Here is a 247669-nt window from a genome sequence, read left to right on the forward strand (position 1 = left end):
TGAGAAGTCCTAGCTTCCCAATGCTAGCGTGTCAGAAAGAAAATTAATATACATTCCCCCAAACCACATTAGGTCACTGTTCTTCAAACGCTGACACAACAAAACCCCACATTATTCCAAAGTCTGAAAAGCACACACATATTTTGAAATTTTAGAGAGATTTACACAAAAATAGTGAAAACTACAACGTTTTTCCCACCTGGAAACTAGCTAAATGATCTCCAAATTGGACATCTGTTTTTTGTAGTTTTTCTAAGAAATAACAACCGTGGGCCAAGTTTTTGGAAGAAAACTATATTCTTTTAAAGAAAATGAAAATATTCTCAAAGGAAAAACTTAATTTAAGTCAAATCATACGCTTTTGTCGTGGAGCCCGATACAGAGTGCTTTCCTGCAACAGGTGTTCTCCCTGCCACGGGGACAGGGCGCCCTCTCGTGGTCTCTCTCGACCGAGCCCTGTGGCTGGAAATTTTGCGTGAGAAGGTTCTTTTCCCAAGGCTGAAGGATGGCGAGGGGAGGGGGGCCGAGGGGGAAGCGGACCCCAAGCCAGGAGGCAGGGATGGGGAGACCCGGGCGGGATTGTGGCTGAAAACACCCTTCAGAATCCCGGTGGCCAAAGGCAGGGCTCCTTCGAGGGCCCCACTCCACAAAGGTGTCATTCGTCTCCCCCCTCCTGTGACCCCGCCCAAAAAGGACACCCTTCCCACCCACCAAAGGCGCTTATGAGACACACATACACGCGTGCCCTCCGTCAACCGCCACCTGCCAGACCACCCCTGCCCCGAGGAGCGATCTCAGGCGGGGCCCCTTTGGAACAAGGAAACACTCCCGCCCCCAGGCCAGTGCGAGGAGGAGGAAGAAGGCGGCCCGCGCCCCTGCTCGCGAAGGCGGCGGCGTCCTCAGCTGGTGCCCCACGGGGGTCTGGGAGCCCGCCCGGGGCCGCGGGGCGCAGCAGCCGGCGTCGGGGGGCGAGGGGGTAGGGGCTGGAAGGAAGGGAGCGGCCGGAGGAGGCACAGACGGTGAATAAATAGAAGCAGCTACGCCGCGGGGCCGGCCCCTCGGACAGCAGCTTGGTGGCACGTGGGTGGGGGTGGGGCGAAAGCGCGGCAGCGGCGCCCCCCGTGGGACACAGAGCTCCGACGCCGACCCGGTCACCCGTCCCGCCCGGGGGCGCGCTCTGTCGCACACACGCACGCACGCGGGGCCGCAGCGTGGGCTCCTTTCCCGGCTCAGAGCTCCGTGACGTGCACCGCAGGTGAGGGGAGGGGCCCGGGCCTGAGGCGCCGCAGGTGGCAGCGGCGGCACAGCAGGTGGCCGTCCAGGGGGTAGCAGCGGCGTCCATCCTCCCCACTCAGCTGCAGCCCGCAGTCCTAGGGAAGAACACAGCCCCAATCCCAGAGTGAGGGGGGGGGGGGGGCTGAGAGTAATGGGGCGGGGCGGATCTGTGGGGCCCTGTGCAACTTGCAAAGGGCTTTGACTTTGATTGGGGGCGGGGGACAGACAACAGACAAGGCAGGCCAGTGATCTCTGAGAGAAGGGAAACTAGAGGTGAGCCGTACAACTGCCCAAGTTACTACCTGAAGGGATTGTCCAGGCTGCCCAAAGAGGGCCCAGGGGTCTTCTTGAATTGAGAATTTGGGGAGGCCAAGGCAATTAGAAAGCTCAGAGTGGAGTATGAGGAAGGAGAGCTACACGTGCCAATGACTCCCAAATTCCTACACCTGCAGCCAGAGTCTTTGAACTCCAGCATGTCTAGCTCTCGGGGGATCCTAATAGACACCTTCCAACCCCCAAACTGCCAAATTTAGTCATTGGCTGAATCCAGTCCCTTTTTCTGCCTGACCTTCATGCAACTCAGTTTACCACCCCGAACCCAGGACCACAACCTCGCCTCCAACAACCTCCTCAGAGAACCCCAGCCACCCTCCCTCTTCCTCCATGCATTCTCTGATGGCAAAGAGCACCCTTTCTAAAATCCTCATGCCATCATGTCATCCTTTTGGATCATTCTCCACTGCCCTCAGAATAAGCCCATACTCTTCAGCTCATATATAGCCTTATGTCCCCAGCTCCTGCCAACTTCTCCAGTGACACAAAACAACACATTCACCCTCACACCTAAGCACATTCTGCTTCCACTGCCTGGAAGTGCCTTTCTTACTGTCTTTCTTACTGACTGTCCTTGATTAACTCAGTCATTTTTCAGATCTTAGCTTGGGTGTCAGCTCCTCCAGAAAGCCTCCCCTGATTCTCCAAGGCCTCCTATGCGCTCTGACAAGCCCTATAGGCTCCAGCCCTGCCTGAGTACTCATCGCTGCCACAAGCATAGGGACTCTTTATTTTATTCTCTGTACATCCCCAGCAGCCCACATGCTGTAAATCCTCAGTAAATATTTGACTGAATGAGAAACGGGCTGAGAACATATCTTGGGGAGGGCTCTCTAGGGAGGACAGGGAGAATGGGGACATAAACAAGGAGGTGGGTCCACAGAAGACCTAGAGAAAAGGAGATCCATGTGGAGGGGGACCGCACTAGCCACCAGCCCTCCAGGAGGGCCCAGGCTCACCTCACAGTGGTAACACTCCACATGGTAGTCTCTGTCCATGGACACCACACGGATGGTTGTCTCACAGCCCTGGAGGAAGAGATGGGGTTTTGCACACAATTGTGTGTAGTGCACACACCTACACAACACGGTCTTGTCATGGCAGGTGTGCATTCACGCCCACGTGAGCACTGGCTTCAGTGCTTCCGCGGCCAGAATGGCATCAGCAGGTGCACAGGAATGGACACCCTCCTGCAGCTGCACCCAACCGCACACACACATGTCTATGAGAGCCGTCACACAGGTGTCAAATGTGTGTATACGTGTTCTCTTCAGTTCTTTGCAGTCAGGAACGACCAGAGCCAGTCCGGCCTCCCCAGGCACGGTAGCTTGGGGCAGAACCGACATGTGTGGGAGACCCCATGCCAAGAGAGGTGCACCACCCGATGGTGTCTCCTGCATAGACTGCATCCTCCTCTTGTGTGCTCCTCCCACCACCTCAGCCTGCAGAGCTAACAGACCCAGGGGGCGATCCTTACATCCGTGGGCAAAGGAGCTGAGGGCCACCGTTTCTCTCTAACTCATGCAGGGACACGTGCACCCTGCGTGCATGGGCACAACGCAACCCTCGGCCCTGAGGGATATGGGGCGGGAGCATCCGCATCCCTCCCACAGGGGCCCAAGACATGGGGCCAACCTGGGGCAGAGGCCAGGCTGGGCCAGACACCTGATCATCTCCAGGTGAGTGGTTCCTACCTGTGCAGGGAGGATAGGACGGGCACAGGAGGCACATTTCGGTGCAAAAACCCTGGAGGAATAAAGAAAACCAGAAGTGACCAGCTGCCAGAGGCCAAGGGCCCAAAGGCAGACCCACCCACAGTAGCCCCATGACATGGCCCAAGCGTCAGAACCCCTTTCCTTGTGTGGACACACTGGTGTGGGAGCAGCCTCTGCGGTGCCTTTTTGGCCTTTTAACTGGTTCCCAATTCACTTCCACCCCATCACCTCCTCCAGGACGGCTTCCGTTTCTCCCTACCCTCTCCCTCACACTTCCTGTGAGTTCCCTGCCCCCTAACATCCAGGTTTGGGCCACCCCTAGCTGAGACCCCTGCAAAGCCTGGCTCCACACGGAGTACCAGGGATCCATGCGGGGCACCAACCCCATGCAAGGCTGTAGCACAAGACCAGAACTCTGAGGGCTGGGCCTAGAGCCACAGCTGGGGAGAATGGACTGGCCTCTCACATGGATACCAGACAGGCAGGGAAGGGACTCTGCAGAGACTCCCAAGCCACCACCCCAGGCAGAAGAGGCCAAACCTGGCCCTGGGAGCAAAGGGATAGATGCTGGGTGGGGCAGCCAGGAGAGCCCCCACCACTGGGAGGAGGGGCGCATGCAGGTAAAGGCGGGGAGGGGAGAGAGATGGCTGGTGGCTGAATCACCCAAGAGAGGGTTCAAGGCAGAGAGCCATGCTTTGCCCCAGCCGCTGAGCACACAAGGGGAGGCTGGAAGTAAAAAGGCCAAGAATGGAGAACACAGACAGGCAGGCTGGAAAAATGCTTCCTGGGGAGGCAGGAGAAACAGCGGGAGTCACACCCGCCCCCACAGTGCTGGCCACTCACGTGTGATAGTCTCTGACGCAGTAGATGTTATTCTCCACGTCCACAGTGAAGGGCACCCCGTCCAGGCACTCGTTACACACTGAGCACCGGAAGCAGCCTGGGTGGTAGGACTTCCCGAGGGCCTGCAGGATCTGGGGGTGGGAGGCACTGAAGGGTCAGTGCAGACGGAAGGCTCAGCACAGCCCCCAGAAGAGGCTCTGGCTCTGAGCCCTCGGCAGGTCTGCAACAGGTGAAAGGGTGGGTCCTAAGACCACCCATGTCAGAGGGGTTCCAGGAGGCTGGGGGAGGTTCTCACCATCTCCATGATGAGGTGTCCACACACACTACACTTGTCGGCTGTTTGCTGGAACCCAGAGTACTGAGAGGAGACAAAGGATCCAGGATGTCGTGTGACAGAGGGGCACTCCCTGCCCAGCCAGCACCTGCCTCCTGGGCCCAGGTCTCCATGTGCAGCAGGAGGGTCCCCTCCCCTCCCCTGGCACCCGCCAGGGCCCAGCTCTGACTCACCAGGAAGTCCTCCTGGCAGTACACTTTCTCACCCACGTTGTAGAACGCCTTCCCTCGAAGTCGTCTCCCTGCAAGGACGAGTATCGAGAAGGGGGTCCTTGGGCCGCTGGAACCCGGGGATGGGGCCCCTGCTTCCATGTCTCAGGACTCTCCTCCAACAGACGAGAAGCAGATTATGGGCAAATTTTAACATTTCCCTTCCATATTAGGCTACTACTGTTATAATAATAAATCTTTTTAAAAGATTAAACAGCGGTGCCTGGGTCGCTCAGTCAGTTAAGTGTCTGACTTCGACTCAGGTCATGATCTCACGGTTTGTGAGTTCAAGCCCCACATCAGGTTCTATACTAATAGCTCAGACCATGGAGCCTGCTTCAGATTCTGTGGCTCCCTCTCTCTGCCCCTCCCCTGCTCACACTCTGTCTCTCTGTCTCTCAAGAATAAACATTAAAAAAAAATTCTTTTTTTTTTTAGGGGCGCCTGGGTGGCGCAGTCGGTTAAGCGTCCGACTTCAGCCAGGTCACGATCTTGCGGTCCGTGAGTTCGAGCCCCGCGTCGGGCTCTGGGCTGATGGCCTGTTTCCGATTCTGTGTCTCCCTCTCTCTCTGCCCCTCCCCCGTTCATGCTCTGTCTCTCTCTGTCCCAAAAATAAATAAACGTTAAAAAAAAATTCTTTTTTAAAAGATTAAACACACTGACAGGTTGTGTTAAGAGGTTGTCATTTTAGGGGCGCCTGGGTGGCTTGGTCGGTTAAGCGTCCAACTTCGGCTCAGGTCATAATCTCACAGTCTGTGAGTTCGAGCCCCGCATCGGGCTCTGTGCTGACCGCTCAGAGCCTGCAGCCTGTTTCAGATTCTGTGTCTCCCTCTCTCTCTGCCCCTCCACCGTTCATGCTCTGTCTCTCTGTGTCTCAAAAATAAATAAACGTTAAAAAAAAAATTAAAAAAAGAAAAAGAGGTTGTCATTTTAAAATACATTCACATCAGGGGTGCCTGGGTGGCTTATTCGGTTAAGTGTCCGACTTCGGCTCAGGTCACGATCTCACAGTTCATGAGTTTGAGCTCTGTGTTGGGCTCTGTGCTGACAGCTCAGAGCCTGGAGCCTGCTTCGGATTCTGTGTCTCCCTCTCTCTGCCCCTCCCCTATTCACGCTCTGTCTCTCTGTCTCTCAAAAGTAAATAAACATCACAAAAATAAAATAAAATGATATGAAATGAAATGAAATGAAAGTAAAATGAAATAAATAAAATGAAATAAAATAAAATAAAATAAAATAAAATAAAATAAAATAAAATAAAATAAAAATACATTTGCTTCAGGAGGACTCAGAGCAGACATTCCAGAATGAACTGTCATCATCCATGAACATAAGAAGTACAACTCTCACCAGGTAACAAAGCCCCGGTGAAAGAGGTGTCCTTGTCAAAACAAGAGCCTCAGCAGACCCGGCACAGCTATTAGAGGTATCCCGTCAGGAGAAAGCCCACAGTGCCTAACCAGGAACGGGAGGGAACATCCTCCCCGTGATAAAGGGCCCCCGTGAGAAACCCTCAGCTGACATCAGACATAATGGTGAAATAGTGGATGCTTTTCCCCTTAGGGTTCAGCATTGGACTAGAAGCCCTAGGTCGTACAATGAGATGGGTGAAAAAAAATAAAAGCTTGGAGAGGAAAAAGGAGAACTATCTTTAATCAGGATGTGTAGAAGATCATAAGCAATCTGCCAAAACAAACAAAGAAACAAGCAAGCCCTACTAGAAGTAATAAATGAGTTTAGCAAGGTTGTAGGACAGGTGGTCAGAATATGAAAATCAAATGTATTTTTATATTCTGGTAACAAATGATTGGAAAATGAACGTACAGTTTTTAAAACAGCATTTATAATAACATCCAAAAAAAAAAAAAAAACCCTGTAAAATACTAAGAGGTAAACTTTACAAGAGATGAGTCTGCCCCTCGCTCTGCCAAACTAAACTTTGCTGAGAGAAATTTCAGAAGACCTACATGAATAGAGTGATAAACCATTGCTGGAAGATAGCTCTCCATTGGGTCTCTCACATTTCTGCACATCTTAGAGAGGAATGGCAGCTTTCATTGTGAATTACCATCCCCAGGACATTTGTGGACCAAACCACTTACAAACCAGACATTGTGGGGCATCTGGGTGGCTCAGTTGGGTAAGCATCCAACTTCGGCTCAGGTCATTATCTCGTGGTTTGTGGGTTCAAGCCCCATATTGGGCTCTCTGCTGTCAATGCAGAGCCCACTTCAGATCCTCTGTCTCCCTCTCTCTCTGACCCTCCCTCTCGTTCTCTCTCTCTCTCTCCCTCTCTCAAAAATAAACATTAAAAAAAAAAAAACACAGATAGCTATCTCCCTCTGAAGTAGAAAGCAGGCTTGTTTGGTGTCAATATAATACAGATGCTGTGTTCCTCAGAAACAAGGGTCAGAGAGCTTTGCTGGCAGCCCATTATAAAACATCAGGGTTCCCTAAACTCAGGGTTCTCTAGCCGTGACACAGACCCAGACCCACTGCATGTGCGGCATCCACCTGGGTCACTCTGCGTCACCACTGTGGGACTCGTGCAGAATGATTCAAACGTGAAGCTCATCCTGCCTGCCGTGCTCTGAGCCCCTGCCCCAAGAAGGCTCATGTCTTCAGTCAGCATTGGTGACACAGTGGCAGATAAACTTACCAGCTTGCAAGTAGGGAAAAAAAACCTCAGTCCTTGACAATCAACTTCAAACTTCAAATATTCTGATATTAGTTCTCCTCAAATTGATCTATATATTCAATGCCACACAATTAAAATCCCAGCATTCTTATTTCTTTTGTGGAAACTGACATTCCAATTCTATTTTGGTTTTCTTCTTTCAAACCCTTGTGCTGAGGGCTGACTTCCAGTTCTAAAATTCATATAAAAATACAAAGAACCTAGAATAGCCAAATAATCTTGCAAAAGATCAACAATGCTGGAAGACTTACACTACCTATCTTAAAACTTAAAGTAATCAATACAGTATAATATGGGAATAAGGAAAGACAAAAAGATCAGTAAAACAGAAGAGACTGCAAAAATAGACCCATAGATATTTCAATAAAGAAGCAAGTGGGAAAGCAAAGTCTTTTCAGCACAAGGTGCTGGAACAACTGGAGGAAAAAAATCAAATATGGAAAAAAAAATGAAACTCCATTCCTTGCCTCATACCATACACAAAAATATAATACAAAGTGGGTTATCTACCTCAACATAGAAATGAGAAACTTAAGGGGCACCTGGCTGGCTCAGTCAGAAGAGCAAGTAACTCTTGACCTCAGGTTGTGATTTTGAGCTCCATACTGGATGTAGAGATTACTTAAAAGTAAAATATCTAAAAGATTAAAAAAAAAAAAGAGAGAGCGAGACTTAAAGCTTCTAGAAGAAAACATACGAGACTATCTTAATGACTTAAAGGAAGACCAAAAATTTTTAGGTTACAAAAACAAGAACCATAAAACAAAACAAAAAAAAATTACATATTAAATTTCATCAAAATTTAAAATTTATCAAAAAAGTATATCACTAGGGCGCCTGGCTGGCTCACCCAGAAGAGCATGCAACTCTTAATCTCAGAGTCATGAGTTCAAGCCCCACATTAGATGTAGAGATTACTAAAAGAAATAAATAATAAACTTAATTAAAAATATTATTCATACCGGGGCGCATGGGTGGCTCAGTCGGTTAGGCATCCGACTTGGGCTCAGGTCATGGGTTCATGGGTTCGAGCTCCACGACGGACTCTGTGGTGACAGCTCAGAGCCTAGAGCCTGCTTCTGATTCTGTGTCTCCCTCTCTCTCTGCCCCTCCCCTGCGCACACTCTGTCTCTCTGTCTCTCGAAAATAAATAAATGTAAAAAAAATTTTTTTTAAATATTATTCATGTTATGAGAAAGTATTCACAAAACATGCATCCTGAAAAGAACTTGTACTCAGAATATACATATCCTCACAACTAAATAATTTAAGACAAGTAACTCTCAATTCAAAAGCTGAACAAAAGACCTGAACAGACTTCATAAAAGAAGATAAAAATGGTCAAGAAGCAGACAAAAAGATGCTTAACCTTATTAGTCATCAGGGAAATGCAAATTAAAATCACGAGATACCACTTCACACCCATTAGAATGGTTAAAATTAAAAAGACTAAAATATCAATTGTTGGCAAACACGTAGCAGAACCCAACTCTCTAACATTTCTAGTGGGAGGATAAAATAGCACAACCCCTTTGGAAAACAGTTTGGCAGTCTCTTATGAAGTTAAACATACACTTAGCCTATGACCCAGAAATTCCACTCCTTGGAATTTACCCGAGAGAGAGAGAGAGAGAGAAATGAAAACATTTGTCCACAAATGACCCGTACGAGAACATTCACAGCACAATCTATTATCTGTCAATAGTTGCACAGATCAACAAACTGTGGCATATTCATACAATAAAATCTTACTCAGCGATAAAAAGGAGTGTGCTACTAATATACAGCTTAAAAAAAAGAGACATGCTTAACGACAACAACAACAAATCAGTCACAAAATAGTATACATTTGACTTCATGTATATGAAGTTCTAGAACAGACAAAACTAATCTATGGTGGTAGAAATCAGAACACTGGGGGTGCCTGGGTGGCTCAGTGGGTTAAGCGTCCAACTTCATCTCAGGTCATAGTCTTGTGGCCCATGAGTTCAAGCCCTGCATCAGGCTCTGTGCTGACAGTTCAGAGCCTGGAGCCTGCTTTGGATTCTGTGTCTCCCTCTCTCTCTGCCCCTCCCCCGCTTGCACTCTGACTCTCTCAAAAACAAACATTAAAAAAAATTTTTTTAATAAATAAATAGAATATTCTCTGGGGAAATGCACCTTCAACACAGACATCAACAAATTCCCACAGACTGACTTTAAAAATTATACGGTTTTTGGGGCGCCTGGGTGGCGCAGTCGGTTAAGCATCCGACTTCAGCCAGGTCACGATCTCGCGGTCCGTGAGTTCGAGCCCCGCGTCGGGCTCTGGGCTGATGGCTCGGAGCCTGGAGCCTGTTTCTGATTCTGTGTCTCCCTCTCTCTCTGCCCCTCCCCCGTTCATGCTCTGTCTCTCTCTGTCCCAAAAATAAATAAACATTGAAAAAAAAATTTTTTAATTATACGGTTTTTATATCAAAAATTATAAAACCATGTGAAGAAACAAGGTATCATGACCAAGAGTGAGGAGAAACAATAAACAATTGAAGTGGGACTTCAAAGACATCAGATTTGGGGACAATTAGACACAATACAGAATACAAACATGTAATACACTTACAAAATAGAAACAGATGTCCAAAACATGAGATTACAAAGACTTCTTGGACATTAAAAACAATAACTGAAAACAAATTTTAAAAAGTAAACTGGACTTTACTGTGACTTTCTTTTCATCAGAAGACATCATTAACAAAGTAATGAAGCAAGAATAGGTTAGGAAAAGAATTTATAACACATATATCCAACACACAACATGTATCCAAGGTGCACAGAGAACTCGCACAAAGCAATTTAAAAAAAGTCAAACCACCCAACCTACAAATGGGCAAAAGACTTCAACAGGCATTTTTACAAACAAAGGCATTCAAACGGCCAACAGAGGGGCGCCTGGGTGGCTCAGTCGGTTAAGCGTCCAACTTCAGCTCAGGTCACGATCTCGCGGTCCGTGAGTTTGAGCCCCGCGACGGGCTCTGGGCTGATGGCTCAGAGCCTGGAGCCTGCTTCAGATTCTGTGTCTCCCTCTCTCTCTGCCCCTCCCCCGCTCATGCTCTTTCTCTCTCTGTCTCAAAAACAAATAAACTTTAAAAAAAAAAAAAGGCCAACAGAGACATAAAAAGGTGTATGAGTTTTCACTACTCATCCAAGAAATTCAAATTAAAATCTCATTAATAGGGTGGCTCAGTCGGCCAAGCCTTGATTAAACCTTCCCACTCTTTCAGTGGGAAGTCAGTTAAGCCTTCCCAGTCTTGATTTCAGCTCAGGTCACAATCTCACCCATCGTGGGACTGAACCCTGGCTCGGGCTCTGTGCTGGCAGCACGAACCTGCTTGGGATTCTCTCTCTGCCCCTCCCCTGCTGCGGCACGCGTGTTTTCTCTTTCTCTCAAAAGAAATAAACTTAAAAAAATAAAATAAAAAATAAATAAAATCTCATTAATATACCATGCCACCCCCACTAGAATGAAGACAGACAATGCTGGTAGGAAGGAGGAAAAACTGAAATTCTAATACATTGCCAACAGGATAATAAATTGCTTCTACTATGGGAGGGGCGCCTGGGTGGCGCAGTCGGTTAAGCGGCCAACTTCAGCCAGGTCACGATCTCGCGGTTCGTGAGTTCGAGCCCCGCGTCAGGCTCTGGGCGGATGGCTCGGAGCCTGGAGCCTGTTTCCGATTCTGTGTATCCCTCTCTCTCTGCCCCTCCCCCGTTCATGCTCTGTCTCTCTCTGTCCCCCCAAAAAATAAATAAACGTTAAAAAAAAAAAGTCAAAAAATTTGAAAAAAAAAAAATAAATAAAACAAAAAAAAAAAATACTATGGGAAACTACTTAGCAGCATATATTGAAGCCACACAGATGCTACTCTAGGACCCAGAAATTCCACTGTTAGAAAAATAAATACAAATGTCCCTCAATGGGCACAGACGCAATACTCATAAAAGGTTTATTTATAATCCCCAAATTATGGAAACAGCTCAAAAGTCATGTGCCGATGACTGGGAAGGGGCATCAGGGACTCTTACGGGGTGATGGAAATATTCTACCCTTCGATCTGGAGGGTGATTACATAGGCACGTAGACATGTACAAATGTATCAAGCTGGAATATACTCAAGATTAATGTGTTTTACACTCTCCGTGTATTTTCAATCTTGATAAAAATGATCAAAAATGTTGAGGCAGATTTGAGAAAAGAAACAAAAAGAACTTCTAGAAATAAAAAAAAAATTCAATCACTGAAATAAAAAACTCAATGAAAGAGTTCAATAGAAGATTAAACACAGTTGAAGAGAAAAATGAATGGTCTGGATTTTAGCTTTCAGGAGACAGATCTGAGGAAATGAAACAGAATGAGAGACAGAGAAGTGCATAACATGAGGGAGAGGTTAAGAGACACAACAGAATGAGAAAACCTAATATTTCTAATTTGAATTCTAGAAGTAAATAATAGAGAGAATGGGAGAGAAGCAACTGAATCAAAGCTGATTTTATTGAATCAAAGCTGATTTTATTGAAAATAAAACAGCTGAGATTTTCCCCAAGTTGGAAGTCAAAATGAACCCCAAGCAGGACAAATAAAAGAAAACCAAGAGCCACACACATCAGAGTCAAACTACAGAAGAATACTTTAAATTATTTGTCCTTTTTTCTAATTGATATGTGAAAGTATTTTAAATATTCTCGGGGCGCCTGGGTGGCGCAGTCGGTTAAGCGTCCGACTTCAGCCAGGTCACGATCTCGCGGCCCGTGAGTTCGAGCCCCGCGTCAGGCTCTGGGCTGATGGCTCAGAGCCTGGAGCCTGTTTCCGATTCTGTGTCTCCCTCTTTCTCTGCCCCTCCCCCGTTCATGCTCTGTCTCTCTCTGTCCCAAAAATAAATAAATGTTGAAAAAAAATATATTAAAAAAAAAATATTCTGGAAAATAATCCTTAGAACTTATGCATGTGGCAGTATATGGGGTTTTTTTAATGTTTATTTATTTTTGAGCCAGAGAGAGACAGAGCATGAACAGGGAAGGGTCACAGAGAGAGGGAGGGAGACACAGAATCTGAAGCAGGCTCCAGGCTCTGAGCTGTCAGCACAGAACCCAACGTGGGGCTTGAACTCACACACCATGAGATCATGACCCTGGCTGAAGTCGGACACTTAACCGACTGAGCCACCCAGGTGCCCCAGTATGTGGTTTGTTTTATCAAATGCTTCATGGGGTCTTTTAATGAACCAGGGGTGGGTTTTTTTTTTTTAATGTTTATTTATTTTTTAGAGAGAGAGTGCACGAGCAGGGGAGAGGCAGAGCGAATCCCAAGCAGGCTCCCCACTGTCAGCATGGAGCTTAATGTGGGGCTTGAACTCACAAACCGTGAGATCATGACCTGAGCTGAAATCAAGAGTCAGACGCTTAACCGACTGAGCCACCCAGGCACCCTAAAAATAAAATCTTTTTTTTTAATGTTTATTTATTTTTGAAAGAGACAGACAGAGAAGAACAGAGCATGAGCGGCGGAGGGGCAGAGAGAGAGGGAGACACAGAATCCAAAGCAGGGTCCAGGCTCTGAGCTGTCAGCACAGAGCCTGACACGGGGCTCGAACTCACAAACTACGAGATCGTGACCTGAACCCCAGTCGAACACTTAATCGACTGAGCACCCAGGCACCCTGTAAAAATAAAATCTTTAAAAAAAAAAATGCTGAGTGAAAATTGCTTCAAATTTGGAAATCTATTCACAAACTCTGAAGTAAGTGTGAGGGTAGAATCAAGACATTTTGGACACAGCAGAATTCAGAACACTGACCCCCCAAATGCCCTTTCTTAGACAACGACAGCAAAATCTTGTGGACATTGTTCCACAGCTTTGATTCTTCTCTTCTCCTCCAAGATGCGTTCAGTATTCAGCCTTACCTCAGACAGCCTGCTGCAGTCAAGGGAAACCTGAATCCATTCCCATTATCCACAGGCGGGCTTGATTAGTATAAACATAACTCCTCTTCCCTTATTATGGCATTGGTTCAGAGACTCAGGCAAGTCAGTCAATCAACCACAGCATTCCCAACAACCAAATAAACTGGTTCAGGAATGGATGTGTGAGATGCTCTGGCCAATGACATACAAGGAGATATATGCCAGGTGCTTTCTGGAAAAGAAGTTTCCAAAAACATAACCAGAAGAGATGCCCCCTCTTCCTCCAGACTAGTGGTGTGCCAATGGAAGTCTCAAGCTGCCTCAGACATTTCACCACCATAAGAGAAGGTGCCCTAAGGAAGACACCAAACCCAAGGGAAACCCAGCCAAGCTATTCATAGGGCCTGAGACACTAGATCAATCTCAGCCTGAAGCCAGCCCAATCTCTGGGCTCCCAGTTCACTGAGCCAAAAAATATTCTTAGAGGTTAAGCCTCCTCAGCAGTTTCTCTGTTATCTGCAGCTAAAAGCTGCCAGGAAATAGTGCATTCAATGCAAGGAGTACACATGGGAAGGCACAGAATGAGCACTCCACAAGGGTCCCAGAGGGCAATGAACTCAGAGTAAAGAGAGGTGAGAACCTCCCAATAGAAACTCTGCAGGATGCCTGATATAATGGAGCCTCTGGGGAGGCGGGAAGTGAAGCTATACAAAGTAAGCCAATACAAGGTGGGGGGAGGGGAGGGGGGGGGCTAAAAGAAAAAAAAGAAAAAAATGCAGGAAAAGTAAAAGACTATAGGACAAAAAGGGGGTGTAATCACAGTATAATTCCTCGCTCTGCAGTGGATTTTTAAATAGTCAAGGAAACATAAACCTGGTTTCCTGACTTAACCACAGTTTACGATTAAAGTACACTGAGAAAACAGGAGAGAAGAGAAAAAGGCAGTGGCAGAACCTGTTCCTCAGCTGTCACAGCAAAAGTGTCAGTCAGTCTAAAAGTGCTACATCAAGAAACAGCACGGTATGCTTGTTACAGATACGGAGGTGTCTTCTAGAAGAAATTGCCAAAAAATACCAAGTGGCTGCCTCTGGGGAATGGGACCAGGAGTAGAAAGATGAGAGGTTTTTCACTCTTGCAAAAAGAGCTTGTCGGCACTGTCTGACTTAACACAGTGCATGTGTTACACTTCCACAGGATAAAACATGGACATGTTTAGTATAAATTAATGAAAGATATTTGCTTACGGGCACAGCCTCAAGGGACAGGAGTAGAATCAAGAGAGCAGATGTATTAGGTTGGTCAGATAATGGTTACTTTTTTCTTTTCGTAACTTTGTCTAGGTTAAATTACAACATTTATAGCTTATGCTGTATGTAAACTTGGGAGAAAAACCACATTGCAGGGAAAAGACCAGCCCCACACCCAGGCAGGCAGAAAGCACAGCACTAGCTCCATGCGCCCCACGCAGGCAGCCAGGAGACATCAGGCCCCAAAGCTGGGTGAGGGCCCACCAAAGGCCCTGGTTCCACACCTCCCTCCCCAGGGCCCAGGACATCTTCCCAGGGGCGTGGACCTCCCAAACAGGCCAGGCCTAGGAGGAAAGGCACTACAATTCAGCCTCCTCCACACTACAGCCTGGGCCAGAGCTGGGCGGTCCATCAGCTTGGGACTTGGGTGCAAGGACATGGTGCAAGAGGGCCGGGGAAAAGGATACCTACCACAGGAGTCGCAGGTGAAGCAATCGGTGTGATACAGGCTCCCCATTGCCTGGCATGCCTGCCTTGCCCCGTAGATGCCAAGCCCACACTTGATGCAAATACCTATGGGAGAGACGCAGGAGAGAGCCCAGGTTAGCACCATGACTGTCCTAATGCTGCCTAACCCTCAGCGAATAAACTTCCTGAGCCTTCATTTACCAATGGCTGACCTGGCGACAATAATGGTATCTGGGGGGTTGTTGATGTTGTTTCAGGATTCAGAGGTAAGCAGAGCACCGGGCACAGAGTCAGGGCTAACTGATGCCGTCCTTGCCATCAAAATATTAATGACACGTGGGGGCACCTGGGTGGCTCAGTCAGTTGAGGGTCCAACTCTTGATTCTGGCTCAGGCCATGATCTCACAGTTCGCGGGCTCAAGCCCCGCATCAGTCTCTACGCTCACAGTGCGGAGCCTGCTTGAGATTCTGTCTCCCTCTCTCTCTGCCCCTCCCCCCGCTTGCTCTCTATCTCTCTGAAAATAAATAAAAAGAAACTTAAAAAAATATTAATGACATGTTTATATTAGAAAGTCATTCTGGGTCCCTTCACCGGTGACCTGCTCTTGGACTGAGGGAAAATCCTTTCTGCGGTCTGTGAACCAGGAAGAATAAAGACCACACAGGCACACCCACCCCAGCCATGCTTTCCTCATCTGTGTCCTAAGGTGAATTGATTCTCTTGTTTGATCGGCACAGCGGCCTTGCTGGCCTGCCACATGCCCCACAGTGTAGCTGCTGGAGACTCGGCAACACGCCGAGGAAGGCACGCTCAAGGAGCCTCTGTTCCAGCGGAGGGAGACAGACGACAACAGGTAAATGAATAATATCTCTGGTGGAAACAAGTGTGTGAGTTTTAAATTAGGGTGGTGAAGAAGGCCCCAGTGACCAGGTGATATCTGAGCAAAGGTCTAGAGGAAAGAAGGGAGGAAGTTGCCATGCAGGCATCTGGGATTACTGGTAGAATTGGGGATCACCCCTAGCAGCACAGGGTGGGGTGCCCGGCAGGCAGGGGAGAGGTAGTAAGGAAAAGGGTGACCAGCAACGCCAGGGGGAAGCCTGGCACTAGTCCCGGGGATTCCCTGGCCAGCCCTCCTGAAGACCCAGAACATGGCTGGCCAGCCCAGACATCAGAAGCCCCCCTCACAGTTACCCGGGATCTCCTGTACCCCACAGGGCATGAAGACAGGCTCCACTGGCCCTTGAGACCCTAAATCTTCTGGATGCTCCGGGACATGCTCCCTCACCCTCTCCCTCTCGCTTTCTACCATCTCTCTCTCTCTCTCTCTCTCCTTAACATTTAACCACGGTTGAGCCTCTTCCCCATCAGCACCACGTCAAGAAAGAAAGTCAAGTCAAGAAAGAAAACTCAGTCCACATTCAGCCATCTCCTAACTGTGCACACCTCCAGACCTCCCATCCCGAACCTGCTAGCCATGGGACCAGCTCCTCCTCTTTCGTGTACAGGCTATGACCCACACCTAGATTTCTGGCTCTTCTCCCTTCCCAGCTTTGTTGGGTACTCCCTGCTCAGTCCTGGCCCTCCCATGCCTGGGTTTTTTTCCCCAGGGGAGGGAGGGCCAGCTCAGACGCCCTCAAAACCAGGTAGGAAAGTAAAGGTGGCTGGTGGGGACCCAGAATGGAGAATGGAGAACAGCAATTATTCCATACTGAAATTAATTACTAACTCAAATGTTTTGAAGATGCAGAAGGCCAACATGCCCGCAAGTCTCCACACGTGGCTGTCCCATGGCTCCCTGGGCAGTCCGGCCTGCTGCAATGGCTCAGCCTGAGGAGGGCTCCTGGCGATCTGCCCCAGTCCACACCTCTCTCCTGAGTCACCGAGCCAGCTCCCAGATGGCCTCAGACCACCACAGGTCTAGAACAGAGCTCTGGATTTCCTGCAAAACTGCTCTTGCCTCAGCGTCCCTGCTCAGGAAACGGCACCTGTGCGTAGCTCGGTTTCAGGGAGCATCCAGGTCCACCCTCCTTGTCTCCTCCAACTGTGAATCTCAGCAACTCTGTTCCCTAATTTTGACTTCATTCCCTCCCCTCACTCCCACTGGCCTGATTCAAAGTCATCAAGTCTCATCCTAAAGTCCGTTTCAAGAGTGTCCTCAAGGCATCCCCGCCTGGCCCCCAATAATTCATCCCACAATCTGCAGCTAGACTTCCCTTTGGCAAGTAAAAATGACCTACCCCCTCACCCATACTCTTGTCCATCAAGTCTGAAAACCTGACCTCACCTTCTTAAGTTACCACAATCCACAGTGAAGAGTAAAAGTCAGTTTTCCACGGGAAGCAGGACAGTTCACGGGCTATGACCTTGTATGATGATTAGCTTTTGGTTCCGTTTGCTTTTTTTTCTAAATATGTGCTTTCGTCTCTTTAATAAAAAGACACTGACGAAGGAGATGGAGTACCCACGAAATTCAGGGAGCACAGCGTTTCGAAGAGAGGGGACTCCACCTGTGGGATGGAACAGTGAGACCAGGCCACCGAGGCCTGGCAAGCACCTGCGCCGGGCCGCCACCAGGGTCTAGCAAGAGCTGGCTCAGTCCCGTGAGGGGAGACAGATGGCTGAAGGGAAATGGGAGGCAGACAAGCAAAGGCGATGCCAACCAGACACTGGGATGGGAAGAGGTGGGCATGCCACTGAGACTTTGTGACCAAGCGGGTGTGGCTTTGCTTTTTCCTTGCCATTTTTTTTTTTATGAAAGACCCTTTCATTAAAGACATATTTATAACCAAAGAAAAAGGTCCAGTGGAAAGAGGAAAGCTGAAGATTGGAGGAGGTGGGGGTTGGAGGTGGGATGACCCTGATCCTCAGATCTAGACGTGGATCTGATAATAACAGGCAGCCTGCAACGGCTGACCTCAGTTTTCTCAGCAAAATAGAAAGCAAGCTCAGGGACCAGAGGGAACAGAAAGATTGTTGAGGGAATAAAAGAGGGAACTGACCAAGGCTTAGGGAGATGGGTGGCACCCAGAAGATCACAGAGGTTCAAGACCGTCAACGCCTATTGGTATAGCAGCAAAAAAGGGGAGCAGCAGTCCTGGCTCAGAGTCAGAGTTCTGCAGGGCAGAGGTGATTCAAGGAATCAGAGGTCCTGAGAACAAGAGGCAGTCAGAACCGAAGCGAAACAAAAACAGGGTGTGACCTTGGGAGGAGGTGGCTCAAGAGAAGGCAGGGAGGCCACCAAAGTTCAAGAGGTTCTGGAAGTCTGAGGCTATTGGCTGGCTCCCAGCAGCGGAACTTGGTGAGGAGAGATGGGAAAGTTCTAAAGCCATCAATGAATGGAGAGAGGGACCCGGAGGTCAGCAAGTGCCAGGGCCAAGGAGAAGGGGTGGCCCAGAGAGGAAGACCCACTCTGAGGATGTGGTATAGCAGACATCACTTGAGCTCATGCTACCTGTAGACTTCCCTTTGCAAAACTGTGTATTATTCAAGTTGAATTGTATGAAATTGCCACTTCTACGGCTCCGAAAGGTCAAATATCAGCACTAAGTTATCAGCAGTTCAAGCAAATAGTTGCCCATAGTTTTAAAAATTAGGAAAAGGTTACCCAGATCTGGCTTCTCTTGGGAAAAAAGGTGTACCATTGCTCACCTCCCACTCCTGGGTGGATTCAATGGGCCCTTTCGAAAGGATGACCCACCAGCTTATGCGGTCTTGTGCGGTCAGCCCTTCACTCTCTCCCTGCCTGCTTGGGTCTGGCCACCTCAGCTTCGCACACAGATACGTGAGTAACCTCAGAGGCTCACAGACACCACCCCGACGTGGGCCCTGTGGTGCACGGGGACAGGAGACAGGCAGTCTCCCCCAGAGAGAGCACTGGAGGCGTTCTCTTCAGAAGCCCACCCCAGCTTCGGTTCCCGGCACCTGCCGGGCTCGAGAGGCCAACAGCTTCCTAACTCACCTCCATGCTCCCAGGCCATCTGACAGCAGCCACAGCACCTACAAACCACAAATGCTCACCCCCATGCTCCCAGATGAGCTCAAAACTCTTCTGCGTGTCCCTCCTAAAGGCAGACCCACCCTGTGGCCCACATAACCCCTGGGCACAGAGTAGAACAGTCCACATCCTCACATGCCTCCTTTGGCCCACATTCTTCCTTCTGCCTGGAATGCCCCCATCTAGCCTGTCACATACAGCCTCCTCCTCTCTCAAGATCCAGTTCAGGGCGGTCCTGAGCTGCTAGCTGGAATGAATGCATGAAAAGATACAAACCCCAGGACAGCCCAGTCCTGCCCAGCAAGATAACCACCCCCACCCTCACCCCCTCAGAGCCAGGTGCGACTGCCTTCCTGCTTATCAGTAATGGAGGGAGGGAAGCCCCCTCCCCAGGCCCCCTCTCAGAACCTCCAGCCTCAGTAAGAGGCCTCCGAATTATCCAAAGGACTAGGGATCAGGAGGCCAAAGGCAGACTGGAAAATGGAGGCCGTAAGAGACTGGTGGGCTTTGAAATGCTGTGAAGCAGGATTCCCTTTGGCAACAGCCCGCATACACCACACAGCCCAGGGTGTGGTGTGGTGTGGTGGGCCTCAGGGTGGGCGTCCCCTCCCTCACACACCCTGCCCCCTTGCCACTGCCATTACCAAAGCTGCAGGTCAGGCGGGTCCGGTGGTACCCGGCCCACCGCACCTCTCTGCTCCTGTCCACTCCCCACACTCCTGGGGGGAACGGGGGCACCAGTCCCTACAGTGCTGGGGTTGCCCGGCTGATCACGGAGCACAGTGCAGGAGGAGCAGAGGCACGTGCCAAGCAAGGGTTAAGAAGAAATGACCCGAAAATGGCTTATTGTGCCTATTGGCCTGACTTTTTCCTAAAGGCAAGGCAGTGAGCGCATCAACTCACTTTGCCGGAACCCCTTCTTAGGCCAGAGACCTGCAGTCGAAGTCGCGGCTGTAAATAAACCTCGGACCCTGCGGTTCGCACTCACACACCCTCTGCCCAGCCCCACGGAGACTCGCTTTTCTCACCCCGGCCCACCCCGCGCTCTCCCCCGGCCGAGCCACGGCCAAGCTCGCTCACCGAAGTAGTCCCGCGCCGTGCGCGCCTCCAGCGCCCGCTCCAGGTCGCGGGTTAGCGCCTCCAGCCGTCGCTCCGCCGCGCTCGGGCCGCCCTCCCGGCCCGCGGGCAGCTGCAGCGAAGGCAGGGGGAAGGGGGCCGGCCCCGCAGGCTCCGGGGAGCGAGCCGGCGCCGGGCCGGCGCCGGGCAGGAGCAGGTCGGCGTAGGCGCCGGCCGAGCCGCGGGAGCCGAGACTGGACACGCTGGAGCGGGCGCTGCCCACCGACGGCGGCCCGGGGCAGGGGCGCGGGTCCGAGCGGCCGGAGCGCGGGCTGCCGTGGCGCTGGTCGTAGCCCAGGCTGATGCCGCTGGAGCGGGCGCTGCCACTGCCGCCGCCGCCGCCGCCGCCGCCGTCGGAGCCCGCCAGGCTGGCCCGCGGGCTGCCCGCAGGCTGCGCGCTGAGCTCGGGGGCCGCCGCGCGCCGCGGGCCTCGCTCCCCACGGCTCAGTCCGTCTGCCCCGGCCTCGGGGCCGCCGCCGCCGCCCTTCCCTCTGCGGCCCAGCGCCTGCGCCGCCTCGTCTCCCGGCGCGGGCCGCGCGCCCCGCCGACCCCGGCCTGGAGAGTCGCCGCCCGGCTCCAGCTCCCGCAGGGCCAGCCCGGCCAGGAGCAGGGCCGCCTCGTCCGCGGCCACCCGGGAGCGCTGCATGGCCCGGCCCGCCGGCCCTGGCGCGTCACCTCCGCCTCCGCTTCCCGCCGCGGCTCCGGCCGCGCCGCCGCATCGTCCGCCCCAAGCCCGGAGCCCGCCCCGGGACCCCTGGGCGCGGGGCGGGGCGGGGCCGGCGCCGGGCCGGGGTCGTTCCGCCGGCCACGCGCGGTCCGGGGGCCGCGGCGCTCCGCTGAGTGGCGCGCGCGGCGGAGGAATGCGCGCTCGGAGGCGCCGGGCCGCGCCCCCTCCTCCCGGCCGCCGCGCGGGGGGCGGAGGGACTCCTTTGTGGGGGCAGGAATGCGAGGAAGGAGACGGCGCTGCGGCCTCTGGAATGTGGGGGGAGTGGCGGCGGCGGCGGCGGCGCGGCGGTGGCCGCGCTTCGCCGAGAGCTCGGAGGGGCGCGGAGGCTGGGCCTGGACGCCGGGGCGTGCAGCTGGGAGCTGGCCTCGGCTGTGGCGCCGCGGTGCGCCCGGGGCCGTCGGGCCTCTGGAAAGGTCCCACATTCCCGCGGGCTGAGCTGGAGGCGGCTCCCCCAGTCCCGGCCGGAATAAGAAATACGAGCAGTTGACAAACGGTTCCCACATCCTCCCATCTCACTAACCAGCGCCGCCACACTTTCAGGCGCTGGGCCGGACTAGTTCAGCCCAGGGCCGAAGCGCTGCGCCTGCCCCAGGACCCATGGGAACACTGAGTCGCGTGCAGATGCGCCCCCAGGACCTCGAGTGACCCCTCGACCCCCACCCAGCCGGTCCCGGAGCCAGCCAACCGGCTGCGCATCGGTTTCAGGAGCCGCCGACTACTTAGTGGGGAAGGGGCCGAGTGCTGGGAGCCAGGGTTGGCTGGGGACAGGTCGCAGGCCCCCAAGGCCAGGCCAGGCCGGAAGCAGGCCTCAGGCTAATCCAGTGGGCTAGTGAGCCCCAGATGTGGCCACCGCAGGCAGTCACGAAGAGCTGTGAGGACACTCCCTTTTTCCAGCACCTGCCTTCAGGGGCCCCGGGTGAGGCACCAAGGAGGCTCCTGGAATCACCTGCGCTGCCACAGGTACTGGGAAGGAGTGGGGCCTCAGGGACCACATTGGGAGGGAGGAGCAGTGAACGAGAGCTAACTAGTGCTTTGTCTCCCCAAAGCACAAGCTACAGAGTTCTTGTCCTTGTATATTTCAAACAGCTTGTAGAGAAGAAAAGCAAACCATCATCTGTCAAGACCCGGTGGATTCAGGAAAACGGAAAACGACCTTGAGTGGAAGACTTTTCACTTTTGCAGGCACTCCCTGCTCAGAGGATTTCAGGAAGGTGCCCACGGTGTCGCTGGGCGCAGGGAGCCTGAATGGGGAATTGTGTCGGTGCAGACTGACCCGCGTGTCCGGCCTCAACATTGATGAGGAGCGCCATTCTCCTCAGTTGGCGTTTGAGCAGTGTCTTACCCAGCAGTTCTTCCCCAGCACCTCTCAGATCTTGCAAAAATCCAACCCACCCGGCCACCCACCGCCAGCCAAGCTCACGGTGTTGAGGGCAGGTACACGTGGATGCAAGTGTTTGGGGGAGCAAATATCTGGAGGATATCATTGCATGAAAAATGATCTCCACTCTGAGAAAAGCAAATTAAATCGGCAATGAAGTATCACATTTCACTGACCACATTACTATTTAAAAATGGACGTGGTGAAACTTGCATATATTTTACTGGTATGAGTGTCAGTTGGCACATCCTGTCAGGAAGAGCAATTTGGTGGTATTAATGGTGTCATACACAAACAAAAATACTCTATGCAGTAATGTTCCAAGAAATGTTTTTAAAAAAATTTTTAATGTTTATTTATTTTTCAGAAAGCACAAGTAGGGGAGGGGCAGAGAGAGGCAGACAGGATCCAAAGCCTGCTTTGCACTGACAGCCGCAAGCCTGATGTGGGCTCAAACTCACAAACCACGAGATCATGAGATTATGACCTGAGCCAAAGTCGCTCAACTTGGGGCACCTGGATGGCTCAGTCAGTTAGGCATCTGACTTTGGCTCAGGTCATGATCTCCCAGTTTGTGGGTTCAAGCCCTGGAGCCTGCTTCAGATTCTGTCTCTCTCTCTCTCTCTCTCTCTCTCTCTCTTTGCCCCTACCCTTGCTTGTGCTCTCTTTCAAAAATAAATAAACCTTAAACAAAAACAACAAAAAGATCCTTCTCCTGTCTCTCCTTGTAATCTGGCTTCCATCAGATCCCCTTATCTGTCTGTAGTGTCTGGACCCCAATTATAGACACAAGTCAGTTTTTTTTTTTCCCCACGGTCTTGGGACACATTCAGATGCCAATCAAGTGTGGCTGTCTAACTTGGGTTCTGAGGGAAGAGGGACGGCACACAGCCAAACTCCACATGGAGGAGTTGCTGGGATCCACTCTTCTTTCCCTCCTCCAGGTTGCAGCAGTCTTTACCCTTGTGAAATAGTACTTCCTAGGGAGAGCAGCAGGAAATCTTTCACTTGAAGCCCAATTGTACCTCTCCCAGCTCAGCTCCTAGGGGCCAGTCTTCCCACGCACAGCACCAGACCCAAGGTGTGTGTTCTCTACTGGGAGGGCATGTACTGGGAGCTGTCCCCAAAGAGATTTTTCCATCCCCTCCTTTGAGGCCCAGCTTTTTCGATCAGATTGAGTCCACCAATTTCCCCTGGTCCTGGTATCCCCCTTTGGCCTCTTCAGAGGCACAGAAGAGTCAAAGCCATGGACAGGCTTGGTTCCCCAATCTAAGAATTAGGGTTAGGATGTGATAATTTCCCCTTCCTTCCTTCCTTCCTTCCTTCATCAGGGAGCAGTTGGTCCTTCCTTGGAAGGACCTTCCCTTTCTTGTCCTGAAACCTTATCCTGCACCCAGGAAAGGGCATTTATACACAAACTTTGTGTGTGGCAAACAAACAGCCCAGCAGGTCTGCAGTTCCATGGGGCAGGGGGTGGGGAGCATTTGGGAATGTTGATTCCAACAGCTTTTGGTATCACATTTTTGAGCTTGAGGTTGGTGTTCATGACTCAGTGCTGCTGGAAGCAGATGCTGGGACCAACTGGGAACCCGGACAACACAGAAGATGTGGGTCCTCAGATCCCCATCCTACCGCCTATTGCTACCTTAAGTTGAGTTTCTCTAAGAAGTTGAGTTTCAGTGAATAGTCCTTAGTGTCTTACTGCTTTCAAAGGTTTCTACACAGGCTGTCAAGGTTTCCTCAGTGTGGCACGGCAGAGCAGGGATGCAATACATGTTTATAGAATGAATGACACTGTACACAATGCCTACATTTTTCTGAGATTGACCTGAGAAAGTGAATTGTTGGTGGATCTTTTTTTTTTTTTTTTTTTCCTGACAGCGTGAGCAGGCAAGCAGGGGCCAGAAAGGAAGAAAGCGAGCATCCCAAGCAGGCTCGCGAGGACCCCCACTTTGGCCTTGAACCCACAAACCACGAGACCATGATCTGAGCCCAAATCAACAGATGCTCAACTGACTGAGCCACCCAGGCACCCCTGTTTTTTAAAATAAGCTCTACACCCAATATTGGGCTTGAACTCACCACCCTGAGATTGAGTAGCGTACTCTACTGACTGAGCCAGCCAGGCAATCCCGTTGGTGGATTTCTAAAGTAAAAGCCTGAGGACCCTGGAGCATTTGCACATTCTAGTAAAATTTTTCTGAGCCTTTGCCTATGTAAGTCATCACTTGTTGCAAGATTAAAAATGTTTAAAGCTGAGTCAGAGACAATTAGCAAAACTCCCCAAAATGTTATTTTATCAGAATAACATAGTATCTTCAGAATATAATCAAACTGCACAGCATCATCATAATCCTGTAGTTCAACTTGATTTTTTTTTAGTGAGAGCAGTTCAAAAATTTCTCAAAACTCTTGGCTGGAATTTATTTTAAATTAGTTGCAGGGGACAAAAAAAAAAACTTCCTTCTGTGTGCAGAATGCAAATAATGTATTCCCAGTATGAAAGCGTCTATAAAAATACTTCTCTAAATATATCCTCCTGGAAATGGTCAAAATGGAGATGCTGGGAGGCCTTTACCACCTCCCCAAGACACAATGACTAGAAATATCTGCCATCATCCTTCCTTCCCTGCTTTGACTTTTTAAGTTTCCATTTTCTATAGATTACAAAAGGCTAGTAGGAAGCTTAAATTTGCCCATGTTCCTTGGCCACAGAGCAAGTCCTCTCCAGATGCCTTCAGACGCCTGCTACCGATGGGCAATCTTCAGGAACAGGAACACCTATTATGAACCAAATGTTTTCTACAACTTCTAAGCGAACCACTAATCTACCGGGAGCAACTTGGCTATCTTGATTCTATGGAGACTCAAATGAAAGAGAATTCTTCCTAAGTCACAGCCTAGCAACAAGGACCCAGAGGACTTCATAAATGTTGGACCCAGGAATCACTGCAACACTTTCTCATGCCAACTTAGATTTTTAATAACTTTATTGCCTTTTTGATTTAAATCATAGAATATATTCATTACAAAACTTGAAAGTCACATAGGCTCAAAAGGAAAATACAGACTATATATATATATATATATATATATCCACCTTTATTATGAAAGTTTTCAGAGAAAAGTTGGATAGTACAATGAACAATGTATACAGGCTCCACCTAGATTCAATAAATGTTAATTTTATCTTTATTATACATTTTGCTGAGCCATTTAAAAGTTGTTATGAAGCTTCATTTCATTCCTAATATTCCAAGAATAAGGACAGTAGCCTCCATAAGTACATTATTATACCTAAGAAAATAATTCCATTATCACTTTATTCCATTTCCAATTGTCACAAGAATTGTTAAAGTCATTTATTTTGCACTTGAGTTCCAGAATGTCCCACATTCTGTAGTTGTCTCCTAATGTTGTTTGGTTTGTTCCTCTACCCCCTCTATTTCCTGTCAGCTGGAAGTCAGGTCTAGATGGTGGATTAAGTTCAGGTTAACATGGGTTTTTTTGCCTACGTTCTGTTGTATTCTTCATATCATCTCATTATGAAGCACACATCAAGCTGTCCCATTATTGATGCTAGGTTTGAAGACAGGTTTATAGCGGTGACAGATCAGTCCGTTATCAAAGGTTGATTTTTTCGTTTTGCAAATTATCTTTATAGCAACATTTGAGCACTATGTAAAGATTCTGTTCAACAGCCTTTTGCAAAAGGTTCTGGCATCCATTGATGTCCGTCTGATTGGTTATTTCATGAAGGGGTCAGGCTATTCTATATTAAAACACTGAATCCTCTCATACATGCCAAGTATGCAGATTGATCTTTGAGACAACAGGCTACATAGGTAAACTTGAGTCACCAGACCGTTCCCATTAAGGCTGGAAGATGGTTTGTCAGACTATTTCAGGATAGAGCTGCTGGGGAAAGACCCTTGACGAGCTCTGCGTCTGGCTCCTCAACTGAGAAGACAAACTCACATGGGAAAACCATGAACACAAGGCCAAATCTAGAGTGTCTCCATGCTCCAGGTATGTGGAGGCAGCTTGGATCTGCTTAGTCTACTTGGGCAATACCTCTGTGTTGGACCTGCCTTGCTGACCCTGATTTTATTGAAACAGGTAGAAAAGGGACAGACCCTGCTGGAAAAGGTAGTAACAGAGTTGTAGAGACAAAATGCACTGGTCTCCCAAAACAAGCGTATCTCTACAGATCAAACTGGTACTCGTTGCCATGTACATTAAAATGGAAAAGAACATACATATACAAAATGCTGAAAACACATGGACAGTTGAGTCTAAAGGGGCACTGTGAGGTTTTAGGAATGGAATTTCCAAACTGACCATGATCACCAGTGACCAACCAGTTAACTGAAACATATCTGAGAGGTGGTATTCCAGAATATTTCATTATTGCCTGTTACATAGTTTTGTCATTTTGAGATTTTCTTTTTCCTGGAGGAAAATGGAACATCTTCTAAAAATCTAAAGGTAAAGTGAACCTCACAGACTCCTATAGTTGTAGGTGGGGATTCAGCTTGCTCACTGCTGTACTGAAGGCTGGAAGTCAGTCCATCTTGTGGGCATCAAGCAGCATGCTCCTGAGGGCTGAGTCTTGTTCAACATGATTTTCTGAAGGCTTTGATTACATTCTGAATTTACAAATGATATAAAACAAGGAGTAAGAATTAATAAGCTAGATGGCAGAGTAAGAATTACACAAAGGGGAACAAAACAATGAGCTATCAACTTGAGATTTGAATTGACTGTGGTCAAAACCACCAACGGCCAAGGTACAGAATGGGGGAAAACAGCTTCAGGGGGTTTCTATTATCTGAAAATTCAAGGCACATCTGTGTGAAGAGAGAAGAACCCTAAGGGCCAGGGTACTCTAAGGTCCTGGGCAGAGACATAGGTGCTGATCCATCTAGTGCTGGTCTGGCCACATCTGTATGCTGGAGTTGGGCTCTAAATGGTACACTCAAGAAGGGACTTTGATGAATTGGGGGTTGGAGGGGCAGCCCAGGGAAGACTGCAGAATGGAGAAGACTCTCCCCTGCTCTGGAATCTCAAAGCCAAGGTTCTATGTTACTGGGGCTAGGCAAAGACCACTTAAATGAATTCTCAACAAAAGGCCAGTTGTTTACAATCCAAACTTAAAAAGCAACATTGCCATTAAAAATTTTATTTTAGAAAGTACTCATCTATGGCAAACCGTGGAGGTCATTTTTAACCTTCACATCCATTATGAGTTAGTTTTTTAGAAGGGAAGAATTTTGCATGCCTGCAGTAGTATATAAACCCAATAAGGCAGCAGAAACGTGAACTCTGCAGGCTCGTATAACAAGTATGCAGATGCCATTTATTTGGTCCATAAGTACAGTGTAGTCGTATTTGAGTTCTACAAAACACCAAATATAAATAACCTGAAACTGTAACAATACACAAAAATTGGCTTCTTACACAGACATACCAGGCAGTACAAGCTGAAAACTTGAGTAAATTAACATTGTTTTACATTAATATACATAGTGCCAGTTAACATTTAAAAACAAGTTTCAATGCATAGCACGTGATACTTCTTTGAATCTGTTTCAGTCAGTTAAGAGTATGAAAATGGTTAGATCTAGGCTAAAAATAATTCTTCTTCTAACCAAAAATAAAGGCATAATATTTATAACCAGGTATCAACTTTACTAAACCACAATATTTTAAAACTGTTAAATGATACCTAAGGGTATTTACATTAAAAAGGCAACATGCATTGTGGTGTTTTATCTCATGACTGGTTATGCACACACTTTGTTCAAAGGGCTTTAAAACTATAATCCTACTTTCAATACAGCATACTGCAATGTTTCTAATTGTTCTAGCAAAATGAATGCTTTCAAAGGGAGCAGAATCATCTTCAGGTCAACGGTGTCAATTTTTTCCCTTTGGAACAAAGGACATAACAAATAACCTGGTTCTGCCCAGATGACCTACTGCAGTTAAGAGGGTTCTGTTTAGAGGCATTTCTGTTCAATCTAATGCTATGACATCGTCAAGCTCTTCTGTCTGTTCTGTGCGTGACCTCTTTGCACTGATATTCTCTTTCTCATCTAATTTCCTCTTGCGACTTCTCTCTTCTTCACTGATGTCAGCATTATTTGAAGGACCTTCTTCATCTGAATCAACTATGAGCACATCATCTTGCTCTTGTGCTTATTTCAAAAAAAAAGGAAAAAATGGTTAAAAGTGTGGGCGTTACTAGTGATTCACTAACATTTTATGAAAGTGAAAAGTTAGCATTTCCAATATACATCAAACTTAAGAATAGCTGCCCTTAGGGAACCTTCACTTTATACATTATACATTTCTGTACTGTTTTAATGTTTTCTGTAATGAGCACCTATTTTTGTTTTCTAATCTAAACAAAAAAACTGTAACAAGCATTATGTAACTCAAATTATTATAGCTCCTTGTTTCTATTTCTCCAACAAAAAAGGGGAGGGTGCATATCCTAATACTGGTAGCGGTGGTAATAATAATAATAAAACAACAACAACAACATATACATAGCACTTACAAGGTGCCAGGAACTGTTCTGAGCACTTTGCATATAACAACTCATTTAATCATCACAACAACCCTATAAAGAAGACAATAATATTATCCGTTTTCTAGAAAAGGAAACTGAGGTACAGAGACTGACTTGCCCAAGGCCACACAACAGCAGAAGTCGAGGCCAGGATTCAAACCCACACAGTGGGCTCTATAGTGCATGCTCTTAACCTTACACTACAGTTGGTTTTGTGTACCACCCCCCATCCTACCCCTGCCAAACCAAAGGCAGAGTACCTGCCTATCTTACTCATGGCTAAAGCCTCCCAAACCCCATGGTAATGGATCAATCAATGCATATTTCAAATTATGATTTTTTAAAAATGACCATAGTCCCTTCCTCATAGGAGAATGATAGACTTTTCCATTTCTGGAGGGGAAAAAAGGTCATGAACCCATGGCTCACAGGTGGGCCATGCTCTAGTTAGTCTCAAAGTTCATCTTTAAAATTCTGAGAGGACAGGAGAACCAAGAACAACCATATTCCAAAGAACACCAAAAACTTGGGGTTAAAAAAAAGTTAACTTTAGTTTCCTGACTGAAAAATGAAGAGAGGAGGGTTGCGGGATGTGAGCAGGTAGTAAACATCCAAATCCGAGCACAGTAAATCACCAAGCACTAGCACTGAGCACTGAAAACTCAGGGTAACAGAGTCCCTGATGCACTTTACCAAAGTCATACCGGTTCTCAGGAAACTGTGAAATTCTAAAATTCTATACTTACCGAGCATCTGTTCACTCAACAGAGATGCATTGATTTGCTTCCCCTATTTAGAGGGAAACAAGCATACAAAATCCAAAACTACTACTAAGAATGAACTGTCTTCACACACTAGTAAACTCACCGACACTTCTAGTTTTAAAAGCCCACTAACAAAAAATAGTAGTTCCTATTTTCCATAAGAATTAAAACAACCAATGCCAAACCAATCTACACCTTTAACAATCCTACAGATTTCTTTTTTACGGTAAAATTCATAAAATACTCATAGTTTGTTTCTATATAATGTCTTGCTTGGTGGGTTAATTAACAAAATACTGGCTGGCTAGGGCCATGACTCACCAGTGGACGTGGAAGGCTGAGCTCCATCGTCACTGCCATTGGTTATGCTTTTGGCAGCATCTTCAGCCTGTTTGGGCCCCACTTTTTCTGGGGCATCACCAACAACTTCAAATTCAACATCCTTCCCTAGGTCCTCACTGTAAAATAATCGGACACTATAAAACTGGACCCCATGACAAAGGCACACCAGAGAGACACTGTTCCTCAAAGCTCTAAGTGCATTTACTATGTACACACCAAATATACAGATGCTGATTTTCAAAGAGCTAAAATTAAAAATAACACTGCACACAACAAATTTCTGTTGTTAATTCAAAACTCTACTTCAAGTGTTCAATACCATTGCCCCTTCAAATCAGGGAAAAGGTTTTTTTAAAATGTTACATAACTTCCACTTCTAGAGCAGAAAACGGAGTCTAAAACTTTGTGGCCCAATGTTGCTCTTAAGGCATTATTTCTTTAGCTACCAGGTGAAGAGTCTATACACTCAACCCTGATCTTGACCAAAGTACTCTGGCGTTTAAGGAACAGGGTTACATGGACTCTGGGTCTCCCCACCATCTTTACTGGCAGTACCCTGATTTTGTAACACATTTGCAAAAACATGTATGAAAGTTTAATGCATGAAAGTCAAACAAAAGACTTACATGTTATGTTATAAGGGGGGAGGGTTCTGTTCCCAAGGAGCTAAAAAATATGATAAAAAAAAAACAACCCTAATTATGCCTCCTCTTTAGACACCATCTGATATTTCCATTTTACTGTAGATCTACTTTCATTGTTTTTTCTTGTGAACTTGAACACGAGCACACCACGGACATCCAACGGTGTCTAATTGAGACTAGGGATCACACCCTAGCAAAAATTCTCTTTGACTCAATTGTCTAACTTTGTGAAACTAATAACTCACTTACTAATAACTCACATTCAGTCTTCCCTGTCATTTTATGCTTTTTATAAACCAAGTATATAAAATGTGATATTCTCCAAACAACTACACAAACTGTATGTTTGCAAAGAGATGGCAATACTGGCAAAACAATCAGATGCAGGCAGCAACCCTCCATGTTTGTAAGATAATGCCCAAAGTCCTAAGTTGGTGTGCAATTAGGTGTGTCAATGGGCATGCACAAAAGTGCACTTTATTTGACAGGTAAACATACCAAAATGGAAGACTATCTGTATTTTAACTGTGTTATATACATGCAAATACTCTGTAATGCAAGCACTTTGAAGTTTTTTTATAAAATGGGCAAAACATTAAAAAAAAAAAGTGATTCAAACATCTATAATTCTTTTCATTATCTCATTATTAAGATCACAAGTTAAATTTGTGTTTTATGAGGGCAATATTTCTTCCTTTCTTCTAATGAATCTTTAAAATGGTTGAGATTTTTTAGTTCAACTATCAAAATGAACTCATCTCTGATTATAACTATTCAAATGCTTGGATTTCTACCTTTTCTAGGTCTTTCTGATCAGACACCACTGATGATAGTTACCCTTAAACATTTTTTGCCTATTCCTTTTATTTCAGAATTCCCCAAATTCCTCTGTAGGTCAAGCCTCAAAGGAACTGAGTAGCCAACTCAAGCAAATATACCATGTGGTTTCAAGTGAACAGCAGGGCTTAAGGGTAAGAAAACATCTTTTTCTTCACTCTTTAAATATTCAAATACTTTCTTACACTTAAAATATTAATAGTTCCCACCTATGAAGGATGTTGATCAATAAAGTATAGTCCTGAAGGAAATCGTCTGCTTGAAGCCGGCTCCCATTTCTAATTCCAAATTCTGACAGCTTTTTATGATTGTTAGCTAAGAAATTGGAAAGAAATTTAGATACTAAAGTTATATTTCCACAGAGCAGTCACATTAGCTTTAAAAAGGTTAATCCCCCCTCTATAAGCTCAATTGTCATCCCCTCAAATTCGTATGTTGAAGCCCTAACCCTAGGCACCTCAGAATGTGAGAGAGTGGTTTTTTTTTAAAAAGGTGATGAAGATATAATGAGGCTGTCAGGCTGGGCATAATCCAACATTTTTCTCAGAAATCAAGGAGAGAGACCTCAAGAGAAAGCAAACCTGTGGATAATTTGATCTTTCGACCTGGAGCCTCCAGAATTATGAGAAAATAAATTTCTGTCACTTAAGTCACTCTGCATATTTTGGAATGGTGGCCCTAGCAAACTAGTCCACTACAATATTAGACACTTAGAAATTCAGCCCTGAATGAAAGCTCAACTATTAAAACTGTTGCAAAAAAACCCAAACGGTGAGAAATTCTGACACTCTCCCATTCAAACCAAATTAATCTGGAATCCTGAAGGAGTCGAAGACGACTTTTAGAGTTGTTCAACATATATTCTACTTACAAAGAGATTATCTACAACAACTTCACTTTTCAGCAAATTTTACAGAAACATGAGAAAACTGTTGATTTGAATGGATCTTTCCGTTTTTCAACACAAATTTTCAACATTTCTCAAGGACAAGTCAGTGGGGACTCCCAAAAATAATCACTCTATAGTTTTAGTTTCCACATGTCATTTCTGCTTCATGCAGCAAAGTACCTAGCACAGCACCCCCTAACACTCAATAAACCTGATACATGGATTAAAATACTCCCATGAAGAACAATTCCTCCAACCCAACTTTTTAGGTCACCACCTCCTCCTACCTACTGTTGGGTCTTTCTGCCTTAATTATCCTTTCTACCCTGAATGTTCAGATGCTCCTCTCTCTTAACCTATACAAGCACTCGAGTATCATTTACAAAACTGCTTCCTCACTTTGCTCCCAATTTATACCCTCTCCTCACAACAGAGTGCACTATATTGAATATTTGCTCCATGAGGGACACGCTATATAGAACCTGTTGACCTATACAGTGCCTGGCACATGCTAAGTAAACTGTATTTTAAATTCTAGTTATCGTTAAATGTATGTAATTTTCTATATAATCTAATAATCTTTTTCTTTGTTGGTTATTATTTAGTTGCTTGTAAGGAAAATGCTTAGAAAGGATCCCCTCCTTGAAACCCAGAAACTAATGATGGTTTCTTTTTGAGAGTAAGTGGGGGAGAGAAGGAGAGAAGAAGAGAAGAGCAGAGAGAGAGGGAGAGAGGGAGAGAGAGAGAGAGAGAGAGAGAGAGAGAGAGGGAGGGGGGAGAGGGAGAGGGAGAGAGAGAGAGAGAGAATCTTTTTTTTTTTAAATGTTTTTATTTTTGAGAGAAAGAGAGAGAGAGCTCAAGCAGGGGAGGGGCACAGAGGAAGGGGGATAGAGGATCCCAAGTGGGCTGTGTGCTGACAGCAGTGAACCCAATGTGGGGCTCCAAGTCGCAAACAGGATCATGACCTGAGCCAAAGTTGGACACCTGAGAGACAGAGAGACGGAGAGGGAGAGAATCTTAAGCAGGCTTCATGCACAGTGTAGAGCCCAAGGCAAAGCTTGATCCCACAACCCTGGGATCATGACCTGAGCTGAAATCAAGAGTCATGTGCCCAACTGACTGAGCCACCCAGGCGCCCCACTACTGACAGTTTCTAATTCTTTTAGGTTTTTTTTTTTTTTAAAGTAAATTCTATATCCAACGTGGGGCTCCAACTCATGACCCCAAGATCGAGATATGCAACACTGACTGAGCCAGCAGGGCGCCCCTACAGACTTCTTATTTTAACTTTTTCATCTATCTGGAATGCCTTTAGAGAATGGTAGCTCCTACCCAGACTTCCATCCTCAAGCCCTTTTACATATTCCCTACTTAACTACAAACTCTTCAGATCCAACATGTTAGAAAGAAAAGTAGTCTACTATGCATCTATCCTGGTCAATTAACATCATCTCCAAAGCCAGAGTCCTGGCGACAGTCCTGTACAAGCCCAACAATGACACTTTTCTTCACCTGGCCGACCCATAAACTCTGACTGCAAATCTCAACTCTGTCATCTGCTTATGCCTCAGTAAACAACCCTCACTACCTTCAGTTTTTTCTCCCTAACTGGCCCCCTGCTTCTTCTTTCACATGCTTAACTCCTCCTCTGCAGACTATGCTAGAAGGTAAATACATTAATACATTCCCTGCTTATAAATCCTGGTGGGAGGAGGTCACTGGGGGAGGACTACAAATACATGTCACATGTATGCCACACGAAGCCCTCCAGCTGTGCCACCACCACCAACCCCACAGCACCCTACTTTCCAGTGAAACAAATTAACTGGACGTTCTGAAAGCCTTTTACGTTGTTTCACAAGCTCATGCGTTTTATAGCAGCTGCTGATTCTGCCCAAATGTAGACATTCCCTTCTCTGCCAGGGGGCCTTTACTTCTTTAAGAACTGGCCCAGGAGTCCTTTCTCCTGTGACCCTTCCCCTTCACAAGGCTTCTGACCTTGTATGCTCTCTTCCTACAGTTATTTCTTAGATTGTAGTAAATCCACTTGTTGACCATCTTTCCTCTCCTTCCAGGCTTTAAAGTACTTCAAGACAGGGACCACTGCCTTATTCATTCTCGAATTATAAACACAGGACTATACCTGTAACACAGGGCCCTAAATGTATTTGAATAAATCCCACCCTTAGTACTCAGTAGCACATGTATGCTGCTACATGTGCTACTCAGAAGGACCAGTTTTTTTGTTTTTTTGTTTTTAATTTTTTTTTCAACGTTTTTATTTATTTTTGGGACAGAGAGAGACAGAGCATGAACGGGGAGGGGCAGAGAGAGAGGGAGACACAGAATCGGAAACAGGCTCCAGGCTCCGAGCCATCAGCCCAGAGCCTGACGCGGGGCTCGAACTCACGGACCGCGAGATCGTGACCTGGCTGAAGTCGGACGCTTAACCGACTGCGCCACCCAGGCGCCCCGAGAAGGACCAGTTTTAAGCCATTGAGATTCTTGACCAGTTTCCATTTTTAAAGCCCAAGCATTTGAAAGAGCTGGCCAGAACCAAGGGAGAGTGTATCGTCATGGACAAACTTTCTATGTGCATATGAAGACAGCTAGCTAAAATGGGGCTTAAACATTCAACTGGATTCTTAAAACAGACTACTACCTAGCCAAAACAGGGTCTTGAATTACTCAGGACCTAATATCTCAAGCAATTTCTTGACTAGAAACTACAGCCAAGAGGAATCCTGACACTAAGTTTTAATTTAAAGGCTTGACATTTGAATAATCCTATCAGGATCTGACAAAGTGTCCTGAATAAATGACCAATGAACAAATGTGTGAATAAATACATCTTATTTTGGGAAAACAGTGCCCAAAGTAATGGTACCATGACAAAATTGGGGATGTGGAGAAATCAACTAAAATGGCAGCGCAAAGAGATGAGCTGCCAAAGTGACAGAAGAGGTGTGGGAACATCTAAGTACACGAAGATTGACTAGCACAGTCTGAAGGGAGCACAACCATAACCAATTCTAAGAAAGCTTAAACAGAACCAAATGCATTGTACTTTATACAACAAATGCATTAACAAAAGGGATGACAACCTGCCTGAACTTTTGAAAAGGAAAGCGTGGAAAGCCAAAGGTGGGCAATGATTTTCAGTACTACTTTCTGCTCTATGGCAGGCTATCAAGGCTTCTCTGCTCTTTGACAAAACACCTAATAGCCTTGGGGTGCCTAGGTGGCTCCATCAGTTAAGTGTCTGACTCCTGATTTCCACTCAGGTCACGATCTCACGGTTGTGATCGAGCCCTGTGTGGGCTCTGAGCTGGGTGTGGAGCCTGCTCAAGATTCTCTCTTGCCCTCTCCCTATGTACCTCCCATCCCATCCAAATGCGCACTCTCTCTCAAAACAAACAAAACCCCTTAATAGCCTTAAATTACCCTAACGGCCAAGGCAATGTTCCCATTACTAATTTAGCTTCAAGGATCCAGGCAAGGATAGTCCTTGTTAGTGGACTAGAGCATTATGGTCACTGTAAACATAACTGTGCACTGGGTTCTTGAGAAACAGTCCCTGAGACACCCTGACAATATGGAAGTCCCCACACCTGGAACTGTGGTGATCCCAGCAAGACAGTGCCACCTAGGGAGTGCACTTTCGTGACCAAACATTGCCCCTTTCAGCTGTGATACCGAGCAATATGCACAATGAACAGACTCATGTTACTTCTTCATGTATACAGTTTCTACCCAAATGAGGAGAGTGAATAAATGCAACGTGTAATACCTTCTGTCTCTCCCTCTTCTGAAGATATTAGGATTGTTCCTTTCCCATCTTCAATTTGGACATCTGGTGCTACCATAGCAAATTTTTCTTTCACGATCTAGAAGACAAAAAAATTTAACATATTAATATATGTAGTTAAAGACCACAAAAAAAGAAAAAGAAAAAACAGACATTTTCCCCCCATACTTTCCCGTTCCATTGGAAATGGAAAGGGGGCAAGTTGTTCTTTAGGACACCCAGGACATGCAGAAAGCACTGGAAATTCACCCAATTACTCCATGCCCATGCTGTCCACCTTGTACTCCCATGTTTGACCACTGAGAACATTCAGATAAAACTTCCTCCAAATGGGAGATTGCAAACTCCTGATTGGCTCTTGGTATTCCCTACAGATTAGATACTGAGCTAGACATTTAACACATTTCATCTTAGTCTCTAAGCCAATCCTGTAGTGGAAGATGTTCTATAGATGGAAAATTTATAAGACGGATTCTTGGATTAGTCTTCCTCTTCCCAAGTGCCATCTCTCTTTAAATTTCAAGATGGATAGGGGCGCCTAGGTGGCTCAGTCAGTTAATCGTCCAACTTCAGCTCAGGTCATGACCTCGCAGTTTGTGGGTTTGAGCCCTGCGTGGGGCTCTGTGCTGACAGCTCAGAGTCTGGAGCCTGCTTTGGATTCTGTGTCTCCCTCTCTCTCTGCCCCTCCGCCACTCATGCTCTGTCTCTCTCTCTCTCTCTCTCTCTCTCTCTCAAAAATAAATAAACACAAAAAAAAAAATTAAAAAAAAATAAATTTCAAGATGGATAAAGAGTGATAACAATCTGTGAAATACTAGCTGCTTTTAGAAATGACAGGGGAAGGGCGCCTGGGTGGCTCAGTTAATGTCCAACTCCTGATTTCAGCTCAGGGCATGATCTCACTGTTCACTGACAGTGTGGAGTCTGCTTGGAATTCTCTCTCTCCCTCCCCAACTCGCTCATGCTCTCTCAAAAGAACTAAATAAACATTTTTTAAAAATAACAGGGGAATTCTCTAAAGGTCATATTACCCCAAAAATAGTAGACTTGCCTTTAAGCTCAAGAATGAGTACATACCAACTACAATTATTTCCTAAGGAACCGGGTGGGGCAATCAGCCTCTGCTGGCCAGTATACCAAATCCTGCTGCTTCTCCATCAAAACGTAAGCTCAAATCAATCTGCCCTATGTAATCAATTCTGGGAGAAAGGCTATTCCCTCTCAAGCAGCCTGGGCCGCAAAGGTCTATGCCCCCTATGTTGGGTAAATATGAAACATGATGATGAACGTTATCAGAAAGCAATCTGAAGTGATCCCCAAAGTAGGAAGTAGCATCCATTCAGGCCATTTTGGAAATCTTCCCAAACACAGAGAAACTAACCTAACCAATTTAGGAAGAACCTAAGGACCACACCACACACTAAACTTCCATTTCCCTCACTCCACAGCGCCACTGGTATATCCAGATGCACAAATGCTGCATTTCCTAAGACGCCAACTTAACACACCAAAATCAGGACCCTTACTAGACCATTTAAGGATACCATCTGTCAGAAAACACAATTCACACACTATCTGCTAACAGTGTCTCTTGCTTGCCAAGAAACTGTGTCACCTCTGTACAACCTGTGGTGCATATTCCATCCAAATTCATCTATTCCTTTCTGGGATGTGAGGCACATATTCTGGAACCACAGACCAAAAACGTAGTAGGAACCCAGACAGTAAAGCAACCTAGAATATCAGAGCAATGCACTTTAGCAGTCAGAGCCTTTCACAGTAATTATGTGGTTTAGTTTGTTATCATGTTAAACTATACCGCAAAAGGGAGCCTACGTTTTCTTTTTTTTTAGGAAAGGAAAACGAACCTTGTGGAAGATTACCAGCCTGTACACTTACCTTATCCTGTAATGTGAGAACAGTCACTTTGTGTACATTCAGCCGAACAGTCACCTCTGGCTTGCTGGCACATACATAACAGTTAGGGTTAGGAGGATCCAGTGCACAAGGCACAAGAAGCTTCTTTCTTGGGTTTGGTTGTTTGTTCAAAAAAATCTTTGAAGAAAAAATACAGGCAGAAACCAGAAATCTTATGCTTTTATATACCATATAATTTGAAGCCTACAGTCTTTACTGCACGGTCAATAAAAAATGACTTAAATAGGGGCACTTGCATGGCTTCCTTAAGCATCTGACTCTTGATCTCGGCTCAGGTCACGATCTCATGGTTTCTGAGTTCGAGCTCCGCATTGAGCTCTGCACTAACAGGAGAGTCTGCTTGGGACTGATTCATTCATTCTCATTCTCCCTCTTTCTCTCTCTCCCCCCTGCTCCGCATGCTCTCTCTCAAATAAACTTTAAAAATGACTTAAATCTTCCCTTCTAGATGGCAGAAAACATAAAGAAAATCATGGCCTTTTTAAGAGACTGATCTTCTTTCAACTTTCTTTAACAGTTAGTGACCATGTGAAAGGCTGTGTTTACTGAAAAGAAATCTTGAAGACTCTATAAACTATTCTGCAAACTAACTTAGCGAATTAAGGGCCTAGCTGTATTCATCTCTGATATCATTAAATCAATTTTGGGGTATCTTCCTAGTGGTTATTCTTACCAATTTTAAGCCAACCTCCCAATAATAAATACCAATATGCTAATTTCTCCGAATAATGGTAACATTTTCACAGATGCATGGAACCAATGTGCTGTTTTTCTTTTCAAGTTGTCTTTGACGACTACAACATTAACGTTTATATAAAGAAGAGAAAAAGTGATGTACTTCAGGCAATATTAGCACCTATTTACGATTTCCCAAGCATACAAACAAAAAATAAAAGCCAATGAAAAATTTAAAAATTGCAATGGATAAAAAAACTTGCACTGAAATTTAAAAAGGTTCCAACTAAGGGACGCCTAGGTGTCTCAGTTGGTTAAACATCTGACTCTTGACCTCAGCTCATGATCTCCTGGTTCCTGGAATCCAGTTCTGCTTGGGCTCTGTGCTGACAGTGTGGAGCCTACTTGAGATGCTCTCTCCCCTTCCCCTGCTCATGCACACAAGCACGCTCTCTTTATCTTAAAAAAAAACAAAAAAAGGTCCCAAACTTAACGTCATTATTACTTTACTACAAAGTTCAGCAAACACTAGCAAGATCAATACAAACAAAGGTCAAAAGAACACTAGAAGTAAATACACAAATTTCTCACTTTGTGATGACCATGTTAAGTGTGGCCACCTGCTAAGATGAATTTTAAAGTGGAACCTCAGATTCCCCAAGCTTAAAGTAAATCCTGGGGTGCCCAGCTGGCTCAGTTGGAAGAATATGCGACTCATGGGGTGCCTGGGTGGCTCAGTCAGTTAAGTGTCTAACTTTGGCTCAGGTCATGATCTCATGGTTTGAGTTCGAGCCCCATGTTGGGCTGTGCTGACAGCTCAGAGCCTGGAGCCTGCCTCGGATTCTGTGTCTCCCCCTCTCTCTGCCCCTCCCATGCTCATGCCCTCTTATCTCTCAATAATAAATGTTAAAAAAAAAAATTAAAAAAAAAAAAAAAAAAAGCATGTGACTCTTCATCTTGGGGTTGTGAGTTCAAGCCCCATGATGGGTGTAGAGATTACTTTTTTTAAAAAAAGAAGAAAAACCAAATCCTGTGAGAGGCAATCAAGTGCTGGGAGGAGGGCTCCTGTAGCAACAGTATTGCTAGAAGTTAGTCATTGTATTGGCAAGGTCAGAGGCAGGGTTCAATGGGGAAAACAGATTTGTTTGATCTAAGCTTCACTAGGAAGATAACTGTACGAAGGGAAGTCGACAGTAACGGAAGCAACTGCTAACCCTGTTGATGCCCAGGCTAATACTATTAATTCACCTTAAAATTCACTTATAAATGTGAACCAAAAAACCCAGACATAAACATCATTAACCCAAGAGGGAAAAAGCTGAGTAAAAAGAAATGAGAAGGATGTTATAGGAACGAGTAGATATTTTAAATAAATTCAACAATTAATATTGTTTGTGAGCTCAAAGGGATGCATACTGTAGCCACAGGACAAACTCAGGCTGCTAGAAGGTAGAAATCAAAAATGAAGTTCTTAGCGGCACCTGCGTGGCTCAGTCGGTTATGCATCTGACTCTGGCTGAGGTCATGATCTCAGTTTGTGGGTTTGAGCCCTGTGTCGGACTCTGTGCTGACAGCTGGAAGCCTGGAGCCTGCTTCAGACTCTGTGTCTCCCTCTCTCTCTCTGCCCCTCCCCCACTTGTGCTCGGTCTCTCAAAAATAAATAAAACATAAAAAAAAAAAAAATCTAGTTCTTAGAAATTAAAATTTTGACAGTTAAGAAAAAGAATTAAACCAAATCAAGGTAGCAGACTGGCAACGATTCCACACCCATTCACCCCGAAACTACATGTTAACAATAAAAAATATTTTAAGAGTAAATCAATAATAGCACTGAAAAGTATGAGTACCACTGCAGAGTAGGTAGTTTTTTAGAAATTCCTAAAAACTGGGACATCCAACTTGATTTCGGCTAAGTTCATGATCTCGCAGTCTGTGAGTTCGAGCCCCACATCTGGCTCCACACGAACAGCACGGAGTCTGAGATTCTCTCTTTCCCTCTCTTTCTGCCCGTCCCCTGCTTGCACTCTCTCTCCCCCAAAATAAACATTAAAAAATATATATGCATATATGTATTTCAAAATTCCTAAAAATAAATTGGTCTTTTCATGTCAACATTATAGTAAAAAGGAGAAATGAGCAAAAATATGCGCTAGAAGTATTTTCAGGAAGTTTTTTAAATTGCTAAGCTGTTAAGAATGCAAATCATCTTCAGGCAAACTCAAAGTGAAAGCAGGAATCCAAAGAGAATGTCCAAGTGGCTTTGGTTTTAAAAGATAAATCTAGGAGCGCCTGGGTAGCTCAGTCGGTTGAGTGTCCGACTTCAGCTCAGGTCATGATCTTGCTGTCCTTGAGTTTGAGCCCCGCGTCGGGTTCTGTGCTGACAGCTCAGAGCCTGTTTCAGATTCTGTGTCTCCCCCTCTCTCTGCCCCTCCCCCACTCATGCTTTGTGTCTCTCTCTGCAAAAATATATAAACTTTAAAAAAAAGAAAAAATTAGAAGATAAATCTAGTCCATCCCTCGTGCATGTAGAACTCTCTAACAGAAACTCCCATAAAGCAAGGACCTGGAAGAGGAGGCAAGTGAAGAAGAGGAGGAAAATATCTTTCCCACAAAAACAGCAAGACAGATGATTGTGACCTCGGTGCTTAGGGGAGCAGGGAAATATCTTCCTTCATGTTTCATTACAGTAGGACAGGGCTCATGCAGACTTGCAACTTGGATTAGAGGAGCTGAAAAACTAAAGCCCAAAATTTAAAAGTAGTACTGGATTGGTAGGATGCCAGGCACCCAGATATAAACAAACACAAATCCTCTTTGAAGTACACCTTCAATAAGTCCTTAAGAATTGTCAGACAGTTTTAACTAAGTTGATTAAAAAAAAAACAAAAAAACCCCACAAATCATATACCACACAGGCCAAAAAAATACTATGATATCTAGCAGAAAGGACAGTACATACATCCATAAAAACTTTAGACGTTATCAAAGAACATAAAATAGGTTTAAAACAGAAAAGGAGATTGAAAAACATGAAGAAAACAAAAACATGAATGAAGGAGAGAACTAGAAAATGACAAAACAAAATTGAAAAACCATACAGAACTCTTAAAATTGAAAAAACTTTATAAGGAACCATACAATGAGTCTCAGAATTCAGTAAAACTCTGGAAACTGTTAGAAGCAAACTAGCTTATAAAATAAGAGAAGCAACTATATTTTCTTTTTTACTGTAACTTCCAGGAAGCTTAAAAATGAGCTCATAAGGTTACTACTGGAACAATGTTTTTTCCACTGCTTTAATCAATTTTATTGTTTTAATTTTTTAGGTGCTCTGTTTAATGTGCTTTTTAGAGTTACTTTTTTTCCCCTAAAATATAGACTACTATTAAAAAGAGGGCGGACTTGGGGCGCCTGGGTGACTCAGTCGGTTAAGCGTCCGACTTCGGCTCAGGTCACGATCTCATGGTCCGTGAGTTCGAGCCCCGCGTCAGGCTCTGTGCTGACAGCTCAGAGCCTGAAGCCTGCTTCAGATTCTGTGTGTCCCCCTCTCTCTCTGCTCCTCCCCTGTTCATGCTGTCTCTGTTTCAAAAATAAATAAATATTAAAAAAAAAAAAAAAAAAAGAGGGTGGACAGGGGTGCCTGGCTGGCTAAGTTGGTAGAGCATGAGACTTTGGATCTTGGAGTTGGGAGGTCAAGCCCCACATTGGATGTAGAGATTACTTGTGAAAGAAACAAAGAAAGAGAGAAAGAAAGAGAGAAAGAGAGGAAGGAAGGAAGGAAGGAAGGAAGGAAGGAAGGAAGGAAGGAGGAAGGAAGGAAGGAAGGAAGGAAGGAAGGAAGGAGGAAGGAAGGAAGGAGGAAGGAAGGAAGGAAGGAAGAAAGAAAAAGAAAAAAAAGAAAGAAAGAAAGAAAGAAAGAAAGAAAGAAAGAAAGAAAGAAAGAAAGAGAGAGAAAGAAATACTCACTGTTCTACACTGGTCTATTTTTCCTGATAAAATCTTCAATCCTTCCAACACTATTAACCCAGCAATCACTGCATTAGTAGTAGCGATAGCAGGAATAATGTTCCCTGCCATTGCTGAAAAACAAAGATGAGTATGTTTAACTGTTAGAAAAGAATAACTTAGAATTTTAAGTGATACAATTGAACTACAAAACAACTTACATTTTATATCAAATCTGCTCTTCATATTCATACTGAAAATATGCATCCTGAGGTTTGCAGCAGAGGTGACAAAATCCATTGCAGATGGATCATCCTGCCAATAATTGAAACAATTTAACAAGCCTTCCCACAGATTTACTAATTTAGTTAGTATCACCTTCAAAATAGTACTCTCACATGTGTGTAACAACCATCGTCAACTAGAACAAGGGATGGCCTTGCAGGAGAGGCCAGTCCCATAAAGCCTTATAGTAGCATGGAGAATGGATGAATTGGGGGCAGGGTCTCATTATCAACTCCTTGGATCCAGGGATGTAGCCTGACAAGACTGCCAAGGGAAGCCTGGGTAGCTCAGTGGGCTAAGAGTCCAAGTCTTGATTTTGGCTCAGGTCATGATCTCCCAGTTCACGGGATCATCAATAGTAGGCTCACAATTAGTGCAGAGCCTGCTTGGGATTCTCTGTCCCTACGACTGCTCACTGGCTCTCTTTCTCTCTCAACAAAATAAACATTTAAAAAGAAAAGAATGCCAAAGGGCGCCTGGGTGGCTCAGTCGGTTAAGCGTCCAACTTCAGCTCAGGTCATTACCTCACAGTTCGTGAGTTCAAGCCCTGCATGGGGCTCTGTGCTGACAGCTCAGAGCCTGGAGCCTGCTTTGGATTCTGAGTCTCCCTGTCTCTCTGCCCCTCCTCCACCCATGCTCTCTCTCTCTCAAAAATAAATAAATGTGAAAGAAAGAAAAGAAAAGAAAAGAAAAGAAAAGAAAAGAAAAGAAAAGAAAAGAAAAGAAAAGAAAAGAAAAGAAAAGAAAAGAAAAGAAAAGAAAAAAGAAAAGAAAAGAAAGCCAAGACCCACCAGGCCTCTAGGAACTCAGTCCCACTTAAACGAGTGAAGTGGAGACTGAGTGTATAGAGCAGAACACCAATTCCACTCACTGACGATGGCAACACTTTCCCAGGTGCATCAGTCAGTAATGGAAGTTGTCTGACAATACAGACTCCAGGCAAAGAGATAAAGGTTTTTTATAGGAAACAATTTCACTAAAAACTCAAACATCTGGACTACACCTTTTGGTTTTCCCTCTCCAAATTCTTCATAAAATACCAGTCTCCTGTATTTGCTGTTTCTTTTCACATATGGCAATACAACAAAAGTTTCCCTTTGACAGTTTATCTTCTTTCTGAGATTGTATCTTGGTCTCTTAAGATTTCAGCAAAGTTTTCTGCTTCACTGAGAACATACTATCCTAGCCTATAATTCAAAAGCACTAAAGTGGAGAAGAGAAAGCACTGAGACAAAGCACTGAGAGGATGGGAGTTCTCTACATACTCACTGGCTGGCTGGCTAACCTCAGGCAAATGAAATTCCTTAACTATTAGGGAATATTATAGAAATATTTCAGAAGGTTGTAATGAGGATTAAGTGTGAATATTCAACAGTACCCAACACAGTGTACAGCTACTTCCCTAGGCAATTGGTTCATCATACCCATTAGATGTAGATTTTAATCAGAGGGTAACAACTACCAGTTTCATGGTTTCATTATCTAGCCCTGTGTACAGATGAAAACTACCCAAATCACTCTAACAGTAATAATGCAAATATATATTTAATAGTTAATCTTTATATGACATAAACCCAAAAGAATGTTTTCAAGAATCCCAAAAACATAAACTTACTAGCTTCAGTTTACATGTCTAATTCAACCAAAGTTTCAAACTTTGCACAGAATTATCAGCTTAGTAAAACTGACCAAACTTTTGCCCTTACTTTACAACTCAGGGCAAATCTCTACCATCATAGAAACGTATTACCATTATCACAGATAAATCACTGGTAGACATAGAAAACACTGATTAACAATTAAATTCATCAAATTTCAAAATATGACATCTAACCACAAACTGCTATTAAATATTATTTTAACTTGTAAGAATCTGTATTTAGAGGTCTCAGACCTTTAACTATTTCAACAGAAAGCCTATTTTATTACTTTCAAGGTTAAATTAGGCCCATGGGCTATTGTCTCCAAAAGAATTTTATGACTTCTATTAACGTATCTGCATTTACAAAAGAAATTTTTTTAAGCTGGTGAAACATTTTACTCCAGTCAATTCACATTATTTCTCCAGTCAACATAATTATAAACCACAAACCCATTATCAGAATCAAGTTTTATGATATTACTTGAATTCACGTACAGAAAATTCATAGTTCAGTGTAGTAATTAGAGATGAAAACATCCAATCAATATCAGTATTATGTTCTCAAATTCTGGTGGGATAAATGATATCCAAAAATTTACTAGTTTCTGGTTACAGTTCAAGAACTAAAATAAGCACGTGATACAGAATTGCCACGTATTTTCAAAACTAACCTTGTCCCATATGAGCTCAGCTCCATCCCCCTTTTCTGCTAAATTAACTCTCAAAGTCTCAATGCTCTTTGAAAACAGACGTGCATAGCTCTTTACATCTAGAACCTGCTGGTCTTTCAGACCTAACTGAGGTTCATTTTGTTGATCTGATGCATTGGTTTCTTCTCCTAAGGGAAAAAAATATTAGAAATTTCACTATTAAACATCATGTGTTTGTTTTACTTAACAATTTAATTAATGCCTGACCAATGAGAAAATCAATATGAAACAAATTCCATTAAAATAATTATCAGGATGCTACAAAGATTTGTACAAAAAACAAAGCGCTAATACCGAAATGGGAAAGCTGCAAGATGGTCTCAGAACTTCATTGGGTTCTTGGGGAATTCAAAGATATGTCTAGCACACAGCACTCAGTAAGTGGAACCTATCAGAACCATATTTGAATTTAGTCTGTAAAGTCAAATATTCGTTACTGTGGAGAACTGCTTAAAACTGACACGCCAAATCTCCTGGGACTCTCTAAGTTTGTGTGCTGACCAATGCTGTATAATATAATTCAGGTAAGACAAGATACAATGTGTGGAAGAGGCAGTAGAATAAGGAAGTAGCCACTACTACAATAGTTTTTTTTCACATTTAAAATTACAAATGCATTAGGGGTGCCTGGGTGGCTCAATCGGTTAAGCTTTTGACTTCAGCTCAGGTCATGATCTCACAGTCTGTAAGTTCGAGCCCTGCGTCGGGCTCTGTGCTGACAGCTCAGAGCCCGGAGCCTGCTTCAGATTCTGTGTCTCCCTCTCTCTCTGCCCCTCCCCTGTTCATGCTCTGTTTCTCTGTCTCAAAAATAAATAAACATTAAAAAAATTTTTTTTGTAAATTACAAATACACTAAATCTTTAAGAGATACACAAAGGTACAAAGATGTATGCGCATGTATACTTAGCACAACACTTTATTTCGGGGAAAATACAAAACAAAGGTTAACCAAGGGGCACTACTTAAATAATACTGACTGGAAAGAGCAAGTACGAATATATGAATAGTATGATTCAACTTACGTAAAGTATGTACAAAAGTCTTCTTTGTTTCTGTGCACTGGGCTGAACTACAAAGACATTCCCTAAATGTTAATAATGGCTATTTCCCTAGGTGATAAGATTTCCAGTGATCTCCCTTCATCATATGTTTCTAAACTGTTAGAATTTCTTACAATGAAATTCAAGGTATTTAAAGATTTCAGGTAAGAGAATTACCAATTTCGGTATCCCAGAGACTAAAATGTATTTCTTTTTTAAGTTTATTTATTTAAGTAATCTCTCCACCTAACATGGGGCTTACACTCACAGTCCTGAGAGGTCAAGAGCCACATGCTCTTCTGACTGAGCCAGATAGGCGCCTCATAAAAGTCTTTACCTTGACTTTGTACTTCAGCCCAGTCCAACGGAACTGGAGGTTTCCTTTTCCGCCACAGTTTGTCCATTGTCAACAGATACCGGATATCATCTTTAAAAAGCTTAAAAATAAAACAAAATAAAATAAAATCTCCTAAATCCTACAGCCCCTATGCTGATAAAATATAGCAATATCATTGTTGATTACAAATATTACACCATAGAATATTCTGATTTAAGGTCATGCTCTATACTAACAGATCAACAATTTCCAAAAGATAAAAAAACCCACAAAACTTAAACCTTGTATAGAAAGAAATTTTTACACAGAACCTCGCTTTTGAAATAGTGAAAGCAGAAATTCTGAGGAAAACAGAGAAAGGGAACTCTGAACACTGCTCACTGCACCTGTCACCTCCCCTAGGCACACCTAAAGCCCCAAAGATAAATCAGAAGCAAAATCACACCAATCAAGGAGCTAAATAAACATGCACCAGCTCCACAAGAATTGAATAAAATCATTGAGCCTAGAGATACCAGTTAGTAACACCTCCAAGTTCATGGGTATACAGCAATAAAGCATAAATATTTTAAAAGTAAAGTACTCAAAACCAGCTCTTAACCACCTATATGTAACATCTTGGAAACGTGGTCTGCTCCCACCCTCAAAGTTAAAAAATAAAACAATTACTATTTCAACCCGCCCCGGAAGCTCAAAAACAAAACAATTACTTTTTCAAAAAAAAACGTAATAAACATTACTGAGAGATATCAACATGAATGGCACTATCCTGTAGAATTTCAGATGATTTTAGTATTTTTACTTTTTCCTCAGTTGCATTTCCTATTGTCAGTTGATTTAGTCAATACACTTATTGTGTCAGCTATTAATTTAAAATTGGCTTAATAAAAATATTCAGAACTAGTTCTATCAAAATATGTTCAATTCTATCAATATTTATTAAACATCCTTAAACCTTTAGAAAAGCAGCCAAATATACAAATAGAATACAATTTAGAGCAAAAATCACATAGCTTTGAGTACTAGCAGGAACTTTGTTCTAGAAGAATCAATAAAGAGTTCGAGGAGATGGTAACATCTGAAATGGGTGCACACATAAGGAAATGAGAAGCACATTATTATTTGGGTAACAAGTGTGGTTAGAGACATTTTGTAGAGGACCTTAAGCAGTTGGCTGGAAAGCCTCCCAGGCAATGGAGAATTAGTGTGGTTTTCCAGGAACAAGTTCTATCCATGCCCTTTACCCAATTATTAAATACTGGGAAGCCCTCAGAGTTCTGTACTAAACCATCTTCATGCTCTTTTCTCTTTCTATAGGCCTATGAATCCCAGTCTAAACCTCTCTGCTTGCCTTTAGAATCACCTGTCCTTTCTCTAATATTCCACAGGAAACTCAAAATTGATTCTATCACCTTCTCCTTTCCTCTAACCCCTACACAACACACCTGCTTCCCACCTTACCTATCTCAGAGAATGGCACCCTGTTCAGTAGGAACCCAGTTATCATTCTTGATTCTTCACTGTTCCTCACCTTAAACATCCTAAGTCCTATCCAATCTACTTTTCCTCCACGCTACACTGGGAATACAGATGGGCTGTACTTCAGATCTAGCATTGCACAATCCCAGAAGACACCTTCCCATATAGACTATAATAGGAACTACCAGGACCTAGAGGGCACAGCATACCCACTGTATTCTCATAGTAATCCTATAGACTACCTTTTAATGGATTCCCATTGCCTTGGTATAACATCCTTGTCATGACCTAGGAAGTCCTGCCTGATCTAGCCTCAGCCTATGTTTCCAGCCCTCTTCCCACTTTCCCCTTTAATGGGCACTGTTTCAGTTTTTCAACCTGAGGCTTTCTTTGTATACGTAGCATTCTTATCCCCCCACCCCATTCTTTAAAATCTTGGGTTGAAATATCACTTCCTCTGGAAAGCCTCTTTTGAACCTGCATACTAGGTCTAACAACGTTAAATAATATGTACGTTAAGTCTACTTAGTATCAAAGGGTTCCAATCCATCTGAACTTATCACAACATTCTGAATATATTACTTGCTATATGTTTAACTTTCCCTTTGAACTATGAATTACCTAGAAAGAGTTGGCGCCCTATTTTCTCTCTTGTTCACCACTATATCTTCTGTCAGAGTGGTGACTGGCACACAGCAGATGCTTAGTTACCTACTAAACAGACTGGAGATATACTTCAGATTATGTTGGCATTCAACTATTGCTCAAACTGGAAGGGAAATAGGTATACAGACACCAGTTTGGAAAATATTGTCACCATCTATAATAAAGTACATTTTAAGCACAATCAAAATCCATTTTCCAAAGAAAAGGCTGTAATGAGGAAATAAATGAAATAGGTTTAAGAGTCAACCAGGAGCACCTGGGTGACTCAGTCAGTTAAGTGTCCGACTCTTGGTTTCAGCTCAGATCATGATCTCACAGAAAATGAGAAACACATTTGGTGGAATGAACAGCAGGATGGAAGAAGCAGAGGAACAAATCAGTGACCTAAAAGACAGGTCACTGTCTTTTAGAAAAAAGAACTATACAAAATGAAAATAGACTTAGGGTACTGGGTGACTCCATGAAACATAATTAACATTCTATCCTACGAGTCCCAGAAGAAGAGGAGAGAAAAAGGGAGCAAAAAATGTATTTGAAGAAACAACAGTTCCCTAATCTAGGAAAGGAAACATATTCAGATCCAGGGAGGACACAGAACTCCCACCAAAATCAACAAAAGCAGATCCACACCAAAACATACTGTAATTAAATCAGCAAAATACAGTGATAAAGAAAAATTGTAAGACTAAGGCACAAGGAGAAGGAAAAGTAGAAGAATTAACCTTTACTCCAAGAGATACCTCTCAAACAGCAGAGGGGAAAAGAATTTGCATGAAGTGGGACATTCTCTTAACAGGTACATTTTGTCCAATGGTTTCAAACCTGTTAATATATCCTTAAGGTCATCTGCTCAGTGTAGATGTTAAGCATATATCAGGCACTTTTAAGAAAAGCTGAGAAATCTGCAAGTATCTATTATGATAAACTTGCTGGGGAGTGAAGACAAAAGAAGTGAAAAGACTTTTAAAAACACAGACATGAAGACCTACCTGGGCTACAATTAGATAGAGCCAATTAAAAGTCTTCTAGATTTCTCCAGAAATATTCAGCAGGCAAATAATATATACTAATGAAGAGGGATTCAGCCAAGAACGAAGATTAGGAATTCAAGAGCAATTCAGTACATGTCAATCAAATTCCCAAGAGATTTGAGCAGGAAAAGGATATAAGACAAGAAACAGCAGGAATCAAAGGTCAGTTATAAGGAAAACTAAAAAGTTCAGTGATAAGTGAGGGAAGGAAAGACGACCAAGAGTGTATAAGTGAGCCACCAATTTTAATTCCTATGGAGATAACGATTTAACATGAGAGCTAAAAATGTAAAACCTGATTATCCTGATGACACCAATCAACTTATTAAGACGTCATTAGGCATAAAAAGCATATTTCAATTTCATGTACTATTTTAAAACAGAATAAGTCTATCCATAATTATAAAGAAAGCAAATCGAACCTTGGTAAAAAGTTTAACTGGATCATATCCTGTTGATTTAGCCCATTCCTTAGTGGAAATACGTTTAATGTCACCATCTTCATTAGATGCTCTGGCTCTGGCTTCAGCTTCCATTGGTTCCCCTACAAAACAAACACTATTTCATTTTCAGCTGTAAATGTAAAACTAAGCTCTCATCTACCTTTGGGGAAAAAAGCCATTCACGGAAGTCACTTGCACATGACGCAATCTAAGTTCAAAGAGAAAGGACAACAATATGCTCATCAGCATCTTTTCCTACCTCAGTTTTTGAAGGCCACATATAGAAGAGTTCAAAGTATGGACTTGTAATCAGATTGAAAACAACTCTCAGCTCTATTCACTACCTTCATGAAATTTCTCTGCACCTTGTCTTCACTAGTAAAACAGGACTACTCACTTTTTAAAACAGTCTTTCAAAGATGAAATAATATGGGATGCCTAAGTGACTCAGTTAAGCATCTGGCTCTTGATTTCAGCTCAGGTCATGATCTCTCAGTTGGTGGGTTCCATCCCTGTGTCGGGCTCTGCGTTGACAGGAGGGGTGCCTGTGTGGGATTCTCTCTTCCTTTGTCTCTTAAACACATAATATACTATCTAACACATAACAGCAATTACTTTTTTCTCCTCTTATGCTATCAATATTAAGCTAGTAAAAGAAAGGTAGTGCTCACTAAATAAGAGAACATATCCCAACCTACTTACAGGAAGCTTCAGGGTCAGCTCTGTCAGGGGATACTTCTTGATCAGCATCTTCTTCCCCAAACAACTGGCTACAAAAAGAGCAGGAAATATTTATGTACAATAAAATATTATGAACAAATCTTTACTTTGCTTACTTCCCCCAAAACAACTAATTTAGAATATTCCAAATCTTTATACTCCATAAACTTAAAAGCATTAAAGCAACCTGTTTAGATAGCTTGCATCCTCATTTCAACCATAACACAAGGAAGGCTAAATTTTAGTAGACCTATATGCATTCCTATCATCTTGGCACTGCAAATTCCTACGTTAAAATCATTGAGCAAGAGACAGATGAGCAGGCGCACCTAGGTGGCTGGGTGGCTAACTGTCCAACCCCTGATTTTGGCTCAGGTCATGATCTCACAGTTCATGTGTTCAAGCCCTGCATCAGGCTCTGCGCTGACAGTGTGGAGCCTGCTTGGGATTCTGTCTCCCTCTCTCTCTCTCTGCCCCTCCCCGACTCGTGCTCTCTCTCTCCCTCTCAAAATTAAATAAACAGAGAGATCCAGGTGAGCAGCTTTTACATTCCAATTTGGATAACATTCTAAGGCCAGAATAATATTTGTGAAGTACACGTGCAGTTAGCTATGCAAAAAACACTGTTACACACCTGCCACGTACTGGGTGATCTAGGAATCAGCAGGAATAAGCAAGGAGACATTTTTTTCATGGTAGTATATATCTTTACTACTAACAGTCCTTAAGAAACAGTAATACATTAGCAGAAATTCTTTTTTGTTAATTCAGTTACCCTATAAACTACTTAATAACATTTACAGGAATATAATGTTCCAACCTTTCCTCAAGTACTTGACTTATAAGAAAGGTATCTTTTTAAAGGAATCCTTTAAATAATTAAAAAAAAAAAAAAGCAGTCATCTCAAAGTTCCTGATACACTTTACAAGAAAATGTCCACTTGTTCTCAAAGTCACTGTACCAATTTCCACCCCCACAATAGCATGTAAGAGTTCCTATCAATTTGCTTCTCTAAATTTAATGTTTTGCCAAACTACTTAGTGTAAAATGGTATCTTATTGTGATTTTATTCATAATTTTCCAAGTTAGTCATAAAGGTGAACATATCTTCATTTGCTTATTTCCTATTTGGGTTTCCCTCAAAAAGTTCCCGTTCATATTATCTTGTCAGGTTGTCTTTTTCTTACTCATTACAGGAATATATTATACATCATAATTTTTAGTTGATTTTATGTTGCAAATATTTTCTCATATGTAATGTCTTTTCATAAGACGTTTGATGAATTTGAATGAATCAATGTTTTCTTTTGTGGCTGGCACTTTTTGTGTCTTAAGAAATCGTTCCTGAACTCTAAGGATAAAGATTTCCCCCTATATTAGAAAGATTTAGTTTTTCCTTTCACATCTAAATACCTTATCCATCTGGACTTAATTTTCATATATTATTTGAAATAGGGAATATAATATTTTCCACATTGATAATAAATTGTCTTTTACTTAATCCCTTCTTTCATCTGGGATCTCCTATGCAACCTTGGTCATGAATTCTGCATTGTCCCAATGGTCTATTTTTCTATCTCTGCACCAGCAACACACCGTAACTTCCTTTTAGTTTTTATTAAACCTTGACATCTATTAGAACAAGTCACCTCAACTTACTTCAGGAATGTTTGTTTAGGTCTTACTCTTGACATAAATTTTACAATCAGCTGAATGAATTCTAATAAAAACTCTGATGAGATTTTAACTGGAATTGCATTTGAATCTATAGATCAACTTGGAGATCAAGGACACATTCTCTCCTTTTATTTTATACTTCCTTTTATGTGCCAGTACTCACTAATCTTCCACACTGGGTCGTACAAATCTTAAGATTTATTCTCAGGTATTTCATGTTTTCTGATGCTTCACATTTAATTATCTTTAATATTTAATTATATGCTTTTATAGTGAGTTATCTACTTTTATATTTTCTAACTGCACATACTGCATATAGACATGCCATCTTTTAGTTGGCCATGTTGCTAAACTGTCATTATTTCTAATAATTTGTCTATAGATTCTTTGGAGCTTTTCACTATACAGTATATAAACTATACCGTATGTAAACAACAGTTTTGTTTCTTCTTTTCCCAATTCTTAATCCTCTATTTTCTTTTTGTTTTATTATGCTGGCTAGGAACTTCATTACAACACCAAATAAAAGCAGCAGTAATGGCATCCTTATGCCATCTCAGATTACAAAGGAGATGCTTTGTAACTTTTATCATTAAAAATAATGCTTGTATGGGGCGCCTCGGTGGCTCAGTCGGGTAAGCATCCGACTTCAGCTCAGGTCATGGTTCATGGGATCGAGCCCTGTACTGGGCTCTGTGCTGACAGCTCAGAGCCTGAAGCCTGCTTCAGATTGTTTCTCCCTCTCTCTCTCTCTCTCTCTCTCTCTCTCTCTCAAAACTAAATAAACATTTAAAAAGTCAAAAAAAGAAATAATGCTTGTATTAAGCATATGAAGGGTAAATAATGGAGGTTTCTGACTGGTGGGAGTGGGAGTGCACAGATAAGCAAGGGGAGGAAGCTAGAATGATCCACGTAGTAACGGACTAGAGTTTAGGGAGACACTAGTATGAATTCATGTTTACCTTAATATAGATAGATGGTTAGAAACAGAAATGTTTGTAAATTTGTGTGTATACATACAGATTAGTATAAAAAGACTTTTTTGCTCTGTTGGCTAAAAGGGCTTAAAAGAAATGACACGTAATAGCATGGCAAGCATTCAGATCTGAGTTTCTAATGCCATTCTTCAATAAAAGGAAACCAGGGCTCCTTGGAGAAAGGCCTGATACAATGGCAGGAAATAGACATGATGAGCCTGGGGCATCTTCTAGTACCAGAAAGCAAGGAATTGCTCCCCAAACCCCACCACACATTGATGGCATATGTCTAAGAGCACAGTCAACAGAAAGAGCTCCCAATGGCCAAAGCCAGAACAATCTGAGCAACAAAATACCCTACTGGATTATAACCCAAAGTATTAAATATATTCAATGAGTCCACATCGATGTAAATGACTGAATAAATCAATAAACAGGTGAGAAGAGACAAACCCTCCAGGCAGAAGAACTCTAAATAACTTACATAGATAGATACTCTGCCCTCAAGGAAGCAGAAAACAGCTCCCATTCTTTAGGTGTGGGCTGCACGGAGTGACTTCCTTCCAAAGTGCATGGCACAATATAGAAAGTGGGGGTGGGAGGGGCACCTGGGTGGTTCAGTCGTTTAAGTGTCTGACTTAGGCTCAGGTCATGGTCTCATGGCCCGTGAGTTCTAGCCCTGCGTCGGGCTCTGTGTTGACAGCTCAGAGCCTGGATCCTGCTTTGGATTCTGTGTCTCCCTCTCTCTCTGCCCCTCCCCTGCTCGCACCCTCTCTCTCCTTCAAAAATAAACATTAAAAAAGTGAGAAACTTTACAGTGGAGAAACCGGACAAACACTACCTTAGCTAAGTGATCAAGGCCAACATTAACAGCCATCAATCTTGTCAATAACATATTCTTCACATGATGTGATGAAAATGGCAATTTAACTACCTCTGTGATTTTCCTCTCAACAGCTCAAAATGATAGTATCATCATGAAAAAAAAAAAAATTTCAATAGTGGGGTATCCTACAAAATACCTGACCAGTACTCTTCCAGACCAGTCTTCCAGACTCCTCCTAATTTCTTTGGAGGTCACAGACAACAAGGAAAGCCTGAGAAACTGTCACAGTCAAAGGAGGCCTAAAGAGACATGACAGACATCTAATGGTAATGTGGTATTCTGGAACAGAAAAGGGATACTGGGTAAAAACAAAGGGCTCTCTAAATAAACTATGGACTTCAGTTAATAAAGATACCAGTAGTGGTTCCATAATTGTTACATATGTATCATAAGATGCTAACAGAGGAAATTGGGTGTGAGAACTCTGTTCTATCTTCTCACTTTTCCTGTAAATCTGAAACTGTTCTAAAAAGTCTGTTAAAAAGAAAAAAAGTCTGCCAAATGAAGCTTACATTTTTTGTGAAATTTCATCATTATACCATCATATGCATACTCTTCTGAGTGCATATACATTATACCGTAATCAAAGAAAATCAAACAAACTCTGTTTTAACTAGGCTCCATGCCCCATGTGGGGCTTGAACTCACAACCTTGAGATTAAAAGTCACATTGCATGCTCCACCGACTGAGCCAGCAAGGCTCCCCGAAAACCAGCGTTTGCTGTAGGTTTGTAAAAGGCATCTTTTACCAGGTTGATAAAGTTTTCTTCATATTTTATTAAGAATTTTTGTCATGAGGGGCACCTGGCTGGCTCAGTTGGTGGAGTGTGCGACTCTTGATCTTGGGGTTGTAAAATTCCCACGTTGGGTATAGAGAATACTTAAAATAAAGGATTAAAAATAAAATCTGAAAAAAAAAAAAAAAAAAAAAAAACCCACAATTTTTGTCATGAAAGGGTATTTCCTGAATTTTGTCAAATGTTTTTTCTGCATCTATGAAGGCTATCCAGTTTCTCTTTATTTTCTTAATGAAGTGAATGATGTGTATTAAATTGTGGCTTGTATTCGTATAGGATTTTTGCATCTATGTTTATGAATGAGAATGTCCTGAAATTTTCCTTTTATTCCATTATGGCCTTAACTGGTTTTGTTATCAAAGACATCAGAGTCCCATAATAAAAACTAAGAAGTACTGCATTTTTAAAAAATGTCTCTGGGACAGTTTACCTTATTAGAATGATATATTACTTGTAAATTCAGTGGAAATCACCTGTAAATTCATAAAGGTTTGTTGCATTACTAAGAATTAAAATGACTGATTAAACTCCCCTAAGACATAGTACAGTTCAGGCTTTCTATTTCTTTTTTAATTAATTTTTTGGGGTTTTTTAAAGTTTTTTTAAATGAATTTATCCAGATCATTAAAATTTTCAGTATACTGGCAATTTTCAGTATTTTTATTATCATCCTTTTGTTCTTTACTATCATTTAAATCTATGCTGAGATTACATTCTCCATTTAGTTATTCATCTTTCCTGTCCTTTTCATGATGAACTCGATAAAGTATTTTTTCCCTCTTATCTCAATTATATCCTTCCTGCTAATTTCTTTGGAGTTTATCCTGTCTTTCTAAGTTGGATCCTTAGCACATTAACGTTCATCTTTCTTCAAGTGTGTAAGCCTAGAACTTTTCTTCCAGCTACCATATTTGATGCATCCAACTTTCACATGTATTACTTTCGTTATCACTGAAAAGTATTTTTAATTTCCATTAGTTTTTAACCAATGAATTAAAAACAGGCATGCAATGTTGACTGAATTTAATCTACCAAATATCTCCACCATATTTAAAAGAATATTCATCTAGGGGTGCCTGGGTGGATCAGTCAGTTAAGCGTCTGCCTCTTGATTTCAGCTCCGGTCACGACCTCACAGTTCATGAGTTTGAGCCCCCATATTGGACTCTATGCTACAGCACAGAGCCTGCTTAGGATTCTCTCCTTCCCTCTCTCTCTGCTTCTCTCCAGCTCGTGCTCTCTCTCTCAAAATAAATAAATAAACTCTTTAAAATAAATAAGTAAATAAAAGAATATTCATCGTAATCTCTCCAAGAGATTTAAATAAAAACAGCCCCATTTCCTATCATCAGTACTGAAAATATACCCAGAAATATATATACTCTTACTTGAACAAATACTTTGCCCAAACGATGCAATGAATAGGTTCTGAAGGTGTGTTACGAATTGTACAGCCAGGAAAAGTTCTCTGTGTAGGTTTGGGATGACACTCATAACACTCAGTTACACCCTGCAAAATCAGGATATGAGAAGAACATTTATCCCATGATGGTGGTTTTCCAACACTATCAAGTAATATCATCATAAACATTCATTCATCTACATTCCAACTGTATTTTGTACTGTCAAGGAAATTTTAAAATATTAGTGACTCCAAAATTCTTACTTTACAGATGAGGAACTATAACAAATATGAACTGAATCAATCACAGTCACAGCTAAGTCTAAGCCAGGATTTCTTTGACTCCTGGACCAGTGAACACCACTTACAACAACCCAAAGGAAATTACTGTACCTGAATATCAAACACAAGAAGTTTACCTTAAACACATTAAACAAAAGAAAAATTACTAGATAGACAAACAACAGCTTTCTAACCAATTATCTGTCAAAGGTGTGGACCTCCATTATTTAAATATTACCCATTATATTTGTGTTACTTGTAATTTCCTAAAAACTAAGCAAATTAAAAGTAATTATTAATTTCAAGAACTACCTAGATACACAGAAAATTCCTGGCTATTACCAAACCAATACTCTTCATTTTGTTGATTTAGGCTTACATCTTTTTTTTTTCCATTTTACTTTTTAAATTTTAGTTAGTTAACATACAGTGCAATACTGGTTTCAGGAAGAATTCAGTTAAGCTTACATTTTAATTTGCACCATAAGGAATCCTTGGAAGAAGTCTATGGTACATAAGACTATTTTTCAAAACCATCAGATGAATATTCCTCAATTGAGCAATTCTCAACCTCAGTCTTAATACATACTAATATCTTAAGATCATGTTAATAAGCAATGTCTTTACAATAATGGTTAAACAACCAAAACTTCAGGGGAGCCTGGGTGGCTCAGTCTAACTTCAGCTCAGGTCATGACCTCATAGTTCCTGACTTGGAGCCCCACATCAGGCTTTCTGCTGTCAACACAGAGCCCACTCAGATCCTCTCTCTCTGTCCCTTCCCCACTGGCTCATGCATGCACTTTCTCTCTCTCAACAAGAAACCTAAAAAAGAGGGGCGCCTGGGTGGCGCAGTTGGTTAAGCGTCCGACTTCAGCCAGGTCACGATCTCGCGGTCCGTGAGTTCGAGCCCCGCGTCAGGCTCTGGGCTGATGGCTCGGAGCCTGGAGCCTGTTTCCGATTCTGTGTCTCCCTCTCTCTCTGCCCCTCCCCAGTTCATGCTCTGTCTCTCTCTGTCCCAAAAATAAATAAACGTTGAAAAAAAAAAAATTAAAAAAAAAAAAAAAAAAGAAACCTAAAAAAGAACCCCAACTGGCAAATAGTGTTTTAACATAAATGGCAGCAGATCCAGGGTTTTCTCCATAATACCATTTCTGGTGTCCTTTGAATAAGCTTTCTTGGGGGCAGCCATTCCTTAAATCACAGTAGAAAACAAGAGAACTACTGCTTTGACCTATGAATAGATCCTGAAGGAATCCACTGATTTAACTAAAATTTAACACACACTGACATTTCCAACAGTCTTTGTAGAATGATACTAAATAAGCTTCCAAGAGTAGTATTTATCAGCTGAAACAAATGAAGCAGAGCCACAATTTTCAACATGGGTAAACTGCCAAATAATGGACAAAAATAGCAAATTTTAAATCAAGTGTAATTCCTTTTGGTTTCAAAACCTGCAAAATGATTCTTCAAATGTATCTATGTTTAATTTCCTTGAAAGAACTAGAAAACAAAAACAAACAAAAAACAACAACAAACCACAATGCTGCATTTTATAAACTGGGTTTGAGTGCACAGGTATTTATTTACTCTATTATTCTCTAGTTTTATCTAAACATTTGAAATATTTCACAAAGACACCAAAATTTTTCAAAGTACTCTTCAGATCTATGAACCTAGACTTTAGATAAAAAATAACTTTGCAGAAGGCAGTTTCATCATATATCAACTACAGCATGACATGTAGCCTCAGCTATAAAGAATTTTAAAAGGCAATTTTATTATGTTTACCAGTCTAATAATTTTAATATACAAGCTACAGAAACAAAGTAGCACAGAGCTTAAAAAAAAAAATCTCTGCTTATAATACTCTTTATTACTTGATACAGTATCTAGTTTTATCAGAGTACAAAAATCCCTACATCTTGGGTACTAACCAGCCCATATCATGTAAACCCAAAGTTTACTTCTTCCCTCCTTAAGATCACAAATATTTGGGAAGTAAAAAAAATTTATTTTACCTTTTTGATGGTAGTTACTTGCCCAAGATAACCAGCAGTTCCACTCTCAATAAGAGGAACATCAGCTGCCAGGCACATCCTATTAACATGGTTGCGAGCAGCTAGAAGAAAAACACTAGTTAGCAGGAGTTGATGGGGGGAAAAATCAGTTACCTTTAATTAGGATGACATTTACCCAAACTAATTTTTTTTATTTTTATATGCAATTTTCTTATAGCTATGACCAGGGTAATACAACTGTTACATAAGAGACATTCGCTAGCAAAATTCCCAATACAAGGAATTTATATGACAAATTTACTCCAAGAAAAAGCACCCTTACTATACTTTTTAAATTCCAAAGTGTCACCTTTCTATTCTATAGCTGTGCCTCCGCTATTAATCTTGGCTAAAATATTGTCTCAATGAATTCTGAGTCCTTAACTTACTATTATTCTAATAAAATTATCAGGTAACACATGGCAATGAATGGAGAATGTGGAATGTCAACTTGGAACTATAAAGGCAGTTTAAGGCAAGGGGAGTAAAGAGGAGTCTAGTAAGTCATCCTGACCCTTTCTCTGCTTTGTGTTTTTTCTTTGGTATCTCTGGCTCCAAATTGTTACAAACCACTCCACAGGTGTTGTTTTACATGTGGAACAATGACTGGCTATACAATACTTGATTATAAGAAACATCACCCCCTACTGTGAAAAGCTTCAATGGTTCAAAATGTGTACATCTAAATAGAATCTAGGCTGATATTTTATGGCACCAGCCATATCTAAAATAATTCAAGATCCATGGCATCTATGCTAACTTTGACAACCTGTTGCCACATTCTCAAAACCATGGTTTTAGGGCCCTGATTGCACTTTAGAATCACGTAGGAAATTGAAAAATTATGATATTCAGAGTCTGATTTAATTGGTCGTGGTGGGATGTAGGCATTGATATTTCATCTCCATATAAATGAAGGAAGTCACACTGTGCTTCAGTGATGGAATACTCTGAAACAAGCACACACCCACATACCAAATGTACTCACCCTCTTTAGCGTTTTAACAACTTCTATCTTCACACCTTTTGGTAGAATAGCAGAGTATATGATAGCTAAATTCCTGCCTGTTCTAGTTAAAATTACAACCAACTGGTAAACTTTAAACCTAACCTTACTTCTCTCTGGATTCGAACTACTGAGGAAATATTTGAAATACTAAAAAGTATAAACAGCCTTGTTATAGGGAAGGAAAATACTTAGAAATTAAATGTATTAAAAATCATCTCACCTCTGTTATCCAAAGCATTCATAACCAATATAAACTGTCGAAAAAATTCCACATTATAGTCAGGGCTACAAAACAAAATAAAACAAATGTCACCAAAACAACTGGCCTTACACATGATCTTCACGGCATAATACAGGGTCCTAAAAAGCGTATTAAAGTAATGGTGCAAAAATAACTGATATTAGGGAGGGGTCTCTATTATACATTTGATTTTTTCCAAATACCATAAGCAGATTTTAATGAAATTACTTCCCACTAATCCCTGTGAGTGACTAGACACCCTTTCTGGCCAGCTACCCAGGGCTCAAGAGCAGGATCTCAAACTGGCAGAAAGATGGCATGGCTTCACAGGTCCCATAGGCCCTCTCTGGGCAGCCTGGGAACATACAAAGAACACGTTCCCAGGATATGCCTGGCCTCTGGCTTCACCTCACATGGTCAGGATCAGGCAGGGTTCAGGCCTCTAGGGTTCTCACTTTTAGCAGCACTGGGAAAGCAATACGGGTAAGAGGGTTATAGGGCTAGGCAAAGGCTTGCAGAGCAAACAACCAGAGAATAAAAAAGGTGGAGATACATATTTCCAGAGAAAGTATAAGACTTTCTCTAATTCCAGACCTCAAATGAGAAATTATTACTTTTTTTTTTTTTTTTTTTATTTTTTTTTTTCAACATTTTATTTTTATTTTTGGGACAGAGAGAGACAGAGCATGAACGGGGGAGGGGCAGAGAGAGAGGGAGACACAGAATCGGAAACAGGCTCCAGGCTCCGAGCCATCAGCCCAGAGCCTGATGCGGGGCTCGAACTCACGGACTGCGAGATCGTGACCTGGCTGAAGTCGGACGCTTAACCGACTGCGCCACCCAGGCGCCCCTGAGAAGTTATTACTTTTAATACCATTTACTTGTAAGCCAGACAACAGCTATACATAAAGGATAATTTAGATCCAGGATTCCTTTGCCCCAACACTTCCATAGTTATATATTCATGGAGAGCAGAGAATATTTATGTACTGTGAAAACTATGACCCCTTCACAATTCCTAGTGTTATATTATAGAAGTCATAGTCAAAATAAGTATTTTGGGAAGCAACCTTTGAAACTGAAGAAGACCACAGATGAAATCAATCAGAATGAGAGCAATATACTTAGAAAAGTCTGGATCATTATATAAGGATTTTTCATAGTTTACTATATCTTTATTTAAAACAAAAATAAAGGCCCTTTATAAGTTTCTCATTAAAAAGTAACTCATTTAAAAACCTCTCATTAAAAAGTAACTCATTTAAAAATCTCTCATTAAAAAGTAACTCATGGGGCGCCTGGGTGGCTCAGTCGGTTAAGCGTCCGACTTCAGCTCAGGTCACGATCTCGCAGTCCGTGGGTTCGAGCCCCGCGTGGGGCTCTGGGCTGACAGCTCAGAGCCTGGAGCCTGCTTCCGATTCTGTGTCTCCCTCTCTCTCTGCCCCTCCCCCATTCATGCTCTGTCTCTCTCTGTCTCAAAAATAAAAATAAAAGGTTAAAAAAAATTTAAAAAAAAAAAAAAAAAAAAAAAAAAGTAACTCATTTAAAAAGTAACTCATTTAAAGTATTAAAATATCTTACCTCTTATCTAACTCCCTGAAATCATATAAACTTAAAAAACACAACTTATTATGTGAGTACAAGCTACCACATTTTAATTTTTCTAGAAAATTTTTTTTACAAAATTATTATTTAAATTTCAGTTAGTTAACATTCAGTGTTATACTAGCTATTTAGTGACTCAACACTTACAAACAATACCAGGCGCTCATCATAGGTGCCCTCCTTAATACCCTTCATCTATTTAACCCACCCCCACTCCACCCTCCCTCTGATAACCATCAGTTTGTTCTTTATAGTTAAGATAAAAAAAAAAAAAAAAAAAAACACATTCTTAAAAAGCAGAATGACCTCAAGCTCATGTAGCTAATAAAAATACCATATACTTTGAAAGTTTAACTCACAACAAACTCAATTCTGCAACATAATAATTAGAACATACTTCATGATGCTGTCATGGTAGGCTATGATATTAGCTTTCGGGTAAAACTGCAGTACACTTTCTTTAGCAACCTGGAAAAACAAACAACACTCAATTACTAACTTGATTGCTACAACATTTCTCTCTGCATGTCAAATTTATTTATGGCAAACAATACTGTTATTTCACCTACTTACATAATATCTTATATTAAATATAAACATATAAATTTAATATCTTATATTATAAACTAAAGGAATATAAAAATGTGACAAAATTTCATTAACATTAAGCTATACACATTTTAATAAAAATAACAGGAGAGCCGGCCCTTTCCTATATATACATCTACATGAATGGTAAACTTCAGCAAAAATATAAAATGCAGTAACTAGGTGTTAACCCATTCATTCATTCAACAAGTATTTAGTATCTTCTATTTACCAGGATCTATATGAAGCATTTGGTAAGCCAAAGGGACACTAATCAATGTAGATAAACAAAATTACAAACAATGATAAATGACACACAGAAAAAGTAGAAGTTGTGGGGTGCCTGGCTGGCTCTGTTGCAAGGAAGAACATGCAACTCTTGATCTCGGGTTGTGAGTGCAAGCCCCACGTTAGATGTAGCAATTACTTAAATATATTCAAAGAATCTTTAAAAAAAAAAAAAAAAAAGAGTAGAAGTTGTGAGAGGAAGGTCTTAGTCTAAGGTTTATTCAGAGCATATCACTAGAGAAGGAAGCCAAAATTTGAAAACTGAAAAGGAGATAAGAGTGGGAGTTTGCCAAAAGCGTTGGGAGAAAAAGCAAAGTAAAAAGATGTTTTAAGACCTTGAGTCAAGATGGAACATTCAAGGAACTAAAGAAAGGTCAAGGTGGCTAGAACCTCAGGGAGGTTGTCTTTTTCTAAAAGGGACAAGAGCATGGGCTGTAGGTTCTCTAGCCCTCAAATACAGGAGCAGCCAATCTGCAGGAACACAGAACAAAGCTCATCCTAAGCAAACAATCAGAAATTTAAACATGGGGGCGCCTGGGTGGCGCAGTTGGTTAAGCGTCCGACTTCAGCCAGGTCACGATCTCGCGGTCCGGGAGTTCGAGCCCCGCGTCAGGCTCTGGGCTGATGGCTCAGAGCCTGGAGCTTGTTTCCGATTCTGTGACTCCCTCTCTGCCCCTCCCCCGTTCATGCTCTGTCTCTCTCTGTCCCAAAAATTAAAAAAAAAAAAATTAAAAAAAAAAAGAAATTTAAATATGAAGGGGACACTGTTTACACGATTGAGGACAGCATAGCCTTAGAGGATCAAAACGGGAGGATGTACTCTTAGGTGCCGTCCCCTATATTCTCCCTCCCACTGAAGAGTCCCAGTTAATCTGATACCATAAAGAGAAGATCCATCAAAGTGCAAAAATATAAATGAACAGAAATGGTATAAGAAAAGTAAAGTTACCTGGGCCTTTGATCTTCCAACATGTTTCTTTTGAAACAAAAACTGCCTGTTGAGGTTGCTGACGTCAATAGTATCCAGATCAATCTACAAGTGCATAAACTCCAGATAAATCACAAATTTTCTGGTGTGTGTGAGCAATATCACTATCCTCAGCACCCATAACCCAAAACTTTTGCTATTTGCTACATTAGCAGAGGAAATGCTTTCCCCAGTAATACCAAAATTGTTAAACTGATAAAAATACTTTAACACATATGAAAAAAAAAAATCAAGATTTAATTTCAGAGATAACTTTCTCAAAAACATTTTAGAAAGGATGCATTTTTTTGTTTAACCATCTTGGCAAATGTTTGGAAATTCCTTAGATGGCATAAAATCATAATGGGTTTATTAAAATAAATATAATTCATTTCTTTAATTACTCTTTCAAATCAAATAAATCAGATTTAATTGTGACCCGTTTTTCTTAAATGACACTCAGCAGATTTACTGCGTTTTTGTTACTTTAGTTCAAAAGTCTTCCCCCACACACAACTCCATTTACAATTCTCACCTAAGGGCTATGAAAGGAAACACCACACAAGGTTGAAAATAGTGTCACATTTTAACTTTTATCTAATTGCTGCTTAAAAATAAACACAAGAGGGGCGCCTGGGTGGCTCAGTCGGTTGGGTGTCTGACTTTGGCTCAGGTCATGATCTCACAGTTCCTGAGTTCAGTCCCACATCGAGCCCCACACTGAACCCCACATCAAACCCCACATCAAGCTGGCTGTTGTCAGCAGGGAGCAGGCTCTGGATCCTCTGACCCCTTCTCCCTTGGTCCCTCCCGCTCTTGTTCTCTGTCTCTCAAAAACAATAAATAAATAAATAAATAAATAAATAAATAAATAAAGGAAATAAGAATGACTAAAGACTTTCTATAAATTTATATTAAGAGTCATCAAACATTCTAATTGTGAAACATCTTAACAGCTTTGGTTATAATTTCTGAAAATCATCATATATAACTGTCTAAACATTTTCTATTTGTACTTTCTAAATTTATTATAAAAATTAAATCAAATAGGGGCACCTGGGTGGCTCAGTTAAGCATCCACTGCCCACTTCGCCTCACTCAGATCATGATCTCATGGTTTGTAAGTTCAAGCCCCAAGTCCAGCTCTGCGCTGACCACTCAAGAGCCTGGAGCCCGCTTTGGATTCTGTCTCTCCCTCTCTCTCTGCTCCTCTCCCGCTCACACTCTCTCAAAAATAATAAACATTAAATTTTTTGATTAAATTAAATAGAAAAGGATCAGCATCTATTGTTCAGGTGCCCAATTCACTGTCTTGTCTATTACAAGACAGTTCCTTTAATTTTTTTTAATGTTTATTTATTTTTGGGAGAAAGAGAGCGCGCGCGTGCGGGGGGGGGGGGGGGGGGGGGGGGGGGGGGGGGGGGGGGGGTGGGGGGGGGGGGGGGGGGGGGGGGGGGGGGGGGGGAGGGGCAGACAGAGAAGGAGAGAGAATAGGAAGCAGGCTCCAGGCTCCCAGGGGCTCAGCACAGAGAGACCACCCGGGTCTCAAACCCACGGAGTTGGGAAATCATGACCTGAGCCCAAGTCACATGCCCAACAGAGTGAGCCACCCAGGCGCCCCACGAAACGGTTCTTTTAAACATGCAGCAATAGGTACCAGCTGAAGCACGATCATATTTGGATTTGTGGTACAGAACTGGATGGGAAGAATAACTTTGTAACAGCCAAGGAAAGATGTGTAAATTCTTCCCCCGCCCCTCATTTCATGGTTCAGTCTGCCATATTTACTTTTTTTCCATTCCGTGTTTCCACTACACTTTAAGACACTTTAAACTGACATCCAAGCTCCACGTAAGATCGCCAATCTCTAAAAAGTTCACATTAATAAAAATAATTTAAAATTACAGCCAAAAATAAAAATAAAATTACAGCCACTGTACATCAATGCAAAAGTTAAAATCCTAGTATCTTCAGTCATACAAGCTAACATATCTATGAAGATAACAATGACAGTCACACAGACTGCACCCAGAACAGAGGGGTGAGAGCCCCAAAGGAGTCCTGCCACTTGCTTCCTGATTCAAGGTAATTTACTAAAACCCTTCTAGATCTCACTTTTCGTCTCATCTGTTTAAAATAAAAAAGTGGGGGGGGGGGATGAAAACTGCGTCTGCAACCTTACGGCGGTAGCGCAGATTAGATGCGTTAATGCAAATTACCCGCTCAGAACATCGCCGGTCTCGGGACAAGCGCTCAGTGTGTATTGGCTCCTATTACTGCCACCCTCTGCTCTGGACCAGTATTTGAGTTAAGGGAGACCTCCCAACTGAACAGTCACAACCTCCACGAGAGACTGAAACAATCACCTCCTGCCTCCCCTTAAAGCTGAGGAACTGCCCTGAAGCGAAAAGACACGAGACCTCCTCCACCAGCCTAGAGCCGCCACAAATTCGCGCTGCCAAGGAGGCAGGGGCGGCCGCACCGCGAGACGCCAGGAAGACCCCGGCCCGCGGCCTCTGTGGCGTCCCGAGCCGGCCAGGCGTGCAGCGAGGCCCGCTCTGGCCCCGCCGAGCAGCGCCTTCTCTGCAGGCAGCCACGACCCCGGGGTTTCCAGGCCTGCTGGCGCCCCGCCCCCTCCAACTCTGGTCCCGACCTCCGGAGCCCGAGCCCCCCGGCCCCGGCAACACGGCCCGCCATTCAGCCCGCGCACTCCTGGCCCTCACCAGGTCGATGTGGGAGAAGCCAGTGAGCACGAGGTTCTTGAGAAGCTCGCAGCCGATGCCGCCCGCTCCCACCACCAGCACCCGGCCCCCGGCCACGGCCTCGGCCAGCTCCCGGGGCAGTCCCCGCGACAGTGCCATGGCGGGACGACCACGAGCCGCGGCGGAGGCGGAGGCGCGAGAAATGAGCCGCGGCCGGAAGCAGGTGGGGGAAGGGCGACCCAGCTTCCGTTCATGCGCAGTGCGGCCGTCATTTGGCGCCGAGCGGGCGACGCCCGGGACCTGTGGAGCTCACCGCGTAGGTCAAGGCTCGGCTTTGCGCCAGGAGGTCCCTCTCTCTCGCACCTGCAGTGATGCTCCAGCCGGGTCGTGTTTTCACAGACGCGCGCGGAACCGCTATGCGGCTTAAGAAACCTACGGGCCACCTTTCGGCCTGGGGTTTGAATTCCCAGCCAAGGCTTACTTACAGGTTAAAAAATAGATGCCCCTGTATGTAAGGAGCTCTTACAAATTAACAAGAAAGCAAGTGTCCTTTAAACAGCAAATACAGGGGCGCCTGGGTGGCGCAGTCGGTTAAGCGTCCGACTTCAGCCAGGTCACGATCTTGCGGTCCGTGAGTTCGAGCCCCGCGTCAGGCTCTGGGCTGATGGCTCAGAGCCTGGAGCCTGTTTCCGATTCTGTGTCTCCCTCTCTCTCTGCCCCTCCCCCGTTCATGCTCTGTCTCTCTCTGTCCCAAAATAAATAAACATTGAAAAAAAAAATTAAAAAAAAAAATTTTGTTGGGGCACCCACTTGGCTCACTTGGTTAAGGCTACGACTCCTGGCTTAAGTCATGATCCCCTGGTGGTGGGATACAGCCCCGTAGGCAAGTCTGCGCTGAGCCTGGAGCCTGCTTGGGACACCGTCTCTCCGTCTCCGTCTCTCTCTCTCAAACTCTCTCAAAATAAATAATCATTTTTTTCTTTTTTCTTAAAGTTTATTATTTTTTTTAATGTTTATTCAATTTTGAGACAGAGAGAGAGAGAAAGACAAGAGCACTAGTGGAGGGAGGTGAGGGCACGGAGAGAGAGGGAGACATAGAATCCCAAGCAGGCTCCAGGCTCTGAGCTGTCAGCACAGAGCCCAACACAGGGCTGGAATCCACAGACCTTGAGATTGTGACCTGAGCCGAAGTCAAATGCTTAACTGACTGAGGCACCCAGGCCCTCCCTGCCCCCTAAAGTTTATTTTGAGAGAGAGTGTGTGGGGGGCAGGGGGAGGGCAGAGAGAGTGAATCCCAAGCTGACTGTGTGGAGCCTGTTGGGGGACCCAGCTCGAACTCACGAACCATGAGATCATGACCTGAGCTGAAATCAAGAGTCCCGATGTTTAACCGACTGAGCCACCCAGACGCCCCAGTAAATAAATATTAAAAAAATTTTTTGTTGACTTGAGCAAAATTTGATTTGAATTGGGCAGCATTCTACCTGGCAGATAGAAAGGAACTCTGAGGAACTGTACAAAATGAAAGATTTTGATGGCTATAAGGGAGAAGGAGCAAGGAAGTTCTACAAAAGTGGGTTGGTTATTGGAAGGTTACCTTTCCTTTAGGTGATCTATCAGACATATTACCTAACTAATGTTGATCAGGCAATTCCCGATTGACTGGTTTAAGATTTCATTTCTAGGAGAGCCAGAACTATAATTAAGTCTCTGCTTGGTGACATGAGGTTTAGCGTAAGCAGCTCCATTTTGGGCTTATTGCTCCCCCCCCCTTTTTTTTAAGCAAGGGTAATTTGGAAATATGATTTAAAAATCCTCACAATGTGGGGCGCCTGGGTGGCTCAGTCGGTTAAGCGGCCGACTTCAGCTCAGGTCGTGATCTCGCGGTCAGTGAGTTTGAGCCCCGCGTCGGGCTCTGTGCTGACAGCTCAGAGCCTGGAGCCTGTTTCAGATTCTGTGTCTCCCTCTCTCTGACCCTCTCCCGTTCATGCTCTGTCTCTCCCTGTCTCAAAAATAAATAAAACGTTAAAAAAAATTTAAAAAAATCCTCACAATGTTAAATAAAAAAGATACGAAGTCATGTATGAATAAATTTTGTAAACACAAAAATATATTTAAAAAATAGGAAGAAAACCACAGTTAATATTTTTATGTATCTGTGTTTCATGGAATTGTGTGTAATTTTAATTTCTTCTTTAAACCTTTCTGTATTTCCCAAATGCTCATGTTCCTTAAAGAAAATGTTAATTCTTTTTTTTAAATTTTTTTTTCAACGTTTATTTATTTTTGGGACAGAGAGAGACAGAGCATGAACGGGGGAGGGGCAGAGAGAGAGGGATACACAGAATCGGAAACAGGCTCCAGGCTCTGAGCCATCAGCCCAGAGCCCGACGCGGGGCTCGAACTCACGGACTGCGAGATCGTGACCTGGCTGAAGTCGGACGCTTAACCGACTGCGCCACCCAGGTGCCCCAAGAAAATGTTAATTCTAAAATCAGAAAAAAATTATTATCCCAACCACTAAAAAGAAAGGATAATTATGTAATGTGGTAGAGGTGCTGGTAAAAAAGACACAACAGGCCCAAAATGTAGTCATCTGTGCTAAGGAGCAAGCTAGCAACCAAGAGTTAATACCTACACTAATTGCAGTTTCAGCCTTCCCCAGGAGTGGAATTTTAAACCAATCAGTCTGTAATTTCCTGGTGAACACTAGTGATACAATCTGACCCTGGTAAGGTAAGGTAACTTTGCCTGAAATAATCTATTTTGTAAGTTCCTGTCCCACAGTCCTTCTGCCTATAAAAACCTTCCATCTTGAACAATTCAGAACTCCTTTCCACTTGCTAGATAGATGGGATGCTGTCAGACTCATGAATCTTTGAATAAAGCCAGTTGGATCTTCAAATTCACTCGACTGGATTTTGTTTTTCAACATGCTAAATATTGCTACAAGAGCAATCATATTACAATATATAAATGTATGAAGTTAACACATTGCACACTTTATAAAAATAAATGTTGTAAATGTTTATTTTTGAGAGAGCACGAGTGGGGAGGGGTAGAGGAGGGGGGATGGAAGATCTGAAGCGGGCTCTGTGCTGACAGCAGACAGCCTGATGTGGGGCTCAAACCTATGAACTGGGAGATCATGACCCAAGCCAAGGTCGGAGGCCTAACCAATAGAACAACCCAGGCACCCCACGCATCGCACGCTTTAAATTTACGCAATGTTATATGTCAAATATATTCAGCAAAAAATAATCATTAGAAGAGAAAGGATAAAGATAGAAAACATAGGAAAATGCTTTTGACTTCTGTGGTCTTTCTCATAAACTGTTGGTTCACCAACCACACACCAAGCTGGTCTATGAGGAATACTCAGGCTGCTGCCCTGATGCAAGAGTGCAGGAAGTGTCAGAGTGCTCAACCAGAGTGGGGGGCACAATGGACTGCTGATGTTCCTTCCCAACACAGGGCTGGCTTATAGAAAGACCCCATCCTTGCAGTTAAACCTACAGGAGGCCCTCCCCAGGATGCTGATCTTACATCTCCCTCTAGACATTCAGTGAATGGGAATCACCTTCCTTGGCTTCTCTCCTGCCTCCCTTGTCTTCCCTTGGCCGGCCTGAGCTGAGTACCTTAATTCTGAGGGCCTTTGCTTTTCTTTGTGGATTTGTGTAAGTATAAAGTGTAAAATGCTTGCTCACCTTAAAAAATTCAAATTAGGACACAAGTGCAGGAAATGAAAGTCCCAACCATACCCACTCCTACTCCCCAGGACCTTTGATGGCCTTTGTCCTTCTATTTATTTTCTTAATGTTTATTTATTTTTGATAGAGAGACCATGTGCCAATGGGGGAGAGGCTGAGAGAGAGGGAGACAAAGAATCCGAAGCAGGCTCCAGGCTCCAAGCTGTCAGCACAGAGCCCGACGCGGGGCTCAAACTCACGAACTGCGAGATCATGACCTAAGCTGAAGTCGGATGCTTAACCAACTGAGCTACCCAGGTGCCCCCTTCCTTTTTTTTTTTTAAAGTCATCTCTCGATCTTGAACTCATGACCCCGAGATCAAGACTCGCATGCTCCCCCAACTGAGCCAGACACACACTCCAGGCCTTTGTCTTAATTGATCTATGTCTCCTTCACTTATTTGTTCTTATTTATTTAACTCATCTCTTCACCCAATGTGGGGCTCAAATTCATGACCTCAAGAGTCATGTGCTCTGTCTGAGCCAGCCAGGTGCCCCTGCAGTTTTACATTTAAATGGGTTCACAATGGGGTGCCTGGGTGAGGCACCTGGGTGGTTAAGCTTCTGACTTCACCTCAGGTCATGATCTCATGAGTTTGAGCTCCGTGTCAGGCTCTGGGCTGACAGCTCAGAGCCTGGAGCCTGCTTCGGATTCTGCGTCTCCCTCTCTCTCTGCCCCTCCCCCGCTTGTGCTTGGTCTCTCTCCCTCAAAATTAAACGTTAAAGAAATAAATAAATGGGTTCACACCGGACTTATTTTCTCGTATCTTGTTTCTCTAACAATATATGACAACCCTACCCTTTTCCGCTCTGCTTTGCCTGATAACTTCCCGTAACTACTTCCATGCACCCCACGTCTTTCGTCTTCAGCTGAAGATTATATTTGAGGTAATGGCTTGGGCCATTTTGGGGAGTTATTCAGTTTTGCTGAGTATCTTCCGTCTATATAGGAGGTACATATACTTCTGTTTTTCTCCTGTCAATCTGATTTTTCTTACAGGGGGCCTCAACCATCTACCTAGAAGGGCAAAGAGAAAATTATTTTTCCTCCCCTATGTACCTCACTGACCAGCAAGTTGTTTGTATACAGTCAGCCACTTTCCCTCAGGGGCCCCGGGAGGCAGGATCAGGTGGTGTCCTCAGCGGTCACACACTGCCCAGGAGGACCTTACCTCAAGAGAATCTGGACCTAATATATTGTTTACCAGAGTAGCAAATCAAATTGTTTATACCAGTTTCCTCATCTACGTAGGCAAATAGCAAGTCTGCACATAGCTGGGGGAGTGTTTTCATACTGCTGCCAAAGGGTAGCAGAATGGAAGGGTTGATAACATAAAAACTGAAAGAGAAAGGGGAAATTGGAAAAGTGGACACCAGGAAGGAGGGACCATGTCCAGAATCGAGAGAAAGGGCCCCCGTGCTGTGATGCTGCAGGGGCAGAAGGTAGGCATGGGTGAGGCTGGGGATCGTCGGGTGGGAGAAAGAGGGGCAGGTCTCAATAGCTAGTGTCACAGGGTGGGAATCTCAGGAAGCTGGAGCAGATCAAGAGGCTTGATCTGTCAGCATGCAGGGAGGGCAGCGGAGTGCGCTGAAGTGTGGTGGCAGCACTTAAGAGGCTGACCAGGGCTCCTGGCTCCCCAGCTGGTCGTGCAGGAACACTCGCCCTCTGGGCTGGAGGGGAGCCACATTCTGTGTGTAAAATGCCCAGACAAGCCACTGACCCTGGAAGGGTAGACCAGCCCACAGCCAAGAGGTTCTAAATCTCGCTTCTGCCCCAGTACAGGTGCCATAAAGCAAAAAGGACAGCACTTAAAACACAAAGAGTTGATAGTTTGTGAGTCAAAATGAAGTAAAAATACACAAATCTGGAGATTAAAATTTGTTTTAATTTATATAATTAAAAGGAAATTCTCTACTTAAATAACGGTTCATCTGGGTCTTCTTGTATAATACAAAGTTCTTCCATGGGAGTCTGACAATTTTCAGGCCAGCAACTCTTCTCACATGTATAAATTAGAATTGTTCCAAATTCCACAGAAAGACCTGAAAAATATAACATATTCCAGCGAAGAGACAGTGTCAGGAGATACACTCAATATTTGAAGGTTTGATTAGTAGATGGAGCCCAGACTCTGGAGCAAGACTACGTGGGTTCAAATCCCAGCTCTACCACTGAGCAAGTGATTTCACCTCTTCATAATAATGACTGTATTTATCATGAGAAGATTGTTTTGAGGAGGATTATATAAACTAATACACGTTAGATACTTAGAACAGAGCCTGACACGTCTTAAGTGATCACCATAAAACAAAGAGGTTAAGTAGCTAAAGATAACTGAAGGAGAAAGATGATGCAATATCAGCACACCTGGTGTTGCTATAGGAGTGATTTTACCCAATAAGCCAAAAAAATAATTAGGAAAAGCAAAAGCAGCGCTCACTAGCTTTCATTCACAACACACTCATCATTTTCCACAAAGCAAGTGACTGCTGATGACAAAAAGCAGATTTATCAGGAAAATATAAAGTCTTTAGTACAACTGTCTAGGATATTGGACACTGAAAACCATTTAAAAATATGTCATGTGGCGTCTGGCTGGCTCAGTCGTGTGAGTTTACTTTTCTTAAAAAATTTTTTTTTAATGTTTTTATTTTATTTTTGAGAAAGAGACAGAGTGTGAGTGGGGGAGGGGCAGATAGGGAGACAGAGGATCCAAAGCAGGCTCTGAGCCTTCACCAGAGAGCCTGATGTGGGGCTGGAACCCACGAACTGCAAGATCATTACTTGAGCCAAAGTTGGACGCTTATCTGACTGAGCCACCCAGGTGCCCCTCTTTTTTTTTCTTAAAAAAAAATTCTTTTTAGTTTATTTATTTTGAGAGAAAGAGAGCTCATGAGTAGGGGAGGGGCAGAGAGAGAGGGAGAGGGAATTCCAAACAGGCTCCACACCATCAGCACAGAGCCCAACCTGGGGCTCAAACTCATATCTTGAGATCGTGACCAGAGCCGAGATCAAGAGCTAGATGCTTAACCAACTGAGCCACTCAGGCTCCCCTCAGTTGTGTGACTCTTGATCTCAGGTTTATGAGTTTGTGCATGTTGGATGTAGAGATTACTAAAAACAAACAAACAAAACACACACACACACACACACACACACACACACAAACAAAAAAACATTTAAGATAAACAAACAAATAAAAATATATTATATTAATAGAACACACTACCTCCAAGAAAGGATTCAGGCCAAAAAAAAAAAAAAAAAAATTTCCAAAGAGTTTACAAAACTTTATCAATGGACAATGCCATGAAGAATAACATCAAGAAAATACAACTGAAAAGAACTCCCATTGATGGCAGAACAGGAAAACAGGAGTCAAGAGGAGTTGGGCAATTGGTTTGGAGGAGCAAAAGAAAAACACTTTGAAAGGAAAATGCAGGCAAGGATGATGGAAAGAAAAGCATCAAAGACTGAACTAAGAAGGCCAAAATAAAGCTGACTTAGAAGAAATGACCTGGTGAATGTGAGATAATTTCCAACCAGAATGTGCAACATGCAGTCTGCAGAAGGCATGAGAAGGTTAGAGTCTGAGAACCAGTAGCCACCAGGGTAGGAAAGAAGGAGGGGCAGGGAATCAGAGGCAACAGAATACCAAATAGCAGAGTATGTACAGGAGGCCTGAGCCCAGAGACCTGCCACAGTAGAAGGGCAACGGAGAGGTAGGAGAAAGAGGAAACAGACGTGGGGGTCAAAATAGCTCCATTACGTATCTAATGAAAAACATCAGAAGCCACAAGGAACAGAAAAGAGGTGAAACGTAATTACAGGTAGAAAGGAAAGGCTTGAGAGAATCTCAATGAATGCAAAGGGAAAGAAAAAGGATGTGAACACAGGAGAGGAGAAAGGTGACCAATGCAACTGGTCAACGCAAAGGCCCCACGCTAGGTGCAGAGATTAAAGAAATAAAAAAATCTAGGGGTGCCTGGGTGGCTCAGTCAATTGAGTGTCTGACTTTAGCTCAGGTCGTGATCTCATAGTCTGTGAGTTCGAGCTTCACATTGGGCTCGCTGATGTCAGTGAAGAACCCGCTTCAGATCCTCTGTCCCCTCCTGTTTCTGCCTCTCCTTTGCTCATGCTCGCTCTCTCTCAAAAAAAAAAATTAATTTAAAAAAAAAGGAAATTAAAAAATCTTAAAAAAATTACTAATATACTTGGGGGTGGAGCAGGGCACAAATATCCTTGTTATAGTAAAGAGCCAAACACATACTATCTAAAACTGACAGATGGAATGAATGTAATTCTCTTAACTTCAGAAGGATCTTTTAGAAACTAGGTGAAAGAACCCATTGCCTACAGTGAAAGAACCCAACTGCCTCACATACACTTACTTTTTCTTATGTTAAATTTGCATACATTTATTCCAGTATTTTTAATTAGTATGTACTGAACTTTCCTATCTTTAAATTTTTTCTAGCCATCCAACTATCTAAACTTTCTACCTACATTTATGTCAAGGATGAGGACTAGAATGATGTTGATTAGTGTTAGTAATGGTGATTTCCAAGGTTCACCACACATTTACAGAAAACCTTCAACATAACATTCAGGGGTCAGAAAAACTGCAGGAGGGGTGCCTGGCTGGCTCAGTCAGTAGAGTGTGCAACTCTTGATCTTGGGGTTGTAGGTTTGAGTCCCACGTTGGATGCAGAGATTATTTAAAAGTAAAATCTTAAAAAAAAAATGGCAGGAAATAGTCAACAAGTAAAAACTTTAAAAACAGACCACTTCTTAAAGATATAAAAGAAGAACTCATAAAGCAAAAAAAAAAAAAAAAAAAAGGTGGTATGGAAAAGTTTCAGAAAACAAAAAAGATCTTCTGAAAAATAAAAATAGGATGGCCAAACTAAATTCAAGAGAAGGGTTAGAAGATAAAGCTAACAAAGACGTAAAGATAAAACAGAAGCAGTCAGGCCCAACAGCCATACACCATATGTGCAAAGTTCCAGAATAGGCCAAATCCATATAGGAATGGAGGAGAGCGACACCTTAGACAGGGAGGGGTATACTGCCCAGGAAGGAGGACCAAGGGGCTTTCTGGGGCACTGCAAACACTCCCTATGTTAATCTGGGAGGTGATAACAAGAGTGTATTTATGCAAAAAGTCGTCAAACTGTAGGCTTAAGATTGGCACAATTCACTGTGTGCTTTCTTTATTTTTATTTTTTTATTTAAAAAAAAATTTTTTTTTTAACGTTTATTTATTTTTGAGACAGAGAGAGACAGAGCATGAACGGGGGAGGGTCAGAGAGAGGGAGACACAGAATCTGAAACAGGCTCCAGGCTCTGAGATGTCAGCACAGAGCCCGACGCGGGGCTCGAACTCACGAACTGTGAGATCATGACCTGAGCCGAAGTTGGGCGCTTAACCGACTGAGCCACCCAGGTGCCCCTGTGCTTTCTTTTTAAAAAGGAAGTACATGGCAAAGATTTCCCGAATATGAAACCAAAAGCACAGGCACATTGGACTATATCAAAAACTTATGTGCATCAAAGGACACAACAGTGAAAAGGCAACCTACAAAATGAAAGAAAATATTTGCAAATCATACCAGATAAAGGGTTAATACCCAGAATATAAAAAGGACTCCTACAACTCAACAATAAAAAGTCAAATAATCTGACTACAAAATGAAGACTAAGACTTGAGTAGACATTTCTCCCAAAATGATATGTCAATGGCTAACAAGCCATTTATATGAAAGGATGCTCAACACCATTAACCATTAGGGGATATGCAGGGCATCTGGGTGGCTCAGTCAGTTAAGCGTCTCTCTCTCTCTCTCTCTTTTTTTTTTTAATGTTTATTTATTTTTGAGAGAGAGAGGGAGACAGAGTGTGAGCGGGGGAGGAGTGGGGGAAGGAGAGGGAGACACAGAATCTGAAGCAGGCTCCAGGCTCTGAGCTGTCAGCACAGAGCTCAAGACCTGAGCTGAAGTGGGACTCTTTACTGAGTAAGAGTGAGCCACCCAGGCGCCCCCAAGCATCTGACTCTTGATCTCAGTTCAGGTCATGATCCCACGGTTCATGGGATTGAGCCCCACATCTCGCTCTGTGCTGACAACATGGAGCCTTCTTCCTTCTTGTTATTCTCTCTCTCCCTCTCTCTGCCACTCCCCTTCATGCATGCACTCTCTCTCAAAATAAATAAACATTTAAAAAAAATTCATTATGGGAAATGCAAATGTAATCCCAATAAATACGTCACATCCATTAGGACGGATACTATAAAAACAAACAACACCTCTCCCCCCAAAAAACCCCAGAAAACAAGTGTTGGTGAGGATGTGGAGAAAATGGAATTCTTGTGCACTGCTGATTGGCAATATAACATGGAAAATATTATAGTGGTTCCTCAAAGAATTAAAAATAGAATTACCATATGATCCAGCAATTCTGCATCTGGTATATATATCCAAAAGAACTGAAAGCAGGATCTTGAAAAGATATCCGTACACCCATGTTCATAGTAGCAATATTCACAATAGCCAAGTAGAAGCAACCCAAGTGTTCAACAAACGAACCGATGAACCACAGGTGGAATATCCACATGACAGAATATTGTTTGCCTTTAAAAAGAAAGGACTTCTGACATGGCGTACACCATGGATGAACCTCAAGGGCATTATGCTAAGTATAATAAGGCAATGTCAGAGGACAAATACTATGATTCCACTTATATGACGTATCTAAAGTAGTCAAATTCACAGAAACAGAATGGTGGTTGCCAGAGGTTGGGGAGAGGCAGAATTGGGGAGTTGTTAATGGTTACAGTTCCAGTTTTGCAGGAGGAAAAAGCTCTGGAGATTGGTTGCACAATATCGTGAATAAACTTAACATTACTAAATTGCACATTTAGAATGGTCAAGATACTAAATTTTATGTTATATATTTTTTACCGCAACTAAAAAGATGAATAAAGTACAAAGTTGAAGAAAACTCTTGGGAAGCAAAACAAAAATCAGACAACAAAAGAGAACAGAATCTAAATAGGAAAACAAGCATTTCACTAACAGAAGTTCCTGTAAAGGCACAACAAGAAAAATAGAGTATCTTCAAGGAAATTGAAGGACATGAGTTTCTGAACTGAAAACACCTACCAGCTACTCAGCACAATATACACAATTTCAGAATAACAAGGATAAAGTAAAGATTCTAAAAGTGACCTGGGGGCACCTGGGTGGCTCAGTCAGTTAAGCGTCCAACTTCAGCTCAGGTCACGATCTCATGGTTCATGAGTTTGAGCCCTGCATCAGGCTCTGCACTGTAAGTGCTTGGGATTCATTCATTCATTCTCTCTCTCTCTCTCTCCCCAATCCCCCCCACCCCACCCCACCCCCACACACACTTGGGCCTGCTCTCTCTCTCCTCTGTCTCAAAATAAATGAATAAACTTAAAAAAAAAAAAAGTGACCTGAAATAAGAGGACTAAAGGCCAGCATGGGACTGTTTTCCATAAGTAGGCTGCTAAAAGAATGAGGTAATATCATGGCACCTCATATTGGGTGTAGAGAGTACTTAAAAATAAAATAAAAGATGGGGCGCCTGGGTGGCGCAGTCGGTTAAGCGTCCGACTTCAGCCAGGTCACGATCTCGCGGTCCGGGAGTTCGAGCCCCGCGTCGGGCTCTGGGCTGATGGCTCGGAGCCTGGAGCCTGTTTCCGATTCTGTGTCTCCCTCTCTCTCTGCCCCTCGCCCGTTCATGGTCTGTCTCTCTCTGTCCCAAAAATAAATAAACGTTGAAAAAAAAAATTTAAAAAAAAAATTAAAAAAAAAAATAAAATAAAAGAAAGGTAATTAAATCTTTAAAATTCTGAAAAAAATTACTAATGGCTTAGAATTCCATACCTGACTTTATTATGTGCATAAAGATAGAATAAATGTATCTTAAGACCGATGGGGTACTTTAAATACCTATTTCCCACAATCCCTCTTCAGGAAACTACTGGAGAAAATGCTGTATCAAAACTGAAAGGATAAACCGAGAAAGAGGCAGATCAGAGTTCCAGGAAAACAGGGGACCCACTTGGAAGAGGGGCAAAGCGATACCAAAATAAAGGCAGAAGGTGACCCAGAATGACAGCAACACTAGAGGTGCAGAAGGCCTAGAGTTCAGACTGGCTCAGGAGAACAAGGCACATGGGACAGGTCTTCAGGGAAATAAACATGGAGCCGGGTTGTCTGGAGTTGGACTTGTGAGGAAAATAATACTGAGAACCTCCAGGAGGGTGTGAGAAGAACTGGACATAAGAATGAAACAGGTATTGGGGCGTCTGGCTGGTTTAGTCCATTAAGCCTCCAACTTCGGCTCACGTGATGATCTCGTGGTTCATGCATTCCGGCCCCACGTAGGGCTCTGTGCTGGCACCTTGGAGACTGGAGCCTGCTTCGAGTTCTTTGTCTCCCTGTCTCTCTGCCCTCCCCTGTTTACTCTGTCTCTCTCTCAAAAATAAACATTCAAAACAATGTTTTTTAAGACTGAAACAGGTATTATTAAGTCCAAGAACATGTGATCACAATACACTGCTTTGCTAACTACAAACAGCCTAACTACAAAATTACAAACATTGACCAGGAGTATGGGAGAAAGCAATAGGGTGAGGAAGAATGGGAGGGGGCTGTAAGAGATCCCAGATCCCCCATGCCAATTCAGAAATTCAATTGATAATGTCTAAAAGAGGTAAATGTAAAAAGTAGTACCTTTTATTTACAAGTACAAAAATAAATTCTAGAACAGCCCGGAGTGCTGCCAGTGTCTCCCTTGAGTGCAACTAGATGGCAGAGGGGGTGAGAGTGGGGCTGTAGTGGTTTGTTAGAAGCCTTTCAGGATTATGCAACTTTAGACATTGTGAACATTGTGAAATTTCATTCAATAAATAGGGAAGACATTGGTATTTCATAACAGTATTAATTGTCAGCAACATAAAAATCTATCTTCCGTATTTGTGTACTATATGTGTTCAAAGCACACTGCCTATTTAGCAGACGAAAGAATACAACAAAATATACATAATTTCTTTTCTTGTGTCAAATGAATTTTTTAAAAGTTCATATCTTTTTTTTTTTTTTTTTTTGAAGTAAACTCTACCCCCGATGTGGGCCTCAAATTCACAACCCTGAGATCAACAGCTGCATGCTCTACTGACAAGCCAGCCAGGCTCCCTTAAAAAGTTCATACCCTTTATTTAAAAAAAATTTTTTTTAAGTTTATTTCTTTTGAGAGAGAATGAGTGCATGCATGCATGTATGCAAGCAGGAGAGAGGCAAAGAGAGACGGAGAGAATTAGCAGGTTCCGCGCTGTCACCACAGAGCCCTACGTGGAGCCCGATCTCACAAAGTGTGAGATCATAACGTGACAAAATCAAGAGTCAGACGCTCGATGGACTGAGCCTCCCAGGCACTCCAAGTTCATATCCTTTGATAAAAAGATGTGACTTCTAAGATTCAATACTGAAGAAATACTTAAAATTATAGAAATGCCTTTACAGAAAGGGCATTAATTAAATTATTATTTATAGTAAAGAAAAAGAAAGAAACAGTTGAAATGTACAATAACTTTGGAAATCGCTAGATAAAATGGAACTTCCACTGGGTAAAATATTCAATGACACTGGGAAATTCTGCAAAGAAGGAACAGAAGTATGAGAACAATTTTGTTTTAAACTCTTAATGTGTACAGAAACAAGAAGAGAAAAAATATGTATCGCCAGCAATTATCTCCAGGTAACTGGATTTCTGAAGTGAGTATTATACTTACAGTTTAAAAAATAAATTAATACAAGCAAAAGAGAAACATCAACAAAATGAAGACAACCTACAGAATAGGAAAAAATATGTGCAAATCATATATTTGATAAAGGGTTAATATCCAAAATATATGGAGAACTAATACATTTTTTCCTAAACAACGAATACTCTTTTAAGTTGGCTTAATTACTTCCATTAAACCTAATTGTTATAATTATTGTTTTGCAAGAATTGTTTTTTCCATCGTCTTTACAAGAATCACCAAAGGTATTTTTAAATTTTTTTAATGTTATTTATCAAAAAAAATTTTTTTTAACATTTCCTCATTTTTCTGAGAGACAGCACAAGCGGGGGTGGGGCAGAGAGAGAGAGAGGGACACACAGAATCTTAGGCAGGCTCCAGGCCCTGAGCTGTCACCACAGAGTCCGACACTGGGCTCGAACTCCTGACCGGTGAGATCATGACCTGAGCTGAAGCTGGACGCTTGCTTAACTGATTGAGCCACTCAGGTGCCCAAATGTTTATTCATTTTTGAGAGAGACACAGAGTGTGAGTGGGGGAGGGGCAGAGAGAGGGAGACATGGAATCTGAAGCAGACTCCAGGCTCCAAGCTGTCAGCACAGAGCTCGACACGGACCTCTAACTCTCATACTTCGAGATCATGACCTGAGCCAAAGCCGGACGCTTAACAGACTGAGCCACCCAGGGTGCCCCATCACCAAAGGCATTATGAGCTTGTACAGGTGCTCAAATGGTGTTTTTCTTCATAGAAATATAATTCACATGCCGTAAAATCTACCATTTTAAAGTGTACAATTCGGTGTTTTTTAGTTTCTTCACAGAGTTATAGAAACATCTTCACAACCTAATTCCAGAACATTTTCATCTCTGCAAAAGGACACCCATGCCCGTACCCATTAGCAGTCACTCCTCATTCTTTCTTGGCGCCCCTCACCCAGCCCCTGGAAACCTACTTCCTGGAAATCTACTTTCTGTTTCAATGGGTTTACCTATTTTGGGCATTTCATATGAACAGAATCATACAATTTGTAGCCTTTTGTGACAGGCTTCTTTTCACTTAGCACGATGTTTTCAAGGTATAATCATGTGTAGCCATGTATAATGTAGTACTTCATTTCTTCTTCTGATAGAATAATATTCTATGAAGGTATATTTTGTCTATGTATTAATTAGTTAATGGGACATCTGAGTTATTTCTGCTTTTCGGCTATTATATGAATAATGCTTATATGAGCATTCACATACAGGTTTTGTGTAGACATAGGTTTTCAATTCTCTTAGGTATATACCTAGGAGTGGAATTGCTAGGTCACACAATGGCATTTTTAACAACATTACCAAAACTTTTTCATCATTTTATACCAGATGCTGCCAAAGATGCCAAGACAGAAACACTCTCTTACATGGCTGACAGCAACATAAACTGGTACAGACCTATTAAGCAGCAATTTGTTAACATGACATAGATAACGCTTATACACGGCTATTAAAAAGAATGCATAAAATTGGAATAGACAAGAACTTTACCAATCTGATAAAAAGCATTTACAAAAACCCTCCAGTTAACAGGTAACTACTTACTGATTAAAAAATGACTGATTTACTCCTATGATCACAAATATTACAAAAAGAGGTGCCTGGGTGGCTCAGTCAGTTAAGCATTGGACTCTTGATTTCAGCTCAGGTCATGATCTCATCATCATGGGGCTGAGCCCTGCATTGGGGTCCTCGCTGGGCATGGAGCCTGCTTAAGATTCTCCTTCTCCCTCTGTGCTTCCTTTGCACGCACATAGCTCTCCCTATCTCAAAATAAATAAACAAACATTTAAAAAAAAAAAAAAGGAGGGGTGACTGGGTGGCTCAGTCAGTTAAGTGTCTGACTCTTGGTTTTGGTTCAGGTCATGATCTCAGGTTTCATGAATTCAAGCCCCACACAGGGCTCTCCACTGACAGCATAGAGCCTGCTTAGAATTCTCTCTCTCTCTCTTTCTGTACCTCCTGTGTGCGCGCTCAATCTCTCTCTCAAGATAAATAAATAAACTTAAAAAAATAATAATACAATGCTATGAAAATAATTTTTTTATTGTAAACTCTATACCCAACGTGGGGCTTAAACTCACAACCCCAAGATCAAGAGTCCAATGCTCTACCAACCTAGCCAGCCAGATGGCCCCACTATGAAAATCATTTTAAGGATAGAATATGGTTTGGCCTCTGACTCTTGCTTTTGGTTGGCTCAGATCATGATCTCAGTTTGTGAGATCAAGCCCCGCATTGGGCTGTGTGCTGAAGGCATGGAGTCTGCTTGGGATTCTCTCTCCCCCTCTTTATCTGTCCCTCCCCGACTTGCGCACTCTCTCTCAAAATAAATAAACATTAAAATAATTCCAAGTTAGTGCAATAAATCCACAAGCTCAAATTAATAAAGGGCTATTACCTAAATTAGTGCTTCTGAGCATGCTGACCAGTGCTGGCATAAGCTGAAACTCAAATATCCTTCGGACTCCACAGTAGCTGCAGGCTGGGGGCTCAGTGATTTCTGATGTAGGGCAGGTCAAAAAAAGTGGTTCGCCACTCCAAGAGTACCTAGGGCAAGGGAACAAAGAACCCTGAATGAGGACCACATACAAGTCACATTCCAGTATTGAAGGCCATGCTCTGCAAACTTTGTTCCCTTCTTGAAGAGTACCAGGAGCAAAACCAGACAGCAAAGAAAATCCAAAGGCCCCAAAACAGTAGCAAGTCTGTAAAGCACAGCAAGATACCTCAAGTCTTATCAATGCTTGATTCAAAGTCTAGGCAAAGGCACTAAAACCAATGTGGAACTGAATCTAACTAAAATTGCAACACAGTCCAGACTGACTCCACTCCAAGGTAGATAAAGGGATTTAGACCTCCACTACCAGCCTTACAGAAGAAGGGGCACGCCCTGCTAAGGAGCAGATATTTACTTCAGTATCTGATCTTCTTCAACATACAATCTCTGCTAAACCATAAGAAGAAAAGATACTAAATTTGTAAAGCAGCAGAAAAATTTAACCTATAAAGAAAGTCAATACAAGAATACCCACAGGGGTGCCTGGGTGGGTTAGTCGGTTAAGCGTCCGACTTTGATTCAGGTCATGACCTCACGGTTTGTGAGTTCGACCCCCGCATCAGGCTCTATGCTGACAGTTCAGAGACTGGAGCCTGCTTTGGATTGTGTGTCTCCTGCTCCCTCTGCCCTACCCCCCCCCCCCATGCTGTCTCTCTCTAAAATAAATAAACATTAAAAAAAAAAGAGAATACCCACAGATGAGATGATGGAACTGTCCGAAAAAGACTTTAAAATATCAATATGAGGAGTGGGATAAAACAAACAAATAATAAAATATCAATAATATGTAAAAGAATCTAGTAGAAAAGGTAGACATGCATAAACAGATAAGGAAATTAGCACAGAAATAAAAACTAAAGAGACTGAAAGAGCAATACTAGAAATGAAAAATGCTGTATCAGAATAAAGAACTTCATTCAATAAAAGTTTACAGCAGGCAGGAAACAACAAAAAAAATCTGTGAATGTGAGGAAAACAGAAACATCCAAAATGAAACAAAAAGTAAAAAAAATAAAAAATAAAAATGAAACAGGGCCTTTAAAAACAATGGAACAATTTTAAATTGTCTAAACATACAAGTAACTGAGTCCTTAGAAAAAGCAAATAGGAAAGAAGAAATATTTGCAGAGATAACGGCCAAGATTTTTTCCAAAATTCATGAAAAGACATCAACACAAAAATCCAAAAAGCTCAGTAAATCCCAAGCAAGATAAATTAAAACACATAGTCACTGAAGTACATAATAGTTTTAATTATATAAATACAACAAAAAGAAGAACAACAATTAAGAATTACAGCTAATTTCTGGGGCTCCTGGGTGGCTCGGTCGGTTGAGCGTCTGACTTCGGCTTAGGTCATGATCTCACAGTTTGTGCGTTCAAGCCCTGTGTTGGGCTCTGCGCTGACAGCTCAGAGCCTGGAGCCTGCTTGGGATTCTGTGTCTCCCTCTCTCTCTCTGCCCCTTCCCCGCTCATGCTCTGTCTCTCTCTGTCTCTTAAAAATGAATACATGTTAAAAAAATAAAAAATAAATAAAAAAAGAATTACAGCTAATTTCTAATAGAAACGCTAAAGGCAACAAGACAGTGGAACAAAATCTTTCCAGTGTTGAATGGAAAACAACTAAAAAATAAGTTTACATCCAATAAAAATGTCTATTAAAAGAAATATTAATAAATACATTCTTAGACAAAACCTGAGTGGCTGTTTCCAACAAACATGAACTTAAAAAAAAAAAAATTAAAAGCCCTTCAGGCATAGGGGTAATACCAGATGGAAGCCCAGCAGGAAGGAATGTAGAGCACCAAAAGGGTAAATGGGAAGATAAACATAAAAGACTTTCTGGGGGCGCCTGGGTGGCGCAGTCGGTTAAGCGTCCGACTTCAGCCAGGTCACGATCTTGCGGTCCGTGAGTTCGAGCCTCGCGTCGGGCTCTGGGCTGATGGCTCAGAGCCTGGAGCCTGTTTCCGATTCTGTGTCTCCCTCTCTCTCTGCCCCTCCCCCGTTCATGCTCTGTCTCTCTCTGTCCCAAAAATAAATAAACGTTGGAAAAAAAAAAAAAAAGACTTTCTGATCATTAATTTTAATATTAAAGATTTTTTTCCCAAGTAATCTTTACACCCAATGTGGGGCTCGAACTCACAACCTTGAGATCAAGAGTCACATGCTCCAATGACTAAGCCAGCCCAATTGTTATTTTTAATTTTATTATATAATATATAATCTACGTACATTATATAACATATATATGTTATGAACTATCCACATAAACTATCGATTATTTCAAGCAAAAATAAAAATGTATTATGGGATATAAAGCATATATAGAAGTGAATACACGAAAACAAGATCACAAAGGGCAGGGAAAGCTAAATGGGAATCTGTGATATGGTTCATAAAATAGCAAACTACTGGGTGAAGGTAGACTGCAGTAAGTCAGAAATGCACATTATAATCACTATAGCAAACACTTTTCATGGCAACAGAAAGGGCATAAAATCATAAACTAAAAATACTCAATTCACTGAAGAGAAGGTTAAACAAAAGGGGAAAGAGGGACATCTGGGTGGCTCAGTCGGTTAAGCGTCCGACTTCGGCTCAGGTCATGATCTCACAGTTCGTGAGTTCGAGCCCCGCGTCAGGCTCTGTGCTGACAGCTTGGAGCCTGGAGCCTGCTTCCAATTCTGTGTCTGCATCCCTCTCTCTGCCCCTCCCCAGCTCATGCTCGCACTCTGTCAAAAATAAATAAACTTAAAAAAAATAATAATAAAATAAAGAGGAAAAAGCCAATACCAGAATGATAAAATTAACCCACTACTACCAATGATTACATTAAATGGACTTAAGACTCTGTAAAAGGCAAAGAGTCTGGATAAAATAAAGGCAAGACCCATACATAAGCTGTTTAAGAAGCATACTTTAGGTACCACCTCACACTGTCAGAATGGCAATTATCCAAAAGACCAGAAATAACAAGAGTTGGCCAGGGATGTAGAGAAAAGGGAACCCTCCTGCACCGTTGGTGGGAATGTAAACTGGTGCATACACTGTGGAAAACAGTATGGAGTTTGCCAAAGAATTAAAAGCAGAACTACCATATGATCCAGCCATCCCGTTTCTGGGTATTTATTTGAAGGAGACAAAAAACACTAACTCAAAAAGATATTTACCCTCATGTTCACTCCAGCATTACTTATAATATCCAAGACATGTAAGTAACTGAAGTGTCCATTGACAGATAAATGGACAAAGAAATTGTGGTGTGTATGTATATATGTATGTGTGTGTGTGTATACACACACACACACACACACACACACACACACACACACACACGTATGTATGTATGTATATACACATACAACCCACAAAAGAATACTCAGCCATAAAGGAGAATGAAATCTTGCCTTTTGCAGCAACATGGATCAGTCTCGAGGACATAATGCTAAATGAAATAAGTCAAACAGAGAATGAAATACTGAATGATATGGCTTATATGCAGGCCCTAAAAAAACAACAAAAAAACAAACCAAACTCATACAGAGAAGAAACTGGTGGTTTCCAGAGACAAGGGGTCAGGAGTGAGAGAAACAGGTGAACTGGTTTTTTTTCTAAGTTTATTTATATATTTTTAAATGTTTTTAAATATTTATTTTTGAGAAACAGTGCATGAGAGGGAGAACAGAGACAGACAGACACACACACACACACACACACACACACACACACACACACACACACACAGAATCCGAAGTAGGTTCCAGGCTCTGAGTTGTCAGCACAGAGCCTGACATGGCACTCGAACCCAGGAACTTTGAGCCAAAGTAAGATATTTAATTGACTGAGCCTCCTAGGCCCCCCATATAGTTACATTTTAACATTCCTCTCTCCCTAACTGATTAAGAAGACAAAAGTGATCCACAATAGAAACTGGTGTTGCAACAACTGTATATAAAAAAGAACCTTGACCCTCATACATTATATATAAAAATTAACTTAAAATGGATCATAAACCTAAAAGTAAGAACTAAAACTGAAAACTTCTATAAAAAAACACAGGAGGGGCGCCTGGGTGGCTCAGTCGGTTAAGCAGCCGACTTCAGCTCAGGTCATGATCTCGCAGTCCATGAGTTCAAGCCCCGCGTTGGGCCCTGTGCTGACAGCTCAGCGGAGCCTGGAGCTTGCTTCGGATTCTGTGTCTCCCTCTCTCTCTGTCCCTCCCCCGCTCATGCTCTGTCTCTCTCTCTCAAAAATGAATAAATGTTAAAAAAAAAAAATTAAAAGAAAACACACATAGGAAATGGGCACCTGGGTGGCTCAGCTGGCTGAGCATCCAACTCTTGGTTTTGGTTCAGGTCATAATCTCACAGCTTCATGGGTTCGAGCCCCACGTTGGGCTCTGAGTTGGCAGTGTGGAGCCTGCTTGAGATTCTCTCTCTCCCCCTCTCTTTCTGCCCCTCCCTCACTTGTGTTGTCTCTGTCTCTCTCAAAATGAATAAATAAACTTAAGGAAAAAAGGGGTGTGTGTGTGCCTGGGTGGCTCAGTCGGTTAAGCATCCGATTTTGGCTCAGGTCATAATCTCACAGTTTGTGAGTTCAAACCCCACATCGGGCTCTGTGCTTACAGCTCAGAGTCTGGAGCTTACTTTGGATTCTGTGTCTCCTGCTCTGCTTCTCCCCTGCTCACGTGCTGTCTCTCTCTCTCTCTCTCTCTCTCTCTCAAGAATAAACATTTAAAAAAAAAAAAAACTTAAAAAAAAGAAAACACAGGAAATCAAACATAACAAATCCTGTTACCTTTGGTTAGGCAGAATCTTCTTAGGAAATAAAAATATGAACCACCAAAACAATAAAACTGTTAAGTTGGACTTGATCAAAATTTAAAACTTCTCTTCAAAAGACCCTATTAGTAAGTGAAAGGGGGAAGCACCTGGGTGGTTCAGTTGGTTAAGCATCCAACTTCGGCTCAGGTCATGATCTCACGGTTTTTGGTTCGAGCCCCGCACTGGGCTCTGTGCTGACAGTTCAGAGCCTGGAGCCTGCTTAGGATTCTGTGTCTCCCTCTCTCTCTGTTCCTCCCTCACTCATGCTCTGTCTCTATCTCTCAAAAACAAATAAATGTTAAAAAAATTTTTTAAATAAAAAATGAAAGGCAAGCCAAAGATTATCAAGATATAAATCATACTGACAAGGACACATTCTGTACTCCAAGAAAAATCAAGACCCTTGGACTCCAGATACGAGCCTCCCAAACCCCCTTCTCCAGAACGGCATCAACATTCATCCAACTTCACAATCGGGAACCTCAAAACCACTTTTGTTGCCTTCCAATTTCTTCCTCTCACATCCAGAGGTCACTAAGACCTGCCACTATAGAAATATCTCTCAAATTTATCCCCTCCTTCCCATATCCTCTGTTTTGATCCAAACTCTTTTACCACCTCTCACCTGGATTCTTCTCTTATCTCAGAGTGATCATCACTCTGCTGGCAACTACTGGCCACAGGATAAAGTACAAATTCTTTAGTAAGACACGGAGTGAAAATATACAATCTGAGCATCTAATCTGTGGCACTGCTAGGTACCAAGCATGAGGAGCACCCAGGCTGGCAAGAAACACAACAGGGGTGTGTGCCCTGAGGATGTCAAGGTGTGGCACTATAAGAGCAAAAGGGAATGGACGGTCTTTAAGTCAAGCTTCTCTCAATTCAGACACTGTCGTGTCTAGCTCACTGAATTGCCACTGCCCCACTGCTATGCATCTGGGCTGTGACTCATAGCATACTGGACCTATAATCCCTCCAGCAGGGTTTAGGGCTCAAGTCTGTCCCTCTTGCACAATGCCTTTCCAAGGCAGAAGCCTCTGATCTCTCCTCTGTGTTTCCTGCATACTTGTTCACAGCTCTGTTGGGCACACATCATAGCGTATAGTGTTGTCGCCTCCGTGACCAGCACCGAGGACAGTGATTACGGTCCTCCTCCACCTCAGCACACGGTAACTCAGCCCTTCAAGTAGCAGGGATCACTGTGGGCCGTGAGTCTCACTGGTAAGAGATCCCTCCCAGGGGCTGGTCTCCAGGCTGGGAGTCACTGCCGCTGTTGAGGTGCCATATGATCAAAAATATTTGTTTGATCTGAAAATTCTGTTGAAGGTATCATAATTTGGGCACGTTTTCAGGAGGGCACATATGCTATGAGATTTCTAGCTGTCATACCTAATTAAGAAAAAGAAGATAGGGGCGCCTGGGTGGCGCAGTCGGTTGAGCCTCCGACTTCAGCCAGGTCACGATCTCGCCGTCCGTGAGTTTGAGCCCCGCGTCAGGCTCTGGGCTGATGGCTCAGAGCCTGGAGCCTGTTTCCGATTCTGTGTCTCCCTCTCTCTCTGCCCCTCCCCCCGTTCATGCTCTGTCTCTCTCTGTCCCAAAAATAAATAAAAATGTTGAAAAAAAAATTAAAAAAAAAAAAAAAAAGAAGAAAAGAAGATAAATTGGATTTTCATCAATAAAATGAGGATGCAAGAATTAAGAGCAAAGTCTGACTTTGTGCTAAGTAGTAAAAACTATAATCACACAATACATATCAAGAACATTTACATTTCAAACCTTTGATCCTGAATTTCACTTCTAGAACCAGACTTTCGGGAAATGACATTCTAAGATTTTTGAAGGGGGTGTGTAACAGCACTAAAACTGTGCAAAAGTGAGGGGCGCCTGGGTGGCTCAGTCAGTTAAGTGTCTGACTCTTGGTTTTGGCTCAGGTCATGATTTCACGGTTCATGGGTTTGAGCAGGTTTGAGCCCCTCTCGGGCTCTGAGCTACAGCGTCAAGCCTACTTGGGATTCTCTGTCTCCTCTCTGCCCCTCTTGTGCACATGCGCACACGCAGTCTCTCTCTTTCTCTCTCTCTCTCTAACATAAACAAACATTAAAAAAAAAAAAAAACCTGTGCAAAATTGAAACAAATTAGATGGGAACAATTAGACATCCAAAGATATATCCGGAGGCAATGTCAAAATCAAACAAACCAAGAAAATTAATCATAATAAAGGCCTAATCTCCCTAATACATAAAGAGTTCCTAAAAATCAAATGGATCAAGAACTTATGGAAAAATGGACAAAAGATATGGATAGGAATGATTCAAAAACAGAGAAAGATGCTCATAATAAGAAACAAGCAAAATGAATTATACCCCGATGTGCGTTTTCACTTGAATTGGCAGAAATACAAAAGCATGAAGCTCACACTATAGGTGAGGCTATGGGAAAACAGGCACTTACAGGTTGCCAGTAGGAATTGAAGTCCTAAGGAGGGTCACTCTGGTACTAGTAATCAAAATTACAACTCTGTACAGCCTTTTGCTTACCTATGCCACTTCAGGGAACGTAACCCCAGATATACCTGCATACGTGCAAAATGACATTAGGTGCAAACCTATTCACTAGTATAATGTATAAGAGCAAAAGTCTGGAAACAACATTAAATATCCATAAATCAGGAAAACAGACAAGTGAAAAAAAAACAATCAAAGCTCTGTGGGGCACCTGGCTGGCTCAGTTTGCAGAACATGCAACTTATTCTTGGGGTTGTGAGTTCAAGCCCTATATTGGATACAGAGATTACTTAAAAATAAAATCTTCAAAAGAACAAAAAAAATCAAAGTTCTCAATGTACTAAAAGGATATTCCTAGATTCTGTGTACTTAAAAAAAAAATTATACTGTATGACCCAAACTATGTGTGCTTTTTTAAAGTTTATTTATTTTGAGAGAGAGAGAGAGAGAGACAGAGAGAGAGAGAGAGAGAGAGGGAGAGAGAGAACGAGTGGGTGAGTGGCATAGGGGCAGGAGAGGGAGAGAGAATTCCAAGCAGGCTTGAATTCACAAACCAGGAGTGAGAGCATGACTTAAGCCAAGATCAAGAGTTGGATGCTGCGGGTGCCTGGGTAGCTCAGTTGGTTGAGCATCCGAAATCAGCTCAGGTCATGATCTCACAGCTTGTGAGTTCAAGCCCCACATCAGGCTTGTTGTTGTCAGCACAGAGCCCGCTTCAGATCTTCTATTGCCCCCCCCCCCCACTCCTCTGTCTCTCCTCTGCTCGTGCTCTCACTCTCACTCTCAAAAGTAAAACATTAAAAAAAAAAAAAAAGAGCTGGACACTTATCTGACTAAAGCATCCAAGCACCCCTGCGCTTATTTGTTTAATTTTTAAGTAATCTCTATACCCAACATGGGGCTTGAACCTATAACCCCGAGATCAAGAGTCACATGCTCTTCTGACTGAGGCAGCCAGGTGCCCCCTGAATATGTTTTTAAAAACACACAATTCCAGGCTACCTGGGTGGCTCAGTCAGCTAAGTGTCTGACTCTTGACTTCCACTCAGGTCATGATCTCATGGTTCATGAGATCAAGTTCCCACGTCGAGCTCTGCACGGACACTACACAGCCTGCTTGGGATTCTCTCTCTCTCCCTCTTTTTCTCACTGTCTCTCTGCCCCTCCCTGTGCACGCACACACTTACTCTCTCTCTCAAAATAAATAAATAAACTTTTAAAAAATAAAATTAAAACACATAATTCCTACCTACGTGCATGCATCCAAATGCATAAAAAAATAAGTGAACATAATATATTAAAATCTTAGTCTCTTGGGGCATCTGGGTGGTGCAGTTGGTTAAGCATCTAACTCTTGATCTCGGCTCAGGTCGCGATCCTCACAGTTTGTGAGGTCAAGCCCAGCACTGGGCTCTGCAATGATGTTGCAGAGACTGCTTGGGATTATGTCTCTACTTCTCTCTAACCCTCCCCGGCTTGCGCTATTTCTCAAAATAAACTTAAAAAAATAAAATAAAATAGAATAAATGAATAAATCTTAGCCTCTTGGTTTGGGGAATATTACAGATTCTGGTTTTCTCATATTTCCCAGTAGTTTCCAAACTAACATGTATTACTCTTATAATCAAGAAAAACAATAAAAGAAAATGTGCCTTTACCTCAAAATCTGCTCCTGACAAGCAGCAATTCTCTTCATGAATTTGTAAAATATCTTATCTCCACTTTTAATTGTGGTCTTCTCATATTTTTCATCACCATCACCAGGAAGACTAAGAAAAGCAGAAAATGCTTTTGAGCATCTATATCCAGATAATTACAATATTTAGAAGAGTAAACAAGTTAATGAACACAACTTAAAAAATAATAAATTTAATACCTTATAATATCTAACATAATCCCCTGCTCTGCTCGCTAGTTATTTTTTCCCAAGCTCTGCTCCCTAGTCATTTTCAACTCTGGGATGATTATCTGCAATTTTAAAAGCCCTATGTCCATTGACTCTCTCCATTTCTTTGTCCATTATAGATTATTTTCAGACACCAACGGGTCTGCAAGCACTCCAACATTATTCTAAAAAGCTTACAAAGGAAACAGCTCTGGTAAAAAACAAACAAACAAACGAACAAACAAACAAACACAGGTTATCTTTCCAAATATCCTATTATAATAGCAAAAATGACCATGCTTCTTTCTTTAGAGGGCTTTGGTTTATAAAGCCTTTCAAGATTTCCTCTCTCATGTGACTCCTAAAACCCTCTGGTGAGACAGACAACAGAGATACCAACACGACTCTCATTTTACTGATGAGCCGAGGCTCTGGCAGGGTCTCTGAAGTCCTAGGCCAGTTCCTGAGCCACAGCCAAGAGTTAAAAAACAAATGGCATTTTTCTAAGTTACCGGTCTGAGCTATACATTTAAAAACAGAAAAAAAAAGAGACAGTAAACACATGCTCTTCTGGAGAAGCTGGCAACCCTAACTTCTTTGTTCCTTTTCTTGAGGGTACTTACGAACAGAGCAAAGTGTTTTCAAGCTAACTCAGGGTTGGCTGGTAAGATCCCCCGTCGGTCTTCCTTTCTCATCAAGAGGAGTGAAGCAGAAAGGTGCTACACACACAAGTTCTGCCTGAAAAAGTTTCCCCAACTACCAGAATAAAACCAAAGGGCACCTACTATGGCAGCTTCCCGGTCAAGTCACCTGTCACCCTCAGCAGCACACATTCTCACCTTTGGGAAAGCAACTGTTCCATATCCATTCCTTCTTTCTGTTGATAATCCCTCAGAAGGCTATGAGCGTGGTCTAGACTGACAAAGTCCCTGTAGTCATCCTCATCTACAACACACATGTAGTAGGGCAGGAACTGGGGCGCCAGGGAAGGCAGGGCCATCTCTTCCCCGGGAGAAACAGGAGGAGCAGCGCCCAGGACAGTATCCTGCAGGTGGAGATCTCGGAGCTGAGCAGTACAGTCTGTGTCTTTGGCGCTGTGGGGATCATTTCCAAAATCCAAGGTACGCTGTGGTGGTGGCACCTCCTCACTGTCACTTCCCCAGTCATCTGCACCTTCACACCAATCCTCAGCGGCAAGGCCGTTTTCCTGTTTCCGGAAAAATATCCAGTGAATCAAGTCCAGTGAATCAAGATCACTTGGGTGATCTCACCTATTCCCTTGGCTTGAGCCACAAATCCCTTCACCTTCCTGAGGGAGCCTTCGCACCACTATCTTCCTCTCTTGCACACTCTGATTCAACTTTCTGGACCCCATTCACCCAAAGCATGTTGGAGGTGACAAAAAATTGTCTTCCCTTTTCAGGGGCAGTGTGGCAGATGCAGTACGGTGGTTTTTTCAACCACCTATTCCAAACTCTTTCAGTCGTGCTTCATGTACTGCAGAAGTTGGCAGGAAAGAACTACATTTCCCAGACTCCTTAGCGGTTAGAGTTCCAGATATAATCAGGGCTCCCTTAAGCAGGTCCACTAGGGAGACACAAACTTGAAACAGAATGAAGTGGAGAGAGAGGCCATGAAGCAAAAGTCTGTAGATGGATATAAAGCAAGGATCTGGAGGCAAAAGATCTGACAAGGGCAGCTTCCAGTTCACCAGACCACATCTCAGCTTTCTGACTGTGGATGCAGAAGGTGGTCTAGCAGCTCCTGAACAAGCCCACTCTCAGATGTGGTTCTGAAGGTCATTCCTGGAGTCGCCCCCTCCAGCCTAACCAATATGAGTAAAAACCCAATTGTTTCAACTTTAACAGTTCAGTGCTTTTTTATTACCTGTAACTGAACCCTGACAAATATAGGCAGACACCAGATCTTCATCTTTTCATTCCTGATATTGCTGGTACCATGCCTGGCACATGTTAAGAACTCAGTGTATATATAAGGTGACATCCAGGCAAAGGAAGCTGAATTTTTGTTCTGCAGCTACCAACTTGCCCTACTTTTTGATTTCAATAAATTCAGATTTCTTATTAAATGTTTTTTATACACATGTACACACATGACACTAAGCATATGTACTATAAAACACACACATATGTGTTACATATAACCGCGTACACATCCATACTTTTTTCCAAACAGAAACATCAGGGAGTTATGTGCCTCAAGGCCTTCAGTGTATATTAAAAGAAACAACAAAAATCTTAAGATAGCATTTCATGGTTCAGAAAGGTGCAAAAACCACTCCAACATACTTCGAAGACCACTGCTTAAAGTTTGTCTTAAACGACATTCTGGAAAATACCCTCAAATTACAGCAAATCATAATGCGCTGGTCACAACCGGTTTACCTGTGCGTCCTGCGCCTCTTTCTCTCGAGTCTGCAGGCACTGGGAGCGGAACACCTTCCAGCTTCAGGGTAAAAATAAATGGCAGTGAGGGTGCAACGCAGAGCACCAGCCGGCGGTTGTCGCTATCCCGTGTGGCTGGTGCGGACCCCAGCTCCCACCCACCCTGCTGAACCTCCCCGCCTACCTGCGCGCTCCGCCCATGCTGCACCTGGGGCGGGGACAAGCGAATACGTACAGTAGCCGATGAAACGGGGAGCCTTCCAAGGGGCAGTACACCTGTACGACCAGGGCAAGAGGCTGCCTGCAACGTTCACACACTGGCCTCGGCGCTGCTACGGAGGGCAAGGCGTCCTGAGGACAGGTAAGGCGCTCAGACCCGGGCTCTGCCCAGGGACCTCACCCCGTAGCCCTCACCAGCACCCGCCGACCCCAGCTCCGGGGCCCCACCTCACCGGAAGGCCGCCCAGCTTGCTAGCGGTCCAGGCGCCCGACCCCGTGGGGCGGCCACGCACTGCAGTGTCTCGAAGCCCCAGCAGCACTGGCTTCCGAACGGCCGCCATGACGACGAGGCGCCCACGTGGAAAGGCGAACTACGGCAGCCGAGCCGGTGCTCCTCTCCGCGCATGCGTTTCGCTACAACCGCGAGACAGCCCCGCCCCCTTGAGATCCTTCAGTGGATGACAGGCGACTGCTGCTGTTGTGGGCTAAGAATCCAGGAGCCTCAGATAGTCTGTGCCTCCGAATGCACTGAGGTAGGAAGTACTCACGATCTGCTTTAAAATAGTCTTGCCAAAAAATTTTGCCTGAAGTGGAATTATCGTATTATCGTTAAGATACACACAAAAAGTCTTTAATTTTTACAGGTACATCAAAATGCTTATAGAGGAAATTATGGAGCAGTCCATGAGTTGATAAATGTTTACATTTGGTGTCAGGCACATAGAGATCTATTATACTATTTTTATATGTTTGGAATTTTCTGTAATCGTTTTTTCAAATGCCCGTGGTACAACAACCTAGGTAACTTCAAAAACATCATGCTAAGTGAAAGAAGCCAGACACAAAAGGCCACATTCTGGAAAAGGTGAACTTCGAGGAAAGAAATCAGATCAATTGTTACCAGGGTTTGGGTTCACGGGGTAGGGATCGACCAGAAAGGGGTACCAGGAACCTTCTGAGGTGATGAAAATGCTGTATATTGGGGCACTGGGTGTGTCAGTCGGTTAAGTGTCTGACTTTGGCTCAGGTCATGATCTCACGGGTTCGTGAGTTCAAGTCCCTCATTGGGCTCCACATTGACAGTGCAGAGCCTGCTTGGGATTCTGCCCCTCTCCCACTTGCACATGCTCTCTCTCTAAATGAATAAATAAAACTTAAAAAAAAAAAAAGAAAAAGAAAACACTGTGTATCTCAACTCTGGTGGTTGCATCACTATGTATTTGTCAAAACTGCACTCTAAAAGAAGGTGAATTTTACTGTATGTAAACTATACCTCAATAAACCTGACCTTTTAAAAACACATGTTGCAAAAGCACTATTCAGTCTTCATACAGTAGCGTGAAAAGGAAGTGTAGATGGGGCGCCTGGGTGGCTCATTCGGTTAAGTGTTCGACTCTTGGTTTAGGCTCGGGGTGAGATTGAGCTCTGCATTGGGCTCTGCACTGACAGTGTGGGGCCTGCTCTGGATTCTCTCCCTCTTTCTCTGCCCCTCCCCTGCTCGTGATCTCTCTCTCTCAAAATAAATAAACTTAAAAAAAGAAGAAGAAAAGGAAGTGTAGGTTTTCAATGATTGACACCTTCCAAGCAGTATATAATTGCCTCATGTTTGCTTCCAGCCTCATCACAGGAGACCCGGAGACAAAACCAGCTTGTTACTGGTTCATCACTGCCAATCTGATAGCTTTAAAAGGCATTGTGAAGTCTGACCTTGGTGTTCACTTCCCGTCTAGCCAAATAGGCTGGATGACTTGGCAGATACTTGTTATTTTAGCTAGGTTTCTCAAGAGATATATTTTAATTATTGAAAAAAGAACCTACAAAATTGGTATTCTTGCTAACATAGCAAGAGATCTTCCAACAGTTACTGAGCTTTCTCCAATATCGGTCATCTGTTTCTATAACACTACCTACTACAATCTCTTGATCAAAGTGTGATCGCAGCATGAAAGCTACTTAAGATGAATCTTCAAGATGTTAATCGCTGCCACATTCTGGAATTCCAGAGGCAACTTAACACCAAGTTTGATAGAAACATTTTTGTGGGGTCCTTGGAACGATACAACAAAAAGGTGCTTGCATGTGTGAGATCTGAAGGATTCCACTTAATTATGATTTTATAGTTTGGACTTCCTTGTCAGATTCACACACTTCATTGTTATGATACAGGTTTTTTTGTGAATGTATGTATGTATGTAATCTCTACCCCCAACGTGGGGCTCACACCGATAACCCCAAGATCAAGATCACATGCTCTGCTGACAGACAGCGAGGCGGGGCCCCCAGTTTGTATTTACTTGAGCAAGTACAAAATGAAAATGTTGAAAGCTGCTTGAATCTCACATTGAAGAGCTGTTTATGGTGGTTAATTTTATTCATCAATTTAATTGGGCTAAGAGATGCCCAGATAGCTGGTGAAACATTAATTCTGGGATTGTCTGTGAGGGTTAGAAAATAGCATTTCAATCAGTAGATGGAGTAAAGAAGATCTGCTCTAACCTGTGTGGATAGGCATCACCACCGAGGCTGAGGGCCCTAAGAGAACAAAAGGGGAGAGGAAGGGAGAATTCTCTTTCTTGAGCTGAGACATCCATCTTCTCCTGCCCTCAGACAGCAGATTGAAACATACCTGCCTCGTTCTTCCTGGGTCTCCAACTTGTAGATCGCATATTGTGGGACTTCTCAGCCTCCAGAATCACAGGAGGGATTTGGAGCCAATTCCCATGATAAATCTCCTTACATATATCTATAGCCTATTGGTTCTGTTTTTCTGGAAAACCCTAAATAATACACTGTTGAAGAACTCACAACAAGTGGAAGCTACAAGTGATAGTGCTGGTGATGGGGGGAGAGAATATGACAGGGCCAAGGGACGTGTGGCCAACGGACATGTGCTGGCTCCTCCTGCATAGGACAAGACGTGAGACTTGGCCTCTGGCCTAGAGGAGCAGTGCTCCTACTCCTAAGAGACCTTTCATGTGAAGCCAAGTGAGCCTGAGGAACTCTACCACCTAGAATTTTTCTGTCTACAGACTTTTTTGTGCTTGCTCCTTTGTAATAGAGAAAGTGCTTCTGATGAGAAAAGGCATTCACGATCAAAAAACTGCTAGAACTGATACCTGAATTCAATAAAGTCACAGGATATAAAATCAATGTACAGAAATCAGTTGCATTTCTATACACCAATAATAAAGCAGCAGAAAGAGAAATCAAGGAATTGGTCGATCCCATTTACAATTGCATTTACAATTTACAAAATACAAACTGCCATTTACAATTGCATCAAAACCCATAAAATACCTAGGAATAAACCCAACCAAATAGGTAAAAGATCTGTATGGTGAAAACTATAGAAAGTTTGCGAAAGAAACTGAAGAAGATACAAAGAAATGGAAAAACATTCCCTGCTTGTGGATTGGAAGGATAAATACTGGTTTGTTTAATATTTATGTATTTTGAGAGAGAAAGAGATAGTGCGAGTGGGGCAGGGGTAGAGAGAAAAGCAGAAAGAAAGAATCTCAGGAACCATGATATCATGACTGAGTCAAAATCAAGAGTCGGACGCTTAACCAAATGAGCCACTCAGGCACCCCAGGAAGAATAAATATTGTTAAAAACTCTATACTACCCAAAGCAGTCTACACATTCAATGCAATCCCTATCAAAATAACACCAAAATTCTTCACAGAGCTAGAAAAAAACAATTCTAAAATTTGTATGGAACCACAAAAGACCCAAAATAGCCACAGTAATGTTGAAAAAGAAAACCACAACTGGAGGCATCACAATCCCCGACTTCAAACTGTATTACATAAAGCTGTAATCATCAAGACAGTATGGTATTGGCACAAAAACAGACACAAAGATCAACGGAATAGAATAGAGAACCCAGAAATGGACCCACAAATTTATGGCCAACTAATCTTCGACAAAGCAGGAAAGAATATCCACTGGAAAAAAGACAGTCTTTTCAGCAAATGGTGCTGGGAAAACTGGACAGTGACATGCATAAGAATAAATCTGGACCACTTTCTTACACCAAACACAAAAAATAAGCTCAAAATGTTTGAAAGACCTAAATGTAAGATAGGAAGCCATCAAAATCCTAGAGGAGAAAACAGGCCACAGCATCTTCTTACTAGACAGGTCTCTGGAGGCAAGGGAAACAAAAGCAAACATGAACTCTTGGGACCTCATCAAGATCAAAAGCTTCTGCACAGTGAAGGAAAGAATAAAATTAAAAGGTAACAGATGGAATGGGAGAAGATATTTGCAAATGACATATTAGATAAAAGATTAGTATCCAGAATGTATAAAGGATGTATCAAACTCAACACCCAAGAAATAAATCCAGTGGAGAAACAGACAAAAGATTGAACAGATACTTTTCCAAAGACATCCACATAACTAACAGACACATGAAAAGATGCTCAACATCACTCATCATCAGGGAAATACAAATCAAAACCACAGCAAGATATCACCTCACACCTGTCACAATGGCTAAAATGAACAACTCAGGCAACAGATGTTGGTGGAAGATGTGGAGAAGGGGAACCCTTTTGCACTGTTGGTGGGAAGGCAAACTGGTGCAGCCATTCTGTAGAACAGTTTGGAGGTTCCTCAAAAAAGTAAAAATAGAGTTACCTTACAATGCAGCAATGGTACTACTATATCCACAGGATATAAAAATGCTGATTTGAAGGGGCACATGCACCCCAATGCTTATAGCAGCACTATCGACAATAGCCAAATTATAGAAAGAGCCCAAATGTCCATCAACTGATGAATGGATAAAGATGTGGTGTATATATACAATGGAATATTACATGGCGATCAAAAAGAATGAAATCTTGCCATTTGCAACAACGTGGATGAACTAGAGTTATTATGCTAAGCAGAATAAGTCAGAAAAACATATGTGATTTTACTGGTGGAATTTAAGAAACAAAACAGATGAACATAAGAGAAGGAAAAATAGGAAAAACAGAGAGGGAGGCAAACCATAGAGACTCATACTGAGAACAAACTGAGGGCTGCCAGAGGGGAGGTGGGTAGCGGGATGGGCTAGATGGCTGATGGGCATTAAGGAGACACTTGTTGGGATGAGCACTGGGTGTTATATGTAAGTGATGAATCACTAAATTCTATTCCTGAAACCATCTTACACTCTATGTTAACTAACTTGGATTTAAATTAAAAAAAAATAATAATAATAAGGCCTTCACTTATCAGCTAGATTAAGAAAGAAGGTGGGTTAGGAGGGGCCTCAACAGAGCCAGACCATCAAAGATCATTTTTAGAGGAGTGGGCATTTGCTTTTGGAAAGAAAAACAAAACAAAACAAAACAGAACAACACGACCATTAGAAAGAGAAGTGCTGACAACTTCCAAGCAGTATTTTAAGCAGATAGTTACATCTGTATGGTCACATCCTGTAATTAGGGTATGCCTCCCTTTGAACCTTCATGGGTGCCATTTGTCTTCTTACAGGAGCTTTCCCTGTCTTGAGGAAGTCATGTGACCAACCCAGAGTACAACTCAGAAAGGGGCAACCCAGGAGAGAATGGGGTGAAGGCAGCTGTGATGACGGGGCTTTTGTGAAAGGGGCAGCAGTTTCCCTGTCTAGACCCTGTATGATGATCGAGTGTAGACCCTGAAAGCTCAGCCTCCAGCCTGCCCATCAATTCTGCTCGTTGACTCTTTATCTGTCTATCTTAATGCTTTTATTTATTTTTGAGACAGAGACAGAACATGAGCAGGGGAGGGGCAGAGAGGGAGACAGAATCCTAAGCAGGCTCCAGGCACTGAGCTGTCAGCACAGAGCCTGACGCGGGGCTGGAACGCATGGAGTGTGAGATCATGACCTGAGCTGAAGTCAGACGCCTGACTGAGTCACCCAGGCACCCCTGCTCATTGACTCTTAAAGTAAAATTCCCTTTCTGCCTAAGGGGCCAAAAATATTATTTAGTATCTTGAATAGAAGGTAAGTATCTTGAACAGAAGATAAGAGGGTAGTTTGCTCAAAATCCTTTTTTCAGTGCCTGTCTTCTGAAAGAAAAGAACTTCCTGAGCATCTGGCCAGAAGATGATCATTACCCTTGATCTGGGCTAGGTATTCACCCATAACAGACATAATCTAATGCAGCTTTTAGAACTAAGATCCAGTGAACAGAAGCATGCAATTCCTCCAAAATCACTGAGGTGAGGAGCGGATAAAATAAAAGGATTTGCTTACAGTGGCTAAGTTGCCCTTGTGACTTTGTGCCCCATGTCTCCTCCACTCTCTTCTCAAGGGACCATCCTCCATTCTGGACCTGCTCACCACTTACAAGTCAAGCCTCAGTCGAGGCACATCACTCCTCCTGGTTGCCCTAACTTCTGTTTAGAGCACCACTTCCAGAGACAAGAAGAGGCTAAGCCTACAACCTCCTTTGTGGCATCTTTATTTTTCTGATACATGAACAAGGTGAACAAGGTCAGAAAAATCGGCTGCGCTGAAACACTTCAGCCAGTCGTAAAACAGAGGGCACACAGACATGGAGGGGTGATGATAGCAATCCCAGACCAGCTTCCCCCAGAGGGCTTGTACTCCAAGCCTACAGCCAGAAGGTGCTCTGGGAAGGACTGTGCAGTACATCTCTGGTGAAGAGGGACCAAGAAGGACCAGTCACAATAGGGACTGCAGCCAGGCATGAGTTTATTGGCTTCTGGCCTCACGCTCCTGCTTGATGAAGTTGATTAGCCCATTGGTGGAAGTGTCGTGAGAAGTCACTGGGCTACTGCCGTCAAGCTCAGGCTCGATTTTCTTGGCCAGCTGCTTTCCCAGCTCCACCCTGGCAGGACGATAAGAATAAGAGGAAGGTTCCAGCATCACCAGTGAAATCCGTAAGCCTGCCCACAGGCATTCTCCACCCTCCCCTTGAGGAGCAGCAACTCACCCCCACTGGTCAAAGCTGTTGATGTCCCAGATGATGCCCTGAACGAAGATCTTGTGCTCGTACATGGCTACAGAGGTGGCAGATGGGGCACATTAGGGCTCTACCAGCTTCATCCAACCTACCCCAGGCCAGGACCTTCCCCGCTCACTCACCAATCAAGGCTCCCAGAATGAATGGTGTGAGCTTGGTGAACACAATAGAGTTGGTTGGGCGATTTCCTTCAAAGACCTTCGGAAAACACCCAGGAATGTCCCCTGGTTAGTTGTGATCCCCAAATAACTTAAGAGGGGATGTACACCCTGTCCCAGAGGTCGGGATGTGCAGATCTGTAAGGACAGCCCCTCCTACTGTGTAGGACAAGGCAGGCACGCTGTGAATCCTTGCCCTGGCCTCACAACTTTTATCCTTCCGACTCCAGGATGCCACCCACTTCAGAAGTCCTGACCTTGTGTGGCAACAGCTTCTCAATGTCCTCTGGACTCTTTCCTGCGGCCTGCAGCTCCTTCCGGGCCTCCTCTGTCGACTTCCCCTTCATCAGGGCCTCAGTCTGGGCCAAAAAGTTGGCCATGAGGATCTGACAAGAGAGACACCCAGTTCTGCCAAGAAGTACTGTCTGAGCTTCAGGCAGAGGGGCAAGACTGCCTGGCAATTCTCAGCTGGGGTAGTCCCAGCCTCGGTCAGGTTGCCAGCCCCCAATGTAGAGCTCAATGGAAGTGAGAGGGGACGGCAGGTCACATCTGATGACAGGGTAAAGTAGGTAATGACAATAACTACCCTTTCAGGAACATGCCTGACTTGCCGAGAACCCTGCTAAGAACTTTAGCAATAGCTATCTTGTAAGATTCTGAGGGGCAAAAGCATCCCCTCTCTTTCCTAGTTGAGCCTGTCTCCCCAAGTCAACAGTGCTGAATCACAGAGGTAGAGAGAGGAAGAATCAGAATTCAAACCCAGGTCTCTGACTCCAAAGCCTGTGCTCACAGTTACCCATGCTACTCTGCACACCCAACATAAGGTGCACTCAATCCTCTTCAAAGCCAGTGTCAGGTCAGGTTAGGTACTGGATGGTTTTCCCATTTGCTGCTGTGGTAAGTAAGATCTTTGCCCCCGCCCCTGCTGTTGCACCTATGTAGGTTACAGGACATGGCAAAAGGGATCTTACAGATGGAATGAAGGTAACAGACGCTGAGATAGGGATAGGTGGGCCCAATGTAATCACATGGGCCCCAAAAAGTAGAAGAGGAAGGCAAATAAGTTGGTCAGAGAGAATCAACAGAGGAGGCAGGACAGAATCAAAGCTGGAGAGAGACTCCACCTACCACTACTGGTTCTGAGACAGTGCCACAGGCCAAGGTGGCTTCTTGGAGCTGAGAATGATCCGCTAGCTGCCATCAAGGAAACTGGACCTTGGTCCACCCTGAGCAAAGACCCAGTAGAGCCTGCTGGACTTCAGATCCATTGAAACCAATATAAAAACCGGGTGTTGTTTTAAGCCATTACGATTGTGTAATTTGTTACGGTAGAAACAGAAAACTAGTATAACCGCCAACCAATGCATCAGCTCTTTAATAGTTTGGGTGTAATGTGAGCCTGACAAAGTGTGAGGAGAGGCTGGATGGGGCTCTTACCTTGTGATGCAAACCCTTCCTTATTGGGTGCTGGGTCTGGACTGGGATGAGGAAGTCACAAGGTATCATCTTGGTGCCTGTAAGAGGGCACAGCGGTCACCCAAGCTCCTACCCTAGCCCATGGGGGCCACCCACATGGCCGATAGGAGAGTGTTGACCTCAGGGAGAAGTCTCTGCCAGGGGGCCCTCGCCCTCCCGAGCAGCACCCCTGCCCAAGCCAGATGGGCCCTACCTTGGTGGATAAGCTGGTAGAAGGCATGCTGGCCATTGGTCCCTGGCTCTCCCCACACAATGGGGCCCGTCTGGTGGTCCACACGAGTGCCGGACTTGGTGATGTACTTCCCATTGGACTCCATGTCACCCTGGAACAGGGACAGAAACCCAGCCCTCTATCTGCAAGTCTTCTTTTCTTCATGCACCATGCCCAAATCCTGCCTGAGATGCACCAAGTATACCTGCCCTGCCCTGTGGGGTATCATCAGGCATGTTCCTTTCATCGCCCCTCGAGGACACAGGCTCGTGGCTTTCTGGCTTAGAGCACTGCAGGAAGGTAAAGGTGGGGATGGAGGTCTAAGGAGGACCTCCCTACGAGCAGAAACCAGTCACAGTATATTTAATTGATGTATTTCTTTTTAAATTAATTTATTTATTAAAAAACATTTTTCTTAATGTATATTTGTTTTTGAGAGAGAGCACGCAAGCTGGGGAGGAGCAGAAAGAGAGGGAGATACAGGATCCAAAGCAGGCACCAGGCTCTGAGCCCAACGCAGGGCTCGAACCCATGGACCACAAGATCATGACCTGAGCTGAAATCGGACGCTTAACCAACTGAGCCACCGAAGTGCCCCTCAAGTTTATTCATTTAGGTGATCTCTACACCCAGTGTGGGGCTCGAGCTCATGACCCTGAAATCAAGAGTTGCGTACTCTTCCAACCAAGCCAGTCAGGTGCCCCTCTTTAACTGTTGCCTTAGGGAAAGGCTGGCTGAGGTCCAGGGTATACAGCCTTTGAGGTCTGTCACCTCAACTAGATGCTGGACTGTGGGGAGCCCTGAAAAGAGGCCCCCTGAAAGAGAATCTGGACCAGGAGAGATGCTGTTTGGTCCCTGGGGGCCCTGGAGATTCGAGGGGGTGCAGAACGCTGTGAGTAGCCCAAAGAGGCACCACAGACTGGGTGTGAGTTGCTTTTCTAGAGGGACAAAAGCAGTGCAAGCCATAGGGGTCCCGGCCGACGGCCCCCACCCTATCGCAGGCACACAGTGATGGCCAAGGAAGAAATGACCGAGCTGAGACCCATGCCCTAGCCAAGCCAGGGTCTGACTGGCCACCATGATAACCAGTCATGCCCCTCTATGGTCGTCGAACTTGGCTAACACTCAGATCAAACAGACCCTGGTAACAAAGAGTCACCCTGAGACTGGGAACAGAGGTGGGCCTTGGCTATACCCAAGGGCAGTGGGGGAGAAAAGCCCCTGGAGGGGCAAGAACCTGGGCTCATGGGCCTCCCAGTCCCCCCCACAGGCTGACCCAAGACCTGGCCTGGCAGCTGGTACCTGCTGGAAGTAGGCGGCAAAGCGGTGCAGGTACTGGTCATAGGGTAGCATGGCCTGCGTCTCACACCCAAAGCAGTTGATGTACCAGATGCCCAGCAGAGCCAGCAGGACGGGGGCGTTCTTCTCCAGGGGTGTCGTACGGAAGTGCTGGTCCTGAAACAAGAGCAGGGTCAGTGAGAGCCGAGCAGCTGCCCAGGAGGAGAGGGAGCTGGAGCAACTACAGGTCTCTGGCAGAGAACACGAGCCTCAGCACTTACCATCCAGTGAGCCCCTGAGAGCAGCTGCTCGAAGTTGTCAAATCCTGCGACACAAAAGCAGCGTCAACAGAAATGGTCATGCCCGGTGCCCTTCTGGCAGTGGACGCAGCTTCTTCTGGACCCAAGGAAAGGCTGAGGTGCAGCCAGAAGAAAAAGGACCTGGGAAGACTTGGGCCTACAGAAAGTCTTTCTAATCAGAGTCTGCCCTCAGGGCAAAGGCAGATCTAACTTCATCCACCATGGGAAATGGCAGGAGGGCAGTTGTGAGGGACAGAGATCAAGGCCAACCTGCAAACCCAAGAGAAAAAAGGCCTGCCGTCCTGACCCGAAAGAAATGTTCCAGCCAAGGGGAGAGGGGCCAGCATCCTCTGTGGGTCAGGAAGGTGTTCAGGGACATGAGACCCCCACTCCTGACCTCAGACTACAGTATCATCTCCCAAGACTAAAACAAACACTCACCCACGTGCAGTGCAATGGAGAGTCCAATGGCTGACCACAGCGAGTAGCGTCCTCCTACCCACTAGGAGAGACAGGAAAAGGTGCTGAACAAGGGTTGGCGCACCCCGCCCCCCCTCCCTCCTGCCACAAAACTTGCCCCCTGAAAGCAAGGCTCTTCCACAGGTGCAGCATGGAGGGCCAGGCCCAACCCACCTCTGGGAAGCAAGACAGCAGGCCAGGCGCTGGCAACTCTTTGTGCTGACCAACAGGACAGACTACGCGTGGGACTGATCAGAGCCACAAGACCCAACCGGAGACCTTACCATGGCTGGCCCTGTCTCCTCAGACACAGAGAGACCCGGCGCACCTCGTACCTGCGCCAGGCCCGGCCTTCTCCTCCGATAGACCCAGCGCCTCATACCTGCACCAGGCCTGGCCTCCTCCTCCTCCTCCGACAGACCCGGCGGCTCATACCTGGTACCAGGCCCCATCTCCTCAGACAGACTACTGACCCAGTGCCTCCTACCTGCGCCAGGCCTGGTCTCCTCAGACACAGACAGATCCAGCACATCGTACCTGGTACCAGGCCCCACTTCCTCAGACACCAACAGACCAGCATCTCATACCTTGCCGGGTCTAGCCCCTCAGACACTGACAGAGCCAGTGCTTCATACCTGTGCCCGAGCCTCTTCGAACACTGACAGACCCAGCACCTCATACCTATGTCACGCCCGGCCGCCTCAGGCACCGACAGACCCAGAGCTCATACCCGTGTTTGGTCCTGTCTCGTGAGACACTGACAGACCCAATGCCTCACACCTGTGCCAGGCCTATTCAGATACCGACAGACCCAGCCCTTCATACCTGTGCCAGGCTCTACCTCCTCACACACTGACAGACCCAGCGCCTCATACCTGTGCCAGATCCTGCTTCCTCAGACACTGACCGACCTAGTATCCCATACCTGTATCCAGCCTCTCTGAACAGTGACAGACCCAACATCTTGTACCTGTGGCGAGCCCACCTACCTGGGCACTAACAGGTCAGAATCTCATACCAGTACCCGGCTTGGCCTCCTTCGGCAGTGACAGACCCAGCGCCTCCTACCTGTGCCAGGCCCTGCATCCTCAGACGAACAGACCCGATGCCTCCTACCTGTGCCCAAGCACACTTCCTTGAACAATGAAAGATCCAACGCTACCTGGCCTTGGCCCTGCCTCCTCAGATACTAATATGCCTGGGCTTGGCCTTGCCCCTTCTGATACTGACAGACCCAGTGCCTCATATCCAAGCCTAGGGCTGCCTCCTGGGACAGTGACAGGCCCAGAGCTCATACCTGATCGTAGTCTCAGCCCCAAGACATACACAGGCCTACCATTCACACTTGCAGACTCCACTCTGTATCTTCCTGACACATTCACATCTTCTTAACAGCTATTTATAGAGCACCTACCACATAGCTAGCACAGGCAACAGAAGCAGCCCACGGGGGCTCCCCAGATGTGTAAATGAAATAATCGTGCCAATAAATGTGAAATGAGATGTAAGTGCTTGGGAGAAAGGAAATACACCAGTGAAACCAATTATGAAAGGAACCTGAGGAGTGCTTGAGCTTGAGCTTGAGCTTGGATCTAAGAAATGAGCAGGCATTACCCAGGAAAGCACTGAGTGGGAAGAAGCATTCCAGCAGCCAGCACAGCATAGGCAAAGGTCCTGTGGCTAGAGCAGCCTTTCTCAATAGTGAGAGAGTTAAGCCCCACAGAAAATACTTTCAGTGACTTCACTTCTTAACTGTCCCAAGGATGGTCCAAGGCTAGTACTCTCCTAGAAGCAAAGAAGAGATGCTGATTCATTACATCCCCTAGATGCTTTGGGGCATTAGGGCTTAATTCTCTATTGGAGGCCCATTGAGACAGGCTGGGCAAGAGAAGCACAGCACATTCTAGATGAAAGAAGCAGCGGGGCTGGAGGGTAGAAGCTGAGAGGCAACGCTGGAGAATGAAGCAGGGAATGCCAGGGGTCATCAGGAACGTGACAGTACTGTGGATGGGGGTGCAGAGGACTGATTCAGGAACTTCAATCAAATAGGGTGAATTGAGAGAATGAGAAAATCAAGTGCAGCCCAGAGGTTTTTGGCCTGGGTAATGAGATGAACAGGGAGGCCCTTCACCTGGAAACAGTCCAGGTTTGGGGAAACCTTACCTGACAGACACCGTCCCAGGGGCCAAACCATGCATGACATGGGCTCTCAGATCTCACCGAACAGACTCAGTTCTAGAAAGCAGACTGCCAAGCTGCTGATTTTGGCTGAGCCAGGTCATCAGACCTCACTTTTGGGAGCCAGGCAATGCCAGTGTCTGACTTGAGCCTCTAAGACCTCCACCTACAGGACACAGTCTCTAGAACTCACGTTCGCTGCAGCGGCTCTTTCAGATCACACCTTACAGCTCCTCAGTCAGTTCAGCGTTCTATGCCTCTCCCACAACAAACCTCACTTTATCTAACTAGTTATAATTCTATTATTTCCCTCACCTGAGTAACTCAGACCCCAGTGCTATAGACCACACCCTGGACTGGCTAGAGATCCTCATGCCTCTGCAATACCATGAGCTCTGCCTATCATGCCTGACCGGGGTACTGAGAACAGGAAGCTGCCCTGGCCAAGGCATTCCACCTGTCCTACCTGATCCTAAGGGTCCCCAGGCAGACCCAGGTACACATACCTACGATGACTCTGGCTTTCCCTTGAGGGCAGCCCATGCTACCCAAACCATGCCTGATCCTACCACCGAGGACCCCACCTGCACCTGACCCATATTTTCAGGCCTCACCAGCCACATCAGTTATGCATTCCTGGGCTAGAGCTTGCCTTCTCATTTCACCTAACAAGCCCAGGGATGCCAACTCATACCTGAATCCAGGTGACAAGAATCCACCTAAGATCACACTTATATACCTCTGCCCACATGACTCCGGATCCATGGACTCACGACACTGCATGGATGCAGTGGCTTCGCCTGTGAGGTTAACTCTGCCTACCTGTGTCCCGCTCCAGTACCTCATACTACAGGGTCACACACCTGTCTGAGACTGGCTCCAGAAAGCTCAGCGGGTGTACCCAGCTCCATGTATCTGTGCCTGACCCCCCACATCTCAGATGACAGACTCGGGCGTACTTCCCTGAGCCCAACTCAGACTCCTCACACTTTCCTGAGAGACTCAGCTCTGTCTAAACAGGCCTGACCTCAACTCCCAGGCCCAACTTGAGAAACCCAGCTCCATATCCCTTGTCTGACATGGATCTCGGCATCTTGCAGATCCGACATTAGCAGCCACTGCTTGACCTGGCAACAACCGCTCACTGAGGAGCCTCAGACCTCATCAGACACAAGTACCTCTGTGTATACCAGTGCTCTAGAGACACCCCCCCCCCCCCGCCTTGAGATGTGGCTCTCCCTCCCTGTGACTAACCCATGCTCTCCAAGCCTCCCCTCTAACTCTAAAACCTGGGCAAGCACACCTAAGCCAGAGCCACGTTCCAAGGACTTTACCAAGACTCAAGTGTAGATCTCTGGCTCCAAAGTCCATGCTTGAGAGAGCCACATCTACCTACTCTCGTCTAACTTAGGGCTTACAGACTTCCCTTGAACCCCCCAGTGTCTGTCTACCTAAAGACCCCAATGCTGTGGGACTCGCCTGTGGCCACTCCACCCACCCAGGCTTAACCTTCTTCAGGCCCCACCACAAAGATCCAAGGGTACATGCCTTTGCCTGAATCCAACACCTGAAAGTCAACTCTACCTCCCTCCTCAGACCACACCTGACAGGCCAGCTCCACCTACCTTCTTTGCTTGATCTTGGGTCCTGAGACCACACCTGGCAGGGCAGATCTGCCTACTTTACGTGCCTGTGGCTCTTACACTGCAGTTGGTGGGCCAGCTCTACCTACCTTCTATGACCCTGGCTCCTTATACTGTACCTAGCAGGCCCATTCTGCCTACCTGTGCTTGACCTTTAGCTCCTCAGACCACATCTGGTGGGCCACTTCTACCTACCTGTGCATGACTCTGGTCTTTAGATCACACCTGGAGGGCGATTTCTACCTACCTGTGCTTGACTCTGGGTCCTCAGACCACACCTGGCAGACCAGATCTGCCTACCTTACATGCCCCTGAGTCCACACATAGACCATACCTGGCTGGCCACTTCTACCTACCTGTCTCTGACCCCAGCTCCTCTAACCTGCCAGGCCAGCTCTGCCTACCTGTGCTTAACCTTGGCTCCTCAGACTGCCCCTGGTGGTCGTTCTACGTACCTATGCTTGACCCGGGCTCCTCAAACCTGACCTGGCAAGCCAGATCTGCCTACCTGTGTTTGACCCCAGTTCTTCAGACTTAACCTGACAGGCTAGTTCAACCTACTAGTGCCTGACCTTGACACCTTAGACCATTCCTGGTGGGCCAGTTCTACCTACCTGTGCTTAATTAACACTGGCTCCTCAGACCTCACCTGGCAAACCAGATCTGCCTTCCTGTGTTTGACCCCAGTTCTTCAGACTTGACCTGACAGGCCAGTTCTACCTACCTGTGCTTGACCCTGAATCCTTAAGACCAATGGCTAGTTCCACCTACCTGTACTTTACCCCAGATCCTCAGATCTCACCTGGTGGACCCATTCTACCTACCCATGCTTGACTTTGGCTCCTCAGACCACAAATGATAGTGCAATTCTACCTACCTATACTTGACCCTGGTTCCACAGACGTGACCCGCAAGCCAAATCCGCCTACCTGTGCTTGACCTCAGTTCCTCAGACTTCACCTGATATGCCAATTCTACCTACCTGTCCTTGACCCTGGCTCCTCAGACCATACCTGGTGGGCCAATTCTACCTACCTGTCCTTGACCCTGGCTCCTCAGACCATACCTGGTGGGCCAATTCTACCTACCTATGTTTGACCCTGGTTCCTCAGACCTCACCTGGCAAATCAAATCTGCCTACCTGTACTTGACTCCAGTGCCTCAAACTTTACCTGATAGACCAGTCCTACCTACCTATGCTTAACCTGGGCTCCTCAGATCGTATCCTGGTTCCTCGGACCTCACCTGCTGGACCAGCTCTGCCTACCTGTGTTTGACCTTGGCTCCTCCAACAACCCTTGGTGGGCCAGTTCTACCTACCTATGCTTGACTTTGGCTCCTCAGACCAAAAATGACAGCACAGTTCTACCTACCTATACTTGACCCTGATTCCACAGACCGGACCTGGCAAGCCAAATCTACCTACCTGTGGTTGACCTCAGTTCCTCAGACCTCACCTGATATGCCAGTTCTACCTACCTGTCCTTGACCCTGGCTCCTCAGACCATACCCGGCGGGCCAATTCTACCTACCTATGTTTGACTTTGGCTCCTCAGATCATACCCTGGTTCCTCATACCTCACCTGCTGGGCCAGCTCTGCCTACCTGTGTTTGATCTTGGCTCCTCCAACAACCCTTGGTGGACCAGTTCTACCTACCTGTGCTTGACCTTGGCTCCTCAGACCATACCTGGTAGGCCAGTTCTACCTATCTGTACATGACCCTGGTTCCTCAGATCTCATCCGATAGGCCAATTCTACCTACCTTTGCTTGATCTTGGCTCCTCAGACCATACCTGGTGGTCTAGTTTTACTTACCTGTGCTTGACCTTGGCTCCTCAGACCATAACTGGCAAGCCAATTCTACCTACCTATGCTTGACCCTGGTTCCTCAGACTTCACCTGATAAGCCAGTTCTACCTACCTTTGCTTGACCCTGGCTCCTCAGACCATACCTGGTGGGTCAGTTCTACCCATCTATGCTTGGCCCTGGTTCCTCAGACCTTACCTGGCAAGTCAGGTCTGCCTACCTGTGCTTGACCTCAGTTCCTCAGACTTCCCCTGATAGGCCAGTTCTACCTACCTATGCTTGACCTTGGCTCCTCAGATCATACCTGGCGGTGTTACCTGTGCTTAACCCTGGTTCCTCAGACTGTACCGGGTAAGCTAGTTCTACCTACCTACCTGTGCTTGACCTTGGCTCCTCAGACCTCATCTAGCAAGGCAGATCCGCCTACCTGCGCTTGACCTCAGTTCCTCAGACTTCACCTCATAGGCCAGTTCTGCCTACCTGTGCTTGACTCCAGTTCCTCAGACTGCTTGATATACCAGTTCTACCTACCTGTGTTTGACCCTGCTTCTTCAGACCTCACCTGGCAAGCCAGACCTGCCTACCTGTGCTTGACCTAGGCTCCTCAGATCATACCTGGTGGTCTAGTTTTATTTACCTGTGCTTGACTCTGGCTCCTCAGACCATACCTGGTGGACCAGTTCTACCCACCTATGGTTGATCCTGGTTCCTCAGACCTCACATGCCAGGCAAGCTCTGCCTACCTGTGCTTGATCTTGGCTCCTCCAACCCCCCGTTGTGGACCAGTTCTACCTACCTGTGCTTGACCTTGGCTCCTCAGATCATACCCGGCAGGCCAATTCTACCTACCTGTGCTTGACCCTGGCTCCTCAGACCTCACCTGGCAAGCCAAATCTGCCTACCTGTGCTTGACTCCAGTTCCTCAGACTTCACCTGATAGGCCAGTCCTACCTACCTTTGCTTGACCTTGGCTTCTCAGATATACCTGGCGGTTTTACTTACCTGTGCTTGACTCTGACTCCTCAGACCATACCTGGTGGACCTATGGTTGACCCTGGTTCCTCACACCTCACCTGCCAGACCAGCTCTTCCTACCTGTGTTTCACATTGGTTCCTCAGACTTCACCTTGGTGAGCCTGTTCTACCTACCTGGGCTTGACCCTGGCTTCTCAGACCATACTTGGCGGGCCAGTTTTGCCTGCCTGTGCTTGACCCCTGGGTCCTCAGACCTCACCTGGTGGGCTGGATCTGCCTACCAGTGCTGGACCCTGGCTCTTCAGACCACACCTGGCAGTGCAATTCTACCTACCTGTGCTTGCTTCTGAGACTGTACCTAGTGGGCTAGCTCCGCCTACCTATACCTCATCTCCGTTGCTCACATCTCACCTAAGACATTCAGTTCTTCCCAGGGCTGGACTGTGACTTAGAACTCACTGGACAGATTGAGTGTTGTGAACCTGCCCTAATCTTGGCTCCACAGACCTTACCTGATAAACCCTGCTGTACTCACCTGTGCTGAACTATACTGACAGTCCCAAGGATACAAACCTGTGCCATTTACAGACTCCGTAGACCCTTCCTGAGAAACTCAATTCCATATACCTGTACCTGGCCACAACTCGTCAATCTTGCAAAATAATTCTACAAGATAGGCAGAGATGCAGTTCTATCTGCTGATCTTGACCTTACCTAGGAGATCCAGATCTAGTCACTCGTACCCAATCCTGGTTCCTGAGATCTCACCTGAGAGACTGAGCCCTGTCCTCCTGACTTCACTTCATATCCTCAGAGATCATCCAAGAGATACAGTTCTTTCTACATAAGCCTAACACCAGCTCATTAGGCCTCGCCTGACAGATCTCGTCTACTGACGTATGCCTAAACTCAATGGTGAGACAGAGTTGAATGAACCTAACCGTGGCTTTTCAGGTCAATCTACCTCTGCTTGCCTTTGGTTTCATAGATATTACCTGAAAAACTCAGCTCTACCCACCTGTGCTTGACCCCAGCTCCTCAGATTCAGAACACTAACCAGAGCCTGACCTCAGCATTCAGACCTTTCTTGGTAGAAACCCAAAGTACAAACCTGTATCTCACCTCAACTCTTCAAGCCCCACCTGACACAGACCTGTTCTACATACCTGAGCCAGACCAGAATTCATGGATGCAGTTCCCCTTCCCCTTCCTTTTGCCTGACTCCAGCTTTTCAGTCTTTTCCCAGGGGACCCAGGACCACCTCTAGGATCACCGAGTTGTGCACGACCAGAACTGCTGGATATCACCTGAGGACATAGCTCTGACCTGGACCTGACCATGGATTTCTAGTCCTCACTTGTCAGACTTTGCTCTCTCTGCCCTTTTCCGGCTCCAGTGTCCTTACCTGAGCAACCCGCTTCTACCTATATGTGCCAAATCTTGGCTCCTCAGGCCTCCCTAAGAAACCTGCCTAGTTATACACACCTTGTCTGACTCTAGCTCCTGAGACCTCAGACAGATGTGGCTCTACAGACCGCCCTTGGCCGACTCCACTGTACAAACTTAATCCAAACAGATATTTCTCTCAGACGGGACAAATTCCTGGCTGCTTACCTGGGCCTGAGGGAGGACTGGTGAGAGCCCCTTGGTGCCTGAGTGACTTGGGCCTCAGACCTCTCACCCTATAGACGTGGGTCTCTAGACCTTTGTCTGCCACGAGCCTCTCAAACTATACCTTACCAACACGGCTCCTGTACCTTTTCCGCACGCCCCAACTCCCCAGTCCTCACCTTTTATAACTTGCTCTATTCCTAACTTTCCCTCTCTGGGCCCCTCAAACCCCACCCCAGCCAGAACCCAGTGCCAGAACCTTGGCTGGTTGTGGATCCGCAAAGGCCTCTGCAACCCCTGAGCTCTGCTTATCACACCTGGTCAGGATGCCGAGAGCCAGGTGGCTGATGTGGCTCAGGGGGCTTACGTGTATTTGCCTAATTCTGAGTTTTAATCACCTCATTTGAGTGAGCACACACCCATGACCTGATGCTCACTTTGCAGAACCAGTCAAGAGAGACCCCGATGTATATGACTGTCCTATGCCAGAGACTTCATTCACTTCACAGATCCAGGTTAAAGTACCTGTACATGACTTTGGTTTCTCAGACCTCACTTGATAGAACCATCTGTAAATACTGGTGTCTTTTCCAGAATTCATAGACCTCATCAGTACCTTTACCTGTCCTTGCTCCTCCTCAGAACTCACCTGTACCTGTCCTGGCTCCTCTTCAGACCCCACCAGTCAAAGTTAGCTCTCCAATGTATGCGGACTCTGGCTGAGCCGCTGAGCCCTGAGAAACCCCACTATTTACCATCGTACCTCTGCCTGATCCCGACACAAGGCTACCCCATGACTGACCCTAAATGACCAGGCTCACCACTTATATGTCCCCCTGCCAGACTGGACTCTTCTGATCTTACCTCAAAGCCAGTACAAAATCCCCTATGTCTGTCCTGACCCTCTATCTCACCTGAGAGATACTAGGCTCCAGAAATTTCCCCTGTCCCTGGCTCCTCAGGTGACACCTCTTGATTCAAAATGATATACATCCTTAGTGACCAAGGCAGGTCCCTCTTGCAGCCACTGTGTATGTGGTATGCGTGGCCTGGCCCAGGAGGCCTTCATTGTGCCCACCTCGGTCACTCAGGCCACACTGCCCAGCCCCAGCCCCATGCCTTACCCCAGGCCTTACCTGGAGACCTGCGCCTCTCCCTAAGCCACACCCCCCTTCATCTCTGCACGCTGGACTGTTACGGCCAGTGAAAACCCACAGAGGGGTGACTGGCAGGCCACTCGTTCCTGACCACCTCCTGTTCAGGCTCCAGATCCCGGGAAAGAGGTAGAAGGCGCCTCCCCTACTTTATCAGACATGCAACATGTTAGAAGCTGCACAGTCTCTCTCGACCAGGGTTCCTCATCTGAGCCACAGGATGAAGAAAATGATCTGAGTGACTCTTCTCAATTCTTCCAAGGATGGTACATAATTAGTCCCATTCTAGAAAGAAGTTAACTCATTACACACAACAGATGCCTTAGGGCCTCAGGGCTTCTTTTTCTCCCAGACTCCGAGGCCTTCAGAGCTTTCAAAGGAGATCACATCTGTGGATGCGGCCACCGAGCAAACAGCTCCCAGTCTAAAGGCCTGCAAACAGCCCCGGTGGGAAAACTCCCATTGGATGACACCCTCTTTGGTGTGCCTGCCATGGTCACGTGTTAGAACAGCGCCTGCTGCATTCACAGCACCCACACTGCGCCCTGCACCCCAAGCCTCCCCTGCATTCCACAGCCGGAGCCTTTCTCCCACCAGGGCCACGCTCAGGCAAGCCGCAAGGATAGGTCCCGCTCACTGTTTGGCACCAGCTGTGGCCATAGCTGAGATGAGTCCCTGACCACCTGCTGCTAGGGCTGCTCAGGCGAGGTTTGTTCTGCAGGCTGCCTGACAAGGCTCCGTGCAGGCCCCAGGCCTGGCACCTCCTCTCTGCCATCTGCCGGCTGTTCCCACCCCTCCGGAGCAGGCCTGCCCAGTCACACCTCCTGCCTCACCCTGCCCCTTGGCCTTTACAGATTGCAGCTGCAGTTCAGAAAAAGGTCAACACTGAGAATAACTCACAACCTCAAGTTTAGTGAAGGGGATAAGGGTGGCTCCAGTTACCCCATGGTGGGGGCCGCTGGCAGGCACCCAGGGGAATGCAATCTTGGCCTTGCAAGCTCAGCCCGCCCTCAGTGGAAGTGGAGCCCTCATCCTGACTGGGCTGCTCCTGCCCCATAAGCCTCTCTGAGGGCCTCTTGGCCATTTCCCAAAGCTAGGCATGCAGCAGGTGCTCAATAAATGTTGACCTGACCTCATAGGCCCCTCATGTGTGTCTCAGTGGTCACGCCTGGCAAAGGACACATAATTCACCCAGCACAAGAAGTGTCTTTACTTACATCCCAGAACTCGAACATGTTTTGAGGGTCAATCCCAAACTCCTTCACTTTAGCCTAAAAGGGGCAAAGGGAGAGAAGGAAGGAAGCCTACATTAGCTGGATGAGACCAGGAGTTCCTGGGTGCCAGGCGTGGGGCCATTCAAGCTGTGGGCAGATGGGGCAGGGCTGGAGTAGCCGGTCAATGCCGGGCAGGAACCAGCAGATTTCACCCCTAGAACTGGACACAAGGCGGGCTCATACCCAGAAACAGCTGCAGCCTGGTGTCCGTGAAGCCCTCCTGTGGAGGGAGGCCACACCACCAGTGCAGGGACCTGGCCCACACACTGCCCTGCAAGACCCACCTCCTGGACCTGTTGAGGTGCAGACACCAACCCATCCAGGACATACGGGAAACTGAGCCCAGGGTGGGAACCCGAGAGGGGCAGGGGCCACCTCCCAGGCCAGGTGTCACACAGCCAGGACACCTGTCCAGCCCCTTCCAGTATCTGAGATGGTGACCCTTCCCCAGAAAGCCTTTAGGAGATGGCCAACCCTGTTCCTCAGGTGCTTGGTCCCCTGTGCACAGAGGGTCAGCAACTCTAGTCAGACAGGAGGAGATGACCCTACCGACCAGTCTCAACTCTGCCGGCAGAAGGCAGACAGTGGTGCTCTGGTCAGCCAGCGTTAAGAGGTGCTCCTGCCTCCCCTCTGGGTAGGGCAGCCCTGGAGGCAGGGGTGCGAGTCAGATATGAGGGGCAGAGGAGGTGGGGGGAACGGTTAGGAAAACCTGTGTGCTTCCAGCTCTGACATAGCCTAGTACAAAGCTCACCAGACAGCAAGTGCCCACGAGGTTTGTTACTCCTGGCACACAGCCCCACCCCCTCACCTCGAACAGCCCCGGGCCAGGCAGACTGTAAGAACTGGCAGGCAGGAGACCGGTGTTCTAATCCCAGCTTCACTGACTCATGCAGTCACTGGGCAAAAATCCTTCACCGGGGCTTAATGTTCTTATATAAGAAATGGGATGCACCCTCCACCCCTACCCTGCACATCCCATGTGGGGACAGGCCGGGGGCAGGGTGGCAGAGGCCAAAGGAGATCACGTGTGTGGAGCGTTCTGGATTTCAGCCAGGCGTCGGAGGTAGACAGGGTCAACGGGATCCCTCTTTGGAGCTGCACAGATGTGACGGCAGGACGCAGAAGGGGTGCTGTGCCGCTCACCTCCGTCACAGGCAACTGACCCCGTCTATCCCATCAGCCCAGCCAAGATCCCCAGACGTGTGAATCACATCTCAGCTTGAGTTTTCTGATAGGCTATTACCTTGACACCTTGATGTGGCCTGGGCCCTCCCAGGGAGGAAGTCTGGGAGCCCAACACGGGCACTTACCGTGTTGGTAGACAGGGCGACAAAGTGCTTCGCGACTGCAGAAGGCTATAAGAGACAGAGCCAGGTTACACCGAACTGAGTCCAGAGGCCGCCCAAGGGTAGTGAGCCTCCCACCCCTGGAGAAACTGAGGTCCTGGGTGGGACTCACTGCTCCCAGTCCTGGGCTCTAAGGCTGTTGGAGGAGCCCCACGTCAAGGTCAAGAGGAGAGAGGAGTTAGAGGCCCAGTCTACCTCGCAGGCACACAAGGCTGAGGGTCCCTCCCCTCTAAACAAATGAGTGTGGCCAGGGGTAGAGAAGGCCCTACAAGGCCAAGGGACCTTAAAGTGCCATCAGCTAGTCAGAGCAGGTTCTGGCACACTTGATATGTCTGGGACTGGGAAACGTCTTAACCAGAAAAGGTGGGCACCAAGAGAGGCTGCCTCCTGCTGCCAACGTCAGGAGAAATAGGGCCACATGTAGCATTAGGCTTGGCCACTCAGGTGGACACGCAGGCCCACCCCGTCCTTCCCAGCCCACACAATGCCCACCACCCACCCCAGCACTCACATCCTTGGCAGACAGGAGAAACCACTCCTTCGCTGTCTCCGCATTCGTAATGGTCTCCTGGGTGGTAAAGGTCTACAGCCAGAAAGTACAGCAGTCAGCCCCCAGCTCAGGGTTGCTGTGACCCAGACCCAGGGTTCAGTGGCAGAGGCCATGTGGGTGCCCAGTTATCACAAGGAGCAGTGACAGTCACTCCAACCTCTGCCCAACTGTCCACAAAGTCACAATGAGTGGTTCTCTCTGGGGCAGAGGCCTGGAAGTATTACCATGATCCTGTGACTCCAGGACTTCCCAACCAGATTGAGAAGAATCCTAGTGAAAGCCACATACACAGCGCCCATCCCACCCACACACACCACTCCTCCACCACAGGTCAAAGGCCAAAGCATCTTCCAGGAAAGAGGCAGTGGCCACGCTGGGGGCTCCTTTGGCCCAGGCTAGGCTGTGATCTCAGAATCCAGATGGAATTCTTCATATTTTATGTGCACTGATGGGAGTAAACAGGGCATAAATGGCCACAAACAAAACCCAAGCTGGGCACAGATCCCACAGAACAAGCAGATATGAAAGCTCTGGGGCGCCTGGGTGCCTCAGGGGGTTAAGCGTCCAACTTCGGCTCAACTTCGATGCTTCAGGGGGTTAAGCGTCCAATCTCACAGTTTGTGAGTTTGATCCCCGCATCGGGCTCTGTGCTGGCAGGGCAGAGCCTGGAGCCCACTTTGAGTTCTGTGTCTCCCTCCCTCTCTCTCAAAAACAAACAAACAAACAAATAAGCAAGCAAACAAGACGAAGGTTCTAACTGACCAGTTCGGGTTTCCATCAGGTAAACCGCATTTACCGCCTGACAAGAACAGTCTGAGCACAGCTTGCCAGACCTGATCCACGAAGCACGATGTGCTCAGGAGGGTCTACCCACCCCGCCCCACCCCCACCCACCACACACAGGGCTGGGGAGCCAGGCTGGGTCCAAGGCCCGTACCTTGGAGGCAATGATGAACAGGGAGGACTCGGGGTTCAGGGTGGCCAGAGTTTTGGCAATGTGGGTCCCATCGATGTTGGAGACAAACCAGACCCGGGGACCTCCTGAAGAATACGGCTTAAGGGCTTCAGTCACCATGAGGGGTCCCTGTGGGGAGATGCAGCATCAGAAAACAAGACTCAGGGCCTACAGAAGTGGGGAAAGCCAGGTCTCACCCTGGAAAAACCAAGACTCTGGGTGGGACCCCTCACCCCATCCCAAAGGAGTCCTCCTTACCAGGTCAGAGCCACCGATGCCGATGTTGATGACGTCCGTGATGGGCTTGCCTGAGTACCCCTTCCAGTCACCGCTTCGGACACGCTGGCACAGAGTGGGAGGTGTGTTCAGCCCAAACGTCCAAGTATAAAGTGCTGCTCAAAAGGATCCTTATATCTCAAGCCCAACGTCCAGACCCTCACAGGGTCCTACTGAGACCACACTGGCAAATCCCTGCCATACTCACCCCCCCAGCTAGACCCTATTTCATCATTAACAAAGTAGGGGACACCCCCATCTCAGTAACATTGTCAGAATTTGCCAAACGGGGGTGAACTCTCAGCAGAATCTAATGTATGAGAGACTGAGGGACGTGAAATGCCAACTACTGGGGCTGGTGCCAGGGACAGGACCATCAGACATGCAGCCAAGCTCCACACGGACCCCACCGATTCCTGTCTCCTGGTGTTTACAACACTGCATACCACCCCCAAGCTGAATAAGGGACCTGTGCACCCATCAGGTACATTAACCCATTAGTCGTGTTAAAGGAACCGCCTAGCTTCTTGGGTTTAGAAATTCCCAGCTTCTCTAAGCAACAGGGGCTAAAATTAAGAGATGGCTCTTTGGCAAAGATCAAATCTAGGGCACAGTGAGAAGGTGAAGCAGAGAGTGTGGCTATAAAATGCTTTGTTTAGATCTCAGAAGGAGCTAAAGTGGTAACACAGAAAACATTTTGGTCAAATATCCGGCTTCTGAGGAAACTCACTCTCAAAAACAACGATAGAAAAGGCCTTGTCTTGAAGATATTTGTAGGTATGGCTTTTGCCTGATGGAGTGAACCCCCCCTCAGTAAGCTTCATAGGAGACCCACAAAGACAACTGAATTGTCAGAAACACTACCGGCTTGGACTGAAAGGGACAGAGATAGTACAAAAGGAAAAGAGGGCTTTAGATACCCATGTTTTTTTTTTTTTTTTTCCCAACATTTATTTTTGAGAGAGAGAGAGAGCGAGCAAGCAGGGGAGGGGCAGAGAGAGAGGGAGACACAGAATCCAAAGCAGGCTCCAGGCTCTGACCGGTCAGTGCAGCGCCTGACGGTACGGCTCAAATTCACAGACCACAAGATCATGACCTGAGCCGATATTGGAAGCTTAACCAACTGAGCCACTCAGGCATCCCTAGATACCCACGTTTCTATGGGCAGTAAGCAAGCCGAAAAACCTATGTAGCTGCAAACACAAACTACCTTTCAGGTAAAAAGAATGAATGAGGGCAAGGCCAAAATCCTTGAGAAATGATTCCTAGACCTTGAGTCCTAACCAAGCCAACCTCGAGTCTATGTCCTGCTGGATTTCAAAATGGTTTGGACCAATGACTCCTGTGTGCCTCCCATCTCCCCTCTCTTTGAACAGGAATTCTCCTTTATCAGCTATCCTACACCTACCTCACCGTTGTGGGTTGGGTGTGTGCGGTGCAAATAAATTGTTTCTTTAATTCACATGTCTTCACATCAAAAGGAAGTATATCTGAGTTGCATTAAAGGAAATGCAGATACTGCTCGACCTCTACCTCATTCTGATGATGAGGTTCTGGACTTCCAGCTGATCTCGTAACGGGATACAGCCTTAGGAGAAAGTGAGTAGGGTGTTCTCCATGTGGAAGGAACATAATCACTGGGAGCCAGAAGGCAGACTGTGTAGCCAACTCCCAAGATCGCTCCCAGTGGTCCTCACCTCCTTGTGTTCACGTCCTTGTGTTGTCCCCTCCTCCTTCGATCAGAACTGACCTATACAACTAACACAGTCGTACAGGAATGAAAGATGTAATTTCACGTGCTAGCTCAAGGTACTAAAAGACCCTGAGGCACTCTGTCTTGCTCTCCCTTGGATCACTCACTTGGGGAAATCAGCTGCCTTGTCATGAGGACACTGCTGTACGGAGGTCCGCAAGGTGAGGAACTGAAGCCTCCCCAAAGCCAGCATTAATCGCGAGTGAGTCCTCTTGGATGCAGATCCTGCAGGCTCCATCAAGCCTTCAGATGAGCGCTAACCTTGGCCAATATCTTTTTTTTTTTTTTTTTTAATTTTTTTTTTTTCAACATTTACTTTTGGGACAGAGAGAGACAGAGCATGAACGAGGGAGGGGCAGAGAGAGGGAGACACAGAATCGGAAACAGGCTCCAGGCTCTGAGCCATCAGCCCAGAGCCCGACGCGGGGCTCGAACTCCCAGACCGCGAGATCGTGACCTGGCTGAAGCCGGACGCTTAACCGACTGCGCCACCCAGGCGCCCCGACCTTGGCCAATATCTTGACTACAACCTTATGAGACCAGAACCAGCCAGCACAGCCGCTGCAAATCCCGATCCACAGAAACGTCAATCGCTATCTTCAGCTGCTAAGTTTTGGAGCAATTTATTATACACCAATAGAAAACTACTACATACATCTTTCCCCAAACCAGTAAGACCCAGCAACCTTTTTCTTTTTTAAAATAATAAGGCAACCAATTGTCATGGGAAGTTTTCCATCAATAAAAAAATAAAGTTCTTCAGCTTCTCAAGCCTCCCTCTCACCATTAAAGTTTTGTTACAATAAAGCATCCCAGGGGAGAAAACTTGTGTCTTTAATATGACTACGCACAGCCTTTCTTCCACCAGATGGGGTTTTACAACACATGCCAGTTTTGCAATTTCCATTTCCAACTTCATTGCACATCCTCAACAGCAGGACAGGTCAAGGTAACCATAGCTCCCTAATATCTAATGGTGCCCAGGACTACAATATATAAACACATACTGATTTTACTAATTAGTTCATTGATAAATGGGCTCAGGCTGTTTGTGTTTTTTAATTTTTTTTTCATTTTTAAAGATTTTATTTTTAAGTAGTCTGTATGGCCAACGTGGGGCTCAAACTCACGACCCCAAGATCAAGAATCACACGCTCCACCGACTGAGCCAGCCAGGTGCCCTTAGCCCAGGTTGTTTGTGACTTTTGACACTATAATCAGGATCATGGCGAGCATCCTCAACCCGACCTTGGCAAACTTCTAACCTCGGCACAGCTATGGGGAGTGTTCCTCACTGCAGAATTGCTGCCACTCAGTAGCTTTTTTTGAACTATAAATACCCCATCAGTCTGAGTCAGGTATCCCACAGCCAGCTCTAAAGGAGTGCTTTCCTGGAAATAGCTTCCCGGACGGCCAGCGCCACACTCTCCACACCGCAGGCCTGAGCACACACGCGCTCATCCGAAAGAGCACCAGCTTCTGACACGTGTCAGCTCCACCACTCACCCCTGATGGCTGGAAAGGCCCTTCCCTACACCCAAAGCCCATCATAAGTACCGACCACACTATTAAGGAACACTGTGGAATCCAGAGTCTCATCAGGATGCCAACCCTTCCTCACCCCACAAAGTTCTACTCATTTGGTCAGGCCACCAGGACTGATGGCCAGATCACTCCTGCTGTCTGAGGTCTGAAATGGCTGGTAGCCAAAGCAAACAGACTTGGGCCAGTCATAGGTGGGGGTCACTGCTCCCAGGGACAAGATGACCAGAGCCCAGATTATCATTCTCAGAGCACACACAGCCCATACATGCTATGTGCATGTGTGCATGTGTGTGCGTGCATGCGCGCGCGCGCGCACACACACACACACACACACACACACACACACATCACCCCTGTACCCCAGGCTTGAGGATGTCCTCTAACCCTTGCAGAATCGACCCTGGAACAGACACTAAGGCAACAGTGGTTGATGTGGGGAAATCTCTAGCTGATCTCTGAAGCAACATCTACACCCACCCACCACAGGAAAAGGAGACACCGTTATGTGGACAGAGGGACATGTCTTACTTATTTACAAGTACAAATAAGCTGCAAAAAGTAGTTAAAAACGAACCCGTGTGTGTGTATACATGTGTACATATATGTTTCAAAGAAGAGAGAGATGTACGTATACACATAGCACACACACAGGAAGCTTTCAGGAGATTTCACAGAAACTGCTATAAATGCTGCCTCTGGAGAGCAAGCTGGGGGCACGGCAACGAAATGTTAAAACACTGAATTTATCATGGCACCTGGGTGGCTCAGCTGGTTGAGCATCCGACTTTGGCTCAGGTCATGATCTCACAGTTCATGAGTTCAAGCCCCGCATCGGGCTCTGAGCTGACAGCTCAGAGCCTAGAGCCTGCTTTGGATTCTGTGTCTCCCTCTCTCTCTGCCCCTCCCCGACGTGCACGCACTCTTTCTCAAAAATAAGCATGAAAAAAATAAAGTTAAATTAAAAAACCATTCAATTTATCTAGTTCTAGAATAAAAAATAAGGGCATGCTGCTAAAGAGATTAGAAAAAGCAAGTCTCCCTTCTACCTGCTCTACCTCCTCTCCTCTACCATCCCATCCCTTAGGGGCCTCAGTTTTCTTTTCAGATCTTTATTCTGGCCAGACTGTCACCATGAGCCCACAGGTGATCACAGTTCAGCAAAGAGGTTGCTCTGTGGCTGCCAGTGGTAGGTCCATCACAACAAGGGTAGAGCCCCCAGGCCAGCGAGCACACAGACCGCCTCCATGCGATGAGGCCTTGAGTTCTCTCCAAGCAGAATAGAGGGGCGGCCCATCAAGGTCCCCAGATTCTCAAACACATGCACACCCACGGCCAAGGGCAAGTCCAGCGCAGGAGCTGCTTACCTGGCAGAAAGACTTCATCTTCTCCAGGACCCTGTTGACCTCTGGCATCACATCCTTACCATCCACCAGAATGGGGGTGTTTGACCGGTTCCGCAAGGCCACATGCAGCACTGCCCGATCCTGGGGATGCAGTCAGCATGTGAAGACCCCCACCCCCACCCCCAGCCCAGGGCAGCCACGCCCCCGGGGGGGCACGGTGCAGCCTGGGCGAGGAGTCAGCCCAGCCCTTTTTCCCCCCCGGACACGCACGCGAGCCCTGAGGTGTGTTAGTACCACAGTCTTGTACTGAGAATCTACTGCGTGCTTCTGGGTGTAGAGGCTACCCCAGGACCTGGAGGAGGCAGGCGTGTGCTGCTCCCCTTTGGCTACAGTCACAGGGGGAGGGAGACCAGGAAAAGCCCAGGGGGCCCTTCGGTGTTCAGAGCATGAAAAGCCAAGGAAAGAGGAACAGAGTGAGCAAAGGCAGAGAATGGGAACACAGGTGAGAGACAAGCAATCAATGGGCTCAGAGGACCAGGGCTCGTTAACCTTGTCTCACCTCCTCCGTGAGAGTACATGGTATTTGCTGGCACCTTCTGAAAAGTACCCCCAGCCCCTTGGATGTGGAGCAAAGAAGGGACTCAAATGTCCCTCACCAAGCGGCCCCACCCCACCAACTGCCAGAACCCAAACCAAACCAAACTGTAGGCCCGTGACAGGTGCCAAGGAGCTGTCCTTGTCATGTGAGAGCAACAGTCCCATCAAGCTGAAGCCAGTAGAGGAGTCCTTGAAGGAAACAGCTCTATAGATCCCAGGTGGATAGGAAAGAGACAGTCTCTGGACTCCAACCCAAGGGGAGGTTCACTAAGGTGGAAGACATCATGCCACTCTACCCTCACCCTGCCCAACCTCACTCCTGTCCGACATTCTATAAGAAGATGCACTCCTCCAGGAAGCCCTCCTTGACTGCAGCTTCCCTCAGCCTAGCCCAGCAGTGAGACAAGTTGAGTTTGAAACTTTGCTATCTCTTGTAACGTCTTGGATAAGCGACTTGCCCTCTGAACCTCAGATTCCTCTTGTGTGAAGGAGGATAATAACACTGTGAGGATAAGACTCTTAGCACTCAGTGATTATTATGCCTCCAGGCTTCCACAGCAATTCAGGAACAGGGCCCCCAAGGCCTGGCTGTATCTCTGCTTCCTACTGTTGCCTACCACTGAGGAGGTTGATCTTCTGTCCTAAGACTTCTCTTTTCGCTAATAAAACTCAGAGCAAAGATAGACCAGAGTTAAGTTCTCTGAGCATGCCTTGAGAAGCCATCGCCCTGCAGGCTTGAGATGTGCTCTAGGCAGACAGCATTCCACCCTTACCAGGTCCAGACTGCCAGTCTTGGGGAAGATGCACCCCACGGCCCTGCAACCCACTCAAGGAAATAGGCTTTCAGGCTCCTTGTTAAGCAAAAACATTGCTGAAGAGCAGAGGTGAAGACACCGTGCGGTGCTCTCAGTCAGATGAACCACAAAGGGAAGGAAGAGGCCCTGGAGGGTATGTAGAGTCGGCCATCCCCAGGCCAGCTCACCTCGGTGAAGTTGATCTTCTCGCCATTGAACATGCGCTCCCGGGCAGCCTCCACACCCCTGGACTTGGCCTGGGAAGAGAAGATACCGAGGCCTGATCCACTCACACTGGCAACCAAGTGCCCAAGCCACCAAACTCTAGGCTTGATGCAGCCCCAGTGGGGCTGACAGACAGGTGCAGCCTGGTGCCCCCCACCCCACTGCCTGCGAAGGGTCTGCTCAGACACTGGCACCGAATCCCCTGGGATGCTGCTTAGAATCGGGGCGGGGGAGGGCAGGAGCTCAGAGCCCTGTGTCGCACAGAGGCAGTGACTGAGGTCCGCTGAGGGAAGGAAATAAAATTGCTCGAGGCCCTGTAGGCTCCCAGGACCCCGGTTCGCTTGCCATGCTGTGGGTCACAGGTCAAGCCCCCCACACCAGAACATTACCAGGTCCACCAGCATCTGCATCACACTGTCGGTCACAAGGTTCTTTGAGTAATCCACCAGAATCCGCCCATGGTTGGTGTTCAGGGTCAAGCTGCAAAAAGATGGCAGAAGCCACTGACCACACCCCGTTTCTCAGGAGAGCCCATTCCCCGACCAGAGCTGCATCCAGAAAAAAAACATTCTCCCTGAGCCACACCCCAAACAAGCCTCAGCTGCTCAGCACAGCGGTGCTGTCGCCTGTCTGCCCACCAGCACAGTGAATGGGGCCAGCCTTACACAATGGGGCTGCAGACCCTTCCTGAGGAGCCATTCCTCTGCTAAAACCGGGAAGACAACGTCTGGGTGCACTGCCCCTGCCTACCCCGTGGAGTGACCATTCCCTCCTAGAGCTTCCACTCTGCGACTCAACTTAATCGGGAAAGGACTCAGAAGGCAGGGCTGGTCATGGGGCTTCCAGTCTGGAGCCACAGACCTCCCCTTCCCAACACACCTGCACCAGTCACCGGAGCACCCCGAGATTCCTGCCCCCCCCCCAAGATTTCCTCCCACTGATTCCTTTCCATTTCCTGGTCATGCATAGGTCTGCACACCGAGCTTCCTTCGTAGAAATCATGCCCCCACATCTCCACCTTTCTCCGCGGCTCCCCGCAAATCCCCCAGACCCGCCCACCCATATCGCAAACCTCGGGGGTCCCCGCCCGTTCTGGGCCAGGGGCGGGGGGTTCAGGGGACAGCCCTTTCCCGCCTGCTGCGTCAGCTAGGGCCCCAAGCCACAACTGCGGAAGGAGCCCCTTCTCAAATGGCAGGCATTAGAGGTGGGGGGCGGGGACAGAAGGTGGAGAGAGAGATGCCCCTGCGGAGGGAGAACGGCCGAGTGGCCTGCTTCTCATGACTAAGCAGTCCGGCTCCGAGACCTCCGCGAGCCCCCAGGAACCTGCTTCAAGGAGGCTTCAAGGACAAACTGGGGCCTGGGCCTGGGCCCCGATCCGTGGCCGGGGTCGGCCGAGGACCCCCGGGGACCACCGGCCCGACCGCCCCGGCCCCGGGACCGCACACCTGACCCGATGCGCAGCGCCCAGTGCACCCGGATCCGGGTCCCGCACGCCCGCGCCCCGCCTGTGGCCCCGCGCGCGCACCTGAAGTGGTTAAAACGTTCCTTGTCCCCCTCGAAAAGGCGGCGCAAGTTGAGGTCAGAGCCGTGCTCGCGATACCATTGCTGCAGCTTCTGGAATTGCGGGTTCTGGGTGAGCGCGACCATGGCGACAGCAGCGGGGTACTCGGACTGGGACGTGCTTGGAAGAGGAAGAGGGGGCGGGCGGCGCGCAGCTAGCGGAGGCTCGCTGCGCGCAACCCCTTTTAAGGCGCAGGCGCAGTGCCCGCCCCGCTCCACCCCGCTCCCCGCCCCGCTCCGCTCCGCTCCCCGGCTGTCAGCGCCCTCGGGGCGACCTTGGCAGTCGCCGCTGCTCTGGGCCTCAGCTTGCCTCTCCCTGCAACAAGGCAGTCCCTTGGTCTGCCAGCCTATGTATGCCTGGAAGTGACTGGGGTAAAGAGGCCGAGCTCCCCATTCCCCCGCCTGCTTCCTTCGTCCATTCATTCAATACCTTTCCAGGTAGTGTTCCCACTTCCCACTACGCCCCAGGTAGTGTTCCAGGTGTTGTAGATACATAAGTAATAAATATATATATGGTGGGTCATAGGCTGGTAAGTGCTACTTTGAAAAGGAAAGCTGGAGGGGCGCCTGGGTGGCGCAGTCGGTTAAGCGTCCGACTTCAGCCAGGTCACGATCTCACGGTGCGTGAGGTCGAGCCCCGCGTTAGGCTCTGGGCTGATGGCTCAGAGCCTGGAGCCTGTTTCCGATTCTGTGTCTCCCTCTCTCTCTGCCCCTCCCCCGTTCATGCTCTGTCTCTCTCTGTCTCAAAAATAAATAAAAACGTTGAAAAAAAAATTAAAAAAAAAAAAAAGAAAAGGAAAGCTGGAAAGGGTGCTGGAAATTGGGGTTGCAATTTTGAATAGAATGGCCAAGGTTAATGACTAATGAGGTGACTTTTTGAGCAAAAGCCTGAATAAGGTGAGGAAGCCAGCCACTTTAGATGTCTGGGGGGAAAGTGCTCAGGCAAAGGGAAGAACAACTGGAAAATTCCCCAGCGAGCACCCTTAGGTGTTTCAGAAGCGGAAGGAGGCATTGTGGCTGGCGTAGTGTGAATGAAAGAAAAAGAAGTTGAGTTCAGAGAGGGAAGGAAAGCAAGAAGACCACAGAACTTACAAGACCTTGTGAAAACTTTGGTTTTCTGAGAGCGACAGGAAGCCATCGAAGGGATCTAAGCAGTGGAAAGACATCATTTGACATGTTTACAAATTACAGACCCACAAGGTAGCAGGAATGGAAATGAGGGTAACAGATTGGAGGCTACTGCAACAATACAGGCCAGGGATGAAGGTGACTTGGGTCAACGTGGTAGGAGTTGGGTATGGTGATCTAGACACACTGAAGAACTGAGAGAGAGAAAATGAACAACCAAGGGTAACATCCACTTTTTAACCCAAGATCCTGGAAAAATGGAATTGTCATTGCATCTTGGGGAGATGAAAATTTGGGGCGGGGGGGGGGGGAAGATCACAAACCTTATTCGACATCTGAAGTGTAGGTGTTGCATTGGGTATTCATGACTGGAGTACCGGAAGAGAAGGTTCCAGCTGGAGGAAAGACTTGGGAGTCATTAGTGAATACATTGCATTTGAAGTCATGAGCCTAGATGAGAGTCTGGATGAAACAGAGTAAATACAGCCAGAGAGGACAAGAGATCCAAAAACTGGGTACTCAAACTGAGCTTCTCCATTGCCTGGTCCCCCTAGAAAGGCCAACCATCCAGGAATATGTCCTGTCCTGATGCCCCCCCAGGCCTAGGTCTTCCTCCAGCCCACCTCCCAGCTCCATGCAGTCACTGTCACCTCTGACCTCTGCAAATGGCTTTTCCTTTCCTGCCCAGAAATATTTGGCATCATAAAGGTGAAGAAGGAAAACAGGCTAAGGCTGAAGACTGAAGAAATGAGTGGTCAGCAGGACTTTACAGGGAACAGCTCCGTCCACATGGTCCTTGTTTACCCTCAGTTTCAGGTCAGCTGTCAACTCAGATTTAACTGAGCTCCCCATACTCAGCACAACCCTGACAATGCCGAACAGCCTCTGTCCTACTGGAGTCGCTGAGAAATACTCCAGCCGTGCAAGCCAGTTGTCTACACAGAACAGCACTCCTGCCCCTAAATCCTATGTTTTGTAATCTCATCCAAGGAAGGCCAGTCTCAGTAGCCATTGCCTCATCATCACTTGCCCTATGATTCTCCTGATGACTCTAACCTAACAGTAGCCACTGACTCCTTTTTTCTAGTAGGCTCTCTTTGGTGACCACAGTGGATGTCTGTTGTCTTTATCCCAAACCACTACGTTCCATCCTTGTGTTTCTTCCTCTGCCTTCCTGATTGCATCAGAGATAAGCCAGCCGAACAAGTGCCGGCAAGAGAAATTCTGTGTTTGGTAGTGTTAAGTTGCCTTTCTGAAAGAGTAGACCTGAGGACCAGTCCCTGGTGTCAAGGAAAACAATGTAGAGCGTGAACCCCAGAGAGGTACAGGACCCAAGTGCCTGGGGCTAGGCCTCTTCTGTCTGCAGCTGGAACATAAATCAGTAATTTTTCTTAGTGTTGATGTTGTTTGGAGCTGAGCTGTCATTTACAACTCCCAAGTCTTTCCAAAGGTTTTATGGGTGTTCACCTAAGCACTGCCACACTGTCTTCTCTAATGTCTTCCAGTCACTTGAAACCTACAGGTGCTACTTTGGTTACTGAAGAAGAGGCTGGAGGTAAATCCTGATGATTGCCTTTTTGAAGAACTCATCTTTTTTTTTTTTTTTTTGAGACAGAGAACAGGGGAGGGGCAGAGAGACAGAGGGAGAGAAAGAATTCCAAGCAGGCTCCGCTCTGTCAGCGCAGAGCCCAATGCAAGGCTCGATTTCATGAACTGTGACATCATGACATGAGCAGAAATCAAGAGTCAGACACTTAATCTACCGAGCCACCCAGATGCCCCTTGTCATGTCTTCTTTCACCTCCAGCAGTTTGGCCTCTGTGATTCCAGCAGGTTCAATGACTCCAGATTTCCCAATAATATTTTAAATTTAACATTGGGCTTTGAAAGCCCAGTTACATGGATTTTCTATATTAGCAGAAAACTATATTGCTATCCGGAGGGCCATAAGGAAAGAAAACAAATAGGAGGGGACAAAGGAGATCATTATTACTTGACAGCCATTCGTCATCCAACTACTAACATGGTTAAACTTCTGCCAGTTTACTGTGTTTGGAGCTCTGCGCTAAATGTTCTCCCATATAATCCTCATAGCAGCCCTGTTAACAATCCTGTTGTCCTCCCCATTTAACAGACAGGTTGAGAAATCTGAAAATAGCCATTCTGTTGCTAAGTGGAAAATCAATCCAAGTTTGCCTGCCTTCTGAGCCCTTTTCTTTATCGCAATCCTGTCCTGCCTGCCACGTTCTGGCAATTCCCCATCATCACAGTTCTGTTTTAACATCAATTAAGCCTCTGTGATATTTTTTTTTTTTAACGTTTTATTTATTTTTGAGACAGAGAGAGACAGAGCACGAACAGGGGAGGGGCAGAGAGAAAGGGAGACACAGAATCGGAAGCAGGCTCCGCGCTCCGAGCCATCAGCCCAGAGCCCGACGCGGGGCTCGAACTCACGCACCGCGAGATCGTGACCTGAGCTGAAGTCGGACGCTTAACTGACTGAGCCACCCAGACGCCCCAAGCCTCTGTGATATTAATTCTGATTGACAGGGTAGAGTTTTAGTGGAAATGGCCAAGAACGGCATCTCAAAGAGAAAAGACAGCAGCAAGGGAAAAAGCAGGGAGGTAGGAAAATTCAACCACCACATTACTACTGGTCCCTTTGGACCGAATCTAAGGATTTGTATATGGCAGCATGGAGAAACCCACCAGGAAAGGTGCAGTGTGTAGGAGGGTGATTAGTCCTTGGAGCGTGAGGTTAGCATCTCTGATCGAATCTTGGGAGATGGTTTGGGATTTGGGAATTTGGAAAAATTTCAAAGTAAGGTAATTTTACATTCTCACAAAAGTTAAGCCCTACTGTTTTCTACCACCATGACCACCACTGCTACCATATGTTGTGCCAACCCCTGTCTGCAACCACCCAGAGAGTATAGTGTTCAGATACCTGAGGATCCTGGCGACAGTGAAGCTTGGAGCGTTTGACTAAACCACAACAAAAAGAAAATCTGGCTCAGAAAGTTCAAGTGATCCTGCTCGGCCCTGGGCATCTTCAAGGGCCCTCAGCAAGACAGACTGGTCCGGGACAGAGGATTTGACAGCGGAGGCAACTTAGGAAGTCAGGGACAGTCCTACCTCTGCAGGATTTAATTTCAGAGCCTAGTGCAGCCTTGAAAAACCAGTTGGCTCCCATTATTTGTGAAACTAGCACAGCTCCAAATAAGAGCCCTGTTCTACAGATGGGGAAACTGAGGCACGGGCATTTATATATGTCAGGCCTTAAATCGGAGTAGCTGGGCAGGAGTCAGGCAGGAGCAGGAAACATGGGAGCACCGGCATGTATATGCAGGACGAAGTCCGGGGGAGGGAAAGGTAGGTGGAGCGCTAGTTCTGCGGCTGAGTTGAAGGAGCCCACGGGAAGGCGGGGCTATCCACGCGGAGGGATTTTTTCGAGCTTCCCCGAGAGCTGCGCCCATTGGGATGCTGAGTCATGGCGACTTGCCGAGGGATTGAGAATAGCGCCTCCAAAGAGCTCCGCGGAGCCCCTAGAGCTGGCTCACTCTCGGGAGAGGGCGGTGCGCACGATCTTTGGCGCAGGCAAGGCGGGTTCGGCGCAGGTTGGAGGCGCTGATACGCACGCATCTGCGTGTGGGCTCGCACGTCCGAGAGGCACGTGTGCGCATGTCTCCGCGCGGGGTTGGAAGCTAGGGTGCAGAGAGAACTAGCAAACGTCTCAGTCCGCACGTCTGGAATGGACGTGTGCGCGCATGTGCACAAAGGCTGAGTGGGGCGACATGCGCACGCGCACTCGCACTCGCACGCGAGCAAAAAACCCGTGAGTGGGCTCATCAGCGCCTCCAGCCGGCCAGGAGCTCGTCCTGCGTCTCGGTTTTCGCTTGCGGCGGTGTTTTGTCCTTTCGGGATGTCGTCCCCAGATTTTCCCTGTGACTCTATTGTTAGGTGCTTTAAAAAAATTCCGTACCGCACAGAGGCATATTTCCACGAGAATGGAAAACTCTATAGAGTTTGTAAAAAGCTGTATAATCCTACCCGCAGTTCCTAATGTCAGTCTCATCTCGCACTTCTGGTACAAACGCTGGTTATCATGTATTATTCTTTTAGTTTGATGTGAGAGCTAATTTTAAGTTATTTATTATTTTTATAAATATAATTATAATTATAAGTAATTATAAATAACAATATATAAATAACATATATAAATTAAATAATTATAAATAAATACTAAATATAAAATTAGAAATTATAATTTATCTATGTTTACTTGGCATCAGAATTTGCTCAATGATTTGCGCGTCAATGCCTCTTTTGGTCTGGCTCCTCTGGAATTGCTTCTCCCATTCTGCACCCTGGCCATGTGGCCATGAACAAGACTTGTTCCTTGCTCTCATGAGGCCTCCCTTCTAGTGAGAGGGTCAAAGGCAAACATGGCTCCAGGGGAATGCTAAGTGCTATCATGAAAAACAACCCAGGTAGAGGTTGGGCTCTGGCCCAAGAGAACAGATGGAGGCAGAAGCAGGGAGCATTTGTGGGAGCAGCAGGCAAGTGGGCACCGGGGGAGGCAATGTTGAGGTAGCAGAGGTGTATGGGAAACCCTGAGGCCAGAGAGGGAGAGGCAGGAGTCAGGTGATGACCAGGTTGTGGGCAGCATATTTAAGAACATAATAGAATTCAAATATACTTTGGGGGCACCTGGGTGGTTCAGTTAAACGTCAGACTCTTGGTTTCAGCTGGTGAGGTGATCTCGAGGTTGGTGAGTTCAAGCCCCCATCGGGCTCCACACTGACAGTGCGGAGGCTGCTTGGGATATTCTCTCTCTCAAAAATAAATAACCTTAAAAAGAATTCAAGGGGCGCCTGGGTGGCGCAGTCGGTTAAGCCTCCGACTTCAGCCAGGTCACGATCTTGCGGTCCGTGAGTTCGAGCCCCGTGTCGGGCTCTGGGCTGATGGCTCAGAGTCTGGAGCCTGTTTCCGATTCTGTGTCTCCCTCTCTCTCTGCCCCTCGCCCGTTCATGCTCTGTCTCTCTCCCAAAAATAAATAAACGTTGAAAAAAAAATTAAAAAAAAAAAAGAAAAAAAAAGAATTCAAATGCCCTTGTAATGATAGGCTTATAGGACTTGCTGGAAGAGGAGAATAAAGGAAAGAGGAATCAAGAATGAATGTCTTCTAAGAGTTTTGCCAGAACAGCTGGGTAGATGGAGGGTGGCCTCTTAACAAGGAAGGGAAAGATGGGGTTGTCTCCCCTAAAAGACTATGAGTTTTCTCCTCCAAAGAAGACATACCGATGGCCAAGAGACACACGAAATGATGCTCAACATCCCTCATTATCAGGGAAATGCAAGTCAAAACCACAATGTCACCTCATACCTGTCTGAATGACTAAACTAAAAAACACAAAAAACAAACGTTGAAGAACATGTGGAGAAACAGGAACCTTTGTGCACTGTTGGCGGGAATGCAAACTGGTGCAACCAGTGTGAAAAACAGAATGGAGGTTCCTCAAAAAATTAAAAATAGAACTACCCTGTGAGTCAGTAATCACACTACTGGGTATTCACCCAAAGAATATGGAAACACTAATTAAAAGGGATACATGCACCCCTATGTTTATTGCAGCATTACTTACAATAGGCAAATTATGGAAGCAATGTGTCAATAGATGAATGGATAAAGAAAATGTGCTATCTATATATATACACGTGGAGACTTCTTCAGCTGTAAAGAATGAAATCTTGCCATCTGCAACAACATGGATGAAGCTAAGTATGGTGCTAAGTGAAATGAGCCAGTCTGAGGAAGACAAACACCGTATGATTTCACTCATACGTGGAATTTAAGGGACAAAAACCAAAAACCAGACTCTTAACTATAGAGAACAGATGGTTACCAGAGGCGAGGTGGGTGGGGGGGATGGGTGAAATAGGCGAAGGGGATTGAGTACACTCGATGTGCATGGAGTACAGAAGTGTTGAATCACTATATTGTACACCTGAAACAAATATAACACTGTAGGTTAACTACACTGGAATTAAAATAATTTTACCAGTTTTCTCATTCTTTTTTTTAATGTTTATTTTTGAGTGAGACTGGAAAAAAGCACGAGCAGGGGAGAGGCACAGAGTGAGAGACAGCGAATTTGAAGCAGGCTCTGTGCTGACACCAGAGAGTCTGATGTGGGGCTTGAACCCATGATCCATGAGGTCAAGACCTGAGTTGAAGTCGGAGGCTTAACCGACTGAGCCACCCAGGTGCCCCGGAAATAAAGTAATTTTTAAAAAGATATTAAAAAATAAATACAAGACTGAGTTTTAAGAACAGAGATTGCATCTTCTTTGCAGCCCTGGGTTCTAGCAAGGGCCTTGCCCTTAGATGACTTTATTAAATTAAAAAAAAAAAGTTTTTTTTTTTTGAGAGACAGCATAAGTGGGGGAGGGGCAGAGAGAGAGGGGGACAGAGGATCTGAAGCAGGCTCCGTGCTGACAGCAGCGAGCCCGATGCAGGGCTTGAATTCACAAACCACGAGATCATGACCTGAGCCCAAGTTGGAGGCTCAATCGACTGAGCCACCCAGACGCCCTAGCCTTGAAGTGACTTTAGATGTGGAAATGAACATGACACTCTTGAAACAGTCCTTTCTCCTCACTTATGCCCACCTCCCAAACTCAGGCTCAATATTAGCCACATCCAGGAGCCTGGCCCGGGAGGTTCCTCGACACATGTGGCTGGGAGGCAGCTAGTCGTGCTTTCCACATACATGGCTTTTGGGCATTTGAGGAGCTCGCCATTGGAAGGGTTTATTTCCTCAGTGTTTCCAGATCAGGAAGCAGTCACAACAGTGGCCACACGGTGTGCACAAAGGGCCATCCTCTCACAGTGTCACGATTGGCATGCTGTGTTTCAGCTACACTTTTTAAAAAATTATTTATTTTTTTTAAAAGTTTATTGACTTATTTTGAGAGTGTGAGAGAGAGAGAGAGGGAAAGAGAGAGAGCGGGACAAGGGAAGAGAGAGAGGATTCCAAGTAGGCTCTGCACTGTCAGTGCAGAGCCCCACATGGGGCTGGAACTCACCAGCTGTGAGATCACCACCTCAGCCAAAACCAGGAGTCGGATGCTTAACAGACTGAGCCACCCAGGCACCCCCCTACACTTTTTTTTTTTTTAACGTTTATGTATTTTTGAGAGAGTACAAATGGAGGAGGGGTAGAGATGGGCCGACAGAGGATCCGAAGCAGGTTCCGCGCTCAGCTACACTCTTTGAGCTGGACGCCCTACTTTCCCAGGATCCCCCAGGTGGAAACGGAGGGTCACCAGCCTCACAAGGACCCTCTTGCTGTTCAGGCATAACATCTGTTCAGCTTTCCACTCTCACCCATCCGGCACATAGCCTGGCCACAGAACTCTTCTGTCTCCATCACTGTTGTGAATTGAAACCAGTGAACAGCACTAAGTACTGGTGGTAAACAGAGCATGCTTGAATAAAATGCTAGCATTTTAATAGGTACTTCTGGTGTATTTCCTATCACACTCATGCAACATAGCTGTTACTAAGTAACCTTGTCCTGAGGTGCACTTAGAAGGCTCTGGGTCTTGGTCCCCATGCTCAGCTTCTGGGCAGAAAGAAGCCTTAGTATTTATACTGGTAGGTTATAGATTAATGCTTGTATCTTTTCCCGAGGCCATGAAAAAAAGCTTCAATCAAGTACTATCTTGCTGTAAATGAAAAGTTTGAAATTCCCCTGTAACCCACCCTCCCTTTGTGGTTCCCACTGAACAAGCTTCCCATTGCTTAGCAGGAGGGCATCCTCCAATGAGACTAGTCCTTGTCCCTCCCTGTAAGGTATGATCTCCTTGCCAAATATGGGGTTCCTGGTGGAGCAAGGGGAGAGCTCATCCCTGGGTCTGCTCCTTGGAAAGGCTGGTTGGGCAGCTCACAGCGCCCCTGGCTGGTGGAATGGGGGTACTGGCGGACCACAACACAAGGAGAGAACTTGCATCCCTCCAGGTGGCTCCTTCACCGTGACGCTGGCTCTAACCCTCACAGACGTCTATCCGGATCTCCTTTGGCCTTAGGGAAGCTGGCTGGAGACGTGCGGTAGTTGTCTGCTTCCTGCCCACCCATCCCAGCTCATCCCAACACTCCCAGGGTTCTTTCCTCTTGCGAGGTCTCAGAATCAGAGGACAAACTGACCTCAAAAGCAATGTGGGTGCAGCTTTTCAAAGTAATGAATCAGGCAGGGCTTCTCACATGTCTGCTGCAGTTCATTTTAAACAGAGATACAAGATATTATTAAATGTATATTTTTAATAAAGCCAATAGTTATTTTACTTATAGGAGCTTTAAAAGTAAGATACAAAATGTAGAGTTCCAGTTTGGAAGCATTGTAACTATTCACACGATGTCCTGCTGATGCCCGAGCAAGGCGGCCACGCCCGGCCATGCAAAGGACACACACACTCACACACGCACACACATGCGCTTTGGCGAGACCCCTCTGCCGAGCGCAGCACCTGGAATAACCAGTGTTCAGAGCAAGGTGGTGCTGAGAACACAGCACCTGCAAGGAGACCACACAAACAGTTTCACACAGTCTCACAGCCCACGGAGATGCAATTACGAAATGTCCTGCTTAGTCGAGCAAAACAGACTGGAAAGTGACAATTAGCGGTGTCGACGTCACCTGCACTGGGGCGTCAAGGGCTGACCTCTGTCCAGGGTGAGGTCCTTGGGGAGGCACTATTAAAACAAGAGTACTTCAGTATAATAGAACTTGAAATACAAGGGACTGGGGACACGTTACTGAAGGGAACAGAAAACTATCTTACGAGGGAAACAGCCACAAACAACTTCAACAGAGATTAGTGCACACACCGACGGCTAACACAGACAAGGGCCACGCGGGGTGGGCGCAAAGCACGTGCCTGGAAAAGTCTATGTACAAAATAGTTCTCTGTAAACGTGGTGAGGTGAATGTTCGGAACCCGCGGTGAAAGGATCAGAAGTACAGGCAGCAATGGCAACCCCCACAGCACAAAAGACGACACCCGAGCCCTGGGAGCAGCCTGGCAACACAGTGCTAAGAACTCAGATGGCTGGGCTCAGACACCCTAAGGGTCCTCTAGAATTGGTGTGTATACATACATATACGTATATCTTTTTTCTTTTTGGTATTTTTAAATATAAATTTACTTATATCCGTAGAAAAATGAGAACATAAATGTGTTATTACAATCTTCGCTGGAAAAGCTTATGTGGAGTTAGAAAGAATAAACCATTTATTAGTAGTTAACATATATATTAAAATGGTTTAATGATTTAAGAAAATATAAAAAAAATATTAATACTGTCAAACTTTCATACCAGAAAATATTATGGATTTTTCTCAATTAGACTTTTTCAAAGATGAAATATGAAAAATTTAAATAAGTTTTATATAAAGAACTTCTGTAACCTCAATTAATATACAGTGGGATATGTCTATTCTATATAGATATATTTATTATTATTTCTCAATTTAAGCACCATTCAATTCTTCTGGATCCATTCTGGCTGGAAAATATCCTTAAATCCACAGGATGTCATCTATTTAATGGCACATGTTAACTGAAAATGAGGTGGTTTTTTGTTTGTGTTTTTCTAAAGAAAAGACTTTAAATTAATTCCTGTCTACATCGTAATTGGTTTGTCTTGAGCCAGCTCACAAATGTTACTGCAATTTCAAGTGCAGGTGCGTCTGTGCAGCCTCCTGACCACACCCCCACGTTCCGAGACCGTGTCAAAGCCTCTGGCCATGTGTGGATCTGAGGGCAGCAGGTGCAGCCTGACTCTGCACACGGACAGCAGCCAGCTGGCTCATCTCCATGCACCATCAGGAATACGCCTCTGACATCAGTTTTACGATCCTGCTTTTGTAAATCCGGTAAAGACTGCACCCCTTGGGTGCTGCTGGGGTGGCGAGGGGCTGCCCACCCACAGAAAACCCAGGTGATTGCTTCCGATCACAAATATTCTATACTTTGCCCATTTTGTTTAAGCTTAAATAAAGATAGTGTTGAACAAACCTCCAGCCTCTATATTTGTTATCTTAAAATCTTCAATGCATTTGGGGCAGGAGATGTTTTAACTAAAAACCTATATGAAAAATAGCTATAAAATACAGTGACTGGTGTGGTCATCACTCAATGCGTTAAGAAGGGGGAGGGGAGGGTTTCAGAAGAATGGCCAGTTTTGCTCTCAGCCTTTAGGCCTGATGCCTTCCCAACACACACAGTGGGACTACAAACTAGAGAGCTGTGTTTCTCAAAGTGTGGCCTCTGGCCCACCTGCATCAGAATCACCGGAGGAGCTTATTAAGCTCGAAGATCCCCCAGCATCTCCCTGAGGGTCAGAAACCTGTCTCCAGCTGGCCCTCCAGGGGTCCGATGCCTCCAAAGTTTGAGAAGCCAGGCCTTGAAGGCTTGGAGCTGCCAACTACCCCCATCCCCAAGGAGCCCTGCCTGGGACAGGGGTGCACTGGTCCTCTGGGGGGGCTGGTGCCAGCTAGTCAGGGTGGGGATGCTGGCCCCAACAGCTCTGGGCGGGCAGGCCGGCCCTGGGTCAGTACTGGGGCAAGTAGGCCGGCCGGCGCTCAGCCTTCCCGGGAAAGGCCTTGAACCCCTTGGGCGCTGCCTTGTGGGCTGGTGGGGGCGGAGGCTGCGGTGGGGTCTGCACGTAGGTGAAGGAGGTGGCGCTGCGATCGCTGGTCGCGGCCCACACCGGGGACTGCAGCATCTGCATGGTGTCGTTCCACTGGCTGCCGGGGCCGGCGACTGCGTACAGAGGTGCGCTAGGGCTCGGCAGCGTGCTGGGCACCGGGGAAGGGTGTTGCCAGGGTGCTTTGGGTGGCCACGTTTTGGTTTTGTTATCCTGAGAGACAGAAGAGGGTTCTTAGGGGCATTTCTGGCAATTCATCGTCTTTTCCCACCTCCCCAGGTCTCTGGTCCTGACGCACACCTAGGAGCCACGTGCGAGCCCCACACCTCCCCACGGCCCCGGGACAGCCTCGGCCAATCGAACCTGCAAGGACAGAAATGTTCTGTGTCTGCGCCGCTCAACACAGTAGCCACTACCACATATGGCTAGTGTCACTAAGGAACTAAGGAATGTTGCAATTGAAATAGCCACGTGTGGCTGTTGCCTGTCACCGTGGATGGCACAGCCCCAGAGCTTCCTGTAAATCTGGCTCTGAGTCAGCTGAGGTAGTTAAGAACCTGTCATTGCTTTGAAGCCCTCTTAAAACTGAAGCTTTGCAACTTTGCTCATGGTCTGCACCCCAGAGAGCCAGCCCTCCTTGGCCAGAACAGGGCCCACGATACCTGGTTCACGTCCTCCACGGTGCTAAGAAGAGGTGGTGAGGGCAGCGTGCTGGTCTCCTGTTCTCCACTGCTGTGTTTCCTGAAAGAACCCGGAGCTTAGCACGGTGGGCCCCTGGCGTCCCACCCAGCTTGCCTCCCGGGGACACACTGGCCACCTGGCTCTGGTGGCTCTGGGCACTGGTTCTAGGTGGGGAGGCCTCGGTGGGTCGCCAGTGAACGGAGCACTCCCGGAAGCTGCCACAGGCTTGGGGAGGTGGGAGTGGCAGGCGTGAAGACGGGCACTGGCCATTCCCCTGGCTCTGGCTTTTGTGAATTTATTCAACAGATACTGAATGCTCCCCGTGCCCTGGGGAAGTGGGACTTAAAAGACTGTTGGTGTGAATCACAAACATGAAAAATTTCTGTTCTGACGCTGAACGACACAGGCAGGGCGGAGCAGGCTCAGGGCCCAGTAAATCAGTCTGCTCCTGCAGATGGACAGCAGTGTCTGCAGAGGCAGTGCTGTACATCGATGTCTCACTGCCCTCTCCAGTGTCCCTTGTCTAAAACAGACATCTTACACGCTACCCCTGGTCAGTTCCACTCATCCTGCCTCCTCCTGCCTCGGTTCGCAGCACCCCCTTCATCCAGATGCTCTGGCCAAACAAAAACTTGCAGAGGATCCCTGATTCTTCTCTCTGACACATACCCCACTGCCAATTTCTCACCCTCATTTTGTTCAGTTTTCTGCTCGTCAGAAGCCTCCTTGACCCTTATATTTTTCTTCATAGCACCCAATCCATCCTGACATGTTTGTTTGTTTTAAAGCTTATTTACTTATTTTGAGAGAAAGAGAGTGAGCAGGGAATGGGCAGAGAAAGAGGGAGAGAGAGAATCCCAAGCAGGCTCTACCCTGGCAGTGCCTGACTTCGGGCTCCAACTCATGAACCGTGACATCATGACCTGAGCTGAAACCAAAAGTTGGATGCTCAACTGACTGGGCCACCCAGATGCCCCTCTTTTCTTCTCTCTCTCTCTCTTTTTTTTTTTTTTTGAGTAAGCACCGTGCCCCATGTGGGGCTTGAGCTAATGACCCTGAGATCAAGAGTTGCATGTTCCACCGACTGAGCCAGCCACGTATCCCTACTTTTAAAACTTCTCAGACCTGAATATACTCCATTACTATTTTTTTCACCGAAGAAACAGGGTCAGAGAGGGCCAGGCCCTTGTCTGGAGTTGCAAAGCCTGAGTAGAACCTGGTTGACCCGGTCCTGCTCCTCCCATAGAAAGGGCTGCCTCTCACACGACACAGTCCAGTATCAGCAGACCAGACCCTGTCTCCAGAACCCTCCCCTGCCTCACACTGGTATTTTTGGCTACCGCTTGCATTAGACTGTTCTGCCAGCAAAACCCAACCCAATGTCAAGTCACCTGGGCTACAAGCCTGCATGGTAGCCAGAGAGGACTCAGCAAGACAGTGGTGGCCGAGGCCCTCTGCCTTTCCCACACCAGGCTGACTGGGGACAATGCGGTTCCCGAGCTTTCCAGAGGAATAAGCTGTGGATCGCATTCTTGTGCCCCTCTGTCCTTTGCACTTGAAAATCTCTTCATACCTTCTCTGCTTGACAGCAGCAACGAGGTCGGGCCCTGAAAACATGGAGAACAAGCTGTCTCCGTTGGCGGAGGACGTCTCATCACTTGAGCTGGCAGAGTCTGCCTGAGCACCCGACCAGCCGCTGTGTAGGCTGTCCCTGAAAGCCAAAGACAGAAGGTGGTCCCGGGGCTCCTGCGGCCGGCCTGGACACCAGCTGGACAGCCCCCAGGCCGGCCGCCCGCCTGCCCCAGCCCTGAAGGAACAGTCTTTATCCTGCATTCATCCAACAACCAGACAGTGGTCTCTCACCTCCCCTTCTAAAAACCCAAGCAGTTCTTCCTGTCCCTTATTTCAAAAGTAACATGTGCTCATTGTTGCTCTGTATTCTTCTCAGAAGACTGTGCTCTGCATAGGAAATTCATTTGAGAGCAACAAGTTGAAATGATCTTTGGCTGTCTAGACTTATGAACCAGGTGGCAATAAGAGACATGAAAAGTCAACGTCCGGTTGTCTTTAGGATGAAAATCCCCGTTGTCTCACTACACTGGCCTCTGGATCATACACCTTTGCTTTTTGGAGGCTACAAGGGCCACATTCCGTAAATCACATGGGTTCCACGGCCATGCCCATTTCAACATCAAGATCGTGGTAAACATGCAGTTACCTCATAAACACCATCAAATAAGTTCCTCGTTTAGGGCAGAAGAGCACGTGTTGAAAATTAACAATTTATACTGATGATGGTGTTTACAGAGACACATCATGCCACTTGGCATTGTAAGAGTCTGTCACAGAACTCGGACCTCCTGAAGGGTTGACAAGATGTCACTCTCTCATCTGGGGCCTTGGAAATGAACTGCCTGGTAAGAGTGCACAAGGGTCCCACGGGGCTTACCCCAGTCCCAAACTCCGCCTCCCTGACACATGCAGCACTCACCCTTCTGTGAAGAACTCCGGGAAAGGCCAGGTCCGATGGGCATCATCCATGGGTGGCCAGTGGCCCCGGGGGTTGCCTGGGCGGCGACCGTGTTGAACTTGCCTTTTCTGCTGCATTGCCTGGCTCACTCCTGCCACATAGCGTGCAAACTCGGGGTCTGAACCCACTGTGTCAAGACAAAGGGACAAATAGGTTTTGGGGTCACACTGGCCTCTTGTTTCCTTCCCTGCCTCCTGAGGATGTGCTGGTCACACACACAATGAAAAGTGCCAAGGCGCTGCCGGGCTTGTGGCCCAGAGCAGCAGGACTGCCCGGCAGCCCGCCATGGTGAGATGGGCTCTCAGCCACAGGTCTGAAGCTGGGGTGTGGTGTGTGCATAGGGACTGTCAAGAAGGGTTATACCTAGGACAGAGGCAGGCTGACTCTGAACAAAAGACCGAGAACACAAAAGGATCCATGATTAAATGTTAAACACCAGTTACTTTAAAAATTCCCAATGTCGGGGCGCCTGGGTGGCACAGTCGGTTAAGCGTCCAACTTCAGCCAGGTCACAATCTTGCGGTCCGTGAGTTCGAGCCCCGCGTCGGGCTCTGGGCTGATGGCTCAGAGCCTGGAGCCTGTTTCCGATTCTGTGTCTCCCTCTCTCTCTGCCCTTCCCCCGTTCATGCTCTGTCTCTCTCTGTCCCAAAAATAAATAAACGTTGAAAAAAAAAATTAAAAAAAAAAAAATTCCCAATGTCTGGTGCTACATACTTAAGAGCTTAGAACATCAGATGATGTCTTCGGTCAACTGATAACCTGATAGTTATCAGAGCATCATGGTCAGTCAGAGATATGTCATTCCCACGTGGCCCAACTCGAATCCAGGATTTTCCTGGATACTGGATGGCAGACCTACTCATTCAGTCTGAAGATAACAAGAGTGGTAATGGAGGAGTTAAAACTTCAGAATGCAGTAAGAGGTGACTGGAAACATACCGGACAGAGCCGAGTAAGGATGGGCAGGAGAGAAAACAGCATAAAAGGCATGACAGAAAGCGTCAGACAAGAAGATATGGCAGGGAAGTATCTACGGATCACAAACTGAATAGGCCTCAGCAGTGTGTACTTGTCAGCTTTAAGCTGGCGAAGGTACCAGGGCACGATCGCATTACTGGCCTGTCCTCAGGGCACTGCCACAGGACTGCTGCGTGAGACTGCCCTGTGTGCAATGCACAAAGATGCCCACACTGGGGTGGTAGTGCTGGGCCGAAACCAAGGCCCCCTTCTTAGTGAGTCAAACCATGTCACCAGGGGCCAGAGTGTCTGCGCGCGGGGGGGGGGGGGGGGGGGGGGGGGGGGGGGGGGGGGGGGGGGGGGGGGTGGGGAGGGGTGAGGGGGGGGGGGGGGGCACTCTGCTCTCCCAGGCCCTGCCCTAAAGGGTGCCTTCTGAAACTCATCTATCCAGAGGAATGCCCTTCCTTAATTTGGAGAAAGGGCTCTAGAGACCTTATGCTCTCAGGTGGGGTCTGCAGGAAGGTACATAAGGACCTGCAGGTCAGAAAGGAGGAGCCAGAAGCAAAAGCCAGTTAAGTCCTTAGGCTAAAGACATAAAGGCTGCCCAGGCCTCAACAAAGATCAAAGATCTGGCAAAATTCTGCCAAACACCATTTATACTCTGGATTTAATTACATGACTATCAAAAGACGTACCGTTTAACAGCAGCTGAGAAACCGTGCTGCACCCACCCCGGTCAGGGGCAACCAGGTAGGCCTGCTCTCCCTGTGCCCCGTGGGCAGGGCTGCCCACATCTACCACCCAAGGACAGCAGGAACAAGCAAGCACGAGCAACGGTATGAGGAATTTTTAGAAGACATAAGAAAACATTTCTTTCCATTAATAGTTAATGCCAGGTTGTTTTAGCAGTGGATCTCCTCTTCCACTGGTTATTTCTATAAATATTTGCTGTAGTTATTTATAATACTTCACAGTATTCTCCTTGTGAATGAGACATATTTTCTATTCTGTATACCTTTTGCTAAATTCGAGAAGGCATTAATGGATTTCTCTGTATTTATCTTCCATCCACCTGCCTTACCGACTTGCTTACTAATTTTAGAAGTTTTTTTATTGAGCTTTTTTTCTAATTCTACTGCCAGCAAAAAGATGGTTTTCTTTTTTTAAATTTGTTTATTTGTTTTTGAGAGAAAGACAGAGCATGAGGGAGGGAGGGGCAGAGAGGGGGAGGGGGCAGAGGATCTGTGCCGACAAGAGAGAGCCTGACATGGGGCCTGAACTCATGAACTTGAGATCATGACCTGAGCCAAGGTCGGAAGCTTAACCGACTGACACCCAGATGCCCCCAGAGATGTGCCTTTTAGTGTATCTTTCTCTTTTGCCGTGTTTGCTAGAAAGTCTAAGACAAAGTTATATGCTGTTGGTGGTAATAGCTGTCACCCTGTCTGGGTCATGATTTTAACTGGAATGATTTTGTTTCACTATATAGAGTACTACTTGCTACCGGCTTTTGGAAGTCTTTATATATATATATTCAAGAAATTTCTTTCTATTCATCTCTTGAGTTTTGTTTTTCTGTGCTTTTGTTTTTGTTTGTTTGTTTGTTTGTTTTAAGGAATTACGGGTGTCTTTTTCTAGAGTCTTTACAGCATCTCATTTAACTGGCTGACGCGATGGATTACTCTACGGTAGCAGAGTCCCTAACACTGAACCACTTTCCACCCCTGCAGTAAACCGGGTTTAGTAACAGACACTGTATCAGACACTTCCGACACACTGCTAGGTTGTCTTGCCCCTACCCACATTCATGAAGAGATGACTGCAGTTTGCTTTTTTAACAATCTTTATAAAGTTTTTATGGTGAATCACGTTGGCTTCATAATTACCGTTCCAATCTCTTCCACTGATGGAGATCTAGGCAGGTCTTCCACTTCTGGGTATGATTTTGGTAAATGTGTATTTTATTAGGAAAGAAGTCATTTTCCACTCAGTTTTCAAATATGTTGTCATTGAGTCATATGTAGTAATGTCTTACACTTCTTTCAACCTCTCCTATTTCTGGAATGACAGCTCCTTTCTCTTTCTTAATCTTGTCTCTCTTTGCTCTTACTAAAGCTTATGATAAATTGGTTTGTCTATTTGCTTCAAGAGATTTCTTCTTTTAGATTTTATTTTACAATTTCGACACTACTTTTCTTTTAAATTTGGGGCGCCTGGGTGGTGCAGTCGGTTAAGCGTCCGACTTCAGCCAGGTCACGATCTCGCGGTCCGTGAGTTCAAGCCCCGCGTCAGGCTCTGGGCTGATGGCTCGGAGCCTGGAGCCTGTTTCCGATTCTGTGTCTCCCTCTCTCTCTGCCCCTCCCCCGTTCATGCTCTGTCTCTCTCTGTCCCAAAAGTAAAATAAACGTTGGAAAAAAAAATTTTAAATTTAATTAATTATGGCTTTTGGCCTTAATTAGTTCCTCCTCCTAGTCTGTTTTTGTTTGTTGTGAAGTTATGTTTCTAATTTCTCAAGATAACTCTGGTGGTATTTTCAGTGTTCAGGCCAGAGCCTTATTCTATGAGGCAGGAAGGTACTCCACTACCTCCCATAGGCCCAAGAGTCTAGGCAAAGAAGAGTCACAGAACAGGTTGTGTACTCACAAAGGACCAGCCACCTTGGCTCTCACGAATGGGAGGACCCAGACTGGAGCCTGCTTGAATTATGGGACTTGGAGCTACTCAAGTAACTTCTCTTAGCCTCAATCCCATTCTCCATATAGTGAGAGAAACCTCATTCTCACCACTGTTGCCTATCTTTGCTGGAGGTGCCCCATGATTACCAACCGACAGTGAGAAAGGGTCTTTAAAAGGAAATTAGGTCACTTCCCCCCACAAGTAAGGCTGTGTCAGGCACTATGAAGTCCTCAGTGATTATATTTATCTGAAAACCCCAAGGGGCAGGGGTGGGTCACATACCTGCAGGATCAAAAGGCAGAATCTCCCCCAACATTCCAAAGACTCCATCACTTTGGTCACGGTTTGGCCAGGTGTTATTTCTAGGTCCCTGTGGCTTCTGCCCCAAAACCTCCGACATCACATTATCCATATAGCTGCTCACCAGACCCAAGCTGTACAAGTCAGAACTGAGATCAGATATGCCAGGCCACTGGCCAAGAGGAGACAGACCTGCTCCAACAGGCTGTGCTGGCTGCTGGGATGAGCCATGTACCCATTTCCCAGGGGCCCGAGGCTGGGGTGGGGGTTGCTGAGGTCCAATGGGTTGGAGCAGGTGTTGGTAGTATTGGAGCTGGGGCTGTTGTTGCTTTGGGGACTGCTGCTGAGCTGCCAGGCCTGGCTGGGGTGTCAGAGGAGTGTGGGCCCCAGCCTGGGGCGGCCGTGGTGGAGGGGGCACCGGCAGTGGTGGCTGCTGTGGCTGCATGGCTCCTGCCTTCTGTTCAGTCACCATGGCTGTGGCAGCAGAATTACGCCTTGTCACCAATGGGGAGCCCTGATGTGACTGGCCCATGTTAAAGCCCGAGAGAAAATCTATCACCTCCTGCATTTCCTGATCGGTTGGTAAGTTCATACCCTTCTCATCCTTGCCATCGTCCCCTTGCAGGAAGTTGTCACGCCTCTCCATGAGAAAACCATTGGCCATTTGATTACCGGGATTCTGAGTGGACTGTGAGGGGTCTGTAGTCCTGGGGAAATTACCAATGTTCAAAATGCTTTGTAACCTTGAATCAATATTGCTGGGCATTTTGGCCTTCTCTTCTGAACACCCAGCTATGAAGATGTTTTTGGAAGGGGTATTTGGGATGGAATAATTTGTGCTGCTGCTGGAGCTGGTACACGAAGCTTTCTTGGTGAACCGGGATGTCAGTTTGGAGAACGTCTTCTGCAGACCACCTGAAGATTTGTTTCCATTCCCAGAAGGCAGGTCAGCCTGATTCCCAAAATCACAGATCTCCCTCTGAAGCTGGATCTGTATGCAGGGTAAAGCTTGCTCCCTATTTAAACAGAGATGTATTAAAAAAAAAAAAAAGACAAATATACAGATTGGACAATGAAATGATCTCTACGCATTTAAGGACAAAAACAATCTCTCTAGTTGGTATCAGGTTCCCTTATTTTATAGATAAATAAATGAATACCCAAGGCTTTTAAGTGTATGTAACTTAAGTACTTACTATGCATATTTATGATAAAAAAAATCTACAGCGTCTAACATGAGGCTGTGAAAAGTACATTTAGATTCTGGCTGGAGGAGTTTGAGCGAAACCCTCTAACCACAGTACAGAGTGAAGCAAGGGTAGAGCGAGCATGCAAGTGGCAGAGGCCAGCTTTGTGCCTGGAGGATGAGGACGGGGGCTGGGCCAGCAGAGGGACGTGGACAAAGCCCCACAGCAGACAGGGTGGGCGAGCGGGACTCAGTGACACTGTGCAGCACTGCTGTCCTTGGAAGTGATTTACAGACAGTGCTAAGAACAGATGGTTGTTACTTCCAAGGTTTTCTGGGCACTTTTTCTAGTACTGAAAGCCCTAGAGTCAGAAAGGGTATGGAGTGGAGGCAGGCGACGCTGGTGGGACCCCGGACAAGCCACCTCAGTCTCCTGGGCTTCATCGCTCATGAGTTAAGAAAGGGGGTGCATGGCTAGATGTTTAAGATCCCTACCATTCTAATGTCCATAATTTCCAGAGACAATCTTGTGACTGTCAGCTGCTTTCAGATACAAAGTTGATATAGGACATAAGTAAGTTTTCTAAACATTTCTCTGCTCATAAGGTGTAAATGAGTTGGGTTAAAACCCTCTTGATGGGCTTACTCTCGAGTGATAAAACAAATGAAGGCAGACATGTGAAGTAACTGGAGGAGTCTGGGTAAAGGGCAGAGAGCAATTCTTGGTATCACCGCAACTCTTCTGTAAAATCTCAAATCATTCCAAAGTTAGGTTACCAAAAAATTCGCTTTCTCGCCTTACTGACTCACACGCTATCAGCGACGTGAGCACACACGAAGCTGTATGTGGTCATGCTGTCCCTAAGTGTGGGCCTGAATATAAAGCACTTGAGGTGACCGGCGGGGACACCGACCTCCCTGCCCTCCAGCGGTTGAGGTCCAGCACAGCCGTGTAGAGCACGTCCACCAGCCCCAGGGTCTTCTCCGGATCCAGGCTTCTCTGCAGCAGGGACATGGTCGCAGGGTCCTCTTTCAGGCACCTAGGCACGAACCGGGCTGTGTCAGTCTGGGCTACACTTCCCTGAAAAAGTGTTTCAAGCAGGCCTCCTACAAAAGGCTGCCATTTTTACATGCTTTGGGCACCAAATAAAAATTGAGCAACTGAAGAGCACTTCGAGAATGACAAGGTGGACGCTGGAACCCGCTGCCCTGCAAGAGGAGGGGGAGCTCTAGGATCTCCCTGGAGTCTGTTCAGGAGCAAGAGAAGGGTTGGCTGGAGGGGATACCTTCTGGGGGCCCTAACGCCCTCTCGCTGCCCACACCAGCCCCGGTCCTGACTTTCTGCCCTACCCTGTGCAGATTCTGTGAGCCAACACAGTATCTGCTCCTTTCCAGAACATCCCTGCTCCCACTTTCTTGTTAGTGCTTCACACCTGCACCCGGGAAACTGCAGGTCCATGGAGGTAAAACCCTCACCGTCTGCCACCCAGACTCGCTGCAAATTTCAGGTAAGCAACAAACAGCCTTCCCATAAATGAACGTTTTCCAAGATGACCACCTCAGCCGCGTCCTCTCTCCTCAGACCCTGCGATCCCTGCTGCCATCATCCCTTCTTCCCCATCACGGCTCTCAAGTAACTGAGAAGACACACGAGATGAGGTCTGCTTCCTCTCCTCACCACCACGCACCAGCTCACCTGCCCGTGCCGCCTGCCCCTCCAGTCACGGCGGAACACAAGCCTTGCTCTGCCACAGACTGTCCCTCCAGCTGAGCGAGCACTGCATGCTCTGGACCCTCCTGCTTTCCCGAGGACCCTGCTCACCTAATTGCCCCCTTTGTCCCCATGACATTCCCTTTGGCCAACAAACCAGCCTCACTGACCAGTTTCTTTCTCTTCGCTCCACATTCCCCGCCAGACACTGTGAATTTCTCTGCTCCCCCTCTTAGCCAAACACACTGTCTTCTCCTCTTCCTTACCTCATATTCTCTCTTTCTTTTTTAAAGTTTATTTATTTATTTTGAGAGAGAGAGAGAGAGAGAGAGAGAGAAGGGGGGGGGGGCAGAAAGAGAGAGAGAATCCCAGGCAGGTTCCACAATGTCAGCACAGAGCCCGATGCGGGGCTTGATCTTGCAAACTGTGAGACCATGACCTGAGCTGAAATCAAGAATTTAGCCGACTGAGCCACTCAGGCACCCCTTACCTCCTATTCTCCCTTCCCCCCACCACCAATGGGCTTTCATCCCCATAACTACACCAGAATAGCTTTTATCAAATAACTTCGTTCTTGCTAATGTCAAAGGTCAATTGCCTGTCTCCACCTTAATCTCTCAGCAACGTTTTGCAATGTTTCTTTCCTCCCGGAGCACTGTCTTGTGTAGCCCGATGACCCCCAAACTTGCTCAACTTTCTTCTCACCTGGCTGGCAGCTCCCTCCTGGTCTCCTCTGCCAACTCTTCCTGCTCCGCTTCCCCCACCTCCGCATGGTGGCGAGTCCCAAGTTTTGTCCTTTCTCCCTAGACTGCTGCATCCGGTCCTGCGGCTGTACAGACTACCCTACACTGAGGACTCAAATCTCCTTCATCAGCCGACCTCCTTCTCCCAAACCCCACTCTCCAGTATCTAACTGCACCCTTGACATCTCTCAGGTACATCTAACAGGCAGTCTGGCCAGCACAACGGATTCCTCTCCTCTCCACCAGAAACCACTCTGATTCCTACAGACTTCCTCCATAAGTAAACAACACAGGGACCTACCCCAAACCTACACATCATCTCTGGCTCCCTCACAGCCCATGCCAACCCACCAGCAATTCCCGACAGCTCTTCTTCCAAGACACATTCTGAATCCAAGCCCTTCTCACCACCCCTCTTATTACCGCTCTACTCCAAGAAACCTCCAGCAGCTGTGTCTCAGGACCAACCACCCAGCCGGCCTCCTTTCCTCTATCTACTCCTGTCCCTCCCAGGCCCACTCTCCCACGTAGCCAGAGTGAGCCTCCTATAGCACAAATCAGAACACATGACTTCCCTATTTAAAACCCTCCGGTGGCATTCCATCGTGATTGACATAAAATCTAAATGGCACCTCAGGGGTTGTTGTGACCTGGTCTCTCCTGCCTCTCTGGCCACATCTCTCTTCACTGTCACCTCCGCTCACCTTGTCCCAGCCACAAGGTCTTTGCTCGCTCCCTGCATATGTTGGATTTGCCCACGTCTCAGAACCTTTGCTTTTGCTGCCTCTGCCCAGACTGCTCTCCCCTGAGAGCTGCTTCCCACCATTTAGGCGCTCACTGCCCATTCAAGGTACCTCCTCAAAAGAGGCCTCTTCTGAGAGGCAGAACCGGGAAGATGTGGTATGTCTTCTCCTAAGCACTCTGGGAGTTAAATGGTGAAATCAACCCTTGCGAAGCCATCCTAAGGAGGCAGCGGCACTCTCCAGCATGACTTAGGGCTTGAGAAGAAATACGTCTGTGAGGCTACGAGCCGGCCAGCTTCAGAAATACTGCAAAAGGCAAGCTCTGCCAGTGCCAACCAGACCCTGGCTCTGGGGAGAGAATGTTGGCCAGTGGACCTGGCCAGGGTTCATGTACCTGACTCTCTCAGCCTGGAACTGCTGATTATTAGGACCTACTCGCTCTGTGCTCCCAAGCCACTCCTGGCTGTGATTTGGCTGGTCACATATGTTTGCCCACTAGGAGAGCATCTGCTGCTGGTCATGCAGAAAGAAGTACTACACTTGCTGGTGAGAATAATTTCTCTTTCTGAAAATCAACAAATTGGCACTTTTATCGTATCCATCAGTCTCAAGAGTTGATCACTAATATCTCTTTAAGAGATGAAAGCCATTCTTTTGGTAAATCACACAGACTTGCTCAAAGCCATTCTACTCTGGATAAAAATCCAAGTCCCTCAGGGACCCTGTGTCTCTTCAAGACCACCTCACACATCTCCAGCCAGGCCAGGTCACCCCCCCCCAGGCTTTTGCATTTGCTGTCCCTTCTACCTGGAAGAAACGCTCTCCCATCTGCTCTGTGCACGGCTGGTTCCTCTCAAATATCGCATCTTCAAAGAAGGACCACTCACAAGTGACCTTCTCATCCAAAAGAGCCTCCCTTCTCCCAGCTGTTCCAGTTATTCTTCATCACACGACATCATTCGACTCTAATTCCCCTCATACACATGCCGCGGCTTGAACTGAACTCGTAGGCTTGTTAGCTGCCCCTCACACTCCCTCTCATTAACAGGTCAACACTATTAGGGGCAGGGGCCCTGTCTGTGTTGCTCATACTTAAATTCCGAGAGCCAGACAGTATCTCTGACACATAGTAGGTATTCAGTAAGTACTTGTTGAAAGAAAGACTGGATAGACACCTTAAATAGGACGATTAATACATCTAAAAAAGGTATTATGAAAGAAACCCTATCTGGCAGTGGGACACTCCATTTTATTAAAAGCAAAGCATATAATAAATTCTTGACTGGCTTTGCTAATAATTTTATTTTTTTGAAGGTGGAGTAAAGCAATCACTTCTGCTTGCATTCTTCTCAACAAGCACGTACTTTATACTTTGAAAGAAACAAAAACGTGCGTTTTAAAAGACTTTGTATTTTTACCAAAAGTAACCAGCAGAGGGAGCCTCTCCAAGAAATTACAGTCTGTAAGGCCTTTACTGGAGGTGCAATGAATTACAAAGGAAATCAATCATACACGGAGAGTTCTGGAACCAGTGAACTGCAATTAGCCATTTTAGTACTAGTTGTACACCTTGGGGTGGGGAAAGATGTGAACTGGAAAACAAATTCAGGAACACAAAAATCTTATAGACAAGTGAGCTTTCAGTTTATTGTTTGATAGGAATGAAGATGTGTATATAAGTTAACAGTATGCCATCTCAATAATCAGATAAAAAATTGGAAGGGGGAGGTTTTGGGACATGAAGTGAACTGCCAACTGTGACTTGATTTATCAGCAAGTTCTAAAACTCTGGGCAGAGTCTACCACTGGGCCCTCTCATGTCTGGGAGCAATGGTTTAAATACAACTCGAATGCATTACCTGGCTCCCATTTTAGTCCCCCTGGTCACCAAGAGTGCCATCACGCTTGACCATGGCCATCTCTACCTACCTAAATGTCTCAGAAATTTTCTGTATGGTTACTCATTCATATCATAATCTTAATAACAAAAGTCGGCCAACACACGCTCATTTTTGCCATTAATAAAGTTATGATGCTGATCCTTTAGCTGAATTTCTCTGCACATCATCGGGATGAGCCGCCGGACCGTGGAGCCGCTGGCGTCAGACTGCTTCTTTCAAGGCTTCTGACACACTGAGCCGCCCTCCAGAAAGGCTGTCTGATTTATTCACTTTCTGTGCCTGTTTTTGTATGGTCTGGCTCAAACTTTTATTTTTTATTTTAAAAATGTATTTATTATTCTAAAACAATTTTTCAACACCAGTGGGCAAAATGACATCATACTGTTTCTTTACTCTGCCTCTATTAGGTGAGGTTACACATTTTCTTCATCTATTGTTGATTACCTATTCATGCACCTGTCCATTGTCTTATCGATTTGTAGGAGTTTTAATAAACTAAGGAGAATACTTTATCATCAGTTCATAAATGTAATTAAATAATTAGAAACAAAAATGGCTCAGTCCACCCCCAGGTTGGGAATGGCATGAGCTCAAGATAATCAGGGTTGTTACTGGAACAGACAAAGGAGGAGAAGGAATTTTATGTTCTGTACTTAGTTTTAGAGAAACACTGGTGACTTAGGGAAAATGATGTACTCTGTTCAAAAGCTATGGACTCAGTAACAAAGAGAAGATAATATTGCTCATTATGATCCAGGAGTATATAACATTTTAGTTATACTACTTGTCAGACTATTTTTCAGACACTTTGGCTTCCTTATCATGGACTGATAACCATGACACATGATGTCAACACACCACCATTGCCCGTGTACCTGTGCAAGCAGCAAGACCTGACGCGTCACCTAACACGGGGTTTGTCCAAAGCAAAGCAATGTTTTCAAAGACGTGCAAACTTCAATCATTAGGCTTGTGTTAATATAAGAGTGACGTTACCATGTGGATGGGACTTGAACCACAATTCTGGAGCCCTCTAAACTGATTTGGGGGGCATAGGCTTCTTTATTTTCAATCTGTGCTGTGTCAACTACCACCTAAGAGAGAGTGAGAAAAACAACAATCAGCTTTCAGAGAGGAAAATGGATCGCAAATAAATCCAATACATGAGCCTACTAAAGCTGAGTGACTCTGGCAAGAACTATCCCCATGGCAAGGCAGTTATGCAGAGGCCAGTCAAGAGCCCCATGAAGACAAATGCAAGTAATAAAGATGACTGAAGGCAGTAATACTTCAATAAACAGAAACCAAATTCTGAGTGCAAGATGTACTGAACTTTCCAAGCACTTTTAGTACTTTTTGCCAAACTATAAATATGTTAATTAGGAATTATTTTGTTTCCACTTAGTATTTTTTTTTTTTACTTTATGCACTTGAAAGAAATAAGACCGTCATTAAAAATTGAACCACAGCTTCAGAAAAGCCCATTTGTAACGAATGAGTACAAGCTAGAAGTGGATGAAGCTCTTTTTATTACAAGATCATTTTATCCTCAACCATCAATAAAAACAGAAGTAGTTCAGAAATGTTAAGATGATTCTTCTCTCAATGATTTCTTCTTATTTGGAGGAGAGTCTTCAATATTACATAGGTGATATAGTAGCTAGGTAAGTTCGACAGTTTGACAAAATGACGACTATATTTTCAAATAACTAAAAGAATTTAAGAAAAAATCATAAAGCACTTCAAAAATAATCTGTTACAGGGCACCCGGCTGGCTTGTTCAGTAATCTGACTCTTGATCTCAGGTTGTGTGTGCGTGCCCCATGCGGAGTGTAGAGATTACTTAAAAAAAAAAAAAAAAAAAAATCTACATCTCTCTATATATCTGTTATATTTCAAAGCCACACAGAGTTGCTTATTATGATTCCGAACTCAGCCTCTAATGGAGCTGATTTCCACTGCTGTAAACAGATTTCCCACAGCTGGTCTGCAATGTCCTTTGGAAAAGACTTCCTGTCCAAGTAATAGCCATTGTTGGACCAGGCAGGTGTTTCCTCTCTCCTCCCATCTCTAGAACCACAACCTAAAGTTTCTTTGTCTGTCACACACAAAGGTGCCCTGGGAGCAAGGAGTAAGGAACTGGAAGAAGTTTCTGCTCTCTCAATAACCTGGGGCTTTTAATTTTTTTTAAAAAATACGTTTTCCCAAAACAGACTATATGTCTGTCTGCCTTATTTTACCCACTCCTTTCTAGAGAACTTATCCCTATGGCTTTTCTAGTTACAGCTAACATGATCTTTCGGAATATGGATCAATTTCCTCAAGCCAGTGGGCTCCCACATAGTTCAGCAGGGGGTCTCCAGCTTACTCCTTCTCTTCCCGTATTAAGGGCCGGATCCTAAAGGAAGCCTAACTACCTGCTGTGGACGGGCCCTCATCTGGCCCTACACAAGGCAGCACCACCCTGAGCTGGGCCACCTGAGGCCTCACCCCCATGAAACGAAAGCACAGCATCCTCCCAACAGCTCCATTTATGAATAAAGTAGGAATTAAAGAAACAGTTTTTTAAATTTTCTTAATCTCTAATTAGCTTCTGTTAACCTCTGACTGAAATGCTGTTATCTTTTCCAAAAGTAGTCATTTAATTCTCGAAAGTGGGATCAAGGTTGTAAGGTTACATGAGTCCCAGGTGCCAAACAAAAAGCTAAGTGGTGACTTCAGAGATTGATCTCTGGATCCCACCTTTGACAAAAGTCACTCTTCTCTCCCAAGGTGAAAAGACTAAACTTATTTCTGAATTGATGTTGTTATTTCATTGTTAAGAAGGAGATAAACAGAGAGCTGGGATACAAAGTGACTGGATGGGGGGGGCACTGCTTATACCACTGAGGTTTCTTGGAGGAGGCGGTGTTCGAGCTGACATCTGGAAGACGAAAAGATGTCACACATGCGGATTCAGAGGGAAGTCTTCTCAAGTAAGAAGAGCATCAATGGCAAAGGCCCGAGACAGGAAGAAGCTTGGCATGTTCGAGCATCAGAAAGATACCACTGTCGTTCCAGAGTGGGCGAGCTGTGCAGAGAGGCCCTCCCCATCAACCAGCACTCACGGAAGGTTTCTGCACAGGAAACCCGCAACATCACTTTGCAACTAGGTTCCCTGCAAATATGTATTATCAGTCTATACGAGAAAACAAAAAAGGCTTTTTAATGCTGCTGTTCCTCTACCTTCTCCACTTGCTGTAAATGCTGCAGTACTGAAGAACTTTTAAAATTATTCAGTATTTCCACACTTGTGCCTGCACCGCATCCTCCTGTGCGGGAAACACTCTCTGCTCTCTCTCCGGGGCGCCCCACATGCTCACTCACCAGACCAGCCTGGCCGAACAGCAGCTGCACAGCAGTCTTGCAGGCGCCCCGCCACGTGGACGGGCACACCTGGTTCAGTACTTCGGTCACAGGAAGGTCGTCCCTGGGTGTAATTCCATTGTAGCAGCCCGCCTCCTTGATGAGCTGCAACATCGTATGCTACGGGTCGAGAAGATGAGAGTTCACCCCTCAAGATAAAGCTGCACAAGATTCTACAATGTGCTGAAATGAATTTACAAGTACACAATAGTCCTCTATTTTTCAATAGTGAAAATATCACTGTTTCAGTCCCCCCACCCAAATCATGTCATTTTCATTTCTTAGGCAACTGTCATCAGATACCCTCAGAGAATAAGGATACGCAGACATTAATACACACATGTGATTTCTATACTAGCAAAAAATATAGCATTACATTTGCTGACACAAATTGGCTGAGGAATTTTGAAATTCTGAATTCCTCTAAATAAGGAGACAAAATCATCTGGCAAAAATAAATACCAATGAAAACCTCAACTTTATTTTGGATGACCAAGTGGTCAGGTATGCAGACTCTGGAAACAGACTACATAGCCTCAAATTCCAGTCTACTACTTTGTAGCTGTGTGACCTTGGGCCTCAGTTCCTCTGTCAAATGGAGAAAAGAGCAGTGTCCGTCTCCTGGGTGAGCATTAAACGAGACGATGCAGGTGGAGCCCTTGGCATGATGCCTGGCTCACATGACGCTCCCAAACTGGTCATAATTACTGCGGTATCATGATAAAATTTCCTATCTAATTCACAAAAGTCCCCTAAAACATTAATCACAGATAGTATTTTGTAGCGTACTTTCGAAACACTTTATGTTAAACATTTGAACAAAATTAGGAATAAAACCTGGCAAACGTCTATTAAAATAAGTCATCATAGTCTGCTTTTAGACACCAGTTTACTAATACCTCCTGCCTTGACTTCAGTTTTGTTTTTTAATCTATACAAGCCCTTAGGTTTCCCTTAAGAACGGTTTCCAAGTTCACACCCGGTATTGGAACCCCATGGAAAGCTACCGTCTTAAGTTTCAGGTTGTCGGCGGCAGATTCATTGAAGGAGACGCCCTTCAGGAAGTGTGATCCTATCTGCACAGGGACGGTGGGAAGCTCACACTGCATGGGCTGCGGGGGGGTCTGCCTCCGCCCTGTCTGCTGCGCCTCGGCCTCGCTACAGCAGCCCTGCAAAAGGTTTGGAGAGGAGAGGGGAGGTGACCCACGGCAATTCTGCCAAGACAGCCGGTTCACTTGGTATGGCAACACTGTCATTCCACGGCTCCCAAGAGCTTCCAGAAAGAGAAGCATACCTGTAAACTGGCTTCAATTGCCTTTGGATTCAGGTGGAAACCAGCTTTCATTGCATATTCACAGTGGCCTAAGCTTTCCAGAGCTATTTTATATGCCTGCAAAAAAATTGTAAGAATCAAGATTACATGGCAGATCGTAGAATGACAAAGTCCAGGGACAACAGGAATTTAAAATTTCTGTAGTGACTGAATGACTTCAGGCCAACTACCACCCTACTATTCCTTCCAACTGGTTCAACCTCACAACTTGAATGCCCTCCCTTGTTTCTATCTGTCCTCAGATAACAACACTTACTTGCAAAGCGCTGTCAATTTTCAAGTTCAGTTCCTTGAGCTGGTGCTCGGGAATGGCCGCACTCTGAGAACAGAAGAGTTGCTGCACCTCAATGCCCGCCAGGCGGCTGTCACAGCCTCTTTCCCTCAGTCTCGATGTCGCCTGCAACAGTAACAGCGACGGGAAGGCACAAGAGAATGTAACAGACTTAGCTATGTTTAAAAAATAAGAAACGAAGAAAAAAAACAACGGAGTTAAACCCAGATGCTATCTGAGCATTAGATATATACCGGACATTCTGGATTGTCTGTATTACCAAGTGAGCAACCAGAAATCTGGGAAGATTAAACCAAGCATCTTGAAGAGAAAGCAAACCTGACACAGAACTACTTTATTTAAGAAACCCTGGGGAGGGTGGGGTGCGCCTAGGTGGCTCAGTTGGTTAAGTGTCTGACTCTTGATCTTGGCTCTCGGCTCAGGTCTTGATCTCAGTGTCATGAGTTGAAGCCCCACGTTGGGCTCCATGCTGCATGTGAAGCTACTTAGGAAAATAAAAAAAAGAAACCCTGGAAAAAAGACTTACCTACCTGTTATTAATTTTTCCTATATGTAAAACTTTCACATTTTAAAAATGTATTTTTTTTTAAATTTTTTTTTCAACGTTTATTTATTTTTGGGACAGAGAGAGACAGAGCATGAATGGGGGAGGGGCAGAGAGAGAGGGAGACACAGAATCGGAAACAGGCTCCAGGCTCTGAGCCATCAGCCCAGAGCCTGACGCGGGGCTCAAACTCACGGACCGCGAGATCGTGACCTGGCTGAAGTCGGACGCTTAACCGACTGCGCCACCCAGGCGCCCCTAAAAATGTATTTTTTTGAGAGAGAGAGAGAAAGAGAGCACGCACACAGGTGGGGGAGGGGGCAGAGAGAGAAGAGAGAGAGAATCCCAAGCATGCTCCATGCTGTCAGTGCAGGGCTCATGAACCGTGAGATCGTGACCTGAACTGAAATCAATATTTGGATACTTAACTGACTGAGCCACCCAGGCACCCCTGTAAGACCTTTACATTTTTAATTTCTCTTTTAAAGACAGCCAAACTAAAATATTGGCACTTGGAGTTTCCAGAATCATCATATTGAACATATAAGGTTAGGTGTTCCTGTACACCAAAGTAAAAGGCCACACCAACATAGAACAGGGAAAAAAACGTACCCTGGAGTGTTAAAGGAAAAATAAGACTTCTGAAATCTGCACAAAAAATTTAAATACTTATTGTTTGGTCATTAAATATGTTCATGAACAAGACAGAGAAACAAGAAAAAAAAAGTAATCAATGTCTTATTGTGATGAAATGTAAGTTACTTACACATATGGGTCAGGACTGGAGAATACAGAAAAAATGTATTTAATTTCTTAAATGGGAGAAGGAATTCAGGATGAACTGCCTTCCAATTTTTCAATGTCTATTTCTGTTGCAGTCACATTTGTGCAACAAATAACATTTTTTAACAGCTAATTTTTGTTCTTCTGCTGTAGGAGTTACAATGTTTACCAAAACTGCAGAAAGGTAATTAGCAGAAACAATGCTATAAAGTTCTAAAGCTTCACAAATTACACATGTATGACTACATTCCATCCAGTCTCTGAACCCTAACTAGTCTTACCGTTTAAAACTATTTGACTCTCTAAGATTCTTTCACTGAAATATTTGGCCCAGAAGGTCTTGTGGTGCATATCTATGGCTAGGCAATGGAGCGCAAAGCCTGGTGCCTACCATCTTAGGGCTGACAGCCTCATGGGCCAAACAAAACATTTAAACCATTTAAAATGGAGAAAAACACACCAAGGAAAACAGGGAGAACTATCATAGGGAGGAGCACCCTAAACACTCAGAAATCAGCATTTAGGTTATGAGTTTGAGGTGGAGGAGGAAGTCAGCAGAAGTGTGGGATGGGTGAGCAGACATGTCAGCAAAGAAACTAGAACCCAGTGAGCAAGGGAGACAGTGACTGCAGATGAGGTTGGTGAGCAAGGCAGGAACCAGACTGTGTGGGACTCGGCGGGTCATGGTGAAGGGTCGGTACTTTACCCTAAGGAAGTAGCAACATCATCCAACTTAAAATGGAGGGAGATGAAGGGTGGCAAGACAGGGAGGGGAGAAGCGAATCTAGCCACTGCAGGTGTCTGGGGAGAGTAGGGACATCCTGAACTAGGGCAGTGAAAGGGACACATGTGGGGTAATGCTTTGGGGTGGAACCTACAGGGCTTATGGACTGGATGTAGATGTGATGGAAAGACAGGAGGATAAATCTTCAGTTTCATGCATGAATGACCCAGTGTGGGATGGCAGCACTTGCTAGTATGGGGAAGATTTGGGCAAGACCAGGGGTGTGGGGAAAAGCTAAGCCTGAGCCACTTAGATACCTGAGGTAAGCAGCAGCTGAATACAGGGGCCTGAAGCCCACAGAATTGGACTGGTCGCACATATGTGAGGGCCCCCAGCACACAGACAGTTCTTAATGTCCCAAGGCTATATGGAGACCCTACAGGGAGGGCACTCAGAAATGAGCACTGAGAAACGGACGTAAGTTGTGTGTATAAGTTGTGTTGAAGAGAAAAAGCTAGCAAAGTAGATGGAGAGGATGGCCCAAGAGATTAATGCCTGCTTCAGGGACGCCACAGGAAGAGAGGGTCTCTAAGGGCCCGTATTGCTGTGAGCTGCTGAATGGAGTCAAACGGTTCCCTGGATTTGGCCACACAGAAGGCACCAGTGACCTTGACAAGAGAATGCCTGTTCTTTTTTTTTTTTTTTTAATGTTTATTTATTTATATTGAGAGAGAGTGAGAGCTTGAATGTGAGCAGAGAGAAAGAGAGAATCTCAAGCAGGCTCTGCACTCTCAGCACAGAGCCTGATGCAGGGCTCAACCCCATGAACTGTGAGATCACGACCTGAGCTGAAATCAAGAGTTGGACGCTCAACCAACTGAGCCACCCAGGTGCCCCTGAGAATGCTCGTTCTTGCGTAGGAGGGGAAGCCAGACTTCAGCGAGCTGAATGATGCTATTTATATAAAGTTTCATATTGTGCAAGATACACCTTATACTACTTATGGATACATGTATACAGAGTGAAAATATAAAAATATGTGCAGGACTCACAAACTCCAAATTCAAAAGAGGTTATCTCTACAAAGGAAGAGATGTGAGTAAGGCAGTAAAAAGGTACAATGGAAATCAGCTGCATTTGTAAATAATATTTTTTCTGTTAAAAATAAAAAGCATGAAAGGGGCGCCTGGCTGACTCAGTCTGTACAGCACATGACTCTTGATCTTGGAGTTGTGAGTTCAAGCCGTACGCTGGGCATGAAGCCTACTTAAAAATAAATAAGTGAGCATATAAATAAATAAACAAATGGTATGAAGCAACTGACAAGAAGGTAAGATTCACTCGACAAAGCTAAAAGGCAGACAGGGTATGTGCGACATTTCCTATATGCTTGAAATCTTTCATAATAATCTTTTTTAGAATGACTCAAAGGTACGGTAGACAATTCTTCCAAGAAGTTGGCTGTGAGAAGAGCAGAGAAACAGGGCAGAACAGCGAGGATTTCTGTGTATGCGGGTTTACGTAGTGGGTGGGAGGGCATGCTGAAGAGGAGGGAGAGAAAACACAGGGCCTCACCACAGAGGCCTTGAGGGTGGGGGAAGGTGGGGACAGGGCGGACCCCGGACAGGAGGGGTCCTGTAATGAAGGGAAGGAAGAGACGAGGGTCTGAATGGGGGAAGCAGTGTGGTTTTGGGGTGAAGAAAAGGGACTGCTGCCAGGTGGATTCTATTTCCTCGGTACAGTGTAGGGCAGGGTCACTGGCTGGTGGCTAAGTGAGGGAGAAAGCACAAGGGCCTGTGCAGACTGCAGTGGGTGAAGAAAAAGGTTAAGGTGAGGAGATCAAGGGACTGCTGGGGTCCTCACGAGCGCTGGGTTCTCAGCATGATGATGTCAACAGGAGACAACGGTGAGCCTGGTATTAAGGGTATGAATATGAGCTGCATGATCAGGAGGCTGGAGCCCAGCAACCAAGAGGACACAGAGGTCTGCGAGGTGACAAATGGCCACCTGCAATAAGGTCAGCAGGTCCCACTTCCACACTGGACCTCAATTAGCATTTCAGGGCTGCTCTGACAAACACCGAGAGGCAGGGGAAAGCCCTTGACAGGAAAGAGAGACCAAAACAAACAAGAAAAAGAAACTGAAAAGAAATTCAAAAGAAGAACAGAGAACAGCATAAAACTGAAATAATAATAAAATTAGAGAATGTACAATGTGAGACTAGTAAATAATATTTAAAATATTTATTAAAGGAGATTTCTAAAACATGAAATACTCTGCCAACTGATTATGGAAGGATTACAACTAAACATTATATAAAAAAATCAATATTATACTCCTTAACTGTAAATTATCTCTTTCACTATGTAAAATGGATCAAAAAGTCCTAGTCAGTCCTAGTTAAAGTCTTGACTTGGAAGGCTTTTCACTCCCACCCCCCCTGGAAACACCTGAAAACAAATAATCCAGTGAAGAAATGGGCAAAAGACATGGACAGACATCTTTCCAAAGAAGACATCCAGATGGCTCATAGACACATGAAAAGATGCTCAACATCACGCATCATCAGGGAAATATAAATTAAAACTACAATGAGTTACCACCTCACACCTGTCAGTATGGTTAAAATTAACAACACAGGCAACAACAGATGTTGGCGAGGATGCAGAGAAAGGGGAACACTTTTGCACTGTTGGTGGGAATGAAAGCTGGTGCAGCCACTCTGAAAACAGTATGGAGCTTCCTCCAAAAGTTAAAAAAAGAACTATCCTACAACCCAGCAATTGCACTACAAGGTATTTATCCAAAGGATACAAAAATGCCAATTCAAAGGGGCACGTGCACCCCGATGTTTATAGCAGCACTATCGATAATAGCCAAAGTATGGAAAGAGCCCAAATATCCAGACTGATGAATGAATAAAGATGTGGTGTGGGTGTATACATACACACACACATATACACACAATGGAATATTATTTGGCAATCAAAAAGAATGAAATCTTGCCACTTGCAACAATGCGGATGGAATTAGAATGTATTATGCTAAGTGAAATAAATCAGTGAGAGGAAGATATATATATATATATGTACATATATATGTATATATACACACACATATGATTTCACTCACTTAAGAAACAAATGAACATAGGGGAAGGGAAGGAAAAATAAGATAAAGACAGAGAGGGAGGCAAACCATAAGAGACTCTTAAATACTGGGGGCACCTGGGTGGCTCTGTCGGTTAAAGCGTCCGACTATGGCTCAGGTCACGATCTCCCAGATCGTGGGTTTGAGCCCCATGTCGGGCTCTGTGCTAACAGCTCGGAGCCTAGAGCCTGCTTCAGATTCTGTGTCTCCCTCTCTCTCTGCCCCTCCCACCCTCACACTCTGTCTCTCTGTCTCTGTCTCTCTCTCAAAAACAAATTTTTTTTTAAACTTTTTTTTACATTTATTTATTTTTGAGAAACAGTGAGACAAAGCGTCAGCGAGGGGGAGGGGCAGAGAGAGAAGGAAACACAGAATCTGAAGCAGGCTGCCAGCTCTGAGCTGTCAGCACAGAGCCTGATGAGGGGCTCGAACCCACAAACTGTGAGATCACGACCTGAGCCGAAGTTGGACAGACGCTCAACTGACTGAGCCACCCAGGTGCCCCTAAAAAAAATTTTTTTTTAAAGAAACTCTTAAATACTGAGAACAAATTGAGGGTTAATGGAGGGGTACTGGGTGGGGGGATGGGCTAAGTGACAGGCACTAAGGAGGGCACTTGTTGGGATGAGCATGGGTGTTACCTATAAGTGATGAATCACTAAATTCTACTCCTGAAACCAATACTACACTATATGTTAACTAGCTTTGATTTAAATAAAAATTTAAAAATAATAAAATTTAAAAAAAAATAATAAAAAGAATATGTGGGGCGCCTCAGTCGGAGGAGCATGTGGCTCTTTATCTTGGGGTCGTGTGAGCCCCATGTCGGGTGTAGAGATTACTTAAATAAATGAACAACAAAACAAAACAAAACAAAACAAAATACCTACAAGAAACGTGCTGTCACTGACCACATCCCCACCTGGCTGCCTGGCTGGCCGCTTTACCCTCCGCAGCCAGCTCTGGCCTGTCTTTCCAGACTTCGGCTCCAACCTCTTCTCCCTGGTCTCTCTTCCTTGAAGCTTTGCTGCACTGCTCGTAGTTGGAGGCAGGACTCTTTCTCTGGGCTCCTGCACACCTCCATCACAGCCCTTTAACCCTATTTTTGTAGGCCCTCCCTCTTAGGAGGCTGTGAGCAGAGGCTGTCACCCCAGTGCCTGGCGCACGCCTGGCACAAAGTGAGCGTTCACAAAAGCATTCACTGAAATGAATGAACAAGCTAATGATAACGGTTTAAAACTAACAGTTCTAAATAAAATGCCTCTTTCAGGAACCAACAGGCAAAGGTCCTCTGGAGCCTCTCCTAGTTGAACATAGGGCACCAATCTCCCCCAGGGAGGGTTACCTCAGCAGCCCCCCGCCAGGATCGCACAGCTTCCTCCAGTTCGGGTGTGTGGCTCATGCCAGATAACCCGCCGCCGCCGCCATTCTTCTTTTCTGGCACGACAACCTCGGCAAAGCACGAGTGAGCCACTGGCTGGACCTTCTGTAATGCCTGGGTCAAAAACTGGAAATGGACCTGTACCACTGTCAGGAAACATCGCCCCAACACCTGCGAAAACAAGAAAGCCAGGGGATTTTTAGGTTGTGGGCTGCTACTGCATTAGTGCAATAAATTCTCAACTATCAGTGTGAGCAGAAGGTAACAACACTTGGAAGTCTGAAATCACAGAAGTTAGAAAGTCACCAGCCTTTAGGAGGATCCTTGTTCTCATGTTCGCACCTGGGTGCCTGATGTCTAGAAGTCAAGATATTTCCACCAAATCGCAAACCCCATGGTTCAAATGGGCCTTCCCAGTTCCCAGCTAGCCCCCCACTCCTGTTCTCCGCTCCCCTCATGTGGACTCGGGCTCACACCAACCCTTGGTTGTCTTTGAGCTCTTACTGAACCAGAGGAACCCACAGTTCCAATTATGTCCACACGGCATTCAGAAGGCAGAGTGAAAGCCGTGTGACTGAAAATCTGAAAGGTCGGTTTGACTAGAAGACGACACTATTTATTAGAAATGGAATCCAAAGATACAGGTTATTTTGGTAACAATGTTATTAACATAGTTTTATTAACATAGCTGTGTGTCATTAATTCCAGTGTTAGGAAACAAAGCTGATAGACCAGTCTTCTAGGAGTCAACAAAACATACTGGACAACTCTGTCAGAACAGTAGAAACTCACTCACCCGAGACATTATCAGTAGTTGGTTGGTTGATGGAACATCCATTAAAGTAGGGAATTCATTTAAAAAATATTATAGACATATGTTAATATATACTATTAATATGTAACTATAATAATTTACATGTCAAAAAAATACCATAGACCATAAATATTTTAAGACACAAATGTGCATTTATCTGCCAAGGCCAAGGCTGTTTATTGACACTGTCGTTCCGTTTGCTTTCTTGAGGCAACCCTAGCTACAAGGTGTTCTCTAAGATTTCCTATTTCTTTTTCTTTAAAGGAGAGCAAGAACTTGTCACTTACAAAGTAACTTGAGCAGAGAACTTCCCGATCACTGACATCTTCCCCTAAGCTTTTACAGTTGTTTGGTCCATACCAAATTTGACATTCACATTTTTCCCATGGAGGGTATGTCATATTCCACTGGTTTACACGGTGGATTACTTACTTACAAATTACTTTATTTATTGAGCTTGCAATTTATTCAACGGGTAGGAGCACAGCGGGGAGGGCTCACTGGCTGTCGGTGATCAGTGCACTGCCTCGGGGAGGTGCTGAAGGCTGGGTAACTGTTTCCATTGCCTGTACAAGGAACCAACACCTAACCCCAGTGTCTACCCTCTAGTCCAGCCCTGTCCCTTAAGGCAGCCAAAAACAAGATTCAAGTCTGGCCCCACCTCCCAACATACATTTCCGATGCTGTCCTTTTCCATCTCCACTGGTCAGAGCTCTGCTTCCTAGAGAAAGAGTCAGGCAAGTCTCAGTGGTAACACTTACTCACTCCGATTTTCCCCTGTGAAGTCACCAGGGCCAAACTAAAACAAACTCACACAAATCTCACACCAAAGCATCCTCCTCCTACAGAGAACAATTAGAATTACAGGCTGGATCCCCACCCAAACCTCCTGGGTTTGCACTCATACCTGCCTCAAAGCTCCTCCCCCCCATCAATGATCGGTGCCAGATGGGGCAGGGTGAGGGACACAGATGAAGCAGACCTAGCAACCTAGAGTGATGTGACAGGAATAGAATAAACAGCATGTATTTAGTGCCACTGTACATAATATTTAGTACACAATAGCAGCCAGCCTCAATCGAGCACTCAGCCTGTACTTCACCTATGCTAAAGATCTCACATGGATTATCTCATTTAATGCTAGGAACAACCATACGAGGTCATTCCCATTTTACAGGCAGTAAGAGTGAGGCACAGAAAGGTTACGAACTTTGTCATGGGGACACAAACTGGAGGCGACAGAGTGGGCACTTGACTCAAATGTCTGTGCCCTTAGCCAGTATGCCCCACTGCCTTCAGTCGGCTCTAAGCAGCTGGATGCAGCTGTCGGCTGGCAGCACTGAGACCAGGACCTAATAAACTCCATCTTAACTGGTTTAGGCCACAACGAGGGTACCCTGAGGCCCCATACAAGGCACACACAGGAGGAGGAGTGGAGCTAGCTCCTCTGGCACACACTCTTTCTCTGCCTCCTTCCTCGGCCTCTTGCCGGCTACGGCAAAGATGTACGTGCCAGGTACCATGTGCGCCGGGGTCACGGTCTTACAGCTGCGGATGATTCAAGGGTCACATTCATTCCTTCAGCAAACATGTAACATGTGAATACCCGATACGTACAAAGCACAATAGGCTAGAGGGTGCTGCAAGAAAGACGATGAGCAAGTCCTGGTCCTCAGGAGGGTTACTTCCTGATGGTGGAGAACAAACTGCTAAGTGGAGATGCAAAGTCAGGGGCCACCGGAGAAGGAACACAAGGGGGGTGGGAAGGAAAAGGCTCTCTGAGGGAAGGACTAAAGGAAGAGTTAACTACCCTTCCCCCTTCTAAAAAGGGAAAATGCTGGGAAAGGCCTGATGCAGGGTCCCAGGGTCCAGAATAGGACAGCGCCGGTTGATGGGAGGACGGGGCTGGGGAGGGTGCCCCTGTTGAGGGCAGGATGGTGGAAGGAGGGCGATGCTGCTGCAGGAATAAGTGGGGGAAAAGATGCCGGACAGTTTAAAGGCAGACTTCTGGTATGTTGTCTCCACCATTCTTACATGTTTGACCTTGGATGAGTCATTTAATCTAAATTTCTTCCCTGTAAATAAGGAATGATGAGAACAAGAACTCGGCATCTCCCTGCTCCCACCCGTGATGCAGGGAGCAGCAGTCCAAATTACACTTGTAACAAAATATCTGTGCCGTAAACGTTTCGTTAAGAGCCGACCAAAGCAATGGCCACCCTGGATTTGGAAAAGCTGTTTCACAGAATATCTGCTCTAAAAGTTTCAAGTAACAGATGCATAAACACTACCTTGAGAGAGAGCGCCTGCCTCTGGGCATCTCCTGTCTCAGCCCAGCTCCCTTCCTGGAACACACCCCACCCACCTTGACCCAGACTTGGGCCAGTCCTTGGGGGGTCTTCCTGAGAAACGTGGAAAGAAATACAGACTCTAAAGTTGTGAATTCAAAAGCAGGTGACCTCAGGGCCGTGGGCAGCTATTTTCTCCCTCACACGGAGAATGCTGCTTGGACTGCAGGATTCAGTGAGGCTGAAGAACAGACGTGGCAACCCGGGGAACGGATGAGTGGAGTGGTCAGAGACACTGCAGTTTAAAATGTCAATGCAGCTATACAGTTGCAGCGGTACCAACAGCCACCTTTATTGAGCGCTTAACCCATACCAAGCACCTTACTTGCAGTGAAGCAACTCTGTGGGTAAGAGAAATGCATCCATTTCCCAGATGATAACACTGAGGCTTCGAGGTAGAAACCTGTTCCAATGCCATGCAGGAGATAAGAGGTGCAGCAGAGATCTGATGCCAGATATGTTCCACTCCAAAAGCTGTACTCCTAACCACTAAGCCACTGTCTCCCTATGACAAGATCCAGGACATAGCCACAACAGGGGTGGCTACTAAAAGGAGGGGAACCCTGATATCCCCCGCATACTGTCAGGCCCTGAGGCGGGAGGCACGGCTCAGTCTTCTCTAACAGAGGAAAAGGGACTGGGACAAGAGTATCAAGTGGGGTGGCCTGTGGCACTCCTAGGTGGCATGAGTCTCATCGTTTATGAATCCACAGCAGAGAGCAGCTGCTAAGACTGGCTGGAAATGGCAATATGAAAACAGGGAGAGGATACAAGGGGCTTGGGAGAAAGAGCAGCTTCTCTTACCTCTTGGGGAATTCCAAATCCAAAAACATCTGTTCGGTCCTTCAGTATATCAGTCTCATTTAAGAATTATGAATAAAGCAATTGGATTTAATTGGCATTTGCATCAAAAAAATTTTTTTTAAGTTTATTTATTTTGAGAGAGACAGAGACAGGGTGAGCAGGGGAGGGGTAGAGAGAGAGAGTCCCAAGCAGGCTCTGCACCATCAGCACAGAGCCTGATGTGGTGCTCGAACTCACTAAACCGTGAGATCATGACCTGAGCCGAAATCAAGAGTCAGACACCTAACCAATTGAGCCACCTAGCTGCCCCGGGATTTGCATTTTAAAAAGACTAAACTAGGGGCGCCTGGGTGGCTGAGTCAGTTAAGTGTCCGACTTCGGCTCAGGTCATGATCTCGCGGTCCGTGAGTTCAAGCCCCACGTCAGGCTCTGTGCTGACTGCTCAGAGCCTGGAGCCTGTTTCAGATTCTGTGTCTCCCTTTCTCTCTGACCCTCCCCCGTTCATGCTCTGTCTCTCTCTGTCTCAAAAATAAATAAACGTTAAAAAAAAAAATTAAAAAAAAAAAAAAAAGACTAACCTAGGGGAGCCTGGTTGGCTTCGTAGGAGAGGCATGTGATTCTTGATCTCAGGGTTGCGAATTGGAGTACCATATTGGGTATAGAGATTACTTAAACAAATAAGACTTAAAAAAAGAAAGAAAGAAAGAAAGATAAATCTATTCAAGGCATCCCAAGTTGGTGGAATTTCAGGCCAATATCAGACTTCTGCATTAAGAGAAATCTTTTATTTTATTATTAAAAAAAAAACCCTCAGTTTTCATTCAGTTATTATTTTTTTTTAATTTATTTATTTTGAGACAGAGACAGAGAGAGAGGCACAGACAGACAGCTCGAGTCGGGGAGGGGCAGAGATGGAGAGAGAGAAAGAGAGACAGAGAACCCCAAGCAGGCTCCACACTGTCATGGGGGAGCCTGACTCGGGGCTCAAACCCACGAACTGTGAGATCATGGCCTGAGCTGAAATCAAGAGTCGGACACTCAACTGACTGAGCCACCCAGGAGCCCCAAGAGAAACCTGTTAATGTGACTTCAACTCCTCATAAAAGCCCAATTCCTGAATATAGACTAATCATTGACCTTGCCACTCCTGCCTCTAAATTTCCACAGAGCATTCTGGATTATAAACAGCCATCAAAGATCTACTAAAAGGAAACCTTGTTTTCTGGGACTCCCTGGTGGTGGCAGAAACGCAGTATGAGTTCACTCTCCCATTCCCATATACACATACCACATCTGCTGCTAAGAGTGTTGTGTTGATGGATACAACCAGAAAACTTTCTCTTCTTGGTGATGTTTATATTTTATTAATTCAACCAGGTTTTAGTTTAAGGTCACCCTACTCAGTCCCCCAAAGACCACCCTCTCTCACTGCCATAGTTGCAGAGGACCAATTTAACTCTACCTTCCTAGAATATTTCAAACTTTAGTTTTAGTTACTGCTCTTCTAGGGCCAAGCAAGGCCTGGCTCAGCCCTGAATCTACGCCCGTGTTGGGATCATGGAGTGCCCAAAGCCACCCATCCCCCAGCACACCTAGTGATTTTCATATCGATACACACAATATCTCACTAAGTTCGTTTTCTACTTAACCTCACTTAACAATCCATCTTTCTCACATCCCTAGAGTGAAGAACAAATAAAACCGATACATATACCACATGGTCAAATGTCCAGGAACTCCATCATTTATTTCTGATCAGTTTAAAAGTCCAGAGTGAATGAAATGAAGGCGATCTGGATTGGCTGCTTTTATTAGAAATTCCAAAGTCATTCAATCATTTCTTTCTCTTCAATATTTACTTTTACCTTAAACATTACAGTTGGTTCCAAGTTCCCTCAACCTTGCTCTTTTGTTCGTATGATAATTCCAGAGTTATTACATAATGACCTAACCAATAGACCAGAATGTGATATAAAAACCTAAATGTGTCTCCAGAGAAATAGAGAATGCAGTGGACCATGCCCAGGCTATGGAAAGTGCTTGCAAAGATTAGATTACAGTATAAAAATGCAAAAAAGAAACTTACTGCAACTATGTATAGTCTGACCTAAAAATCGATTACAGGGAGTATTTAAATATTTAAAAATTTAAAAAGCAACTAACAAAACAACAAAGATCTCTTTGCAGCAGGTACTAACCTAGAGCATAAAGAAGCTGCCACGTTATATATAAGAGGGAGAATACAGAAAGGAAAGAAAAGCTAACACCTGCCCAAGGGTGGCTGAGCCAACACCAAATGCTAATCACTCACACAAGATTATATTCTGCCTCTGGATATGCTGCTCCCTTGCTGGTAAAAATATCGACAGACACAGTTTCAGAACTCCTACTTCATGGACCGAGCACTCGGGTGCACAAAACCTTTTGTGTCAGTAAAACATAATCATTGCAAACAAATTAGGGGAAAAAGATCAGCTAAATAAAAATCTACCAAATATTACCAAATAGATATAACCACTGATTACATGTTTCCTGTACAGCCTACATTTGTACCTGTAGACGGTCTTTTTGTAAAAACTAGATTATGTTTATATGTTCTATTTATTTAAAATTTTTTTAATGTTTATTTTTGGGGGAGGGAGGGAGGGAGAGAGAGAGAGAGAGACAAAGCAGGAGTTGGAGAGGGGCAGAGAGAGAGAGAGAGAGAGGGAGGGAGACACAGAAGCTGAAGCTGGCTCCAGGCTCCTAGCTGTCAGCACAGAGCCCAATGAGGGCTCGGACCCACGAACCGGGAGATCATGACCTGAGCTGAAGTCAGACACTTAACCAACTGAGCCACCCAGGAGCCCCTATGTGTTCTGTTTTATAACCTGCTGTCCAAAAGAAAAGATATCAACAATTTATTACCATGCCAACACGCACAGGGAGTTTTATATTTTAGCTATGTTGCTATAAATCTTAACAATTAATAAGGATAACTATAAAATATCATTCAGGACATAAAAAAAGTGAAAGGCTACTCAAGGTAACTAAATCCATATTAATTTTGGTAAGCAAAGGACCCTGCTCTTATAGTAATTTTTCCTATTCAAAATGCAAGTTTCCTCCATAAACAAGCAAATTTATATTGTGGGTTTCTACGGGGCATAGATAAAAATATATTTAAGTCACCCAGACAAGCATACGGCCTGGGAGCCTATTAGAGTTCAGGAAATTCTTTTTGTTGATATGAGTGTATTTTTCATCAAAAGTTGGCACTTTGATCAAGAAGAAAAAATTACCAGGGCGCCTGGGTGGCTCAGTCAGTTGAGCGTCTGGCTCTTAGTTTCAGCCCAGGTCATGATCTCACTGTCAGTTTGAGCCTCATGTTGGTTTCCACACTGACAGTGTGGAGCCTCCTTGGGATTCTCTCTCCCTCTGTCTGCCCCTCCCCTGCACTCTCCTTCCCAAGATGGATAAATAAAAAAGAAGAAGAAAATACTATAACTGGGATGTCTGAGCGGTTAAGATATGTCTTTTTTTTTTTTAAATGTTTATTTATTTATTTTTGAGGGGAGTGGGAAGGGCAGAGAGAGGGGGATGGAGTATCCCAAGCAGGCTCCACATTGTCACTGCACAACCCAATGTGGGGTTCAAACCTATGAACCATAAGATCATGACCTGCTGAAATCAAGAGTCAGAAGCTTAACCCACTGAGCTACCCAGGTGCCTCAAGGCACTGGTCTTAAGAAGAAAATACTAAGGGCACCTGGGTGGCTCAGTTGGTTAAACGCCCGACTTCGGCTTACATCATGATCTCACAGTTCGTGGGTTCGAGCCCCGTGTCAGGCTCTGTGCTGTTAGCTCGGAGCCTGGAGCCTGCTTTGGGTTCTGTGTCTCCCTCTCTCTCTCTGCCCTTCCCCTGCTCACGCTCTCTCCCTCTGTCAAAAATAAACATTAAATGAAAATTAAAAAGAAGAAAATACTGAACTATCTCCACTGGAAAAAAATGATTAAAAAGACAAATGGGGAATTCAAAGTGGAAATTCACTCCATCAACATTATTTTCACCATAGGACTCTGAGGAGAGGCCTTCTGCATCCCAGGACCTGGTGCCACGTGTGTCACTTGTTCCCTGAGAGAGGGCTCACCGCACACATCAGACCGACTGCCTCTGTTATTCTTGTGAATTCCAACCGGTGACGGCTGTGGCAAATCCTGGGCTGAGGTGGAAAAGGGGGTCGCCCACCACCTCTCAGCAGCATCTGGAACAGTGGGTCCCTCCCGCTCACCCCGCTCCTTCTTGAAACACTTGCTTCTCTTGGCTTCCAAGACACTGCACTTACTCCATCTCTGCCTCACTCTCCGGCTGCTCCTTTAGCGTACTCCTAGGCTGCTTCCAAGTCATCTTCTGACCTCTAAATACCGGAGTGTCCCTGGGCTCACTCGTCCTTGGATTCGCCCTCTGGTTCTCCAGTTTATATTCATTCTCTTGATGACCAGGTCCAGTTTCATAGCTTTAAATACCATCTATTGAATCTACTGTTCCCAAGTTCCTATCTCCTGTCCGGACCTCAGCCCTGAACTCCAAATTTGTATATCCGACTGTCTACCTGACATTGCCCCTGGGATGTCAAATAAGCACTGCAGACCTGTTATTCCAGCTACTCTTCCCCCACTGCTCCCCGCCTCAGTAAAGAGTGCTACCAGTGGTCCAGGTGCTTGTGTCATAAACCCTGGAGCCATCTTGCAGCCCCTCCCCTCTCCCTCATGCACACCCATGCACACCCCCACGGTGCTAGAATATTAATCAGCCTTAAAAAGGAGGGAAGCTCTGACACATGCTGCAATATGGATGAGCCTTAAAGACAATGGTAAGTGAAAGCAGCCAGTCACAAAAAGACAGATATTGTATGATCTTATATGAGGTAGCTATAATAGGCAAATTCATAGAGACAGAAGGCAGAATTGTGGTTTCCTGGGGTTGGGGAGAGGGCGGAATGGGAGTTACTGTTGAAAGGGTTCAGGCTTTCAGTTTGGGAAGACGAAAATGTTCTGGAGTTGGATGGCGGTAAAGGCTGCGCAATACTGGGAATCTGCTTAATGCCACCGAGCTGTACACTTAAAAACGAGTACAGGGGCACCTGGGTGGCTCAGTCGGTTAGGCGTCCGACTTCAGCTCAGGTCACGATCTCACGGTCCGTGAGTTCGAGCCCCGCGTCGGGCTCTGGGCTGATGGCTCGGAGCCTGGAGCCTGCTTCCGATTCTGTGTCTTCCTCTCTCTCTGCCCCTCCCCCGTTCATGCTCTGTCTCTCTCTGTCCCAAAAATAAAAATAAACGTTAAAAAAAAATTTTTTAAAACCCACAAAAAACGAGTACAACTGCTTCTAGTCACCTCCTCTGCTAACATTCTAAGTTATGATCATCTCTTGCTTGGATTAATTACTATAATAGCCTCTTAACTGATCTTCCTGCTCCATTCAATTAGGATTAGGTCTGTCTACACCCAACAGCAACAAAACAAATGTGGTGGCTTAAACAAGAGTGATATTTACTTCTTTTCTTTCTAAGATAAAAAAATAAACCTAGGGTTAGGCAGTCCAGAGCAGGCAATGGGGACTCCCGGGGTCACAAGGAACCCAGTTCCCGTCCTTCTGCTCTGCATCCTCACGCAAGGCTGGCATTCTTCAGTTGCCTCATAGTTCTAAGTGGCTAAATGACCTTCAGCCATTGGCCTGCATTCTAGAGAGCAGCCAACTGGGACAGGGGAAGGGTGTACCCTCTTCCCTCTAAGGAAACTTCCCAGTAGACTCATCCCAAACCTCTAGCTACATCTTCCCAGACCTGAATTTATTCAAGAGACCCCCAGATGTAAGGAAGGCTGGGAGTCCAGTCCTTTTTCCAGGCACAGTATGTCTGAAAACAAAACAAAACAAATCCAGGGTTTTGTTACTAAGGAGAGAGAGGAGACTGGATTTGGGGAGCCAACTAGCAGCATCTACGCTCTCTCCTAGAGGCAACTTTTCGCACAGGGAAGTCTTAGAAAACAAAAAGCGGATTATTGTACTCCCCTGCTCAAAATTTTCCAATGGCTTTCCACTACAATCAGAAAGTCCTCATTCTGTCCTATAATACTCTATGTGAACAGGCCCCTGACTATTCTCTAAACTTATTTCCTGTCCTTCTCAGCTCTAGCCACCCAGCTTTCTTGCTGTTCCTCAAAAATTCTGAGCACAGCTCCTGTCTCAAGTCTTTTGCACAAGCCAATTCCCACTACATCAGGGTGTCTCAGCATCAACACTATTGACATTTGGGACTAGAGACTTCACCATTACAGGGGCTGTCTTATGCAGGCTCATATGTTGCTAGCAGTATCCCTGGTCTTTACTTATGAGATGCCAGCAGCACTGGCTACAGATGCAGTAACCACAACCCCTCAGATCATATTGTTTTGAATACATTTTCAAATTTTTACTGTTTTTTTTTTTTTTTAAGTTTGTTTATTAATTTGGAAGGGGGGGGCACGGAGAGGCAGAGAGAGGGAGAGAGAGAATCCCAGGCAGGCTCCACACATAGAGCCTGACTGGGGACTTGATCTCACAGTTTGTGAGACCATGACCTGAGCCAAGATCAAGAGTCAGATGCTTAACTGACTGAGCCACCCAGGTGCCCCTGTTTTGTTTCGTTTTTAATTTTTTTAAATATTTATTTATTTTGAGAGAGAGAGAGAGAGAGAGAGAGAGAGAGAAAGAGAAAGAGACAGCACGAACAGAGGAGGGGCAAAGAAAGAGGGAGACACAGAATCCGAAGCAGGCTCCAGGGCTCAGAGCTGTCAGCACAGAGCCCAACCTGGAGCTTGAACTCACAAACTGCAAGATTGTGACCTGAGCTGAAGTCAGATGCTCAACAGACTGAGTCAGCAAGGCGCCCCTGGTTTCTTTCTTTCTTTCTTTCTTTTTTTTTTTTTAAGCAAAAAAGCAGGGAAAATCCCTTCCTCCCAGGGTGACTTCTGAGAGATCAACAGCTGCAGAAGAGCTTGAATGTGGCTGTACAGGGGAGCTTTTGAGTATCTACACATCTGTTCTGCCGCAGGATTGAAATACAATGTGATGGGCTATAAGGAAGAGAAATACCAAGATTTCACCTTCTCCGAGTAAATTTGAATTGAAAATAAGATAAATCAAAGACCTTTGTGCTCCTGCAAACTTCTGTGTTTCAGGATCTGGGGCCTGAGTCAGGTCACCTAATGTTCCATACTTCCTGCAAAAACACCATTCAACCATGGGTGTATACGTGTGGGATAAGAAGGATGGGATATTGGTCAGAAGCAGAGAGAGAAACTGAGGTCTTAAAAGATGGCAAAAATTGTCCCCCCAAATACAGAGTGGGTCAGTGATATTCTGACTCCTTAGCATGCAAGTTCACTGCCTCCTCCTTCAAACCATTCTGTGCCCTCTGGTGTAACAGTCAAGTTCCTCCCTACCCCTAATATGGGGGGGGGGGGGAGGGGAAGGGAGATGTCATTTTTGTGCCAACTGAAAATACTTCTAGACATTGCCAAGTGTCCTCTGAGGAACAGCCCACCCTGACCCACTGGGGAACGAACCACTGCTCTATCTGGAGCATCCTTCCCTCTGGAATTTGTACAGCTGTAGTTCTGATAGTCATTGCTCAAATGTTCCATCCTTGGCCTTTCCTCTACCTCTCTCTCCCCCCTTATCCTTCTTCATTTCTCTCTACAGCACCTCTCACCACCTGACATTTGCACATGCTAGTTGTTTTTTGGTCTGTTTCCCCACCTAGAAGCTAAGCTGGATAAGGGTAGGATCTTGGTTTTGCTTACTCTTGCGTTTTCAGTGCCTGGCACGCCAAGGCCAAGCCAAGCGAGCAGCATGGTGACTCCAGGGCTGAGTGCAGGACATCAAAAGGCCAGTATCTTTGTGAAAATGACATCTGATCCCCGCCCCCCCCCCCCCCCCCCCAACACACTCTTCCTGCTTTTTCCCCTGGACAGCTCTTCTGCAGCCAGCCCACAGAGACCAGCTGCAAACCTTGAGATTACTTTAAGGGTGACCTTACCAACAGGCACACGGAAGATCACGACTTTTGTGGAGAAAGGAAGTCCATAAACCACACAAGGCTTTCCTGTAAGTGACAACTCATCCATGAATAAAGAATCACGTATAACATTTGTTATGGCTTGGAACTGTATGCTTATTCTTTCAACCTAAGAGTCAGTAATATAATTAACGGGTATGCTGTTAATAGAATTAAGGATATGTGTAAGGGAATAAAAAGATGTATTTTCCTTATATGTTTCTCTGTGCATATCTATTTGCTGTTCTCTGCATAGATCCATAAGATAATTAATAGTAGTTATATCCGGGACTGGCATGGAATTGGAAGGGAGGATCATTATTTTTGGAAAGGGAGACTTATGCTATTCAGAAATGTTTGAATTTTTTATCATGAGCATGTACCATGTATACGAGAAACTAATTTGTTAAAATCAATAATCAACAGTAATATATCCAAAGCATTCCCATTAAAATGAAGACCAAAACAAGGATGCTCACTCTTTTTTTTTAAAGGGAACACTTTAAAAAAAAAATTTTTTTTTTTAACATTTATTTATTTTTGAGAGAGAGAGAGAGACAGAGCATGAACGGGGGAGGGGCAGAGAGAAAGGGAGACACAGAATCGGAAGCAGGCTCCAGGCTCTGAGCCATCAGCCCAGAGCCCGACGCGGGGCTCGAACTCACGGACTGCGAGATCGTGACCTGAGCTGAAGTCGGACGCTCAACCGACTGAGCCACCCAGGCGCCCCGGATGCTCACTCTTATTTCATATTATTTCATATATTAAAACTTATGGTCAACACAAAATATGTAACTACTGGAAGGGAGGAGACATATGCAGATGACGTGACCATATATACACCAAAAAACCCCAAATAAACAAATCGAAACATGACAATTATTGCATTCAGTCATGTGGAAGGAGACAAAAATCAAGGATGTTTCCATGTTATAGAAAAAAATGCTAAAATAGTATCTCATTCATTAGAGCAACTGGAATATAAATTATTTAAGAATTTTAAGAAGAAATATGGGCATCTCTGGGGGGCTTGACTAGTTGATTGAGTGTCGGACTCTTTTTTTTTTTAATGTTGATTTATGTCCAAAGGGGAGAGAGACAGACCGTGACTGGGGGAGAGGCAGAGAGACAGAGAGAGAGAGAGAGAGACAGAATCTGAAGCAGGGTCCAGGCTACGTGCTGTCAGCACAGAGCCTGACTCGGGGTTCGAACCCATGAACTCCAAGATCATGACCTGAGCCGAAGACAGATGGGCAACCAACTGAGCCACCCAGGTGCCCCTGAGTGTCTGACTCCTGATTTCAGTTCAGGTCATGATCCCAGGGTCATGGGATTGAGCTGTGCATCAGGTTTGGTGCTGAGTATGAAGTCTGCGTAAGACTCTCTCTCCCTCTGCCCCTCTCCCATGCTTAGCATGCTGTCTCTCTAAAATTAAAATTAAAAAAAAAAAAAAAAAAGACTTTTAAGAAGAAACATACACAATCATTAGGAAGGAGACCATGGAACTTTACCAAGAGACATAACAGAAGACTTCACAGAAAGGCATAATTGCTAAAATCCTGAAAAACAAACAAAACAATTTAGCAATGCATATGGAGGGTTATAACCGTGTTTCTCATCTTCTGACCCCTTCCAGATCGGGGTGTGGCCTCCTTCGGAGGGAGCCCCCCTCAGAGAGCCACTCTCAGTCCTATGGCTTGGGGGAGGCGGACTCCGCTTGTACCGCAGCCCTGGGGTGGGCATACAGTCAGACCTGGCTAATCGGCATGTTAGTTTAACCTTTCTGGTCATAGGGTCCAAGGACAGGCAAGGTGACCCAAGCCAAGCCAACCGGACTCAGTTCTGGAACTTTTGTCAGAACCTCAGGGAAAGCAGAGGTGCTCTTTCTGTTGAGTTGCTGGGGGCTCTGGCATGGAGACAGTCTGCCTAGCCTTCTGTCTAGGACAGTCCAGTCTGCCTAGAAATGAAGGGAACACTCGTGAAGGCAAAGAGAAGAGACAAAATTTGGGTCTTTTCGGTACTGTGTGAACCCCTGAATCCAGCCACGCCCAAAGAGCTTACTTGCTTCAGTTTCATAGGTCAATATATTGTTCTGTTGAGAGGTAGCACAGTGCTACAGTCAAGAGTTTGTACTCTATAGAGTGAGACCACCTGGCTCTAAAGTCTGAATCTGCCGAGGAGACTTTTGATAAGTTGCTTCATCTCTCCACACCTCAGTGTCCTCATCAACAAAACAGGAACGGGAATAGTACCTAACTCATAAGGTTATTAATAGAATTAAGGGGCGCCTGGGTGGCTCAGTCCGTTGAGCATCCAACTTCGGCTCAGGTCATGATCTCATGGTTTGCGAGTTCGAGCCCCACATCAGGCTCTGTGCACACAAGCTCAAAGTGGAGCCTGCTTCGGATTCTGTGTCTCCCTCTCTCTCTGCTCTCCCCTGCTTGTGCTCTGTCTCTCTCACCCTCGAAAATAAAAGATAAAAATTTAAAAAAATTTAATAGAATTCAGTGAATTAATGTGTAGAGTCTCAGAACAGAGCACAGCATACATCACTATTGGCTGCTTTTTGCTTTTATTGTCATTTAAGCTATTTGAGTTTGGTTTCTGTCACTTGTAGCCATAGTGATTTTTTTTATAAAAACAAGTCTAATCATGCTGGTCTCTTGCTCAAAATCCCCCTTAAAAAATCCCATATCAGGGCGCCTAGGTGGCTCAGTTGGTTGAGTGTCCACCCCCTGGTTTTGGCTCAGGTCATCATTCACGGTTCCATGAGTTGGAGTCTGGCATCAGGCTCCACTCTGACAGTATGGAGCTTGAGATTGTCTCCCTCTCTCTGTCCCTTCTCTCTCAAAATATGCAAATAAATTAAAAAAAAAAATCCCATTTCATTCTGTGTAAGTTCTAAATCCTTATCAGGGCCTAACCTAGTTCTCTGCCCTGCCCTAACCTCTTCCAGGCTGGGTAGGAAGTTCTGGTGTAGGGGGCTGGGTCCTGCCAGAGTAAGAGGAGCAGGAGAACTCTGAACCAACCAGCAGTCATTTGCATCCCACGGCATCACACCTACTGTCTCAGTCTACTTATCTGTCTGTCTTGTCCACAAGGCCTAGAGCACTTTTGACTGTTCTCACTCATCTTTGCCAGCTCGTAGCCAGCTCGTGTGTATTTTCTCCAGGAGGGTGGGTGGTAGCAGCTAGGTAAAGAGGAGAGCAGACCAAAGGAGCTGGTGAGGCCTCAGGAGGGGTCCTGGAGTGAGCAAGGACTCATGGGGTTCCTCCACATCAAGCTATTTCTATCTTCCTGGCTCTGGATATGTCAGCATCAGCCAGAGGGCAAAGAAGCCCAGTCTCGTGGGGGACTGGACACTGCAAACAAGCCCCCTCCACACAAAGACTGCACACTGGCCTGAGGCAGCAGCGGGGTACAGGGCACAACCCCTGTATATGCTGGTCCCAGAAGGATTTTAGGCAACTGTCATTTTACAGACACTCAGAATCCTGATTTGTAAAGATGAGGGAGGCTGCCAAAACAGGCTGTTATCCAATCCTGTGAAGTCTCACAAGCCAACCAATAACCATAAACATTTAGAAGAGAAAATAATTCGGGAAAGCTAGTTCTATGTAAAATTATACTCCAGGAACTCTTTTATTTCTCTTTCCTTCGAATTTGCCCACCAAACCTAGTAGTTCCCTTATGTTCCCTGAAGCCTTTTTTTAGCAACTATTAACTTTTAAATCCTATTCTCCTAAAGGAAAGCAACATTGCCATTTGAGTCGCCAAAATGAGGAGCACACCCTGCCTTCCTGCTGTTGGGGTCCTTCCTGCCCAGGGGGGTGTTTTCTGCTTCTTCCTTGACTCACTTTTATTTTCTTCATTTTCCTGAAAAGTACCTGCTTTCCTTTTCATCACAACTTAATAATACTCGCTGTGATATTGTGATTTATAGTAAGAAATATGTATTTTGGTCTTCTTCCAAGGTTCCTGGCACATAGCTCCTAAAACTCTTGGAATTTTCTATGTGATAAGAGAGATAAAGTGTGTTTTGTTATTCGTAACAAGCCTCTCTACACCATACCTGAGTTTATGTTGATGAGGTGACTTTTGAAAAGCCCCTAGGAATGGGGGGCTGGCTGTCAAGGGAACCAACCACTGATTACAGGTTTGGAACTTTCAGTCCCACCACTCTGGGGAAGGGAGAGGTTAGAAGTAGAATCAATCAACAACGGCCAATGATTTAATCAATCACACCTATATAATGAAGCCTGGAAAAAGCCCAAAGGACAGGGCTCAGAGAGCCTCTGGGTTGGTGAACACGGGCAGGTGCTAGAGGGTTGGTGCGTCCGGAGTGGGTGTGGAAGCTGCACACCCCTTGCCCTGCGCATCCCTTTCATCTGGCTGATAATGAGTTATAGCTTTTTATGATGTAGTAAGTAAAATGTTTTCTGAGTTCCGTGAGTTGCTCTCGCAAATTAACTGAACCCATGGTGGCAGTCATGAGAACCTCTCCTTTACATCCAGTTGGTAGTAAGCAAGGGTAACAACACCCTGGACATGTGATTGGTGTCTAAAGGGGAGGAGGACAGTCCTGTGGGACTAAGCCCTTCCACTGTGGGGTCTGATGCTAACTTCCAGTAAATAGTGTCAAAACTGACTCAGAATTGCCGGTGTGGGAAAAACTCCCAGCGCACATTTGGTGATCAGAAGTGCCAGAAGTGAAGTATTCTGTGAGGAGACAGAAAACAGAAGAGTCTTCTAAGAGTCTTCCTAAAGACTCTTAAAGACTTCCTAAAGACTCCCTTTCTATTATGAATCCACTTCATAGGCACAAATCCTCCAAGGAATGGAATCATTTATGGGGTATTCCTGATTCACTACTCCTAACATAAGTTTCTCTCTCCCTTTTTTAAAACTTGGAGTATGTCCAAACAAATAGAGAGTGTTAACAAACCCTCATATACCCATCAAAAAGCTTCAATAACCATCAACATTTTGCCATGTTATTATCACCCTTCTCCTGAATACCACCTTTTTTTGCTGGAATGTTTTGAAGCAAATCCCAATCAACGAAGACACAGTACATGTTCAAACTTCCCAAATTTTCTTTTAAAATGTCTTTTGTTTGCTTGAATCTCAACCCCAAAATGCTTATCTTATTTGGTTGTCATATCTCTTAACTCTCATTTTAGATGCCTTCTACCTCTTTTTTTTTCCCCCATGCTACTTGACTTGTTAAATCAGGTCAACTGCCTATAGAACATGCCACATTCTGATCCGTCTAATGGCTTCCTTGTGGTATATAATTTGCTCCACTACGCCCCGTATTTTGTGTAGACTGGGAATTCATTCCAGAGGACTGATGAGATTATGTCAGGTCCCCTCCCACCCTGGGGACAGGGGAGAAGAGGGAGAGGTGCAAGAATATACTATGGGGGTACTGTGTGGTTCTTAGGAGATATGATCAACTAACTGGTTATCTCATTTTTGGTGATGCTGAGGTTGACCAATGGATTTGAGTGAGAAAGTCCTGATTTTTCCCTTATGAAGTTCCCCAGTGACCTTTTACCAACTGGTTTTATCCTCCATTGTTGACCACTTGCCCGAGTCAGTTAATTCATTATGGTCTGCAAAATGGTGATTTTCCTCATTGTATCGTCTCTTCTATCCAGAAAATACGGAGATTTTTCTAAACAGAAGAACAACCTTCCCCCATCCAGTAGGGCTATTTGATTACGCTAAAAAACAGTTGTACCGGAGAAGGAGGAAATTTGTTTAATTCCTTGTTTTTCTTTTAATTAGCAATTTTCAGAATAATGAGTTGGTAGCACAGTGGGTCTTGGCCACTCAAAATCAAAGGATCCAGTGCTTCCAGAGTGGCAGCCACCCCCTGGCCCCAGTGGCTTCCACCCACACGGATTGGGCAGGGCAGACAGTACATCTTGTTGATCCACAATGAAGTTTACAAAATCACCCAAATTCCAGCTGCTTAATTAATAATATATTCTTCTAAAGGCTAAAATCTGAAGGCAATTTAGATGCTAGAAGAGTCACCTCAATAAAAGAATAAGCCAAAAAGAGTGGTTAGAAATTAGCAATAGCCTGAAAACTGGATTTATATAAGTTTTTAATGAAGTGAACTTCAGTTTCTGATTAATAGCAGCAATTTGGGTTTTCACTTGGCACATATAGTTAGGAAATATTGACCCCATAATCTGTTATGAAAGATCTACTAGTCAAAACAAGAAAGAAAATAAAGAAGAAACAATGAATTTTACCTTTAGGCAAAAAAAAAAAAAAAAAAAAAAAAAAAAAAGGAACAACATGCAAATTTAATTCCATTAAGGTTAATGAAAATCACATTTTGAAACCAGCCCCTAATATTTTCCATTGCTGTTGCTCTACAATATTTTTGGCATATATCTACCAAAAGAAATGTGAATATGTCTGAATTAAGGTTCTTACGAGTCAGTGCTTACAAATGAATTATTTCAAACAGATTCACAGATAATCACACAGTACACAAAAGACATTTGTTAGTGCATAAAGTTGAAGGCCGAGATTCAATTACATAAAGGTTTGATTTAAAGTCTGCCTGCCCACTTACAAAGTGGTGATGATGCTTGAAAAGCCACTAAAATTGCCAGAAGAAATAAAATAGAGTCTCCTTAAAGACATACAACTCCTGGGATCCCTAAAGCTGCCCTGGGCTTCTGGAATGTCTACGCACAGCATCTGCCCGGAGGGCCATGCCCTCCCAACACTGAGGCCCCAGCCCCAGCCCTAGAGCCCCCCACCACCACCCCAAAAAGTGGCAAGGGCTGCTCACTCATCGCACAAGAATCGTCAAGGATGCTGTTCCTGCTGCCCTCCCTTCCACCTTCCCTTCAAAGGCTGACCTCAGGACACTCTGACCTCACCTCCCCCGCCCCTACTCTCCTGTACTCTCCCTTTTGCTCACTGTTTCAGCCACAATAGGTCCTCACCACTCTCCGAACACTCAGGTTCATCCTGCCTCAGAAACTGCGCTAGCCGTTCCCTCTGCCTGGAATCCTCTGTTCCTGGTTATCACCAGGGCTTACTCCTTCACCTCCTTCAGGTCTTTATTTAAAAAAAGAAACAAGGGGGGGGGGGGCGCCTGGGTGGTTGGGCATCTGACTTTGGCTGGGGTCAAGATCCTGCAGTTTGTGAATTTGAGTCGGGCTCAGTGCTGACAGCTCAGATCCTGGAGCCTGCTGCAGATTCTGTGCCTCCCTCTCTCTCTGCCTCTTCCCCACTCACACTCTGTCTCTCTCAAGAATAAAACAGTAAAAATATTTTAGATAAATAAATAAATAACAAATAAAGAAAGAAACAAGGGGCCCCAAATGGAGTCACTTGTGCTAAGCCTCACATCAGCAAACCAAGATTTAATACTTAACCTAACTGCAATTTCAGCCTCTTCCAGGAATAATACCTGTAAACTGTCAATTTAGAATTACCTGGTCAACAGTAGTGAGGTAATCCACCCAAGAGACCCGTTCCATCTCATATAGAAGGTAGTGGCCTTGCCGGAAGCAATCCACTTTTTGCTAGAAACTTTCTTTGCCTGCTCCTTTCTGCCTTATAAAAGCCTTCTATGTTGTATAGCTCCTTGGAACTCCTTTCTATCTGCTTGCTAGATGGGATGCTGCCCGATTCATGAATAGCTGAATAAAGCCAGTAAGATCTTTAAAATTTACTTGGATGAATTTTGTTTTTTAGTGAGTCAAATGTCACCTCAATGACACCGTTTCTAATTATCTTATCTAAGACTGCAGTCCTCTTTTCTCTACACAAAGGGAACAATTTCTATCTTGTTCACTAGTGTATCCTTTGTGCCTGGCAGTATCTGGCACAAATAAAGTGTTCAATATATATCTGTGCAATGAATGCATGAATCACAAGTCAGTTTGATTCTTTTACTTACGTGTGCACTGAAGAAGGAATTTTATTAAAGACAAGTGATAAATACTTGTAAAAAGAGGTGGACATCTGTGACTTTCTGATAAATAAAAAAACACTTTACAGGATTGTCTATACTGCTTTAATATGGACTACATGGTTTAAGTGCAAAAGATAACAGATTTCTAGGACAAGCGATACTGAGGTAGATAAAATCAAGGAGAAAGCAGCCAATTTAGCTAGGCCAGCATTTTACAGGAAAACTGGAATTAACATAATCTTAAAAATCTCTGGTAGAGACAGATTCTCCTAGACTCAAAGAGAAAAGATACAGACAGCAGGTCCCGTGCGGTCTACCTCACAAAAAGGTTTGGTTGGGATATTCAAAGCTTTGTATAAAGAACAAATTCAATATGGGAAACCATATTTTTCCTGAATTCACATTTTGGCTGGACTGACAGTTTGAGACTTATACAAAGGAATTCCCATGAAGCAGTTAATTAAGATCACATTTCCTATTTAGACAAAATCCCAGTTCATATACGATGTAAACTACGTGTTTTCTATAAATCCAGAGGAGGACAAGTCCTACCTAAACTGTCAACTGGCTTGTCCAAAGGTTGTTAGGTACTGCAAATATATTTAATGGATACCCCACCCCCAGCCCTCTTCCTTCCCCAATGTCCCATTGTTGGCGGGAGGCAAAGAGAGGGAGGACTCTTGGTAGAAGCAGTCCCCTTGGGCTTTTATGATGAAAAGGTCCTGGCAGCTGCTCCATCAGGCAGGTAATACTGCTGCTGCCTTACAACAAGGGAGGTGCCGACTTCAAGAACCAGGAAAGGGGCACTTGGGTGGCTCAGGTGGTTGAACGTCCCACTTCAACTCAGCTCATGATCTCACAGTTGGTGAGGTGAAGCCCCACGTCGGGCTCTGCGCTGACAGCTCAGAGCCTGGAGCCTGATTCAGATTCTGTCTCTCTCTCTCTCTCTCTCTCTCTCTGCCCCTTCCCTCTTTGCCCTCTGTCTCTCTTTCTCTCTCTTAAAAATAAACATTAAAAAACAAAACAGGAAAGAAATTAACAGAGCAACGGTTTTAGGAGTGGCAGTTTTTTCCCCTTAAAAGGATTCCAGTTAGAAAAATACTTGCCGAACACTTCTCTCTGATGTTGGTTTGGTACATAGTTGTGTTCTGCACTTCAGAGAAGGGCTATTAGCACCATTCAAGCCATGTTGGAAGCAGTAATAATAAATGATGACAACTGGGTAAAGTGTTTCAGAAACACTAATCACCTCTGATCTTCACCAGAACTCTGGAAGGTGGGTGGTAATTCCATTTTATTTTATTTTTTAAAGATTTTTTTTTAAGTAATCTCTACTCCCAGTGTGAGGCTCGAACCCACAGCCACAAGACCAAGAGTCACACACTCTATCGACTGAGCCAGCCAGGTGCCCTGATAATTCCATTTTATAATTCCAGTTTATAGATGGGCAAAGTGAGGCTTAGAGAGTTTAGAAGATTTGCTCAAGACTATACAGACAGAAGCAGAGTCATTTTCTAAACCCAGATCTTCTGACCCCATGCCTCATAACCATGATCCTAGCGCTTGTTAACTAGTGAAACACTACAGTTACAACTCATTTCTCTACCAGTGAGATTATAACCTTGAGATTGGGAGGGTAAGGGGCAAAGTCACTGACAAGTCCAGACAGGACAGGACTCATGCACACCAGGTCTGTCCCAGAGCACAGAGTGAGCAGCCGCAGTTCCTAGCCAGGCACCGAGATCAAGGAGCACATCCCAGACCTGGCTGTGAGTAAGGGAACAGAACAAGCATGCTTTGGCCCCCCTCTAGGGTGGGACAGTGGGATCAGTACTTTGACTTAGGTTTAAAATGGTGACGGGAATGCAAGCTGGTGCAGCCACTCTGGAAAACAGTATGGAGGTTTCTCAAAAAACTAAAAATAGAACTATCCTACGACCCAGCAATTGCACTACTAGGCATTTATCCACGGGGTACAGGTGTGCTGTTTCAAAGGGACACGTGCACCCCCATGTTTATAGCAGCACTATCAACAATAGACAAAGTATGAAAGGAGCCCAAATGTCCATCAATGGATGAATGGATAAAGAAGATGTGGTATATATACACAATGGAGTATTACCCAGCAATCCAAAAGAAGGAAATCCTGCCATTTGCAATGACGTGGATGGAACTGGAGGGTATTATGCTAAGTGAAATTAGTCAGAGAAAGACAAAAATCATATGACTTCACTCATATGAGGACTTTAAGAGACAAAACAGATGAACATAAGGGAAGGGAAACAAAAATAATATAAAAACAGGGAGGGGGACAAAACATAAGAGACTCATAAATATGGAGAACAAACTGAGAGTTACTGGAGGGGTTGGGGGAGGGGGGATGGGCTAAATGGGTAAGGGGCACTAAGGAATCTACTCCTGAAATCACTGTTGCACTATATGTTAACTAATTTGGATGTAAATTAAAAAAAAAAATTGAAAGAAAAAAATAATGAAATAAAAAGTAAAATGGTGATGCATTTGAACACTGAATTCAGAGCTGTCCTCAGTCACAGTCCTCGGCTAAGCTCCTCAGCAGAGAAGTCCTACCTAGCCAGTCAAGTTCAGCATTGTGAGGCCCCAGGGATGAATGTTAAAGAGTCTCTCAAGGCCTTGCTGATAAAACCCTAAAAAGACCAACAGGAAAAAACCCAAATGCCTAGCCATTCCATGTGAATTGGTGAGTATTCTGAGGGTAAGACCCTTATTGGCCCATGGCAGTACCTAAGTTCCAGAAACAACAAATACTGCTCTGTGGAAAAAGCAAAATGTTAAGTCTGCGGGCCTAAACTTGGCAATCACACTTTAGAATTTACTTATAAGTCAGCTGTTTGAAACTTAGAATACACCCATAGATTCTAAAACCCATCAACAGCACTTAGTTTCCAGTCTAGCCTCCAAAGCCTGTTTAGCCTATTATGTACAAAAACATGGTAGTATTCCAGCTGTCCTAATCACATTTCAGTGGGGAAGCCAAGTCAAAATCCCAAACCACAACAATTAGAAATATTTCTCCTGGGGCGTCTGCGTGGCTCAGTCGATTGAGCGTCTGACTTCGGCTCAGGTCATGATCCTGTAGTTCGTGAGTTCGAGCCCCATGTCAGGCTCTGTGCTAACAGCTCAGCGCCTGGAGCCTGCTTCAGATTCTGTGTCTCCCTCTCTCTCAGCCGCTTCCCCACTCATGCTGTCTCTCAAAAATGAATAAAATTTAAAAAAAAGTTTTTAAAAAAGAAATATTTCTCCTTCTCAGCTCAAGTGGTCCATGACGGTCCCAAGAAAGCAGAAGGGCCAAGGTAAGTGCAACTTCAGCCCAGTAGCTTCCTAAACCCCCAGTCCTCAGGGCTGGTTCCTCCTGCTCTAGTTGTCTTGACCTGGGGAACAAGGGCACTCGCCAGGCAAGGGTTGGAGGGCAAAAGGGCCATGACTAACTCTGTCTCCTCTAGCACCTGGAGGCACGGGCTGAAAAAGAGCTCAAAGGTGTTCAAGTTAAAATAAAAGCCTTTGGCCTTATTTTTCAAACCACTCTTGTCTGAAAGTCTAAAAACTAAGTGTTTATGTCATTACAGGATGAGAGCTGTGACAGGCTGAGTCTAATACTGTATAACCCTTTCTGAGAGGGCAGAGTCCCTAACTGCTCTCTTGCCACATCTCTGCAAAGCAGCGACCAGGCACACTGGTGGCTGAACAACATGGTCCTTTCTGTAAAACAAACAAAAGCCAAAGCTGTACATTTGTGCATGCGCACATATGTACCCAGACAGCAGTCTGGAACGGCACACGCTGGCCAGCTAACGGTGGCCACTTCTGGGAAACAGAATGGGATGGGAGAGTAGAGCAGCAGTTTTACATTTCACCTTTTGAATTTCTTTTCAGAAGTACATTTTTTTAAAGTTTATTTATTTATTTGGAAAGAGAGACAGTGGGAGTGTGGAAAGGGGCAGACAGGGAGGGAGAGAGAAAATCCCAAGCAGGCTCTACACTGTCAGTGCCGAGCCTGACATGGACTCGATCTCACAACCCTGAGATCATGACCTAAACCGAAACCAAGAGTCGGCAGCTTAACCAACTGAGCTACCCAGGTGCCCCAAAAAGTATATTAAAAAAAAAAAGCTTTATGTATATTTTACACATGTAACTCAAAAAATACTTGAAACTATCACAAGCCATTTTAAAAACACTTCAAGATGGTAATTTCCCTGAATATAAAATGTGATCATAGAAATAATCAGAAATTTAAAATATACTTGGACAGACTCAAAAGAAAATGACCAGCAGGTTCAGTAAACTACAGCCCACGGGCCAAATCCAGTTCAACAGACAGATCCAGAAGGTAAGACAGGTTTTTACATTCATAAAGGTTATTAAAAAAGCAGAAGGGAACATCTGGGTGGCTCAGTCAGTTAAGTGTCCGACTCTCGACTTCGGCTCAGGTAATGATCTCGTGGTTCATGAAACTGAGCCCGGCATTGGGCTCTGTGTTGACAGTGCAGAACCTGCTTGGGATTCTCTCTTTCCCCCTCTCTCTGCCCCTCCCCTGCTTGTGCGTGCACTCTCTCTCTCTGAAATAAACTTAATTTACTATTTGCTTGGTACAGAAAGTCTGATGATCCCTAATTTACACCAATAATACTCTTTTCAAATATAGTTCTAAATTCTCTTGGAAACACCTTCAAGATCACTTTTAAACAATACAAATTAGTCACATTATTTAATAGCTTACCTTTTTTATACCCCCTGAATTCACAGCAGTATAAATTAACTTGTTTAGCCACCCTAACCACCAGAGTTGGCTCAGAAGACGTGATTTCCTAAAATCAAATTCAGCCCCAAGATGGAAAGGGGCATTCTCTGTTCTAGCATTCAGGAACCTAACCCCTGACACGTTAAAATGCACAAGGACGTGAGAAATCAAACTCAGAAGAACTCTCTGAGCAGCTAACAATGATTTTTAAAATCTAGCAGTGACACTAGCGACACTACTCTAGCAGCAGATCAGTTTAATAAATGATTTCCTAAATGAAGGAAATAGATCATCTTTATTCTGAATGAAATTTGTATTCTAATCTTACGTTCTAATCTAGAGCCCTGAAAGAGGGAGAATACTTCATTTCGATTAACAAAGACCCTAAGAAATATATTAATCAATTAATTTAGAACTGGAAAAATAATTTATCCCGTAAACATGTGTGAACTTTCTACATTAAACCAATGGTTCCATATAATGACAATTCACAAAGTTCATGCTCATATTTAGAATTCTCAGTCTCCACTATGTACTTTTAACAGTATGCTATTCAGAACTAAAGTTTCAACTTCAAAATTGAAAGAACATAAAATACAGGCTGATTTGTTTAACAGTCTTTTAACCTACTTAATTTGAAATGAAAGCAATTTAGAACCTGGTATTGCACAAAGTGTTTTACAAGGACAGAGTATCAACAGAAAGAAGATGATCATCACTGCCGTGATTTAGGAAAAAAAAGAAAACCGCATTCTCACTTCCCTCCGGAATACATTTTCCTACCCAAGTATGACACAGAAGATACTCTACCTCAATGTCCTGGAGGCTGAATTCCTTCTGATCTGTAAAGTTTGCGGCCCCAGCACTAAGTTCCATCAGCATCTTGGCGATCTCGGGCTTTATGGCTGAAGTCAGCCGACTGGCTGCTTCCATGACGTGCTCCTGCACATCTTTAAGCTGCATGGCTGCCTTGGAGTAGTGAGAGTTCCTAAACACAGTGCTGAAGAGATCCGTGAGGAAAGTACTGGCACGGCAGAAGACGTTGAGGGCATCCAGGTACTTGGAGATGCCCTGCTGGATGTCGGCGATGGGAGTGGAGTGGGGCATGGCGTGGTGGCAGCTGCCCGCAGCGGTCAGGCTGCCCAGGGGGGCGGTGGTGGCCGTCGACGCCAGGGGAGCACTCAGTGCTCGGCCCAGCTCAGGCATCGGGTACTGCTGGTGCTGCTGCACCTTCTGCTTGGACCCGCCAAGCAGGAAGCGCCGCTTGTAGTCCATTTTACTGTCCTGGGCGCTGCAGCAATACATGCGGGAGGGGTGGCTGTCCCAGCGACCGTGAGCGGGTCAGGGTCCTGATTCTATTTTCTTTCCCCCCAGAACTGTAGCTAGGTATAAAAATAGTGGAGTTCTGCAAATCTAAGTTTTAAAAAAGGCATTTCCATGAGGCAGGTGACCATGTGACCCAAAGTAGATGCAAGAACGACAGGTTTATGTAATTAATATTTTCAGTGTAGGCAGGACCCCTGACCAAAAATAAACATGTGTCCAAAATGCTGTATAGGAACTGTTAGCATTCCACTCTCTTAATAAAAAGATATGCTTGCCGAGAAAAATGTTTACTTATAATTGCTTTGCAAGAATATTTTGGTACTTGTATTTACAATGGCAGAAAAATAACTTAACTTTTAAAAAATGTAATATAATGTATCTTCAATATACCAGAAAAGTTAGAACCCCCAAACCCACAAGCTGATCAACAGCAATTTAAAAAGCAGTCCAGTTACTTCACACTAGGTCCTGAAGAAGGAAGATCAAACCTCTGCAGAATGTTGACAGAGCCTGCCTGCCAAATCCATTCACCTGCAAAGCTTCTTCTCAATGCGAAACATTTCCAAATTTCCTTTGATGTTTTCTGAAAACAAGCGTTTTTTTAAAAAATGGCATTTGTTATTATAAGTCTCCTCCTCCTTTCTCTTTGTTTGCTGAGGTAGCAGTTTCCTTGTAACAGTAATAAGAGGTGCTTCCAGACTGGGCTGGCCCTCAATTGTAAAGTCTGAAGCAAGAATGCGCCGATGTATTTGTAAGGCCTCTAAGTCATTTCCTGTGAGGGGGAAAAATAAGATAAAGTTAGGAAAGTTACAGGACAATGAGGAATTCTGAAACATTAACTCCTGAAATGCTAAAATCCACAAAGGTGGGCTATAAGTAAGAAATCACAGACAACCTTACAAAAGCAGGTAGGGGAGCTAGAGTTGAACTATGACATGGTGACTATTAGAAAATTCTTCAAGTTGTACAAAAATAGTGCAACCAGGAAGGTTTGATTCCACACCAACCACTTCAAAGCTGAGGCTAACAGGGCCTGGATTTGTGATGGTATTCGGCATAACCCTTGATTCCTCCCCAAAGAGCTCATAAATTCGCAAGGGGATCAGGAGAGTATCCAGACCACGGTGAGGATGGTCAACAACTACAGCAGTCATAAGACCTTAAGGGGGACTGGAAAAGAGAGTGAGGAGCAAAAACAGAGAGATATCAGAAGGTTGCTACAAAGAAAATGTTCCCGTGAGGTAGCCCCCGACCGAAGGATAGGTTTTCACAAATGCAAAGGGATGGGTGGGGTTCCCCAGCTCAAAGGACCACCAGAGCAAAGGCCCTGAAACAGGACGGCACAGAGGGCATTCAGGATACTCCAGCTGGGCAGAAGCCCAGTGCACAGACAGAGCCTGGTGTGGTGAGTGGCTGACAGGAGGTCTGCCAACAGGATTCCCCTCGTCCCCACCTAGGTTCCCCTCTGGATGTTCAAAGGGAAGCCTGGTGGGGTGTGTGCTGGTTCCCATACCCTGGGGCACCTTCTATAGAAACCCCGGCTCTGCACAGGTGTAAATAGCAACATCTGGGCTTCTCTGGTTACAAGTTTCTGGTACCTTTAATGTTTATTTATTTTTGAAAGCACAGAGCACAAGCTGGGGAGGGACAGAGAGAGAGGGAGGCACAGAATACAAAGCAGGATCCGGGCTCTGAGCGGTCAGCACAGAGCCTGCCCGACACAAGACTCGAACCCACAGACTGCGAGATCATGACCTGAGCCGAAGTCGGATGCTTAACCAACTGAGCCACCCAGGCGCCCCTCTGGTCCTTTAACAGTGAAGTGGTGTGACTCTTCTCAAACAGCTAACATCAGGGCTCACATTTGCCTGAACTATCTGTTCTCCCAAATGTAACAACAGTCCAAGTCTATTTTACCGAGTGTTATACTTAGTCCCTGTTAAACTACAAACTACATGATCCCTGAATATAGTTTGGCCTACTTATTGATAAGTAGGTTTTCTTTCTTTTCATTTTACTTTTTTGTTGATAAAAAAATAGAAGTCAGACTTTGTCGCTCATCTTGGCCAACCACCACGCCTTTACAATTGCACAAGGAACGGAGGAAGGTACGGGGGCTAAAAGAGCAAGAGAGGAGAGAAACACACATACACCCTAAAGGTGTAGCAACTCTAAGCCAGGTAGCATGTAAGTACAACTAACCTGGCTGCCATTTGCAGCTCTGTGTTCAAGAGAATCTTAGCTCTTAAAAAATCTGGGGCGCCTGGGTGGCTCGGTCAGTTGAGCGACCGACTTCAGCTCGGGTCATGATCTCACGGTTTGTGAGTTCGAGCCCCGCATCAGGCTCTGTGCTGACAGCTCAGAGCCTGGAGCCTGCTTCAGATTCTGTGTCTCCCTCTTTCTCTGCCCCTCCCCCACTCATGCTGTCTCTCTCTGTCTTGGAAATAAATAAACATTACAAAAAAATCTCATAAGCTTTTTATTTATTAATTTTTTATTAATTTTTTTAAATGTTTATTTATTTTTGAGAGAGAGAGAGAGACAGAGCATGAATGGGGGAGGGTCAGAGAGAGAGACACAGAATCCGAAGCAGGCTCCAGGCTCTGATCTGTCAGCAGAGAGCCCGACGCAAGGCTCGAACCCATGAGCTGTGAGATCATGACCTGAGCCGAAGTCGGACGCTCAACCGACTAAGCCACCCAGGTGCCCCTCATAAGCTTTTTAAGAAACAACATATCAGACAACTACTTGTAAGAAATGTTCCCAAATGTTCTTTTTTCAAATTTATGACAATAAGGAAATCCTATCTATCCCTACCCAAGTGCTCTATTATAACTGATATAGCTTTACAAATTCTGATGTACAACAGAAGTCCTCAACAGGAATGCTGTTTACACAGAAACCATGTGGTCTATGAAAGAAAATCATCACCTTGCGCTGGCTATAGTGAGCGTCTTGTGCAGTTCTGAGGAGCACTCTTTGTTCTGTGTGACACACGGGTGCCTGTGGCTCTGACAGTCCACCCCCATTCCTCTGCTAATTGGTCCTGAAAGGCCAAGAAGACCCATATACTTACCTAATTTTAAAGAAAGCATCATAAATAATTATACTCTTTTTTCACTTTACGTATTTCCAAAATTTACTTGAATCAAACTTAGAATGCTTAAAGATACACTATTTCTCACCAAATTCATCTACAAATTCAAAATCAAAATCTAAACCACCTTTTTCAACGTTTTTATTTATTTTTGGGACAGAGAGAGACAGAGCATGAACGGGGGAGGGGCAGAGAGAGAGGGAGACACAGAATCGGAAACAGGCTCCAGGCTCCGAGCCATCAGCCCAGAGCCTGACGCGGGGCTCGAACTCACGGACCGCCAGATCGTGACCTGGCTGAAGTCGGACGCTTAACCGACTGCGCCACCCAGGCGCCCCTAAACCACCTTTTTTATAGAAACCAGCAAGCTGATCCTAAGATTCATATGGAAATGCAAGGGACCCACGATGCCCAAAACATGTATTAGAAAAAAATATGTTGTTGAGGAGCCTGGTGGCTCAGTCAGTTAAGCGTCTGACTTCGGCTCGGGTCATGATCTCATGGTTCATGAATTTGAGCCCGGTGTTGGGCTCTGTGCTGATAGTTCAGAGTCAGGAAGGATACTGCTTCGGATTCCGTGTTTCTGTTTCTCTCTCTCTCTCTCTGCCCCTCCCCCGTTTGCACTTGCGCTCTCTCTCTCAAAAATAAATACACGTTAAAAAAAAAAAGAAAAAAATACATTGGAGGAGTCACACTTCCTGATTTGAAAAACTACTATAAAGCTATAATAATCAGTGGAGTACTGGCATGAGGAAAGACACATAAATCAATGGAAATAGATAAACATTAAAAAAAACTTAAAAAAAAAGAGCAACAAACAAAAACAATACAAGTATGAGCAACAACGTGGAGAACCTAGAACTCTCATACAGTGTTGGTAGGAATCTGAAATGATGCAAACCACATCAGTCTGGATGCAAACCGTCTGGCAGTTCCTCAAAATGTTAGAATTGCCATATGACCCAAAATTCCACTCCTAACTAGGTACCCATGAAAACTGAAAATACAAGTTCATATAAAAGCTTACACATGACAGCTAAATAAAATCATAAGCGAAAAACTTATACACAAATGTCCACAGCAGTATTATTCGTAAGAGCCAAAAAGTGGAAACCACCCAAATGTCTATCAACTGGTAAATGAATAAACAGGATGCGGTATAGCCATACATATCATTCAGCCATAAAAAGGAATGAAGCACTGATAAATGCTACAATGTGGACGAACTTTGAAAGTATTATGGTAAGTGAAAGAAGCCAGACACAGAAGACCATACAATGAGAGATTCCACTGACATGAAACATTCAGATAGAGCGAATCTACAGAGATAGATAAAAGTAGGTTAGTGGTTGCCAGGAATCAAAGACACATAGAGAATGGGAAATGACTGCTAATTAATACAGAGTTTCTTCCTGGGATGATAAGGATGTTCTGGAACTAGATGGTGGTGATAACCATACAACTTTGTTAATACAATAAAACCCACTGAATCACACACTTTAAAATGGTAAATTTTATGGCATGTGAATTATATACCAATAAAAAAGGAGATACAGGAAAACATATATACCACTGGCTTCCAGAAATGTCTATTTAGGATAGATGAACAAAGGTCTGATAGGCTACATCTGAAAAATGACCCACTGGTTCCTGGGTAGGTCTGCAGCACTGTGGGTAGTTACTGACTAACCAGGGTGGTGATCACCTGGGTGTTTATTTGGAGGTAAAAAAAATAAGCACTGTTGTTATAATTTGTGCATTTTTCTAAGTTCAGCAAAAAATTAAAGGAAGATGGGGCACCCTAGTAGCTCAGTCGGTTAAGCATCTGCCTCGGTTTTGATGATCTCACAGTCGTGAGACTGAGCCCTGCATGGGGCTCTGAGCCGGGCGTGGAGCCCGTTTAAGATTATCTTCTCTCTCCTTCTGCCCCTCCCCCACTCAAGCTTGCTCTCTTTCTCTCTCTCTCAAAAAAAAAAAAAAATTAAAAGAAGAAAACAAAAAGTTAACTAGCATAGAAAGGAGGGACACTTGGGTAGGGAAAAAACACTGAGGGTGGGAAGGGAAGAGTGGGACCTGAGAGGCAGTAAGACAGAGATTACCAAATGACTGGTCTCAGTCAAATCTCCTTCCTTCTTTATAATAAACCAGTGGGGCCACGAATATGTGCACTGCACTAGTCTGAAATGTGTATGCTTATATGACTAACTTGGAGTGTAAGAAAAAGTTCTAGATTAAAAGCCTTGGCAAACTCTAAGATTCAGACCTAATCCAAACTGCAATTTCACTATTAAGAAGAGAGCAACAGGGATGTCTGGGTGGCTCAGTAGGTTGAGGGTCTCACTCTTGATTTCAGCTCAGGTCATGATCCCAGGGTCATGGGATCGCGGCCCACATCAGGCTCGATTCTCATTCTCTTGGGGCACCTGGGTGGCTCAGTCGGTTGAGCATCTGACTTCGGATCAGGTCATGATCTCTAGTCTGTGGGTTCGAGCCCTACATAGGGCTCTGTGCTGTCAGCTCAGAGCCTGGAGCTTGCTTTGGATTCTGTTTCCCTCTCTTTCTGCTCCTCCCTAGCTTGCATTCTGTCTCTCAAAAAATAAAACAAAACGTTAAAAAAAAATGATTCTCATTCTCTCTCCCTCTTCCTCTCTCTCCCTCTGCCCCTCTAGACCCTGCTTGTGTGCACTCTAATTAAAAAAAAAAAAAGAAGAAAAGAAAAAAGAAAAGAGCGACAGATTCATGAAAATAAAAACATGTAAAGAAAGAGGAGGGGAATGATATCAAAAGTGCTGCCACTTACTCTGCAGTAAGGACCTCTAAAACTTCTCTTTTCCATGAAAACAATAAGAACACTGGCCAAAATGGTCAGAATCAACTTTTCCCAAACTCTGGAAACTAACAGGCTTCCAGAAAACTGGAGAACATCTATTCAAGAAAAACAGCTGAATTTCAGTATGAATAGCGAGTTCTATAGCATTTTAACTTGACCTAGTTCCATTCCCTGTTCTCTAACTCTGTGATAGAGTTGAAAACTAATAGCTGCATTTGCAGTGAAAACCAGAAGGCGGGCAGCCACCAGAGGGAGCAAAACTGGGCTAGAGGTCCTACAAAGATTCCAGTCCCTAGAAATTAAAATTATTTGACCTATCTGGTAGTTCCCTGAAAGATCCCACTTCTCTATCTGAACTGACATGGAACTCACTTGGAGATGGGAGAAAATCAGCTTTCCAGAGTTCCCACATTCTATCACTTAAAATGGTCAGTTTTCAAGTAAATCTTACAAGACATGAAAGAAACAAGAAAGTTTGACCCATACACAGGAAAACAAACAACAGAAAGAATTCCTGAGGAAACTGGATTTACTAGACAAAGACTTAAAACCAGCTATTTAAAAATACATTGAAAGAACCAAAGAAACCATATGTAAAGAACTAAAGGAAAGTACGATAGTGCTGTCTCAGCTAATAAAGAATACCAATAAAACATAAAAACTCTATTGAAAAAAATAGAACCAAACAGAAATTCTGGAGTTTAAAGATATAATAACTCACATAAAAAATATACTAAGTGGTTCAACATAAAATACACTAAGTGAGCAGAGTCAGCACACTTGAACATAAATCAAAATCATCCAGTCTGAGGAGCCTCAGAGACCTGTGAGACACCATTGGGCATATGATGGGATTCCTACAAGGAGTGGAGGGACAGGCACATATTTGAAGAAATAACGGCCAAAAACTTCTCAAATTCGATGAAAAACAGGAATCTACATGAAGCTCAACAAACTCCAAGTAGGATAAAATAATCAAATTGCCTAAAGCCAAAGAGAATCTTGAAAGCAGCAAGAAAGAAGCAACACATCATGTACAGCTGACCCTGTCATTTATAGTAGTTACATTATGTAAGGTCATCACGCAAACTGTAATTTGCAAATACTGAATCAATACTCTTAGAAGACACACAGAATTCAATTCCTATGAGTCTCTGGTCATAACATTTTCATCAGTCAATACACAACCTTGTTTTATTTGTTTCTCTTTAAACATCTTATTTAATATATATTGTTGATTCATTAATATTGAACTAACAACCAACAGGACTGTACCTCATGCCTTAATGAAGCTTATCTAACACATGTATTTTATCTATATGACACATCATAGCTTTCTTAGGCTTAGGAACACTTGACAGCTCTTTAGTACTATGCTTGGGGGCTTTTTAAACAGTGAAATTGCCAACATAAAGCATAAAAATGCAAAAACCATGGCATTGGATAGATTATGAAATAGACACCTTACAATCTAAGAGTTGAAATAAGAAGGCAGAGCATCACCTTGTTTGACAGCCACAGGGGTGTGCACACTGGGCAATTCAAAATGTTTTGTTACTCTGCACATGTCCAAAAATGACCATAATAGCTTCACAAGTTCTGATTTTGTATCACAAATAAATTTTAGTCATTAAGTCAATCCACAAATATAGAATTTGAGAATAGTGAGGATAGACTATACAAATATACTACCTGAAATACCTATATTCCCAACATAATGGGGTATACCTCTTCTCAACAATTTAATATACAAAACATCAACCTTTGAAACAAATAATCACAGAGTTAATGAACATCTTAAAAGATACACAGAGGTTGCTCTTTAAATACTGAACCCTGAATATACTTAATGTAATATATCAACAGTTCCATTATGTGCAACCTGTCAGGATTTCATTGATTTAAAAAAAAATTTTTTTTTTAACGTTTATTTATTTTTGAGATAGAGAGAGACAGAGCATGAACAGGGGAGGGTCAGAGAGAGGGAGACACAGAGTCTGAAACAGGCTCCAGGCTCTGAGCTGTCAGCCCAACGCGGGGCTCGAACTCACGGACCGAGAGATCATGACCTGAGCTGAAGTCGGCCGCTTAACCAACTGAGCCACCCAGGCACCCCTCATTGTGATTTTAAAAGATTCAAGCCTATATAAGGTACAATCCATCTGATATTTAGAAGTGTACAGTTTATACAGACAAATTTATGCTTTAAGAGAACAATTACATCTGGTGAATCATTTACTCCTTTTCCCTTCAAGAATGTATTATTTAAAAATTTTAATTTAAGTATAATTAATATACCGTGTTATGCTAGGTTTCAGATAATTCATTCATTCATTCATTCAGAAGGAATGTATTATTTTTTCAAATAAAAATAATTTTTCTAAAATCCAAACAAGTTGGGGGATTGTGTTATTAGTCATTAAACATTTTATTTTAGGGGTGCCTGGGTGGTTCAGTCGGTTGGGTGTCTGACTCTGGATTTTGGCTCAGATCATGAATGATCTCGCAGTTTGTGGGGTTGAGCCCCGCATTGGGCTCTGTGCTGACAGCATGGAGCTTGCTTGGGATTCTCTCTCTCTCTCAAAATAAATGAATAAACTTAATATATATATATATACAAATAAAAAGACTGCTGTTCTTTTGTTTTTTGTTTTTTTTTTTTAAAGGAATGCCTGAGTAGCTCAGTCAGTTGGGCGTCCAACTTCAGTTAAGGTCATGATCTCACGGTTCATGAGTTTGAGTCCTGAATCGGGCTCTCTGCTGTCAGCACAGAGTCTGCTTCAGATCTTCTGTCTCCCTCTCTCTCTGTCCCTCCCCCAATGGCATGTGCATGTCCACGCACGCTCTTGCTCTCTCTCTCCAAAATAAATTAAAAATGAACTTTTTATTTTAGTGCTAAGTTCACAGTGAAAAAGAATCACTTAACAAGCTAAAATATGTATTAAAATCTCCTCATTGTTTGGTTTGCACATAGCTGCTTCATCAAAAATAATTACTTCAAACAAAAAGGCAATAACCAGTGCTGGTGAGGATGCGGGGAAATTGGGCACTCACACATTGCTACTAGGATTGTAAGATGGGACAGTACTTTGGAAAAAACAGTCTGGCAGTTCCTCAAAATGTTAAATATAGTGTTACCATATGACCACATTCCACTCCTATGCACATACCCAAGAGAAATGAAAACTGTATGTTCACACAAAAACCTGTACATAAGTGTTCATGGCAGCATTACTCATAGTAGCCAAAAAATAGAAACAATCCAAATGTCTGCCCACTGATGAGTAGATGTGGTACAGCTATATAATACTGGATGTATATATATTACATACATGTAAAGGAATGAAGCACTGAGACAAACTAAAATGGATGAACCTTGAAAACACTGCTAAGTGAAAGAAGCGAGACACAAGAAGCCACATGTTATATGATCCCACTGATACGGAATGTTCAGAACAGGCAAATCCAGAGACAGAAAGCAGATATGTAGACTGGGGAGTTACTGCTAACGGGTACAGGGTTTCTTTTTGGGGTATGACAAAGTACTGAAGTTAGATAGTGGTGATAGTTGTACCACCGTGAATATACTAAAACACATGGTATATAAACTATATCTCAATAAAGCTGTTATTTTTAAATGAATTTTTATTTATTTTTATTTTTTTTACATTTTTTATTTATTTTTGGGACAGAGAGAGACAGAGCATGAACGGGGGAGGGGCAGAGAGAGAGGGAGACACAGAATCAGAAACAGGCTCCAGGCTCCGAGCCATCAGCCCAGAGCCTGACGCGGGGCTCGAACTCCCGGACCGCGAGATCGTGACCTGGCTGAAGTCGGACGCTTAACCGACTGCGCCACCCAGGCGCCCCTAAATGAATTTTTAAAAAATGAATTTAAATAATAAATCTTTCATTGCCATTTTCCTTTCGTAACTTCTCATTTAACAGCAAAAGGTACATAATAAAAAACCAAGTTTCCCAGGGACACCTTTATTTTTTTATTTTTTTATTTCTTTGTATTTTTTAATGTTTATTTTTCAGAGAGAGAGAGACACACACACACACACATAGAGCGTGAGCAGAGGAGGGGCAGAGAGAGGAGGAGACACAAAATCTGAAGCAGGCTCCAGGCTCTGAGCTGTCAGCACAGAGCCCAATGTGGGGCTCGAACCCATGAATGGTGAGATCATGACCTGAGCCAAAACCAGATGCTCAACTGACTAAGCCACCCAGGTGCCCCAAAAACAAGTTTCCCAGGGACACCTTTAATGCCAGCATTAGTCTCCTTTTCATACTTCATTAGAAAGCTGTACTTAAATGCTGCTAACCAGAATCTAGAAACGTTGGTGCCAAAAGGGTCCATAAAGATCATCTAATTTAAGCCCTTCAATTTACAGATGAGGGGGAAAATCCCAGGATGCTGAACAGCTGCACTAGACCATAGAGCACCGGGATCAAAGTTGGGTGTGTGGATTCTCAGAGCTCCGAACACATATGTAAATGTTCTGTTCTGAACCATTCCGACTGGCAGACAGATTAAGCTATGCTGTAGCAACAAATCCTGAAACAAGTGGCTTAACCTGACAGATTTATTTCTTGCTCACATGAAGTTCAGCATGGGTCTGGCAGCCCTTCTTCAACTTGTTGTGACACGATCAGAACTTGTGTTTTCTAGTCATCTCAGCACAAAAAAAGGAACTCAGACCTACTCTTCACTACTTCCCACTGGAAGCAACACACATCACTTCCCCTCATGGCCCTTTGACTAGAATTAGTCACATGGTACCAATGTAATGACAAGAGAGGCTGGGAAATGTAGGGGCCCATATGGAATATTGGGTAAGCATTACCATCAGCCATGGCTGACAACCCAGCCTTGCTGGGTGTTGTGTAGTTCTGACTAGGTGGTGGATGCAATTCTGATCCCACACAGGAGAGGCTGTTTGGTAACACAGAGTCCTCAAAGACGCTTTCCAGATGCCAGGTGATGCCCACATGGGCTGCTCCGGGACATGGTTCTGTGTTGTGTATATGTATGTGGAGTTGGGGAGTGGAAGATGGGGGGGGCGCGGGAAAGGTCATAGACTCTTGAGAAACTGATGAAAAAACACTCCTAGTCAAACACATATCCAAAACACTGAGGTCTCCCTTCAGTTTTGGAATTGGAGCCCTAGGTGAAGAACCACCTGCCCTCCGTACTCCCTGTGCCTCAGTGAGAACCTGTGTGTATAATCCCTTCTAACAAGACCACTTAAGTCCCACAGTCAGGTGGGTTCTTCCCCAGGCAGAGAGAACACACAAGCCCCTTAAAAAGATGAAAACTGGCTTTTACTTATTCTTAACAGATCTGTTTGTTCCTGTGCTGATCTTTGCTATAATAAAACTAGACAGTGTTGAATTCAAGGAAATATGATGGAACTGAAATAACACTCAGGTTCTATCGTTTTCAAACAGGATTTTGCCAAGAGCTAAGAAGCAGGAAAGGTGGTGACATCCATTTAAGGAGTTGTCTTCACGGCAGTGATAACATCCCCTGACAAAGTACTGTTGGATGGGTGATGGGTACCTGAGATCCATCAACCATTTGCTCTACTGTTGTGTATGACTGAACATTTCCACAATAAAAAGTATAAAATGCACACAGACATGCACAGAAGCACCTGGATATATCCCTTTTGTTATTTTTTACATAAAATTCTTCTCAACGCTTAATGTTTTTCTAATGCTTTCACCCCATATTTATCTGCCTGAAGGGCTAAAATATGTTCAATCTATTTCAGGACATTTCTGTATTTTCTTACAAAGAATTTTCACTGGGAAAATATTAATCACTTATGAATCCATTATTCATATGCATTGTGGAAGTCAATATACATTGTGAAAGACCTCAGTAGTTAGTTGTAGCCAAGACTTGTAAGATTTAAGTATTTTATTCATAAGTTTTAATGATGCCCAAGATTTACAAACACATAGCTGAAGAGGACATTTTAGTAGATAAGTCACGTTTTTTCAACACCACAGTAGTTTGCTAAATTCTCAATAGATTAAAATTGAACCCAGACCTGATTATGTCATTTAAAACCTTCCTTTCTGCAATCAAAGTCATCAGCAATTTCTATTTCAAACAATAACAAAGAACATGCTTGAAACTAGACAAAGTATAAAAAGAGTTTTCTTATACTCCTAACTGATATCAAAAATGGTTTGGTCAGCCTGAGAAAATCTGAAAAGCTTCCCTTTATAGAGAGTACAGTGGATAAGGGAGTGACCTTAGGGACCGACTAACTGGGTGGGATCCTGGCTCTGCCACTTACCAGCTATGTGACCTTGGCAAGTTCTTTAACCTCTCTGTGCCTCAGTTTCATCATCTGTAAGATAGGGATAATAACAGTAACTACTGTTATGAAGTTAAATGAGTTTATACACATAAAGCACATAGAATGACACCTGGCACATACTGAGCACTAAATGATGAACTTGTTATTGTCATTCCCATACAATAAGTGAGAGTAGGCAGGCCTTGTTATCTCTGTTCGTCTGGAGAAAAGTACAGACAAAAGTCCTGGAAAGGTCCCAACCCCGGAACTAAGTAGAAATCTACGTATCCTAGGGCAGGAGGCATCACATGTTTCAACGATGTGATAGCTATGATTTGGGAATACAGAGAATACTTATAAATCCATTTCAGTCATTAGCCAGCAGAGAAAATGGGAGTAAAAAGCAGTCCTGTTGTCTGCAACGGTATGGCACAAAGTAGCTTCACTTCAGAATGATGGGCTAAATAAATAGGCACACATACTTACCTTCCCACTGGCCCCAAATCCTAATGAAGTAACCATAAAGACATTGACAAGGGAATCACAACACAACAGTGATGAGTAGGGCTGAGGGATATAGTCTATTTAAATGCTGGCCACTTTCCAGAAGATGAAGAGAAGGCAGAGGGAATTATATGATACAACAGACCACAGGCGAGCTAAACACTTCCCAGAACACGCAGAGCCAAAGGCGGGCAGAGGGACAGAGGCTTTTTTCCTGGAGGAGCTGTATAAACACCTGGCTTTGAGTCAGCAGGTACAGGAGTAAGGAGTGGGAAATAGGTTCATCAACTTGATCTCCATTCTTCTGATGGTTGGTCACTTAATCAGCTAACTCCTTCTATGGCAAAAGGACTGCTGGAAAAATAGGAACCTTTTCTCAATTACCTATACATATCATCAACCCAGTTCTTCACTGATAAGGATCATCAGACAGTAGACTTAAAAAAACAAAAACGAAAAACAAACACAAAAAACAAAAAACCCCTAACAACCAGAGGACACAAAAGGACACCTAGGATGAAAAGCGGATTGGACTCCAGAAGAAACATAGATTTTGTCCCTGAAAAGAAATTTTAACTGGTATCCTTAGAGAGATATCAGATAATGTACCCTTAAAACAAAAGCAAGCAAACCATAAAGGAGGCAGAAGGAAGAATTCTTGAAAATAAGAAATATGATTGCTAAGATGAAAAACAAGGGAAAAATAAAATGAGAGTGGAGTAGGGTGCAGGAGGTATGCACACACATTTGCTTATGTATAAGCAATAGAAGAATAAATCAAAAACCAATAAAAATGTTACCTATGTGGTACAGAGTAAACAAGGGCATGGAAGAAAGCCGTTCATTCTCTCAATCTACCTTGCTTTATAGTTTTATCTTTAGAACTAATATTTTGTACAACTAAAAAAAGAAAAGTAAATCAAAAAGAAAACAATCCCTAAAAATAAAAAAAAAAAAACAAAACAAAAATGAACCTAAACTATCAAATAGTGTGGCATAACCACACAGAGAAGGATTATTTCAAGTTGAAAACAGTATTTTTACTGTAACTCTTTGGTGTTACTGCCAACGAAGGAGAAGAGACACAAATATAAAATCAAAGAAACAAAAATCCTTTAACGATTCATCTGATTTTGAGATATTAGCCTGAAATCATGATTTACCTTTTTCTTTCCAAAATATACATGTTTACTTTACTAAAAAGACCTAGGAGGATTCACATCTCAGTTGTAATGAATGTCCCTAATACTATTTCCCACCCCCAAAACCAGAGCTCCTTAAAGAAATGGCTGATTCTAGATCTGGGGTCAGAAACAAAAAAGATAAGCCAGGAATTCTTATCAGGCCAGGCAGCAAGGAATTCTTCTAATGTGACTCCTGTCAAAAGGACTCAGGCTCAACCTGAAGAATAAGCTCTATTAATGGCCAATAATGGGACAATTTATGTATACTAAATAAATAAATACATACTCTCCTAGAGCAAAATTCATTAAATATATAAAAATTAATGAGCTTGGACTTGGCAATGACTTCCTGGATAAAACACTGAAGCATAGGCAACAAAAGAAAAAAACAGACAAACTGAACTCATCAAAATTAAAACTATTGTGCATCAAAGGACACTATCAACAGAGTGAAAAGGCAACCCACAGAACGAGAAAATGTATGTAAATTATACCTCTGAAAGGGGATTAATATCCAGGATATATAAGAACTACATACAACTCAAAATAAAAAACAAAACAGAAACAAAAACAAAAACCCCAAACCAAACAATCCAGTTTTAATACGGGCAAAGGACGTGACTAGAAATAAACAAATGGCTAACAAACACATGAAAAGATGCTCAACATTACTGATCATCAGGAAACTGCAAATCAAAACCACAATGACATACCACCACAAATCCATTAGGGTGGCTATTATAAAAAGAAAAAAAACACACAGAAAATAACATGTTCTCAAGGATATTGAAAAATTGGAACCCTGGGCATCACCAGTGGGTATATAAAACGGTACTGTCGCTGTGGAAACAGTACAATGGTGCCTCAAAAAATTAAATGTATAATTACCATAAGATCCAACAATTTCACTTCTTGATATATACACAACAAAAGAAGTGAAAGCAAGAACTTGAACAGATGTTTGTATGCCGACGTTCATAGCAGCATTATTCATAACAGCTAAAAGGTGGAAATAAGACGAATGTCCATCAATGGATGAGTGTAAACAAAATTTGGTACCACCATAAAATGGGATATCATTAAGCCTAAAAAGGAAGGAAATTCTGATACATGGTTCAACATGTTCATCCACGTGGCAAGCTACTTCTCTAACTTGTCAGGCCACTGTTCTACAGAAACCTGCAGTGGTGGCAGTATCTGGGTACTTAAGTGCTACAGGGAAGAAGGCAGAGATAATGGTCCCTACTTCCAAAGTCACAGCTAGGTAACAGGATCATCAAACACTCTGTTTCTCAAGCTCAGGTGGAGAGTGAAGAGGACAGGTGGGTGGAGAGTACAGTGCTGGTGATTTCTCTGGGGAGCCTGTCCTTTATCTTTTATATCTGTTTACAGCATCTTTCACTACGTGCATGCACACGCATGCACACCTAATTTCTGTAGTCAAATATGTTCATCTGTTCTTTCAGTGTCAGGTTTTGCAACTTAATTTACTTGCCAAAATTAATGATCAAGCGTAGATGAACCTTTCGAAAAAGATATATAAATGGCCAATAAGCATACAAAAAGATGCTCAGCATCATTAGCTATCAGGGAAATGCAAGTTAAAACCATGATACCACTTCACAGCAACTGAGATGGCTTTCATAAAAAAGACAGACAATACCAAGTGCTGGTGAGGATGTGGAGAAACTGGACTCCATATACTGCTTGTGGGAATGTAAAATGTGCAGATACTCTGGAAAGCAGTCTGGCAGTACTTCAAAAGGTTAAAAATAGAATTACCACATAACCGAGCAATTCCACACCTACGTATACACCTAAGAGAAATGAAAAACATGTCTACGCAAAAAACCTGTATATGAAGTTTACTATTCATAATCGTAAAAACGTGGGAACAACCCAAATGTCTATCAACTGATGAATGAACAAAGAAGATGTAATTTAGCAGCCATCCAATGGGATATTATTCAGGCATAAAAAGGAATGAAACATTGATACACGCTACAACACGTATGTGCCTTGAAAACGTTATGCTAAGTGAAAGCAGACAGACACAAAAGGCCACATACTACAGGACTGCATTAATATGAAACATCCAGGATAGGCGGATCCATTGAAACAGAAAGTAGATTAATGGTTGCCTAGGGCTGGGGGATGAGAAGAATAAGGAATGAATGCTAATGGGTACAGGGTTTCTTTTTAGAGTGATAAAAACATTCTAAAATTGATTATGGTGGTGGCTGTAGAATTCTGAATGTACTAAAAATCACTGAATCATATATTTTAAATGGACAAATTATAGAGTATGTGAGTTATATTTCAATAAAGCTGTTATAAAAGAAAAAAAAAAACATGAACCACTCCATAAACAATTCCCTCTTCAAAGAAAAAAATACAGAATATTTTCTCTCCTCTCCAGTCTGTAACAATGTAAATCTAAATCTACCCTTGATAATGTGGAGACACCACAGGAAATTCTTCAGGGAGATTAGTGAAGTTATTGTCTGTGAAGTTCAAAGCCCAATCATTTCCATGTTTTTTGTCAGTTCAGAATGACACAAGCCATATTTAGAAATGCACTCCAGAAAAATGCTTTGAAGAATTTTATTCTCAACATTCATGAATTTAAAATATCTATCCAGGCAAGAGAAAATGCCCGAAAGATTCAGTTCTTTGTTCTCTGAGTCCTAGGACTCTACTTTTTTTGGCTCCCCTTATCTGTTATCACACTAAGAAGAGTGAGGCAATGCTGACTGAGGAGATGTTAGCTCTCCTAAGCTCCACTCCTGTCCCCCTGGCCATTCTTAGTGGCCTCTTTGAGCCACTCGTCCCCTGACAGACCAGAAGCACTATGGTTCCCCCAGAGTTCTATGCTGTGCCTTGTCTGTTGCTATTATCAACATATTCTCCCTGGGAGGATCCCCAAATCCATCTCTCTAGCCCAGATCTTTCTCCTGTGCTCCTGATCCCAAATATTCAACAACCTTCCGGACAGGTCCTCAAATCAAGTGCCCACAAACAACCCTCCCCGTCTTCCATCGCTCCTTTCCTGTCTTAGTGAACGTCATCACCGCCTACCTACTGGATCCACCATCTCCACCTGTGAGCCAGACGCCTGGGTGCTATCCTCTACTCCTCACTCCCCTCTACAGCTACTTAATCATTTAGTCGTACCCTTCCTGCCTCCTTAATAGCTCTCAAGTCTTTTCTCTTCAATCTTTATTGCCGATCCAGAGTTCTGATCTTCTTTTCCTCTTGCTGGAATTACACAGGAACCTCCTTCCAAACTCCTGGACTGCTCCATTCTGGTTGCTGTGTCACTGTTTTAGAGCCAATTTAATTATCTACTCTGCTGCTTGACATCAGTTATGGCTGTCCACAACGCTTCCCAGCTGTCTTCCCCCACCCCACTGCCCACCACTGTCCAGGTCTTGCTTGTGCCATCTTCCCTCTTACCATCTACGTGCTCAGTTCCCTCTGCCTGGAAAGCTCTCCTGGTTTATACTCACTTCTCTTGGATGTCTAACTTAGAAATCACCTCCTCTGGGAAGCCACCTTGGCAAAAAGTGAGCTAGGAGTCCCTCTGTGTGCTACTGTAACACACTGTTTTTGGCCACGTCTTAGCATTATCTTTACTGTATTGTAACATACTGCATCACACTACCAGTTTGCGTGTTTCCCTGCCACCTCCAACGCTCGGGATCATGGAGCTCATTCAAGATATTCAAGAGTGCTAAGTACACTGTAAACATTCAACAGGTATTTGATGAATGATCAGTACATCCTCAGTATTTATTTAATGGTGATTTTTATACAGTCAGTGTTGCTGCCCACAGAGGCAGTGGTTAAGTGCTAGAAATAAGGCTCTGCTTAAAAAAAAAAACAACAAAAAACAAAAACACAACTACCGATGACATGTCATGTTCACACAAGCACTCCTCAACAAAACAAACCATTTATCAAGCGCCGACAATCTGTCAAGCATTAAACCAAGCTTTAGCTACATAATCTCATTTAATCCTTGCTAGAACCCTAAAATAAAAACAGCTGACATGAACCAAGTGGGTATTCAATACTAGGCTTTGTGCTATGCACTTTACATGTTATTATCTAATTTAATTCTCTCCATGACCCTGTGAGGTAGGTGAAGCATCTAAAGAGGTTAAGTGAGTTTTTCAAGTTCTTGCCACATGGCTAAGGTAGGAGTCACCAAGAGAACTGGGTTTGGGGCCTGGCAGTCTGCTGCCAGAGGCGGAGCTCTCCACCGCACTATCCCACCTCTGTCAAATATCTAGACGGCAACATTCTGTTTATCACTCTTAGAGAATATGGCTTAAAGCTGTAGTCTTGGAAGTGACAGGAAGTTGAGCTGGAGTAATGAAAAGTAAAGAGATTTCTCTTTAGGAGATCACACCCATATCTATTCTTGATGACACCCACATTCAACTCTGGTCAAGACCCCTCTCTCCCTCTCTCTCCCTCTCTCTCTCTCTCCCTCCCAGGACTAGACCCATGAGACATCTCCTCAGGTCCTTCAAACTATACTTAGTCATCCTTCCACTCCCTGCTCCTCCCGCTGTATTTACTGTCTTGGTTAAAGGCACCTCCAGCCATGAGCCTAAACCCAAGATGTTGCCCCACGTGGGCCCTGTCCTGGTCCCTTTGCTTTCTATCCCTTACATTCAATCCCACCAATTCTGTTCACCTGGTCTACAGCAACTGCTCCATAAATGTTAGCTATTGTTACTGCTACATGCAGTAGCCTCTAAATGCCTCTCATTTTCTTCTTTATACATGCAGTAGTCTTCTGGAGCAAGCAAGACAGGACTGAGAGAGAATGCTTGCCGTGAGGACCAGAAGCCAAGCTGTCAGATGCTCAGACCCAGCTCTTTCAACTGAAGTACGCAGAAGGGAAGATGTACCTCAGCGTTGGAACCCAACAATGTATTTTATTCCATTTTGCAAAAGTAGAAGTCAGCATTCAATCCTTTAACACAGTGGTTCTCAACAAGTGGAGGAGAGGATACTTCACACACATACACACACATACACCCACCTCAGGGGACATTTGGCAATGTCTGGAAACATTTTTTGGTCATCACAACTGGGGCAAGTGCTAGGGGGTAGAGGCCAGAAATGCTAACTATCCTATGATGCACAGGGCATCTCCCTTGTTCATCCAAAGACAATTACCCAACCCAAGATGTCCACCTTCCGTGTTCAAGTTACCTAATGTGTAAAAAGTTACTTCTCTCTGGGAAGAGGATACACACTTCCTACGTAAGTTAAGCTATCACAGGTCCACAATACAGTAAGAGTTATCATGGGAAAACAAGTGGGTAAATGCTAAACAGTGGCTTAAAAAACAAACACCATTATGAGTTCAGGGGAAGGAGAACACCACAAAGGCTGAGGCACTCTTCAAAGATCTCAGAGAGCAGACAGGGCTCTTTAGTCCCCTTCGAGCCTGCCAGTCAAGGCTCCCACTAAGTGACCAGAACCCACCTTTCCAGCCTTACTTGGAACAGGTCCCTTCAGCCCACCCTCTGCTTCTGCCGGACTGTTCACCCAGGACAGCAGCTGGGCCACGACGTCCCGCTCCTACTGTTATAATGGAGAAAACCTCTCACCTACTGCACAGAAGCGCTGCCCTCCTACTGAGCAACACCACGCCACACCAAGGGTAAGGAGGACACGTCATCATCTCAACCCAATCATAAAATCAGGTTCCTGTGATTCCTACAGGAAAGAGGTAGCGAAAAGACTAAGGTGGAAAATGTTTTAAATGGCTCAGGCCCTAAGGCCTTGTCCTCTGCCACCCCAAATCAGTGCTTAGCAGCAGCCAGCCAGGAGCTGCCTCATTTCCTGTAGTTGCTCGGTAAAAATAGGAAGTGGGGGAGGAAGTTCGCAAAGCAGAAACAAAAGTAATCACTGCCTAGCTTCCTGAACACAAATCACTGAGCAGGGAGGGTATCATTAAAACATCAAAATGGAAAGGCAGGCATGGAAAGCCAAAGCCAGAGGAAAGGAAGTGACACTTCTGGGTCCACCAAGCCCAGATTATTTCTGTGCCCAGGAGACTGCCCCCAAATAAAAATATGTGCAAAACTGAACACTAGCCTATTATACGGACACAGTTTCCATGGAACTAATGTTAATTAGTTAAAGAATGTTAATTTAAAGAATCATGCAAAAACTCCAGAAACATTAAAGTTCTATCAGAGTAAAACATGTCAGTGAAAAAGTTTTAAGGAGGCCAAGATTATTTTTTTTTTCTGTTCAAGAAATGACTACTAAAACTACTGTTAATGCAAAACAAAAACTTACTGAATAACTGATCAGTTGACAAAATCTGAAATTCATGTATCCTAAAGTGAGCTATGAAAACTCAAGGACATAGAAAAAAAAAAAACCCTACTAAATAGAAACTCTAATCAATGTTCGAATTTACAATAGTTAAAATAAAGATGTTAGTATACCCATCCCACAGCAACACCTTGAACCCTGTGTGTGAATGGTGCCTGAGTGTTCCAGGAACCCAGGATATCAGTGCCTGTGGTCAGGAGCTTCTGGTCTAAGAGGGGAACTAACTGTCTCCAGAAGGTGATGTCTGACTATCTCCTGTCCTGACACTTGCTCTGTAACACTGTAACATTTATCACCACAAAACAGGACATTCCTCTACAATAACAAAGCAAGTTGTCATTAGTGGGTCTGAAGAGCTTTTTTTATTTAGTAATCTACAAACAACTGATAATTTAAGCAGAAGAAAAAAATTTTCTAACCATAAAGTCAACAGAGTTGAAATTCAGTTTCAAAATAGCACAGGCAAAAAAAAAAAAAAAAAAAAAAAAAAGGCCAAATGTGTTACATAGTCATATAGATGAAGGGCAATTTTGCTTAAATTGAGGGTATTTTGGGGGTGGGGAGAGAAAGGAAGATCAAAGACTAGTTTATTTTTTTTAAGCTTATTTATTTATTTTGAGAAAGAGAGTGCAGGAGAGGCAGAGGGGGGGGGGAGAGAGAGAGAAAATCCCACACCGACTCAGCACTGTTAGCACAGAGCTGACATGGGGCTTGATCCCATGAACTGTGAGATCATGACTTGAGTCGAAACCAAGAGTTGGACACTCAACCAACTGAGGCACCCAGGCGCCCCAAGACTAATTTATTTTTGTAAACAGCATATGAATAAGTAGAAACGTCAATGAAATGGATGGTAATCACCATATATTCAGTTTCATACCAAGAAAAATGGTGAAAATTTAATGGGAAAAAAAATCCATTATGGGTCCTCATGAGGAGAGATCTAGCTAGGTATTGAATTTTTTCATAATAAATCAACCTACTGTATCCTAAGACTTGTGTTTAGTCTTATAAAATCAAAAGAGTAACTCAAAAAGCTGTTGCCTTTAAAACAAAACAAGGATAGAAATTTTGAAAGAATTTTATTAGAGGAACACTCTGAGCCAAAAAAACTTTATTCAACAGAAGTCTTCAAAAGAAGGAAAAGCAGGGGGTGGGGGCAGCTGGCAAAGCCTTGCCAAGAAAAGGTTTATCTACAAATAACTACCACACATCACCAAAGGATAAATACAGTTAGCTCTGAAACTTCTGAGAAAGTCTGCTCAGGTAAAACCAGGTTTTTATTTATAAACTAAAATGGTTTTGGACCATTAAAATTTTTCACATCAGGGGCACCTGGGTGGCTCAGTCGGTTAAGCGACCAACTCTTGATTTTGACCCAGGTCATGATCTCACGGTTCATGAGTTTGAGTCCTGCATCTGGCTCCATGCTGGCAGCACTGAGCCCGCTTGGGGATTCTCTCTACATATCCCTCTGCCCCTACCCTGCTTGCACATGCTCTCTCTCAAAATAAATAAACATTAAGTAATTTTTTTAAATAAAAAGTATTGAAAAAAAAATTAATAAATAAATAAATAAATAAAAAGTATTGAAAAAAATTTTTTCACATCAAATGCAGCTGAGCACTATGAAAACATTCACAACAACAAATTTTGCCAATGACAGAAATTCGGGTATAAGTCAAGGAGAATGACCTAAAGTCCATCTTTTTTCTAAACTGAAGTATAGTTGACTAAAGTCAATCATTTTTTAAAAAACACAAACACTGATGTAATTTTTTGAACCCAAATTGTTAAAACGGTCCCCCAAATCTACATCTATTAAAAACCTCTAGTTTATTTTTATTAGTATATTACGTGAAAAAGCCTTGATCCACTCAGCTCTGTTTGAGCCTAGTTTTAGCAGTTGTTATTCGCAAAGTTTCCTAACATAAAAGCAAGCTGAACTAATGAAAATTGATGTACCCATTAGAAAGTTATTTAAGAAAACTTAATAGTGCTACTCATTCTTAACAATTTGCACTGTGGAACCTATTTAAAATTAACCTCAAATGGGGAAAAACAAGTATTTATCAAGAAACTCATATACAAATGGGTAAATCAAACTGTAATCTATAAATTATTTCTCTTACTATGGAGAGGAATTACACAGATTTTAGATAAATATGCTTCAGATTCAGGACCGTTTCTGAAAATTTAAGGCACCCTTGAAAAATTTTATCAGTGGACAATTACCCAGCTCCTGCCTCCAAGCTGGGAACACTGCCTTCAATTCTGCACACCCAGCAAGCCTTCCCAACTCTCAAAAAGAACCACAAGTCAGAGTCAAGGCAGAGGGACCCCATTCTACCTCACAAAATCCCAGCAGGTCAAATAATTAGCAGTGAGGACATTTAAGAAGCCTCCTCTCCATCCCTCCCATTCTCCCCAGGCAGGGAAGACAGCGGTAGAGCAGGCCTGCAGTGGTTTACCACCAGACTGACTTCCAGGCTCCGCCATTTCTCCAGGCCATGAGCCCTCACATACTCGAGCATTTACTGAGGCCCTACTATGTGCACGACACCGCTCCAGGCACTGGGGATACAGTGATGAATGAAACAGACACAATTCCTGTACTTGAGGAGCTTCCAACCTAATGGGAGAAAAAGCTCATGCTTTTACCTTGTAGGTAAGATGCTCCAATACAAAGAGATTTCCTGGAAACAGGCACTGACAAAGTGCAAGTCATTATCTGTATGGGTTTGGGAGTCAGACTGACCTAGATATGCATCTTTGTTCTCAGTAATTATCAGTTGAGTGAATGGCACTTACTAATCTACGCCTCAGTTTCTTTGAACTCTGTGCCTCAGTTTCTTCAGTCCAGTGGGGAGGCCTAAATCCATAAACCACAGTACCTGGCACAGCTTGAGTCTCACTCAGGAACTGCAGCTATCCGCTCGGAAAGAGGCTGGGCACCAGTCAGAAGGAAGCATTTTATCTTCTAGTGAAATTCTTCATACTGCCCTACTGTCAGTGAAAAAAGCAAACTTTTCCTCCTCAAAATACCACAGTTACAATATTTTTCAAAAATAGTACTTACCTTCCTGCTGCTCTGGCCCCAACTCTCAAAGTCCTGGCAACAAACTAAGAGGGCTGCCCTGTGTCCTTCAGAGGGAAGGTCAAGGCTCCTCCCATTTCCCTGCTCACCACTCCCTTCCCTTCGGCCCCTAGCTGAAGGACGATGAGCCAGGACTAGGCTGAAGAGGGGGACTGACTCACATTATGAAGCACAGGGATGTGGCTGCATTCTCTGCTACTCTGAGACTCAGGGGCAGGACAGGTCTTTGGGAGCATGAGAGAGGGACCACTTTTGACTTCCCTGACCAGGTTACCGCAACCTGCAGCACTTGAGTCTGGGAGCCAGGCCAGCTCTCCTCTGCCAGTTCTCAGGCATCCACCTCTAGGACCTGGGGGGTGGGGTAGGGGAAGCCTGGGATTCCCAGGTTCCCCATTGTAATTACCATCTTGCTAGCACCTAATCCCAAAATTATTTCTAATATGAAAATTTAGATTTTTTTTCCAGGTAATATCTAGATCTAATTCTGCACTCAAAAAACTACCCCATTAACACTCTTTGCAACTACCAATTTGAAAAACCACATATCAGACTGTGGCCCAGACACAAGGGACATAGTCAAACAGTTAACAACAACAACAAAAAGTGATAGCATCTAGGAATGAATCCTAGAAACAGACTCAGTAAATGTAGACGCCTGTATCCAAGACACTCACTGGCAGCACTGTCCACAGGCATCCACCTGGAAGTAGCCCACGTATTCTGCATTAAGGGATTCATCAAATAAATTACACAGGAACACCTACATCATGGCCATTTCAAAGATCAAGGTACATTTCATCAAACCTAGGATGTCATTTATAAATCATATCATTATTTTATACCTGCTAAGAAAAACTCGGCCATATAATGACGACCTGCCATCACACGCTGTATCCCAATTTCAGGCTCCCTTCAGCCTCCTGCCTGTCTCATTTCTCTGTCTGTCTAGGGCACAGATCACCCTTGAAACAAGTCCCTGTGTTCCCTTTTCTCTCATTTCACTTTTTCTAGCAGTTGCCCGTATTTAAGATCCACTGTTTGGATGAAACCATTGTGGGCCCCTTCAGTTCCCAGAGCCTGTCGTGAGCTCCTGCAGCCTCCACTGCCATTGCTTTTTGTTAGCTTCCCTTTCTGCATGAACTGCAAGTACGCAGCAACAGGGTGGCCCCATCTTCACATGCACCGCAGTGCACAGTACAAGGCCACAAGGCCACACCACCACCACCACCACCACCACCACCACCACCACAAAACACATCGGTCAGGAACTGCTCTAAGGACTTCACAAGTACTGACTCATTTACACCTCACTGTAACTCCGGGAGATAGCTAATGCTGCCTCTCCCATTTTCAGACAGGGTAAAATGGAGAAAACAGAGGCTGTGTGACTTAGAGATTAATGACTAGTAAGTGGCAGAGGCAGGAACGGAACCCAAGCAGTCTGGATAGAGTCCTTGTTCTCAACATCTATGCTACATTCCCCCTCTTAATGACTGCTACATACATGGCAAACATTTAAAAATTTGCTTTTATTAACTTTTAATTGAAAATATAATACACATATACAGTGAAAAGGAAATCACACAAAAGAGTATGTGAGAAAAAGCTAGTTCAGTCTAACAGCCTAGATTTCTTGGGCTTCATCCCAAACGCAACCACTGTTTCTTTTCTATCATTCCAGGAATTTTTTTCTACACTTAGAAACCTATTTCATGGGGCGCCTGGATGGTTCAGTCAGTTAAGAATCCGACTCTTGATCTCAGCTCAGGTCTTGATCTCAGGCTTATGAGTTCAAGCCCCATGTTGGGCTTGGTGCTGGGCATGAAGCCTACTTAGAAAAACAAAAAACAAAACATTTCATGTGTACCTCTCTCTCTCTCTCTTTTTTTTTTTTTACACAAATGGGCCCATATACAGTGTTCTGCATCTTGCCTTTTTCACTGAATGACATTTCTCCAAGCTTGATGCATATCTGCACCTACACCCTTTTTTATTCAATGCTAAGATACACATATTTTCACATTTTAACCCAAGATGGTTCATAAAGTCAGAGGATCTTGATGGGCGTGGACTTCATCAGGAAATACATGAGTCACAAAGGCTTTTAAATGTACAAAAGATACCAAGTGTTAGCCTTGCAGAGATGTGCAGACTGAATCACCCACCAGGCAGAGACCAACCAGCTGACATTCCACATGTTACTTCTCCTGTAATATACCTCTCTACTTCAGGGGGTTGTTGTAAAGACTAAACAAGGTAATATACACAAGACACATGGCACCAAACCTGGCTGCCACAGTGAGTCTAAGGGATTAACATAATACCTGACACATTGTTAGTGCCCAATAAGTTACATATTGTTCTTAATTGTTTCTTCCAGAGCTGGCTCCACTTTCCTCTCCAATCTCATTTCCCTCTACTTCCTTATTCGTACCTGCCTACCCTTTACCCTAAAATTCTACAGCTCACATACCTCAGCCTGCTCACCTCTACACCTTTGTGCCTGTCACGGCCCTCCCTAAAAGTCCTTTCCCCTCACTGTGGTGCCGAACTAACGTTCTCCTACAGTATGCAGCTCAAGCCCATCCTCCAGGGAATCTTCCTTGACAACTGCAGGTCGATTCTCTGGAGGAACGGTTTGGGAAAATTGTATCTATCATGGCTACCCCTTTTGGTTCTAGGTTTTGTCAGTGCACCCAGGAGCAAGCTGGTCCAGGGCAACTGATTCAGGTCACCTAAACTCAAAGATGACTATGTACGAACCAGAGGGCTAGTTACTAAGTTTATAAATACCCATGAAAGCTAATATTTACTGAGCACTTATCAGATGCCAGGCAGCAAAAAGGAAAGTACTACTATTATCCCCATTCTACAGAAGGGCAAACAGAGATTAGCCAGCACCCCAAGACCAGGATCTGATCCGAGCAGTCTGCATATGGAGCTCTCAGCCATTCATAATCTCTTGTTGGCAGGAAATCTCCATGTGAAGCCATGTTCTAATCAGAAGGTATCAGGAGAATGGAAGCAAAGCAAGGGAAAGATTCTCCTGGGTAGAGGCATCAACAGAGATGCACCCATCTGCTTGATGGTGCAGAGGCTCACTGAAGGACTGCACACAGCTCCTCTGGCCAGAGTCCCCAGGCAGTCCTACAGACATATCACCAAATTCCTCTCTTGGATTCACCACCCCAATTTCCACAGACGGCATCCCAACCCTCTCCTAGAAATGCAGTCTTTCTTCTGAGGATACAAAATTAAGTTTAAGCAATTCTGGCTACAAACACATTCCAATCATGCCTTCTTGGGGTTATAGCTGGGTCATTTTGGTTGAACTTAAAGTTTTCCCTGAAATTCTCCAAACTACACTTACAAAAATGTCTCTTGGTTTACATCTTTTCTATAGATAGCTCTTTTATTCTCATTTCATTCACAGATGATCACTGATTCATTCAACAAACACTTGATTGTTCCCAGAACACTGTGTTCTAGGTCCTGGAGATAATAGCAGTGAACAGGACAGGCAAGATCTCTGAAACCTGGTGGAGCTTATCATGTGTCCCCCACTTCTAGGCACTTATGACACTTTATGGCAATTGCTTATTTGGCCTTCTTGTTCAGGCTGTGCCTTTCAGCTCTGTATTCCAATTTTCCACAACAGTAACTGGCCCACACTGTGAGTACTTCATAAATGTGAGTTGACTAAATTAATCAATAAAATCACTGGGTCTGGGGCACCTGGGTGGCGCAGTCGGTTAGGCGTCCGACTTCAGCCAGGTCACGATCTCGCGGTCCGTGAGTTCGAGCCCCGCGTCAGGCTCTGGGCTGATGGCTCGGAGCCTGGAGCCTGTTTCTGATTCTGTGTCTCCCTCTCTCTCTGCCCCTCCCCCGTTCATGCTCTGTCTCTCTCTGTCCCAAAAAAAAAAAAAAAAAAAAAAAACAAAAAACCGTAGAAAAAAAAATTTATAAAAAAAAATCACTGGGTCTCATCTTTCTCATCCAGGGTAGGACCAGATTATGTCTGAAGTCCCTAAGAGTAAACATACAAAATCTAAATCATGTTAAAGGGACAAAAAGCAAACCGCAAATACAACTCCAATCAAGAAGGAAAATGGAATGAGATAGGTCCTTACAGTCATGAAAGACAGGCCACCTTGGGAAGCAGTGAAGGGCTCCCTCACCTGGAGAAAGCACAGACTGGAGAACATGACCAGGGGTCTGTTGGAGGTACGGAAATGACTTGCAGTAAAGTCTGAGTTGGGGTCAATGTATGGAGACAGGAGTGAGGGGGTGAAGTGGTTCTCTGCCTAGATCTCATACTGGATGAGTGCAAAGAAGCACTGTTTTGGGGGGAAAGAGGTAGAGGCATGAAGCTAGGCCTTGGAAAATGCTCATAGACAGATGTGGGACGAGCACCAACAAAGACAAGTGAAAAACCACAGTCACAAAGTTTAAGAAAAGGACTACAATAGCTCCAAGTCAAAAAGGCCAACCAAGAGGAGACTGACAACAGCACGAAAATCTGGCTTGCCACGCCAAATATTTATGGTCAAGGTCAAGGGAAAGGAGTAAGCAGCAGCCACTGCATCTATCGATTGGGCCTCAAGAGCAGTGTCAATAGAGATAAACACATTTGAAACACAACCCCTCACTCATTCAGGCTCTTAGTGAACTTATACTAAGAGAAAAAGGCACCCCCCCACCCCCCTTCCCCGGCCCCACCGTAACTCCAAAGTAAAGCTATTCCTTACTCAAACCAACATTCTTTGTCCAGAGAGGAAGGTCATCATTTTCCACTAAGGACGAAGTCTCAGGAGGGAAAGAAAGAGAGTGGACACCCAACCCATGGGATGCCCCAGCCGACCAGCTCTTACATACGATTATTTTCCTACAGTCTTGGAAGCACCACTTGACATAAAGCTTCTGGTGTATTAGGCTCCGGGATTGAAATAGAATAAACATTTAGTAAGATTTCAGCAGAATCATATGCAACTTGTTTAAATTTTTTTTTTTTAAAGGATGCTTAAAACATGCTGTCTTCCAAAAATCCAGAGATAATTTTAGATTGAAAAATCAAGGCTTGCCAAGGGAATCTGAGAGCTTTTCTATCTTGGTCTCCAATGCTAACCTACGTATTCGTGTGCAAAAATAGAGGAAGATTAGAATCTCAAATGCCAGACTGAAAAGTTGCCACAACAAACCTGAACTCTTCATATGGAGTTTGTTATCCTGTCAGCAAGAAAGCAAATGAAACAATAAACTAAACTTTTCATTTTTAAAGAGAAAAAGAAAAGAAAAGAAAAAAAACAAAACACACCTAAACATGAAATATTTCCTAGCCTTGTAAAGGAAAAATTATTAAGAAAAAAGAAAAATACTGTGAACGAAATTTAAAAACAGTCTTCACAAAATCTACATATCAAATTTGTGAGTAGTGTCTTATAAACACATACTGAGAACTTCAGATCTAAAGTATGATAAAACGGCAGTCATAGCTTATTCAATAAAACTGGGTCAACTAACCATTTGGAAAATATTTTCTATCTTACACCAAAACGAAATTTTGAGTAGCAATTTTTAAACTAAAATTTAAAAAATAATCATAATAAAACCATGAAACGAGAAGCAAAATGAATGGAAGTTTTTATAACACCGGGACGGAGAAGAATTTTTCCAACTTGTCAATAAAGGAAACAAATATAACCGATTTTTTACACGAAGGTTGCCTTTGACCTCATTTGTAAATTTATCCTAAAACAATCAGACGATTCCTTTTGACAAAATTATCTCGTGATGTGACCAACTGGGAACAATCTACCTATGTACCAGCAGGGCTTTAAATTACGGTGTGCAATCAAGTCCACAGAAGTGACAATACAAGTGAAATGCGTTGTATTTACTGACATAACCAAAATGTTAGCAATGATCGTCACTGAGTGGCAGGCTGGCGGATGACTGTCATTTGAAAAAGTATTGTCACAACACTTTTTGTGTTGTCTTGAATGTGAGGAGAATGAATTGCTTTCATAATGGGGGTGACGGTGCGGGAACAAGCTTTTTTCAAATCGGGGTCCCCCAACCTGAGTGTTCACCTGGCAAATTTTGTGACGAGTATGAACAGAATTCTTATCATGCCAACCAGGCGTGCTTCTTTCCTCGCACCGCGCGGAGCAGGAAGACACACCCCTGACCCTGCACTCGCCCCACAGGCGTGGGTCCTTCAGCCCCCAGCCCTGCCGGGTCCCCGCAGAACCTCCCCCGGCTCGACTGCGCCAGCAGGCTCCGCGGGGCCGGAAAATCGTGTCCCTCGGTGGCCCCGCACGGCCGCGAAGGTGCGCGCAGCCGGCCAGGCAGCCGCGGGGCGGCGTGAGGGCCGCGTCCCCAGCCAGTCTCGGCGGACCCCGGACGCCCACAGGCCGCCGTGCCTCCGCGGACCGCTCCGCCGGCTTCCGGGAACGGGCGCCGGCGCCAGCCCGACCTCCCCGGCCCCGGGGGACCGAGGGAGCGCCCCCCGCCCCTCCCGTCCAGCGTCTGCGGAGTACCCCGGCGCCCCCAGTCCCGGGCACGAGCCATGAGGCCCCTCCGGGCTTCCGTCCGCCCGGCCAGCGCCCCCAGAGCCCGGCGTCCTCCACAGCGGACGGGCAAGGGGCGGGAGCCCACGGCCCCGCGCCCCGCGGCCCCGAGCGGAGCGGCTGTCCGCGAGCTCGTCCAGTCGCCAGTCCCGGCCCGCAGCCCACCGGCCACCCACCAGCCCGCCCGCCTGCGCCACGGAGTGCCCGCTCGCGCCCGTTCCTCACCTGCGACGCGCCCCGGCCCCCAGCACACCGCCCGGACCGGCTGTGTACACCGGAAGTGACGTCTCCAGGCCGGCCCCGCCCCCGCCCCAGGCGGACGCCGGAGTGGAGGCGGACCCGGGGGCTCGGATCTGATCCCCGCTGCGCGAGCCGGGAGGGGGCGGCCCTGAGCTTCCTACCCCAGGCACCGAGGACCTCCCTGTGGGACCGCTAGGGTGGGGGCTAAAGACAGTCGGCCGGAGCTTGCAGGGCCACCCCTGTCCTCCACTGTGGCTTGGCCTGTGGGCGGGAGGGGTTAGCTACGTCCTCACAGACTTATTATTGAAATAGATTACTCAAATAATGAGTGCTTACTGGATGCCACGTCCTGACAGGCACTGTAGGAACAGGGTAATGCCCTCAATCATTGGTTTATTCTCTAGTGGAAACACAATAAAATTGCCACAAATAGGCACGATGAAATAGTGCCAATTGTGACAAGTGGTAGGAGGGGAAAGTGAAAGAGGGAGGGGGAGAGTTCCCTGACCTAGTGTAGGAGGGTGATCAGGGAATTATTTGCCCAGGAAATAGAACAGGAGTTGAGGTCCTAAAGGAGAGAAGGAAGAAACAACTTAGAGAAGCAGAGAGGAAAGCATGTTAGGGCAGAAGAAACAGCAGGCGTCTTCAATGTGTGTTCGAGAAACTAGGATAGTAAGATTTTGCCTGAGAGCAGTGGGAAACTAGTAAATTTAAAGCGAGGGATGATTTTACCATGCTTGTGCGTTTAAAGGGATTGCCTGGGGGCGCCTGGGTGGCGCAGTCGGTTAAGCGCCCGACTTCAGCCAGGTCACGATCTCGCGGTCCGTGAGTTCGAGCCCCGCGTCGGGCTCTGGGCTGATGGCTCGGAGCCTGGAGCCTGTTTCTGATTCTGTGTCTCCCTCTCTCTCTGCCCCTCCCCCGTTCATGCTCTGTCTCTCTCTGTCCCAAAAATAAATAAAAAAAATAAATAAATAAAATAAAGGGATTGCCTGGACTACAGTTGCAGAGAAGGACTATAGAGGGGGAGGCAAAAGGGGATGTAGATTTCTACACCCATGTTCATAGCAGCCTTTTTCATATTAGTCAAAAAAGTGGAAGCAGCCCAAGTGTCCGTTGATGGATGAGTAGATAAAATGTGGTATATCCATGCAATGGAGTACTATTCAGCCTTAAAAAGGAAGGAAATTCTGACATGCTACAAATGTATGAACCATGAAGCATTATGCTAATAAATAAGCCACTCACAAAAGGACAAATATTTTATAATTCTACTTATAGGAGATACCTAGAATAAGCAAGCTCATAGAGACAGGAAGTAGAATGGTAGTTGCCAGGGAATAGGGCGAGGGGAGCATGGGGAGTTTGTATTTAACGGGTATAGAGTTTCATTCTCGGAAGATGAAAACTTCTGGAGATGGATATGGTGATAGTGCACAACCACCGCAAAACTATACAATTAAAAATGGTTAAAATTGTGAATTGTATGTATATTTTAGATAGATAGCTATCAGGAAACTATTTCAATTGTCCAAGCAAAAAACAATTCTGATTTAGATCAGGGCCTCCACATTTTTCTTATTGTTCTTGAACTTCTATCAGCAAAAGTTTGACTACTATCTAGATTTTATTAATACATACAAAAATACCTCATTCTAATATGCTTCCCTTTATTGCACTTTTCAGATCCAGCATTTTTTACAATTTGTAGGTTTGTGGCAACTCTGCATTGAGCTAGTTATTGGCATTATTTTTTCTAACAGTATTTGCTCACTCTGTATCTCTGTGCACTTTTGGTAATTCTCCCACTATTTCATGTTTTTGCATTATTATTGTATTTGTTATGATAATCTATGATCAGTGATTATGACGCAATGAAAACTCAGATGATGCTTAGCATTTTTTAGCAATACAGTATTTTTAAATTAAGGTATGTACATTGTTTTCTTTTTTTTTTTTTAATGTTTATTTTTGAAGGAGAAAGAGACAGAGTGTGAGAGGGGGAGCAGGCAGAGAGACAGAGGGAGACACAGAATCTGAAGCAGGCTCCAGGCTCTGAGCTGCCAGCACAGAGTCTGACGTGGGGCTTGAACCCACAAACTGCGAGATCATGACCTGAGCCGAGGTCGGACGCTCAACAGACTGAGCCACTCAGGCACCCTGTACATTGTTTTCTTAGACATAATGCTGTTGCACACTTAACAGACTACAGTATTATTGTAAACAAAACTTAAAAAGAACTTTAATGTTTATTTTTGAGAGAGAGAGAGTGTGAGCAGGGGAGGGGCAAAAAGAGAGGGAGACATAGAATCAAGAGCAGGCTCCAGGCTCTGGACAGACAGCACAGAGCCCACGCGGGGCTCGAACCCACAAACTGTGAGATCATGACCTGAGCTGAAGTCAGACACTTAACTGACTGAGCCACCCGGGCGCCCCTAAACATAACTTTTATATGCACTGGAAAACCAAAAAATTCACTTGACTCACTTTATTGCACTATTAGCTTTTTTACAGTGGTCTGGGACCAAATCTGGATTATGCCAAGGAATGCCTATATATATCCACTACACTACTAGCATACTATTTACATTATGAAACATAAATAATTTTAAAGGATTACAAAGAAAATCTATATAGAAGTTCTAACATTTTCTTCCTGTCCTCTAGTAGATGGCTTTCTTATACCCGTGGGTATGTGAACCTCATGTGGAAAGCCACTCACAGACTGAGGTAGTAGCAGTGGGGAACAAAGCAGATGGAAGTCACTGATGAAATGGATATGGAGGGTCAGGAAGAGAATGGAATCCTAGATTTCTCCCGACTCTCTGGGATGAACCATTGTAGTGGTGACACAGTGCTGGAAAGTCTCGAAGACAGAAAGAAGGCCATGAGTTCCACTGTAAACATGACATCAAGGAGGATGCACTGAGGAGGCAACTGGGGATGGAGGGTCTGCACCTGGAGATGTCATTGGAGCTTAGGTTCATTGAAGCTGTGGGTAGGAGCTGAAGGTGAGTTTAGATTGAAGGGAGGCTTTTTGGTGACTTTTTTTTTTTTTTAAGTAAGCTCTATGCCCGACGTGGGGTGTGAACTCAGAACCCTAGCATCAAGAGTCGCATACATTGACTGAGCCAGCCAGGTGCCCTGGTGTTTGGTTTTTTAAAATGGAAGAGAGTTAGGGGCTCCTGGGTGGTTCAGTCGGTTAAGCATCTGACTCTTGATTCTGCTTAGGTCGTATCTCATGGCTCATGGGTTCGAGCCTGTGTAGGGCTCTGAACTGACAGCATGGAGCCTGCTTTGGATCCTCTCTCCACCCCTCTGCCCCTCCACATGTGCACCCAGGTGCGTTCACACGCTCTCTCTGAATAATTAAACATTAAAACTTTTTTTCTTAAATAAGGTGGAAGAGATTTACACACATTTCAATGTCAGAGAGGAGGATCCAGTTGGCAGAAACAGGCTGAGTATACAGGAGAGACATGATGGTCATTTTGTGAGGTTCTGCAAAGGCTCGAGGGGATGTAAAATGCTTTGCAGCAAAGAGAGAGGGAAGCTTGGGGACAGAGGTGTGAGGAAAGTGGGAAAGGTGTGAAAGCAGAAAGGGGAGTTGAAAGGAGAAATTTGGGAGAATTTACAAATTGCATGGAGAATCTATTTCAGGTTGCTAATTATCCATTCAGAGTAGAGCCCTCTTTCCTGTTAAGTGACTTGCCCCAGCAGCTTTCAGGTAAAGGTGAAGAAGGTGAAGCAAGGATTCATCTGGCAGTTGAGTAACAGAGCCAAAAGTGTTACTGACATGATGGGCCATGGATCCCAAGCGACAAGAGGAAGCATGTGAGGCGGAAAGGACAGCTGGTTTGGAGGAAGTGTCCCTGGGTGCTGGTGTCACCTTACCTGTGTAGGCTGGAGAAGGACCAGGGATGATGGCTGGCTTCTATGTGGCCAAGTGTGGTTCCTGCCATCTCAGAACAAGCCCATCCACCATTCCGAGGTGCTCCTAGCTCCTGAGACAGGCCCCAGGCTCCAGTGGCTATGCCTGGAGGCACTTGGTAAACATTGGATGGGACTTGAAAGAGGCTCCCTCCCTACTTGCCAGGCTCTGACCCATGCGCTTAACCACTGATGCTCACTTCACTCTGAACCCCATGGTCCCAGATAGTGTCGGAAACAACTTATGCCTGGCTCCATCTGGGCCCCTTCCATAGACTTCAATCCAGGACCAGGAGGTTCTAGAGACCCATTCAGCCATGCATGCAGTTCTGTTTTGTTTTCTTTTTACTGAAGTATAATTAACATGCAGTGTTATGTTAGTTTCAGCTCATTTGTGCAGTTCTTATTTGGGCTCAGTGTGAACCTTGCCAACCTTGGGGCCCTTTTGGTGGCCTCTGAGCACTAGGCCGTCTTGGGCTTTTCAAGCTTACCTGAGGATATTTTGCACTGTGCACATATCAAATCTGCTTTGCGAATAGTGTATCTACAGCTATCATACCTACCTCCTAGAGGTCTGAACTATTGTTTGCATTCATCAAACACTCATACATATGGAGAGGAAGGGAAAAAAACACCTATGTACCCATCACACACATTTGAGATATCTGTCAAGTCGTGTCACCTCTTTATTCCAAGCTCCCTTACACTAGAGTGTCAAGAAAAGAGGGTGGAGTCCACAGGGTCTAGAGATGGAGGCCAGGCCCTCCTGGAGTCCCCGTGTCTTCAGGGAGGGAAGCTGTGACCCTGCAGCTCTCCAGAGAGGCCTGTGATTGGACCCTTCACATGCACATAGGGATAGGATGGCACCCCAGAGACCACCAGACTAACACCTCAGTTTGCCACTGAGGAGGCCAAGAAGGCCCAGGCCGGGGAACAGGGTCTCTCCCTGAATCACCTGATCCCCTGTGTATCTGGTTAGAGGCACAGCTGGTTGGAGCCAGACCCCATGCAAGGGCTGAGAACCTCAGAGGTCGTCACTGCAGGAAATGAGCAGAATGAGACTTCAGGAGCTCCTCAGTGACGGAACAGCTCTGCATTAGTGAGATGGCGAGATGCACCTTGACCTTGGCATGAGATGCCTCCCCCTTCACTGAGAGAGAGAGAGAAAAGCAGATTTGCTATGGCTAGCTTTTTATGAAGGCTTCACATTTCTAATGTGAAAGGCTGCAGAATACAAACATCCACACAGAGGGGCTCATGAGGAATGAGAACTGATTTTTTTTTAAGCAGCCAAAATTATTACTGTTGGCTTGTGTATTCTTCATGGCAGAAGCCAGGGCTCCCAGGCTGGGCTTTCACATGTTAGTTTTAGTGGGCATGTCTGAAAGAAGAGCCTTCAGGGAAGGAGTTGTCACAGCCAAGTTTTGGAGGTGGGACAGGAGCAATGGCGTTGGTTTGGAAAGGGTACCTTCGCTCCTCTACCTTACTGGTCTCCCCTGGGCAGAGTGTGAAAGCTGCAATATGGGCTGTGAGCCCCAGGAAGGGTAATTGCATTCCAGAATCCACAGGATTGGGAAGCGAGTCTGGAGAGGGCTGGCCAGACGTTCTGGACACAGAGCAACCGGCTGTCTGCTGCTGGGCATGGAGAGAGGCTGTGGCAAGGCCAGTCCAGTCTAGCTTGAGTGGCGTGGCCCAGGCAGGAAAGGGGGTAAGGGCAGTGTGAGTCATGTGTTAAAGGGGAAACTTCTCCAGTCTCTGGATTGCCTCCCTGAGGAAGTCATTGCTCACTCCTCCCTTTCCCCTGTGTGTAAGCATCTGAGCATCCTGTTGTCCTTTCTTCACTGGCTGGAAATGGTTGTACTGTGGCCAAGGGGCCCTTACCAGGAAGAGCCATCTGCTGCTGTCTCACCCCCACCTCTAAGATCCCAGGTTGCCTTTCATTGTTCTGAGGGGTTGGGGCTGGCCAGGGGCCTGGGAGAAACCTGATGGGTGGGCTGGACCCCAGGAGTCCAGGCTCCTTCCCCTGTAGGCAGGACAGAATACCTGGTACCACCTCAGGGAACATGGGAGGTACAGGCAGGAGAAGCTGCTGGGGGACTCCCTGGAGGTTCTTTGGGGTTTGGTGAAACAGAGGTGTTCAGATTATGTGGAAGAGGTGTTAGGGAGAGCAGCTGTAGACTAGGGACCATCCTAGAGGCTAAGCCCACCACAGTGATCAGCCGTGAAGGTCTACACAGTGGAAAGGGATATATCCCAGGCCCTACAGGCTTCCAGGGGTCCAAGGGCTTATGGGCAGGAAAGGAAGGTGTGCTGGGGCGGGAACAAGGCAAGGCTCTGGTATTGGTGAAGCCATAGGTGCTGTGGCCTTCAGGTCAAGTCATCCTGAAAGCCAGGGGCAGCTCCAGTCCATTTCATAGCTGACAGAACCAAGGCCTTACTCTCCTCAGGTTCCAGTATATGGACCTGGCCACGAGCACTGCCCTAGCTCAGGTCTCTGCTTGGTTCTCGTCTGGCAAGATGTGTCTCTCAGGAATTGCAAGTGAAGAGTTGCAGTCAACTCCGTGGCCTCGTAAAAAGTACGGACTTGAACACTTGTTGGGAGTTCTGAACAATTAAATTTATGAGCATCCCCCTCAGATTTGTAAACCCACCTGGGGCCAAGATTGAGGGGAATGAGAGACCTTCTCGGGTCCATCTGGCTGAAGAAAGCAGAACTCTGTCCCCTTTCCTGAGTGCGGGTGACTTTCTTTTGGTTATCAAAACGTAATAACCCCAACTCCTTGTCACGGAAACAAGAGGGGATTTATTAGCCCTAACAAAAAGAGCACTGTGGCCACTAGAATGGCTGTCCTTGGCAGCTGTCCTGATGCCCGGGAGTAACTTACAGACTGCTATCCTGTGGCTTGTCTGCTCCCTCACACAGTGGGAAGGAGAGTCTCGGGAGCTGGGTTTTCATTTCTTCAAAACACGGTGCCAGATTCCTCCAACCTGACAACTCTGAAGTTGCTGTATGGCTCCACGTAGAGATCTTTACATGTGGTTATCCCCAGTTACAGTCTGGTTAGAGCATTTCAATTGGGTCTTCTTCAACTGTTAGCAAGCAGGAGCAGTAAACTGCCACCGGCTTAATTTCTAGTGGTGATGGCAACCTGTGAGACCTTGGGGACTGGTCACAGAACCCAGACTCCCTTCCAAAGAGGTCTGGGCTACTCAACTCCTGGTGGATGTAGGTGCTGGAGGGCAGGACCACATAAGCATCAGATAGCTGGCTGCCTCCCATGTGCAATTCGGGGAAGCAGATGTTCCAGCCAGGTCAGAGAGCAGTGTGTTTGAGTGACGAAAGGCAAGAGGGGTTTTCTCCTCCTGCCGCCCCCACTCACTCCACTGGGAGAGATGGGCTCAGAGCCCAGACCCCCCAGCCTTCTCACTGCCTGGCAGTGTTGCGCCTAACCTTAACCCTAACCCGCAAGCTGCCAAGTACTCATGCCTTCCATATAGGGGCAAAGCTGGGCAGAACCAAATATATTTTTAAGCTAAGTCATTAGAAATACTTGGGGAAAGGCTGAGTTTATACACTAAGATTTGGCTCTTAACCTACAATGATTTCACTTCCATGAAACATTGCTGGTAAAGGGCAAAACAACGAAGCCTCATCAGTCTACACTGCTCCAAATGAGGGTGCGAGAGCATCCAGTTCTGAGCTACCCAGTGAACACCATAAGAGGGAGCTGATGAAACTAAAAGCCACTTTTGACTTGCCATAGCTCCGAGCTTCCTACTAGAATCACCAAGGAGATTGGGCTGATTGAAAGGGAGCCAGGTGGCCTTAAAATATATGGAGAAACCCTGAAAGTACTACATCACCTCACACAGAAGCTGATCAGGTCAGTAAGAAGAAATGAGATTACCTGTGATCTCATAAAATTAGCAATTCAAGCTGTTTTCCACATCTACACAGTCACAGTCACGGGCAAATCCAAGAGCACCACGAGTCCAGAACCGGTCACAAGTTTGGCCCTCACCCAGAACAGGCCTCTGGTGGCAGAGCTCTTTAAAGCATGACCTCGTGGGCCTCCTCTTCCAGGAAGTCTTCTCTGAAATCCTCAACTGTATATCTCCCCATAGTCTTTATGCCCACAAAACTGTAAGTTTTGCCCTTTCTGGACAGTGAGCTTAGACAATGTTCATCTCATACTCAGCTGTATCTTCAGCACTGGATATGGTATACAGCAAACAGCAGGCATTCACTAAGTAGGTTCCTCATTTATTCAACACATTTCTGAGCACCTACTATGGGCCAGGCACTGTGCTGGCTACTGGGGATAGAGTGATGAATGAGATAAAAGTGATCCTTAACACCCATTTGGTGGGAAAAACAGAGCTGAACACAAATCCACAAACATAAACCTAACACAAGCATGTAAGCACAATTAGAATATGTTGCAGTGAAGAAAAAAATGCTAAAATACTACTTCAAGAAGAGCTCAACACATTCTGGAAGGTCCTGGAAGGCGTCTCTGAAAATGTTATGTTTAAACTGGCATTTGAAGAATGAGAAGCAATTAGTTGATCCTTCAACAGCACAGGCTTGAACTGTATGGGTCCACTTACAGGTGAGTTTTTTTTAACAAGAGTGCTGGATTTTCTCTGGTTATTTTCTCAGTAACCTTTGCTCTAGCTTTATTGTTAAGAATACAGCATATAATGCATATAACATACAAAATATGTCTTAATCAACTGTTTATGTTATTAGTGGGCTTTTGGCTAACACGAGGCTGTGAGTTTTGGAAAGTCAAAAGTTATACGTGGTTTTTTACTAGGGGGGTGGTCAGCACCCCAAACCTCCACAATGTCCAAGAGTCAACTATAGCTGGGAGAAGCCCTCCAGGTGAAAGGAACTGCCTGTACAAAGGCCCTAGACAAGGAATCTGGCTCATTTTTGGAACCAAGGGAAGGCTAAGGGAGTTCCCCAGGGACTAGATCACACAAGACAGGATGGGCAGGATGGCTCTTTCTGAAGAGAAACAGGAAGTTACTGGAAGAATGTGATGCAAAAATTTGTTTCCATAGCACTGGTGAGGGCGGTGGGGAGGAGAGGTAGAGGCAAAGGGAGTTAGCAAGGCTCTCAGGGGCCTGTGTGTGGCATCAAAGGGGCAGAGCAATGGAAAAACTCCAAGGTCCCCCTCCATGTACCTCTCATACTGACATTCAATTTACATAAAGTACACATATCTTAAGTGCACAGTTTAAATTTTCACTTATATATACAAACCACCCCAAGATAGAATACTTTAGCAGGCCTTGCCTCCCCCAAAGATAACTAGTACTTCATCTCTATCACTATAGGTAAGTTTGGCCTGTTTTGAGTTTCAGGTAGATGAAATCCTATAGTATAGTATAGGTGAAATAGTATAGTATAGCAGTATTCTTTATGTCTGGCTTCTGTCATTCATCATGATGAGTGCCTGGGAGATTCCTTTATGTTGTGTAGAACAAGTTTTAATTTTTTTACACTGTATTCCACTGATGAACATACCACTATTCGTTCTATTCTTGCTAAATATTGGAATTATTTCCAGGTTTTGGCTATTAGGATTACTATGAACATTTATGTCTGTTGGTGGACATAAGCCAATCACTGCTATTGGGAAAATACCCAACAATGAAACTGATGGATCATAACTACATATAATATATACATATGGCTTTAGTAGACACTATACATTAGTTTTGTGGTTGTACCAATTTACACTCCCACCATTAAAGTGTGTCCATCCCACCTCCTCCACTTCCTCACCAAGACTTGACATTATGGTCTTCAAAAAGTTTGTCAGTTTTGTGGGAGTAGAATGGTATCTCACTACAGTTTTAATTTGCATTTCTTTGATGACAAAATGTCAAGAATGTTTTCACATGTTCATTAGATCTGAATATTCTTACTGTCTGTTCAAAATTGAATTGTTGGGTTTAAAAAAATTTTTTTTTAATGTTTAGTTTTGAGAGAGACAGAGACAGAGTGTGAGTGGGGGAGGGGCAGAGAGAGGAAGACACAGAATCCGAACCAGGCTCCAGGCTCCAAGCTGCCAGTGCAGAGACTGATGTGGGGCTCGAACCCACGAACCACAAGATCATGACCTGAGCCAAAGTCAGACGTTCAACAACTGAGCCACCCAGGTGCCCTGAATTGTTGGTTTTTAAAAAATAAAACTGACTTGTACTTCTTCATATATTCTGGATTATGAGCCCTTTGATAGCTAATATTACATAATGTTAAGTATCTTCTCCCAGGCTGTGGCCCCCATTTTCACACTCTTTCAGTAGTTTTTACTCTTAATGAAGTTGTTTATCACATCTTTTATTTTCATTTTTTGTTTGGTATCTTCTTTGCCTACCTAGTTCAAGGTCTTAAAGATATGATCCTATTTTTTTCTCAGAAATATTTTGTAGTTTTCAGTGTAGAGGTCTTACACATCTTTCGTCAGATTGTTAGGTATTTAGTTGTTTTGGTAGGGTACTATTATAAATGGTAATATTTTAACTTATTTTATAATTGGTTGGTGATTGTTTATAAAAACAAATGATTTTTGTATATGTTAATAATAATTTTTTTAAGTTTCTTTTTTTTTTTTTAAAGTAATCGCTATACCCGACATGGGGCTTGAACTCACGACCCGAGATTTAGAGTTCCATGCTCTTCCTACTGAGCCAGCTAGGTGCCCTGATAATTCACTTATTAATTGTAGTAGTTTGTATACAGGTTTGTTATATCCCGTCATGTTATGTTACAAATGATAGTTTTTTTTTTTCCCAATCTTTCTACCTTTATTTCTTTTTCATGCCTTATTGCACTAGCCAGGATGGCCAACACAATGCTAAATGTAAGTGGTATTTGATACCAGTCTTAAGATGAGAGTGCAATATTTCACCATTATGTGTGATATTGCCTAACATTTTTGGTAAATATCCTTTATTATATTAAGTAACTTTCTATCTATTCCTAATTTGCTGAGTTAAAAAAAAAATCTTTCTTTTTGAAAGGCCAAAGACTATGTGCACATCCAATTTATTCATGGTGGAAGAGTGGGGAATCAAATGTGAAAAGATGTCAGCCTGTTCCAGAAGGTACCCTGGGGCTCTTGCCAGCAATTGTTGGGGGGTACTGCCAGTCTTTCCACCAACAGTGTGGGCTCATCATTGCCAGGTCATCTGTAGCTGGCTGTCGTTTTTTGGTAGTTGGCTGTGAAAGACATTACTTGTACTAATACGTGGTTCTCTATTTCCCTACCTCCTTAAGTTAAGTGAGATCAAGGTAAGTTCAAGTTGGGATACTGCAAAAATGAACATTTCTGACAGCTCCTTTCCATTCCCTGGAAAAGAAAAAGCAGCCATCTTTTGATTGCTAGGGATAGACAGTGGACCATCTCAGTTCTGGGGAAGTCTGAAGTCTACAGGGTTTCCAGATTTAAATCAAGTAGCAGCTGGAAGAGAAAAATTAAGTCAGCCCAGACACTAGGTATGTTTTGAGCATAAGTCATCATCTGGATTGATGAAAGCTGCAGAGCAAACCCACTGACTCTGGAAACCAAACAGGCATCTGACACAGGGACACATCCAGGGAGACATTAAAGTATGGGCTAGCCTTGCATTTTGTCAAGCATCCCTTTAAATAATTATATGTATATATATATACATATAATATATATATTATATAAATATATAAAAATATATAAATATAAATATATTATAATAAATAGATATATATAATAAATATAAATATATATATAAAAAATATATATTTTTAAATGTTTAATTATTTCAAGAGACAGAGCATGAACAGGGGAGGGGCAGAGACACAGAGACACAGAATCCAAAGCAGGCTCCAGGCTCTGAGCTCTCAGCACAGGGCCTGATGCAGGACTCGAACTCACAAACTGTGAGATCACGACCTGAGCCGAAGTCAGATGCTTTAACCGACTAAGCCACCTGCGTGCCCCAAGAATCCCTTTAGACACTTGCAGACAATAGGCACGAGGTTCTGATCACTTACAACTTCAAGATAAGCCCTGTGCCAGGTTATGGGCAGCTCGAGGCCTAGTCCCTGGGGGAGCTGAGCCGGATCTCCAGGCTGTTTGGAGCAGTAGCAGAGTTGGACATGGGGACGTGCTGCTGAACACCAGCTAGTCACAGAACAGAGGTGTGCAGCTGCCCTGCTAGCTCACAGCCTTGTGCCTTATTTTTAGATCTGTGATTCAGAGTCCTAAACCAGGACAGAGGCCTTGGGGAGAGAAGAGGCCCTGCTCAGGGGCTGGCTCTGGTGAGTAGTGTGGGCCTGTCTGTGTGACATGACAACCACATCCATATCAGACCATCACTGCAGTGACAGAATTTCCTCTAGGACACAATCTCTTGAGGTCTCTATATTAGATGTGTTCTCGAAGACACGTGATATAATTTGACGATCAGATTTGAGTTCCCTAAAATTCATTGCGGTTGCTGCATAGAAAATGAACTGGAGGAGTGCAGTACAGATGGAGGGGGACCAGTGAAGAAGTTACTGCGGTAACACATGCAAGAGTTAACGGTGCTTCACACTAGAGTAGAGGCAAACGGATTTCTGGTTCAAGATAGTAAACCAACTATAAATGTTTTTCCTTTGAGATGACACTAAAATGCCATTAAATGGATAAAAAACGATTTCTAATATAAATAGAACTGGGCGGAAAGGAATCTGTGAGGTATTTTTCAACAAATCTCTAGACTGAGTAGAACATATGGGGGGCGCCTGGGTGGCTCAGTTGGTTGAGCGTCCGACTTCACTCAGGTCACGATCTCACGGTCCGTGAGTTCGAGCCCCGCATCAGGCTCTGTGCTGACAGCTCAGAGCCTGGAGCCTGCTTCAGATTCTGTGTCTCCCTCTCTCTCTGGCCCTCCCCCCATTCATGCTCTGTCTCTCTCTGTCTCAAAAAATAAATAAATGTTAAAAAAAAAAAATTAAAAAAAAAAAAACCAACATATGGAATAAGTCTGGTGGCCCAGGGCACAGCAGAGGGGTGCTGCCACCTGGACCATGCCTGGTGGTGCTGCTGTGCAGGAGGAGCCAACTGTCTGAACTCTGAAATGCTTCAGACTCTGAGGCAGCAGGTATGACAGACGGCAAGAGTGAGGAGGAGGTCTGAAAACAGAAAAACTAACTTCAGGCCTATCTGCACAATAAGCAGGGGGAATAATCCTCTGCTGCAATGAGAATGACCTATAATTAGGCAACAAATTGCTAGGAAAAACATACAAATAAAAGGAAGATTCTTCTCTGCAGCTATCCATGGGATCTGTGAATATCAACACCTCTGAACAAAGCCTTCTGGAATTCAGAGATCTGAGGATAAAGAGCACTACCTTAAAGCAAACCCTACCAGATGACAATTCTGGCTACAAAAAGAGCTCCTGGCAACAATTCTGCCTCCTATTCTAATGAGACACAACCAAGAATCCTCAGATATTTGAAGAAAGTATGTTATAGGAAGGAAACCAAGACTGACAATCAAGATAAGGAAAGAAAATATAAGAAAAAAATCGATGACACACGATCAATCTGAAGCTCTTATATCTGAATAAGAGAGAGATTTAGTGAAAGAGGTGGCATTAAAGAAATTACCTAAGAAGTAATAAGAAAAAAAATTAAAGGAAAAGCACAAATCTTTAAATCAAGAGTCTACTGTTCAGCATAATGATGGGCTAAAACAAAAAAGACCCAGAGAAGTCCTCATACGATTTAACACAAAGGTCACTGCTAAGTTTCCAGAGTTTTTTGGAAAAAACCCACCATCTACAATGAAAATGAATCAGATTCGCATTGGACTTAACACCACTGCACATTAGATCAAGGGTCAGCAATTGAGCTAAGAATGGTTTTTATATTTTTAAAGGGCTGTTAGATTTTAAAAAGATGATGTGACAGAGACCGTACTATCTGGCCCTTTGTATACACTTTCTTAGAAAGCTCTCTAAGGAAGAATTACAGCAAATAAGGGAATGGAAAACATGGCATCCATGAAACTCTCTCACCTAGGAGAGCAATGAAGAAAAATCCCACAATCATCACTTTGCTGAAGATCTCGAAAGCAATGCTGGGATTTTAGCAGGACAGCAGAAAGCTATAGAACAACCTCTAGGAAAAAAGACGAGTTCACAGACCAGATCAAAAAGATAGTACCGCCGAGGGCTTAGAAAAACTTTATATGGAAAAGCAACAAATACAGGCTAAGAAGAACATTCACCAACTCCAGCAAAAACAAATAGCTGTAGAGAAAGTAATCATCCAAGGAAAAACTGTCTAAATTATATTAGAAGACTGGTGGACTCAGGAATGAAGTAGATTCCAAGTAATAGAGAATACGAGAGAAGAGAAAACTAGATAAGAGACAGAGAGCGTGTGTGTGTGTGCAAACATGTGCAAAAGCCAACCAGAAATTTTAGAGATAAACATTGTAAACATAACCCAAACCAAGATAATACATATAAAATTCAGAATAGTGATTTCCTTTTGTGTGAAGCACAAATGGAATAGGGGAGCTGTAATACATAGATGCAGGTTGTTGATAACACTAGTTCTTGGGCCAAATAACAGATTCACGGTTCCTCATCATATCATGGTGACATATTCCTTTGTAGATCTTAAATGTGACAAGGGAAAAAGATAAAGGAAAAACAATTAGAAAAAGTTTTCTTAATATTTATTTATTTTTGAGAAGGGGGGTAGGGGAGGGGCAGAGAGAGAGGGAGACACAGAATCCAAAGCAGGCTCCAGGCTCTGAGCTGTCAGTACAGAGCTCAATGTGGAGCTCAGACCCATGAATGAAGATCATGACCTGAGCCAAAGTCAGACGCTCAACCGACTGGGCCACCCAGGTGCCCCAGAAAAACAATTAAAAAAAAATGTTTTTGAGAGTGCATGCATGCGCACACACACATACACAAGTGCAAGTGCACACATGGGAGAAGAGCATAGAGAGGGAGACAGAGAATCTCAAACAGGCTCTCTGCTGACAGCAGAAAGCCCAATGGGGGGCTTGAACTCATGAACCGTGAGATCATGACCTAAGCTGAAGTCGGACATTTAACTGACAGAGCCACTCAGGTGGAAAAACAATTTAAAAATTGGAGGAAGGCAAAGTCCAATCATGAAGCAAAATTAAAATGTGGATGTTTTTAAGAAATTGGTGGAATCGAAGAAAAGACAACCTATTTAATCTTGATCATAGTAATACATTTTTTTGAAAGGTACAGTATTTATGAAACTAGAATGGTGGTAGGGAAGGCATACCACCCACTTGGCTCTGTGCTGAGAAATTCTTATGAAATCATACCAGGACACTGTTTATTCATTTTTAGCTTTTAAAGTCAACCAACGGGGCACCCAAATGGTTCAGTCGGTTAAGCACCTGACTTTGGCTCAGGTCATGATCTCATGGTCTGTGAGTTTGAGTCCTGTGTGGGGTGAGCTTGAGCCCCACTTCTCTCTCTCTCTGCCCCTCATGGGATTCTGTCTCTGCCCTTGTTCACTTGCACCCTCTCTCTCTCAAAAAAATAAAATAAAATAAAGTCAACCAATATGTGAAAATAAGGCAATTTTTAGTGCCAGGAGGAATAAAGCATTTCTACGAAAAGAAATACAGATGAGGTTCATACACTTGGCTCATTCATGAATGATATTTACTTAGTTGTTGTATTATGTATTAGTCTTTATCAAATATTATCAAGGTACTGAGCAAGGATGTGTGAATCTCTGCGTGAAGGGTTAAATCTTCCTATCAGGAGGTCTGCAGTTGGTAAAAAAGGTGAAAAAAAACCCAGTAAAAAATAGTTTACATAGGCTTTTCCTACTGATATATTAATAAAAGGGGGGACGTGGGTAGTGTGTACACACACATATACATACACACAAATTTGAAGAGGGACACTATTTAGAAGAAAACAGATAAACAGTATTTGCCTTTAAGGAAGAAAAGTAGACTTCTTATATACTATTTTGTTTCTTTTACAGTAAATACATACAGGTATACAAAGAATCTTTTTTTAAAGAATAACCTCTTTTTTCCTAGTAAAAAAAGAACTCCTGGGGTGCCTGGGCGGCTTAGTCGGTTGAGCACCCAACTCCTGATTTTGGCTCGGGTCATGATCTCACGGTTTGTGGGCTCCAGACCCCAAGGTGGGCACTGTGCTCACAATGCTGAGCCTACTTGGGAATCTCTCTCTCTGCCCCTCCCCCACTCATATTCACTCTTTCATAATAAACATTAAAAAAAAAAAAAGAGCTCCTGTAAATAACTAAAAAAAAGCCTAACATCTGAAGAGAAAAATAATTAAACAGTTCACTGAAAAGGAAGTACTAATAACTTACTTATGACAAAATATCCAACCACACTCCAAACAAAATGCATGGGGTACTGGGATAACATTTTTCACTTATCAGGCAAAGATTTCCAACGTGTGGCAAAGACTGGCAAAGATTTCCAAAAGTGTGGTAACACTGTACTGGTGACCATATGGGTAACAGGCAGCCTCAAAAACTGGCTGACGTGTAAACTGCAGTAATCTCATATTGAGAGAGGATGCAGGAATATTTATTAGAATTACAAAGCTATGTCTCCTATTATCCAGAATTTCCAGTTACGGATTTACCTTACAGATAAATTCACCTATTTTTTTTTTTAATTTTTTTTTAACGTTTTATTTATTTTTGAGACAGAGAGAGACAGAGCATGAACGGGGGAGGGGCAGAGAGAGAGGGAGACACAGAATCGGAAGCAGGCTCCAGGCTCTGAGCCATCAGCCCAGAGCCCGACGCGGGGCTCGAACTCACGGACCGCAAGATCGTGACCTGGCTGAAGTCGGACGCTTAACCGACTGCGCCACCCAGGCGCCCCCGAATTCACCTATTTATGAAATAATTCATGGAGGTCCTTCATTGCAGGACTATCTGCAAAAACTGGAAACAACCTAGCTCCTTGTGGAGAGATGGTAACTTTTAAGTCAGAGACAACAGAAGAGGAAAACTTTTGACTGTAAATCCTCTTAATCTGTTTTTGAACTGTGCGAATATGTACATTAAAGCCTTGGTCAGAGAAACAATCTGCTGAGGATACCATGCTGGCCACATGGCCTCTGCAGCAGATTCAGGGCTGGAAGTCTAGGCTGCAGGTTCCGAAGCCCAGGAGCAGGGAGAACACCCGGTCCACCCTGGCCTCCTAACTGGTCTTCCTGCTTCTTACCCCACTAAGTTTATTCTGAACACAGTAGCCAGAGGTTCTCTTTAACTGTAAGTCAGATTGTCACTCTTTTTTTTAATTATAAAATTTTATTTTTTTTAATTTTATTGTACTTAAAAAATTTGTTTTTAATTTTTAAAAATTTACATCCAAGTTAGCATATAGTGCAATAATGATTTCAGGAGTAGAATCCAGTGGTTCATCACATACATATAACACTCAGTGCCCATCCCAACAAATGCCCTCCTCAATGCCCCTTGCCCATTTTGCTTAGCATACTACACTCTAGTTCCATACACATTGTTGCAAATGGCAAGATTCCATTCGTTTTTATTGCCGAGTAATATTCCATTGCGCGCGTGCACGCGTGTGTGTGTGTATATATATGTATATATATATGTGTGTATATACATATGTATATACACACATACACACACACACACACACACCACATCTTCTTTATCCACTCATTTGCGCTCTTCCCATACTTTGGCTATTGTTGATAGCGCTGCTATAAACATTGGGGTGGACGTGCCCCTTCAAAACCGCACTGCTGTATTCTCTGGATAAATACTTTGTAGTCCAATTGCTGGGTTGTAGTGTAGTTCTATTTTTATTTTGAGGAACCTCCATACTGTTTTCCAGAGTGGCTGCACCAGTTTGTATTTCCACAGATTGTTTCTTCTGTTCAAAACCCTACAACTGCTTCTACCTCACAATAAATGACAATCATTACACCACACTCTGCTGCTTCTTCTCTACCTGGCCTCCACTTACTCTCTATCATATTCTACTACTCTCCTCCTTTGCTCCACCCCAGTCATACAAGGTTCACTCCTGCTTCAGGGTCTTTGCAGCTATAATTTCTTCTCCTTGAGTATCTAATCACCTTCTTGAGTCATCTCTCAAATGTCAGCTTCCCTAACCTATTTATTTACTTAAAAGATTTTTTTTTTTTTTGAGACAGAGACAGAGTGTGAGTGGGGGAGGTGCAGAGAGAGAGAGGGAGACACAGAATCCGAAGCAGGCTCCAGGCTCCGAGCTGTCAGCACAGAGCCCGATGTGGGGCTTGAACCCACGGACAGTGAGATCATGACCCGAGCCAAAGTTGGACACCCAACCGACTGAGCCATCCAGGCGCCCCTTAAAAGATTTTTTTTTAAGTTTATTTATTTTGAGAGAGAGAGAGAATGAGCGCGTAGAGGAGAAGAGAGAGAGAAGCCTAAGCAGGTTCTGCACCATCACCATGGAGCCTGATGCAGGGCTTGAACTCATGATCTGTGAGACCATGACCTGAGCTGAAGTCAGATGCTTAACTGGCCAGGCGCCCCATATCTACTTAAAAGACTTTTAATTAATCTCTACACCCAATGTGGGGCTCAAACTCAGAACCCTGATATCAAGAGTTGCATGTTCCATTGACTAGGCTAGCCAGGCACCCCCCCTCCCAACCTATTTTAAATTGGAAGCAGCAATCCCTCCTCTAGTCCATGTACCTTTTCTTAGCTCTTTTCTTCATAGCACTTAATCATGTTAACATATTACATATTTTATTCATTTATTCTGTCTTTTCACAATAGAAAACAAGCCCCAGTAAGGGCCAGGTTTGTTTTGTTCACTGCTGCTTACTCTGCAATTGCAACTGTATCTCTTCCACAGTAAAGACTCAATAAATATTTGTTGAATAAACAAATTCTTTCCCATTTTCCATAGAAAATCAGTAAAACTAAAAACAGAAGACCAGAGGTAGGAAGGCATAAGACTGTGAGCATGATTACTGCCTTTCATTAAAATCCTTTCTGATTTAAACCAAAACACATACGTGTGCACGCGCATGCACACACACCCATACCTCTTATCAAAACAATTTTTTTTTCTTAAAGAGGTATTAGGAGGTAGAGTTGACAGGACTTGGTAATGGGTGTGATGGTGGTACAGAACTGAAGGAAAATGGGAGTGTCAAAGATGACTGCCAGATTTCTGGCATGCAGGTTAGCAGCTGGCACTGCTACATACTGGGATCAAGAACACTGGAAGAAAAGTAGAGGGGAGATCACTTCGGTTTGGGGACACTGAATGTGACAGGCTATTATTAAGACCTTCAAGTACAGGTAACAAGAAGTCTGATCTAGACTCAGAAAAGAGATCTATACCAGGTATGTGAATCTGAGAATAACTTCATATAAAGGCCATAGAAGCTGAGGCCAGAGAGAATGCAGCTTAAAAAACAGAAAAAAGGCAAAGTAAAACTCTAAGGAGCACTGTTACTTCAAAATGGGGTGGTGGAGGATCCGGTAAGAGATTGAGGAGTAGCCACTGAAGAAGGTAGGAGGAGCAGATAATATGGCAGCCAGGAAGATAAGAATACTTCAAGAAGGAAGAGTTCAGTTGTACACAACACTTCTGTAAAGCAAGTATGAAAGGAAAACCGGAAAGGCTCACTAGAGATCAATGGCGATCTTACCAAAAACTGTTTTAGTGGAGTAGATCAAGTGGGTTAAGTGAAAGGGAGATTGGGCATCTTGTCAGTTAAAGAAGTAGGTAGGGGCTGGGTGGCTGCAGAATTCAAGTATAAATTTCTTTTCTTTCTATTTATTTTTATTTTTTAATATAATTTATTGTCAAGTTGGCTAACATAGTGCATACAGTGTGCTCTTGGTTTTGGGGGTAGATTCCTGTGATTCATCGCTTACATACAACACCCAGTACTCATCCCAAGTGCCCTCCTCAATGCCCATCACCCATTCCCCTCACCCCCACCCCCCCCAACTCTGTTTATTCTCTGTATTTAAGATTCTCTTATTGTCCGCCTCCCTCCCTCTCTGTTTGTAACTATTTCCCCCCTTCCTTTCCCCCATGGTCTTCTGTTAAGTTCCTCAAGTTCTACGTGAGTGAAAACATGTATCTGTCTTTCTCTGACTTATTTCACTTAGCATAATACCCTTCAGTTCCATCCACGTTCAAGCATCAATTTCTTTAAAAAAATGAGTAACAATAAATATGCTACACATATTCACAATTATATATTAATATATATGAATATTAACACATTAATAGGATATAGTATGCTAATACAATTAAATACAAATGAAAGGATCCCTTATCAAGAAAGATGTTGAAGATACAGGCAGAGAAAGAAGTAAGGTAAATCAATATTTTAAGTCTGGAATGATAGGAGTTAGGGAGCCAGAGCACATGCAGTTTGTTGATAGGTGTTTTTTGTTTTTTCTTTTTATATAGGGCCGCCAGGAAAAGACTGGATACAGATGGAGTTGGTTGAGAGTGTGGTAAGTATCTGGAGTAGTTTCCATCATGTCCTCTAATTTCTCTTTGAAATAGATGGCAAGGCCTTTTGCTGACTGTAAAAAGGTGATTAGAGATAAGTACCCCGTTTTGCTGGCAATGCTGAGAGCCCAGTAGAAAGTGGTAATGAGATTTACAGTGGCACTAATTTACTCAATTGTGATTCTCTTCCGCAGGACTCAACCCTCTGGGTGAATACTAACAATGTTAAAGATGGATGCTTTCAGAGTAGAAGTTCCTTTAGGCAGGATCATAAGAAGCTCAGGAAAGGAGGAGGGAAATTTAGGGTATTTGCAAGATAAATGATGGATCATGGAGTCTAGGCTGGCTGGAGATGGTGGTGGGGAAAGCAAAAGAAAGGAGGGAGCTATATGAATCCAAAGTAGAAAGATCTTGGACCTGGACATTTGCACCAGCCTAAGAACAGTTACTGAGCAAGGGAGTGGTTAGGTCACTGTATATATATATATATATTTATTTTTTATTAAATATTTTATTTTTTTAAGTAATCTCTACACCCCATGTGGGGCTCTAACTCACAACTCTGAGATCAACAGTCACATGATGGCTGACTGAACCAGCCAGGTGCCCCTACAGTTATTTCCTGACTAAGCCAGTTGGAAGATCAGTGTGGTTGTCTAAATCCATGATTCAGAAGTGACGCAACTGATGTTGATGTACAAGGTCCGGGTTTGTCCACAGCTTTGGGTGGGAGATGGAGGATAAGAGGAAAAGGTCACAGGTCAAGGAACAGGAACCAGCGTGTGGGATGGGCCCAGAAGAGTTAACATAGCAGGCCTGACTGCTATCCTTTGTAAGGCCTGCTTACAAGTTTGGCCCTTCACTGATACATGGAAACTGGAAACTTGGATTTCAGGAGGGTTTCCACCATTCCCAGAACTGGTAAGAGTAGCTCACCGTGCCTAAACTGTTTGGACAATCAATATGGTTTAATTGTGCTTTACTTCTGGCATTCTGGGACTTGGGTATGTGCCAAGCAGATGGTGCTTACATAGCCAGTCCCCAATCAAAATCATGGACACCAAGTCTCTAATGAGCTTCCCTGATACATTCCTCACGTGTTCTAACAACTTGTTGCTGGGGGAATGAAATACATCCTGTGTGATTTCAGTTCAAAATCCCCTCTGAAAGTTTGAGCCTGGTTTCCTCCAGACTTTGCCTATGTGTCTTTTCCCTTTGCTAATTTTGCTTTGCATCCTTTTGATGTTAAGAAATCACAGCCATGATTATGATTATCCTGGGGTCTCTCAATACAGATGGGTAAACCGCACTGAAGCTGGTCACTTGGAAGGAGAGAAATGTAGAGGAAGGGGAAGACAAGTGACAGACTTTTCAAGAGAATGGGTAGTAATCAGACGATGAGATGATCACATAAGCCTCAATAAAATAAGGAGGGGTTTCAACCAGGAGCGGAAGAACAAGGACACCAAGATCACATCCTGAACACTGGTTTGCAGGGCAAGAAATACTCTAGTGTCCCCATGGGAAGGTTGCTTTGGGAAGCAGTGTCCTTAACGGACAAAGGCTATGCACAGAGGAGGATAAACCCTGCATCTGCTCTAATATAAACATCTATCTATGTCTACATCTATAGTACATCAGGGTTTTCTGGTACTTTATGGTTAGTAACAAATCAGTGTGCTGGTGTGGAGTGGCACCATAGCTGGGCACTACCATCTTTAACCATACTCTAAGTCCACTAGAAGGTAAATCAGTGCTCCACTCACCTACTCCAGCTCTGCCTTCTCTTGCAGAGGAAAAGCAGTGCTAGCATTATTTTAACAATCAAAAGCTAGAAATTACCCAAATGTAGTATCAATGGTAGAATGGCTAAACAGTGGTCTGTTAACACAATGGAATATTATGCTGCAATGAAAACCTCACAGCCAAATGCAACAATATGGACTAATCCCACAATGTTGAGCAAAGAAGCTAAGCACAAAAAGAGTATACATACTGTATAATTCCAATTATATAAAGAACACAAAAAAGCAAAAGCCATCTATGCTGGTAGAAGTCAGGATAGTAGTTACTCCTGAGGGGCAAGGGGCTACTGGAAGGGAGCTGTAGGGGGGCTTATGGGGAACTATTAATACTCTGAATCTTGAGCTGGGTGCAATTTACAATTACTGATACATATACTATTCTGTGTGTATATTATACTTCAAAACTAAAACAGTACTGCTCAATATATTAAGTGACAACAGCAAGTTTCACCATAGTATGTACACTATGAATCCATTTTTGCTGAAAAGCACATGGCTGTAGAATAATGCCAGGCAGAACATGCCCAAATAGTGTTGATGATGGTTAGCTCTGGGTGGTGGGACTGTAAATTTTCTTTTCTTCTTTTCCTTTACCTATTTTTAGAAACCATTTCCATACTGCCTGCATTCTTTCTTTTTTTATTTTTTAAGTAAGCCCAGCACGGGGCTTGAACTCACAACCCCAAGATCAAGAGTTGCATGCTCTACCAACTGAGCCAGCCAGGCGCCCCATACTGCCTACAATTTTTTTAAATGTATTACTTTTATAGACGTAAAACAAAACAACACCTAATTCCATTTTATAAACTGCAACCTGCAAGGTTCCACATACCCACCCTGGACAAAGCAATGCTACTAAACACTGGGGAGGGAGCAAGTGATAACCAACACCCAACTAACCCATAAAGAAAAAAATTTACAAAACAATTTCGGCACAAGCAAAACCCTGAACTGCAATGTTGGGATCTGCATTCTCATCAGCAATCCTATGTGAGGCTAGCACTGGAGGATTACCCGGATTAGGTGAGCACTAGGATTACAGGGGCACACTCCAGACACCTAGTAAACATGTTCCTGTCTTCTGTACCGGGAGGACTGAAAACCATTCACTGGAATTCATCACAATGTCGCCTGGGCCCGAGTTTCTCACACTCCCTCAAGACTGGTATTCTTTGCTCTTTCCTTGCACTCTCAGACTACTCTTCAGTCTGGGGGCAAAAGCAAGACTTCCTAAACGGGAGAGTCACTTTAAGAAAGCCTTATTATTGAACTGAAATATGCTTTTGCCTCACAGTGCTACTTTGTTTCTTTATAAACCACAACATGGACATCAGTGCACATTAAAGCATCTCCTTAAAATCAACATTCATTATGAACTAGAATTAGATTCAGGTCTATTCTGATCCGTTTGTGAGCTAAACCTGAAAACATTTTAATCAGTCAGCCAAGTTCGTTAAATATGAACCAAGCTGAAATTTAAAGGACACCCACACCACTGGCTCATAGCTCTGCACCATCACTGAGAACAGAAACCACATTAGATTCATAGTCTCACCACGTGCTCCTGAAGCCAGATTTATAAATGTCTCAAAACCACAAACTTGCTTTTACTAACACTGGCTCTGAAAACACAGGAAGAACCTTTGCCATCACACCTCCTCAGAAGTTTGGGATTACCCCAAGAGCAATGCCTGGGACCTGCACCTCTAGCTACCCAGTGCACACACTACCTGGCTGCCTGGCTGCCACGGGCCGCCAAGCCCCTGCTGCTCAAAGCTACACCTCCCTTGCTTCCCTAACTTGACCAACTCCTTGCTAGTCAGGGAATACCTCTTCCAAGAAGTTATCCCTGTGTCTCCATCTTGGGAGAAGCTAGGGCAGTCTGCTCTGAGCAAAGCCTGATTTAGTATCTTAAGATTCACAGATTAATGGTGCTACTTTACTTCCCTAAATTGGCTTCCAATGTACAAATAAAACCTGTTGTCTTTTAAAAACACAGTCAAGGGGCGCCTGGGTGGTTCAGTTGGTTAAGCATCCAACTTCAGCTCAGGTCATGATCTCACGGCTCATGAGTTCGAGCCCTGCGTCGGGCTCTGTGCTGACAGCTCAGAGCCTAGAGCCTGCTTCGGATTCTGTTTCTCTCTCTCTCTGCTCTTCCCCCACTCCTGGGTGTGTTCTCTCTCTCTCTCTCTCTCTCTCTCTCAAAAATAATTAAAAAACAAAAAACAAACCCACAGTCAAAATGGTTTAAGTAAGCAAATTGGTGACACGTAAGGTCCTAAAGAGAGATCACTCACCTTGCTTACTCTATCCTGTGACCTCTCCCCACAGTCACAAATTAAACCAGCTCTGAACTAATAATAGGGCAGGGGGATCCTAGAATCTGGACATAATTAGATCTGAGTGATTAGCATGGCCTTGCGAAAGGTGCAGCTTCTCTTTCAGACAGATAACCCACAGAGACAGGGACAACAGCCATGTAAAACTGAGACACAGAAACAACCCACACCCTTTTCCTGTATGCTAGGAATAAAAAACCAAGTCTCAGCACTCAAATCAGCCAAACCCATAGGAAACTTGAGTCTCTGTCTCCCTGTTTTTCCCTGGATTCTGTCCTGCAGAAATGCTCCCTCCTGACTCTTAGTCCTTCCCCCCTCTTCCTGCCCCAGTTACAACCAAGATGTACTAGATTTGAGAGGATGGAGCAATGGTAAAATAATCCTACTGTGAAAACTTTACCAAGGCCCTTTAAGGAGGGGGCTGGATTAGATGAGCTGTGCTGTGTGCATATGTGTGTGAGTATGTGTGTGTGTGTGCGAGTAAATATATATATATATATTTGTTTGTTTGTTTGGTTTTTTAATTAAGTAGGCTCCACACCCAGTGCAAAAGCCCAACATGGGGCTTGAACTTATGACCCTGAGATCAAGACCTGAACCAAGATCAAGACTTGGACACTCAACTGAATGAGCTACCCAGGTAGGTGCCTCTGGCTGTGCTGTTTTAAAGCTGTTTTTCTAATCCTGTGATCAGAACTACCTGGGGGACATAGCCTGATGCCCAGGCTCCTCTGTAGAACTTCGGACTCAGACTCTCCAGATGTGGGCATGGGAATTTGTACTTTAAAAAAAAATTTTTTTTTTCAACGTTTATTTATTTTTGGGACAGAGAGAGACAGAGCATGAACGGGGGAGGGGCAGAGAGAGAGGGAGACACAGAATCGGAAACAGGCTCCAGGCTCTGAGCCAGCAGCCCAGAGCCTGACGCGGGGCTCGAACTCACGGACCGCGAGATCGTGACCTGGCTGAAGTCGGACGCTTAACCGACTGCGCCACCCAGGCGCCCCTGGGAATTTGTACTTTAAAATGTTCCTCAGCTGATTTGGAGAAGAGATTTGTGAACATTTCTTGAAAGAGACCAGGATGAAGTGGTAATTCCTGTGATAATGGGTTTCCAAAACATTGTGCCACTGGAAGTAAGGTCCCTTTATACCTCGATCTTTCATAGTCCATGTGAAGACCACGTTTTCAGTAAACGTTTTTAAAGATTTTGGGGAAGGGAGAAGAATGAATTCCCTACTCACTGTCTTTTCATGTGGAGGGAACTCAGCCAGTGTTCCTCAGAATGGAAGGGTCACAGTTGCACTTTGGGCTGGATAGTTGATTATGTGGCACTGTCCAGTATGGTGTAGGATTTTGCAATCCTTGGCCCTTGCTCTTAAATGCCAGTGGTGGTCCCTGGTCACTGTGACAACCAAAACACATCCCCTAATACTCCTCTAAATGCTCTCTGGTTATCAGTTCAATCTGTGATTAAGAGCCACTGAGCTGGATTAACATTCCTGACCTCTCTCCCTACCCCTACAATAAGTCCTGCTTTTCGGGGGGAAGAAATGGTCTATCCAACAAATGAGTTTAGGAGTCAGCCTTCCCTCTCTCCTCTTTCACACTTGCCTGCCCACAGAGGAAGCATTTTAGCCTGAGGCTTCCAGCCTGGCCTGTGCCTGGCTGGCTTAGTCTTCTCAAGATAGGGAAATGTAACTCAAGAACATTCCACACTCTACTGGGGGAGAACAGAGCTTCTAGCTTTACCTATAACAATAAATTAGTCTTAGGAAAAGTGTTGGAAATTAGTTATTTTAGAGAATATAAACATAACCATAACTCCATTCTTATACTTAAAAGATGTCTTTCATTGTTTCTCTCTATTATGACATTATTATTTTAAGAGAAAGAACTTTGACGAACATTTTTTATTTACCAGTTTTATTCTGTCTTAGAATAAAAACCTTGCTTTAATATTGTGAGGTGCACTGCAGGTATGCCATGCGGCCAGTTTTTACTGGGGCAAAAAATGCCTTAGTCAGTGACCCAGAGGCCTTGGAAAACACACGAATGCATACTTTCAAAGCATGTAGAGCTGGTATTTACAGCTTTTCTTGGAATTGGCCCGGGACATCTCAAACAATCTACATAGGTACTGTCATAGCATTTGCTTTGATGTTCAGAATGCTTCAGAAATGTGTTCAATATAATGATTTGTGGGTCCTCCAAAAGGTTTTGTTGTTAACATGCAAGCAAACAGTATTAAGCAATATTACCTAAACTATGGCTGGCAAGAACTGGACCTCAGTAATGAAACCAAATTACAAAACATTTCCGTGTAGCTATACAAAAGATATAAAATTAAAATTAAAAATATCAACCATCTTTAAATATTCCAATTCTCCTACAGTGCAGTTTTCCACATCTTTATCACTATTGAATACTTTAAGGACAAAGTTAACAAAAATCAAAATAGATAAAAATATTTAAATCTTTGGATCCCTTTATTCTATGGCCTTCATAAAAACACAAAAATGGCCATATTTTTTCCCCCACTATAGCTTAAAATATCAAAAAGATTTACTAGTGATTTATAATTAGCAATGAACTCTATTACTGAGTCATTTGTGGGCCACGGGCCCAAGGACCAGTGTTAGGATATCTTATAGGTTGCCAAAATAATATCTAACACTCTGAATCCTCTTGAAATATAATGGAATGAATCAAGGTATTACAACAAAATTCCAGGCATATCTGGAAGAACAGGTTAATTGATGCCCAGTTTTATTGTCTTAAAAAAGGGAAGGGTGCTTATTTGAAAATACAGCTAAGTACATTCTTATCTATGATTATTTACATTCATATACTGAAAATATTTATTATTTGGACAAATCCT

The 247669-nt window shown here is 44.6% G+C and overlaps 5 protein-coding genes and 3 long non-coding RNA genes across 17 annotated transcripts; all 8 read right to left on the reverse strand.

Annotated features, from left to right (window-relative positions):
• Positions 1-274: 274 nt before the first annotated feature.
• Positions 275-20911, reverse strand: LOC122494119 (WT1 interacting protein). Its single transcript, XM_043599058.1, has 8 exons — positions 20135-20911; positions 15063-15164; positions 4674-4741; positions 4462-4524; positions 4167-4297; positions 3303-3354; positions 2568-2636; positions 275-1370 (listed from the first exon to the last, which is right to left on the reverse strand). The coding sequence occupies exons 1-8, from the start codon at positions 20814-20816 to the stop codon at positions 1230-1232; spliced, it is 1308 nt and encodes a 435-aa protein (XP_043454993.1). The 5' UTR covers positions 20817-20911; the 3' UTR covers positions 275-1229.
• Positions 20912-25247: 4336 nt separating this feature from the next.
• On the reverse strand, positions 25248-66768 carry UBA2 (ubiquitin like modifier activating enzyme 2). Of its 3 annotated transcripts, XM_043599060.1 has the most exons (18): positions 66554-66768; positions 63813-63896; positions 62385-62455; positions 60362-60426; positions 59094-59194; positions 56774-56895; positions 51030-51097; positions 50307-50428; positions 46709-46808; positions 45293-45459; positions 42916-43009; positions 42716-42828; positions 38036-38191; positions 36119-36215; positions 31649-31754; positions 29938-30074; positions 28258-28475; positions 25248-26924 (listed from the first exon to the last, which is right to left on the reverse strand). In XM_043599060.1, exons 1-17 carry the CDS (start codon positions 66689-66691, stop codon positions 28294-28296), a joined length of 1923 nt encoding a protein of 640 aa, XP_043454995.1. In that variant the 5' UTR covers positions 66692-66768; the 3' UTR covers positions 25248-26924; positions 28258-28293. The 3 variants fall into 3 exon arrangements, with proteins under 3 accessions (XP_043454995.1, XP_043454994.1, XP_043454996.1); XM_043599059.1 differs by lacking the exon at positions 25248-26924 and having other exon boundaries at positions 27614-28475; XM_043599061.1 differs by lacking the exons at positions 25248-26924; positions 28258-28475 and having other exon boundaries at positions 30026-30624.
• Positions 66769-72147: 5379 nt separating this feature from the next.
• Positions 72148-95599, reverse strand: PDCD2L (programmed cell death 2 like). 2 transcript variants are annotated; one of them, XM_043599064.1, is made up of 7 exons: positions 94779-95599; positions 94562-94677; positions 94327-94387; positions 92761-93128; positions 91695-91805; positions 82549-82697; positions 72148-72324 (listed from the first exon to the last, which is right to left on the reverse strand). In XM_043599064.1, exons 1-7 carry the CDS (start codon positions 94884-94886, stop codon positions 72194-72196), a joined length of 1044 nt encoding a protein of 347 aa, XP_043454999.1. In that variant the 5' UTR covers positions 94887-95599; the 3' UTR covers positions 72148-72193. The 2 variants fall into 2 exon arrangements, with proteins under 2 accessions (XP_043454999.1, XP_043454998.1); XM_043599063.1 differs by having other exon boundaries at positions 94511-94677.
• A 5373-nt stretch (positions 95600-100972) lies between these two features.
• GPI (glucose-6-phosphate isomerase) lies at positions 100973-127151 on the reverse strand. The gene is made up of 18 exons (XM_043599062.1): positions 126948-127151; positions 125812-125902; positions 125386-125454; positions 123828-123947; positions 119148-119231; positions 118872-119018; positions 117896-117967; positions 117349-117393; positions 115982-116035; positions 105377-105437; positions 104918-104961; positions 104661-104813; positions 103341-103470; positions 103109-103185; positions 101929-102057; positions 101636-101711; positions 101484-101550; positions 100973-101378 (listed from the first exon to the last, which is right to left on the reverse strand). Exons 1-18 carry the CDS (start codon positions 127067-127069, stop codon positions 101243-101245), a joined length of 1677 nt encoding a protein of 558 aa, XP_043454997.1. The 5' UTR covers positions 127070-127151; the 3' UTR covers positions 100973-101242.
• LOC122494125 lies at positions 105450-115972 on the reverse strand. 5 transcript variants are annotated; one of them, XR_006300108.1, is made up of 4 exons: positions 111673-115972; positions 110536-111624; positions 105949-110250; positions 105450-105846 (listed from the first exon to the last, which is right to left on the reverse strand). It is a non-coding gene; the product is annotated as an uncharacterized LOC122494125 (long non-coding RNA). The 5 variants fall into 5 exon arrangements; XR_006300107.1 differs by having other exon boundaries at positions 105949-110303; XR_006300109.1 differs by having other exon boundaries at positions 105949-111398; positions 111874-115972.
• A 627-nt stretch (positions 127152-127778) lies between the features above and the next one.
• LOC122494127 lies at positions 127779-132898 on the reverse strand. The gene is made up of 4 exons (XR_006300110.1): positions 131246-132898; positions 131058-131095; positions 128434-128505; positions 127779-128129 (listed from the first exon to the last, which is right to left on the reverse strand). It is a non-coding gene; the product is annotated as an uncharacterized LOC122494127 (long non-coding RNA).
• A 3515-nt stretch (positions 132899-136413) lies between these two features.
• GARRE1 (granule associated Rac and RHOG effector 1) lies at positions 136414-220245 on the reverse strand. 3 transcript variants are annotated; one of them, XM_043599065.1, is made up of 15 exons: positions 220153-220204; positions 202205-202258; positions 189448-190735; positions 163826-164032; positions 157244-157384; positions 156949-157044; positions 156662-156823; positions 155616-155774; positions 153246-153343; positions 148066-148191; positions 145948-146981; positions 141994-142159; positions 141076-141213; positions 139484-139562; positions 136414-139034 (listed from the first exon to the last, which is right to left on the reverse strand). In XM_043599065.1, exons 3-15 carry the CDS (start codon positions 189940-189942, stop codon positions 138726-138728), a joined length of 3210 nt encoding a protein of 1069 aa, XP_043455000.1. In that variant the 5' UTR covers positions 189943-190735; positions 202205-202258; positions 220153-220204; the 3' UTR covers positions 136414-138725. The 3 variants fall into 3 exon arrangements, with proteins under 3 accessions (XP_043455000.1, XP_043455001.1, XP_043455002.1); XM_043599066.1 differs by lacking the exon at positions 202205-202258 and having other exon boundaries at positions 220153-220245; XM_043599067.1 differs by lacking the exons at positions 202205-202258; positions 220153-220204 and adding an exon at positions 213341-213478.
• Positions 220246-235795: 15550 nt separating this feature from the next.
• LOC122494129 lies at positions 235796-237592 on the reverse strand. Its single transcript, XR_006300111.1, has 2 exons — positions 237027-237592; positions 235796-236789 (listed from the first exon to the last, which is right to left on the reverse strand). It is a non-coding gene; the product is annotated as an uncharacterized LOC122494129 (long non-coding RNA).
• Positions 237593-247669: the final 10077 nt, after the last annotated feature.

The sequence above is a fragment of the Prionailurus bengalensis genome, chromosome E2 (assembly GCF_016509475.1).
Source record: "Prionailurus bengalensis isolate Pbe53 chromosome E2, Fcat_Pben_1.1_paternal_pri, whole genome shotgun sequence".
Classification (NCBI taxonomy): domain Eukaryota; kingdom Metazoa; phylum Chordata; class Mammalia; order Carnivora; family Felidae; genus Prionailurus; species Prionailurus bengalensis.

Excerpts from the sequence above, each read along its gene's own strand:
- PDCD2L (XM_043599063.1), bottom strand. The coding sequence starts at position 94,886 with ATGGCGGCCGTTCGGAAGCCAGTGCTGCTGGGGCTTCGAGACACTGCA. Across the intron at positions 93,129-94,326 it reads AAGAGGCGCAGGACGCACAG|GAAAACGGCCTTGCCGCTGA; the intron begins GTAAACCGGTTG and ends TTCCGGAAACAG. Across the intron at positions 72,325-82,548 it reads GCTCAGAAGCACTAATTTAG|GTCTTTCTGTGGAATTTGGA; the intron begins GTAATAGCCCTT and ends TATATTTTTCAG.
- GARRE1 (XM_043599066.1), bottom strand. The coding sequence starts at position 189,942 with ATGTATTGCTGCAGCGCCCAGGACAGTAAAATGGACTACAAGCGGCGC. Across the intron at positions 164,033-189,447 it reads TCAGCCTCCAGGACATTGAG|GTGTTGGGGCGATGTTTCCT; the intron begins GTAGAGTATCTT and ends TTGTTTTCGCAG. Across the intron at positions 148,192-153,245 it reads GTTCAAGTCCCATCCACATG|GTGCCTGAAAGAGGACCCTG; the intron begins GTAACGTCACTC and ends GTTCGTGCCTAG.
- UBA2 (XM_043599060.1), bottom strand. The coding sequence starts at position 66,691 with ATGGCACTGTCGCGGGGACTGCCCCGGGAGCTGGCCGAGGCCGTGGCC. Across the intron at positions 59,195-60,361 it reads GAATGCTTTGGATAACAGAG|CTGCTCGCAACCATGTTAAT; the intron begins GTGAGATGATTT and ends TTTTTCTTCTAG. Across the intron at positions 30,075-31,648 it reads TTGATCAACATCCTTCATAG|TGAGGACCTAGGGAAGGATG; the intron begins GTGGGAACTATT and ends ATTATTTTACAG.
- LOC122494119 (XM_043599058.1), bottom strand. The coding sequence starts at position 20,816 with ATGCAGCGCTCCCGGGTGGCCGCGGACGAGGCGGCCCTGCTCCTGGCC. Across the intron at positions 4,525-4,673 it reads ACTGCCAGGAGGACTTCCTG|TACTCTGGGTTCCAGCAAAC; the intron begins GTGAGTCAGAGC and ends GTCTCCTCTCAG. Across the intron at positions 4,298-4,461 it reads GACACCTCATCATGGAGATG|ATCCTGCAGGCCCTCGGGAA; the intron begins GTGAGAACCTCC and ends TCCCACCCCCAG.
- GPI (XM_043599062.1), bottom strand. The coding sequence starts at position 127,069 with ATGGTCGCGCTCACCCAGAACCCGCAATTCCAGAAGCTGCAGCAATGG. Across the intron at positions 125,903-126,947 it reads GAACGTTTTAACCACTTCAG|CTTGACCCTGAACACCAACC; the intron begins GTGCGCGCGCGG and ends ATCTTTTTGCAG. Across the intron at positions 116,036-117,348 it reads TCGCCCTGTCTACCAACACG|GCTAAAGTGAAGGAGTTTGG; the intron begins GTAAGTGCCCGT and ends TGCCCCTTTTAG.